This window comes from Eulemur rufifrons, chromosome 16 (genome assembly GCF_041146395.1).
Source record: "Eulemur rufifrons isolate Redbay chromosome 16, OSU_ERuf_1, whole genome shotgun sequence".
Classification (NCBI taxonomy): Eukaryota; Metazoa; Chordata; class Mammalia; order Primates; family Lemuridae; genus Eulemur; species Eulemur rufifrons.
The window spans coordinates 50,843,627-51,108,224 of NC_090998.1; the positions used below are offsets into that span (position 1 = coordinate 50,843,627).

A 264,598-nucleotide genomic window follows, 5' to 3' on the forward strand; every position below is an offset into this window, starting at 1 on the left:
TAGCCCCAGCCTCCCAGGCACCCTCTTCACCTCTAACCACCCTCCTGTCAATCCATCCCTCAGAACATTGAGAAATTAACCATCTCTGATCACATCACTTCTCCGCACAAAAACCTCCCCTGACCCCTGTTGCCAGTTTAACTGAGTGCAGACCTCCTGGCCCAGCCTTGGGGAGCACTCACCACCTTTGTTCCCAGCTCTTTTCAATGCAAGCTCCAGTTTTTCCTCTGGATAAACCTTGAGCTTGAGCAAATCAGATGATTTGCTGTTCCTTAAACACCCTGCATGCCTTGAAATCTCTTAACACATATTCATGCCATTCCGTCAGACTGGAATACTTTTCTCCCATTTTCTTCTCAAATTCCTTTCAGTTCTTCAGAGACCAAAACAAATATCCCGGTCTCCATTGTGTGTGCGTGTGTGTGTGTGTGTGCGTGTGTGTGTAATTACAGGCATATCAGCAGTGGTCCCCAACCTTTTTGGCACCAGGGCCCAGTTTTATGGAAAACAATTTTTCCACAGATGGGAGGAGCAGGGGTGGGGGTGGGGGGAGGTGGCGGAGCTCAGGCAGTGATTGTGAGGATGAGGTGCAGCTGTAAATACAGATGAAGCCTCACTGGCCTGCCACTCACCTGCTGTGCTAACAAGCCACAGACCCATCCACAGCCTGGGGGTTGGGGACCACAGGCATACGGGAAGCACTAGCCGTATTTATAAATAGTTGTTCACTGAGTGCCTTTATAAATGTGTATATCATATATGCATGTATATGTTGCACTCACAAAAAAGCTGGGAAAGTTAACAAAGAACTTTCACCCATATTATCTCATTTAATTCTTATACCAAACCTATGAGATGGGCAACACCAACAGTTGACAAATGAAGAGGATAAATCTGGGGAAGTTGCATGGATTGCCCAAGGTTACCCAGCTAAAAAGTGATCGAAGCAGAATTCACACCCAGGTCTTGTAATAACAACTCCAGGGCACCTTCAACCATGTCACAGTGACTTCCATTCTAATGGGACAGTGACATGGATGAAGTAGATGAATGTCTATAGCAGACGGGAAAAGAGGCCAGGCCACAGAGGGTCATGGGAGGCTTCTGAGAAGAGCAGTGGCGTGATCAAAGTGCTGCTGCAGGAAGATTGATCTGGTGGTGCTGGGGACAGGAGCAGGAGAGCCCTGCTGGAAACCATCTCCACTCCTCTGAATTCCTGGGGCTCTTTGTTTACGCTCCCCGTGCAGCATCTATCTGGTGCTGCAAACTAGCTATTTGTTTATTTACTCCCTTCCTTACTAACACTGTTTCTGCTTTAAAGCAAAGAGGATATAAGCTGGCTTTAAACTGTCTTATATTTTACAATTATATTAATACAACTAGAGTTTGTCTCCTCCACTTGATTTTAAGCCTAGAGTATAAAGTGTATGTATTTTACATCTTCATACTAATCAGATGTTTGACATGGAGCCATGCTCACCATAATGTTCAAAATCCAATGAATAAATGAATGAATGAAAGAGCCTCCGAGAGATTTCTGCTGAAGATGGGATAGGGGAGGGGACATAGTTAAATAAATTATAGTATTTGATAGTTCAAGATAATGTGTAATTAGTAGGTCACAGAATACATACATATGTATGAAAAATAGTGTGCATATGTGTATGTGTGTGGGGTGCACAGTTTTGTAAATCCACCTGTCACATAGAACTGCTAACAGTTGCTCTGGGAAAAGTACTTGGTTTGAGAGAAGAGTCATATAGACTTTTAGGCTGCAGATTGTGTCCGGAGTTTATATAAGTCTGTATAGTTTTGTACAACTGTAAAACACGTTTTACAGTGAGTTTGCATGACTTTTGTGCGTCCAGAGAATTTGGTAGTGTAAACCATGTTATAACTAATAGGTAATACTACAGTTTCATGTTGTCTTGTTGCCCTAGCCAGGGTTTAAAAGTACGCTTCAGTCTCCTTCATGTGCTACATGTCTTCATTCAGCTTCATTCTGGAGATTCTTTCCAGCTGTAACCAAGATCCATCTTTTAATCTAACCTCCTTCTCTATGTTGCCTGACCCCTAGGTGGCTACAAAAGACGGGCTCCTGGCCTCCTTTTTTCAATCTTTCCTTTTCTAGGACTTTTAATGGCCCATGCTACTCTCTCCTGGTTTGACTCTCCTGCTTGGGACTGCCTACGTGGATCAGCTCAGCTACCATCGATGCCTCTTCTGGCAAGGTTTCACGCTTATTGACATGTTCAGTGCAGCTCCTTGACTTTGGTTCCCCGTGTTAAACCACCTTTTTCTTTCAGTAGAAAAAAAACATAGTACCATGTCTGATTCATTCCTCTCTCCACCTCCCTATCATTGCCACCAACCACTGTCAACAACTACTGTTTTTCACAAGGAAATTATTTTACTTATAGATTTAATGGTGCTCTTTAGCAATGAGAAAATATAGGCCCAGATTGTTACAAATTAATATTAACTATAAATACCCAAGAAGTAATTAGAGTTAGGATTTCCTTCATTGATCATCAGTCTTTCTTTTCCTTGCATTTGAGTGCTTTCTGTTGAAAAGTACACTTTTCCTCTTAAATCACTCCTATTTATCCACCCATCACGAAATACCTTCCTTAAATTGCATTAAATCTTACGTATGTTCAATTCTCCTAACACTCTAATGATGATCAAAATAGTCTGGTCTTAGCAGAGAGCAGTGTGTACGTTTGTCCTGTGTGACCAAGTGAACCACATCATAAACACTGAGGCTATTGAATAAAGCTTCAGGGATCTGAGGAGACTGGTTGTAGCTTGCAGTTTGTAGCCAGATACCCTCTGCCATTATTGTCACCATCTTTTCCACTTTCCTCAACTTCTAGAGCAGAATGGAAGCTCAGAGCCATGGTAGCTCTCACAGTCAAGTCTGAGATCAAGACCTCTTCCCAAAGAACCAGCTGGAATGTGGTGCATTGGGAATGCCCACTATGTGCTCACCACACCTCGCACGCCTGCCCCTGTGTCGCCTCCTCCCTGACATGCTGCCAATCACACACAGGACGTGTGGAACTAAATAACAGGTAAAGCTTTTTACAACAGATCATCCAGAACAATTCAGAGCAGATTCGTGAAGCTCAAAGTAGATGATGCTTGTGCTGCTCTGATTTCACCACGAATCCATGTTCCAGGCAAGTCCATTCATTCTCTCTCACCTCTATGCCCTGGAAATTGAATCAAGTCATGGTTTTAATATTTTGTGGTCACAGATCCCTTGAGGACCTGAGGAAAACCATGGGGACTCCTTTTCCTGGAAAATATGCTTCTGTTTATACGCAGGAAAACGGACCATTTCAAAGCATTCACCTACCCAAAGCACCTCCCCCAGAGGTCCTTTCTTAGATCTTAGGTTAGGAGCCCTTAACTAAAGGGAAGAAATTCCAGAAAATCTTCTGGATCAAAGTCCAAGGTAAAGAGATTCTAAATGGAGCTCATAGTTATTCTCATAGGACAGAGAATGAGGAGGGAACTGGTGGCATTTAGGGACACAGCCAAAGAGATGATAAAATAGAGAATCATAAGCACGTGAGTGAGGCCCGGCTCTGCCCTACAGTAACCTTGGACAAGTTACTTAACCTCCCCTAAACCTCAGTGTCCTCGGTTATAAAATGGAGAGAGTTACAGTTTTTGGGGGATGGTGTAGGGAGCGAGGTGATGGTGAAGTGCTTCTTACAACACCTGCACAAATGTTACCTGTGGATGTTGCAGGCATTGAAAGGATTGGGATGGGTTGTTTACACTGTAGTGTAAATTCAAATTAAAATGGTAGCTCACTGAATGCTACTTACATTTTGAACCCTCTTTCTCTGTAGGAAGTTGCCTTCTATCAGTTCTTGGCAAAGAGATGGAGCTGATGGGGACAAGGTCAAGAAAAAAGATGAAGAGACACCTCAGCATCCTTAAACTCGCATCTCTGAAACAGCGAAGTCAGGCCCGGGCCAAGGGAGACGGACCACAGCAAAGGTCACGGAGTAAGGAGGCACAGCCGGTCCTGGGCCTCAGCCCTCTGTATTTGAACTAGCAGGATTTGAACTCCATGAGTAGAATGCATATATGGCCAGCATCGGGCATGGTGCGCTGTCATCTGGAAGAAAGGTTCTGTGGCTCAGCTCACAAACCTAAACTGAGCAACGGTTTCCCCTTTAAGAGTTAAAAAATACTGCCTCGAATTGCAAGCCTACTGACGGTACATCTACACCAAGGGAACATTGCTATGTTGTAAACACAGTCGATATAGTGCAGGCCATTAATAAGGAAGTGGGACAAAGGTCGGGCTGATCTGTGAGGTGGCCGAAATCTTGCAGTCTGTGGGTACTGGTGGTGACAGTGCTTTACCTTTAGGCCACGTAATACATTGTCCTGCTGCTGCTTGTGACAGGGGTGTCATTATTGCAACAAACAGCATAGTTTAAAGAGTCAAGCACGAGTTTCCCACTCAGGCTGCTCTGTCTTATTGTACTGTGACTTCATGGTCTTAGAGAAGCCTATTGTCCACCCTGGTAATTCTTCAGGGAAAATGTGTAGAGTCTTTAAAATGATGGCATCGGATCGTTCGAGGAGATTTAAGCTTTTATTTATCAATTTCTATACTAGTAATCCCAAATGCCTGAAATATATTTGATATTTTATTTCATATTCTATTAAAACAGATGGTAACACTTCTTCTAATTTAATGATTCAGGTGCATATACTCTTAAAACATTGAAAGGCAGACATCTGTATATGTGCTTATTGTTTGTTAGTGTATATATCTGTTACAAACATATCAAACTGATGAAAACTCTGTTTCTGGATTTCATTTTACTTCTAGGAATGAAATCTGAAACAGTTCTGAGATTATTTAAGTAGATTATTTAAAGCATAACATTGATTGTGCAACTTGTTTTGTTTTTTAAATATTTAAAGGCCCATGAATTGTTTGACCCTAGAAACAGAGATGCTGGTTTCTAACTCGGTCTGATCATTAACAACTGCTCCTTTCTTACAAGCAGAGGGGACAGATAGGGAGGAAGAGTATTTGACTCCTTCCAAATCTGGTGCTTCTCTCTCCAATTTCTCTCTTTTTGGTATGGTAACCAGTTAACTTTTTAATGGGATTTATTAACTGTCAGTTATTTGGGAATCTTCTCTTTATGGGGAATCCCAAGGACTTGCCCAACCGTCTGTGATAAGGGACCATGTTTATCTTAAGGAAATGTTAAAGTAGCCTCAATTCCTTGGAGCTTATTTCACGTTTTGTTTTGTTTCTTTGATTAGTTGAAGACTCTCACAAGTCAAGAAGGCTTTTTAAAGAATGAAAGGTCTCATTGCACGGCCAGCCCCACTGTGTTTGTGAATGAATGAAAAGTTAATTGAGGAAAAGCATAGAGTATATTTCAGTCATTCTTAATTTAAGTGGATCTGATAAGCTAAGAAGTAAAACATTATTAAATTCCCGGTTATGTTTTTCAGGGTACGTCAATATCTTGAATTTCTTTTTCATGGTAATTCCCAAGGCCAGAGGTTTTGTTTGTTTGTTTATTTTTAGTGAATATCTTATTACATAAACTTCTCTCCTAGAAAAGCTTTCATAGGTCTGGAGTTCCAAAAATGTAATTAATTCAGTAAAAGATCTAATCAAACTTTGAACATTCACACTTAGCTCAGTAAGATAGTCACATTTTATATAATTCCTTCTCAGATGAATGGTTTTATTTTTACTAGACATATGATTATGTAAAATCGTAAAGTTCCAGAGGAGTGAAATTGCAAAACTGGAGAACTACTTGGTGTAATGTGCGATGAACCTCTTCCTTTCATTATTTTTAGTTTGGTTTTGGTTTTCCAAGAATTTGCACCCTTAATTTTGGAACTCATTATTTCAAACGTCAATACTCCCAAAAATGAAAACTGAAACGATGCAATTTTTTATGGTTTTCACTTTATCATTCCCTTTAACCTAGAAAAGGGCAAGAATTTGCCCCCAACTAAGCCAAATTTATGAAAAAGCTTGATAAAAATGGCAAATGTTTTGTGTACGCAGTGATGCCTACAGTGGTGTGACCTTTCATCCCTTCAAGTTTTATTACATGCAATGCTCGTGCCACTCTCCTAGAAATGCTAACCTTATTTGTCTAAGATTCCTTTCATTTATTTATTTTTTTAGTCAATAGGGTGGAAGCAATCTGCAAGGATTTTAGTGTTGTGATAGCGTACAGGGGCTCGTGCTTTCGTTGGAGTTCAGAAATGAATTACAATAAAGGCAGTTCAGTTTTCTCATCTGTAGAAATGGAGAGGACATTCATGGTTCATGAAAGAAAAAAGTCATAATGTGCTTATCTTGTAAGACATAGTGAACTGCGGCAGGGAATTGAAAATATATGCATAGGAAAAGGTTAAGATAGTTGTAATAAAACAGCTTAAGCAGCAAATTTCACCAAGATGAAATGTAAGAGACCATTGAACATTCTCCCTTTTGGTGTTTTTTCCTTAAGTAAAATTCCTAAACACTGTTCTCACAGGCTTTGTATTTTATTCTTGTCTCTGCTGCTGATACTGAATGATCAAAAATAAGTGTTTGGATTGATGTTGCCTATTCACAATCTCTTGGCTGCTCTCCCAATGTAGCAAAGATAAAGTGTGTGATGATAAACACACACACACACACACACACACCCCCTCAGATCCTTACTTTTCAAAAATAACACTGAGATTCAAATGTTGTTTCTCTGCTTTTTTATCCAAAACTGTGGATTACACCTATTCCCCAAAGACCTTTTAAAGTCTATAAGTGTTTGTCGACCATCTCCTTCCTTTCCTACCATCCATGCTTGTCTCTTAGTCTTTCAATCTGGTCCCCACATGTTAATTTTGGCCCTCTTCTAGTCAGGCTTCTGTCATGGCATCCAGATAGCAAGAATAATATGGAAAAGTGGAAAGTAAAGAGATGAAAATGTCAACAGATAGGAAGGAATGGAAAGGAAAGATTAAGGCAATTCCGTACTACAAAGGCATAGAAAAAGTGGAAGAATCTGGGCAGGTTAATTATATTAGGCCTGTAAAACATTTGAGCTTTTCAGAAGAAAGCTGGGAAATGAGAAAACTTGTCAACAAAGACAGAGTTCGCCATTAGACGAGAGAGGCTCTGCCTGTGATTTGGGGCTATGTCCAAGGGCCAGCAATGGATTGAAAGGCTCAGGTGTCCCGGGACACACTTAACTTTATAATATATCTTGGTTGTCTAAACACTTGGTGAAAGGGGTTTCCTGAGGGAAGATAATTCTCTCTTCCTTGGACTAGCAGTCTGAATTTGAGACCACTCTGGATCCCCCCCAAGGCATCCTAAGACCTCTTTTTTAGCTATGAGCCCAAATCTCAGGGGCCCAAGGAAGCTCAGTATATTTCCTCAATTGTGAGGTTTTTGCTGAGGTCTTGCTGATGCTTCCAGGGTGATTCCAGAAAGTGTGGTCTAAATATTTCATAGGTTGATCATATCCTCCTGTTTGTTCAGGGCAGATAAAATTTGCACCCGTTATCTTAGCGTAATTATTAACAGCACACCTATCACTCTCAAAAGAGTTGGGTGACAAATTCCAAGGTTATCCTAAAGTTTAGGCTCTGAGACCTCTAGGAGACCCAATAATCTATCAGCCCTTTTGAGTTTGGAGGAGTATGGACCAAAGTAGCTCACAAATGGACAAAGAACATTAACTGTCTGAAATCTCCCCAAAGGCTGGGGGTCAAGACAAAAATCATAAGCTAGAATCATCATCTTGTGTTCTAAATATTCAAACACAACTGGCATACCTGGCTATAGAAGGAAGGCAATAAAATTAACTCTTGGGTCAGGAGTTCTCAAATTTGCTTTATTTGTGGAGCTTTTAAAAACTATAATCCCTGGATCCCACCCTTAGAATTTATGACTCACTGAGTTGAGGGTGGGTACCTGGGACCCTCCAGTGTGAATTCCAATGGTTCATCTCTAACAGTGAATTAGTTCCTTAAGGCATGCAAAATAAAGGTAGGTTTCCACTACTATATTCATTCAACTTCTCAAAAGAAAAAAAAAATTTCAATTACAGTTGATTCTTGAATAATGCAGAAGTTAGGAACATGGATCCCCTACCCCCATCCTGTGCAGTCCAAAATTCGAGTATAACTTTTAATTCCCCCAAAACTTAACTACGAATAGTCTACCATTGACTGGAAGCTTCACCAATAACATAAACATATTTTTTATGTTATATGTATTATATACCATATTCTTGCAATAAAGTAAGCTTGAGAAAAGAGAGTGTTGTTATAATAAGAAATTCTTAAGGAAGGGAAAATACACTTGCTATTCATTAAGTGGAAGTGGCTCACCATAATGGTCTTCATCCTCATCGTCTTCACATTGGGTAGGCTGAGGAGGAGAAATAAGAGGAGGGCTAAGTCTTGCTGTCTCAGGGGTGGCCGAGACAGAAGAGGTAGAGAAGGTGGAAGGGGAGGCAGGAGAGGCAAGCAAACCTTGTATAACACAAGCAGTTCAAATCCGTGTTTTTCAAGAGTCAACTGTACAACTAAAAAAACTAACAAGAAAATGTGTGTGTGCTACTGGCCTGTTACCCACTTAGGAAAAAGGCAACCAAATACAGCAATAAAAAATATAGAAAGTCATGATCCATAATATAAATTTGTAGGGAGTTTATTTTAATAACAATTACCTTTTTTAAAACAAGACTTTATTTTCATTATCATATTTGATCATCAGGACAACTTATAAAGTAGGAATTGTTATGACCATTGATGAAAATGAGGCTCGGAGAGTTTATGTAGTCCGTCCAAGCTACTAGATGGCTGTTCTTATTATACAAAACCTCAGATAAATTGTAGGAATACAGAAACACACACAAATACATACAAAAAAACAAAGAAAGAATCTATCACCAAAAACAATATCTTAATGGAATACAGTTGCACATTTTTTATTTCCATGTAGACCTTCACAATAAACAACCAGAAGGACCTCAAGTCCAGTTTTCTTTGCAGCTTGTCTAGAATATTCTAAACATTAAGGTATATTAAGCAGGTAGTTGAGGTGTAGTTTTGTAAGAATGCATTGCTTAGTGACTTGTTATGACCCAATAACCTTATAATCAGGAAAGTCTTTAGATTCTAATGTCTATCTCTCCCAGTGCAGTTGAAGTCTCATTTCTTTTTACTAAATCTTTCAGCATCCCGACCTCAGGGCTTTAAGGATAACCCTTAAATAATTGAATGTAATTATTAGTAACCCCGAATCTTTCCTTCCCCAGGTAATAAACTTAACTCCTTTAATATTTTCAATTGCTGTATCTGTAAAATTTCTAGTGTTGGTGATGCTCTCTTCTGAAACAATTCAAATTCTCATATTGTCTTTCAAACATACAGGCAAACTTGACTCTTGGGCTAATGTTAACAACCTCATGCCACAGTTATCTTCAAGGCTGTGAAATACTACACATGCAAAGCTGCCTTCCCCTCCCAAAAACACCACTGTTTTGGTGATCCTTCTGATTTTCTTACTTCTCTTACTAGAAGACAGATTTTTAATTAAATTAGCACCCAGAAAGAGAATGACAGGGTGGTATGCATGGTATTGCTTGAATACTTCCTTTGTGCTGAAGCACATTTTAACAAGTCTTACCATTGTATTTTATTTTATTCTTTATAGAAAAGATATATGTGATTTATTGATGTACTTGTTGTTCCTCATAAACTAAAATTTCTTTCATTTCTTCCTTCCTCTTTTCCAATTCTCCACCTCTCCCCACAAGTCCATCTCACCCTTTAGGTAAGATTGCAGCCTCTGTGAGAAGCAATAAAGCCAGCTAAATTTAAAATTTGACATTCATCTATTTCTGCTGTGATCTATAAGACCTAAGTTATTTAAGATTTTTTCATTAGTTAAAAATTTTCCTTGTCAATTTAGTTTTACTTGAAATATAAAGGATTGGGTTTCTGTTTTTCTTTTTATCAACAAAATACCTATTAATCATTTTTGACTTTATATGCACATGGCTCTATCAAAGTTAGAAAGCATAATTATATACAACTAAATGAAATGCACACTGCTTTTTTGGTAAAATAAAAAATAAATCACATTTCCCTTTTCTTTGGTAGATGAAACATTTTTCTAAGTTTTGACTAATGATTATATCTTTTGCATTTTTTGTAAAATAATTAATAATTTAAATTGCTTTTAATTAGCTGGAGCATGTGCAGTTTAAATTCCCTGATAGTCTAGGGATAGACAGAACAATCTTTAACATATCTTTAAACATTAATAGGATCAATTTTCAAACCTGGGTGTTATTCAAGTCCAGTTTATGTTAGCATATTTTTCTCTGTGGGTAACAACTGCTACAGAAAAATCTTGTCCGAGTAAGTATCCAATGGAATTATCAACAATCACCTTAATACAGCTAATGAAAATGTACAGTTAAATGAGGGAGACAATTAGTTCACACCATTTTGGTTTATTTATTTAGCAGTGAGCATTGTTTAACATGTCAGTCCGGAGAAACAGAAACAGCCACAAAGAGGCTTAACATTACTAATAAAACAATCAGTATCAAAATATTTTATGTAACAATTTGTCGGGGTTCGTATAATAATCTGTCAATTCTGTGATTTGCTTATTATGTGAATTAACTCCGTAATCGCTCTGAGATTGAGTTCAGTGACACCGTTTAACTGCTCCCGACTTTGGGTCTTTTACTCGGTATTTTTTGGGAAGGAGCTGTCAGGCTAATCTGAGGACATTTGGGGAAAGCCAATAAACTGTCACAAACTTACGCAAGTTAGATCTCTCGTGCTGGGGTGGGGATTTTAACACTTCTCTCCTCCTACCCTTCACTTCCCTCCTGCTCCTCTCTCTTCAAAACACTTTTTTTTTTTTTACAATAATAATTTTCAATGTTATTGCCAGCTCTAAATTTCCGTCCAATCGGTGAAAGTCAAATCTCCCGGCACGGCGATGTGGCGGGGCGGCATTCGTTCAGGGCAACGACCCGGCACGTCTAGCAGGAGGGAGAAATTCAAAAGCCCTTCGCTCCGCCCCGGCGGCGAGCACTTGCTCGCGCGCTCCCCACGCCGCCCCCGGGATGGAGCCGTTTGTTTCTCCGGTGCGCAACTTTCGCGCCCCAGGCGGCGGGGACCCCTGGCCGGTGCGTGGGCCAAGGGAACCGAGAGTCCTGCAACGGCTACTTCCCGCGTGCCGGGGCGCCGGGGACGAAGGGCGGCTTCCGCGGCGATTCCGGCACCCCGGCGGCGGCGAGCACGTGGTGGACCGGACGCGAGACCCCCGCGCAGCCACTCGCGCCCCCCTAGCGGCGCGCCGGTGCAGGGAAACGTGCATGGCGTTCCCTGTGCCTCCACCTGGAAACCGGCAAACTGCTAACTGCGACTCCGTGGGAGGGGGAGAACAAAACACAAAAGCTGTTTGAAGCACAAAAGCCGGGCAGGACACCCAACGAATATTCATACACTGCAGCCTCCACCCACTCGCAAACAAAATATTATGTATATGTGCTTGCTTCCAAGTTAGCGTGTCCCACTTTACATCATAAATTCCTTTTTCTCTCCGGCGGTGAGGACTCGGCCACTAGATTTGTTACTCCAGAATGGAAGTTGGCTAACTTCTCTTCCTAGCAGATTTCTACTTAGCATTTTTTTTCATCATCCCTGATTTTTCAGATTAGGAAAATCACAAATGGCATAGTCTTACGAATTGGTATTTAAACCGAATCTTCTAGAAATGTATTTCAAAATCTTTCCATTCCCATCATTCAAGACAAACAGGCATAGTAATTTGGAAAGCGAAATTAATGATCAAAATAATTCTGGAGAGGAATAGAAAGGACCAACTGAGACTAACAGTCATTTACATATCAGAAACTTGGACTGATCGTAATTGGAGAACAAAGCAATGCGGGGAATGTCACATGCTTTTTGGATCTTGGTATCCTGTCTGGGCAAACATCCAGTGTTTGACACTACAGAGAAAGGGACAAACCTGTGCAGCAAATTCCCAAGAGTAAATAACACTTCTAAAGGAATCTTTGAAAAAACATCATTTATTTAGTTAGAGAATGAGTTATTTTTCATTCAGTGAATTTTTGAACAACCTCTTTTGGTGGAAAGGATAAGAAAGAGTTGGGGAATGAATAGAATATGAATAATACCAGGCTCCTGCCCTCACAGACCATCCAGTCTAGTTGATAGGAGAGAGGAAGAAATTTTACAAATGAATGACAGCAAGGGGTAGAAAGTGGTAAATGCCTCAAGATAGGAACCAAATAAATAGGGAATTCGGTGGAGGGGTGATTACTCCCAGCTGAAGGATCATCCTTTAAACTGAATCTGGCCAAACTTCAGCTCTGTCTTGGGCTCCACGTAAGTGAAGGAGTTCACAGAAGGTTGTTTCTCCATAAGATGTGTCTTTGATAAGAATTTAGCGTACTGCCCCTTCTAGAGCCTTCAGTGTATTTCCTTCTATCAGCATTGTCACTTTCTTCGTTAAGTTCTTTAAGCACTCATTTTTGGGGGGTCAATTCCTGCGAATTGAGGCTGAGCTGAGATGACACACTCAAAGGTAGTTAAAAGTTATGAGTTAAGGATGTTTTATTTATTATTTCTCTCCAAAAAGAATATGGGTGGTCAAGGACTACAAACACCCCATTTAAAATAAGTTGGTAAAATCAAAATAGAAAACCAGGGGGAAAAAAAAAAAAAAAGGAAACTTGAAATAAGCCAACCCCAAGAGTTAATACGATTACTGAGATTGAGCTTCCGATTTGGGTCCGAGCTTCTTAGTAGCCAAGGTAAAGACAGAAAAAACGTTAAGTGACATCAATCTTGCTATTGAAAAAAGCAAAGATGCCTGTTTTCAAATGAAATTTCAGAAGGAATTTACTGTATGGAGCACCATAAAGGGCACTGAGAGATGTAACAGGCACTGTCTTAACAGTACTTTTATAGAAAAGCAAAAGGGGGTATCACAGCCCTGTTTCTTGTAATAACTTCCCATAAAAACCAAGACTTGAGCGAAGGTGAGTCTTTGCAGACAAAGCTAATACAATTCAGTATTTGAGGGTTCACCTTGAACACTAAATAACATATCCACTAGGCAGTCTCCCCCATTTATTACGTCTCTCAGCTAGGATCTTGATAAGAGCCAAATCATTTAAAAAGTAGTATTATTCTCTCTGGCAAGAGCTCAGTATGTTGGTATTACTTTTGGATCAGAGAGGACAGCTTCACAGGGTTTGGAAAACAACTGAGCAAATGCTAAATTTGCCATCCTTCTACAAAAGTTGCAGAAGCAAGTCAGTGTTTTCACACCGATGAAGACCACCCCAGTTTTCCTCAAAGGTAAGCTGCAGGGGCACCTTGAGGGTGAGCCAAAATTTTCTTTAGGAAGTCGCTTTGAATGTGCTCCAGCACTTGAACAAATGTTTAATTGAGTCCCTAGAGCTCTGCACTATTTTGGCATGGAAAATTTTCAAAGCTGGTGTTTCCTAATCACCCACAGTGGCTGGCGGAAAACATCAGTAGGACCCCCACAGCACCCCGGACTGAATGACGTGGTTCTCTGAGGGGTCTCCAGGATGCGCTCATTGCAAAATGGAATCCAATGAGTTGAGAATAGCTCTGACAAACCAGGACTTTTAATTTTATTATCATTGGTTAGGCCATTATTTTTGGCAGTTGTTAGACACTGCAACTACTTTTTTTTGAGGCCACTTCTGGTTCATGATAATAAAACAATGTCATCAGACCAGAGGAGGATATTTATCTTCCTATTTGCTATGGCAGTAGCGCTTTTAAAAGAGAAGGGAGATCATCCTGTTCTCTACTCCTCAAAGGATTGTTATCTGATCTGTTAGGAGACTGTTCCTGCTGGTCTTGATTCTAATAAGGGGTGCTGGAATGGAGAATTTTTTTTAATTGTGGCAAAATATACATAACATAAAATTTACCATTTTAACCATTTTTAAGTGTACAGTTTTGTGGTATTAAGTGCATTCACATTGTTGTGTGACCATCACCACCATCCATATCCAGAACTTTTTCATGTTTCCTAGTTTAAATTCTGTGCCCATTAAACACTAATTCCCCATTCCTCCCTCCCCAACCCTGGGCAGCCACCATTCTACTTTGTCTCTATGAATTTGACTGTTGTAGGTACAATATTTGTCCTTTTGTGACTGGCTTATTTCACTCAGCATAATATATTCAAGGAGAATTTTTTTTAAAAAACATTATTAACTAATAACCTATGTTGGAACCATGTAATGTGACTTATAACCAGTTTTTATCCACAAAATGAAGATTCAGTAAAACCTGCAAATCATCGTACATTGTTCTCTGCAGGTATCTTCCACAAATTGATAGAGGATTGATCATTGACCATTAAGAGAGAGTAGCTACATCTATAACGTACTTGCTCCTTGTATAAAATGTCAGGCCAAGAACCTCAGACATGTAGAAAACTGGAAAAAGCTTTAGGTTAATTACGCAAAAAAAGTTGGGTTTATAATTTGTGAGATGCAGAGAGTTGCTGATAGATCATGAGTATAAACAGACAAGATCCTAGCAGAGGAGTTGAAATAACTTGGTAAAGACTGGCACATATCAGCCAGAACAGGCCATAAAGTCACCCTGGTAGTGTGTCAGTTATCTATTGCTGTGAATAAATATTCCCCAAGTCCAACAATTTAAAATAGCCATTTTACTTTGCTCACAATTTTGTGGGTCAGGAATTTGGGAATGGCTCGGCTGGGCAGTGCTGTCACAGGATTTCTCATGTGGTTGCACCAAGATGTTGGCTGAGGCTGCCATCATCCGAAGATAGCGTTACCTGGACGCATAACAGGCTGGGTGGATGATGCTGGTTATGGAGTGGGGGCTCAGCTGGGGCTGTCAGTAGAGTGACTACACGTGGCCTTTACAGCAAAACCACTGGCTTCCCTTAGAGCAAGCATCCCAAGAGAGCCTTGGGGAAGCTCCATGGTCTGTCATGATCTAGCTTCAGAAGTCATATGGCATCACTTCTGCGACACTCCATTGGTTGAAACAAGGTTGCCCAGATTTTCATGAGGCAGACATACTCTCTACCTCTCAATGGAAAGAGTATCAAAGGATTTGAAGCAATTTTTAAAAAAAACCATTACAAGTAGCAAAATGCTTTAACCTGGCATTATATTCAGTGTTAACCATCTGTGCATTTAGGACCTAGCCCAAGAGGGGTCAAAGATCTACAGAATTTTACATCATTGTTCTGTGACTCTAATGCCCCTTTCTTCTTCCTGTCTTTAAAAAAGACATGGTTGCTGCTCCACAAACCATGAAGCAATCTTGAGACTGGAAATCATATAATATGAATGGTAGGACAAAAAAGGTTAAAGGAGTCATTGACGTTTGTGGAGCCACCAGCCCTGCTACAGACTTCCTCTGTGAGAGAGAAAAAAGTTCTCTCTTGTTTAAGCCAATGTTATTTCAGATCTATTAGCATCCGAAAGCAATTCCTAAATGCTACACCTCCAAAATTCTCTAACTACCCAATTAAGTTACAGGTATAGAGAGATGGGAGCAGCTAAGCTGAAGATTAGGATGATAAGTAATTTTCAGTGTGGTATTCATCCATCTCAAATATAGCATTAAGCACAAATGAACTCCTAAGTATCTAATATATCATTCCATAGGCACTGATTGAGTACTCATTTATGTGGATGAAAGGACAGGTAAATAAATAATTACATATTAAGTGAAAATGCAAAATAGAAATAAGTGTAAAGTACCATGGTTGAACAGCTAATGGAATGATTCATTCGGGTTGGATGGATCAGTGAAGTTTCACAAAGGTTTCACTGGGTTTCACAGATCACCCAGTTTCACATTTGGGTTGGGTCTTGAAAGATAAATGGGAGTTTAGAAGGTGAATAAAAAGTAGAAGAACATTCCTGATAGTGGAATAGCACATGCCAAAGCACAGAGGTGTGAGACAGCCCAGTGTGTTCCAAGCCCTAAGAGTCTGGTGTTTCTAGGATAAAGGAGAGAAGCATAGTTTTGAAGAGTTTGGGTCACCCGGATTTGAATCCCAGTTCTGCTATTTGGTAGCTGGGTGGCCTTGATCAATAATTGGACCTTATGATGTAAATTAAGGGTGTCCCTAAAAAGAAAACAAGCATATTTGGGTTTTGGAAAATCACTATGACTGTAGCTCAGAGGATGAATGAAGGAGGGTTCAGTGAGGTCAGAGAGACAAGTTAGGAGACTCTTCATTCAACAAACATGGATTGGGCACCCATTATATACACACACTGGGGCACTGAGAATTCAGCAGTCAACAAACAGACAAAATCTCCACCTTTGTGGAGTTTTTATTTTACTGGGGAAAACAGACATTAGGCAAATACGGACATAAATAATGTAAGCACTAAGAAAAAATTAAGAGTAGAAAGTGAAGGGTTTGAGGCTGCTATTTTACGTAGGCTGATCAAGAAAAGTATCTCTGAAAAGAAGAAGTTTGAGCAAAGAACTGAAAAAGTAAAGGAGCTGATATTTGGGGGAGAGCATTCCAGGAAGAAAGAAAAAGTGTACCATGCTGAGGGAGGAACAGCTTGGCATGTTTGGGGAACAACAAGATGTTTGCCCAGGACAGAGTTGTAGGAGACCAGTGTGGTAATCCCTGCGGGAAACTGGGAGGTTCTGACCTACTGGAGAGGAAGTGAGGAGGAGAGGAAGATATGGAGCGTGCCATTTTTAAAGGCAGTCCTGACAGCTGGATACACAGAGTGAAGAAAGGAAAGGAATTTTACATGATTGTTAGATTTCTGGATTGGGCAAATACATAAGTGGTGTCAATGACAGAAAGAGGGAATACAGGAAAGGTGGCACACAATGAAGTCAGCTGGGGACCTATTGAGTCTGGTGTACTGATAGATATGCCTTGTAGACTTTTAGATATATAGATATGGAGCTCCAGAGGGAGATGTGGCCCAGAGATATAGGCTGCTAGGACTTCATTGAGATAGTCATCTTTGGAGTGTGGTCATTCACTCATTCATTCATTCAACTATTTACTGAGAGCCAAATACTATGCTAGACCCTGGTTATTTAAAACACAGTTCCTACCCACATGAAGCTTAAAGTCAGGTAGAAAGGACAGACAAAAAGCAAGTAAACAACAAAATAGCATCTAATTACAAATTGAAACATGGTACCAAGGAAACACACAATGCTAAGAGAATATAGAATGTCTTGGGGGAAGGCCCCTCTGAGGTTACATTTTAAGCTGAAACCTAAAGGATAAAATGAAGCCATCCATGCAGAGTGTGGGGAAGAAAAAGCCAAAGAAGGAGCACAGCCACGTGGGAGGTACCCAAGATGAATGTGGAGAAGGGAGCAGAGGCTGGATCATACATGCCTGGTAGGCTATGGCACATGAAAGTTTGAAAATTATTAAAAATTGCAGTGACAGAATCTAAGTCATGGCTAAAAAGATCATCTTGGGGGGATAGGTTGTGGGGGAGTTTGGGGGATATATGGAGAGATGTTGAGGAGAGGCAAAGGAGAGATTAGAAGGAGGCAATAAAAGATAAGAAAATCAGTAAATAAGACGATTGCAGCAATCCTGGTGAAAGATACGGCTTGGAGTAGGGTAGGACGGAGAAGACAGAATTGGAAGATTCCTGGATATATTAATACTTTAGAGGTAGCATGAATAGGATTTGGTGATGGATTGGGTGTGGAGAGTAAAGAAGACAGAATAAAAAACTGAATCCTAGGTTTATGCCTTGATCCTTTGGGTGTTTGGTGGGATTAATTTTGATGAAAAGACTGGGGGAGAAATATTTTGGAGATGTGAAATCAGGAGTTCAGTTTTGGACCTGTCAAGTTTGAAATGCCTGGGGAGCCTTCACACAGACTCAAGTGTGGGACTGAGCTCAGGGGAGATATCTGCCCTGAGGATAGAAATTTTGGAACCATCAAAGTATAGCTGGAATTAAAATCCAGAGGAATGTATGAGATCACTTTGGGGCAGATGAAAGAGAGAAGAGAAGCCCTGGGAAAAAGAGGATGGCAACCAAGATTTTTCTTTTACTAACAGTTTAACAATATGGATTTTGAGACAGCTGGTTAGGGTAAAGGATATATTATGACATAATGGTAGAATTTCCCTGTGTACCCTTTCAACATACTTCTGCTTTGCACTGGTATATTTTTACCCAGGGTCACATACATGCTCCATACAGGATATAGGAATATTTATTATTAATCCAATTGTTTGTTGAATGAAAGAATCAGCTCCCCTTTCCCCCAGGTGTCTGTCTCTAAATTTGCCAAACAGAAAAAGGAAATCTCAAAAAGAAAAGAAAAAAGTGGAAGGTTTCTGACTGATTTGAAAAATGAGCATGCGGTTTAATTTCAAGTATTCAAGAATTATCATTTCATAAGCATTGTTTACAGGTTTTCTTCTTAATTTTAATGCCAGTTTGCTACAGTACAATGCACTTGTAATGACAACTTTGTTCAGATATACTTGCTGCTGCAAATCAACCATATTTCATCCAATAAAGATATTCTGAAACAAACTCTGGGATGAGCAACTGCCTTCAGGAGCAGAGAAACTTTTAAGCTGCCAGTAAAATAAAATAGTGGTAAGTACATACCACTCCTAATGAAGAGGAGCAGGGCAATTTCTGTTGTGTAGTCGGTGTCCCCTTTTCTCAGAACTTAGAAGTAGATGGGTGAGAAGAAAGAGGAAATCTGATCCATCTTTAAGTTCAGATTTGGAATTGAAAGAAAAAAAAGACCTAAAAGGAGGTTTCCCCACCCCAAAAACGCAGCAAACCTTGTAGGCAGCGGGGCCTTATTGGGCACTCTCTCTATAATACACCAAACCAAACCCCTTTACTTGCAGCTCACTAAAGGCCCTGATTTGAGTTCTGACTCAACAAATAAAGAGCAGAGGTCTCTAGGAACGTCCGTTGGGCTTGAAAAACAATGATGACATTTTTGGAAGTACCCTCTATCATCTATTTTATCTTCCTCCCTCCACTCGTTTCATCTTTTTGTTTTTGCTGTTCAAAATCTTTCTGTGCAGTATTTCCTCCATTTCAAAGCTGTTCTTCACCACCAAATTTTAGGAATTCCAAACTACCTTGCAGCCTAAGGTTCTACCTTGAACATGGAGAGCATTCAAATATGAGATTGGGGGTTGACCTGGGTGACCTTTAAGACTCCTTCACATCCTCCAATTGAGCACATTTTGACGGCCAGTGCTCACCACATCCTGCCACTCCACCCCACACCCCAGCATCCCAAATCCTTTGCCTTCTCTCCCTTTTAGGTCAACAAATAACTTTAATAGGTTCTTTTAAACAGATGTGGCCTGTAGATTTATGCGACGACCCCTTCGGAAATAATTTGGGGTGAGGAGAAAAGGCGGCCCTCCTCTCCAGGAGAGCCTTTATTGTGTACTCTCCAGTTAATGAGCCTCTCTCTGGGTCTCAAACTGGGCGAGTTATTGTCCGTGTCCGCCAAGTCTGGAGGAGAAGAGGGTCAGAGGTAAACCTCCTGGGTCCCCGGGACCATCAGCCTTGGCTTGCTCCAGGCCCAAGGGTAGGGCGGGAAGACCCCGGCTGAGTCCCACCCGGGTTCGCCCGCCGGGCTGCGGCGCGCCTAACACTTCCTGCGCGGCGCGCGGCCCGGCCGGGGCTGCGGGATTCCCATTGGCTCCCGGGCCGACGCCGCGCAGTCTGGGGGGGCGGGGCCGGCGGCGCCTGCGTAAATCAGCGCCCGTGCGCGGAGGGGGTGGCTGGCGCTGTTCGCGCGCTCCCTTCTTGGGGGTCCGCGGGCTGGCTGGGTTTTTTTTCTTTTAAGAATGAGCGGATGCCAGTGACAAGTTAATAGCTCTCGCTGCGCTCCCAGGTTAAAGCGAATCTCCTTCCCGCCGGGAGTCTGCTTTCACTGGCCAGCGGGAGGCTGCGGGGCGGGCGCTGCGCAGTACCAGGCGCACGGGGCTCCCGGCTCCTCGGCTGCCTCCCCGCTGCTTCGGGAGACCTTCCCCCACCCCGCGCCCCCGCCAGGCGTCCTCCTGCTCTGGACCTCTCCCCGCCGCCAGCTCCCCCCACGCGGTACACACCCTGCGTCGCCTTTCACGCACTTGCACCCTGAACGGGCAGCACACGCTCGCCGCAATGTCTCCTCTCTCACGCTCATTCACTCACACCGTCTCCTTCCTGTCACGTCTGTCCCCTCTCACATTCGCTCCAGCTGGCTCACCCCTCGCGCCGGCGTCTCCCGACACGCACACAGCCCCCCTCGATCGCACATGTGCGCGCTCACGCCTTCTGCCCTCGCCACCAGCCCGCGCTGCACGTCCGCCCCTCGCGCCGGCCCCATCGTGGGAACCAGGCGGGGCCCCTTCGTCTCTGCCCCTGCTCGGTCATCCATCTCCCTCCCCGTCGGCCCGCCGAGACTTCAAAGGCGCCCGCCGGCGGGTCCCGCCTGGCCCCGGCCAGCCCCGGAGGCCCCGGGGGCGCTTCCCGGCGGGGCAGGCCGGGCCGGGCCGCTTCGCGGTCCTGCCGGGTCCCGAGTGCGGCGACGAGCACCGCTGGTCCAGTCCGGCGAGCCCCCGCCAAGGCCCGGCCACGCGCGGGCCACCCGGGCCGAGCCCCCACCGTCCCCGCGAGCACGCGCCGGCGGGAGGGGGCCTAGTCCTCGTCGCAAGAGCAATCTTCCGGATGAGGACTGACTCCTTTCCGAGGAGAATAACACGTTAGTCCTGGTGCCTGACCCTCTCTCCTAAAGAAAATGAGTCTCCCCTGGAGCTTAAGCCATTTTCCCTTCTCCTTCTTTCCTCCCTCCCGTTCGGACACCCCTAATTGACAGGCTCTAATCCTCGGATCGGAACTACTTCTGCCGGGAAGATTTGGCCGGCTTTTCCTTTTCTCTCAGCGTCCCTGCAAAGCCAATTCGTTCTGAGCTGCATTGATGGCGGGCTGGGGGAGGAGGGCTATTTCCAACGTCTGGCACCACCTGGGTGGTCGCCATAACCAAGTGATTCCTTTACAGCTATTTATTCTCCTCCACTTTATAAAGGCTATTTTGCATAGAATAGTAAAAGAAGGTTTAAGTAGTCTACTTTGGCTTGATCTTGGGGAGGGAAAGGGATACTCACTGACTTACATTTATCTATATTCAACTAGACTATGAAATTTTTGAGCTTAGGGGTGTGTGACTCAGTTTGGAGGCTCCAGATCCTAGCGCAGGGCCTGGCTGCGGAAATAAATCGTAGCTGTGAATTCAGTTACGCTGAATTCAACCGAACCAGCTTTTTGCATGAAGCTTTCCAAACACTTTATCACACTTAAGAATGTTACGTAAAGCTTTCCAAGAAAGGAAGGAAAAAAGAAAGGGAAAAAGAAAAGGAAGATGTGGGAGGGAATTCTAGAATAATTTCAGATCCTTTGAAAGAAACAAGTTAGATTTAAATCTTCCAAGCTAGACCAGACCCATCCTACATACCTAAAACCATCACTAAATGCCTCAAGTTCACAGAGTTTTCCAGGCTAACAGTGCCTTAGTACATAACAGTCTCTAAATTTGAATCGTCTTTATTACTTTTCTGACGTGTAAGTCTTGAGCTATGAACAAACGGTGCACAGATTGTTCAAATGTAAAAATGGCAACTTAGATTTTCTTTCAGTTAGAGAGATTTTATCCCATTTAAAGGAAGGGCAGAGGTTAACATAACCAGAATAGCTTTTTAGAAAAATTGGTGGCAGTATGGAAGATTAATTGAAGTGGAGAGTAACCCATGGCAGGGCATTAATGAACATAATATATCCTCCTATAGATTGTTTACAGTGTAGAAGAATTTTTTCATCTAACAATAAATGCTTGAAATATATCCATTTTGAGGTGTGTAAATCTTTATTTTATTGCTGTGTAGTATTCCATTGAATGAATGTACCAGAATTTATTTATTCATCCTTGCATATGGACATTTAATATCCCTTTTTTTCGCTATTAGAAATAATGTTGTAGTGACATCCTTGTAGTGGTGGTCTTCTTGTTTACAGATGAGAACATGTATCTTACTTTCGTCCCTAGAAATGAAATTGCTGGGCATATCTTCAACTTTACTAAATATCACTAAATTGTTCTTCAAAGTGGTTGTAACAATTTACTCTCCTATTAGCAGTGTATTGGACACCCACTTTTCCTTCATTATCAAGAACACTTGCTATTATCAGACTTTTCCATTTGTTCCCCCAGTTTCATAGATATGAAATGATATGTCATTTTAATTTACTTTTTCCTAATTTTCTTTTTTCCTTGAATTTTACTCATTCAAGTCTTTTAAACTTCTCTGAACCAGCATTGTCCAAGAGAACTTTTAGTGATGTTCTCCCTTTTATGGGTTTCTTTCTACTTAGACCTCTAAACTCTATCAATTTTCCTACAAAAGAAATCCGATCATGTCAACCCAACAACCTTAAAATATGTCAAAATCTAAAAAAGTTTAGATTACCTACAGTGTATTGTCTATAGGCTGCACCAAATTACAAAGCTTGGACCACAAGGGTTTTACATCCAGCCCTACTCTGTATCTCCAACTTTATCTCCAGTCTCTCAGCCCCACATATTCTATGCCAAACTCTCACTCTACATGCACCATATACTCAAAATGCACCATATATGGGCTCATCTCTGAACCTTTGTACATGCAGCCCTTTCAGGTTGTTATGCCTTTTCTTTCTTCACCTACTAGTTGTTCTTTATTTCCATGTCTCCCCTACCAGACTGGTTTCGCATTCATTTTTGTATCCTTAGTACTCTTCCTAGTGGAAACCAAATAGCTGACGTGCAATAAATACTGTTGAATGCATGAATAAATGAGTGAGTGAAGTGTACTAGAAAAAAAAATTGCCTGAAGGGCAGAAATCTAAAATATAGTAAATAACTTTAAAACAATATCTTTTTATTGACCATAGGCTATCTGTATTTCAAAATAAGTAATTCTTGCATTAAATTATATTCTCTTCCACTGATCTTTTAATTTCTGTTACGGGTTAGTTTTGTTCCTATTAGTTTGACAAAGAAAAGGCTTCCCAAAACCTATCTGTTAGAAATGCTTCAGCTACAAGAAACAGATGAACAAAACCAAGACAACAAACACATAAAACCTGATGGCCCGTGGCGTACATGAACATTTTCTCCAATGTGTAAGAAGTCTGAGGAGACAGCTGCTAGCACAGATTCTCTCTGACCTTTTCCTCTCTGTCAGAGCTGCGGCTGCTCATGACACATTCATATTCGATGAAGAGGAGAAGGAAGGAGCAGACTCAGCATGACTGTCCTTATAAGGAGAGCAAAAATGTCCCCACAACATCCCACCACAGCAAAACTCCATAATTTCATTGGCCAGAATTGGCTGAATGACCACTCCTAGCTGCCAAGGAGGTGACGGTTACCTTGGCAGTTACAAGCTGCTGCCTGGGACTGGACACATTGCCAACAGAAGGCCTGTAGGGTTCTATTAGTGAGGAAGAAAGGCAGATAGTGAATACTTGGCTAAGCATCTTCCATAAACCATGATCCCAGCATTTAAATATTAGAACCAAATAACTGGTCTAATCTCATGTTGTAGCCACCTGCATTCTACCTCCCAGAAGCCATAGAGGGCCTGAAGGCTTAGATGGTCCCAAGATGTACTATAAGACTTCAGGGGTTTTGCCTTGCGGGCCCTGTTTCCCTTTAATGGGAAGAAAAACGGGGTGAGGGGACTGAGGGGTGCTGAAAATGGGAACAATGGAAAAGGGAAATTATAAAATTGAACTCAAAAATAGAAAGAAAAAAAAAATTAGCCAGGCATTGTGGCACATGTAGTCCAGCTACTCCGGAAGCCTAGGGAGGAGGATCGCTTGAACCCAAGAGTTTGAGGTTGTAGTGAACAATGATGATGCCATTGCACTCTACCTGGAGTGACAGACTCTGTCTCAGAAAACAGAGTTGCCTGTGAACTAGGGCTACCACTTCAGATTGCTTGGATTGGGTCCTTCTTACTGTGACGTACTGCTCACAGAACTGGAAATTCAGCATTTACCTTTATAAGATATCAGACAGTCTACCCAAGTCAAGGAGACAGGCAGCAGTGCTGCAGCAGGGCAGGAGGAACATGGGAATTAAGCTGAAGGGGAGCCATCAGGGTTAACCACCTATCTATCTTTATTTCAAGTGCTGTGTCTAGATCCCTGAAAGCAAAATATTTGGGTCAGATCCTGGAGTAAGGCAATAGTTGGCAGGAGTTTAGAGGCCTAACTCAAAGTGGAGAGAAACCCATGAAAGCGAGATTAGAAATATACTATATCCCTTTTGTATGTTGTTAACAGTGTTGGCAAGTTAAGACAGTTTTAGAATAATGAAAAGAGATGAAATACAAACATTATTTCTTGATAATTTCCAAGAAGACATGGAACACTTATTATTTTATATATGCCCCACATGCCTAGCATGAACTTCCTATCTTTTAAGTTACCCCAAATTCCACCTCCTTTTTAAATATCTCTCTGGAATTTACTACTACAATTCATCTGTTCATTTATCTTTCTAACAAGTCACTTAAGTTCCATTTTTGAGCAAGTTCCTAGCACCATAAAGAAACCACCTCTCGAGACTGAATGTGGGGGAGTGGAGGACATTGTCTGCTGGATGGATGGTGTTCTGGACTGCAGGTTTGTGACCCCCCAAAATTCATATGTTGAAACCTTAACCCCCCAGTCGATTGATAGTAAGAGGTGGAGTCTTTGAGAAGTAGTTAGGTTTGGATGAGGTCATGAAGGTAGAGCCCCCCCCCATTATGGCATTAGTGAACTTGCAAGAAGAGAAAGAGACCAGCACTTGCTCCCTCTGCCATGTGAGGACACAGCAAGAACATGGTCATCTGCAAACCGCAAAGAGGGGCCTCACTAAGAACCCAGCCATAAGGCATTCTGATTTTGAACTTCCAACCTCCAGAACTGTGAAAAATAAGTACTTGTTGTTTAAGCTACCAGTCTATGGTATTTTTGTTATATCAGCCCAAGCTAAGACAAATAATGATTTTTAAAAATGGGTTATGAATGAATTGATCATTTTTTTCTCTGTATTTTCACATGTACTTTAAAATAAGGATATAGACACCTTTAAAGGAAGACAACCCATTCCAGTCTTCCTACACTTGACCATCCAAATTGTCCAGCATGTAATAAAAAATTATAAGCAGTCAAAGAAGCAGGAAAATGTGACCTCTAGTCAAAGAAAAAAAGTAGTCAATAGAAATAGATACTGAGATGGCTCAGATGTTAGAATTAAATAGCAAAGACTTTATAGTAGCTGTTATAAAGATATTCTGAGACTGAAGGAAATGATAGACATAAGTGAATAGATAGGAATTATCAGCAAAGAATTGGTTGATAATAAGTAAAGAAAAAAATGGAAATTCTAGAACTGAAAACGGTAATATCTGAAATGAAAAAATCCATTGGATGGGCTTAGCAGCACATTGGAGACTGTAGAAAAAAGAACTAGTGAACCTGAGTACAAATCAATAGAAATTATTTAATCTGTAGAGCAAAGTGAAAAAACAATTTTAAAAAATCCAAACAAACAGACTTTCAGTGAACACTAGCAAAATGTCAAACAGCCTAACATATGTGTTGGAGTCTCAGAAAGAGAAGAGAAAAAGAATGGAAAAGAAAATTTATGTAAGAAAATAATATCCAAAATTTTTCCAAATTAGGTTTTAAAAAAGCCACAAAACAAAAATAAAATTGACCTAAAAATCCAAAAAGAGCTGCAAACTACAAACAAAATAAATACCAGGAAAACCACATTTCACCACATCATAGTCAAACTGCTGAAAAACAAAGACAAAGAGAAAAATCTTATGAACAGTCAGAAGAAAAAAGAAAGCAAATTATACCCAGGAGAACGATAGTAGGTGGGAAGAGAGATGAAATTGTGCTTGAAGAGCACAGTCAGATCTACATAGAGGTGGCACTCAGCACAGGGGACCAGCAACAGCAAAGGTGGCAGAACTGTGTGACATCATCAGGAACCTGACCTGCATAGGAGTGGGCAGGGAGGAGTTAGTGAGAAGGGCAAGAATAATGATGTCTTAATTTCTTGCATGTCTTTACTGATTGTCCATACGGGGTGAAAGTAATAGAGGATCAGGATTAAAATGTTCAGGCTCTGAAGTCAGATTGCCTGGTTCAAATCCTCTCTTTGCCACTTACTAGCCAGCTGCTGGGGTAAGTTACTTAACTTCTTAGGTTTCTCAGTTTCTCTACTTGTAAATAGATAATAAAACTATATTACAGGGATACAGTGAGAATTGAATGTAAAAAATGTATGTAAAGCTCTTAGAACAGTGTCGAGAATATAGTACATGTTCAGTACTATTTGCTATTATAATTAAATTGGGTTTTCAATAAATATTTGTTGATTTATTGTTAGAGGAATTGGTGGTATCAACCGAAGCAAAAGAGGTTGTTCCAAACAAGGGCTTAAATACGTTTAAGTCACCTGGGTAATAGGAAAGTCAACTCACAAAAAAGGAAGCTATGTCTGAAGTAATCTTGTCACCTAAGTCACCAATTGCTTTTGGGTGGTGTGAATGAGACACGCAAAGCAATGGCATTTCGTTGGAGGAGAAGCTTGAAGACATTGATTTCAGGAGAGAAAATCTTTAAAGAGGGGAGGCCTTGAACTTGACTCGAATGGAGTCATATGATTTTGTAACATCATTTGAAAAACAAGTATATAGGCCCAGATTTATTGCTTTGCAGAAGCACTGCTAAGAAAGAAAATAACTCTCATGGTTTTTGCAAATGAAGGCTTTAAAACAAAAATCAACAGTACCTCTGGATCTACCAATTCCTATAAAAATTGTTCTTTTTCCCACAGAGCCATAGCCAGTACAGAGAGAGAAAAGTGGCCATTTTAATTTCATACTCTTGTGGGAGACAAGAAATATTCCCCTTGGATGAATATTTTCTAATCCTAGGCTTCACGTAAGAAAGAGTTCCAAGGACTTTTTATTTCTTACAATTGCAGCATTCACTCATCTCCAAGTTCCATGTTGTTGGCAGTGGTGTCTCCAAAGCAAGTGTCCTTCTGGCTATTAATGGATGATATTAGCAAAGAGCTCTATCATGACACCCATCATCCAAACAAGAACTTGAGGCCGGGCGCGGTGGCTCACGCCTATAATCCTAGCACTCTGGGAGGCCGAGGCGGGTGGATGGCTCGAAGTCAGGAGTTCGAGACCAGCCTGAGCAAGACCGAGACCCCCGTCTCTACTAAAAAAATAGAAAGACATTATATGGACAACTAAAAATCAATATAGAAAAAAATTAGCCGGGCATAGTGGCGCATGCCTGTAGTCCCAGCTACTTGGGAGGCTGAGGCAGTAGGATCGCTTAAGCCGAGGAGTCTGAGGTTGCTGTGAGCTAAGCTGACGCCACGGCACTCACTCTAGCCTGGGCAACAAAGTGAGACTCTGTCTCAACAAAAAAAAAAAAAAAAAAAAAATAACTTGAACCAGGGGAGAGTGCTTACCTCTCAAGAGATTGCCTATTCTACACAAATTAGCTTGTGCTTTTGAGTTGCTATATACGTCCAGCCGATGGAAATCTATCTAGCTGCAAGAGATCCTACCTCTTTTCCAGATATTTATCATTCTAGATAGGAATCCATGGTTAGAAGATATAAGAATTTGTGGTGCTTTCTGGAAGCACCACAATGGACTTAAGATGAAAGGTAAATTAAAATGTCTAGGTAAGGAAGAAAGGGGAGGTTCTGGGACTTCATGTAGTCTGGAGTGAATATGAAATCTATGGGTCTAAAAGTTTAATTACGTCCCTCTCATCGTGTTAGCTGAATGGCCATTTAAATCATTCCAAGGTTTTGAGAACTGATCCTATTTCTAAGGCCCATGTAAATGAGTGGTAGATTTTATATTTCTCTGTGGTAATGATTGGAGACAAAGGGAATAAATGAATGGTATACTGGTCAAAACCAAAATCATCAACCTCCACAAACCTTTGAAGATAGACAAGGCACATTGTACAAATACATACACCTCACTGGAGTCCAGGCTAGGAAAAATCTTTTACCAATGTCTCTCAAGCCTTGTCCACTAGAGCTATGTGAGCTATGTGAACTTTTTATCAGGTACAGGAGAGAGAAGGTGGCTAACAAGCTTGTTCGTGTGTGCTTGCTTGCTTGCTTGCTTGCTTTCTTGCTTTCTTTCTTTCTTTCTTTCCTTCTTTCCTTCTTTCCTTTTTTCTTTCTTTTTTCCTTCCTTCCTTCTTTTCCTTTCTTTTCTTCCTTCCTTTCCTTCCTTCCCACCCTCCCTCCCTTTCTTCCTTCCTTCCTTGTCTTTCCCTTTCTTTCTGGATAGAGTCTTGCTCTGTCACCCCAGCTAGAGTGCAGTGGCATCAGCAACCTCAAACTCTTGGGCTCAAGTGATCCTCCTGCCTCAGCCTCCCAAGTAGCTGGGACTATGGATGCACGCCACCATGCCTGGCTACTTTTTTCTACTATTTCTATTTTCTTAGCACCATACCTATTCCTAGACTCTCTTCTTTTCCCTTTTTTCTCTTAGCACTTAGGAGACCTGGCCATCTTACAGTCTCTATCCATGCTTTGTATAGCAGCCTCTCTCAGTGTGCTGTCCCAGGAATTCTGTCACCTCTCTTTCAGCAATCAGCACAGCAGAACCCAACATGCGTGAGAGAGATGTATAGTGACATTGTTACTGAGAAACAAAAACACCTTCAGCAGTCCACCCAACATCTGAGATGACAGCACCGTGCCCCTCCTTTTGAAAGCTCGTAGGCATGGAACTTTTATTTTGCTGGAAAGTATTATCTAAACTGCCCACACTTTTAGGCAGTGTCACAGTCCCCGTGATTTTGATTTGAAGTGTGTGATTTGTTTATGAACTCTTCATGCTTTTTGTAATTGCTTGAATCCACTTCAGAGACAAGCTGTGGCAATGTCCCCTCTTTTCCCCTAATACCTATTCAACTCTTTCTTTATTGAAGACCCTAATCTTCGCATTCTACACGGGCAAACTTCTCCTTTCAGTGCTTGTGTAAAACACAGAGTATTCGTCTTTATGTAAAATGATGTCAGGCATCTCAGGCTTTAATAGATTTCTGCAATCCTTTGGTGGTGGGTGTGTGTGTGTGCTGTGAAATCAGGTTTTAAATCCTTAAGGTAAGAATTTTAATGAGAACCAACTGTCAAAGGAGCTCATTTTCTGAATTTCTATCACAACTTTATTTTGAAAAATGAGTTTTTGCTAGAACCCACCGGTTTTGACCGGGGTTGGGGAAAGGGGCGAGCGGCTGTTTTGAGTGTCTGAGCAGAACTGAAAAATAAGTGAACACTCTTAAAGAGAAAGGACATGTTCTTTCTCGTGAAGAAACAGGAGAACTTTCAGCCATCCTGCTCTGCCAGTGTTTTCCCAGTTCTGCAGCACTCTTGTAAATTTGTAAATTTGCCACAGCTCACTTGTAAATTTGCCAGGGTGGCAGGGACACATGACTCTTAGCTGGGAGGCATGCCAGCTATCAGAAACCCCCAACTCCCAGGAGGGAGAAGGGGGCGGGTACCCAGAGACCACCCTGGGTTATGTTTATTTTGGGGGATACTTGCTGGTACTGATAGCAAATCTCCCTACACAGATGCAGCTCACGCTGGAATGTCTTGTTGAGAATTCCATCAACTCCCCAGCATCAGACCTAGCACCTTAACAAATAAATCCTCACATTACAACAAAGGTACCCACAGCTTTCCCTCTCTGGCCCTGTGTGTCACCTGATCTTTCAGGTTCTTCTGTGCTTGATTCCATCTCACCAGAAATCCTTTGTTTATTCTCAGCAGACAGAAACCCATAATTCTTACTCATTTTTATCGATTCTCCCTCTGTTCACAAATCCTCCTTCATTCTTCTTCATTCCTGGTTACCTCATTGTCCCTTGGCCTCCAAAGAATCATCTCACACCCGCAAGCCAGACAGATTAATGTCCCTGTTTCCCAAGGTGTGTGTTTGGTCTGACTCCAGCTGACCTCTGGGATTTTGAGCCATGACACTATCCTGGGAGGAAACTCCTTCCCTTTTATACTACATTTATGCATACATTTAGTATCTTTAGTCTGAGCCTGAAAAAAAAAAAAAACAAAAAGAAAAACCTATCTATCTTCCCTAACATTTCTGAGGGGGAACTTAACACTCTCTTATCATATACAAACCTCTCTTGAACCTTTGAACCCTGAAAGAGAGCACAGGCCCTCTTAGAAATTTGGAATAATTGGTATTGTATTTTTAGGGAGTTTTAAATCAATATATCTCAGCCTGGGTGATTCAACAAATAGATTTGCTGAACTCAGGTATAGGTGAGATAAGCTGCCTTCTCTCTGCCATTGCCATGCCCGCTAAACTCACCACCTGAGATCTGTAACAGGAACTCAGAAAAGCAAATCATTTGGCAGTGGTGGCTGAAAGATGACCTTGGGGAGAGAGGGAAGTCAGGAAGTGTTTTGTTCTCTTGAGGTTAGGAGGGAAGAGAGCAGAAAAACAGTTCTAGAATAGCCTACTAGCATAACTTTTGTTTTAGAGATGCTATTCCAGCTGTCATTGTTTTATTGGGCTTCTTTCTCCACAGTTTTTGAAGCAGCAGCAAGAGTTACGTCCTTCTTGTTTACAAGACAAGTTAATGTTGGTCACTGTAGTTTCTAAAATGCAGGATAGCTTCCAGAGAAAGAATTATACGAATGCATTACGTGTTAGTTTTGTTGACATCTATGATGCTACAGAATCACATTCATGTCATGACATTCACCACATTTATGATTTTTATTCAGAGAAACACCAGAAATGAACGGTAGCAATACAGCCACAGAGGGAGAATTCAATGTCAAAATACCTAGGGCAGTGTCCCCTTATGTCCACTTGTTCTTTTCTCCCTCTCTCCCTCCCTCCTTTCCTTTCTCTTACCAAAGTGAACAAGAGGAAGCCATTCATCTAAAAGCCTCCAAATGCAGAATAAAAAAATATTTAGTCCTTGGCAGACCCTTGAAAAGTTTTGGAGCTATCAGCCATGTATATTCATACACACACATTGCAATGAGCCTAATTATCACTCAAAACTATGCTGGGATTTAGAATAATGTTTAGAGGGTTTAATTAGATTTAAGGACCAGAGAGGAGGGGAGAGACTAGCCAGAATCTTCCTCTCTCGAGTCCCCTGTGCTAATTTTCACATTTCCTGATTGTGGCATGTTTGCCATGCTCAGAGTGAGTACAAAGCCTCAGCATATGCCCAACTATCTGCACAAGCAGGAGAAAAGAGGTCTTTTACAAGACTAGTGTTGACAGCGATGTTGTCATTGAATGTAGCAACAGCAAACTATTCATCAAATTTACGTCTGCACATGGCTTTCTTTACCTTAAATTCAGGCACGTGTTTTACCTTCCTTGCATCTATTTTAATAAAGTAGCCAAGTCACCTCAAAAAACCCATAAACTTTTGAAACCATACATTCAAGAGTAATGTCAGAGTAAAGGAGATGAAGCACAAGCTATTTTTTTCTGATAAACCTGAAAATGCAAACAATCAAAGTGAGCAAGTTCTATGTCTTCTTGTTTCCAAATGAATCTTCCATATCATCATAGATTGTACTTTGCAAGATGGCTGCAGCAAGACCTCCCATCATATACACTCTTCTTACAACTTGATATTGACGCTCCTCTGATACAGCGATGTGATTTGTGTCCCCTCCTCTGAAATCTGAGAGGGCCTGTGACTATGGTGAAAGTCATATTATGTGACTACTAAGGCTAGCCATCAAAAGAGATCTAGTTTCTACCTGGTTCTCTTGAGACACTTGCTCTTGGAACCCTGCTGTGAAGAAGCCAAGTAGCCACACTGAGAGGCCACATGTAGGTGTTCTAGCTGACAACCCAGCTGTTGCCCCTATCTGCCAATGTCACTCACCAGTCATGGGCATGAGTGACCTTCAGATGATTCCAGTTCCCAGGAGTCAACCCCAGCATTTGAGCTGAACCATCACTGCTGAGCTCTGTCCATTGCAGACGTGTGAGGAGGGAAAAAAGTCATTTGTTTTAAGCCACTAAGTTTTGGGTATTTTCTTATGCAACAATAGATCACTCTAACCCTGAATTCTTGCCTTACACTGGGCGTTTGCTGTTGGTCCTATAAATATCATATATATGAGCACCCACATATAATGAAACCATCTAATTCAGGATCTTGAGTTCCTAAGATTTAGGCACAGATAAAAGTTCCCTGCAAAATGAGTACTGTGAACTAAGAAAACAGAAGTTTAAGAGCAAATGGAGCTATCGTTAATAATGCAGCAACAGTTACCATTACTGAGCACCTACAATGCACCCTCTACTGTACTAGAGCTGAGATGAATTGAGAAATGCTTCTTGACAGAGCAAGTTGTATTCAAAAGATCAGAAAAGTGGAAATCTGAAGACAGAAGGATAGAAAAGCTAGCAGTATGCGACATTAGCTAAGCCATGGACTTAGGATCAGTCCGATCTTCGTATCACAGAATTTCAGAATCTCAAGATTATAAGAGGCCAATTAGACTTGGTATAAGTAAGCACTCTTATCATATCCCTGAGTCTCATCTGCAACGAAAAGTTATCATTTAGTTTCTATTTAAATATCTTTGATGCTGGGGAGAGCCCTTTTAATTTCCCAAAGAAGTTAGCTGTTAGAGGCATCTTCCTTAGTTAAGCTAACAATCATTCCCCCTTCAATTTTTACTTTTCAATTCTGTTGTGAAGTTGTATCTTTTGCAGGAGATTTGGTTCTAAAGCCAGCATGAGGCAGCAATTGTACTTGGGCACACATAGTCTTGAAAATTCCTCAGGAAAACAACCCAATAGTTACTAGCCTAGGATTTGTCAGCCAGCATTTCTTCTAGTGTTGAAACTGATCACTATTTCTTTGGTTGAAAAGCAGAGATAGTAGTTGGCTTGCATATTGGATATAGATGGATAAAAAATGTATTTTTCATGGCTAGAATCACACTCAGATTGGGGAGTTACTTATGTTCTAAGAGGCAAAATGGACCTGAGATGGGAGAATTCATGCTTCTTGTCTCCTGCTCAGTCTGGGGCACACATGCACTCATTAAGTGGAATGGCTGGAGGAGCCACCCACACTACTTCACTGTATTTTTCTCTGAAAATATGATTAATCTTGCAGAGCTCGTGTAATGTAATTTGTGTCCATTAAACACATGTATGATGTGACACCACTATAGATCCATCCTCTAAAGCTACATGGAGCAAGTCTCACTCATATCTTCAGGAAAGCCTTTTGAAGACAATGATTAGAATTTTTGAGCCAGCTCCACACAAAACATCATCATTCCTTCAAATGTTTCTCACAGGACATAGTTCTGAGCTCCTTACTCACTTGCATTTCTCCTCAGAGCAGATTCAAACACATGTCCTTAAGTATAAATTCCCAAGCAGATCAGACCGTCCTTCTGAGTTCTGACTTCTGCGACTCCAGCCGAAAATTGCATTGGGGTTTTTGGCAACCAAATCCTGTTGTTGTATTAGAGTTACCAAAATCCTAAGTATGTTTTTAAAGTTATAAAATATTTAAACAAGCAAAAAATAAAATAGCAGACATCTACAGACTTATCACCAAGATTAACATATGTTAACAGCTTGATAGATTACTAAAGATTACTAAATCTTTCTTTGCATGTGCTTCTATTTGCCCAGATCTGCACTGGTCTAACTACCCTGTCAAGAGTCATGGATTCAACAATTATTTGTTAAATCCTTGCTGTGTTCTCTTGGGGGTCTTAATTTGACTATTTAAATGTGTTATGTATTATCTCAGACTCACATTGTTCACAAATCTGATTAATGACCATTTACACACATTTGTTACTAAAATGAATGGGATAGGTTGATGATGAAGCTCTGGGATCCACCACTAATGACAATCTTCTAGACTGGCTGAAGCATTATTTCATCTCTATGGTCCCGTGCCTTTGTTTATGCTGTTCTTCTCATCTGAATGGCTTCTTGTTTCCTTCCTCCATCTGACTTGTATTTGCTTACATTAATTAACCCCTTGAGATGCAGTGTCAACTGTTCCAGGAACCCTTCCCTGATCATTACCTGCTAAGTTAGGTGCCCTACCTGTGTGCATTTCTCTATCATAGCACCTGTGCTATATTGTAATCATTGGCTACTTGTCTATCTTCCCATCTCAATATTTAAGTCCTTTAAGGACAAAAATGTCATTATATTTATTTTTATATTCTTAACTGTTATCAATGTGCAAGAACTTAAAAAGTAGCAACTCATATTAAGTGCTCAAAAATGCTTATTAAATAAACATGTAAGAATAAAACAATTTAGCCAAATCTTCCTTCCATTACAGGAATACTTTCCACAATACCTCTGATAGATCATCACTTCTAATCAGAGAATTTGCTACCCCACAGGGCAACCCGTTCCTTACTTCAACGACTCTGGATTTCTCCTACTAAGCCCCAAGTCAGTTTCCTGTACAAACACTATAAGTTCTCGTTTTAAATAAATCAAGTCTCTTTTCTGAATGTCAACCATTCTTTATGGTATTCACTTGAGTACCTAAATATTTATTAGTGAGTATATTTTACAAATACTTAGCAGAGCTGGAGAAATTATTTCAGTGTTCAGAATTGAGGTGCTTTCTAGGGCATCCCATTAAGGATTTCTACCCTGAATTCTTTCCAGAGTCTAACTGGGTCTATGAAGACCACAGAGAACAGGTGTTCCATGTTCTCTACAGCTCACATTCCTACATAAACATGCTGCTACTTTCTCCAGCATCCCAAGCTCCTGGGTGGTCTTAGGGCTGCCTTCAAAGGGAAACAAGTTGGACTTTTCTCTCATTGCTAATCATTTGAAGACCTGGTTAGCGTACAGCTAGACCATATTCTAGAATCTGTATTTACTGAGTCCACGAGTTCTCACCTGAGGGGAAAACTAAGTGACTAACTCTGGCCCCAAACCTGATTGAACAGCCAAAGAGTTGCAGGAAAAGAAAAACTGAGGGAAACAGGTAACTTCTGTGCTAAATTCAATGCCTTTCTCTAAACTCTTAATCATAACTATTACTTAGCAAGGTAGAAGCAATCAACATTTTCCCCTGGAAACATAGAAGCTAACCATTTCTCTAAAATTTAGGTTTGTTGTTGTTGTAGTTGTTGTTCCAGGTTATAGATTTTTCCAAGTGGCAATCAGTTGGCAAAGTTTTATAACAGAACATTCATTATTTTTTCTGTGCAGAATGTCAGTACTACTTGTGAGCCAGGCACTGTGTTAAGTACCTTGTAGGCCTTACCTAATGTAACCTTCATAGCAATCAATCCTGAAAAATATATATTAGTATCTCCATTTTATAGATGAGGCACTGGAGGCTCAAGGAGATTAAGAAACAAGTCCGATGTCTCGGAATTCCTAAATTGCAGAAACAATTCAAATCCAGAAGATGGACTTTAGAGCAGGCCATGCTGCTCCTCATGTTCAAAATCAGCTTCACTGCTGCTCTTCCATTTGGAGCTGAGCACTGTCTTCACTTCCTGCTCCTGCGTTCTCAGATCACCTCTATTATCTGTGTGTGATTGGGCACCATCCACTTAGGACAAAGTTAGAACATCCTTTCCTCACCAACCAGAGTATATCTAATTTTGTTTTAAAATAACATCACCCTTAAAGATATTCAGAATCCGTATAGATGATTGCTTGTCTGTCTGCTAGCTTCCCTCTTTTACTTCAAAGGGGAGGAGGAGGGGAAGGTGATCTTGACTTAATAGGACCCAACAGAAGTATTTAGTAGGAAGAGTAAGAAGCCCAATTCATTTAAAAAATCTGAGTCCTTTGGACTGAAAAGCCAGGGGATGTTTTGTCAGTATTGATCGATCATGAGTATTTTATTTGCATTATTTAGACTTTTTTTTTGCCCATCTTGATGCTCCGTGCTTCTTGGTACATTCTTTAGACCAGGGATGAGCTGAATCTAGCCCACTGCCTGTTTTTGTAAGTAGAGTTTTAAGGGAACACAGCCAGGCTCATTTGTTTACATGTTGTATGTGCCTCTTTTTGCACTACAAAGGCAGAGAGAAATAGTTGCGATAAAGACTGGATGGCCCCAGGACCTAAAATATTTACTTTCTGACCCTTCACAGAAACAGTTTGCCACCTGACCCCTGCTTTAGGCAGACCAAATACGTATGGATGTTGCAGCCCAGCAATGAATCTCTGTGTCTAGACTTGAATGTGGAGGAATTTGGACTTGGATGGCTAGAGTAGAACATCTTTAAAGTCTCTTCCAACTCTGCATTTCAAGGATTTAAAAATCCAGCATTATATATATATATATATTTTTCTCATAAATAAAGCTTATGAAGTAGGACCAGGACAGCAGATGTGGACTTGTAACAAATCTTGGGGTGCAACGGATATGTTAAAAACAGGTGTTTCTGTTTTGTTAATTCCTACTATGCTGATGCTCAAATAGAGCAAACTATGCATCCAGTGCATTAGTTAAATCTTGAGTAGTCTCTAAAGACGGTCGAGGCTGAATAAATGGAAGTGGGCCATATCTGATTATATTGACATCAACAAGTATTTGAGAGAAATCTAACTATATAATTGTACCATTTTTACTTGTCGGTATTTGTAAAATATTATTTGGATCTTCTATGAAAACTCCCTCCAGTCATGGAAGCTTGTCATTATGTGAATGTTTTATTAATTTTTTTATTGACCGTCAACCTTATGCACACTGCTACATGAAACAATAGAGGAAATGTGGTCACCACCCCGGAGGACTGCGCTGCTCGGTTCTTGGACTCTCTCCCCAGGCCTCAGGACCTGCGGTAATGTTTTGTTTAGTTTTTAAAGTATTTCCGAGTAATTAACATGCATGTCTGAAAAATTATGCATAGTGTCAGCGGCCCAAAACCCTAGGACCTAACACTGGCTGGATTGCTTTTTGCATCCCTGGGAACTGCGGCTGCATTTTAATTAGAAAACTCATCTTTTGAAATTACAGGTTTTTTTAAGCCTCCTGTATTCTCTGTAGATCTTCATTTGGCTCACTGGTTAGTCACCTGGTCTTTTAAGTAGGGCCAAACTTTCTCTGAATACTAGAAGGATTTCAAAAGTCGATGTTTAAAGACATCTGATCCCTGACGTATTGCTTAAAATCATCATCTACGTATATACACATAAATATATTTTAAAATATTAACTTGGTATATTTTCCAGCATCTATGTTAGGAAATATACTGAATTCAAACTGTTTTTCCTACTGAATTTAAAATCAAAGCAGACATATGTGAGTTAAACAACAGAAACTGTAGAAATACTTGTAGGGTTTAAAATGATTTGCATGGGGAGAAAAATATCTTACCATTTGAAGATGGGAAATCAGTCTTTCCTTGGGAGGGAAAAGAGGAAAAAAGATTAGTTTCATGCGGAGACATTGGGAATGGATTGTGGGAGCTTTGTTCACATTACACTGTGAGGCTCCATTGTGAACTCACTGGTAGGATGTTTTATAATTACTCTCAAGTCAGGTAATATATGAATGTTTTGTTTTTTCAGTCAGCAAAGAGAAGAACTTTTATCATCTGTTCCTTAGTATTTCTCCTTTATCTTCACCTATGAGTGTATAACAAAATATTTGAACTTAGTTATTTAATAAGTATTAATTAATGAATGACTTAACTGTTTTAATTAGCTTATCAGCATGTCTACTGAGAACGCCTCCCCTCAAAATGAACGTAAACTTATAAGTAAGAAGATTCTGGGGAGAAAATTTATAAATTCTGGAATCGTTGAAAGAGAACTTTTGCTCTAGATGAGTCCATGAAAGTTTATTTCACGGAATGATTTGCCAATAGATTAATTGGTTTGATGACTCATTTGCCAACTTAATGACTCATAATTTTGTTCTGACAAGTGATAAAGTAACAGGAATTTGTATTTCTTTTTCTTTTCTTTTTTTTTTTTTTTTTTGAGACAGAGTCTTACTCTGTTGCCCAGGCTAGAGTGCCAGGGTGTCAGCCTAGCTCATAGCAACCTCAAACTCCTGGGCTCAAGCAATCCTCCTGCCTCAGGCTCCAGAGTAGCTGGGATTACAGCCAGGCATATGCCACCATGCCTGGCTAATTTTTTCTATATATATATTTAGTTGTCCATATAATTTCTTTCTATTTTTAGTAGAGACAGGATCTTGCTCTTGCTCAGGCTGGTCTTGAACTCCTGAGCTCAAAGTATCCACCTCCCAGAGTGCTAGGATTATAAGCGTGAGCCACCGCCCCAGGCCAGGAATTTGTATTTCAATGAGGCTGATCAATAGATAGCTTATCTTAGAGACAGAAAAGTTTTCAGGTTTTAAAAAATGTAGGTGTCAGGCATTCATCAGTCTCGATTTTAAAAATGGTATGGTGAGTTTTTATCTTCCAACATATTTTCATCCTAGTCTCTTGCTTTTCCTCCTTCCCATAATTCATAGATTTTCTCTCTTGACAGGGAGAGAAAGGAGTTGTATTATAATCAATTCACTGGAAATATTTTTAATCCAATTTATTTTTAAATATTTATTTTTAAAAAATAGATGCATAATATTTTACACATATATGGGATACAATGTGTGTATTTGTTACATGCATAGGATCAAGTCAGGGTATGTGGGGTATCCATCACCTTGAATATTTATCATTTCTATGTGTTGGGAACATTTCAACTCCTCTCTTCTAGCTACTTTGAAATATACAAAACATCGTTGCTAACTACAGTCACCTTACTTAGCTATGAAACATTAGAACTTATTCCTTCTACCTAACTTCACGTTTGTACTCATTAATCAACCTCTTGTCACCCTCAACCCACACACCCTTCCCAGTCTCTGGTATCTATATTGTTCTATACGGGGAATATTTTTGTACCTTGGATGAGGAGGGTCTTGTGTGCCTGTGACAGGGAGTGCATGCACTAATATAACGGAAGTGTGAAGATAGCCAGTTGTTTGAAGCTCAGAATTTTTGCAAGCAGTTATGCTAAGAACCGCAAAGCAACAAGTTCTTGGCAAATCAATAATATTGAAAAATTGGTCTTTTGGCAAATTGGATTTTTAATGAATTGGTAGTCAATGACATATGATTTGACTGATTTTCTACACATTGGTCTACCTCTTCTGAAGTTATCTTTTCTCTCTTAAGAGAGAGCCACATATCTGGATTGCCAGAAACAGTCTCATCTTAAAGCAAGTGGATGGAGTTTCTGCCATATTTCCTAGCCTTATAGTTTTACAATGATCAATTGCTGCACTCCATACAAAGAAAAAACGTTTTTAAGTGTCTTTTTGGGGAATGTGAAACATCTAGTCACTGAACATTTCAATATGATAACATTAAAAACAAGATTTTATCTTAACCAATAAAATGGCTTAATCATAACTCCTCCAAGAAGTACAGGCTAGGAGGTAAAAGAAAGGAGAACTTGACTATACATAAAAGCAAGAAAGAGACAAGGAGAGTATATGTAGAAAAATAAGTAAAAATACTTCAGGCTGTAAGAAATAGAAGAAAGAAGCCTGAGGAAATAACATGGCATAGGGCCATTAGAGTTTGGTGGGTGCTTATGTATGTGGGAGTATATCCCAGTATGAGCTGAAGAAGGTTAAGTGCACGTGCATATTAAAGATAGAACGTCCCCCTTCTCAAAATATTCAGCAATAAATAGTAGGTAATAGATATGAGAAATTTCCAAGCATGCTTTGGTAATATCACCCTACCCATATCTCTTAGTAATTGAAATGATGATCCAAGGGCTGGAAGGTAGGGCATTGGGTCTGACATTCCAATGGCATTGGACACACTCCTCTCCACTAATATTTCCAGTAGTGACAGCCAGAGACCAATGGCAAGTGGGTACTAGAATTGTCTATGAGAATAATAAAAGGTACTGCGTGTCACTGCCAAAATATTGATCTATGTTCTTTTCTGTCATCAGGACACCAGCATCCATGGAAGAAAAAAGTCTTTGTAGAAAAAAACTCAAGTATTACTCTATCAAGTTTCCCTTTACAACTTGTTCAAGGTGCCCAGGGTTTTAAATTAAGCTTTATATTCTTTAAATTAAAAACTGTCAGTTGGGCCAGGCATAGTGGCTCACACCTGTAGTCCCAGCACTTGGGAGGCCAAGGTGGGAGGACTGCATAAAGCCAGGAGTTCAAGACCAGCCTGGGCAAAATAATGAGACGCCATCTCTACAACAAATACAAAGTTTAGCCAGGCATAGTGGCAGGCACCTGTAGTCCCATCTACTCAGGAAGCTGAGGCAGAAAGATCGCTTGAGCCTGGGAGTTTGAAATTGCAGTGAGCTGTGATCACGCCACTGCACTCTAGCCTAGGCGACAGAGGGAGACCCTGTCTCAAGAAACAAACAAACTAACAAACAAAAAATCTGTTAGCTTTCTTATTCCAGGTATCAGTGCAGAGCCTACACTTTCCACCAACCTGTCTTCCCAACACAAAGGAACTAAACTCAAGATCCTTAGAAATTTTTCTTGGTATAAGTCTTTGTCTTTCTATATATGTATTTTTTTTCTTTGCCTTCTCTTGTTTTCACGTGATTGAATTCCATGCCTTTCTTCTTTGAAAAAAGAGCTGCTTCAAGGATAGGAGATCAGGAAAAGGTTTTTTTTACCTCCATGATTTTGGTAGCAATATGGACATCTGGCAGCAAGGAGTATAGAAAACTTCTTTGCTTTTTTTTTTTTTCTTTTTTTAAGGGAATCATTATTTCAGGTACAGGCTATCAGCTAACATATTCTTTCAGGCATTGGGCCCTTTCTTTCAAGAACTCCATTGGTGATCAAACCAAATATTTAAAAGGACATTCTTGTAAACAAAAGCATGGTCTGCATTCACAAACCATTTTCAATAAGATCTCTTTCCAGTCAAGACTCTGACCATCTGCTAGCCATCTTATATTTTTTAATATTATTCTGTCAAATATATGCTCTGTCAATGCAGGTAAAAGAATACTTGAAAAATCCAAACATACACAAATCAGTGCGTCCAGATGACATGAATGCTGAAGTCTGGAGGGAATTAGCTAATGCAGCCTTGCAAACAAGTACCCAAAACAGAGCAGCTTCACAATAATATTTTATCAAACTTCCCTCCTTTCAGGAAGTACACAGGTAGTAAAATAAATATAATCAACATTCTTTTAGACTCTCCTGGCATAAACTGTTACCTTGGACAAGTTACCATTTACAAGGCCACACATATGAGCTTACTCTAAAAGAAAAAAAAAAGGTAGCATATCACCAAGAAAGAGCAAAAAAACAAACAAACAAAAAAGATTTACAGGATAAGTATTTTTCTAAAGATTATAGAGGAAGTCTGTAATTTATTGTCTACAAAGAATGGCTTCAAGATTTAAAAAAGGATAAACCATTCTTGTGATACTTTACTTAGTAGAATGGGCTCCAGCTCTATCCAGGATAATACAAGAGGTGCTAGATCACCATTGTTTTTTTGTGGCTGAGTAGAACACCATGGTATACATATACCACATTTTATTAATCCGCTCATGTATTGATGGGCACTTGGGTTTTTCCATATCTTTGCAATTGTGAATCGTGCTGCTATAAACATTCGAGTGCAGATGTCTTTTATACAGAATGTCTTTTGTTCTTTTGGGTAGATGCCCAGTAATGGGATTGATGGATCAAATGGTAGTTCTACTTGTAGCTCCTTGAGGTATCTCCATATTACTTTCCACAGAGGTTGCACTAGTTTGCAGTCCCACCAGCAGTGTGTGAGTGTTCCTATCTCTCGACATCCACGCCAACATTTATTGTTTTGGGACTTTTTGATAAAGGCCATTCTCACTGGAGTTAAGTGATATCTCATTGTGGTTTTGATTTGCATTTCCCTGATGATTACTCACCATCAAATTGGTATTAACTGATCAACACTTCCGTGCACATATAGTAGTAACATTCATCAGGTGTCAGGCAGCTGGGGGGCTTGGGTGTATACACACCTAATGGGTGTGGTGCGTACCATCTGGGGGATGGATGCACTTGAAACTCTGACTCGGGTGGGGCAAAGGCAATATACATAACCTAAACATTTGTACCCCTGTGCTATGCTGAAATAAAAAACTTAAACATTAAAAAAATAAAAAAAGATAAACCACAGAGGAAATGTAGCTGAGGGGTTCAAGGGAGATATTTTAGGACTGTGAGCCAGAATGATCCTCAGTCTGGTCCAGTTTGTCATCTGTCTGTGCAACCACAGCCACGGACCTCACATGGACAAAAGCTGGACGGGGCTATGACTTCTCTGACCAACAGAGCATGGCAGCCGTAATGCTATACTAGTTCCAGGCCTACCTCTTAGAGGACCAACAACTCCACCTTTCCACCCTGGCCTCTTGCAAGCCAGCCACCATGTAACAAGTTGAACTAAGACCGCCATGTTGTGCGGAAGCCCACGTGGAAAGACTGCATGTCAGGGGAGAGAGAGAAAGAGAGAGAGAAGAGAGGGAGAAAGCTCTTCCAGCCATGCCAGCATCCCAGCATGGGTTCCAGATAAATAAACAAAGTCTTAGACATTCCAGCTCCAGAAGATGCCATAGGGAGAAGAACCAAGGAACCCAGCTGACACTCAGAATGGAGACCCCAAATATATGGCCCCGACTGAGCTGTCATGCCCAGCCATTCCCACCGTCCCATTTGAGGCCCTAGATACTGTGGAGCAGAAACATGCCATCTCTGCTGTGCCCTGCCTGAACTCCCGACCCACAGAACCATGGACTTAACAAAATGCTTGTTTTTTCACACCAAGTGGGGGGGTTTGTTATGCAGCAAGAGGTAGAGCTAACAGCTCTTCTTTTACTTCAGGAAATTTATTTTCTTTTCCTTCTTGTGTTTCTCTGCTTTCTTTGTTCCTATTTTCCTTTTTCTTCCTCTGTTCATTGCTATTTTTCTCCGTCCATCATACTAAGATAATTCATCATATTTTAAAAATTTATCTTGTTTGCAAATGAGGTGGGATTTTGGTCCTCTCCCCTACAGCCACACGTTCATTATTTTCAAATAAGGTGAGTCATACTTATAATTTTCTCTCAAGAAACTAAATTAATGAATTATTATGTAATGTGGGCACCAATGATTTTTTGTCAATATTCCAGACCTTTAAAAGTGATTTGTAAATGTGGAAAAACTGGAAAGAAATTGAATGTCCAATAAAGTGATTAATACAATGCAACTAATAAAAAAATGCTCTTCTGACTATATTGGGAACTTCTAGTGCCTCACCTTGGAATATTCTCAGCTTGCTAACCTGATCCAGTTATAAAGGCCCTGGTGCTGTTCCTCAGACATACCATGCATGCTCCCTTCTCCGGACCTTTTCACGTGCTGTTTCCTCTGCCTGGAAAATTTCAAGAAATGCAGACGATTTGCACCCTTTCTTATTTGGGGCTCTGCTCACCAACTTAGCCTTCCCTGACCACTGTACATAGGACATAAGACCCCTCCCCTTCCTCATACTCCCTGTGTCCCTTATTCAGCTTCATTTTTCTCATAATGCTTCTTAGCATGTGCTGTATCCTGTATTAACTCATTTATTTATTCATTGTCTTCTCCCATTAGAATATCAGCTCCATGAGGGCTAAGGCTTCATGTGTTTTGTTCAGGCTCTATCCCTAGGACTGCTTGGCATATTATAAATAGGAGTCAAGGAACCCCACTGTGTGGCTGAAATGTTTCATCTCTTGTCAAAGCAACTGACAACACATCATTAAGAGAAAAGAACACGTTACAAAATAGTATGGAGAGTTTATACATACGCTTTGAAAAAAGTGTAATAATCTCAACTGGATGCATAACTAGAAAAGAGGAAGGTTCCCGTTTTGCCAGCCAGGTGTAAAATTGGAGGAAACCTTGGTGCTCTAACTTGGGTGACAGAATAGCCACAGGGGTTCCTAAGAGAGTGGACTGGGCTGTGACTGATGGGTACCGCAGAAATGGAAGAGGAGGCAGAACATAGGCTGAGCTAGAATCAGAGGAAGCACTAACTTTGCTGCCCAGTAGCCATTTCCTTCTCTTCCGTAGCAACAAAATCCTGATTTCACTGAGCGCAGCCAAGGGCCCTGCCAAAAATACTCACTTTCCAGAATTCCTTGCAGCTAGGAGGCTATATGAGAAATGCTGACCAATAAGAATTCAACCGAAGGTTTCTAAAAAAAGCTTTTACTTTTCTGATAGAGGCACTGCCCTTTCCTGCTTTCCTTCTCCCTGCCTCAGAAAGATATGAAGCCTGGAGCTGCAGCAGCCATTTTGTGACAACAAGGCACCAGATATAAGGCAAAATAGAAAGACAGAAAGAGCCTGGGCCCTGAAGGCATCTTGAAGCTGCTGCACCATCTCCATACTATTTCCTCTAGACTTCTCATGGCAGCCAAAGGTGATCCTAATGGATACTCTGGGATTTCTTCTTCTTCTCAGTGTGCTCTGAGACCTTGCCCTACTCTTCCTCCACTACTATTACTACTTCTTCTTTTTCTTCTTCTTTCAACTTATCATTTTTATAACAGGATATGTTATTACATGATTAAGAAAATAATATGTGTGTATGTGTGTATACACATGTCCTTGAGGATGGATGTGAAGAAAACATTTAGTTTAAAGCTGGGGCAGAAATTTTTTTTCTTCCCTGATCTACTCACGTTAAGAAAAGAGAGCCAGACACTGAATTATTGAACTGTGAATTACTGGACCAGCCACCCTCCCTTTCGACACTGCATTTTGTACACAGAGACAGCTCCAAACACGTAGTCAGTAGTTGGTGCTGTGATCTCAAATCTCTTTGTAATAACCTACCTGGTGAACTGGCCGGTCGTGTGTGTCCAAATTCTTCCTGCCTGTGGCACCTAAACTAATATATCCCCCAACCCTGCTTCCTCCTATCCACGTTGTTGAAATTTGAGGGGGCCCAATTAATAACACACCTGCTTTCTCCCACCTAAATTCTGGACCAAGTGAGAAATAAGACAAAAGTGTAAGGTCGAGAGGCATATAAAATACATTTTTATTGATAAAGCTGATGTTGGCCAATGTTTCTTCTATCAGCAAGATGCCTTCCATAGGCATCTACAGAGACTATAGAGACTGACCGAGTCGGTCCTAGTCAGCATTTGGCAACCATAACTCCTCCCCCAAGAGGGTACCTGCCCCTGTAAAACTTGAAATGTGAAAACGTAAAGCAATATGCTGTCTTCTCATAATTAGGCAGCTCTCCAAAATAAAATGAAGAGGACAGGCTGGTCAATGCATGCCCAGTTTCTCTTTCCACCATGAATCAGATCAAGTCACTCTTTCTGCTGGTTAATCCCCTGCTTAGCTCACTCCTTACATCCCACACTCCCTCCAGGCCAAGCCTGCCTACACTTACCCTGCAGTGTCACCAGACAGCACCCCTACATGTCCAGCCCCTGCTCCCTGCAGGAAGTTACCCAAAGTGGTGTCTTGTTAGGGTGCCAGATTCTCCAACTCTCCTTTCTTCTCTTCCACGGACACAGGTTTAATACCTTTCAGCTGTGCCCATTTCTCTATCCACCTTTTGCATCACTTGAGTCTCAGTCTGAAGATCTCCCTCTAGAGAAATACATACATGAAAAGATACAGCGAATCCCCTCCAGCCAGCTCTGACTTCCAGAAGTATGGAGAAGAAAGCAGTCTTCTCATACAGTTTTGGAAATAGAAAACGTACTTTCAGCTTCAGGGAAAGAGCATGGGCATTGGCATGAAACATACCAGAGTTCCCAACCTGGTTCTGCCATCTCATTGCTCTGAGACTTTGCACACTTGGTTTAACCTAAGATTTGGTTTCTTTATCTACAAGAATGGACTGTTATTCATGTCATGGCTACTATACAGAACACGTTTTATAAGTATTCCTGGGACAATGCCCAACACATAGGAGATAATCAAGAAATATTAGTTTCCATTTTTCATATCTAACCTAATGTAAGGAAAGTTTCTCTCAGAGAGTTTTATGTTGTCATTTTCTAGTCTTCAGGTCAGTCCAGATTTTGGATCAATCTATACTCTTCTATCTGTAGACTCATACATCTAAGCACAAACAGCTACTCCGTGTTCCTTTTCAGATCCTCTGCTGAAGCCCAGCATAATCCAAAGGCAAAAACTTTTTTATAGTCTAACAGCCAGCATGGCTGCTACAGAATACAATGAACATCCACAGGGACTGTGATTCCTTGTCCAAGCCCCACCTGCTGGCCCTGATATTACCTGGTGGAAACTGGTGCAGAGGACCATGCACCACGAGAAAGGGCCTAAGCCACAGTGCCTCTTTGGAAAGCTGATCTCTAGATAGCAATACCAGTGCTTCTTGACTTACACGGCGGCTGCATCCTGATAAACCAAATCAAGTTGAAAATATCATAAACTGAAAATGGATTTAACACAGCTGAGCTATCAAACATCATAACTGAGCCTCGCTTACTTTAAACGTGTTCAGAACACTTACATTCACCTTTAGTTGGGCAAAATCATCTAACACAAAGCCTATTTTATGATAAAGTGTTGAATATTTCTCATGTAATTGATTGAATACTGTACTGAAAGTGAAAAACAGAATGATTGTATGGGTACCCTTGTAAAGTAGAAAAAGCTTAAGTTGAACCATCTACAACTGTTTGTATTCTATTACATTCATCACAAACTAGTAAGATTACCTGTCTGTAAGTACCTCTATACCTTATTCTTTGAAGGCCCAGCACCTAGCTTAAGGACAGGTGACCAGGGAAGCGAGATCTATGTAATGTTTAACAAGGAATGAATCAACGTTTACCAATAAATGAACCTAAAACCAAATAACTAATTCAAAGGGCTCCTTATGTAAAATCATCATGGAAAACGCTATTGTTACAGTGATTGTTTTCTATAGGTCAATTTTATTTAAAATAATAATTTCCTTCAACATAACATAGGAAGAACCCCCTTTTTGCAGGAGTCCTGTGTGTCATAGATTTTTCTTATTGCCAGACTCCCAAGATACCTAATCACTTGTATCAGCAAGGATGCCCCATCACAAGGATGTCTCCAGTGCATTTGTGTCCCTACAGTAGTGTTTTCCCATTGGTTTGCATCATAATTTCAGAGATATTTTAGCTTTAGTCTAACAAAGTGGCTTTAGTGTTAATATGTTTGCCCTTCTCCCAAGAAGTTAGCATTAAGAATCTTTTTGTCATGTAAAGTCTCACCCCCTAATTTATATGTTGTCAAATTGGGGTTTTAATATACCCTCTTTGGCTCTCTTAAAGCAGGGCACGCCTGAATTAGCTTTTGAGATAAAAGGAATACAAAGAAAATTGATTGTGAGCAAAACATCTGATATAGTTTTACTTGCAAAGTTCACATTTTCGGAATGGGATCAAGATGGCATGGTTTGAAATGTGGCTGAAATGTCTACGTATCTGAAAGCCATAGGAGTGAGGGTCTCACAGTGTATTTCCTGGTGTGTTTCTCCTTAGGTATTTCCACATACACACACACTGGGGAGAGCAAATGGAGAATTTCTCTTTCTCTTTCCTGGAATCATTACCGTCTTATATTTTCTTCTGTTACACGACAATGGCCGCTCTTTCCAGAATTCACTTCTTTAAGTAGATTTTGCTTTGACTTTACCAAACAAAAAAAAAAGGACCAAGTTTAAATAGCAATGAAATTCTGCTTCCTGCTAGGAGAGAAATTGTCCTCAAAGATCCATTCTCTGGACCTGCCGAGGCCTCTCACTCCACCTTCCAGTTATTCTTTGCCCTTTCGCCTGCATTGCTCAGCACTGTGGCGAGGGGGATGCTGTCCCTGCCACCACTGAGCTCATAGTCCAAGGCATGTTTTGATTAAATTAGCCAGTCATATTTAGGTAACAGAGCCACTTATAGTGTCCGGGTCAGAGACTTGCCTCAATGAAAAGTGATAGTCATAAACAGTCAATTCATCCTCTATTTTGCCTGTATCTGTCTTCCTAGAATGTTCTTTCATGGTGCTGGATATTTCCCTTGGAACCACACAGAATAAAGTTCATCACTCTTTTGCAAGATGTTTCAGGTTGTAGAGAACAGCCGCCTTCTCCCTCTGAGTGATGTCTCCTTTAAGGCTAAGTAGACTCTGCTACGGCAACACTCTAGCACAACTGTGAATTCCCTCAAACCTCTGTACTAGCGAGGTTCTGCAGCAAGTGACCGAAAAGCCTAACCAATAGTGGTTTAAACAGGATGGGAGTATATTTCGGGTAAATGATTTATATCTAGCTTGCTGCCCTCCCTTGCATGGCTTCCATCTCAAGATCCCAGTGGTAGCCCCCAAGTTCTAAGCAGCAGGATAGAGGAGGGGGAGAGGAAAAAGGGAAAAAGGGTGCATGGATGCTGCCCCTTAGGAGGCATGTTCAGAAGCAGCCACTCTGCTTATATCTCATTGATCCAAACTTAGTTACATGCCTACACCTATATGGAAGAGAGATTGGGAAATGCAGCATATTCTGGGGAGCCATAGGCCCTGCTGGAACTTAGAGGTTCTGTTCATTCAGAAGAAAGGGTCGTGGGTATCGAAGGTGATCAGCTATAATTACCACACCACTTCCCTGTGCTCTTTTGTTCCTCATGAGGTGCAGTAGCCAAAGCTGAGCAAAATTATCACTGCCTTTTCTGTTTTATTAGAGCTATCACATTGTCAAAATAGGCATTTTACTTCATCACACACAGATGCGGGAAAGTACTTTTACTTTTCTGAATAGAATGAAATCTAACCGTGAGCCTTCTTGCAGCGTGCTGATGAAAAATTCAGCATCCTTGATTTAGTATCGCCTCCTTAGGGTCACATGGAAGTAGGACTGAGGTGGAGAAGGTGTTATGTGGGTCCTGAAAATTTAAGAATGTGCCTCTTCTCTTCAGGCCATCATAATCCCCGACGAGATGTTCATTGTCCAAGTCCATTATGGTCCATGCGGAGACAGGAGACTCTGCTCTCTTTATTCCAGGCTTGGGCTTTAGCGTCTCTGCCAAAGCTGGAATGAAAGCCTTGACGCTCAGTTCCCTGCTTTCCTCAGTGCACCGTGAAGCCACGCCATTTCTTTCTGAGACCCTGCTGTCTCCTCAGGGGGCTGCTAAGTCCGCTCCCTCCCCTTCTCAGGCTTGTCTAATCTCCCCCTTCCCAGAGCCAGACTTTTCTGCCATTACCCTCCAAGAAATCTTTTGACTTCCCCAAATCTGGATCAGCCCAACATTATTTCCCCTCAGAGGGCTTAAAGAAAACAACTCTTGCCTTTTTTAGGGAGACTGTGGTAGAAGGAAATTCTGACACCAGTTTTTGTTGTTGTGGTTGTTCTGTGTTTGTTGTATCATTTTGCTTACTCTTACCAAGAAGGTATAATTCATTAATTAATGCAGTCTCAGATCACTTGGTCCATTTTCACAATCACATTGTACTGCTGACCATAATCAGGAATTGAGTACCTCTGCTAGTAATGGATACTTGACTAGAGGGATAACTAATTAAGGGTTTATTCTCTCATATAAAGGAAGTCCTGTGGTAGTACACTCTAGAGCTGGTACAGAGGCTCCATAATGTCATCAGGCACTCAGTGCTTCCTTGTCTTTCTACTCTGACACCCTTACTATGTCCATCATCAATGGCACAATGTGGCTGCTAAAGCTCCAGCCATTACATCTATGTTCCAGGCAGGAAAAAGGGGAAAGGTAAGAGCAAAAGAGACAAACCTCCTAGATGAATAAATACCCTTTAAATAGCTATCTTAAAATTCATTTGCAAAGAATTCCATTCACATCTCATTGGTCAAATTTTTCTTCATGAGAGGTTGGAAAATATAGTCCTAGCTAGGCACGGTGCTGCTTCAAATAAAATCCAGATTTTATTATTAAGGAAGAAGAAAACATGAAGATGGATGGGTAACACAGTCTCTGTCTACTGTATATTATTGTCCTCTGTTTCATAATTACAGAGTTAGATATTTGAACCCAAGCAAAGAACTCTCAACTTTATCTTATTAGATCTGAGTTCTCATTTCAGCCTACGAAAATATTTTTAAATCTGACAGAGATATTATTTTTTGGAGCTAAATCATCTATACATGTGATTTAAGAGAGCCAGCTGCTGAAAAGCTCTTTCTGACTTCATACAGGTTGGTGAAGTGATAAAGAGATGGGCAATAATCTTATTTCCAAATATTTTCCTCTGATGTCTTCAGCTTCAAAGATTCCCATCTCTTATTCCATAACTCTGAGATCTGTTTGAACAATTTTTGCTTTTTTGTTTTGCAGAGACATCCATTGCTAGAGAGATGTAGTTTTTATTTTTAAAAACTGACCAAAGAAATTTCTAGTTCATCTTCCCCTTCTTTCATTTTATTAAGTATAAATGGCTATGTTGTTAAAGTGTTGCATGCATCCATTTCAATACTTCTATGTCCGTTTTCTCCTTTTTCAGAAAAATCTTTCAACTAAAGTAAGAAATCATTCTACAATGTATACATATACCAAAACTTCACACTGTACTCCATAAATATATAGTTATTATTTGCTAATTAAAAATTTTAAAAAATGTGTATGTATATAAAAATAAAACTTTGATAGAATTTTGACCAAAAAAAATAGATCTAAGCATTTTAATGTATGAAGCATAATATCTTTACATTGACAAATGGACATAAAATATAAAATTGTGTCTAGTTTTCTTTCACAAATATTTTAATACTATTTAATTAAATTTTTCAAAAAGAAAAAAAAAAAGAAAACCACTTTGTTTAATACCTTCTTTTTCTTGCCAAATCCTTGCTATCAGCCTGATTGTCCCTTGATTCATTTCACACATTGGAATGACTTTTTACAAAACAAATAAAACCAAAACAAAGGAAACTTTTAAAAAAGCATAAGAATTATTTCTGCAGCATCAACTTTGTCTTGTCAATTATCAAGTCCCCACTCCTTTTTCAGAGCTTTGGAGTAATCTTTCTAAATGTATATATCTTTTTTTCAGTTAGAGATTTTAGTTGGGCATATAATCCTTTGGATGGGAAGATTCATTCAGTGCGTTTGTTCTTTTTTTTAACTGAGAAGTAAGTAATTGTGCCATTGACCATGTTTCTAATTTCAAAGTTTTTTTTTAAATGTAGAAATAATGACATAGCAATAACAACAAAGGATTATTCTGGACTTTAAAACTAGTGGGAGAAATAGATGGCCATCACTGATTCCAGCCCCCTCTCCCTTGAGTCCTTATTCACAAAATATTCTTTCAGCTCCTTTTCTCTCACCATAGAAATTGATGGCCCTTTGCAACATTTTAAAATCTGCGCACTCTCCGTTGAGGGTAAAGGGGCCCAGCCTTCTCCCTGAGAGGAAGGGAAATTCTTTGCATTCCTTCCTGATGAATCAGACACACACACACACACACACACACACACACACACTTCTTGGTTTATCAGCGGTTCTTTGGAGGCATGTCCTGTTACAAGCTGAGATTTCTAGTCATGAGAACTGCCACTTATTCACTGTGTGCATCTGGGTACACAGGAACCTTTTGTGAGCCTCAGTCTCCTCACCCGTTAAATGGGGATAATAATACCTATTGAGCAGGGGTTTTAGGGTTAATGGGATTACATGAGAAACATCTAATGCACGAGATTCTCATCAAGGATGAAATAAGTAAGATGAGCTCATCATCTTTCTCTACTTTCTGCACTTCATTGCTAATGCACAAGGTTGAATATCACGGTTTGCAACATGACGTTTTGTAACTATTATAACATAGGAAACATTGAGCTATCCTGGGGGTACCTGGGTGCAATGGTGCATGCGTGCAGTGGCCAGTGCCGGAAAAAACATTTATTGAATGAGTTTCACGTACCAAATACTGTCCGGATATGAGCACTTTTATTTCTCACAGCCTCTCTGAAGGAGCAGTATTGCCCTAATTTTGGGGAACATGAGTTAAGTCACAAAGCTAGTAAGGGCAGAGTTGAGAGTTCACTCTCTCTTTGTGTGCCCTGTGGTGGTGGAATTCTAAGACGGCTTTCAAGATTCCTGCTCCTCCAGGGTCTGTCTTCTGTGTAATCCTTCCCTTGAGTGCCAGTGGGACTGGTGAATATGATGGGATAGTCACTCCTGTGATTACATTACAGCAGATGTCAAGGAGAGTCTCCTGCTGGCTCTGAAGAAATTAACTGCCTTGAGAGGCCCAGGTGGCTAGGGCCTCAGGGCCATCTCTGGGAGCTGAGAGTGACCCCTGCCAACAGCCAGCAAGAAACTGGGGCCTCAGTCCTACAACCACAAGTTACTGAATCCCGCAAACAATCTGAATGAGTTTGGAAGAGGGCCCCGAGCTCCAGATGAGAACCACAGCATGGCCGATATCTTGATTTCAACCTTGTGAGATGCTGAGCAGAGAACCCGGAATTGCCACGTGGGCATTCATGTAGGACTTCTGACCTGTAGAAACTGTGAAATAATAAATGAGTGTTGCCGCAAGCTGCTACGTTTGTGGGGATTTATTACACTGCAATAGAAAACTAATACATGCCCTTTCTACCAGCCTCTGCCAGATTTGTCAGGTTTTAGTCTGAAAAATATGTTCCTGGCGTGCTCATGGCCAAAGAATGACCAGACACGTGAAAGTAAGGCAAGCACAAAAATGCAGTTTATTGAGGGAAAAAAGTTAAGATCATAGTGCAAGAGCAACACATAGTGTTAGAGCCGGTTCCCCTTGGCCCCAGGAACAGAGAGGCAGAGTCATTGAGGCTGCAAAAAGGCAAAGGAGTTTATTGGCTAGTTCGAGCTAGGGTCCAAGTCCCAGAGCACCAACGCAGTGGCCTCTCCACGAACTAGGACCCCACCCTGGGGTAAAGGTTAAGCTTTTATGCTTTTCTGTATGCTAGTTTTCACACGACACGTTGGTCTGCACACGACACGTTAGTCTGCACACGACACACTAGTCTGCACACGACACACTAGTCTGCACACGACATACTGGTCTGCACTCCATCCCCCTTTAGTTTATTTGTTCTTTTAGAAGTGGCTGATCGTGTTGGCTCCTGATTGGTTGACTCTAAGCTTCGGGCTTTTCACGCCGTTGTAGTTAACATCATTTAGGGGAAGAGGAGGTTCTCCGACGGGGGGCGGGGGCTGTTGTTGCATACCTTCTAGTTTTTGGTTACAAGCGATACTGGGAACACACGCCCTGCACAAGCCGTTCATGCGCTGATCATGTCTTGCCCTTCTTATCTACTTGGTTGGTTGGAGGACCCCTGGACTCTCCCGCCCTTTATCAGGAAGTAACTTGCAGTTACCTCCCCGGGGCCTTGTTTTCCTTAACTTTAGTGAAGCCTGCCATGGCTCCACTTACGCTAAGCACCAAGCCAGCAAGCCATATATACAGAAGCAGAACTAGGCTGTTAGCTTCTCACATCCAGGAAGCCTAGCCTATCATGGAGTTACCCTTGCTCTTATACCTGTTTTTCATTCTGATTAACTATATTTATCAAACAACTAAAAGCAAGCACAGTCACAGAAGCGAATAGCATCAGTTAGAATCAAAGAGAGCACACGTTTTCCTACTATCAATTCCTGTTCTTCAATAGGTTTACAGAGTGCGATACATACGCCACAGATGACGATCGGACCCACTGTCACAGCAAAGGGAGAGCAAACAGAAGGGCGGGGATAAAAAGGGACTTGGTTATGCTCTGCATCTTGCTTTTTATTGCCGGGATTGGGACCTCACTCATGGCTCAGATGTCACCGTAGAATCATTTGATTAGACAGTGGGAGTTGCGTGACCTGAGTCTTACTAAGCATGCAGATCTCCCATGAGCCTCTCTGAAAGCGCATGGTGGGAGTTGGTGAATTGCAGCAGCACCCACTTTCCTCCCTAGGAGCCCCGGAATCCCTCGCTATCTACCTAACAGATTCACACTCAAGTGAGAGCAAATTCAGATTCTATTACTCTGCTCTATCGGGTATTGGCCCAGAGAGCTGGGGCAATTCATTTTTAAAGAAGAGCCAATAATACTTGTCTCCTGAAGAGTGCTGGGAAACTGACCCGAAACAGTGGACCTGAATGTGGAATACGAAGTGCTATGCAAAGGTGATAGTCAAAATGTTAAACAACTAGTTCCGTGCAGGGAGCAAGCCATCAGAAAGAATACAGTCACACCGGTTACCTGGGAATAATTCTTGGAAGGCAGATGGAAAAGATATTTCTAGGCTCAAACACTGTTGTGTGAAAAAGGCTGGGGCAGGGCAGGCAGGGGTGGCCAAGCTCATAAGGAGGTACCTTCCCTCAACAATGCTCTTTCCCTGTATGTCTCATAGTTTTGCCTTCACATCTATTTTGTTTAAAATCTCTCATATTCTCAACAACCATCACATCAACATATTCCTTCTAAAAGTTGTGAAAAAGACTCCTCTTTTAGAGAACGTGCATTCCTTATGCTCTCCCCACTTCTGAGAAACAATGGCACCGTCAGCTCTTCCCCGAGTCCACTGGAGAAAAAGAGAATGGAAAGATGATTTAACGCTCAAATGTACACTTTCGAATGAGAAAGGAGAGCTTGTTTCTTTTACTGTGTCATTCACATTGATTCAATTTGACTGTGTAGATGCAAATTTTGACCTCCAAGTTCTACCTTTTTCCTTGCAGGTATTTTTGTATCGTTTCCTAGAATCAAGCTTCCCAAAGTGTCTGAGTTGCTCTAGTGGCCTAATTGTGCAGTGGCATATTTAAAAGTCATTATTTTCATCATCTATTAAATGTAGCCCAGAACAATTTGAAAAATTGGGTGAGGCCTGTTTGCAAAAGCATTTATGATGTGGGCTGCCAAGGAATGTGCAGCTGCGGGAGCTTCTTTCTCTAATCTCAGACTGTTACTTGAAAATGGATTAAGGGTGGATACCTGTGAAGAGGAACCAATTTGATCTCCCAAGAATTGCAAGTCCTGGAGAGTGAGGCGAGACACACTTTGTTTGAACATGCTGAATCTATTGATCCCAGAGAGTATTAGTACTTACAAAACAGCCCTTTTATATTGAAACGAACTGCCTTGCCTTGGACCACACCTGCTGTCTTGCTAGTCCTTAACATCTTTGAAGAGTGGATCCTGAGCAGTGGTAAATTGGTAAATGTTGAACCATAGACGTGGGAGTGGGAGGAGCCCGATTTGTTGCATTTGCCAATTTCCTTAGTGTCAATTCTTCCACCGAAGCCAATTTCAAGCTACCAAAGTTAGGTCACTGATTACAGAGTTGGGATGAAATGTGCCGCATGCCATCATATAATATTATTTATCATATGGATACAATAGATATAAATAAACTCAAGAGCAGAGGTAACAGTAAAATGAAGTGAAATAATTAGAAGTGATGTCTTTGAGTACTTGTTACCTTTCTTTTTAATATAATTTATTTAATTGTCATTTGATATCATTTAAACTTGAATGAATAATGGCCATGGTTAACAACTGGCTCCAGCACACTGAGCCCGAGTCAAGAGGATTGACGATGTGGCTGGATAATAAAATGGGTCATTCTGCTGTAGCTTTGGTAGAGGCACCAAAGTCTAAGAATAAGGCATTGGGCTCCAAGTTATTAGAATATGGACTGCTAGACCATCTGTGTGGAACCTGCAAAGGGGGTGACCACGTTGGTCAGTATCGTCTTCTTCCAGTTGAGCTGCATGAGGAGGGGAGATAATTTCTGTGGAAAAAAAAACTGTTGGACTGTACTTCAAAACAAGTAAGAGGGACTTCAAGGGGACCTCTCAGAGAACTTACATGTACTCCCTGGGGTTTGGAACATAAGCACTGGGTCTGACACCCAGTAAGTGTAAAGCCTGTGGCTGTATTTAGTCACAGAGTAAGGCAGGCTGCAGTGGGAGCAAATCTCACTTCCAATGATAGTGGGGAAAGGTGTTTCCCAGAGCTGAGGTTGGACCATTGTAAAAGGGAGTCAGCATGGGGCTGTCTTAGAAGGGGTCCTGCACAAGAGACTAAGTGAGTACCTGGAGGGACAATGTGACCCTAATAAGGGAGTGGGCCAAAAGCTCTCCTAAGGGGCAATGCTAGTCAAACAACTGCCTATATCTAGGCAGTGGCAGTCGGAGATCCCTGGCCAAGGATCACTAAGGAGCCAGCAATAGCCTTGCCTTAGAGAAAGATTCAACTTTGAGCATCTGCCTTCCCAGAGGCCACTAATGCCACATGGCAGCTCTTTCTTTCATGTTCTCCATCCCTTGACCCACTCTCCAAGGGTCAGAAACAACAGCTAGAGGGAAGAGGAAGGAAAAAGGTGATCAGGGAAGACGGATGAGAACGGCAATGCCCATGCGCCCTGAAGTTTACATGGAGAGCTTTAAGTTGCACATGAACTTGCGATTTGGATTATTACAGTGGACTGGACTGTCATCATGTGATCATTAGACTGGATCATTTTAAATGCCAAACTGAAGAGACTATTTGTTTATTATCCAAGAGCAATGGAAAAAGCTAGACAAACCGCCCAATGTTTCATCTGGGGGAGGGGAGGGAAGGAATCCAGCAATCAAATTTGAAGAGTAGTAAAAGAACAAAAGTATAAGTTTGATTTCTTCTTATAACCTATTGATGCAAAATCAGTCAATTACCCAATTACAGCTGTATTTTTGGAAGATTTTCTGAATGCATTAAGTCCTTCAAAACCCTAACCAATTGCTACCTAAAAGAATGATGGAGATATCATTGGTATGGGGCCTTTTGAGAAAAAACTACAGTAGGAACCGAGAGTAACTTTTGGAATTAAATATTGATGTACTCCACAAAGAATCTTGTGATGGGGTGCTAGACTTGTCCTCCTCAGTTCTAATTGGTAAATCTTAGCCCCCAAAAGACAATAAGATAAGATAAACTAACTTTTAAAAATTTCTCATGGCTATCTTAAACACTAACATAGTAAGGAGTTAAAAAGTGAAAATAAAAACACGTAATTATTTTTAATTATAGAACACCAAACAACTAACTAGTTTCTTCTAAATTATTGAGGTTACCTTGTGTTTGTACTGTATAAAGTACACAGCCATAGAATTCTTGTTAAGAAGAATTTCAGTTTTTACCTACTCAATTTCATGAATGTAAATGTAATTGCAGAGTGGAGGAGTTATTTTGGGGGAAATGGACTGGGAGCAAGTGGAAAACTCCCAGGTTCCACAAAACAGCCTTATGTGTGTTCCAACTCACTACTGGAAATTATATTTGCAACAATGACTAAACCCAGAAAAGCCAGTGAGGTTATTGGGCAAGGAGGCCAGACACTCTCTTCCCAAGAGGGGTAAGTTCCCAGGCTGCAGCCCTTACTCAGACCATATTGTTTCAAGAAGGAATCAGGTTGTTTTTAACAATCATGCAGCAACAGAAGCAAAAAGAGGAAAGAGGAAAAGTGACACAATAGCTCTGTAAAATCCCTTTCAGTTTGCAAATATTGTGCTCTGTGGTGGACCTGCAAACTGAAATGCCCACAGGGACTGGGAGAATTGAAGAAAAGGAAAAAAACAAAAAGAGACAGTGGGCAGTTATGAGAAGAGACTACAGCGCAGACACTGCAGTACGTAGCTTTTGGCACCTGCATGCGCGTCAGGGAGCAGTGGGGAGCAGGGAGGAGCGTGGCAAGCTGGGGATATGCCGCGGTAGACGCTTGCTGCCCGTGCTGCGTGAGAAAGTGAATCCAGCAGCGAAATCCATCCGAGTTTTGTAACCGCCTGAGTTTTTAAATGTCGTTAACTAGTTTTAAAGGCTAAAAACACCGTGTTGACCAAATAAAACATGGCTGCTCTATGATCCATGGTCCGTGACCAAAGTATTTTTTATTCAATATTAATAATAATAAAAATTCAGTATTGTTGAGATTCTTTTACAGTGCTTAGTAGTGCCTGCAACTAAGGTCTTTACATGCATTAACTCTTTTAATTCAAACTAACATATAGCACCACATTAACACCAAAAGAATCCAATATTAATTTTATGGCTTTCTGTTTTTGTGTGTCAGAAGCAAAAATGGTTGACATGTGAATAATTCCAGATAACTGTCCTGGATTCCTCTCAATAGCCTTAACCATGTAAGGATGCACTTGGAATGGAGCCCCCGTCAAACAGGGCCCTGTCTACCCTAAGGTGAACGTGGAGAAGCCACGGACATTTGTGGAAATACTTGGGACATCAGACCTATCTGTTAGCTGCCAGAGCCCTGCGCCTTTCATCGCCACGGCCAAGCCTGAGCCAGCTGTGGGAAGCGCGTGGCCACATGAGAAGGATGCGAGCTGTAATTTCTGAGACTCCCTTTAATTCACTCTTGCCATCTTGTTGTCTGAAGTGGAATCTCTAAGGAACCAAATCTGCCCTTTTAGAAAGGGCCTAGGAAGGATCCTCCACCACCGAAGTAACAAAAATCTTCCTCCTATGGGGATTGGAACGTCCCATTAGGAAATTGCTCTCTTCAATTTGACCCGTTTTAAGCTTTCTTTTTAAACAACATCAATGACAAAAAGTAAATCCTCTTTGAAAAGGATAACATATCACATGCCAAATGCCATAATATGGCCTCATTTTTAAGGACTTTCTGAGCCAGTGTTGGGAACATTGATGTAAAGTTACTGAAGGCAAGTTAGGTTGAGAAAAGGAAAGAGGTGAGGAGCAGAAAAGGAAGGTCGGAGGTCGAGGGTGTCTATTTTACTATTTTTTCTGAGGTCAGCCTTAGATTTCATATTTTAGTAACTGAAGTCATTATGTATCAAAAAAATTAATAGGACCATTATACCATCTACATACACAAATACACACAAAATGAAAATAGTTTTTCTAAAAATGAAAAGCTTTGTTTTCTAGTAAACAATACTAAAACTTGTAATTGAATGTAGTTTTTTTTTTTTTTTTAGTACCTATAGAACAAGACAGATAAGCAAAATTCCATTTAAGAAAGTTTTGTGGATTTTCCAAATTGTTCAGTCCTGACTGAATTGGGTTATAACAGCTCTCATGAAACCACTTTTTCAGTTTGGAGGCCTTGGAGATGAAATATCCTTGATGTCCAGTTCCTGAAGTGAAACATGTAGGAAGTGTATTGATCTCAGTAGGAAATATACTGAGAGTTCAAACATTCTTTCTCTCTCCAATTTCTGTCCTTCCCCTGGGATGCAATATCGTTTGTGATTTACTATTTTGGCTGGGGGAAGTGGCACTTTTGGGCACTTCCACTTGGCCTTTTCCTGGCCTCCTTGATAGCTCTGAACTCACAGGCCCAGAGAGCAATGCAGGTGTCAGCCAGCTACCCTATATATCTATTTTAGTTGTGCATTTGGGGGCCAGAGAAAGGTGGGTCTGCTGGGAGCCAGACCTGGGCCAGGACTCCATTTATTCCCTGGTCCCCATGTGACCACATGCTAACAGGGAGCCAAGGCAATGCTTTGGGTCTCTAGACCTAGATGTCCCCTTTCCCTAGTAAATGGCCATAGACTTCCTTAGGGAAGGACAGGGGAGTCATTACTGTGTTCATTTGCCGTGGTAGTGCAAGGTCCTTCTTTCTGGGGGCTTTGCTTCTTCTCTAGTCACTGGGTACCAGGTTTAAAAACTGCCCCAGGCTCAGAAACATTTTACTGGGGCGACTGCCCTCAGCCTCCACATCACCCATCCTTCATTTCTCTTGATTTTATGGATTGAGCAGTACCCGTGTTGGCTGCCCCTCTATTTTGCCCTTAGGGACATTGTATTTCTTAACAATGTCCATAACATTCTTCACCGAGACCCTTCTTGCCTTTATGACTTTGCCTCTCATTGTGATAATTGTGTCTACCTGGGGGTCTTATCACCCACATTGCTATCAGGGATGGCCCCTCCTACCATCAGCCCCAGCTATGGGGGACAGCCACCACTGAACTCGTTAAAGATGTTGGTGCCCTTCTTATCAGCATAACCCTCGCTGCTTGGCAAATGATGCTTTGCTTTCTCCCAGGGCTCCTGTAGATAAGGGCCTCTGGTGCTTCTCCGGCCTTGCACAGTATACCCACTCCAACATGCCTATTTCTCTGAGCTCTTAAACCCCTTCTCACACCATCTATCGTGGTCACTTCATGTGCTCCATTGCTTTTCCTAGGAGTCATCTCAGTAGTATGTTTGTACCATCTCCCAGGGTCTTTGCCAGTGTGTTAAATCTCATATCCTAGATATACTCTCCCTTATCCAACCTTCCATTTCACCACCTTTGAGCAAGCACTCACAGAATACAGGCCTGTGCACCCTCATCTGGCTTCTGCCAGTTCACCAGCTCTTTGGGGTCTGGTCCCTCTCCTCTCTCACCAGGCTCATTATGTCCTTGGCTGGGTTACTCTGTGGCCAGATCCTGACTATGGGCCCAGTAGCAAGCAATGCAACATGCTAGTCCTTAATTGGGAAGGGTCTTCCCCGTGTTCAGGCTCAGTGGGTTCAGACAAATCTGGGAATTCATGATTCTCACGCACACTAATCCAGAAGTCCCATCCGTGTGCAAGGGTCACTCACCACACTTCCCAACCGCCCCCTAGTCAGGGCCTTGACCTTGGCAGAGCAGATCTGCCCTGCTCAGGAGCTTCTTTTGAGCTCTGCTACTGTTAGGACGAAGTCCTGCATCTGATCCTCAGCTTCAGCTCTCTCTGCCCTCGCTCCAGGACATGAGAGCCTCTTTCTGCTACCAAGGAGAACTTTTTGGCTTTCACAATTAGCTTTTAGTAAATTTTAGCTTTTTGTCTATTAGTGACTCTCAGTTTTTCATCATAATTTTTTTTTTCCCAGAGTGTCAATGAAGCTTAGGAAAAGCCAACCAATTCCACCAGCCTTTAGTTAATTTTCCCCACTCATTTCTCACATGCCCACTATACCATAGTAGTAGTGCTTTTCCCTCCACTGGTCACCAATGGCACAGGTATTAACAATAGTACTGCTGCCTTGTCCCAGAGGTTACCTGGGCACCACCTACCCCAGTAATGGGATTTGAATTGCCAGCCAAGAGCTCCAAATTCTATCCCAGCGTTTGCCTTCTCAACCATTCCTGGTACCAATTGTCACTGGCTAAGTTCCCTGGGAGGTAGACTTTGAGATGGAGATTAGAATTCAAGAGGTTTGTTATGAAGCCTCTCAGGATGTCTATCTACAGAAGAGAAGAGACAAGGCAGGATTGGCAAAGGGAGAAGTCAAGCTGTGTTGTGATCTCCATCAACACTGCAATGTACTCTACAAGGATCTCTGAAGCTGGGATGACCTCTGAAGCCGTGTTGTCCTGACTTGGGATGAGAGGCCGGCCTTTCTACTCCAACACTGATCAGTCATTGGATGCAAGTGTCCTGGGAAAGGGGCATGACCTTGGGTGAGGCAGCTGTCTCCAGCCAACGCAATCCCCATAGGGGGCTGACAGCTGAGGGCTCTCTGCTGGCGCCACTCCCAGCAGCTGGGAGAGCATGTCCTTCATCCCTGAAAGGGGTTCTGGGTGGTGCATCGCAGTGTCCACCACACCCCATATTCAAGGCTCTCTTAGCCAGATGTTCCCAGCTCAATGACTCATTCTTTGCAAAGGTGAATATTAATATCAAACATTTGCAGACAATGGCTAAATAACACGTGGTTCTGGATATTGCTTCCCAAGTAATCAATATTGACTTTACAGCCTCATCTTCCAGAACCCTCTGTCATTCACGGTGTTCTCTATTCATGCCAGCATTCTCTAAATCTACAAATCTGGGACAAGACTTGGTGCCTTTGGGAACACAGGTCCTACGGCTGAAATTGCCTTTCCCCTCTCCATCTGGATAATTCCTGGTTACCCTTTAAGACCTGGCTCAAATGTCACCTCCACTGTGACACTTTCACCTCGTTCCCAAATCATAGATATCTGCAATCTTCCTTTTGTTCCTACAAGCATTTGGTGGTACAGCACTTAGCAGGGTCTGCTCATAATACTAAAAGCTAAGCTTGGCAGTCAGACTCCCTTTTGATTTGAATCTTGTCTCTGATATTTGGTAGGTGTGTGAGCTTGAGTAAGTTATTTAGCCTCTCCCAACCTCAGTTTTCTCATCTGTAAAAGAGGGATCTACCTCGTAGGGTTATTGTGGGGATTAAATGAGTAAATATGCAAAAATCACTTGAAACTGTTCAAGCCATGTAATTTATGCTATACATCTTTGCTATTGCCTCATTGTAACTTTTTTACTTGTCCCTCATTTGTTGGCTCATCAGGAGTAAGGACGATTTCTTATTTGGCCAGCTATTAGCACAGTGACTGGCACACAGAAGACATCGATAAACACTCATTGACTAAAGTTGACTATTGACCTAAGACTCAGAAATCTGTATCTAGCACCAAGATCATGATGACTCGCCATCACTAAAAGCTAACAATATTGTACATTGTGACCTTGAAGAAATATACATATTTTTCTTTGTGATGGCAGTGTTAAACCAGTGTTTGCCAAAGTGTCTTCAATGGAACACCAGTCCTGCAAAATAATCTACAAAATGAGTTCCGTGGCCAAATAAGCTGGGAAATGGTACATATACTATTGTATTCACATTGGTGTATTGAGGACTCTGTAACATTCTATAGAGATTATTTTTTTTTTAATTTCAAAACATTAAGGAAGTAGAAATGTTTTTGTTACATGGATACATTATATAATACTGAATTCACAGCTTTTAGTGTGCCCATCACCAGAATAGTGTTCATTGCACCCGATAGGTAAGTTTTTATCCCTCATCCTCGCCCACTCTCCCCACTTCTTGGTTTCCAGTATCCTTTACATCCCTTTGTGCCCATGTGTACTCATTGTTTAGCTCCCACTTATTACTAAGAACATGTGGTGTTTGTTTTTCCATTCCTGAAATACTTCACTTAGTGAATATCTTAGGATAATTGTCTCCACTTCCATCCAAGTTGTTGCAAAAGACATTATTTCATTCTTTTTTATGGCAGACTAGTACTCCATGGTGTATATACACCACATTTTCTTTGTCCACTCATGAATTGAGGGGCACTTAGGTTGATTCTATATCTTTGCAATTGCGAATTGTGCTGCAATAAACATTCAAGTGCAGGTGTCTTTTTGATGAAATGACTTCTTTTCCTTTGGGTAGACACCTAGTAATGAGATTGCTGGATTGAATGCAGATCTACTTTTATTTCTTTGAGGAATCTACATACTGTTTTCCATTGAGTTGTACTAATTTGCAGTCCCACCAACAGTGTATAAGCATTCCTTTTTCTTTGCATCCATGCCAGAATCTGTTGTTTTTTGACTTTTTAATAATGGCCATTCTGCTAGGGGCAAGGCAGTATCTCATTATGGTTTTAATTTTCATTTCCCTAATGATTAGTGATTTTTAACATTTTTTCATATGTTTCTTGGCCATTTGTCTATGTTCTTTTGAAAAAAATTCTGTTCATATCTTTTGCCCACTTTTTGGTGTGGTTGTTTGTTTTGTTTTGTTTTGTTTTTGTTGCTGATTTGGTTGAGTTCTTCGTATATTCTAGATATTAGTCCTCTGTCGAATGTATAGTTTGTGAATATTTTCTCCCATTCTGTAGGTTGTCTATTTACTCTGTTGAATATTTCCTTTACTGTGCAGAAGCTTTTTAATTTAATTAAGTCCCATTTATTTATTTTTATTGTTGCTATATTTCGTTTTGGGGTCTTCATCATAAATTCTTTGCCTAGGTTGATGTCTAGAAGAGTTTTTACTATGTTTTCTTCTAGAATTTTTATAGTTTCATGCCTTGCATTTAAGTCTTTTATCCATCTTGAGTTAAGTTTTGTATATGGTGGGAGACAGGTGTCAGAAAAAGCATGGCAGCCTCTTCCTTGTTCTCTCTCTTGATCACTCACTCTGGGAGAAGCCAGGTGCTATGTCTCAAGGAGAGGCCCACGTGGCAAAGAACTAATGCCTCCCTCCAACAGCCACATAAGTGAGCCATCTTGGAAGTGGATAATCCAGTCTTCAGATGACTGCAGCCCTGGACAACATATTGACTGCAACCTTATGAGAGACCTCCAGACAGAACCATCCAGTTAAGCTGCTACAGTTTGGGGAAATTTGTTATGTAGCAATAAATAATCAATGCATAATGAAACATGCTTAACCTTATACACTCCAATGTTTCACTCAGGACACTCATCCCACATAATACCTATTAATGCTATAGCCCACACTCTTGTTAGAAGGTTAAAAATCACTGTACAATAACCACATTTTATTAAGTTTCTCTGAAGCTCTGTTGTAAATCCTTTAGAAATAACCATTTTAAAAAATTATTCTATAATTGATACATTAAAAAACAAAAGCAGCCATACTATAATCTTTATGATTTCTAAAGATCAGATTTAATACCTTTGTTATACTAAAATGCCACCCTCTCCTTTAAGAATAATTCCGCTTTTGTTAGCCAGAAATTTATGTGTGGCTTTTAAAATACAAAGCAGGTTTTATTATTATTTAAGTGCTCTTTAGTGTGCCTTATTTAAATTAATTTCTATCTAATTCAAATCAAGCATGAAATATTTTATCTAAAATAAAAGAATCTGAGAATTTTCTAGAAGTGTTCCTTTCCTCTGAAAAGAAAAATCTGTCCAACTTGATGCTATTACTACATCAGCTCTGTACAAGCTCACTTAAAAATAAATTAATATATCTAAATAAATAATAAAATCAATGGTACACGCTTTGTTGTAGTATATTCAGATCTAAGCCTCATAAATATTCAAAGCACACTGCCGTTAATGTTAATCAGTATTGTCCTGGTGTGGTTTTTATCAGAATGTTGGATGATCCATAACAAGCTTGCTTTCAAGTTCAATGTAGTTAGTATTGCATTTACTTAATTATAGCTTTTTAGACATTTCAATTTCCTCTGCTTAGTTTGCATGCAGAGAAGCCCTTTGAAGCTCAAATACTTAGCCACCTCCTTACTCTAAGGAAGTTTTGAGAGAGCACAAATTTTTCATCTGTAAGGGAAAGCAGACTTTTTTTCCCTTAACCACTGCATGGGTTAAGGGAAGAGCTGGATAAAGAAGCTGAATGGGAGGAACCGGGCATCTTTCTCTGTGCCTGAGCCCCAGTTCCTTAATACGTCTTCATCGCTTTCTTTGAAGTGAATATCAGACCACCAGACACATCAATTTTCAAATGTAAGAACCAAACACATTCCAAAGCCAAATGTAAAGAAATTTTAGTTTCACGGCTGTTTCGCATTAACCTAATCTGTGATCTTCCCAAATAGTTTGAATAATTGAGAAGACCTAAGTGAGTGTTAAAGCCTAGGATTTCTTTTTAGTTGGTTAACTTTATTAAGTTATTCTTCTTCAGTTTCACAGCCAAAATAATGAAAATCAGTATTCATAAAATATGTATTTCTCTTATTTACAGCTCTGGGCTTTAGAATCGTATGGATTCTAAAATAACACTAATAGATAGAGATAAGCACTGTGTTAGACCCCTTACATGTATCATTTCTCTTTACCCTTAAAACAGTCCTTTGAGATGAGAAGTATTTCTAGCTTTGTTTCGTAGAAAGGAAACTGAGGTCAGAGAAGTAATTTGCAACAGAAATTATAATCATGTATTATAATTGAAAATAGATTTGTCTTGATGTCAAAATCACAAATAACTATAGGCATCATTATTTTAACCCTATTACCATAATTTTTGTCCTTTTAAACTAAAAAGTTCTGTTTATAGGCTATTCTTTAATTGGTAGATTATTATATGTAAAAACAAATTTCAGTATGAAAACAGAAGGTGCAGTTTGCTTAAAAGATTATATCTACTTTCCTGTTATACCTTGAAGTATATCAATTCTACAATCAACTATGATAATTAGAGAAACAACAAATGCCCCAGAGGGAGCATTTTCTAGTGATTATATCATAGATACATAATAACATCTTTATAAGCTAAGCAGGAAAACATTCTCAGAAGCATATTGTTCAGGTCAGTGATTTTAAAAGAATTCCATAGGATGAATAGCCCCTCTGTCAGAATAAAAGTTGTGGCGCAAATTCCATTATAATTCTCTTTTCTCAGTCACTTGGAACTTTCTCAAAAAGTCTCTTTCCAAGTGAGACTGTCCCTGGTGGCTGCCTCCCAAATGTGTGTGTGTGTGTTTTTTTTTCTCTTAAGTAAAAGGAAAATTTGTTCCTCCATCCAAGAAGGAAATAGTTATTCAATCACTTTTTTCTAAGGCTTTTAAGTATAAATACCTCAAAACACAAACTTTAAAGTACTTAAAATTTTATGTAAAATTAGGTAGCACTCATTATTGTTCTTTTTGTTATATCATATGAGAAATTAGAAAAACAATTCATCTAGGATTTTCCAAAGTTCAATAAAGTGTTTAACATATTAAAAACTGGAGTAAAAGCAGGACTGGTTTGATAGAGCTACAGTTGGATTGAACTTGACCCAACACTTGATTAAAGTTTAATTCATAGTGGTTTATCTACATAGCCAGCCATGGTGTCGAGACAAAACATCACAGGCCCCTATGTTCAAATGCCACTAAGATCAGTAGCAAAGCTGGCAAAGTGGTACCTTTAGGGTTTGCCTCTGTGCCTTCAGTGATTTGTCTCTGGTGAAGGACCTCTTCCTTAAGGTGAGCTCGGCAGCTGCTTAGGATCTACAGATGCCAAAGTCTCCTTCAGCCTTAAGGTTGACCAACTAAATATCTCCACTCCACCTTCCTAACTGAGAATGTAGAACCCTAGACCTTTTGCATGTGGATTAATTCCCATGTCGTTCACACAAATACAGTTTCAGAAAACTTTATAATGTAGGCACACAATAGATTCAGCTATTCCAAAGATTGTCTCACCTGCAAAATCTGGCGAACTGTACATTGTCAGATTTTATTCAGAATAAAGAAAAATCATTTTGTACCCTGTATGAGAAATGTTAACCAGCAAGCAAATTCATAAGGCAACCAAAACCCAGCAATGCTCCGATCATGCAAGCTATGTGTTTATGCCTGCTACCAGAACTCTGAAATTAACCTGTGCTAGACATTGTTGAGATACTTTACAAGCAATAAAGATCAAATGAGATAGTAGATTGTGTATTGTTTTGGATACATTGGTTTAACTGCAAGTTAAAAAAAAAAAGAAGATTAAACCAAGCTGGAAATACATGTTTTATGTTTAAGAAGTCTGCAGACAGTTGATCTGCACTGGAATGGCTTTCCCAAATGGCAGAGATTTACCTCCTTCTAGATGGTTGCCTTGCTGTGTGAAGCCTCCATTTCAAGATCACTTCATTTTCAAAGATAGTTGCTAAAGCCTCGGACATCATGTACCCATTTCAGTCTTCATAAAGAAGCTACTAAGAAAGGCATGCATTGGCTCTTTATTCCCATTTCCATTCCATTTGCTAGATTATTCAGATGGCCTCAGCTGGCTGCAAGGAAAGCTAAGTAATATAGTCCTATTCTGCAAAACCATATGTCCAGCTAAAACTCAGGGGTTCTCTTCTTTTGAGGAAGGAGGGAAGAATGGATATTTGATGTGAAACTAACAGCTTCAGCCACACATGTGATTAATGAAGAAAATGAAATTGTAGAGTTATAGCAATTACAAAAACTGAGGAGTAGGAAAAAGCCTAGTAAAGATTTAGATATTTGAATGGAATTAAACAATAACATAAAAATCAATTATTGTGAAGTATTTGCTTTTAGGCATTACTTACACGAGGTCTCAAAGTCTTGAAGGTCAAACATCTGAAAAGTTAAGATCTAGCTTAAAGGCTGTATCTGCACATTCCAAGCCAAAGTTGATATTTGGCAATTAATGAGTAAATTCAGATTGTTTAGTTAGCAATCTAAGGGTTAAAAAGAATTCTATGTTGGGGAGGGATCATGAATGGAGGGGCAAAAGCTCACCTAACGGGTACAATGTACACTATTGGGGTGATGGGAACATTTATAGCCCTGACTCAAGCCATGTAACAAAAACATTTGTACGCCCTCAGTATTTTGAAATAATAATAAAAAATTTTATGTTGAATCAAGAATTGCCCTGGTTGCCACTCTATGGTATGTTTATACTTAGATATTTATGATCTCCTAGAAAGATCTTATTCCTAAGAAAATATGTGTAATGTCATCCTTGCTATTTAGTACTTGGCTCTAGTGTACATTGCTCAAATATTTTAACAACCTAAAGTTCTCATTTCTTCCCTACATTTTTCTGTTTAAACAAGAGAGAAAATTATTTAGTTAATTTAAATATAAAAATAGAGTATGCAATATTTAAGAATGCAAGTAATACTAAAGAAATACATAATGGGTGATTTGAATCATCTTTAGAGAGACAATACAGGCTGCGTTTAGATAACAATACAAGGCAGATTCCACCATTTATTTAAGATTTAATATTAAGAAATATAACTTCTCTGAGTTTCAGGTTTGTTTGATTGCTTTTTTGTTTCAAAGTGCAAGATACCTGCTTCAAAGGATTGTCATGAGAATTTATTTATTTATTTATTTATTTATTTTTTTTTTTTGAGACAGAGTCTTGCTCTGTTGCCTGGGCTAGAGTGCCATGGTGTCAGCCTAGCTAACTGCAACCGCAAACTCCTGAGCTCAAACGATCTTCCTGCCTCAACCTCTCTAGTAGCTGGGACTATAGACATGTACCACCATGCCTGGCTAATTTTTTCTATTTTTAGTAGAAACGGGGTCTTGCTTTTGCTGACGCTGATCTAAAACTCCCGGCCTCAAGGGATCCTCCAGCCTAGGCCTCCCAGAGTGCCAGGATTACAGGCAAGAGCCACCACCCCTGGCAGATTGTCATGAGAATTAATGAATTTATTATATGTGTATATGCTTAGCGTATATCAAGAAATTAATAAAATTTACAATAATTACATTAGATACATTAAATACCAATGTTGTCTGTTTCACTCCAGCTACTCATCATTTTATGCCCATCTCTCAGCTTTTTTCTATGAAAAGTTTGAAATTGATTGACTAATTTAGAGTTTTCAATTGGGCTTACTTTAAAAATTTTTTTAATATTCATGAAATGTTATGTATACCTATATATAAAAACATTTTAATATGCTTTCATGACAAATTAAATAGGTGGAGGTTAGAGATATTTGATTATGCTGAGTGATATCTATAATTCACAGAACCTCTAAAATATAAAAACCCAAGATCAACTTTCCTTTTTCTTGTAAAGTTCATTTAATTTTTTAGAATTAGATGTTTATAGTTCTCTTTTTGCTGCCGAGGATGTTCGCTTCAAAGATATTTTAGTAGTTAGTGCATGGAAAATATATCCCTGTCTATATCTATACTTACAACTATACCATACATTTAAATGGTTTTGCCACTTGTTTGGAAATTGTGTCTTTTAAGAACTTATCAGAGGTCCAAGATCTACCAAAAGAGCCTCATTCAAGACATAATGAACACATGTACAAAGATTGTTTTTTAGCTTCCATTTCCTAAACCTAAGTTGTACTGCATTTGCTGTAATGGAGCAATATATTATCTTGAAATAAACTGTAAGCACTTTTTTTTTCAGTTGAGCTAACATAAAATTTTAAAGAATGAATATATCACAGTGAAAAACTGGAAAATGTGAAATATTGCATCATTCGTTTGCATTTCATATAAACATCAATATTGCTGTTTCCAAAGAAAATATGGTAGAATATTAATTCTGATTAAAAAAATAAGTATTGTTAATGAGCCAAGCACATTAGATATTTGTCTTACACTTTTGTTACAGTTTTATAACTGTAACTCTATTAAAAGAAGAAAATTGTGTTACCTTTGGGCTCTATTCTGCAATTTTTTACATAGGAAAAACCTCCCCTGCTTTCCTGGGAGCGTGCTTCAATTAAACATGATGAGCATATTTCAATTAAAGTTTATATTTCATATGTATTTTCACAGGTGTTAGCGCCTAGATCCATAAATGCAACCAAGAATCACATGGCTGCATAAGAGGGTACTATTCTGTGTTTCTGATAGTGCACGTGTGTAACTCCAAACGTCCACATAGCCAGCGGTTACAACTGACAAGTTTTTCTTATTGAAATCATACCAACATAATGCCAAACTGCTATATGTTCTTGTGAAATTGCTGTCAAAATCTGAGCACCGTCTCATCTTAAAAATCACCTTTGCATCAGAATGACCATTACAGTATCAGTTTGAACCATTTTCTGGCTACTGGTTACAGGATGAAATGTCCTTTGGGATGAGTGAAAAGATACAGTCAGCTCTTGATGCTTCACACCGTTGGAGGGACCTAGAGGCACGGGCCATCTGAAGTGGTAGATGGTGTGAGAAGAATTTTGGTGGCGTGCATTGTTCTAGTCATATTTGAATATGGCCACTGAGAACTAAATTCCAAGTCAAGGTCCTATTCATATCACTTGCCCCAGGCACTTCAGGTTCTTCTGCAATGTTTCCATCTTTCAGACTGATGACAAGATGTGCTCACTGAATTATCTTCTTTAAGCCTTTGCTTTTTAAAGAACTTCTCTGCATACAAAGTAAATAGTTGAACTATATAGATAAACAGATAAATAGCTGAGGGTTCTCACTTTAGGAAACATCAAATGCAGTCCATTGAGCGAAGATATAGAAATGTCAACAAAACAGGGGAGTGTGTAAAGAAAGAGTTGTCAGCAATCATAAAATTGTGCTGGCTGGTCTGCTCACAGAAAACACTAATCTATTAGAGTAACTCACTCATTTTTTTTTCCCACCCTGAGGCAGGGAAATAGCATGATTATAATATTAGAAGCATGAAAAAGTTATGATCCATCAGAGACTTTCTGATGGTTAAATGAAACCTACCATTTGATTTTAGTTTAGAATTAAAACAATGAGGTTGACAGATTTCTTTTTTTTTTTTTTTTTCAAACTGACCATTTGACTTTAGTGTATTAAAACTGCTAAATTGATTTAATCAAAACTACCCTTGACTTTCCTCTGGATTATGTCTCCTGAGGGATCAAGCCCCAGCTAATAGAGCATGGTTCTTAACCCGAAGATAATCTTTAATGAAGCCATTCACATGGTTTCTCTCCTTGCAGTCATTTTTAATTTTTTAGGAAAACATTTTAGAAGACAGCAGCATTGTTTTCCTCTGTCGGGTTTCTGAAATAACTATAAACATGACATCAGCATTTACAGGGAACATCCTTTGCAAAACTCGACAGAAATCATTCTAGACAAAAAGATTATGAGCAAAAGGAGTGTGTGTTCTCTTTCATTTACTGACAAGTCTCTGATTAATCCTGGAGCTCAAGGTTCCTTTCCCACTGGCTTAAATGTTGATTTAGTTTTGGACTAGCTTTATGCATTTTAATCTTGGAATTTTTTTTGTTTTGTTTTGTTTTAAGGTAGCAGCGTGTAGTGGGTTGAATTGTGTCTCCCAAAAAGACATGTCCAAGTCCTAACCCCTGGTTCTGTGACTGTGACCTTATCTGGAAATAGGGTCATTGCAAATGTAATTAAGTTAAGGATCTCAAGATGAGATCATCCTGGATGCAGGGTGAGCCTTAAATACAATGACTGGTCTTTATAAGAAAAGAGAGGGAGATTTGAGACACAGACAGGCAAAGGGGAAAGCCGTGCGAAGATGGAAGCAGAGATTGGAGTAAGGAATCTACAAGCCAAGGATGCCAGCTGTCAACAGAAGATGAAGGAGATGCACAGAAAAGCCTGTCCCTTAGAGTCTCCAGAAGAAACCAACGCTGCCAATGTCTTGATTTCAGACTTCTGTCCGTCAGAACTATGAGAGAATAGATTTCTGTTGCGTTAAACCATCCAGTTAGTGGTACTTTGTTATGTCAGCCCGAGGAAACGGATACACAGTGTAAGTATCCTGTGTGGCTCCTAGGACAGTTCTCTTGTCCTATATGCTGTCAGAATATGTTACAATTACAGCTACAGAAGGCAGAACAACTGAGGCTCCACCACCAGCTGCTTTTGTCACCGAGATGGGTACTCGTACAACGACTTGCTGGCCTCAGTGGATGGGAGCATGTGGCAGGGATAAAAGCCTACGGTTTGCTTGCAAGTATCACTGTCATAAATATACAGTAGATAAATAGTCTGATTTCTCCTATGCCCTTCATAGTACCAGATTTCCAAAGTATCAGAATGACAATACCAACTACCTACAGTTACAAACCTAACTTAAAACAAACCCATGTTTCCTGTAACAGTGTAAATCAAACGACAAAGCCTACCATTTCCTGAAGACAGCACATTTTTTTCCTGAGCGTAATACAATTTCTTTTTAAGTTTCTTTTAACTTGCATAACATGAAATGACTTACTGCTCCTCCAAAAGAAGAAAGGAAGGTAGGAGGGAGAGAAAGGGAGCAGGAAGGATGGGAACAAAGGAAAGAAGGATGAGGTGAGGAGGAAAGAGAGGGAAGCAGAGAGAGACGGAGGGAGGAAGGAAGAGCCCTATTGAATCAGGAATGTGGAACGTACCCCAGTAGTAGTGAAATCAGACTGCTCTCTAGGCAATGCCCATAAAATATTTGAATGTATTATTCAGTCAAACCTTGTCTCTCATCTTTGCTGACTACAGGGAGGTAGATGCATAAGCACAGTTGCCCAGTGAAAGATGGGAGGGCCCAGAGGAGAGCAGAGGGCCCTGGGATGAGGGACAGGCAGCCTCTTAAGAGCTGCAGCGAGTCCTCACATACTTTAACTCAGGCCCAGGCCTGGGTGGCGAGGCAGGTGGCCCCTCCATCTGCACATTAGCCGGAGATTTAGTGCCATCACAACACACTTCAGCGTGCTGTTGAAATTCCTGCTGTCTGAATTTCTCATCGTATAGAACAAGTGACCCAGTGCCAGCTACAGCACTGAAAGCTTTTGGCTAATCAGAAATTTTATTTGTAGTGGAATTTGTGCTAACATATTTTTCTTTTAGTTTTGCGTCAGGTCTTCAGTAAAACAGAAGTTCCTCTGCCTTTTTCCTCTTCTCCCTCTAGGCACTCCCCCCCCTTCCCTCTCAATTTCATGATGGGGGAGGGGGAACCACAGGACAGGATATCTGGCTTTATGCCACTACGTCCTGCAATTGAACAGTCAGCAGATGAGGAGAATGATGGTATTTAAGAACAAACAAAGATATATATATGTATATATAAATCCTTTGGGCAGCAGATATGTATAATTTACTCTAGTTTTCTGTTTCAACTTTTAAAAGAATGAAAGATCTTAGACAATAGCAAGTCAGAAATAGGCCAGTTACAGCACTAAATCTCCCTTGATTAGGGTCATAACAAAAACACTATTTATAAACATATGGTGCAACTTGATGGAATTAAAAGAATGGTGGATCCGATTTGCCATCTCCATCCACAATGTCCCAGGAGTGGTGAAAACCTGCTCCTTGGGGAGTCCTCTTCAGCATGTCAGCAAATCTTTCAGACTCCCTGGATTCCATGGAATGACTATATTTTCTGCTATTGACTTGGACTTCAGGCCTCATCTCCTTATTCTCCTCTATTACATTTTGTTTATGTAAAAGTGTCATTTAGTGGCACACCAACGTTGGTGAAAACTGTATATGTCTAAGGAAAATAGTCACATCAACTGTAATGCCTCCAGTTTGTATCCATTTACATTCCATTCTGTAGGATTCTGACAGATTAAAATCCCTAAAACCCACATTTAATCCTTTGCGTCCCTACAAACAACCTTGGGCTTCTGCCTGCCATGAGATGCTTCGACCAGCCTTCCTGACCCTCTGTGCTCTGGCCCTACCCTAGCTCTCTGCCCTGATCTTTCGCTGCCCCCTTGCAGACTACCTTTCAGATGGAATAATTTAAATTATACATATGCATCGTGCTTTCCCTTTTCTCTCTTCCATTAAGCATTCGCTCACTTGACTATACTTCTCTCTCCCTGCCCCGTATTTCCTAACTTTACGTTGTTTGTGGAGTTGCTTGTATGTTGGGTCTTGTTCCTGCTCAGCTGTAAGCTCTCTAGGTGAGGGGACTTATTCACTTTTAACCACCCCACCACTGTCAGTGCACAGCCCTTTGTGTAAGGTAGACACTCTACAGTTACTTGTTCACTGCATATATGAAAGAATAAATGATGGGTGGATTACAAGTTGGAAGATGAACACTAATTTAAACAATGACTTAGGGAGACATAAATAGGGAAAAATTAATTTAAATCATGTGTAATTAGTGCTTCCTGAAAAAATACTGTGCTTTAAATCGTTTTATATCTTTATCCTGTGTTAGGATCTAAACTGGAATGTTCTCACTTAAAATGTCTGTGCACATTACATGTTGCAAGACAAGTCAGATTAGTAAGAGGCTGTATTATATTTATAAAAGGATATGTTGTATCAATATTAATGTAATCTTTATGCTGTTTCCTGGTAATGAGAGTTTGGAGAAATGCACATTTTAAGGCTACGACTGCACCACAAAGGAAATTCTGTCTTGAAGTTCTGATGCCAAACCACTAAAACTTCATTTGCTTATACTGTGAAGTCATCCAAATACCCGAATGGCATTTTTTCCTTGTACAACACGATTGGTCATCTGAACACAAGGGGAAAATTTACATGTTATAAACACTTGATGAAAAATTTACCTGATATTGAAAATACTGAAGAAGTATAAAATAGTATAGAACCCTTGGTAAAAGATTTAATCAAAAGGAAAAACAATCTGCCTTCTACTAGATGCATATTCAGTGAGTACTGGAGCAGCTAGCTGTATGCTTTCACAGAAAGCGTGGAAAGACACAATTTCAACTTCTGATTTTTGCTTGTTAACAACTAAGGCTTTGGAGTATCAAAATTCTATTAATAAGTACCAAGAAGGAAGAAAGAGAAATTAAATTGAATACAAGACTCGAAAAAATTTAGCTAAAGAAAGATATGAAAGCATTACCATTGCCTTCCAGAGTTTCTCTCCCTGATCCTAAACTCTGCACCCCACACCACTTCAAGCTTCCGGAAGGGAGAGAAGGTGAGAAAAATGAAAATAAAAGGAAGTAGAGGGTACTCAGGAGTGGTTAGAATCACAAAAAAGTGAGGAAGGAAACAAAGGGTGCTGTGGGCACCAGAGACAAGACAAAGTGAGGATTTCTGTAGTACATGGAGGTTCACGTAGCACATCATGGACAATGTCCCACAACTACTACTTCTGCTACCATGACCTGGTGGCTGCCACGTGCCAAGCGTGATTCTAAGTGTTTTCCATATATTTAATCGTATAACCTCGTGACAAACCTACTGAGTGAAAGTCACAAAAAGCCCAACCAAACGACTCTTGAACAAAACACAAAAGGCAATGTGTTGGGTGCCAGAACTGAACCACCCTTCAGGCTAGGCTTTATTCAGGGATCAAAAAGTGTGTCCCTCTTTTTTTTTTTTTTGAGACAGAGTCTCACTCTGTCACCCAGGCTAGAGTGCCCTGGCGTCAGCTCAGCTCACAGCAACCTCAAACTCCTGGGCTAAAGCAATCCTCCTGCCTCAGCCTCCCAAGTAGCTGGGACTACAGGCATGTGCCACCGTGCCCGGCTAATTTTTCTATATATATTTTTAGCTGTCCATATAATTTCTTTCTATTTTTAGTAGAGACGGGGTCTCGCTCTTGCTCAGGCTGGTCTCGAACTCCTGAGCTCAAACGATCCACCCGCCTCGGCCTCCCAGAGTGCTAGGATTACAGGCGTGAGCCACCGCACCCGGCCAAAAAAGTGTGTCCCTCTTTCCATTTCTTTCCTCTACTGATGCTCTGTTGACTCTAGGTCCTAGCAGCCTCCCCGGTCCTGGTCTCAAAGTGGTTGCCTTACAGCTATGACCTACGTACGCATTTCCTGATCAATGGAAATGAAAATGTTATTGTGTTTGGGAAACACATGCAAATTTTTCACCATTGTCCAGTAGAAAAGACTTGCCTATCTCCTCAACCTCCTCTCAGGCCCCTTCTCTCACTGGCACTCAACACTTCAGTCACTCTGGGCTTCTTCAAGGTGTTGAATCCATCAGGCTTTTTGGTGGGGGAGAGAGGAAATAAAGCTTAAACAAAAGTCCTAGAATTTGTTGTCCTGATTGGCCAGATTTGCTCTTGTAATTGACCCATGAACCAATCTCAGTTCTGAGGAATGGGAGATGTGCTGATTGTTTTAAGCCAATTATAGATCACCCCTGAAGGTGGGCAATTCCATTTAAACTAGATTGATGAGCAATTCAAGGAACTATTAGAAAGGGGGTAAGAAGGGGATCTTATAATGGTAGACTGGTGAAAATGGATGTAAAAGTAAATAAGTGGCTATTAAAAAAGTAAAGAATAAGAACTTAAAAAAATTTTTAATGCTGTTTTTGTTAAAAGTATATCTAGGCTGGGCATGGTGGCTCATATTTGTAATCCCAGCACTTTGGAAGGCCAAGGCAGGAGGATCACTTGAGGCCAGGAGTTCGAGAACAGTGTGGGCAACATAGTGAGGTCCCATCTCTAAAAAAAAAAAAAAAAGCAAAACCTAGCTAGGCATGGTAGCATGTGCTTGTAGTCCCAGATACTCAGGAGGCTGTGGTGGTAGGATCTCTTGAGCCCAGGAATTAGAATTACAGTGAGCTAACTGCACCACTGCATTCCAGCCTGGGCAACAGAGTGAGATCGTGTGTCTAAAAAAAAAATTACATCTATATTTTCATCTATGCACGTACACATGTGCATGTGTCTATACTGAATTGCAACCAAGAGAGACTAACTTACACTAATTTAGACAGAAAGGAGGATTTTCAAAAAATGGATTTTGACTGGTGCAGAATCTCTTGGAAACTGGGTATCTTAGGTCATATTGCCAAGAACCAGACCCTGGAAGAGTTGTGTCCTAGCGATTTATTAAATGATTCCAGGAGAAACCAGCAAGGGAGTGGAGAAGCAGGGCAGGGAAGGGGAGAAAGCCCAGTCAAGGGTGCCATCCTGGGCAAACACAATTTCAGCCTGATCCCACAGGGCAACTTTGCAGCAGAACTTATGCCTCAGTGTTGCCCTAACCCAAGGCATTGGAGCTGGGCTCTCTTACTCTGCATCTTGGAGTAACTGGTTAAAAGCTGCTCCCGGAAGGCAAATTCCTAGGACTTCCAGCTCTCTATGCATTCTGGCAAAAGCCAGCACCAAGTGCCAGAGAATGGCCCTTGAGAAGAAGATGTAGGCATCTGGTTTTTGCAATAGAGAGTACCTCAAAAGATGTCGGCTTTGCGGGGGCACAGAAACGCTAAAGAGAGATCCAATAAGATCTGGGCAAAGCGCGAACACAGTGCGCCATTTTGGGAAAATCAGCTTCAAGCTACGCAGCCAGCGTAGATAGCGCCAATGCTCCAAACCACACCTTGCAGCTGCCCCAGCAGCAGGGAACTCTCTGGCGCCCTGCCAGCGGCGCTGCCCACTGCTGCTGCCTACTGCGGAGTCCAGCCATTGCCCCTTCCTCGCCCCGTGGGCTCCGCCTGCCACCTGCTCTTGGAGTCTCTAACATCTAAAGTCTAGGGGGCTAATGACGGAGGCCAGGATGTGCATTTACACCTCTGCTGCAAGAGATGCCAGAAATGGGAATATATGGCATGTTAGCTTTATATTGAGAGGCAACATCTGCCCCATTAAATATTAAGTGGGAATTCCCAAAACACAGGGAGAGGATGCCGATCCTGTGAGGCCAGAAAAGAGCAAGAGGTATTCACTACATACAGACTCACAAACACGTAAAACATTTAGAATTACCAAACTCACAAATGCATAAAACGTTTAGAATTACCAAGAAATTGCTAACAGAAATCACCTCTGGAGTGTGGAACTAGAGCTAGAGTTTGGGGAGTAGGTGGGAGTCTTGTTTCTCTTTTTATTAATATATCTTCTTATAGTATTTGTGGATTTTCTGAGGGATACATATTTCTTTTTTTAAATTTAAAGAACTGGTTCACTTTTAAAAAAAGACCTGTCCCTTTGTTTAGACCTGCTTTTAAGAGACTAGAATATTCAAATTAAATTATGTACCCTCTCCTTTCAGGAAGGGAGGCCACTCAGATTTGGTGGCTACCATTTATTTTTTCATTCATTTATCAAACATTGTATGCAAGGCCCAGGGGATATAAAGATAAAAGACAGAGCCTCTGTTCTCAGGGAAGGAATTAATGGTTACGATGAAAAGTGGGAATGAGATGTCTTTGAATGGTTTGAGGTTTTTTTTTTTTTTTTTTTAAATATTGGTGAGGCTTTATCTTCAGGTAATAAGTGCCTTCTACTATACAGATTTAACTAGATTTAATTATATTTTCCCCTATTAAATGTAATTAAGAACTACAGCTTGTATATCTTCATCATGAGTTCCAAGCTTAATGATGTTGCTGTCTTTGAAATGAGTTACTGTTAAAGGATTTCATGCTCTTGAGCTTCATTCAAGAATTCAATTTAACTTTGCTAAGTTTCATTTAAAGATTTAATTAGAATTAGGTAATATCACCTTATGTTCTGTGTTGGATTGCAAAAGACTTACTGCTATCCAGATGTATTCCTTTAGCTGATAGTAACATAAGCATTCTAAAAGTTCGTATTTCTAAGCCTGAGTTTGAACATAAAACCATAAGTAATGAAAATGTATAAAATCTAGCAATTGAATGATTCTGTCTTCCTGACATCTAGTTTTGATTTATGAAATGTTTACAATATTTTCGAGCCAAGTGGTAGCTTGAAGGGGGGATGCTTTATCCCACTCCGCCACAATCACTCTCAGCCCCCCAAAGCCACCTAAAGAGCTTGCTGTGTGAATGCAGTAGCAGGATAAATCCAGCCTCTCTTGCAATCAGCTTACCTTGTCTAAAGCCCTTCCCTCTAGAAACTCTGAGCTACCACTGTTTTAAAAAGTCATCCTGGTTGTCAAAGGCCTGATTGGTTGACATAAAATATGCATTACCTTTATAGGTAGTTAAAACTCTTTGAATTGGAATTCATTTTTATATACATCATATTTTAAATCCATCCTTACATTCTGAAATGTAACATGTCAACTCGGTTAAAGCAATAGTTTCCAGTCTGTGTTTCATGGAACTCTGGGGCTCCACAACGGTGTCTTAGGGCAGGGAAAGGCAAAGGTGGAGAGAGAGAGGCTGAAGGGTTGGAGCTTCAGAGCTCTGCTTCCGTGCCCCAGCTCAATGCTCTCTTAATTTTCTATATATTGGGTTTCTGTGTAAAAGCTTGGAGGTGATTTCTGCTGATAAAAATAATAAATGACTTGACATTTAAGATGTGAAATATCTTCAACTCAGAAAAGTAACTTTTAGGAACTACCCTGCAGAAAGACCTGTACACGTGTTCACAGATGTATGTACCAAGAGCTCCTTTGTCACTGCTTTGTGACAGCAGTAAGCTGGGAATAATTTAATATTCTTCAATAGAGGAATAGTTAAGCAAGCTTTACTGTGAAATATTAGGTATCTGATAAAAATGCATGGAAATATCTTCAGGACATGTTAAGTTTTCTAAAAGTAAGTTTTGGTGTAATGTGCATAGTATGGTCCTACTTATGTAAAACAAACTCTGTAGGTGCCTATATACACACATAAACACTTGGAATAAAAAACTAGAAGGACACAAATCAATTGTTTCCAGTGATTACCTGTGGGGAGGATAATACATAAGATTTGGGAGGCTGGTAAAGAGGGACTTTCACACTTTCATGTTTTACTGCAAATATTTCTGAGTTTTTTGAATGTTCTACAATGAGAATTTATTCAAGTGTGGCTTGTGTACATTAACAAGAAAATATTCTTTACAAGAGTTTGAAAACCACTGACTTAGATCCCGGTGCTAAGGAGGCCATGAATACCTGCCTTTTTCCTACATGTAGGCAAGTTAGTATCACATACAGGAAATCTCTCTGTTTGTCTGAAAAAGATTGCACCCAATAACTCCAGCTAGCTTTTGCAACCACAGATGCCATTTGTCACAGTCAAGATTAGGTGACAGAGTGTAACTGGTTCATTGCCCCCAGCTCACAACATGTGTCTTGTTGGAAGGTTTGTGGCTTCATCCTTTGTTCTTTGTTTTAAATGGCTTTATTGAGATATAATTCACATACCATACGATTCACACATTTACAGTATACAATTCACTGGTTTTTAGTATATCCACAGAGTTGTGAAACCGTCACCAAAATCAATTTAGAACATTTTCATTACTCTAGAAAGAAATCCCTCACCCATTAGCAGTCACTCCTTATCCCCCTCCCCCCACTGTCCACAAACTGCAAATTTACCTTCTGTCTCAACTGATTTATCTATTCTGGACATTTCATAGACATGGAATCTATAATATGTGGCCTTGGGTCTGGCTTATTTTTGTTAGCATAATGCTTTCAAGGGTCATCCATGCTGTAGCATGTGTCAGCATTGCATCCCTTTTTTATTGCTGAGTAATATTCCATTCCATGAATTTATCATTTAGTCTATCCATTCCTCAGCTGATGGGCATTTGTGCTGTTTCCATTTTTTTTGGCTATTATGTACAGTACTACTATAAACATTCATGCAAAAATTTTTGTATGACTATATGTTTTCATTTCTCTTGGTAATTTCTAGACACAGAATTGCTGGGCCATATGGTGATTCTACTTTTAACATTTTAAGGAACTGCCAGACTGTTTCCCAAAGTGGCTGAACCATTTTACATTCCCACCAGCAATGTGTGAGTGTTCCAATTTCTCCATATCCTCACCAACAATTATTTCATCTGTCTTTTTGATCACAGTCACCCAGTGGGAGTGAAGTTGTTTTTATATGTTCTTGTGTTCTTGAGGATGACCACCTGCATTGATTAGGCTTCTGCTCCAATAGCATTTGTATAATAAACAATCTCAAAATTCAGTGGCTTGAACCATAAGCATGTATTTCTCCCTTGTGGGTTTGCAAATTGACTGTGGCTCTACTGGGCTTGGCTTGGCGTTAGTTCTGGTCAATTTCATGTGTCTTCATCCTAGAACCAAGCATGCTGTTCTCACAGGGGAGCTTAGAATCCCAAGCAGCAAGCAGAAATACTTTGTGGGCTGGTACTGGCACTTGTCATTTCTGCTCTCAAACCATTGTCCAAAAAATTCATGCTGCCAAACTCAACTTCAATGAAGCCACTAAGTAAACTTGGCTCCCAGTGGCACAAGGCAAGAGAATTTTATTAAGTAAAGAAGTGAAGAGTGAGGAACAATGATCCAATCTACCTTACCACTCACGTCTCTATCTCTAGTTCTATTTTCTTTCCTGTTTTCTAGAACTGCTTAGCCATTAGGTGTTATATGTGGCTGTCACTCAAAATTCCGTGTGTTTCAAATCCCAGAAATCCTCTATCTCCTCTTTCCAACTTCTCCATTTGGGGAAACAACATCCAAATGTGGATTTCTTAAAAGCCCAAATGATTAAGAATTAGAGTGCCCTTCTCCCATCAAGACTTCTCCTCTTTTGTATCAAATGCTACTAGCTACTACCCAATATTTCTTTTCTTCTTCTTTCTGTAAAAAAAGAAACTGATTTTATTCAGAGTAGCAATATGCATTTTCCCAGCCTCCCTTACCTGCAGCTGGGGTTGACCCCGTGGTGAAAATCTGCTGTGGATTTCTGGAAAAGTTTACTTTCCTTGTCATTTTCTCCTGATTGTTGTCCTGCCTAGGACATGGATGTGAAACTAGAGGTGGCATGGCCATATTTTAACCATGAGGTGATCATATAGATGAAAGCCACATGCTCAGAATTGGGTCCCAGAATGGCAGGAGGAACATGAACACTGATAACATTGTGGAGCCCTGCCCCACTGCCTGCCCACTTCTGGAGTTTTTGTTACATCATTCTCTGGTTGATAAGGAATCAGTGCCTTTACGTGAACTGTCAAGTAATCTACAAACACCCTAGTGTGGTAATTAAGATGTTTCAAAATCCTTACATTTCTAATCTTTCATCTCATGATTATTCTTTGGTCCCTCACCAACCACGCACCTAAGATCTATTTGTCATCCTTCTCTGGCCTGCTCTGTGCCCTGCCTGGAGACTGATGCTGGTGGCCTAAGTCATCCAGGATCCCTTGCTTGTTGGCTACTTGTTGAGTTTGGCCAATGGGATGCTCTGGCACAAGGAAGAAGAATGGGAAGAGAAAGAGGTCAAGGTATTTCTTCCCACCTCCCAGTTTTGGTGCAGCCTTTCTGGCAGTGGTCACTTGCTTCCTGACCTCAGCTACCACCAGACAGCCCTTCCTCCAGGGCTCCAACTCTCATGGGGTCTTCAACATTACTTCCTTCCTGTATCCCTTCAAACCTAGGGTGATAATGGCTCCTCAATGTTGCTAGTATCTGGGAGCCTCAACATCTCTCTTTGTTCCTCTTACACTGCCCAATCTCTTTACATAGCTCTTGCACTAAGAGCCTTCACAAGAACCATCTGCAGTGAATTGTTTCCAGCTGGCATCTGACTAATACAGCAAAACCTCTCCTGGTACATGCAGTTCAGGTTTGCATTTCAGCAACTTTTCTCATAATCCTCCCTTTGCTTGAAATCCCTTTCCTCTCGTCTCTGTGTCTAGCTGTCCTTCAAGGCCTTCTCAACAACCACTGCTCCCAAGTAGCCCTCCTTAATCCCCACACCATAGGAAATCTCTTCTTTCCTTGAACTCACTCAGCACATACTTGATAGTAATTATCTTTTTCTGCTTTAAATTATAGTGACTTATGTACATGTAACTCTGGCCAGTTTGTAAACTCTTTGAAGTCTAAACCCACATCCAGGTCTGATTTGTTTTTGTTTTTCTCTCTCTCCCTTTTGTTCCTACTCAGACTTTGCTTCTTTCTCCCAAAAGCACCTGAAACAAAGCTTGGCACCAAATGGGTGCTCTAACATTTATTCACATTTCTAATTATTACTACTTACTGCTTATTACTGTTTCTTATTACTATAACAGACACCAGTTACAATGTACACTTTACAAAAATTATGAAAATTATGGAACAGACTAAAACTTTCCTTTGGTGATAATGCATTTGTTACACTTAAAATATGCAACATTCACCTATGATACATGTATGATAGGGCATTTTATTTTTATTTAAATATTTTCAGGCAATAAATCTGGCTTTCTCCCAACACTTTTCTTTGGTATCAAAGAAAAAGATCATGTACAAGCCAATATTCATCTGTAACTGAGGTTATCTACCATTATGAATTGGAATCAGAAGTATAGAGTTATCTTTTAATCCAGTGCTTTTGAGCTCTGCTCTGAGAAGTTCTAGAGATTCTTTCTAAGTGTGGAGATAGGGTGAGAAGCCTTCAGTAGGCTTTCACTTGAAGAAACAAATCTAGTCTTCAAAAGGAGTGAAAACAATTTATCTAATCTCAACTTCCAACCCTAAACATTCCCACACTTTTCCTCTGTTCGGTGGTTAAGTCTCTGCCTAAACATCTCCCCTAACTGAGAATTCATTTACCACTCTATAAGATCATACAGTATATTTTCAGAACATTCTGACTTACATTTGGCTGGAATCTGACTACCTATCATTCTTCTGCTTGAAGCAACAAAGTATAAACCTAATTTCCCTTCCTTGAAATGGCAGTCGTTCAAGATGGTGATCCCACGGCTACAGTTCTCTCTTCAGGCCAAAAATACCCATTTCCTTTGAATGGTCTTCATATGACGTGTTTGGAAAACCCATTCTGGTCACATGTTATTTGTCAGCAGCCTCTTCAAACGTGATATGTAGAACTGAAGATAATTTTTTTATATGCTTTAACCAAGGCAAAATACAGTGTTATGATTACTTTCTCTATTCTGCGTCTTTAAAAGCCAGTCATGGGGACTTTCAATCTCCAGTCCAGCATATAAAGAGTTTAGAAGTCATCACTTTGTCCTGACAACAAGTAATAAGATCTTCTAGGAGGTGGGGTCACAGGGCAAATGGTTATCCTCAAATTGGAACAGACAGCAGGATGCAAAGAATCCCAACTTACCAAAGCAGAAACCTCCAAGGAAACTGGTGCCAAAGTAGGAAAACATGAACTGTTATATAGATAATTGATGAATGGCTGGAGGCTCAGTGTGGGCAAGAAGAAAGACAGAAAGGAACAGAAGCAACATTTGAAGTGATAATGACTGGTAATTTCCCCCAAATTATTGTCAGATACCAAACCACAGATCCAGGAAGCTCAGAGAACACCAAGGATAAATGCAAGAAAACAAAAACAAAAAACTACATCTAGGCAGAGAATATTCAAACATCATAAAATCAAAGATAAAAAGTCTTGAAGGAAGACAGAGGGAAAAACACCGTACTTATAGAGGAGCAAAGATAACAATTACCTCTGACTTTTTAGAAACCACGTAAGCAAGAATAAAGTGGAATGAAATATTTAAAACACTGAAAGAAAAAAACCCATCAACCTAGAATTCTGTACCCTGTAAATGTATCCTTCAAAAGTGAAGGAAAAATAAACACTTTCTCAGACAAACTAAAATCAAGGGAGTTTGTTGCCAGTAGACCTGTCTTGCAAAAAATGTTAAAGATGTTCTTCAGAGGAAAAGAAAATGATATAGCTTAGGAACTCAGATCTGTTTTCCATAATGGCTATCCTAATTACATTCCCACCAACACTGTATGAGAGTTCCCCTTTCTGCATATCCTTGCCAGCACCTGTTATTTTATTTCTTTTTGATAATACCCATTTTAACTGAGGTAAGATGATATCTCATTGTGGTTTTGATTTGCATTTCCCTGATGATTAGTGATGTTGAGCATTTTTTCACGTACTTCTTGGCCATTTGTATGTCTTATTTTCAGAAATGTCTATTCAGATCATTTGCCTGTTTTTAAATTGGATTATTTGTAGTTTTTTGCTGTTGAGTTGTTTGAGTTTCTTATATATCCTGATTATTAATCCCTTGTTAGATGGATAGTTTGCAAACATTTTCTCCCTTTCTATAGGCTGTCTCTTCACTCTCTCATTTCCTTTGTTTTTCAGAAGGTTTTTAGTTTAATATAATCCCATTTACTATAAATCTACAGTAACTGGATGACCTTGGGTATGACAATGACTTTTTAGTTATAACACCAAAGACATGAGCCATGAAAGACATTTTGATTACCTGGACCTTATTAAAATAAAAAATTTTTGCTCTGTGAAAGACAATGTCAACAGAATGAGAAAAAAGCCGCAGAGTAGAAGAAAATATTTGCAAAAATCACATTTGATAAAGGACCGTTATCCAAAAGTTGTACAAAAAACTCTTCAAACTCAACAAAAAGAAAATGAACAATCTGATTAAAAAATGGGCAAAAGACCTGACCAGACATCTCACCAAAGATTATAGATAGCAAGTAAGCATACGAAAAGATGTTCAACATCATATGTCATTAGGGAATTGCAGTTTAAAACCACCGTGAGACACCATTACACACCTATTAGAATGGTCAAAATCTAAAACTCACAACACCAAAAGCTGGTGAGGATGTGGAGTAACAGGAACTCTGATTCTTTGCTATGGAAATGCAAAATGGTAATGGCATAGCCACTGTGGAAGACAGTTTGGCAGTTTTTTACAAAGCTAAACATACTCTTACCAATCCAGCAGTTGAGCTCCTTGGTATTTACCCAAATGAACTGAAAACTTAAGTTCACATAAAATACTGCACAGGGATGATTATAGCAGCTTTATTCATAATTGTCCAAACCTGGAAGCAACCGAGATGTCCTTCAGTTTGGGAGCACATAAATAAACTGTGGTACATCCAGACAATAAAATATTATCTGATGCTAAAAAGAAATGAGCTATCAAGCCATGAAAAGATATAGAGGAAACTTGAATGCATATTACTAAGTGAAAGAAGCAAATCTGAAAAGGATACATACTGTGTGATTCCACTTATATGAAATTCTAGAAAAGGCAAAACTATGGAGACAATAGAGATCAGTGGTTGCCAGGGACTAGTAGGGAGGAAAGGATGACTAGGCAGAGCACAGAGGATTTTTAGGGCAGTGAAACTATTCTGCATGTTAGTACAATGGTGGACAAGTGCCATTATATATTTCTCAAAATCCACAGAATGTACATCACTGAGAGTGAACCCTACTATAAACTATAGATTTGGAGCAATAATGATGTGCCAATGTAGGTTCATTGTAACAAATGTAACATTCTGGTTTCAATGTTGATAGCTGGGGAGGTTGTGTGTGTGTGGAGATGTAGAGAATATGTCACATTATAAAAAGCCAGTCACATCATAACTTATGCCAAACGTGCACTAATTGAATCTTCTGTCAGCTAAGAATTACATTTGGCTATTCATGACAGAGAATCGAAATTTAAGCAGAACTTAGAAGTGGCTTAACAAGAAATAAGTTGAGTTCTTTCTTATAAATTAATTCTAGAGGTAGACTGGTCAGGGCTAGCATGGTAGCCCCACACAGTCATGAAGACTCATCATCTTTCTACCTTTCCACTCCTCCAACCTTAGAGTATGGTTTCCATTTTCAAGGTAATCTCATGATCCAAGATGGCTGCTGGAGCTTCAGTTATCATGTCTGAAATCCTGTCAGGAAAAAAAAAAAAAAAAAAAAAGGAAGATGTGGGAAGGGCAAAAGAAGCCTCCCAGCTGACAGATCCCTTTAAAGGGCTTTCCCAAAAGTACTTCCCAAAGATTTTTGCTTATATTTCATTGATAACCCCAATCTGGAAACGAGGTTGGGGAATGTAATTTTACTGCTGGGCATATTGCCATACTCAACACTATAGGTGTTCTTTTACTAAATTTGAAAGGCAGAATGGATAATTGGTGGGATCTTAGCAATACTTGCTTCTTAGTCTTATATGTAACTGTAGGAATTGTTTTCAAGTCACTTTTTCTATTCTTTACTGGTGTGGCTAATTTTTTCCCTTTTGAAACTAATTACATACTCCATATTCATCTTTTTAAATTGTATTATGGTTTGTTGAGATCTTTCTGAATCTTAATTTGGGTATCACTAGAGTTAGCTATCCCTTCTACCTTTAAGACATCTGAAATTTAAAAATTATGCCAGGATGCTGATAGAAGAGACCACCTTTGAAGTTGATGTCAGCACAAAGGAATGCGTAACATCCAAACCATATTTCTTCAGCTTTTCACAAGGATGTCATAAAAATTTTTATCAAATACTTACTAATTCCAGGTGTTCGATTTCTTATATATAAATTAGAATACATACAATGAAACCATTAGAAGTAGTGTTATAGAAGAACATTCATTTATATGTAATTATGTGATATAATATGAAATTCATATGTTATTTAGATTAAAAAATTAGGTTATGAAACCGAATGTGCAGTATGAACCTATATTTGTTCACTTAAAGTCTAGAAGGATTAAAATATTTTGAGGCTATCTCTGGGTGGTAGGACAACTGGAGATTTTTTTCTTTACTCTCACCTGCATTTTCAACAATGCATTTTCTATTATATTTGTGATGAGAGAAAAAGAAACATAGAAATAACCTATCAGAAAAAGACACAGATTCTTCTAGAAGTAGTGTGGAGGATAGATTTTTCAAATGTAAGACTGAAGGCTGGAAGACCAGGGAGAAAGATAGTGGAGTAATCCAAGTGAGAAATGGTGAGTGCTCTAAGGCAGCGACAGTGCAGGTAGACAGCGGGACAGATCAAGAACTGTTTAGAAGGCAGAACTGGAAGGACTAGGGGAACACTGGATGTGGAAAGAGAAGGAGGATTCCTAGCTAAGTGTGATTCCCATTAAGGGTGATTTATAAAAAGAGAAACTAGTTTTGGGGAGGAAATTACGGGTCAGTTTTTATGGCTCCGTAATAATCCACCCAAAAACTTAGTGGTGGAAGAGCATAAACAACCCGTATTTCACTCATAAATTTGCAATTGGGCCAGAGCTCAGCAGGGGTCTCTCCTCTCTGCTCTACTTCACATCGGCTTGGGGTGGCTTAAGGCAGGGGGTATGGGGACCTGGAATTATCTGAATGTTCATGCACTCACCTATCAGGTATTTGATAGGAAAACAAGCATCTAGGAGCTGGCACAACAGGGGCTCCTTGGCATTTCTGTCTCTGTGTGGCCTCTGCCCATGGATTCTCCAGCATAGTGGCTTCAAGATAGTTAAGCTTCTTACATATTGATTTAGGGATTCCAGGGTGCTGGGAGTCAGGAGTGGAGCGGGGACAGGGAGAGATTGAGATGAAGGCAGGAGGTGTATCATCCTTGTAGCCTTGTCTCATCTAGTCTCCAAAACTATGCAGCATCACTTCTACTGCCTTTTATTTATTACTAAAAAGTTCATAAAATTGACCATGTTTAAGAAGAGGGGAGCTAGGTACGGTGGCTCCCGCCTGTAGTCCCAGCTACTGAGGAAGCTGAGGCAGGAGGATCGCTTGAGCCCAGGAGTTCCAGACTGCAGTGAGCTCTGATAAAGCAACTGCTCTCCAGCTTGGGAGATGGCACAAAACCCAATCACCAAAAAAAAAAAAAAAAAAGAAGAGGGAATTAGATTGTACCCTTTGTGGGAAGAGTATTGTTGAAGAATTTACAAACATGTTTTAAAACTACCACAGATGATCAATTCTGTTTTAGAGAGATTGAGTTTGAGTCTCTGGGTTCCTTAACCTAGTCCTGAAGAAAACAGAGTCTGAGGTAAGGATGAATCCTTATTTTTATTTAAATCCTTATTTTTTATTCACACCCAGGGCAGTGAAAGTAAGGAGTAATGGAGGTGAGACAGGGAAGCATGGAAAGCAATTCAAGATGATGCATTTTCCTATGAGCTGGTCACTGCTTCCCAAAGAGCCCAAAGAGACAGGACAGGTGGCTTGGTAGTAGTGGTGCAACCACATGGACCATTTCCAGACATACTGCACGAGTAATTGTGCTTTGGAGCAATTCATGGGATGGAGAAAGGAGAGAGAGTTTATTTGACTAGCACCCTCTTGTATTAGTTGTCCATCGCTGCATAACAAATTACCAAAATTTCAATGGATTAAAATATCCATTTGCTAGCTCACAGTTTTGTAAGTCAGAAGCCAGGTGTGTTGTGGCTGGGTTTCTTGTTTGAGGTATCATAAGGCTGGAATCAAGGTGTTAATCTGGCTGAGCTATTGTCTGGAGGCTCTCAGGAAGATTCCACTTTCAAGCTCATTCTTGTTGTTGGCAGAATTCAGTTCCTTGTGGTTGGAGAACGGAGGTCCCTGTTTCCTTGCCAGCTATTGGTCTGGGGCTGCCCTCAGCTCCTAGAGACCACCCACATTTCTTGCCATGTGTCTCCTCCATCTTCAAACCAGCCATGGTGAGTCAAATCCTTCTTGTGCTTTAAATCTCTAACTTCCTCTCCTAAAATGAGCCAGAAGAAACTCTGCTCTAAATGCATGATTAGGTCAGAATCCTCTGGATAATTTCCCTATCTTAAGGTCAACTATGCCATATAACACAGCCTAGTCACAGTAAAATCCAGCATAATACAGTCCCAGGGATTATGTACTCAAGTACATAATCTTGGAAATCTTGGGGGCCATTTTAGAATTCTACCTACTATACCTCCCATCCCTAAATCTTATTTCAAAGCCCTTGTTCCCCTGCTATCCAAAGCTGCTTGATAATATTAACACATAGAAACGTGGATTGTTTGGGGCTGATAGTATGTCAATAGATGAGAGGTGGAAAGGAAACTCTTCCATTTCTGTTCTGCTTCTATGACTTTTATCAAAAAGACTGTTCTGTGAATCCTATCACATATTAAGTGCTCAATAAACAGTTGTTGAACAAACAATGGACTGGACAGAGAATACTGGAAGGCTTAATGTGATAGGTAAATAGATTTTTAAAAAACACCTAATTGTTTTAAGAGATTCTTTCTAGTTCCAGTTGAATTGTATTTCTGAGTCCTGGGAGAATAATGGGCGAGATTATGCAAACCAACTCAATATAGATCTGTTGAATAAATGAGTGAACAAATTCATTTTGTTTGGTGATCTGACTTCCAAAATATTGAATTATAATAAATTTCTGTTTAATTATACATGAAATACATTCATGATTAATTCAATGTGTTATAATGAGAAAATCATTATATTATTATTTAATTTGTGAATATATTAAAATGTAACTGTAATGTGATAAAGTGCAATGTGGGAACCTCAATCTCTTTATCACAAATGCATCTTTCTTTACTCAAAAGAACTTTGAAGACATTTTAATATATATACTGCTTTTCTCATCCCGTGTGGTACATTTTGTAAAATAGTAACTTTGTTACGGTACCTTTGCCATAACAATAAGTTAGTAAGTACCAAAAGTCTATTATGAACTAAAAACTACTTACACAAAACTGGTGCAAAAAAAATTTACATATAAACATGTATACCACTAAAATAGAAAAGATACTACCTAATATGTGATAACTCAGTGCTAGGAGACCTTGAACTTTATGACTAATTTCCAAGATGTTAAAGGTGAAAATAAAACCTATCTTAATACAGTTTTTACACGCATGTACTATATAACTAAAACAGAAATTTTACATGTGATATTCTCTATTCTATTTATTTTTAAAATGATGTTCTGGGTCCAGTATATTAATTTTACCACCCACTAATAAGCTGACCTGATCTAAACACTAATCTACATCATGTGTCACAGATAATTAGAAACCTTGTTAACATATACAACCAAGGTGCTAATTGCTCAATTCCATAGTAGGTGCAGAAGAAGAAAAGGAACATTTTAATGTGGACAGAAGCCACCTGTAAAGTTTTAAAATTAGAAAGAAAAATTTAATCTTGAAAAATTGGGTAGAATATGGTGAGATAAAGAAGAGGAAGTAAACAGCTGAGAAACTTAAGCTGGAGGGGGGGAACCCTCAAATGTAAACACAAAAAAATTCTATTTCTTTTAAAATAAAATCTAGCCATTTAACTTAATAAAAAAATATATAAGAACACCATTTTGTATAGTAAAAGTCTCAATAATTTCAAAGATGAAAACAAAGTTTAATGTCTCCCCTACAGAAAATATACAGAAACCTGAAAAAATTAAATATAGCTTTCAAAGAATGAAAATAATATGAAACCGGTTTAGACAAAACTTGCTGCAATATTTGTTTTGTATCCTTCTTGTTATAAATTCAAAAGGAATCAAACAAATAGTCTGATAGCAGCCTGAAAACAAGTGGCTGGACATCCCCTCCCCCCTTCAGCTTTTCTATGCTTCTCTTAGATTCAGGGATTAATGCAAAAATAAAATTTTGGAATCCCTTTCTTGTCAACCTCTGTGCACATTAAAAAAAAAAAAAAATCCGAGGATATAATGAGGTGCCCAGTACAAAACTGGCTGGCTGAAATCCTCAATGACTTCCACTTACATTCATCCTCAGAATTTCTCTCGACTCCTGGCAAAAAGCAAACACACACACACACACACACACACACACGCCCGTTTGGTATGTCTATGTAAAAATGTGCACACCACAGTGCAAACATGTGATCGCATTAAAAAAAATGTGCAAACTTGGCAGTTAGGAAATGTTAGTAGGTGAAATGCAATCGTTAGTAGGTGAAATTTCAGTCCCTTTCATGAAGATACCATCTTTCAGCCAAGCCCTGACAGAAAACCTTTGGTTCCTGTTAGACCCCTCCCTCCCCAGTCAGCTGCGGGGCTCCATCCGGAGGGATGGGGGCTCTCCTTTCCATCATAGCTAAGTGTTCCCAGAACCAGGAGAAACCCTGGGTTCCCGCAGAGCACTCAACGTGCAGCAAAGTGTCCCAGCTCTGCAAAGGGCAGCTGGAAATGGATTTAAAATGGCAACGCTGACCAATCAGAGCCGCCGCGCCAAAGCAGACATTTACATGCGCCTCCTCCACATGCACCGCGGAACCTGGCGGTGCCTAACTCCCGGCTTAGGGCTGCAAAGTAGGCGTTTTTATTCCACGGTGGTCTGTATCTTGGAAAAAAAAAAAAATTCTTCCCCAGGTGAAAGTTTTTACTTTGGAATTAGTCCAAAATAATTTTGGGTGTGATGTGTGAAAACCTGAACCTAATTTTTTCAGAGTTTTGTGTTATTCAAGGATGAAAAGAGGTACATTTTAAAATGTACTCCACCTCTTAAAAACGGACTGTGGCCATTATGGTGTTCACATAACTCAGAAACAGCCCAGGCTATAAAATTAGGACTTGGCAGAAAGAGTGTTCTTAGGGAGAAGGTTAAATCGAGGTAAATTGCAGGGAAAGTTGGGCAGTTGGTGCAATTGTGGGCTTAGGAATCCACGAGGTCACCTTTACATTGCCAGCGTCGCAACCACGAGAGACTTCGCTCGCCTCAGTCTTCCCCGGAGGAAAAAAGCTCACCGAAGAAGCTGGCGCGCTCCGCGTGTGTGTGTGCACATTGTTTGCACGTGTCTGCGAATGTGCATGCCTATCTGCGTGCCTGTGTGTGTAAATGTGCGTGGGTCTGCGAGTGCATCTGAGCGCGCGAGTGTGCACGTGTATCCGCGTGTAAGTGTCTGTGTGTGCGTGCGCGCTCGCCCGCGTGCTCCATGGGGAGGGCATTCCGAGACCTAGGAGGGCTGTCAGGGGCCGTCTCCTACTCCTCTGCAGTCCCTTTCCACTCTCAGGGAGCTAGAACACTGCCGCGGGTGCAGCTAGACTCTTCCCGCAAAGTGTTGGCTCCGCACCGCGGAAGCGCAGGTAAAGGCCGATCCCCGAAACGTGGCTCTGGAATAGTCACGTTTCCGCACCTTTCCAGGACAAGTGCCCAGGGGTGACCTCGGGCGGCGGGTGGGGCGAGGCCCGAGGCGAGCCGGCCCGGGATCCCCGGCCTGTCCCTTTAACCCCGCCGCCGGGCGGGAGCACGTGAGCTGGGCTCCGGCTGGCACCCGGGCGCCGCCGCCGCCGAGGCAGTTGTATTTCGAACGCTGCCTCTGGCCCGCGGCCAGGCGCCTTGGCTCGGCGGTCCGCCTGGCCTCCCTCCTCCTCATACTTTTCTTCCTGCGCAGCCCCCTCCCCTTTATCCGCCCACGATTAGAGGTGGGCACTCCCCACCCCCCCGGCCGCCACCCCCTCTCCAAGCGCGCACACACACACTCATCCCGCTTGAATCCTGGGGCAGGAACTCAGAAAACTTCCAGCCAGGGCAGCGCGCGCTTGGTTCAGGACGCAGGAGAGAGCAGCCCGTCCCCTCCGACTCTCCGGTGCCGCTGCCGCTGCCGCCTGCTCCCGCCACCCGAGGAGGCACAGTGCCACCCACTGCTCTGTCCCTCCCCTGTGCTCGTTGCCCGACCCTATCCCGGCGGAATCTCCTCATCCTCTCATTACTTTCCGACTGCCCAAGGCACTTTCTCTCTCCCTCTCTCTCTCCCTCTGTCTCTCTCTCTCTCTCTCTTGCTCTGTGAGCGCAGAGAGGGGGGGAAGAGGAGGAGGAATTCTTTCCCCGCCTAACATTTCAAGGGACACAATTCACTCCAAGTCTCTTCCCTTTCCAAGCCGCTTCCCAAGTGCTCTCGGTGCCCGCAACTCCTGATCCCAAACCGAGAGAAGAGCCTCTCCAACCTCAAGCCTTCTTTCGCTTGTCCTTCGCTTCCCTCCTCCTCTCGCTACCTCCACCTCCACAGCCACCTCTACCTCCGGCACCCACTCACCGCTGCCGCCGCCACCGGCAGCGCCTCCTTCACTCCTCCTCCTCCCCTCTTTCTTTTTGGCAGCCGCTGGACGTCCGGTGTTGATGGTGGCAGCGGCGGCAGCCTAAGCAACAGCAGCCCTCGCAGCACGCCAGCGCCCGCTCACCCAGCCTGCTTCTCCAGCCCTATCACCTAATCTCCCGAAAGGTGCTGAGCAGATTCGGGCAGTTGAGGCGAAGCGGCTGCAGCGGCGTTAGCGGCGGCGGGAGGCAGGATGAGCGCACGCGGTGAAGGCGCCGGGCAGCCGTCCACTTCAGCCCAGGGACAACCTGCCGCCCCGGCGCCTCAGAAGAGAGGACGCGGCCGACCCAGGAAGCAGCAGCAAGTCAGTACGCGGGCGCGGTGGGGGCACCAGCCCACCCCCGTTCCCGCTGCCAGGGCCCGGCGATGCGCCGGGCGACCCGATCGCGGGAGCTCAGTCGCCGACCGCTGCACGCTGCCCGCCGGCGGTGGGGGCGGGGGAAGGGCGGGCGGCGGAGTCCCCCACGACTGCGCCGCCGAGCCCCAGGTCGCCCGCGTCCCTCCGGGCGGGGAGGTGGGGAGCCGCGGCGGGCGGCTGCAGGAAGGCGGGAGGTGGGGTCGGGCGAAGCTCGTCCTCGGACTTTCGCTATTGTGCACGGCCCTGAGTGGCGCGGTGTCGCCGAGTGAGTGCAAGTGGCCGGGGTCCCACAAACCAGGGCTCGCCAGAACTTTCCGAGCCGTTTTTTGCAATTGCCGGAGGGGAAGGAGGTGCCGGGGACCGGGGCGCTCCGGCAGATCAGGGCTGAAGGTTAGAGTCCTAAGGATCGGAGAGTCTATCTCCCGTCTCCCCGTGCTCGCGGGCCGGGGGCGGGTGCGCCGCAGTCACCCCGTTGGCGCCCTCCCCAAACTCCCGGTGGCCCGAGACTCGCGCCCTCGCGACAAAGAACGCGTGGGGACCCGGCTGCCTCGTCCTCTTAAGGCTCTTTAAATGCCGTGCGGCAGCCGCTAGAGGTGGCCGGGGAAGGAGGAATGGGGGAGCCTGGGCCCCTGCGGGAGGAGGTTAACTAGTTCGGCCAAGGGCGCGTTGAAAGGAGTGTCCGAGAGGGTGCACGGTAGCTAGGGTCGCTTCCTCGTCAGGCGTCCCGTCCCCCTTTTGCCCCCGAATCCTGCGCCTCAGAGCTGCAGACATTCTAGGCGAGTGGCTGGGGGTTGGAAGGGCACGATTGAGGGGAGCCCGGGACCCCGCGGAGTGGAGGGTTTTGTCTGCGGATACAACCAATTAAGCGTGCAGCCGGCGCTTGCAGAGCTGCGCGCAGCGCCCAGGGCTGGGGGTTTTGTTCGCTGCAATTTCCAAGCCTCGGCGGGCAGTGTTGGAGCGGGATCTGTCTATTGAGAACATTTAAACTCCACTTCGTTGGGCTTTAAAACTTCTCTTTCGCTCCTTAGCCTTAAATCGCTTCCTTCATGGCAAATAGGCCGATTAGAAAATAATCCTAGAGTCCCAAAGCTGCCCGAGAGTAAGGTGGGGAAATTGACCAATGTTTGCTTGCCAGTGCATTTTAGAAAAACTGAGAGAGTTGTACCTTTTTGAAATCATCAAAGGAAACAAGCCAATCTAGAGGCCCCTGAGTTTTCCCGCTCTGCCCAAGCGACACTTTACACCGCGTTTGGATCCTGTTTTACACCTCCCAGGAAGTCTCTGCCCTCCCCCACTTGTTTCCCACCTGCCACCCAGCTCTCTCTAACTCTACTAATTGTAGCCCCCTCAAAAAAAAAAAAAAAAAAAAATTCCAGAAGAAAATGCACTGGGGTCTGGAGGTGATTGGACGTTTTTACCTTTGAGTTAAGACAGAGTTCACAAAGAAAGAAAAATGTGTCTCCAATGTGTTTGCACTGGATGTGCCCAACTGGCGCTAGTGGTCCCACAGAAAGCTTGCAGGGAACCTTCCCCAGATTCTGTAAATAGGATGCGAATTTTCATTGAGGACTTTCATGTGTTTTAAGTTAATTAGTCTCACTTAATCACTGAATCTGAATGAAATGTGAATAGATGATTCACTGGATAAATATTTAGGATCTGGAATATTAATCATCACATTCTCTTAACCACTTGAGTATTTACTGCTTGGCATGGGAGCCATTTAAAGTTTTGCTAAACCTAGTGATTGTTTCAATTTCTCCTTCCCAGACTCTCCATTCCTCCTCATTGCCCCCCCAAGCCTTTTAGTTTTCTCTAATCCACCTCCATAAGAGTTTTCTCAAAAGAAAGTTTTGAAGAAAAGTTGTTTATTTTTATCAAAAGCTATTTAAATTTAGACTGGAGACCATGTCTGCATCTCCAAAAGGAAGTGGAGAATTGAAGCAATTATGTAGATAATTCAAGCAAAACCTCCCACCACAGATTTACCATAATTATTTGGAAAGTTTAGGGGGAATGGAGTTATTTTGAACTGAAGAACTTGGATAATTGCTCCAATATTTCACTCACAATGTGTTGGTTTAAGGCGTAATAGACCTAGAATGCAGGTATACAGAGATGATTAAAAACTGCCTTTTCAATATGGAAGATGGTTGAAATATCTATGACGTTAGCTTCCTATTTCTGTTGTTTGAAATGCTAGTATAATGGGTAGCAGTATTCGTATAAAATGGTTATTATTTCTGTGAGTTGTCAAATGCATCACCATGTAAACTTTACACCTTTAAATAAAATATATGACTTTCTAGAGCATGCAATATTTTGGCCTTTGTTACTATTATAGGTTTGAAATAGAATCTAGTTTTCATATACAAAATAGAGTTTCCTCTTTGAACCCTTGCATTAAAAGTATAATTATTTCCCTTTTTCTGTAAACTCTGTATCATCATCATCCATTTATGCTTGAACTGAATGTGTTTCAACGGCTCTGTTGAGCAGCACATGCAGAAAATACAGCTAAAGAATCAGGGTCAATTTCTTTCTGACGGTCTTGCCACAACAGCATTTTTTCCCCCCACAAATAGGAGCCAACCGGTGAGCCCTCTCCTAAGAGACCCAGGGGAAGACCTAAAGGCAGCAAAAACAAGAGTCCCTCCAAAGCAGCTCAAAAGGTGAGATTTCTCAAGTCAAGTTCTCCTAACTTTATCAATGACTATGGGAACCTCCCTGTTACTTTCCCATTCTGAATCCACACCTAACGATTTGTCCCAACTGGGTAACCCAGGACTCATTTCCTACGGTTAACATTAGTTAGATGGGAGTTAACTTTTCTTCTAAGTAGATGCTTAGCATAAAAATTTCATGAAGATACTTACAGTGTTGTTTTTAAACAAACAACCACCAAATAATGTGAACCTTAAAATCAGGGAGTGGGGAGGAAGAAAGGGGGAGTGGAGAATGACAGAATAATATTTGCACCAGTTGTAAAATAGTTAAAAACAAATCAAAAGTATAGATTTGCCTGGTGGTGAAATTTTTGCGATTTCCTCTGAAAAATAATAGAGTTTAATTTACTTTGTGCTTATTTACGTGACTACTGCAAACCAAGTCCTATTAAAGTACTTTGCCAAATAGATGATAATTAAAAGTAAATCCAATTATGGGATACTGGAAACAATTTCATGAATTTTATAGCTTTAATTGTGATGATAAAGTATACTGTTTGTTCTACAATAAACTGGTAATGTAGTATATCATAATCTCAAAAAGCCTTTCCGTCAAGTGATATACAAATGCTCTGAATTAGACAATGAGAAGTTTTAACAAATGTTTGACTCATTTAATATATATTTTTGGGCAGGACAAAACCCAGTCAAGTGTAACATTCACCATTTTTCTAAATAAATTTTAAATTGCAGTTTAAAATAATTTCTTGTTGGTTGTATTTGAGCTAGAGAAGAGGAAATATCCTAGGGTCAGTGCATGTACAGAGAAGTGAAGGTGAATATAAAAGTCATTTTTTTGGCTTTATAAATAAATTGGGAAAAAAGTTTCTGCATTTTATTTGTGAATTTGTATAGTAGTTGAGAACAAAGGTTTAAAAATCAAGTAAATTTTGATATACTTTTTCAGTAGATTTGAGTGCACCATGTATAATATTTGTTAGAAAGGACTATATGCTCATCTTTAATGGAGTTAATGTTTTGTGTGGTTTTTCTCCATGACTGTGGGCACTAACTATATTATTTGTGATAGTTTTCAGTGTTGTAAACTGCCATAGCAACTAGTTGTTTAGGAATTTACTATAAAGTTATTTAGAAAGTAACTATGACTTCTTGTCTGTTTTAACAGTTTTGAACAGAGTTGAAGGAGCAGATTTTTAATATAATTAAACTTAACTGCTGCTTAGTGTTTAGGTTTAATTGTGATTTATATTTAATTAATAAACTTTAAAGTAGCTCTAAGTGAACTTGTTATTTAAAAGTGACAATAATATAATCTGGTATTCCCAATATGAATACTTTGTTTGTTCCATTTTACCTGGTTTATAAGTTAATGAAAAATAACTAATTTTACCAGGGAGTTTTTCTATGTTGCACAAGTATGGAATTTACCTTATTTAATTTTATTCTAAGGAGATGGCAAAGGAATGTGTTAGTAGTTAGCTAACAAACATTTAAGGTTTGATGTAATTGCTCTAAAAAAATGCATCATTATAATATCTCATGGGAAGAAATATTTAAATCTCACTGTAAATAATTTGGAATTTAATACAAAAAAAGGAAAACAAATTGCCTTCCAGATTTCATTGTATTACATTTTTTGAATGAGTAAATAGAAATGCTCCTATCACTTTGTCTTCATTTGAAAAAGTATACCACTGGCTACCAAAATCTTTATTGACAAAAGGAAAGTTGAGACTTGTGCCTAATTTACCACCTAAAGCAAAATAAAAGAAGTTGCTCTATTCCCAAGTAAGTTTGGATTTATTTTTAGTGACGTTAGGGCTAGGCATTTACAAATGACCCTCCTAGGTAACTCATCTTCCTGATAATTCTTCATGTGTATGCGTACATTATTACAATTTCCAAAACAGAAGTAGGTTTTCTTTTTTTCCAAAGAAGTCCTTCTCTTAAATCTTTCATTCTTCCAGACACAATTATTTCACACAATTCTGTTATAAAAGTCCCTCTCGTAATAAAAATGAATAAATACATTTGCCCATAACATGATTGTTATTTTTCTTCAATTTTGTAAATTACGCTTCATTTGGAGAAGATAATACTTTGCATAATAATGAATGACATTGATGAATCATTCATGGCATGTGTAAACTTAAGGTATTTTCACTTTCAAATCAGTATCTGTTGAGTATGCTACTCTCTATATAAACATGATGTTCAAACATTTGTTTTATTAAGTGTATATTGTATTCCAAAAAAAGTATGTTTGTTAGGATTTTGAAATGCAAATCTTTTTAGAAAAAATTATGTTTTTCATAACATGTAAGATAAACATACTCTGCTAGACTGACCAGAGTAGATATGAGAAGTCTTCTATGATTAATAAATTGGGTGTTTTCTTGCAAACTGGGACTCACCACAATGAAAAATACATTACAAAAATTGGTAAGTATATGAGAAGAAAGAAGTCAAAAATTAGAGAAGATGCAATGTACATTGGATTCCTGATGATGTTGTGTTTAAAATTTCTTGCTGCTTGAAATTTCTTTACTTAACAAAGTTTGTGTTTGGACTCAGTAACTGGCCTTGGGGCATTTGAAAACAAAACTACTTGTTAGAAAATTAACAGTGTGAAACTTGACAATGCATGCAGAATGTTGCAAGACCAAGTGGACGACTACTAAATTAGCCATCACTTTAATTTCAGACCACATTCAATAGAAAATTGATTTATGTAATATGTAAAACAAACACATTTATAAAAACACAATATGTTCTACTTGGAACTTTTGGAAGAGAAGATAAGTATTCTTCGATCTGCTTATATTCCATGAAAACTAATTCCCATGGATGCCCATTATATGACAATTGTAGTCATTCCTGAGGAATCCAATCTGAGTGCTCAGAATTTGTCCCTGAACCAATTTCATATCGTTGCCTTAATAAAAGGAAAGAAATCAGATGTTAATGTTTTACTGAATAATTAATTTATCGATGTCTGTGTGTTTGTGTATGTGTTTTTACCCCTTTATTTATTTTTTAGTTTGCTGTACATCTATGACCAGTTTTCTCTTAATTTAATTTTATTTTTTTTTCAGTTGTGTTTTCCTGTTATGGTTGTGCTGGATAGAAATGCTTTTTATTTCCATGTCTTCCATGTTTGGAGAAGGAAGTTATAACCCCTTTAGTTTAGAGTTTTGTTGTTCCTTTTCCATCAAGAGAGAGAGGGGTTGTCACTAAATTCTTCAGTGTTTAAGTCTCAAGTCAAATACATCTTTAAGTTTCAAGCCAATTCTCACTCAAGTATTTTTAGGAAATTTTTTTTTCTGAAGTTGAATTAAATTTTATTAGAAGGAAAATGAATATAACAAAATCTCAGGTGTAAGATGACCCTACTTCATAATGTCATAGATTTGCTTAATCTTCCTTTTGACTTTAGATGTAGTGGTCAGACCTAGACAGCAAAGTGCAGAATGAAAATATCGTCTAGGTAAAGCAACTATAGTTCAAATAATCTGTTCAGAATAAATATTTAATGTCTGTCTTCAGTTTGCTATAAAAGAAGTCCTGATATTAATTGAATGCTATAAAGACTAGTTCATGTTCCTTCTAATCATTTGCATTCCTAGAAATATGGTTTACTTTTCATAAATCATTGCTAACACCAATCATGGATATTTTAGGAAGAGAGAATGTGGGTTTTATTTACAATTTCAGATAAATCATTTGGCAAAAATGCTGAGTGAGGACAGAATTTTCTTCAGAATACGGTAGGCCTAACTGTAGAAAATAACCAACATCAATATAGGTAAGTCAGGGAAAGGTGTTAGAAGTTGTCATATAATTCCAGCCTATGGGTTCTACAGTACTAGTATGATTTAGTTTGATTCCTCTGTGTTTTATTAGGCAGGTAAATTCCATTTTGGGATTCAGGACCCTATCTGAGTATACAAATGAATTTAGGCAGATGGAGTTAAGTAAAGCCCATCTGCTGTCTACATTATATTTTAAGCTGTCTTACCTAAACAACTGACTAATTTTTTAATTTTACTTTACCAGGGAGGGCAAAGCCTTACCTAATGTATCAGCAGATTCTATCTGGCAATGCCTTTTTTTGTCATCACAGATTATATTCAAATATGGGAAATTTAAATACGTTTGAATTACTTTATGAAGTAACTGTATTTCAAGGGACCCATAGTTCTTTCTGATTCTTTGGAAGCTATCATCCTTCTGAACTCTTCTGAACTTGAAAGCTCCTCATTACTTTGGCTGACCTACATTCCTGGCTCATTTTTATCTCAAAGTCTCAACAGATCATTTTGCTAAGGAGATAGAATATACCAGATTGGTATTCTGTTGCATTTCAGTTCTTTCTTGAGAATAGATGGATGTTGAAGGATCATTCAAACCTGTCTTGTCTTGTTAGTTGACTTTCTGCAGTTTGCAGAACAGAAGACACAGATGGAAACTGAATTGCACTGTCCTAGATTCTAAAGTTTTTAGTTATGAATCTGTTTTGCCCGCCAGAAGAAAAAGGTGAATGGAGAACTGACTATATTTTGGGCTATTGCTTTATTTTATATTGCTTTAATACACTGACTAATTTTGAATGGTGTATTCTATTTGATTTAGTGAGAAGTGGTATGGGCATTCTCTTTTGTCTAGGATGATAGATTTGTTCAGAAGATTACGTAATCCCTGTGAAATCTTGTATCACTACTATTAATTTTTCTGATTACGAAAGAGACAAAGGGAAGATTTGGAGGAGGAAAATCTGAAATTTTGAAAATGACAACCTTTTCTGTTATTTTGACTTTGGTTTTAATTTAGTGTTTGTATACGTGAAGATAAGCATGTGGGCAATAATGACATAGAAGTTGAAAATAAGGGATTCCTTGGGTAAAACAAGAAAGAACTACAATGGATGATGGGATTTACTTATATTTCCTATTGAAAAACTTACTGTGATAGCAAATTATAACATCTTTTCAAGACTAAAAGTTTTGTACTCAACATTGAGAAACCCACAGAAGTGGATTATCAAAAATGTAAAATGAGAATTTCCTCAATGCTTAGTCTGATTGAATAGTCCGGTCGATTTTGATGCCAGTGCACATTGATTTATGCTGTTTATACTTTTTAAAGAGCACCTAAAACAAATAAAATTTGATTTTCTAGACTTTGGATAGGGCTCCATAGATTGTTAGGTTCAGCAGGTCTAAGTCTTAAAAAAAATCAAAATACATGAAAACAAAACAGCCACCATCACACCCAAATATTTTTCTAGCTCATTTTTTATACAGATGCATGATTAATTTGGAGTAGGGGAGTTCTGGCTTTATCTATCATTCATCACAGTACATATAAAATATAGTAAGAACATTTATAATAGCAAAAAATTAATAGCCACCTAAATTTGTCCCTGAAGTCAGAATTGAATTATTCTTGTGGTTTTCAAACTCTGCTCTTATCCATGTGTTTATAGGAAACTTGGAAATATTTTACTTTTAACTAATTTGATTTTCACCCTAGAAGGTTATCTTTTGTATTTTAAAATTTCCCATGGCAATTTTATTTTATATGAGAATAGCTCCCTGAAGAACAGACCCTTTACTGCGTTGAAATCAGATTGGGTCTCAGTTCTGCTACCTATGAACTTGGGCAGGTTGCTTAATCTCCCATATGTGAAACAGGGGAAGTAATAGCTGCCCTACTTAAGTAAGATAATGCTTGGAAAAATCACTGTGGAAACTTACAGAATTGGTAGGTGTTTTTTTTTTAAGAGTAGCGTTTTAAAATAAGGGGGGAGAGAAGAAATTACATTTGACTACCTACTAAATGCCATAGCTTTTATCAGGCACTTTACATATATATTAGCTCCTTTAATCCTCTGACATAGGCATTGTGGTCTTCATTCCACAAATGAGAAAACTGTGATTGAAAGATGTAAACTATGACATGTCTGATGTTTAGCTCTAGTAAATGATCACACCTGGGTTTGAATTCCACTTTAATGTCAAAGCTTTCCACTACTACGTGCTGTCAAATATTTTATAAAATATTTGATATAAGGTAGATTGCTGTTATCTCCAGTGATCTGAAAATACAGGTTGGAAGTTAGGTTTTGAGAAACTTTTAAAGTGGCCCTCCAAAGGTTATAAAGGGATTGGAAATGTGTGCCTTCTGTGACTGATAGCCACAGACTTCTGGTCCCCAAATAAAGCATAGGGCTATGCCTTTGGGGATTGTCACATCCAGAAGTTACCTTATTTCAATGGGAAGGCCAGATGAAATGATTTCTAAAGTTTTACTGAGCTCCAGCATTGTGATGGTAAGAAGGAAATAAGACACACATGTAATATAAATACATTCCTTCCTTGTCTCCCTTCCTCCCTCCCTCCCTCCCTTCCTTCCTTCCTCTCTCCCTCCCTTCCTCTTTTTCTGCTTCCCTCCAGAAGTATGATGTGAATACCTCCTGTACATCAGGCACTAAGCACTGTCATCAAGCTCAAGAAATATAATTGCTAGATGAATTCTTTCTTAGTTTTTTTAATGTGGAGTATATTAAAGCGCCTAGAATACCAGAACTTCTTAGAGGAAGAGATGATTCCATTTCCCATTTAACATTCCTCCCAACCCTCTTGAACTTGCTTCTAAACATATTAAAAATTAAGTTTACAGTTATGAATCTAAACTTTAAAAAAAGAAATTAAAAAATATGAATAGAGACAATCAAGGAAGAAATAGTACTTTTAACAATATGATATGATTGTTGTGACTACTAGTGTAATAGTGCTGGTAATATTCTGAAATATCAGTTCTTACAAATGCAGAATTCCTACTGTTGCTCCCTTTTCTCCAGCTATATAAGCAATCAATACTTAGTTACGTCTCCATTATACATAGGTTTATAGTATAGAACCAAATTCTATTCTGGCAAAGGAAAACCAAATATTCACTTCTACTGTATTGCATTTGTTGACATATTAAAACAAAACAAGCCCCCTAAAAGTTTTGTTTGTCTTTGAAAATAATATTCTGAAGAGCATTAAACACAGGAAAACAATGTTCAAGCCAGTGTTTTCCAATACGTAAAGATCCTGCATCTGTGCTGGTTTACAAACTAAAATCCTAACTTGTTTTGCAGGCTTTGTGAAGTTTGATTAGAATGATTAAATAATGTGGGTTTTAAAGAACAATGAAAACCTCCCAGATCGACGCCACACAGCACAGCTAATGTGTTTCTTCTAGATGTAGTCTCAGAAGAGGGTTTCGGTTTACATGTAACACTGGCCTGAACGACCAAGGAGCAAGTTTGCTTTTAACAAGTCCGAGTGATAATCGTGATATTTTGCCCTTTGGTTAATGGTGCGAATTTTATTTCTCAATAGGCTTTTTGTAAATGAGATGCTCATTTAAAAGTCATCTTATTTGCACAGCTTTCTCTCTCTTTGAGAGATTCACTTTCTCTGACTTTGAAATGGAGTGAAACCCTTTTAGGAAAAATACCACTCTCTTGAGTAGATTTTAGATACACCGGGATCACGTCATGGGCCCTGAAACATAACAACCGCACAGAAAAAGCCTGGTATAGCACCATTATCCTTTCAGATCAATAATTTCCTCCCCTCAACCCCCCACCACCCCCATTCCCATTAAAAAGGGTTTCTATCTTCCATGTTTGTGTAATTCACTGTGGGGTAAACTGCAATCTTACAATTGCTCCCAAAGATTAAATCAAATGCTGCTTCTGTACAAGAGAATTTTGTACTCGTATACCTCACTATGCACCATCCAAAGGGTTTCTTGAAAGTTTCGTTCTAAAGGTGGGGTGGATGTAATGGAATATTTGCATTTTCTGAACCTTGTGTGAGATATGGAACTAACTTGAAGAAAATCTTCCCTTTAAAGGTTCCATCGTGTTAGGAGTGAAAGAGTGTCTATGGCAGGCACTTCCAGGTACCTCCATGACTCCTCCAGGAGGCGTTATCTCCATTATACGGATGAAACCATATTAAGGTTTTCAGGGACTTGCCTAAAGTTATAAAGCTAAAATGGCAGGGCAGGAATTTGAATCCAAGTTTTCCAAAGTAGAGTCTGTGATCCTCTCAGGACACCTCCTTCTCTCCCTGAAGCAACACTCCAAAAGACGGTGTGATTTACTGGGCCCTCACTTAATTCATGCTCCTATGACTGAAGCAAGACAATGTCACTAACCCCTGACAATAAATGATTCCTTTGTGGAGCTATTCAAAAGTAATAAACAACAATTCAGAGTGCCCAAATCTGACGGTTTGAGAGCTCCTAAAGGCTACCAGGTTTCCTTTTGTTCTGGAAAATTAGCTGAATTGGTGACAGTTTTGTTTCCTAAAATATTTTCTGTGGTAGCAAATGCTTGTGTACTAAGAGGTGTTAACAGTGTTAAGAAGGTAGGAGCACTGTCATTAGAGTCAAGCAGAGCTGAGTTCAAATCCCAGGTCTACACAAAACTTAACCTGTTTTGTGTGTGACTTTGAGCAAGTTTTTTATATATAACCTATCTCAGACTTAGTTGCTCATCTGCAAAATAAGAGAAATATTATAACAGTACCCACTTTATAAGGTTGCTCTGAGGGTTAAAGTAACACATGAATCACTTAGCCCAGTGCCTGGGGTATAATGCTCAAAAAATGTGACCTATCATTACAATCATAGAGAGTTTGGGTTAATTCTTGGGACCTGTTACATAGTAATGCCAGATCAGGGAGATATTATTTGGTGAGAAATCTTGTGACTTATTTTATGTATTATCTACCTGTCTGTCTATCAAGTATCATCTATTTTTTACTAAGCAGATTGAAGAGAAAAAGAGGAAGGTTTCATTTGGCAGTGTAGATAGTTGTAACATGTCATTTTAGTAACCCTGTACCAAGTACCCACTGGCTGCTAACCCAGATAACAAAAGTAAGAGGCAAAACAAGTTATCCTGGCTCAAGTTACCTACAGTTTTGTGTAGCTATAGCCTTGGGAAGACTCTCATACACAGAACGGTATACTAAGTTTTCTTTATCCTGAAAAGTATAAACACATGTTTTCATACAAGGTATATATGAGGGTGTGTGTGTGTGTTTGTGTGTGTTTTTGTTGTGTTTAGGGTTTGGTGTATGGGTGACAAAAATGGGGAAAGCTAATTACTTTATAGATACTATTAAAATTTGATTCAAAAGGGAAAAGCAACTGTGATACCAGAAAAATATTCTGTGAAGTAAAGCAGTGAAACAAACTCTCAAGAATTAGAAATATATTCATGTCAGGTCTGTGTTGAGTGTGAAATTATTGTTAATAACGTACATTTTAAATTATTAACTTTAGACGTTTATAGTTTCCATATCTGGTATAAGCATTGATGATTTCTGCCAGCTTTCTTTCCTTCTCTGCTTTAGGTGAACTGATTGACAGGTGATTGTTTTTGGCAAGAAACAGGAAATTCACCAAGGAAAAGTGTGCAAATGTTTTTTTTTTATTTTGAATTAGAATGCTTATGTATTCGTTTTTACATTTAGATTTGCTTTTGGCTGCCAATATAGGTTAGAAGTGCTTTGTAAACTGAAAAGCAATATATCAACATTAATTTTTGTAGCTTGAGTTGTGAAATGGAAAGAAACCTTGATCATTTAAAAAGCATTAATTTTCTAAAATACTAATTCATATAATTATGAAATGGGGATATTTTTTTATTATGGACAGAAATAAAAGCAAAATAGCTTTTTAAAAAGCATCTTCATGCATTTCGGAAGAGATCACTCCAGGGGAGTCTTTTAGGGAGAGGGGTTGCATAGACAGCTCTTTACATCATGTAGTGGGGAAAAAAAAAAACAGGGAAGAAGAATCGATTCAAAAATACAGGAGAAGATGAACCTTAGAGGAGAAAGAGATTGTTAAAATAATTTAGATACCTCATCTGCAAACCAGAACATTCTTACTTGAAATGTGTCCCTCGGTGCAGTACTTACAAATGATGTCAGGTAGGAAACTATAATGACTTTGTTTTTCATGTTGCAGAAAGCAGAAGCCACTGGAGAAAAACGGCCAAGAGGCAGACCTAGGAAATGGGTGAGTAATAAGATATAATTTAGTTCTGTTCTTTTTTGTAAAGAAAAATTTTTGTTTGTTTTTTTTTAATGAGAAAGTTGTATTTCATTAATTACATGAATTTCTGTCTTCTGGTTTGATAAATTGTTTGAAAGGGTTAAGGCAAGTGACAAAGTATCACCACTTTTTACCATTAGGCTCCAGGTGTTTACTCAGAACACTTTCCTTTCCTGAAGGTGACTCCTTTTTCTGTCTCTTATCAATATCAAGAGTCTCCACTCTTCCTTCAAATGGGGTAACAATGAGACAACTTGTTCAGTAGGTTGAATAACCAAAGTTAAAGGGTATTATGAAACCTTTGGAAATTGATTACAAATGGTGATAAAATTCAGGTGAAATGTGTATGTGACACATTTCATCTTCTAGGTGGCTTGTGTTTTCTTTTTTACATTGGCTTTGTTAGGAAGCAAGGGTTTAATTTCCAGTTTTTCTTGCTTCCCTTAGAAATCATTAAGTGTTGCATCCACAAGAGTGCACTTGGTCCCATGGGCACACAGATCTTGTATCTTCTGAGGCCAAAAATTCAGTGTTCACTGCAAAACTTCACTAATTTTACTGCTTGAACCTTGTTCCCTTGGTCGCGACATTACCCACACTCTTCTGGTCTGTCTTTCCCACTGACAAAGGAGAAAAATTTTAAACATAAATAAAACCATTTCCCAAGAAAGGCAAAGGCATCCTCTATACCTCCTATTGTCTATGATGGGTTCTTTGGTTTTCCTTTTCCCTCTTCCCTAGTTTATTCTTCATGCTTGATTTTTTTTAAAGTTTCTTTCCTGCTATGCTGGATTATATTTTCCTGTGAGTTTGCCATTCCTTTCTGCTCTAGAATTCTGTATCACTTTGTATTTATACTTTGGTATTGCGTTACATTTAATTTATTCATCTTGTATTTTTCCTCTGCTCAACATGTATTGGGATTAGATTTCTTAGCATGAGGAAATGGGGTGACCTTTAGATTAAAAACATCTCAGTATTACAGTATAACCTTGAAGTAAGGGTATTTTACTCAACCGTCTGTTCAATAAATGAATTCTCTACAATTGTACCCACCAGGTGATGATCCTCTAGCCTGTGCTTGACTACCTTTAATGTTAGGGAACTCACTACCTATTAAGACTCCATTCTCCTTCCCGGAAAACTCTGAGCATTAGAAAATTCTTCCGTCTGACTCCCTGTAAGTTTTACCCACTGTCTGTAGGCCTCCCTCCTGGGAATATACAGAGTAATTCTTTTCACTTTTGCTCATGATGGCCCTTCAAATATTTGAGGACAATTAACACATACTCTTTATTCTTTTTTCTGGTTTGAATGTCTTCAATCTTTTCATTTTCTTTCCCACAAAGGAACATTCTTGTTATTCTTTTCTGAGTATGTTTGTTTTTTAATCTTTTGAAATATGTCACCCAGAACTAAGTATCAGATTCCAGGTGTGGGTTCCATAACTAGGGGGTTTATCACCTCCCTTGTTGTACATATGGTTCCAGTTATTTATTCCTGCTTAATCAACCACTTCAAAAACTCAGTAGTATAAAAAAACAGCTATTTTATTATGCTTGTGGATTCTTTGGGTCAATAATATGGACAGGACAGAGCAGAAAGGCCTGTATCTACCCCGGGATGTCTGGAGCCTCAGCTGGGAGGACTCTGATACTTGGGGTCTAGACTCTGGAAGCTTTGCTTTGACAGGATTGGCTGGAGGTGCAGGAGGATCTGGGAGTGTCCACTGGACCACCCCCACCTGGCCTCTCCGGCTTAGCACCCTCAGGGCAGTCAGCCTGCTTATGTGCACTCAGGGCTCCCAGGGAGCGTGTGCTGATAACTGAGGAAGCTGGAAGGCCTTTCTTGACTTTGTCTCCAGAAGTCAAAAAGTGCTACTTCCGTTATACTCTAGTGACCACACTGTTGACTAAATTGGCATTGGCATACATATCAAACGTAGGTCTGCTGTTTTCTAAGCATGAGAACTCAAAAATGACATCCCATCCCATTGAATGAATCAATAAGAAAGACATATATAGTCTAATTGGCAGCATAATGGAAAATAGATGAGCTCTTTGAAGTTGTGGGATTAATGTGACTAAAATGAAATAAAATAAATCGTAAGCAAATACAGTGACAGCTAACCAGCAAAATAACCTTCGTCAAGTGGGTTCTCTTAACTGTCTCTCTGCCTTTCACCTCTTCTACCTTTGGGCTACCCTAGAACATTCACCAGCTCACTTCCATCAGTTATAGTCACTTCAGTGCACCTCTCAGAACCTTTCTGTGGTTTCACAGCTGTCCAGTGAATTAATTACAACCTGCCCTAGTCCTTGGAAGTTGCCCATTTTACACCCACCTATCTTTACCGCTTTTCCCCCCGCCACTCTTCCTCACACAGCTGATGTTTTAGCCAAGCTGGAGTAAAATACAGCACAATGAAAGGATCTGTTATGTTTTTTCCTTAATGAGTTCTTGGTAATTTGGGAAGACCTGGATTCCGGGCATCTCATCTTCGTGCTGGGTAAGAAACTCATGTGGGGCATCCTCCAAAGGAACCCTTGCCTTTCTGGGAAGAGCTGGACCATTCTCCTTGACTTTCATGGTTTCTAATTTTTACTGGCTGTGAGAATGGAAAATATTGTGTGGTGAATTGTTACAAGTCCCTGATTTGGTCCCCAAAGAAGAGTTGTTCTACTTAGAAGAGGAAATAAAAGGAAATTGTATATTTTTTCTAGACAGCGTGTTTCCTCTTTGCTTGTATATCTTCTGTTGGGTAGAGTGTGTAGCCAGACACAGCAAGGCATTCTGCTCAATGGCATTCTTTGCTGGAAAGCTTGTACTGAAGAAATAAATCATTGCATTTTCCATAGGAAATGGGCTTGTACTTTATAGTAAGTTCAGTTCTTTCCAACAGTGTCATTCACTGATTTCCTTGACTTAGAGATATATTTTTGAACTGACTGGATTTCCTAGGTATATGGCTTAGAAACCAAATTGCTACCCTTTTATTCTTGTGGATTTTTTTGTTTTGTTTTAAAGTTCTTTTGCTTTTAAAAATATGTTCTGTAAATCTTATAGATTCGAGTAACAGGCCTGGGAAAAAATATCTACAATGTCACCCTTTTATCTGATGTAATTGGGATCAATACTTGGTAGGTTAATCAAAAATTGATTAACCAAAAGCATGTAGGTGTAGGAGAGAAATTTGGAGCAGTCTTACTTTGGGTGGGATGGAGCATTAGCTAAGCCAGTGATCCAGTGTGCATGTTTACTAGATTTGGTTAAAAAAAAACTTCTACTGTTTGTTTCCATTTGTCTTTTTTTCTCATTTGAGTTAGATTTCAGATCTATTATTTTGATGAAATAGTCAATATTTTCACTCTGTGTGTGTGTAGAAGAGGTGAGAAGTAAAGAAAGGAGAAATGAAGCCTCATTTTTCTTTTGTTTTTTGGAGCCTCATTTTTCTTTTGTTTTTTGGAGCCTCATTTTTCTTCTGTTTTTTTAAGAAGCTAAGAACTCAGGAACTGGATTCAGATGGCTTGGGTTCAAATTCTGGGCTACCATTTGATTAACTGTGGAATCTTGAGCAAATTACATGACCTTTTAAAGGTCCAGTTTCCTTAAATCTGTAAAAGTGTATTGCTCAAAGAGTTGTTGTGAGGTTTAAATGAGATAATGCATGCAAAAAGTTTAATAAAGGGCATGGCACATAGTAAGTGCTCAATAAACGTTAGAAATTATGGTTAATTTTACTGGACACTTTCATGCTGTTATTAGCTATATGTAGCCTCAACCCTAATTGCTTAGAGCTACCAGTAGTTACACATGTAGTGAAGTGACAGAGTTATATCTCTAACTAACCAAGTACCCCTGGTGGTATCATTATGTCTTTGATATAGGCTATTATCAAGTAGAGTATTATCAAGTTTAAGAACTGCTTATTAATAATATTAAAGTACATTTCAATTCTATTTGCAATTAAGAGGGAAATTTTACATTGCAGCTTATAAGCCTTTCTTCTAATATAGAGGTTTGGTCTCATGTGGTGTTCATCAATTTGAAAAGCAGCATTTCTGCTGTGTGCCTCAATGTGCACATGGAGAGATGTGCTGGTTCTCTGAATTCCATTAGCCAGTCCTGCTAATTGGAATTAGGCATTTAATATTTGCATTTCTCAATTTTTGCCTCAGAAAGGAGCTCATCATATAGTTTAGTGATGGAAAATTTTTGGAAAGAGTTTTAGAGTGGAGCTAAGACTTAAGGATACAATGAAATAATTAAAGTTGCTAACCTCACGTATGAAATGCACCATCCAGATGTTGCTTAGTGAAACAGCTAATGAATGCTTCTGGAGGAAAAGAAGCAAGAAGCAAATAGTATAGAATAAAACAGTGGGAACAAGCAATGCTTTTAAATGTTTTGTTTATATTTTTATGAGAAAGGAAATTAACAACAGAAAGAAAATGTTCCCCACTATGAATTAATGGTTTTTAAAGGGAAAAAAAAAATCATTCTGGAGATACTGAAATTGACCTAGAAAGTGACCCAAGGAGCAGATGCTGAAACTTCACTTCAATTGGTCACTAGAAAGTTAGTAACAATCCCCAGCTGGTTTCTCAGGCTGCTGATTTTCTTTATTTGGTAATGGGGTGTGTGCAGTACGTCGATTTAAAAATATGCATTTCCATTCCATCTCTTTTGGGGGGGCAGTTGTCTTTCTTTTATTGAAGAGCTTGTGATACACAGGAAAGTGATGTAATTTCATTTGTTAGTCAAACATGTGACGATTCTAGATAGGCAACAAGGACTTTTTGTTTTTCCTGGTCTGTAGAAATCTAGAAGCTTAAGTGATGATTTGAGGATCGTGGAGGGGGAACTAAATCAGAATAAAATCTGCTACAACCAGACTGACTGAAGCTCTTTGGTTTTCTTCTAAAGATCCCAAGTATTAATGTACTGAAGAACCTGGAAACTGAATTTTGAAGTTAAAGTGTTAGGTTTTCATTTCCATTACTTTTTCCCTCCAGATGTTTGCTACTTTTTAAAAAAAGCTTAGCCATTTTTAATTTAACACTTGCCTTGTTTAAACTGAAATATAAGTTCATTGCTTAGAATGGAATATCCAATAATGCATATTGCAGATAAGTACAACTTTGTACTGGAGTCAGAGGGGAAGAAATGACTTCAATATAACATCCAAAACTGTCTGCTAATGGAGTGTATGAAGGTGTAACCATTTTCACATAGAAACTTGATATAATAACATGTTTTGAAAAACAGGAGATGCTCTCTTTAAAGCACATGGAGTTTTGATATATGCTCAGTAATTAAATAATAAATTTTCTGATACATATAACATATTCAAAATTGGTAAGTAATGGTCTTCTGAAACTATCTCCTCCTTTGCCATAGTTGATGATTAAAATGGAGTACTTTCCAAATCCTTTTCCCTGTAGGGAAAGTGGCTTAAGTTCATTTTGTTTTAATAGCTTACTGTAAAATTCACTAAAATGATCATTAAAATTACAAGATTAAATATGAAAATGTTAATAAGTCATACCCAAAAGGCAAGAATTGGATTTGATCATTAACGTTTTGATTCAAGATTAACCTCTTTGTGGTTTGTTTTAATATCTAAGTGTTATTCCTAATTATACTGTTAAATGAGGTCATTAAAAAGGAGATTGATAATCCGCCCAGCTCGGTCATCCAGTTCTGTTTGGCATGGCCGGCTCTGCCAGACCCTAGCCATTCAGGACTGTGAGGACGTTGACCACAAGGTCTGAAGCTCAAGTGGCCCTGTTGCAGTGCCACAGTAGCCTTGTGATCTTATTCAATGATAATCAAGGAAGAACATGTTTTTATTCTAGATAGGCAGTGGCTCGTACAAATGTCCTGTTTCTCCACGAGATATCATCAGATCAATAAAGTCCTGACCAAGACCATTATCTCAAATTTCACTCTAATAAAATGCCAGATATTCTGGAATTCAGTAACCATTCTGTATGACAATAAATGTACGTAAGACTTTTCTTACACAGTGTACTATCCCTACTCCCATACACATATTTACCTATACTCACCCGACTTTAAGTATTGATTTTAAGTAGTAAATGTTTCTAAAAGATTGGAAACTCTCATGTTGTATATAAATAAAATTAATATGCCACGTTTTTTATTAGGTAAACAGGTAAAACTACTACTCCATATTCCAAGAGAACATTTTTGTTCTGTTTTTAAGGGTGGAGTCTGTTTTTAAGATTTTTTTTTTTATTTTTGCATATTACAGGGGTACAAATGTTTAGGTTACATATGTTGCCCTTGCCCGCTGCCCTAGTTAGAGCTTCAAGCGTGTCCATCCCCCAGACGGTGCGCATCGCACTCATTATGTATGTATACACCCATCTCCTCCACCCCCTTCCCATCTGCCCAACGCCCGATAAATGTTATTCCTATATGTGCACTTAGGTGTTGATCAATGAAACCAATTTGATGGTGAGTACATGTGGTGCTTATTTTCCATTCTTGGGATACTTCACTTAGTAGAATGGGTTCCAGCTCTGTCAGATTCTTGTTTAAATCAAGAAATTCTTGACTCTAAACTCTTTAATACTTGACACAAATATTTAAACATATTTGAAAAAATTTCAGTGCGATGGGGTTAAACCAAGCCTACCACCTCTACTCCAGATTGAAATAAGGACCTCTGCGTTTTGAGGAACTGAATACCTTTGGGCAGGTCGCTTAATTTACCCATGCTTTTTCTCATGTTTAAGTACTTGACAGGAACATTCTGTCCATAACTAATGGCTGTCAAGCATTTACGGTTGTAAAACACAAAAGCCTTTATTGCTGCAGCCAGCTCTATCACCCAGGGACTGATTATTGAGTTTGTCATGATCCAGCCTCTTGTCCCCTTCTTTGCTCTGTTTTCTCTGCTCCCCCCTGCTGCCTGCCCTTTGGCCATTTCACTGCTCATTAGCGCCTCCACCAGATGGGGGGCAGGGGCAAGAACAGGAGGTCAGCTCTGGTGAAGGCTCCGTGGGAAGGAGGCTGGGAGTAATGGCCAACAGAAGGTTTTCAGATTATCTCTGAAGTATCCAGGCTAACCCCAGACCCTGTCCTCAGGAATAATTGAATGCAGCCGTGATACCTAAGTTTGTTTTTCATTCATTGTTTATTCATTCTTATAATAAATATGTTTTTATAAATGAGGTAAGAAGTCTTTTTCAGGATGCTATAGTGAACAAAAGTCTCGTTTTTATATATTTCCTTAGTATTGATGGGTGGCTGCCAATCAAGCTTGTTCCCTCAAGTCTTTTGCCTGTGTTCAAATTCAGAAGAATCACACTACATCTATTCTTACATTAGACTCAGGTTGTAGAATGATAGTTCTTTAAATTCAGGTAAAGGGAAATTGCCTTAGGATGCTGAAAGGGTCCTATTTGGGTGTTAAAAAGACAGCCATATGACTAAGTACTGAAGTTTCAATACATTAACCCGGAAAATGCACTTTGAGTGCCTCCTGGAATGTGGTATCATGCAGAAGGCTCAGCATATAAGATGGACAGTGCTGTTACAGGGACTGCTTAAGTGCTTTTTTTGTTCACTTGTTTGTTTGCTTGTCTCTTGCTTGGCTGGACCATTGAAACCCTAGGGCTCCAGTACTGAGACCCTTTGATTTTGTGGTTTTTCCATTTGTCTAAATGTTTTGCCAAAGTCTTCTGACAGTGTTATAGATCAAGGCCTGTGCTAGGTCCTGGGGACATAGAGGCCGACAAGATAGGTGGGGGCTGCCTTTGGGGAGCTTATAGTCTGGGGAACCTGAAAAGGAAAACCTGCTGCCTGCCAGGTAGATGAGTATTCTGTGCTTCAGATGTAAGGCTAAATTCAGTTTCAGTTTTCAAGTATTAAATATTTTGCGCTCTTTAGAATCTAACAGGCCTTCCACAGAAGTAATTACATTGCTTTCCAAATCCTAACACGCTATTTGAATTTACCTATATTAACACCATTATTTAGATTTACATATATACGTATATATGATGTATGCATTAGTTATACTGTGTGAGCCTAGGATTACATTCTCTCATTATTGTCACAGAAAATATTCAGGCTAATATCAAATGTATACAGATTTGATTTATCAAAATAGTGAATCGCTTTTTATCTAGTTAAGACAGGCTTAAAAAGATAGGTATTAGTTAAATTGTCAGTTATAGGCTCCAAAAGTGGGGGGTAGGGGGAGTAGGCAGGATAATTCTTTTGAGCTACCATGTCAACATATGGTGATATTTTTTCTCTTTGTTCATGCTGAATATAATTTATGTTTATCAAATTTTTAAATCACTAGGTCTTAAAGCAACTTAATTATATACTTTAATATTTCTGAATAGTGCTATCCTTTGTATGTGAAAATGAGCTCTTTGAGGGTAGAACACATACCATATTTATCTTCTTACCCTCAGCACCTAGGACATAGGAGGGAATTTAGCAAAGTAATTAAGAGCTCAGACTGCCTGGGTTTAGGTATCAGCATAATCAAGGCAAGTTGCTCACTGTCACCAGCCCCAAGTTTCCGTGTGTGTATAGCAAAGAGGAATCATAGTTCTTGTCTCATAGGATTGTTTTGTAAGAATTAAATGAGAGGCCATCAGCAAACTTTATTTAGCATGTAGCAAGCACTCAGTACATCACAGTTGTTGATGTTAGTACAGTTCAGGCCCATAGCGGTGCTTAATAAATGTTTGGTAAATAGTATGACAGTTTTTTAGTGTGTATAAAGCATGGTCTTTGAATTTTTGTTTTCCAGGAGTGAATGTGGATTTAAATTGCATCATTTGACTTAAAAAAAAAAACAATCTGATGATTTGTATTTTCAAAGAGGCTACACTAGGTTTATAACCTGTTTGCATCAAGGCAGTGTTTGCAATAATTTTGAAGTCCAGCTTATGCCTTTCCACGTAGGAAGTAAGCTGCTAGCCACTATCACCCAGGCCCAATAGAGCTTTGAATGCTTTGCCCTTTATTAATGTTTGCATTCCCTCACTCCTGGAAATAGCATTCTGCTTTCCAAAATAGATTCTAGTGCCTTACCTTAAAAGAATTTTTGTCACAACTTTGGATCATCAGAAAAACAGAAGAGAGCTTTGTTGGCAAAACCTCAAGAACAATTTTCTAAGGTGAGTTTCTCATTTTTTTCTACAAAAACTCATTTTAATGACCCATGTGTGTCCCATTTTCTTACTCTTCATTTTTAGCACTAACATGAAAATAAAGAAAAGACGAAAATCAGTTAATAACTCTTTGTTTCTTTGACTTCTTTCAAGGGCATTTGGAAGCACTTAAAGTGACACATTAAGGCAGTAGGTACAACTAGGGATTTATTGGGGGAAAAATCTAAATCCCTAGGCTTGAGTCAGGAATAAGTATGTCACAGTCGGAATACCATAGGTAGCAATGTTGCATAACTTAGAAGTTTAAGCACCAACATTGCTAATAAAGGAAGTACAGGTTTACCTAGTTCCCAGTCAACGCAGATATCTCCATTCTTCAAGGAGAGTCCCATTACAGGAAGTTCCAAATCCCAGGGAGGTGAGAGAATAACTCTATGTGGATAGGGGAACATGGAATCCTAACATTATAGTTGATAATGTTCTAGAAATTACCATTTGTTTTGCTGTTTTTTGTCATTCCCTGTTCAGAATGATTCTGATGTCAGAGAAGATACCTACCACCTAGTTTGTATCAGAAGCTGATCTTGGGGTAATAAACAGGGTCTCTGTCCCTACATTTTTTTTCCTGCCATTATTCTTTCAGGTAATCCAACTTCAGTGTTCTTTAAATTCCGTACTGGAAACTTGATAAGGCATTTGCAAGCCTGGACCCACTCTTGAGAGATCTGGGGGCGGGCAGGGAGGAGGAGTTAGAATTTATGAACACAGCCATCTCTGTGGTCCCACATTCTCTTGAGAGGCTGATATTCTTGACACTGGATACATACCTTAGGAGTTTTAAGAAAGGGATGGAAAGGCAAGGAATGATAATGTTGTCCATCCTTTAACATTTTCATTCTTCTGTGCTCTTGCTAAATCTAAAATTTCTCTTTTAAGCAGACGTAGAGTTTGATTTAAATCCTTCATTCTCCTTTCTTTTCTTCGGACCATATATTTCCCTATATATTGAATGAAATCTCATTCCCAACCTTGATTCTCCCTTTCATAATCCCTTTCATAGCAATATTGTAGAGTTTAATGACATTTGTTTGGATTTCCTATTTACAAAATGCTCATTTGCAGACTGTCAAACCAAGACAATGATGCGGTCTATGTTTTTTATTATTTAGTATTGCTCTTCCTCCAGTGGTTTGCCTGCTTTTTTTGTGTGGGTATTATAATTTGCCATTGAAACAGACAGGCGTACGGTTTTGTGCTTTCCATCCTATTTAGACAATTGATGAGCTACATAAAACCATTTACAATTCATAATTTTATAAACAATAAATTGTTAACTTTGTCTAATATATAATGTGCCTTGTTTATTAAATCATTAATATTAGTGGAGATCAAATGGGATCCTTTTCAATAGTTAAGACCTATGGGAAAAAAACTGTTACTACCATTATCTTACTTGCATTGTTGAAACTTCTTAGAGGTCCATAGTATTCACAGGAAACTAATTAACACTGTACTCACTTATACTTCATTGTTTCCTGCTACTATGATAAACCAAGTGGGTTTATGTACCTTTTTGGATTAATAGGATGATCAGAACACATAGATTGAATAATGTGAATGCCTGGCCATACATAGTTACAGTATGAAGAATCCTCCTGAGATTGAAAATTATTTTTACTAAAAAAGACTTTTCTGCCTGGGATTATTATAACGTGATATGTATTCAGAATTACTATTTGCTATTGTTTTAAGCAAATATATTAACGATAAACATTTGGACTCCCATTTAACCTTGTATATCTATAAGGTAAATGCAAAATTTTCAATTTGTGTGCACATTTAGGTGTTTTATTTTTGAGTCTGAGATATTTTTAAGTCTGAGAAAATGTTTAGATTAATTTACTTGTGGTCTTGAAATTATCTTTAGTTGAAAAATATCCTGAAGTATACAAATAAAGCCATCTAGAAAGGTGATTTCGAGAGCACGCTTGATAATGGTGTACAAGTTTCATCATCTTTCTCGTGATATACATTCAACCTAAATTTCTCCTTTTACGGTTCTCAGTCCATTTCCTCTTGTCTAGTTCTTAATGGTGACAGAGAACATCTGTTATGTTCCTCTTCAAACTAAACCTCCCTACTTGTGGTAGTGTGAAGTGTACATGCTTTGGCTCCTAACAGATCTGCGCTTGAGCCTGAGCCTTATTACTCACTAGCCTTAGGCCATTGTTACCTCTCTGAGCCTAAATTTCTTCTGTAAAATGAGCCTGGTAATACCTCCCTTGCAATTTTAGCTAAAGTGTCCAGTTCCTAGTGAATGCTCAGAATATGGTCTCTTGTATCATTATTATTAAAACCTGTGAGAATGTATTAAGTCAGCTTTCTCTTTTCCACAATAACATTCTCAAATCTTTCTATGTCCTTCCTGTTTTTCTAACCCATTCACCAAGTTTCTAAATGAAACGTCAGATGGTTTGGTCGATAGAACACTAGGTTTGTGATGGAAGGCCTATCTGACTTGTTTTCTGAATCAGTGGATTTCTAACTTTGTGACTGTGGACAGGTCACTAAACATCCTTGAGCCTGTTTGCTCACATGTAAAATGGGGATAATCATTACTATGTCTTCTGTGTCTTCTCTCTGGGTTGTGGTTAAGATAACATAAGAAAGTAATGTATAAGTCCCAAAGCAGCATACAGTCACAAGGTGGTAGCAGCTAAGTATCAGCAATTAAAATTTCATTCTTTACAATAGGGCAAATGAATTGGTCTTGTTATTTACATGACTTTTGAAACTGAGCTGACTGTCTTCAGCCTTACCCTGTCCTACACAGCAGTTTATGAGGCATTTACTCTTTTTCCATTTCCATCTGCTCTTACGGTTAGAAAGCTAAAATGGACAACTTTCAGATGTGGCCACATATTAAAATAGTCCCAACATTAAAGGTATGGAGTTCATGTGAAGAGGTGGTGAGTAAATAAGCAGGACTGGGTGAGGTTAAGAGAGAGCTAGATGATCTAAGTGGCAAGAAAGAGGTGAAGTGCATCTACCAGGAGAGGTAGATGAGCAGAAGAGGTCTCTCCAGTGGTAGACATTAAAGGGGAGTATTATAGAACTTAGCTCCTGAGACAGTCACTGCCGAGTTCTAACAGAAGAATGTCATGGTCAAATCATATCTGAATGAGATGGGAACTTTGATCGGGACATAGTGTGGAAGTGCCCTTGAAGATTGCAGTGATCCCAGGCAGGAGGGGACAATGGGGGTATCTGCAGAGATACAATCTAAGGGGAAGGTTGGGATGACGGACTCATGTGTGGGGAACTGGGAATGGGATATTGGAGAAGACCAGTGGGAAAGCTGATTGCCCCAGCTATGAGAGCCAAGCCATGAGGACTATGAGCACTGAAATTGGGGAGAAAAGAAAATAGAGTGGACACAGTAATGCTTGAATGAATATCTACATGTGCTGCTGGTTTTAGAAGCAAGTGCCTTGCCCCATATTTTGTACTGTATTAATCTTTTGGCTGTGTTGCCTCAATTCAGTTTTGTTTCATGTTTAATTATGGGGCTGAAAGTCCATAAGTTTGGGTAGTCTGGAGTGGAATTTGGTTAAATATCCCTGCAGATTACTTTACATGCTTCGGTACTCTAATAAAATCAGCCACAGTGATCCAGCTATCCATATGGGATTTGTAGTTGCTGTTTTCCTGCGGCCCTTTCCTCCATGGCTGCCTGTGACCTTAGCCATTGAATCACTTAATCGTTTTTGGCCTCCGAAGTCAGTGATTCTGAGCGGGCAGGGTGGTAATGTGATGTCATGTCTGGGGCATGAGCCTGTATCCTCGCCGCACAGGGGTCCCACCCTTCCTGGTCTAGGCAGCTCAAAGCACAGTGCTTGGCGCATAGTGAGCGCTCAATAAATTTAGTTGCTTTTCCTGTCTCTCTCTGGATCTCAAGTAGAAATGTCCAAATTGAAGACTGCCACCACAGCATTAGGTTTCCCAAGGAAAACGCGTAGTGGAAGCTGAGGCAGATGTGTGGGAATGCGGTCCCAGGCCCTTTAGTTAATCCAGAAGAGATGATCACGCTGGGTTTACAGCTAGGCTTCCCAAGCTCATGAATCATAATGAGATCTCTTACAGGATTCATGAGTTTTAACTTAATGCAAAATTTTTAAACTATGTGTAATACTGTGACATTTCAAAGCATTCGTCATGGAAAATAGCTGATGAGGGCACACTTTTTGAGATAGTCTGTGTTCCACCTACATTGTTTGTATCTTATGGAACTCCCCTCTTCCTTCCACAGAAAGGTCAGAAGGAAGGCCTTGTATGTTTTCTGCAAACTCCCAGATAAGAAAAACATCAAACTAGAAAGCAACCTTTTGATAGCCTTATAGACTTACAATTTTTTAAAATAAAAAGTTTCTTTCCTGCCCTTTCTCTGTTAGAGAGATAAATTAGACTCCATTTCTTTCTTCCTTTCTCCTTTACCCCAAATTCCAGCAAATACATCCTTATCTTTCTCTTTAATTGAGATAATTATAGATTCACATTCAGTTGTAAGAAATGACACAGAGAAATGCCTTGTACAATTTGCCCAGTTTCCTCCAATGGGGGCATTTTGTAAAACAATAAAACAATATCTCAACTAGGATCTTGACATTTATGCGGTCCACCCATCACAATCAGATTTTCCCAGTTTTACCTGTACTCATTTATGTGTGTATATGTGTGTGTATGAAGTTATACACAATTGTATCGCATATGTAGGTTCACATGTTCACCAGAAGCATTACCTTGTAAGACTGTCAGATGCTTGAGAGTTTTGGACACATCCCATGATGACAGACAGTAAGACGTGTCTCCTCTAAACACACAAGCACTTTGCATGACTGTAGGAAGTTGTGGAGTGGAATTCTGGCCCGTGGTTCCTGTCTGGGGCTGTGCAGTTACTCTTTCACATTCCCTCATTATAAAGGGCTGGCTGGCCCAGGCAAAATCATAGGTGGGCTTGGCACACGGCTCACTACTTGCCTGCAGTAACTTATGCTTTTGTACTGCATCAAGAGTTCTGCCAACTTCAGAGGCCAAGGAGGAAGCAAGAGCCGGCCTAGCAGTGTAACACACCTGCTTTTTCCCGAGGCCACATACAACAGGCCTGTTTGAGTACCTGCTTGCCGTTTGGGATATAGTCAAACGTGTCTCGATAGCCCTAAAATAGTGGATAAATAAATACCTTTTTCCCCCTAGAAATTCTTTGTTTCACATAGATTTTAAATGACCACAAGGACAGATATTCATTGGGGAAACTGTCCCATTTGTACCTTTGCTATGTGGCCCAGTCTCTAGAATGAATTGCAGTGGAACCCTGTCATCTTGACACCTTTAGGAATGTCTACCTTTGAGAATTCCACCATCGCATTAGGTTCCCCAATTAAGATTTTAAAATTGTAACCGTCTCTCTCTCTCTCATACACACGCATACACACACACACACACACACACACAGAGCAAAGCTGTGCTAAGATGCAAACAGTGGGCAGGTGGCCAAGCTGCCTCGCCAGCTAAGTGTCTCAATCCTGTACCCAGTCTGAGAAACACTGGATTTGCAAATAGCTCAGACTGTGAATATAAAATTTGAGAATGGCCGAGGTCTGTTGTGTTCCAGTAGTCACTCCTAGAGTCTGAATGTTTAATTAGATAGCCAGAACGCAGAGGATGCTGATGCTGATGATGTTTGATCATAATAACCAATGAGCAAAACACCACAGATGTGATCATTATGGGATCCTTGTACAGAATACATTTAGTGTGTTTGGATCCAATGCCCTATTGAATCCTAAATCCCAACTTTGCTGTGGCATACAAAGAGCTATTTCTCCTCTCTTTGGACTAATACTTTTCCTATTGGCACGTTAGAAATCCATGAGTTACAAGTGACATCCTTTATTTTTGGTGGTAACTATCATCTTATTTAAACAACAGTTTACTTTTCAAGCAGTTGGAGACATTTTTGAGAATCTTAGAAATGTAAAAAAAAAAAAAAAAAAAAAAGACAAAACTGTATTTGAAAGAAAAAAATTATAAAAGAATACCAGGACAGGCTGCTATTACTTCCATAGCAAACCCCTTTGGGCCTTACATAACTAAAACAAATGCGGTCAAACTGCTGGTGTGGGCATGGCTAGTGGCAAAGGGAAGACTGCGGTTCTGCTTCCCGTGTCCTGCCTGCGGTCACTGAGGTCCAAGCAATGCCAGAACAGTGAGTTTTGAAAGTATTAAAATGTTTGTTTGGTGCTTAATCTTCCCAGCCACAACCCTAGACTGGGGCCAGAGGTTACATGGTCGAATCCTCTCATATTCTTCAGGTGACAAAAGGAAAGATGAGAGCAATTCAGTGTCCGGCTGAGGGCCATGCAAGTTCGCTAACTCGGACAAGAACCGGGTTTCCTGCCTTGCAGTACAGTGCCTTTCCCTGTAACGAGGCGCTGCTTCTCCCCTTGTCTGTCCGTCCTTCCTTCCTTGGTTTTCCATTTGGAATGTCGACCACAGTCCTTCTGATGAACCTGTTCCTTCAGGTCCTTTATTAGTTTTCTTTAGTGCTGCTGTAACAAAATACCTTACCACAATAGGATTTTTTTTTTTTTACAATTCTGGAAACTGAAAATATGAAATCAGGGTGTTAGCAGGGCCCTGTTCTCTCTGAATGTCTAGGGGAGAATCTGTTCCATGCCTTTTTTTTTTTAGCTTCTGGTGGTGGTGTTTTTGTTGGTAATCCTTAACATTCCTTGGCTTTTAGATGCAATCTGTGCCTCTGTTGTCCCATGGTGTTCTTCCTGTGTGTCTTTTCTCTCTCTCTCTCTCTCTCTTTTTTTTAATGAGACAGGGTCTCACTCTGTCACCTCAGCATCATCATAGCTTACTGCAACTTCAGACACCTGGGCTCAAGCAGTCCTCCTGCCTCAGCCTCCCAAGTAGCTGGGACTACAGACTTGTGCCACCACGCTTATGCATGGCTAATTTTTCTATTTTTAGTAGAGACAGGGTCTTGCTCTTGCTCAGGCTGGTCTCAAACTCCTGGGCTCAAGCAATCCCCCTCCTGCCTCAGCCACCACCAGCCATATTTGATTAGGGCCTACCCTAATGACTTCATTTTAACTTGATTCCATCTGCTAAGGCCTTCTTTCCAAATACGGTCACATTCATAGGTACAAGGTGGGTGAGGACCTTTTGGAGGGGCACAATTCAAGCTCTAACAGGTCTCTTTAGCTTCAAACCCTTTTTTAGAGCCAGGCAGGTATTTGTAATACATAATGGAGAACCTGCAGTGAATTTCATTAAGTGTAAAGCATCATAGCCAACATTTGTAGTTTGTTACAATAACACATTGAAAAGATTTATAGACTGTTTTTGGTGTGATTTTTGGATTAATTCCCTCTTTTGAAACCATTTGTTGGGCCCAGTTTATTTAAAGGAGGTAATGAATAGAACTGAAAACACCTAATTTTCATTTTCAATTTTGCCTAGAAGCTAGTAAAAGCTTTTTTAGAGAACTGAAAACTATGTCACCGAGCACCAGCACTGTACTTATTTATCATTTGGACCTTTATTAAATGCTTGTTTGCATGTGCTAAGCCTCTCTAGGTAAGACAAAAGGAAGAAATTTGGGGGTTTTTTTGGGGGGGAGGGATTGCTGTAATAAAGTCTAAAATAAAGTGCTATGTAATATTCAATGGTGTGCATATATTTTTAAACAAAAATTAAAAAGAAAGAAATCCTACTCTCAGCACTCTCAACTATATCATTCTTCCAAACTTCACTGGTGGAATATAATAATTTGTGCTCATAAACAATCTTCCTGACCTTATTTGCTGTAATATTAGTTGATCAATTTGGGAGGAAATGTCCAAATAACCTTACTACTTGTGCTTTTTTTAAAAAAATGTTTTTTAAACCAAGTAAAAGGAATGGATTTCTGTGTCTTTTATTAACTTTTATATGTGTGATTCCAAATCTCCCTTTAAATTAATGTCTTTTAGCTTCAAACATACCTCTTCCCATAAGGCTAGTCCCCATTTCCTATAGTCTTACAGACTTAGGAGAACAATATTTTCCCTTCTGTCGTTTTGATAATTACGTCCTCTATGCTCAGTGGTGGCCTATTAACTCACATGAATACCATGGGCTTGCAAAATAGCCTCAAATTTCCATATATTGGAACTGTGAGAATTTTCTATAATGGTGCTTTAGCAATAATGATGGAGGTGCAGGCATTTCCTGAGGATTAATGACCAGCTGGGAGGAACCAGTGGCCCTTGGCTCTGCCTCCCAGCCAGCCATTAATTCCAAGGAAATGTCTTTTGCTGAGGTCGTTATTGCTATTATAAGCTTAAAATGGAAAAACATAATAGGCGCATGAGTTATTTTTATGGGTTGATGCAGTTTCCAATGGTATGTACTAATTCGAGAAAATGAATGTGTATACATACAATAGTAAGTCAGATTTTTTTGAATCATCCCTCAGTATTCCATATGTTTTATGACTGATTTTGCTGTTCTCTCTACCTTTCTCCCTTACAAAAAAAGAAAGAAAATTTGATTCAGTAATTCCTACATTGGTTCAGAGTTTAAAAGTGTTGTAACACTGACATATTTAGAAATGTGAGTTTCTGTTATCAACTTCAAATAATAGGTTTCAAGTATGGTCTGAAGGGGAAAAGAGTTTATTTTTCATTTCTGTGATAATAATTTTTCTTTAGACTAAAACTTTGCAAGAAATGAAAGAAATAAACACCCTTGTAACAATTTTGCTGTGCTCTTTGATTTTTCTCTGTTGTTTAACAGGCAGCCTTATATTTATACCTTTACATATTAAATCCATGAGAGAGTAACGCACAGCTACTTATTTAACATTCCAGGGTTTAAAAAAATGTATATTAAATATTACAATAATGGGGAACCTTTTTAACACAAAACCATAAAAAAAACTCCTAAAAATGAAGACAAAGAATCGAAATGTTGCCCATTGTGCTCCTTTCTGATTATTTTCAAAAGTTAGCCCTTCTTACATAGTATTTCTACTTCTAATCTTAATCAGCTGGCCTGTTGCATTAATTTTATCTAGGTTATTTACAAGGCCTTTCTTTTAGAAACATTCTTAAAAGTTATAAAAGGGAAAATCTTGACAATCTTGGAATATTGCCACCCTTGACCTTTCAGAGAAATGTGGACAGCATTACCCAGGCATGATACCCGGGGACCATTTTTACTGTCATCAATTAGTGACTCCATATTTATCAAGCATTGGCTATGGGCCAGATTCAGTGGGGATTTAAAGATTTACAGGACACAGATTTGCACTAAAAGAAATAGGAATCAAGCTAAGAAGTCTTGTCCTGCTAGGCCCTCAGGTTCCTGTCCCATTTCTTTCCTTCCTCTACCAAATTCACTTGTACCTTCTAAGTACTGTAACTATCAGTAGAACCCCTTTCAATCCCCAAAGTGTCCTAATTTGGGTGAGTAAATTGTATGGTCATTCTACCTATAATCTGCTTGTTTTTCATGTGTACACCTTGTCCTTCCCCTACTTTTGGTACATTTGTGTTCTTAGGCACTTCCAGATTGTTCTTTCACTGTCATTATTATGTCATTCCTCTTCTCAGAAACTGCCTACTGGCTCCTCATTAGTGACTGAATAATTTTTAAATATTTCAGGTCACTTAAATAGAATTACTTGGCTCTTGGTTTACCATTTTCCTCATATATGTGTAGCCAAAGACCCTATTTCCAAATAAGTAACTGATAAAGCAAACTTCCTATGCCATAAACAGGACATTTTCTCACTTTCTTCACTTTTACCTAGAATTTCCTTCTCCCACTTTCAGCTGCCTAAAAATCTTTAAAGTCCAGTTTAGACACCAGTTGTTTATGAGCTAGCTCCCAACTCCCCTAGTCTGAAGTGGGCTGTCTCACCCCTGGAGCATGAACACACATTACAGATGCTCTTCAACTGCGATTATGTCCCGATAAACCCATCTTTAAGTTGAAAATATTGTAAGTTAAAAATGCATTTAATACACCTACGTTACCAACCATCGTGGATTAGCCTAACCTGTCTTAAATGTGCTCAGAACACTTTCATTAGCCTACAGTTGGGCAAAATCCTCTAAAACAAAGCTTATTTTATAATAAAGTGTTGACTATCTCATATAATTTATTGAATATTGAAAACCAAAATGATGTGTGGGTATTGGAAGTACAGTTTCTATGGAATGTGTATCACTTTTGTAAAACTATAAAGTCAAAAAATCCCAAGTTGAACCATTGTAATTGAAGCATCATAAGTGGAGAACTGTCTACATTAATGCCTTGCTTATATTATAGCGTTATTCATTTTCTCTTGTACTGATAATTTTTGAACATTTCTCATCTTTGGATACCAGTTTTGTAAGCTCCTTGAGAACAGTTTTTCATTTTCTTAAAAAACTAGGGCTGTGGTATACAGTAGTTGCTTAATACACATTTGTTGAATGAAGAAACAAATACATGGCTAGGCTATTCAGGTCATTCCCACAAAATGATTTCTTAAAACTACATAATTGGAAGTTTTTGCATTTTATAAAAAGTATTTCCACAGTATTACATCATTAATTACTGTACCCTGAGGAATTACTGCTGCTGCTAATCTCTTGGATACAATACTTAGTGACATAAATATAAGTGACATTAGTACTGCTACTGTTCAACGAGATTACAAAATAGAAAGTAGACTTAGAAGCAGATGTTGGAAAATATCTTCAAAGATAGCAAAAATGTAGAAAATCTTGCTAGGGTTGGTTCAGGGACGTAGTCTAGGATGAAGCTGCCACACATGGTGTTTGACAACACCATGGCATCCTCTTCTGCAGAAATGGAAAGAGATGTGACTATTTTGGGGGATTTTCCTCCAAATTAAAAAAAAAAACTGTGTCTGTGATTAATCTTAAAAAGATAATTTAAAGAAACAATACTTGCTGATTGGGAAAATAAAACTGAATTCTATGTGTCAACTTGTATGTGAATGTATTTCTTATTTTTAATCATTGTTTTATGTACATGTGTCACTATGGAACATTAAGTTCAGAAAACAAATCAGTTTTCTTTTTAAAACTATTGCATTGGTTGCTTCATTTTTTTTAGGTTATATCAATTTATCCTAAATTGGTAAAAACCTTGATACTATATATATTTAATTTAAGCACCTTATATTTCCATGGTAAACAAAATGATAAAATTTTAAGAGCAAATTGAGTAAAGAAATATTGTAACTATTTTCTGAATAGACCATACTGTAAAATTTCATATGCCAACATATTTTTTGAAAAAAATTAATTTGTGCACAAGCAGGATCCTAATTTCACAGTGAAGCTTCATATTTTTAGGGAAGTTAAAAGAATAAGCCTTGGCTATGTTTACCTTTTCTCAGACTCTTACAGCAAACTTACGAAAACACACAAACACACATCCACACACATCCCCTCCACAAACCTCAAACAACAGAAAATGGGTTTTTCTCTGCCCATTTTGTCCCCTGTGTCCCACAATCAGTACCACCACCACTACTACCAATAGGCTTACATGTTTTAGGTAGTTTTACATTTTTATATTACACAGGAATTGAGGAAAAACTAAAGGTTTCTGAAAGTGTATTTAAAACACTACTTTAGAACAATTAATCTGCTTGGGTGTATAAAGTAGAAGCCAGTTGTTGGAAAGCTCTTATACTCCAACAATTAAAAAGCATTAAGTGTCAAAGATTACACCTGAACTAGAAGCATGGGTCACTTGGTGGATGGCCATGTCCCAAACTAAGAGAAAACACTCAGGCAGAAGAGTGGAGTTAGAACTCGAGGTAGAGATGAAACACGTGCTTAGTTACGCATGTGTGATGTTTAGGAGAGGGAGCTGCACTGAAAATAAAGATATGGGAGCTACTGGTGGTAGTAGCTGAAGCCATGGCTGTGGGTAAAGATCCTAAGAGAATATGACAAATGAAAGGTATGTAGAAAGTGGAGAAGAAAGCAAATATGGATACCATTGCACACAAAGGAGGTAAAATAGGTTGTCGGCTGCCAACGATGACATGTGTGTTAGTGGTCATCACTGCATCCTTCTCCAGCTGTCCCACTGTTGATAAGAACTTATATGTGGTTCCCTTGCCACTCCCCACCCATGGCTCAACTCACGATAGTTGACATGGTTGTTTCTTCTCTATTAGCTCACTAGACTGAGCTCACCATTGAGATAACCAAGAACAGCAGTGAACCCTAAACCCTGGCGATGCTATCAGCACTTAAAGAGAGCAGGGGAATGAAAGTAAGGGAAACCTTTGTGGGCCAGATCATTAACTCATATCTGGTGACATCCCTTTTTCCATCTGGAAAAGTTAAAGTTTTGTTGTGCAATTAGCTTTACAGAATGGAGCATGTCTGTCGGTTTACTAAAACTGTTAAGCCAAAATAGGGCACAAGTGCAAGTCCTGCTTCCAGAAGTTGGCTGCACCTTCCTTTCTGCAGTATAAGGTGAACATCTGTAAAGAAGAGTAAAATGTCCCTGGTGTGTTTAAACAGACTGCCTTGGCTTCAAACTAAAACTGTTAAGCCAAAATAGGGCACAAGTGCAAGTCCTGCTTCCAGAAATTGGCTTCACCTTCCTTTCTGCAGTATGAGATGAACACCTGTAAAGAAGAGTGAGATGTCCCTGGTGTGTTTAAATGGACTGCCTTGGCTTCAAGGATCATTAGATTTCAAAGACACACACGCAAAAAAAAAAAAAAATCATAACAATATCCTTTGCATGGATCAGATGATGAGAAACTGAATTGTAATTTGGGATTCATTCACAAGAAAAGGCCGAAAGGTTTTCACATGAACGGGACTGTGAGGATCAGGAACGCCAGGCTCTGTGCCCAGCTCAGTCTCTCTGACCTACTAGAGAATGTTGTCTTCAGACTATAGAAGTTGTGACCTTCATACCGAGCAGCCTTTTGAAGGGTACGGTATTTCTAGGTAAGCTGGCTTGGCACAGGAATTGCACTTGTGCCCAATTGTGGCTGAGCAGTTTTAGGAGTCCAACAAAGTGCTCTGTTCTGTAAAGCTAATTGCAAAACAAAATCTTAGCTTCTCCAGATGGAAAACGGGATATGAAAATATACCAAAGGAAGGAAACAAAATTTTCCCCCAGTGTGGTTCTGCAGTCTTAGGAAGGTTCCATGAATATTATGTATGCACAGTAAACATTTATGACCATATTTAGGTCCAAGCAGCATGAGGGATTTTGTGCTAGTAGTTGTTGGTGAGTACCACAATAGGAATCCTTTATATCTGAGGTAGCCATAGCAACTAAGTAGGGCCCATGTCCATTGTGCTTATTAACTTCCAACCTGCTAACCATGCTTCGACTCTGTGGGCTCCAAGATTGCTAATTCATATAACACCCCAGAGAGGGGGGTAAGTGCTTTTCAGAAAAAGCAAATTTAAGCAAGGGATTTTTAAGAGATTTGAAGAATACCCCATAGCAGCCAAGATGATAATTTTTGGCCCTACTGTTAGTTTGATTGAGTATTGTTATAAAGAGAAAATTACATAACCTGAAACAGAATTATGATTATTAAGAAAATAATAGCCTCCATGAAATCTTCTATTTATGTTACTAACTCCATTATTGGCTATATTTTAAGTAGCACACATTCACCTTGCATTTGGCAGGGAACACCAGCTAGCTTTGCTATTACTGTTCACAAATTTTTTAATACAGGGAAATATTTAACATACTAGAAAAAATAGTTTAAATTTATGGCATTAGCATTTATATTGTAATGTTAATATAATCCTCTTTTTCCCTAGGATACACCATAAATGATTTCATATTGTTTACATTTAACACACACAGTGGGTTTTCCTTTGGATTGTATGTATAGTTGTCATTGAACAACAGCATAAAATTGTCAGTGGCCTATATTTTTTAGCTTATTTAACTGTGATTAAAAATATTTTGATCTATATAATTCACTTCAGCTATTTTGCATAGTAGTATACTGTTGATCCTTGAACACTATGGGCTTGAACTGCACGGGTCCACTTATATGCAGTTAGCTTTTCACTAAAAGTTAGTTACAGCAAGTATGCCTGCCTCTCCTGCCTCCCCTTCCACCTCCTCCACCTCTTTTACCTCTGCCATCCCGAGACAGCAAGACCAACCCCTCCTCTTCCTCCACCTCAGCCCGCTCTACGTGATGATGATGAGGATGAAGACCTTCATAGTGATCTACTCCCACTTAATGAATAGTAAATATATTTTTTCTTCCTTATGATTTTCTTAATAAGACTTTCTTTTTTCTAGCTTACTTTATTGTAAGAATACAGTCTATAATACATATAACATACAAAATATGCATTAATCGGTTGTTTTTGTTATTAGTAGGGCTTTTAGTCAATAGCAGGTTATTATAGTTATGTTTTTGGAGAGTCAAAATTATACTTTGATTTTCGACTGCATGGGTGCTTGGTGCCCCTAACTCCGAATTGTTCAAGAGTCAACTGTATTTTTGTTTGATTTCATGAGGGTGAACTTTTTATATCATACATTTATAGGTAGAAATGGAAGTATATTATAATAAATATATGTGCACTGAAAATATTATACCTGTTGTTTTAAAATAATATCATATTAATTGAAACCTAAGATAGTCTTCAGTTTTCAAATTTGAACTGGAATGCAATGTAGAATGCACCGAAATATTTTTCTGTTTCTCTAGGAAACAAGATGAGAAGGCACTTGTTCTAAACATCTGTATCCCCATCTATTTTTCACCAACATTCAAACTATAGTTACTGGAAAAAATGATGAAGAATCAAAATTTGTGAACTCTAGGGATCAGACCAAATGTATCATTATAATTCCTTTGTGTCCGAGAAGGGTGGGCCTCCATATTGGAGAGAAAAACAATTCACAAACATAAGAGAAAAAATGGAAATTGAGAATGACTCCTAAGGAGACATCTGTTCACTCCCTCAGCCGACGCTTATCCCATCCCTGCTAAGGCTGGGCACTGTGCTAGATATTGGAGAGACCCTGGGGTTCAAGGTCCCTGCACTCGTGGCTCCTACATTCTAGAGAGAGATTATAAATGATGGCCAAGGTGTTATAAAATATTGACAATGATTTCAGGCAGTGACAGGAGCTGAGAAGAAAAGTGAACCAAGTTAATGTGATGGAGAGTATTGGAGTGGACGAGGCTGCTTTAGATCGGAGAGTGTGGGTGGACTTGATGGAGAAGGTCCTGGGTGAACTTCCAGCCCCAAATGACAAGAAGGAGCCACCCTTGTACCTGGTGGACCTGTTGGGTGACATTAACAGCATATGGGAGGAGAGATTTAGGGGCTAGCTGAGCATTCACCTTCATTTGCTTCGTCCCTGGGTTATGAGAAATGTGACTAGGCAGAACACCCAAGGATATGTTGCAGGTGTCACAAGAGGCAGGTAAAAGTCGAAATGATTGATTATAGCTGTTCTTTTTGTGACACCTGTGTGACTATTTGTAACCTTTAAAGTGAAATAAATCTTACTTCTCCCATCTTAGCCTGCCTGTCATTCTTCATTACAAATTTTAAGAAAGCAGTCAATGCAATCATTAATGCAAAGAGTCATTCTTTTTAGCAGTGCTAACTTAAAAAAAAAAAATCACTGGCACTTAGCTGAGATGCAGCCAGCATGTACCAACATTGCCTGGCATTGTGCCCTCTTGACCCGTCTGAGTTAAATTGTTCTTTCTGCTGTTCTTTCTGTTTTCCCTGTAAGGATGGGAAAGAGAGAGAGAGAGAGAGAGAGAGAGAGAGAGAAGGGATGGGGGAAAACGGGGGAGAAGTCAGTTCTGATTTTCTGGTTTCTAAACATAGTAGAGGAGAAAGCAGAGAGTTTGTGAGGAAAGAAGTGGAAAGATGTGCGTGAGATTCCTTAGTTGCGAGTTAAATTACCAGCTTGCATAATGACAAAAGGTACTGACCCTATGAGTTGAGGGCCTGCCATTTTTGTTAACTGGTGTTCCTGAATGTAGCTAATGGCACAAGCTATGTAGAAACAGGCACTTATCCTGTTTTTGTAATGAGCAGAAATCTAGCCCACTGAAGCATTGAGTTCTTTTCTAACTTTTTGCTCTGTGAGAACATCTTTGCTTTGAATACAAAGGCAGCATGAAAATCTGGAGGCCTTCTCAGGAAGGGGAACTTCTAGGAACTTAATCTGTTAGAGGGAGAGCCAGAGCCCAGCACACTTGGAGTGTTATCTGAGCAGGAGGAGTCAGAATTGGCTGGCCAGTTTTCCCTTAGTGAGTGTTTATTATGTTTAAGCTACAGAGCTAATTACTGCGAAAAGACATAAAGGAATAAGAAGACCGAAACCCTATCCTCATGATACTGACAAATCAGTTGGACCGAGCACACATGAATCAACTAAAGAACACTTCTGCCAAGTTCAAGTTGTGTAAAATGGAGGATATGAGTCTTGTGGGGACACAGAGTTGAGGCGTGAGCTATTAGTCAGTGCTGCAAGGCTGCCTGCAGGAGAAAAATTTTGGGTGGAGTTTGGAAAGAAGTGAGGAAAAGATTTGAATTAGTGTACGTAAAGCTTGTCACCTGAGCAAGACTAGAAGCACCCCGAGAGCAAGGGGACGTGTCTTCTCTTTCTTACACGTTCCCCGAGGTTCCTTGTTCCTTGGATTCTCTGTAGCAGTATTTACCAAGGGCTTCAATGAGTAGACAGATGTGGGTACCATGTTGCTAAATGGATTAAAGGTTGGTCTTCCACCCTGCCACTGGCCACAGCACAAAATGGAAACAGACGTCACAAGCACCCTGTAGATCTGTCCCTTTTGCTTTCTGAGATTCACCTCCATTTTAAGCTCTTTCTCCCTCCAGCATTGCTCACAAAGTAATCTCTCTGCATCTGAGAAGGAACAAATATCCAGTAACCTTCTGCAGCTGGCCTCACGAAAAGGGGAGAATCTGTTAAATGCCACTGGAAATGTAAGGATCTCTTGTGACAGTAGAGTCTCAAGAGGAAACTAGTGGTTAAATTGCTAAGTTCTTTGAGTCTGAAGCTTTTTTCACTTGCGCTGCAGATAAGTGCCTGATCTTGCGGTATCATGTTTCTGACTTCTTTGTTCTGGCTTCATTTTTTTTTTTTTTTTCAAAATGCCATTTTCATTTGTTCTTAGAGTTCAGAACATGTCAAAGAGCTTCTCTGAGCAGTGGGTGGTTTTACAGAGCACACAGAGAATGAAAACTAAATACCATCCCGGAAGCAGTGCATTGCAGTCAGGGAGGAGTCGGTTACTTTCCAGTTTTGGCTCTGTCTGAATGTGTGACAGGAAGGGAAGAACTGAGGCAATGAGTCACCTCATTTGGGCCTCATGGAGAAAAATGGAAGAATATGGAGAAGAATTGGAGCATATGGAGTAAAACTGGAGAAATGGAGATTTTATTTGAATGTGGAGAAAACTGCAGCAAGAGTTTCTTTCGATAGGTAGTCTATGGGCAATTGCTGTTTTCTCCGTGATTCTTATCCAATTCAGTACATTCTTAAGGGATGGTTTATGAAATCAGGAGATGGCAGAAAAAAAACAGGTAATATCAGCATTGTCTATTCCCACTTAACTCTTTCACCTAAATCTTCACAAGAATTGATGGGAATGCTAGCATCAATTTTAATGTGTGGTGAACTAAGTGATTAGTGGTTTTTATTGGTTATTCTTAATACAATAATAGAATAGCGACATTTTGAAGTTGAAAAGTGAGTTAAGAATTTGTTCCAAAACCCCAAAATAGGCAATGTCGTGTTGTAAATTTTAATGCTGTCAAGCTGCCAACACATTACATACAAGGGAGTCTAACAGATTACCATTGATTTCCTGTACCCTGTGCCATAAGAGATTGGCATTGGTAAGTTGCTACACTTCTTTGATCAATGAGGCAGAAATTCCTTTGTAAAATACTCAACTGATGGAAAGTCTAGCTATATTGAATCTAGTAACTGTTTTCTAAGGATCCAACTCATTCAACTCAATACCAAGTAGACTTGGATTCATTTTTGGGTAGAGTTCCCTGGGCCATGTTAGTTTGGATGTACATCATTTGCAGTAGGGTACTACTATCACCATCATCATGTATATTCATAAATCAAAGCAAGATTAGAAAAGGAATATGGTAGCTCACAGAGCAACTCAGAAAGATGACAGTAATGACTAGGAAATGAAACACAATGGTTGTTTTTCAGGGACCCTACCCAGCAGATGGGAATTATTGTAGCTCTTAGAGTTTCACTGGTAGGTCAGTGTATCATGAAGTCTAATCTGACACCATAGTCCACACTCCCCTCTTGTTTTCTGCCGAGGTTACCAAGGAGAAGTGGAAGAAAGTGCCATCCACAGGGACATTCCTCAGAGATCATAGTGAATACCGTCCATTGCTCTGGCTCGTTCCCCAAAATGGGCCAAAGATTGCTGCTCTGTTTATGTACTTAAGATAGAATGGTCAAGAAATACAATTCACATTTCATTCTGGTATATATACTGTTTTGAGCATTATTTCACAATGTAGGTAATATAAATGGGGCATTTAAACATAGTCCTGATTAATATTATTAATCAATACTTATTAAATGCCCACCAAACCAGGCATTGTTCTAGAGACCTCAGACTACACCTTTAAAAGCACATTTTATTGCCAGTTTTAGAAATGGAGAAACCAAGTCTTAGAAAATTTAAGTAACACACGCAGTTACACAAACTAGAAAGTAATAAAACTGAATCTTGAACCAAGGTCTGTCAGACTCTAAAGTCCATGATTTTCTGTACCATGTACCACTTAGAATGTTTATGGAAACCTTACAGTTTTTTAGCCCTTTTCACATTTAGCTCTAGGATTAAAAGTATTGGTTATGCTTTCAAAAAACGTAGTGCTCAATATTATAATGCAGTTATATTTAATAAACATTTATCAAGCACTTACCACATGTGTATGCAGGCCACTGTTACAGGTTTGTGTGTGAGTAAATGAAGTATGGCTGTTAGCTCTGAGAACTTACAGTCTAGGGGTAGATATGCATGAACATACAACTTCTGTTTATTTTGAACTCCAGCTATGTGTCAGGTGTTGTGCTAAGTGCATTATAAACATTGTCTTACTTTATTTTTATTATTTAATCCTTATAAGAGCCTTGCAAAGGTAACAGTTTTATAAATACTTTTGCTAATGTGTAAATCATCAATAACAATCTTTGAGCCTTTGATCCAACTAGGTAAAATAAGCTATTAGTGAATCACATATATTAAAGTTTAATTTTTTATAAAGGAGGTGAATGGCACTTTATAAAGGAAGTTGAATGACACTTCCGCTGAGCTTTAAAGAATGCATGGGATTTTAATAGGATAGCTGGAAGAGGAATTTCTTGGAGAGGGACTTCCATGCCATTTGGAAAGTAGGAACAAATCCATGGAAGCAGTGGAGAGTAGGGCGTGTTCAAGTAAGAGCAGCTAGTTTGGGCTGGATAATGTAAATTAGGGCCATAGCACGGGTGAGGGGGTGAATGTGGACAATGAACCTAAGCACTAACTGATAACAGGTCACGAGGGCCATGCAGAATAGCTGCACACGGAAATTGGACATTATGGGGAATGGGAGGCTAGTAAAGATTTCTAAGCAAGAGAATGATAGATCAAATCTGATTTGATATAGAAAAAATTTGGGCTCATTGGAAGCCTCCATCGTTAGCCATGGTCTAATGACCAACATCGTCAATATTATGCTACACTAATTTTCTTCCTTAGAAATCAGTTTAAAAATATATTTATAATGCATGTTTATACATTTTAAATGGTTGAAAAAAATCAAAAGAGTAGTAATATTTTGCAACATGAAAATTATGTAAGATTCAAATTTCAGCGTCAACAAATGAAGTTTTACTGGGCACAAGCGCACCTATTTGTTCAGGTACTTTCTATGGCTCCTTTCCTACTATAGTGGCAGACTGAGTACCTGCCACAGAGACCGTCTGGCCCAAAAAGCCTGAAATATTTACTATCTGACCTTTAACGGAAGAAATTTTCTGACTCCTGCTTTAAGCATGTCTTTCTGGCCCTCTTAATCCATTTACATAGGCTTCTTCCTTTAGTGTGTGAATGGAAAATAAATTTAAGTTTATTAGTAGAAGCAAGAAACCTTTAGCTTGGCCTCCAGATATTATTTTTTTTCCTTCTCTCGAGAATTTTGAATGTTCTATATCTATATTCTCAAGGCTAAAGAATAATGAGGCAGAATATGTTTTACTCATTACTATATTCCTTTCCTACGGGGATTAGGAAGGTATGGTTTTCCCTTTAGGTTAGAGAACTATGTTCCTTTTCTAGGCAAATTCCATTTTTAGTTTATACTCAGGCTGTCAGCCCCACAGAACAATGTCAAATGAGTTTCGTAGGCTGTCTTAAAAATCTCTTCTAGTTTGATTTCTGCCCGTACCTCATCCAGTTAGATTCCCTCAGAAAGGCTCAGGAACGGTGGAATAACCTTAGGTTATCAACACTATCTGTAACTTTCCTACTGGGTGTGCTAATGTCACAGTAGCTTACCAATTGCCTCATGTGCTTTGCAGCTTTGTGCCTCACTGTAGCATAGCCTTCTTGGGTTTAGGGGTCTTTGGGCATAGTGAAAGGAGGTGGGACAACCTGTCCTTTGTCCACAGAAGCCAATCTGAAGTGTCAAGGAGGCCACAGGATGCAAAGTGACAAACACTCTCACCTCTTTCTATCTTTCATCCACTCCTGAGCTGAATGTGATGTGGCTTCCACCCACTCCATCCTTCACAGAATATGCCCACAAAAAGGATGCTAAGTAAGGTCCTCAGTCACCTCTTACCTGCCAAATCCACGGGACACTTCTTAGTCTGCATCCTGATGTCTCTTCTGAAATAGCAGACATGTTGGCCATGCTTCCCTATTTCAAACTTTCCCTCCTTGAATCCCTGAAGGAAAACCTGTCTTCATGTTTCTTCTCTTGTCTGAAAGCTTCTTGTATCTGGCAGCCTCTTCTCTCTCTACCTGCCCTCTTCATGTTGCTTGTCTGCAGGGTCATGTCTGAGGTCTTCTCTGTTTTTCATTCCCTGTGCTCATTCTGAGTTAGTTCCATGACATTTGTGTTTCAATTACTACCTACATTTCAATGACTGTATTCTTAGCTTCTTTGAGAGTGCCATCGTTCATGTGGTCATCGTGGACTCCCTCCTAACTCCATTTTCAATATTCACAAAGTCTTGCTATTTACTGCTCTTAAATATACCTTGAGCCATTTGTTTTGAATTCTTTTTTCCTCCGTTCCCACTGCTGCTTTCTTTGCACAGGTCCTCATCATCTCTCACTTGAACTATTTGCACTAGCCTTCTACTAGTTTCCCTGCTGTCTGTAGTCTTCTCTGTACAATCCACCCCCAATTATCACTGCAAGTGTTATCTTCAAAACAGAAACTGTATCACTGTCCTGCCAAAAACTTTCAATGGTTACCATTCACCCAAGGGATAAACTTACATTGATTATAGAAAGCATTGAGTCTAATTTCTAATTTAGCCTTCTATTAATACCATCCACCAATTGTAGTCTTCACTTCATTGGTACAGAAAGATCAGTTTTTCTGAAACTTACATTGGTTCTTCCATACCTCTGCTCTGATTAGCACATTCTTTACCTTTATCTCCATCTGGACAAATCTCAGTGCATCTCCCAGTTCAAATATGGTATTTTCCCTCCCGAAATTCCTTATTTCTTCCTCTTTGCCATCATGGGAGTTTACACCCAGCTGGGGTAGAGCACATTTGACAATATACTATAATTGTTTGTTTACATGTTTTCCATGCATGAGACTCTGTCCCATTTATCTTTGTATTTGCAGTGCAGAGCACAGTGTCTGTCTTATAAAAAGCATCCAAGGAATGAGTATGTCTGAACTGTGTGTCTGTGCCTACACCAGGAGCCCTCCAGATTCTATTGTTGGGCATGTTAGAAATAAATGATGTTGTGAAAACCTAGTAGGGCAACAATCAGCAGAAAAGGTTTATTTACTTCTGTCCATATTTTTTTTGTATTGAATCAAGACTAAGTATAGATGGCTATATATAGTCACTTATGAAGTCAGGTGTGCCTGTGGGGTAGAGAATAGTATTTATTTTAATAGAAAAGAGTAGAAGAAAAGAGGAGAGACTTCCAATGTCACTCTTAATGAATCACATATATTAAAATTTAATTTCTCATATAAATACTAAACTTGGTAAAAAGATATATAAAGTATGTATATATGTGTTTTATAATGTATGCATATGTATATGAATACATATATATTTAAATGTGACTATTATCATATTACTTTGTGTTATATTTCACTATATTTATCCTCAGAAAATTATCATTATAAGTCCAATAATAAAGACAGGAGACTGGGGTTGTGTTTTCAAGTCTTGCTTGGGGTATTTGCCCATGCTTATACAGCAGTAACAATAATGACAGATGGTTAACGTGATCAGGACACCCACGGTGTTTAATACGTGGTCTCTGCCCTTATGGAATTCAAAACTCATATAAAAAGATGGGTAACATTATAGGGCAGTTTGAGGTATACCAATTAATGGCACACAATAAGTGAGATTTTATTTTGTATCTCTCTATAGCCTACCAAAGCACTTTGCACACATTGGATGTTTAATAAATATTTGGTGATTGAATGGACAATAAAACAAAAGCAAATTTGTAGTAATTGTCAATTGTTCTTCACTGTATGCAGTAAACTAGAGTTGGGTCTTGGGCTATGGTATTGACACCAGCTTCTTGTGAATAAGAGTAAGAATTTATCCTTTATGTTTTTCATAGATCTCATTTATTATCTATGAGGACAAAACTTATTTTCTAAATTAGAAATAAAAATTAATAAATTTATAAATAATGAAGATATATACAAATATATACAAACATATATAATTTAAATCTATATAAAACTACTTAGTTGAAGACTTTGTCAGTCTTGCTGAGACACATTGAGTGAAAATGCATATGAAAGCCTTTAATGACATGAAGTGAATACTCAGGAAATTGTAATCATCTTTTCACTGGGAACGAACTACTCACTTACAACAAAGCCTAGGTTTCCGGCAGTAAGACAACCATCTGAAGATGTGGTTCCTTCTAGAAGTTGTTTTAGAGTCTGTTTCAGAAGGAGGTGTAGAGTGACTCCAAGTGCCTTACCAGCTTCTTCCAAGTAGAGTACAGGTGACCTATAGGTGCTTGTTCTTTGAGCTGATTTATAATTAGTACCTGGCTGCCCAGATTTACCCACAGAACTGCCTAAAGTCTTGGCAAAATATCTTTTTTTTTTTAAATAAAAGAATGGATGATCAGGATTCTAACGTATCTGTTTTTCTATATGTGTATATGAAGGTTAACATTTTCACAAGTATGGATAAAATCATTGGAAGAGTTTAAATGGTCAGCCCTGTGTGCTCTTCCTTTTCTTTTTCAGTTTGGAGTTCCATCTCAGGAAAATAGAATCACATTTTGAAACAGATGTAGTTCTTTCTACAAGTTTTTCTAGTGCAAGAAAATTGGAATCTCAGAGATCTGCATGTGCTTATTTTATCTTCTCATCTCACTTTATAAAACTAGAAAGATTTTTCCCCTTAATAATGCTCTTAGAATTATCATGTAACTTGACACTATGGCCAAAGTGAGTTTTGTTTCGTTTTGTTTAAAACATATATGTAAAAATAAAAAAAAAATGCTTATATTTAAATAGAGTTACAACAATAAGTAATTCTTCCCAAGGAGTCCCAAATTGAATGTTTACTCCTCCATTCTCATCCTAGAAGATATACTGACAGTGATTCAGTTCACACTTGCTTTGTTTGTCTTATTGGCAATAATACCAGATGTATTTCATTTAATTTGAATAGCTATGTGCCTAAATGAGTAAATGATATTATTCTAAGTTGATCTATTTACAAGCACTAGAACTTGCAATTTATAACAACTGTTAGTTTATTATTTCAAAGAGCATACTGTACCGCAAAGAATCCTTTATTCAAATTTTCATGTATTCACTTTTACTTGTTTTGGTTTTGTGTGTTTTTTTGTTTTTTTTTAAATACTAGGCCTACATCAACCATCAGTCAACTTTCTATGAGTTTGAACTACCTATTTGATGGATGTTCTTTTCTTTGTTTTCTTATTTGCTTTTTTCTTTGAATTGTTTTTCCTATCATTAAAGAATGAGCAAGGTTAGTTAGTAGAGAATGAGTTCATCTCTGCTACTCCAGCTATTTTAAAAATCTTTGATTTTAAAAAAGGGCTGGGGGGAAGAAATGGAACTATGTTCAGTGAGGCTAGCGCTGGTTTGCATTATTGTGAGCCCAAGTGAGTTTTTTTCTCTTTTGGTGTTGTCTTTAGTTTTCAACAAAACTATTTCTTTGGAAGTTCTTTTTCTCCTAAACTTGTTATATAGGAATGTCGGAGCTGCAACAAGTCTGTCTATCATATGAATACATGTTTATAAATGATTTACTTAGCTGTTCTGGTCTGTTAATTAAATATGTATTTAAAGCATTTTTTTCAAAAAAAATAGAAGGCCTGTATCATGTTTTCCACATGATACAGATTCTGAGTTGCTGCAAAACTAGTTAATCATTTATATTTAAATATTTTCAGGAGTTTTCACGTTAGGAATTTACACTGTATACTCACTCCCAAATCATGTTGTAAACAGTGTAATCAGTTAGATAGGTTAAAACAGTGACGGAAAATACCTTATTTGATAATTGCGTATTTGCCAATGAATTACTTTGCATACAGCAGTATTAAATACTCCCATTCCCTTCCTAATTTTAGTATGTGCACTACTATACATTCAATATTTCTTTCAAGAACACCAAATCCTACCAGCCCAGAAAGGGATTCTAGGTGGGTCATTCTCACTTTCTCTTCGTGTCATTTATAAAGCAGGCAGAACAATTTCTGGCCTCCAATTTTTGAAAACCATAAAATCATTTCACCACTTAAGCCCAAACTCTCTAAATCAAATTTTAACCTTAGAACAAATGTTTTTTTTTGCCATTTCAAACCTTTGAAATTAAGATTTCAAGTAGAACTTTTCAGACAGCCTTGAAGGAAGCCACGTCAACACGTGTCCCTAAAACACATTAAATTATATAGCACTCTACCATGTATGCCCAGTATTTGCCACAGAAGGAAAAGAACTTAGCACGTGAGCAGGCCCCTTGGTCAGTGGAGGGGTGACAGGTGAGCCTCAGTGAGGGCACTGGAGGAGGGTGGGTGTGTGTGGGGGGGTGCGAATGTTTAGGGGTGGAAGGAGCTCATACTCTGGGCTCTGGGTTGCTGGGCTCATTCTTTACAGCCCTGGTTTGTGAAGTGATTTATGGGCCATACATCACCTTCCTGGTTGGCTTTGTTGACACCTTGTCACATTCTTGCTTGGGCTTGAGGAATTCATTGTTCTTGTTTGAACTGATAAGAAAAAAAAAAAGAAGAAGAAGAAGAAGAAAGAAAGAAAAAGGGGGGAAAAGAAGGTTTTCTCACTGAGACCTTGGGAAAAGCCAAGGGGGTGGAATGTTAACAGGGAGCGGCGGCTGCGCTTTCCCAAGCCATGCCGGCTGCTGCAGTCGCAGGGCAGCGCTGCCATCAGGTGTACTGGCTGAAGTTTCGTGTGCCCTAGGGAAGCAGCCTCCTGGTTGGGAGCTGTGTTCTGTTTGCTGGGATGGTATTGTGGAGAGAGGCCTTGGGAGGGGTGAACAAGTAGGGCAGGGGTAGCTTTCCTCCAGAAGTGAGAGACAGAATGGCTGAAAGGAGATTCCAAAGGAAGGTAAAATGACCCTGGTCACTGGGAGAATATAAAACACGCGGTGACTTTTGATGTGAGCCAGTCTCTTCAAAGTTCATCCTGCTGTACAGCATGCATTTCGGGCACGGTGCCATGCTGACCTCTCCCCTTTAATGTGTAGTGCCCCATGCTTCACTTAGTATTTTGGCAGCCTGCACACAGAGGCTGGCATTGGAGTCCAGCGCTTTGAAGACAGCAAAAAAGTTTTGGAATGGGAACTCATCAAGCCACTGGCAAAAGTTTGTGTGATGTATGCATAGGGTATTATCTCTCACTTCACTAGAGCAAATGAATGACCTACCTGTTTTTTTAGATCTCTTCTCCGATATGGTTGCTTCAAAAATACTACTACTACTAATAATAATGGATTAAACTCTTTTTCACCCAAGAGAAGTAATGGGTGAGATCATATGTTCCAGGTCATGGGATTGTAAATGCTCACACTTCCTTTTGTGAAAATACATTTCCTTTAAGAGCAGCCAAGCACAAACATATTCCATTCACTAATATTCTCTGTCATCATGCTATTGTTGATTGGAAGGAGAAGAACCTACTTGTACCCCAGCCAAGGGTGAAGTGTCCAGGGAGTGTTCACACTTTTGTGTTATACTGTTAACAAGTTCATTTGTAATGTAATAAATCGCTTTACCTGGAGGCGCCATTCACACATCCCCACTATGAACCTCATTTTGAACTGGAGCCATAGAAAACTGTTTTCAAGCTTCTTAAAATGGTTCTCTGCACCCATATGCATTGTAGAATGCATATGTATAAACGTCTTGTACAATCTTTGATTTTCCGAGGCATCCCTGTAAACAAAGGGTGCCTAACTACCAAGATACATAGCCAGAGATTGGGATTCAAGAGCTGACATTGCAGTAGTACTCAATGCAAATGAAAGTGACCTAATAAATGTACAACAGTAAAGCTAATAAGTATATAACAGTACAGTAATTGCAGGATTAAAATAAAAAAACTAGTTTTGGAAAACACACACTTTTTCTTTTTTGTCATCTACCTTGCTATAAAGTGATATTTTGACTAAGATTTAAATATCTAAATATACGCAATGCTGTGAATATTGGCAGCAGAGTTTTAACACGCATCCATTTTTATTTTTAATCCTACGAGCCCAGTTTCTTTGTAACTCTGATGAGCCTGCCAGTTCTGCCTTTGCCTTTTTCCTAGCTTGGAATCTACACTGGTTTCCAGAATTAGATTTATTGACAGTGTTTCACTGCTCTCTGCTGGAGAAGCCCAAAGCCAGGCCGGGCATCTAGGGCTCTAATCACTTGCAAGGAATGCAGGTGAGATGGCTCAGCTGATAAACTCCTGGCCTCTGAAATTAAACTCAACACAAGACTTATTCATGCTGGTCGTAGATCATGGTTTACAAGTCAAGTTGTATAGGCTAGAAATGGGTTTCTCAGAAAGGAGGATGGCTGAGATAAAAGTGTCACACTGCCAAAACTCTAATTTCTTACTTCAAATGTCCTCTGTAAAGATAGCGTATATAATGACGCACAGAGACAGTGCCATTTCTCCAGTCCGTTTTCATCTTTTCATTTTTGATACATACAAATATAAACTTTATTCTGTATGTACATCTGAGACAAAAATCCCCTACCCCCCAGAAGAAACAAAAGAAAGCTCTTTTGCCCAAACTATGTCAAGTTTGAAACAAACTATATGTAAAGGTTTTTTTCCCCTAAACTTCGTCTTTACTATGCACATGGCTGGAGAACAGGGATCGGGAGTATTTACCAAGTAAGCAGAAAGTGTGTTAGGACATTTTTCCCCAAAACTTTCCTAGGCAAGATAAATACTAATTTATACCTTCATTTGCATGAATACAAAATTATACTGCTATATTTCTCAAATTTGAAACAAAAGCACAAGTACAAAAACAAAAACAGTGAACGCTTTAGGTATTATTTTAAATATATATATTGAGTATGCATATACACATTTATGAGTATGTACATGTGTTTACACATATGTTTTATGTATATATATTTTGGTGGGAACAGGGAGCAAAGATATGAGCATAACACATCTCCAAAGTGTTTTATGTTCTTTTCAATCTGGCATCTTTTAACTTAAAAACAACTTGATGAATAGAAATCATAAAAAGCCATCCTTATAAGAGCATTAAAGTGCTATTCTATTCTACGGCATTCCAAGTGAATTATTGCTGTGCTGTCAAAGAAAACAAAAACATTTGGGAAGGACTGTTTATTTTACAGTGGTTGACCAAAAGTATGCAAGTGGTTATAAAAAAAATGTAGACAGCTAATGATGGGAGGTGCCACTTGCACATTCTGAAATCCATTCACAAACCTTTGACACTAACTCTTGATCACTGGAGATAATATTAGAGGCAGAAGCATTTTCCATGGGGAAAATCCTAGCACTTTCAAAGAATTTCAGTTCAAAGCAAATAAATACAACCTCTACCCCTCCCCCATCCTGTATCACTGGCATCTCCTCAGTCACAGAGACTAAATGGCATGATATTTTTTCCAAGAAGAGCAAGGAAAATTTTGCAAACTATTCCTCTCTCAGAGGTTACGGCAATGAGGTATTTTTGTGCTATGAAGCATGTGTTGCTCTTTGTATTTAAGAATTAAAATAAAAACTGCCATTGACAATGTTAACAGACTCTTTCCTGAAACAAATATTTTCATTTTAGAGCTAGATGGGAAATTAGAGGCCCTAACACAGTCCCTTTGTATTAAAGATAATAAAGTGTATACTTAGAGAAGATAAATGACTTGCTTAAGGTCACGCAGCTAGATAGTAAAAGGACAAGAGTTAGAAATAGAAGGTCGGTGTTTGTGTTGTGGTATGTTTTGCCTGAGCATCAGACAATGCGCAGTCAAACCTCACTGATAACTTCTGGTAAATGTTTATTTAACATTTAAGGATTTCTCATTGATGAAGAGATCCTTGTTCCAGGAATCTAGGCTTGGAGGTTAGCTTTCTTTTACTTTTTAAAAAAGTTCCACTGATAAGTCAGGATCCATTTAACCTTCTGGTGGCTCATTAGATAATACTTTTGAGAAATGGGAGTAATCGTAACTGGATCTGTTTATCCTTATCATGGGGTGAAAGATACGAAAAGCTCCTTGATACATCTAGCAGGATTCTATCACATAAAACCACTCAGTAAATACTGATTGAAAGAATGCATTTAGGGAAATGCTTCATTTCCTTTCTGTCAGTGCCATTGCAGCTTGTTTTCTGGGTGGTATGTAAATTGCAGGGAGTCAGCACACTGGATGGAGCATGGCGGCAGAGTGAATTGATAGTTTACCTCCATTTCCATGTCTTAGATGCAGCGGACATCTGGCTGTCCCAAAGCTTTGCCCCCACAGTGGAGATAGCGAAAGAGAAGGAGAGGGAGAAGAACTCCTTGCGTCTGTGTCCCTACCTCAGCAGCTCCTCTTCCTTGTCTCTGAGGGTGTCCAGGGTCTGAGAGGTTTGTGCAATGTTGGCCCAAGAGATAATTGTCCTTTTGACAGCTCGGCTGTTTGTGTCTCCAGAATGAAACAGCATCAGATTTTTTTTTTTCAGATGTAGCATCTGCCTTCCCTCCTACATCCTTGGGTTAATCACGTGTTTGCTGGTCAGGATATGTAAATAAGAGTTGGCTAAAAAACCCTTAAAGGATTATGAGGCAATCTTGCTTAATAGCAGCGGAACAAAACAAAACAAAAAACCACTCCAACAAATCCTCCTGTGTGCTACCAAGTAGTGGAAAGATCCAGTTATGACTGGAACCGTCCTGGCCTGAGTCAGAGGGAGGGAAGGAGGGAGGGAGTAAGAGAGAAGAGAGAGAGAGAGAGAGAGAGAGAGAAGGAACATGACCACCAGAGAGGAAAAACTGCCCAAGGCGAGCTTCACTCCCTGGCTAGCTCTTGTTCCCTCCCAGCGGTTGCTAATGAGGAACAGCGTGCTGGTGAAGGAAGCCTGCTAATCCCAGAACTGGCCTTGCACGCATGTGCTGGGATGACTGACACATTCCCTTTCTTGAGCTTCACCCTTTTCCCTTCTGCCCAGAGGTGCTCCCGGGGAGCCCCTTGTAGGTGCCTGAGCAGCTTCTGTGCTGCAGAAGGCGTGGAGGGATTCCGATGGTGCAGTTCCTGCGTGGGATTTGCAGCCGAATGTCTCCATCTCCTGTCCCTGGGCGGTCAGTGGCTGGCTTGGCACTGCGGAGCGTTACCTTCCAGTTGTCTATCACCAAAGCTGTCTACCCTGCCTGGAGGCGAACGAGCGTGGAAACCCCTGGTGGCTGTGCTGCCAAAAGCAACCTTAGTCAATGACAGAGCTGGGCAGGCGGCGAGGTCCTGCGGGCTGGCCTTTCTGCTGCTCACAGGAGAATCATGCGCTGCTATTTCGGAGGCTGCTGCCAGTTGGCCCCTGCCCACCTTTTCTGCTCATACTGCAGCGGCCAGGAGCTGAGGGGAAGAGGAAGCCTCGGCTGTGCTCCGGGCTGCGCTGCCAGGGGTGCGTCTGTAGTAAGTCCAGCAGTGAAAACAAAACAGGCAGAGCCCAGGGAGGCCCAGCCAGAGCAGCTGAGCGTGGAAACAAAGCAGCCCGCCGGCCAGGGGAAGCAGCAGCAGGCCGTGGAGTGTCAGGCTGGAAGGGAACTTCTAAAGTAGCTGCCTCCTCTCAAAGCCGAGACACTGAGGCCGGGAGAGGATGTGACATATCTGGGCAGTGACCCAGCCAAGAGTAGAGTCAACATCTCCTAGGGGCCCATCCACACTGCTGTTTGGTTTTAATACCTCTGCTGTTAACGATTCACCCTGGACAAGTGACTGGCTCCCCAGCCTCTGTCCCATCTGTAAAATGGGGGTGAGAATAATACCTCTCTAGGTGGTTGTGAGAATTACATGAGGAAGTGCAAGCACAGTGCTTGGCACACTGCCCGGCAACTTAGTAAGCCTTCGGTAAATGCTGGCTGGTTATTTGAACCAGAACTTGAGATGTAAGTGAAGCAGGAAAGATAGGGAGTTGTTCATAAGTACCTGATCTGTTAGGGAAATGTTTTTTAAAATAGGGCTGCTTTTCACAAGAAGGGGTGAGCACACTTGAATTAAGATCAAATTGATTATATGATTTCATTCGGTTTTGATGTTGAAATGTTTAATCACATGGCAGACTCTCCTCCCCCTTTCAGGAAGAGCCCAACTGGAATTAGGAGGAAGCAGGTAATGTGAGCCGAGCCATCATCTCTGTTCAGACTTCCTGAATCTATGTTTATCCCCTTTGTGAATGTGCATCTGAACCTTCCTGACAGTTTAAAATGTTTCACTTCAAAGTTATATTCTGATGGAAAACACTTCCTAAAAGGCTGAAGGATTGTTCTAGGGGTGAAAGAAGAGAAGAGGTGATGAAAAATACCATGTTTGGGGAAAACAGTAATGATAAATGATTTTGCCTCCTTAGGTCCAGGTATATAGAGGGATGAGAAACTTGTTTTGTAACAGTTTACAACATTTATTCCAGAAGTACTTTGCATCCTGTTCTGACACTAACTAGTTGTGAATCACTTGATAAAGATAGGAACAACAACAGTGACCATTTATTAAGCCCTTACTGGGTATCAGGTACTGTGCAAAGTCCTTTATATACATTACCTTAGTTTCCACAGCAGCCTTCTAAACTGTTTCCCCCATTTTGTGAAGAGGAAAGTGAGGCTTAGAGAAGTTAAGTAACTTGTCCAAGGTCTCTCAGCTAATGAGTGCTCTGTGCCCTCAGTCACTGTGCTGTGTCCTGCTTACCCCTTAATGTTCACCTGAATCCTACCTTGAACTCAGGTTAATCTCTATGCACTGCTCTTTTTTCACCTGTAAATTAAAGGCTGGACTGCGTTATTGCCAAGGTTACTTCTTTCAAAATTCTAAATGTTTCCAGAAAAAGGCATAGTTTACAATAAACAATCTTGTTTTCCAAATAAATTCTGTCCTCTTGAAATCAATGAGCCAGTTGTCCTTTTCATATGTATGCATATTGTTTAAGACAGAGAATTCAGGAAGGAATTGAAAACTGGGAAAAATAATTGTATGTGATGTTTTGATATACAGGTTGAGTATCTCTAATCTGAAAGTCTGAACTTTTTGAGCACCAACATGACGCTCAAAGGAAATGCTCAGTGGAGTATACAAGATTTCTGAATTAGGAATACTGAAAAGATAAGTATAAGGCAAATATTCTAAAGTCTGAAAACATCTGACATCCAAAACCTTTCTTTCTGGACCCCAAGCATTTCAGATAAGGGACACTCAACCTATATTTGCATACCCATTGGCCATCAGGAAAAATTAACATTTTTACTAAATTGTTCCTGGTCAGTTGACAGTAACTGATCAATATTAATGCACAAGTGTATCTCCTTTCGCTGTCAAGGACAAAATTTAAACTTTATTTGTGCTGGTCCTTATTTCTAGGGAAGGTTGCACATTTAGGCGTATAATTTGGTATCCTGAAGGTATTAGTCCAAATAATCCAGTGTTATTACTTTGCTAAGTGAAGTTTCTCTCTCAAGATTTTTCATGTCCTAATGGAATTATGTTATTTAGAAAAATCTCAGTATTTGTTAGTTTCTTTGACATTTTGTGAATTAGACTCATCTAGATTAATATGTGCTAGTAATCACTGCCTATAAGACCCTGGACAAGTTTCTCTAACTCTCCAGTCCTTAGTTACCTCAGCTACAGAATGTGAATGATAATGGCATTATCACATTATTATAAAGGGTCATTGAGACTGTCAGATGAGTTAAATATGTAAAGTGTTTCAAATTGAGCCTGGTACGTAGTAAATGCTATGAAGTGTTAATTACTTATTAATCACTTGTGATTTCCAAACTGGAATTTTCTTACAGTTGTATCCAGTAAGTTTTAAAGCATAATAAACCTTTCAACTGATTTTATTTTTAGTTGATAATTCAGTGGTATAATTCTCTCCCTTCATTTCTCTCTATTGTATGTAAATTATATTTGCATAGAAAGTCTTCTCTTTTAAGAAGTTTTTATTCTTTTACTTTATCCTCTCTTGAGCACTGTAGTAAGTGGTTTCTTACTATTTATTTATTCCTTAGAACTTTACCTAGAGAAGCTTTTTTTATTGTAAGCTGTGATAATGGATCAAATTACATTCATTGAGTTTATTGTCTCTGAATTACAGGTTATTTTAGGTAGAATCTGTCTACAGTTTTTTTCTTGGTGCTCAAGTCTCAAAGAAACATGTTTTTAGCCCTGATCATGATAAATACTGGGTTTTTAAATGACATCACGAGATACATATTTCTCGGATACAAAAGATTGTTATGTTCTTTTGGCCAGAAGAGACTCTTCTTCCTGGGAAATGTAGCCACAAAATGCTGGGTTTGAGTTTTATTAATATCCTTGTAGATTGAAAACAAAATGTTTTCCCTCTAAGTTTTTGTTCTTTTCCATTTGGCAAACCCGGTGATTTGCCACATGAGCCAATGTTGTGCACTAGCAGCCCTGGTGATATCATCTGGAATGTGTGCAATCCCTGGGAACAAATAACATGTTGGAAAATAGTTTGCTTTGAGGCAGTGGGATCACTTATGCACCTTACAGCACATGCTGAATATCTCAAGCCATTTTCCTTTTCTAAAAATAATGTCAAGGCAGGGTGCCTCTCCCATATTTTTTGGTCCAAATAATAATCATAATAATAATCAGAAAAGATTTTTATAACTAATGACTGTAATTTGAGAGTCAGATTTTCAAAATTATTTTAAAATTTGATCTGATGATAGAGCAAATATCTATGCCACAAGAATGTTGTGGTTTTTTTTTTTTTTTTTTGAGGCAAATTACTAGGTTATACTGAATCAAGAAAAAGATCAGACTTTTAAAACTTGGCTTACATATATATCTTCATTGCTGTATTTTCACCATTCTTAAAAACTGTTCGTTGACTAAATGGTGCACAGTTTTAACAGGTTAGGATGATGACTGGAATGGATTGTTCTCAAACTGCTTTCGAGCTGACATTTCACTTAAGGGTAAAGACTCTCTCACACCCTTAGTCCCTGTTTCTTCCTCCTGTTTGGGAACTTCTTTTGATCCATCATTCTTGCGGAGAATTACTGAAAAGGACCTTGGCTAAAAGACAGCACAGAGAGTTTGGGGAAGGAGGTATGAATCCAACCAGGGCATACCATTGAGTTCAAGAGAAATTTCCAGACAAAGCTTCTCAACCCACCAGCCAAGACCCAACTCATAGTGGTCACTTTCACTCTTTGTCTTATCTTGAACACACTCTTGCTTTTTGAAGACAACACTCCATTGAATTCCTCATTTCCTGTTTTATTCATTGGCTTCCCCCGCACCCCTTAATAAGAAAGCAAAACTCTTGAAGTATAGGTTATGAAATTCTTGGGATTTTTAAGACTTTGAGCTCATTTAGAAAGAAATGCATGTTCCCCATGGCCCAGAAATATAGAATGCCAATTACCTCACTCTATTTGGCAATTTAAGTGATGCATTTTCTATAAAGAGTTCATTACACAAATGGACCCCTGTACAATGTGTGATATTTTAGTGAGGAATGTCAAAGACAGGAGAGTTCGGTGACTTGCTAAGGCCAGTTCAATGAGGCAACGAACACCTTATCTTGGCTATTACTTTTAAAATTGGCATTCCAGTGAGTCACCTAGTGGAAGAGATTTAAGAAAAATATTGTTTACTTGTGCAATTCTAAAAATCTTAAAGAACAATAGTCAGATCTCAACTTCTGTAATCAAAGTTATTAAATAGTAAAAATTTTTTGGCATTTGATCACTGGGACCTCTGTAGTAAGATATTTTACTGGCCAGTATTAGCCTGCCATAGGTAAGCTTTTATTCTTTAAGCAACAACGTTTGAGTTTATTATTCGGATTGCCCCTTCCTTGCCTTTGACTCCAAGGCAATAATGTGTCTTTTGGATCTCCCCATTAGGTTTTCTCTTGACCTCCCTCACATCCTCACATGCACACACACGCCCTTGCCCACAGACTATAAGAAATGGCAGTTGGTTTTTCTGAGGTTATTAATGCCCTTTTCCATGGTGATTTGGGGACATTTGATATAATTTGTGAGTTGGGAAGGCACAAATATTTTCTTAAAAAGGAAACTTTGAATAAAACTTTCTTTACATCTTTGACTCATTGATTTATTCACCAAATTTGAACAGTGCTACAGTGTGCTAACTCTTATAACAACCAAGACACAGGGACCCAGGGACCACCCTCCGCTGTCATAGATATACCCGTGTTCAGCTCGTCTGACTTCAGAGCCTGTGCTCTTCCCACTGATTGTGAGCTGCATTTTGTGTCCATCCTAGCAAGAAGGACTATACGCTTGATATCTTGTTTTATTATACTTTTGAATTTTGCTGTCACCCTACGCCTGTCTACACCAAAGTATCAAACATTTCTTTTTTTTTTTTTTTTTTTTGTTGAGACAGAGTCTCACTTTGTTGCCCAGGCTAGAGTGAGTGCCGTGGCGTCAGCTTAGCTCACAGCAACCTCAAACTCCTGGGCTTAAGCGATCCTACCGCCTCAGCCTCCCGAGTAGCTGGGACTACAGGCATGCGCCACTATGCCCGGCTAATTTTTTTTCTATATAGATTTTTAGGTGTCCATATAATGTCTTTCTATTTTTAGTAGAGACGGGGTCTCGCTCAGGCTGGTCTCGAACTCCTGACCTTGAGCAATCCACCCGCCTCGGCCTCCCAGAGTGCTAGGATTACAGGCGTGAGCCACCGCGCCCGGCCTCAAACATTTCTTAAAAGAAATATTTATTGTGTCCATTTTAATCTCCTAAACTTTATTACCCTTATCACAGGAACCCAGTGTCCAGCTAGATATTTCAGACTTCTTTCATTTGGATTTTGGTAAGACTTATTGTTGTAATTAACATGGGATCATTATCTATTTTTTTCCCCCTGAAGTCCCAGAAAAGAGAAAAGGGCTCTTTCTTACAAATCTAACAAACCTCAGTGCACCATGAGCTGCCAGTGTCATCTGGCATTTGCTCCTTCTCTTTGCCAACAAAGCACTGAATCAAGGACGCTCAGATGTGTTGGGCATGTCCACAGAGGACCCTTTATAATAAATGCATAGTAAATACATATCTAATAAATAAATACACCTGCAGATAACAGGTGAGTGTCCTGGAGAGTTTCCATTACAAGAATGGTAACTGAAAACATAGTACACGAGGCCAATAAGGTAGGACAGAATATTCCAGCTTTGCAGAGAGGGAATGAATTGGGCTCTGACTGTAAAGAGGTAGGTGGGTAGTTGCTGACAAATCTTAGTTTGAAAGTGGTTTAAGTCATGGGAAAGTACATGTCAGGGCTGTTCTGAGGATTATCTCATTTCTTTCTCACAGTAACTCAGTGATGTAAACGCTACATCATCTCATTTTACTGATGAAGAAACCAAGGCACAGAGAGGTAAATTAATCTGTGGGGAGCTCAACAGCTAATAAATGACAGGGCCAGGCAGGGCAGGCTTCTGAGTTGTCACATTTTATGACCTATTTCTTTCTGTACCCTAGCCCCACTTACATGGCAGAGCGCTCTGGAAAATTCTTCTGCCTTATTCACTAAAGAAAATTCAGGCTGCCTTCCCACTAATTCTTCCCCACTTTTATTTCTTCCATAATTAGTACAGATATGGGTCCATACAACAGCAGCATCACCAACTCACAGGGTAGTAAAGTTCTACTACTCTGTGAATCTTACAAATTCCTCTGGGCTAATTTTATCAGCAAAAACACTAAGCAAAGGTGATGGACACCCCAAGTACACTGACCTGATCTTTGCAAATAATATATATGTATTAAATTATCACATGTACCCTGAAACTATGTATATCTATTATGCATCAATAAAAAATTTAAAAATAAGTTAAAATAAATTAACATTCCTAAAACAAAAGAAAATGAAACACTAAGCGAGGTGAGAGCTGCCCAAGTCCCGACAATTATTATACCACGAAGTTAGGAGTTTCCAAGTATAGACCACTGTTTAAGGATAGTGCTTAAAACATTGTATTATCCCAATAGGACAGAAACCATGTTGTATGTATCCTTGTATGTTCAGCCCTTAGCACAATGCCTGAGACATAATCGCTGCACAATTGATGCCTGTTGAATGAATAAATTAATAGGTCTTGGTTTAGAGTCTTTTCAGAATCCTGCTTTGATCAATACAAAGGAGCAAGACCATCATCCAGTATTATTCTAAATACTGTATTTCTATAACGCTGTGTAAGATGCAAAGCTTTTGTTTTTTTCTTTTTGTCAGCCCTATTCTTTTTAGCCTGACTCAGGCTAGCCACATATGCCATGAAAATCAGTGTCATTCCCCACTGTGCCCCGCAGCCCCAGCTATCTGGTAGACCAGAACTCCATGAAAGGCTGAGATGGAGAGGACCACTTGACTGCTGCTTCAGTGTACTCTTATGTGTGAACTGAGCCTTCGTTCCTTCCTTTACCTCCTCTCCCATCCATTGGAACAAGTTGTCTTTTTAATGTCAAGTTTAGAAACTCAGCCGCACTGACACTGTTTTGATTCCAAACCCTCCTTGTACCTAACAGGCCATTTAGGAAGACTGGGACAAACAAGCACTGTAACTCCAGGGAGCTTCCTGGTTTCATGATCCATTTCTGCCTCTTAGGGGCCAGACAGTGCAAAGCTTACAGGAGACTCCGCCAGAAAACTGGCAAGTCGATTAATCTGTAGTTAACCACAGCAATAAATGAACACAAAGGAAATGCAGATGTAAGTAGGGGATAAACTTTGAGTGGTTCCATCAGTAGTGATTCATGATGTTGAACTACAATAATATTTTCCTCTACACACTCTCCCAGTTCCCGTAGTGACCCTGGAGCAGCATTTGGGGAAGACTGTTAGGCTCGGGGGTGGGTTCTGTGGTCATGGTTGTGGCAGATTGGTCCTCCGGCTGTTCATCTGGCTGACAAATATTTTCATAAACATGCATTGTTGAAAGTGGCATTATGCACAATGGGTAGTTAAGAGAGTGGCATAAGTATTAGAAAGCACAAGATAGGACAAGAGCAGTTTTCTGGCTTCTCCAGGTTTGAGCTGCAGAATCAGAGGTGGCAGAGCAGAGAGGGAAGAGACAGGGACACTAGCTTGGATTCCAGCCTAAGCTCTGCTGCCCTTTGCTATGTGACTGCAGCAAGTCACTTATCTAATAACCACGGGTCTCGCTTTCTTCACCCATGTTAGTGATCATTTCTCAGGAGTGTTAAATGAGAGCAAGAATTTAAGGAGCTCAGCACCACGGAGGCTACTCTCAGAAAGGTCAGTCCCTTTTTTGTGTGTCTCGTCCTTTCTCTGCAGCCTCTTTGCCGCAACTCTCAGCTGACTTTTGTCCCCTTTCCTGCCTACTTAGTCAATTCAGCGATTACAGTTTTTACGATAATGTGCCTCCTTGTCTCCTTGCTGGTAAATCTGGGGCGGAGTGCTCTGTCTCTCCACGACGCTCACACTGATGGTCTTGGCTGGCGGACAGGCTGCTTGGCAGAAACCTAAGAGGGAACATACCGTGGTAGCAGCATGAAAGAATTTGGCAAGGAGGTGTTCGTCACATGATTGTGATTCATACTGTACTCTCAAAATGTGGCAGGAGGGCTAGGAAAGGCTTTTAATGCCAGCACACAGAGCAGAGACACTCATTTTCAAACATCACATTCTTTTTATAGTACAAGCATGCCTCACAGGGAAAATATTGAACTTGGCCTGCCAGCACCACGAGAGTCGTCCCAACTGTGATTTTACTGCCTGAGTCACTCCCTGAATCAGATACTAGCTGCGTGGAGGAAGTCTTCTATTAGGGATGCTTTGACATTGTGTTTTTAATTAATTAACACCAACTCTGGGCTGGTTTTACATTTACTTCTAGCTGCCTCCTTTTTTTCTTTTCTTGCCTGAAACTTTTTAGACCATTTTCTTAAGGTCTCAGTTGGATCGTGTTTAAGTATCTTGGTGAAAGAGTCATCTGTGTTGGGTGAACAAAGCAAAGGCACTCTTCAAAGTAGAGTTCATCCTCTCTGAATGGATCCGATCCATGGGAACAGTGTCGTTTGGGAAAAGGGTCCCTGAAAGTCTGGCATAACACTTTTTGATGCCTTCAGCCATCCTCAATCTGTTCATCCTGTTGTTAAAACTTAAAACTAGAGCCGGCCAGCTGTTGGGAAAAGTCCTCAGTTTTATTTCAACCAAATGGTGCTGCCTCCTGGGGCTGCAAAGGGGCTGACTTCAAGCACAATTATAAATGTGTAGCTCTTTCAAGCGGTGGAAACCTACAAAATGGCCTTGAGTCACAGGGCCCCTTCGGCTCAAAGGCTCTCTGCTTCCCGTGTGTCATAAGTCTGTATCTGCATCAGAAAGTGTAAAGACTGCAGTGTGTGGAAGTCCCTCTTCCTCTGCGAGTGTGTCTATGACAGATTTATACCGATGGCTACACTGCACCCTGGTCACAGACTTCTATTATAGTCATGCCCCACTGACTCAGCCCCGTTTCCTGTGGAAGGTGAGACAAGGTCCTGCATGGAGGAGGGTGAAATTACAGCTCGACTTTCTAATTGCTGTTAGTACAGGAGGACCTTTAAGGGCTGTAGCAAGACCCACTTTGTTCATAGCAGCATCTACCGTCTCTTCACGACTGTGTGGTCACAGCTAAAATCCGAGGCATTTTGTTTCATGACAAGATCTGCCGTGACAGGGCACTCCAGAGTTCGACACTGTATGAGTAGAGGCCAACCGGATACATGTGAAAAGAACAAATAATCTCTTTTGTTATAGTTTTTGTCTCTTCAAAGTGATTTTTTTTTTTTCGTCCTGAGGGTACAAGTTTAAAATGTGAAAAATTTGCAAAAAGGGTTGAATCCACGTGTCTATTAATATTTGCAAATGGATGCAGAACAGAACTTAGTTTTGCAACCACCTCCTGGTTTGAGATTGTTTTCATCCTTAGCGCGAACATTGTAGGGTTTCAGAAGCAATGGCTTGTTAGAACCTCTTCTATTTGACCTTCACCTTCAGGGTTTAGAGCTGTCCTGTAAATCATGGTGGAATCTCTACTGCTGAAGGGATACATCAAAGCTATAGGTACAAGAGTTAAGCAACTAAGTGACAAAAGTTTAATTGGTCTAATTTGTGGGGATGAGGGTTGAAGGGGAAAGATGTCAAAATAGTATGAATCTTCCAAAAGGAGAAAAGGCACACGACTGATGTTTGACTTTCTCACTCTATTTAGAGTATAGTCTTCACAGGGTAGCTGTTCCTTATCACTGTGTTTGTTTTTTCTCAAAGCACCCAAAAATGTCACTAGCTGATGTGCAATGTTCGTGAGGGTATTTTTTAATTCACTTTTTTTTTGTAGATTGTAGTACTATGAAGAAATGATACAGAGGAGTAGAAACTTACATAGCTAACAATTGGTATTATATTTTTGAATTCACAATTCTTACTAATTTTTCCCCGCTTCCATTGGTCAACCTAATGTGAGAATGTTTATGTGCCTTTGGTGTTTGTACTATGTCTACTGCATTTTTTTCTAACATGTTACAAGGATTCTGTTTTAAATTGAAAATCAGATTGCCGTTTGAAAAACTTAGTTTTAAAACTCTACCATCTGCTGGGTTTGTGAAAGAGGATCTGAAAATTGTGTGTGTGTATGTGTGTGGTTTATTTTATAGGCACTGCATATTTCTTTGATGATCTATTTTCCAAGCTCATTCTTATCTTTTAGAAGATGTTTCCAGGATTTATGCATTTGGCAAGATTTCAGAGAACTCTATAGTGGTGGAGAGGTACACTCCATTTATAGGGAATCCTGAATCAGGGTCATTCAGAGCATTTATTTTGTTCTGTGCTTAAATTTATTTCTGCTGTAGATATTTCTTTCAAATGGATCGTTTTTACATTGGCAAAACTAAGCACTTTATTCATAAGAACTCTAATAATAAAGCTTTTTCAGTCCAGACATAGGAGGAAATTTGCAAAATGCATCAGGCAAGTATGCCAATTGTTTTTCAAGCCATGGTGCATGTTGAGAAAGTATTGTATTCATTAGTGTTTGCAAAACTATACATTTAATGATGCAAAAGTAAAGCTGACCTCTCCCTTTTGGTGCACAGATGCATAAACTTTATGGGAGTACACCCCAAGGTAGGGAGACTTATTGGAGTAACTCTTAGAAAGGGCAAGGCTGGCCATAAACAGTGATGCAATAACCCCACAATTATGTATGCTCAATTATTTGGAAGGGAAGTCTGGGAGAAGTGTTTTATATGGTTACATGGGCAAATAAGATGTGAGTAAGGAGAAGCACAGTCCAAAGGTTTGCATTTGTTGTGTATCCCCCAAATTGCATCCTAATACAGCTTTATAATGTAAATCCACTGGTACCAGTAAAATGGCATTTAAAACAAATTGTAAAATGAACAACATTTGCAAAGCAATAAAGACACCACCTTTGCAACCACTTTACTACAGTTTTGAAAAATGTTAGTATATAGCTCTCCAAAGATGCAAATAAATAATATTTTATTAGATTTCAGCGTAGGAGAAAGGGGAGGAAAACCTTCAACTAGAATTACATGATTATTACTTTGCTCCTCCCTCAACCCAGCAAACATTAAAATGGAACATAAAATAAGTCTATAACAAGATTTATGAGGAAAGGTATTACACTTAGGGGCACATTGTGCAGAAAAGTCATTAAAATTGTTTGGCCCTTTGGAAGAGGGGGGAAAAAAACCTTTTGAGAAAAATGAGAAAGTCAGATGTACCAAATGCCTTGCTGACGATTACCTAAGGCTTTAGGTTTTAAAAAGCTGTGTACCTTAAGATCTGATTCATTCTCTATTATTTCAGCGTCTTCCCACCAAACAAAGCCAAAAGATTTTGTTTTTTCTCAGAAAACATACTAAAGGAGGTATAGTAGGCCTAGCATTGCTTTTGCATGCTCTGGTAGACCGAGGTTATTTATTACATGGTAAAAAATATATAGGCATGTTATATTTGCCATATGTTAGTTAGGGCGTTTCAGCAAACAAATATTGCCCTTGTGTATGGAGTAGATGAAAGCAAAGCTTACTGATGTCTATGGTCCTTATGCCTTAACGTCCCCTCTTTATCCTATGTAGTCTGTCTGGCAGATTTTCTTTCTGATTGGTCGTGTGCACATTTGGACAATGGTGAGAATTCAGCATATTCTTTATGCTTTGTTCTGGTATGAGGATGGTTTATACACTCAATTGGCTATTATATGCTTCCCTGTTTCCTTGCCTGATGCTTTTATGTTTTGCTAAATCTCAGTTTATTCTGCCAATAAAGTCGAGGTAAGTGCGTGTATGTGTGCATGTGTGTGTTGTGTGTTTTCTTATCGGTAAAGTTTTAACTTTGGCTTACTGTTTAACCAGGAAACTCAGCAGGACAAAGGAGATCTAACGAAAACTATATTCCTGCTGAGAATCTCCAAGGTTATATACAATACCATAAAATGGTGGTTTGGGTAGAAAGTTCTGTAGTTCATCCTTATCAGAGAAATAGATTTGGGGTTTTTTTCAAAAAGGAATGTTTCAAGGAGGTCTTTGAAAACCATTTTCTTCAAATGTTCGTTGCATCTGAGATCCCATTTTTGTTCCTTTATTTGCTCCAGAATACCGCCAGACTGCCAACAAAGAAGGGCCTGTGCTCCCAGGAATTTTCTGCATTCCTCTCTGGAGTAGGCATTTTTCTCAGCTACAAAGGCCTTTTGGCGAATTCCCTCTAATCATTGGATTTGCCCTGGGCTCTGATAGGTGCCATTCATGGACTTGGGCTGCTGTTTGATGGAGCTGAGGCATTAATGGGATCTTTTCATGATAAACAAAACTGGGTAACATTACCAGAGGGATCACAAAGCTACTGTTGTCGGGAGGTGTGGTGCTTTTTCTCTCTTTCTCTCTCTCTCTCTCTCTCTCTCTCTGTTTTTTCCTTCCTTTTAGTCTACTCCTCTCATTTCTTTTAATGAATGCACATTTGTGTGTGTGCGCAGCACGGCCATTTCTAGAAGCAGATCTTCTGACCTCTGCTGCTTCTCATCAGTCAATGGCCAATGGCAGGCCTTTGTGGGACAGAAGATGATTCCATAAACTGATCTACTGTAGCTCCGCAGGCTGCAGGGAGCTCTGTGTTTTCCTGATAGATTAAACATTGGGAGAACACTGCATGAAGAATCTGACTGAGAGATCCTTCTTACACGCTGGTATTTAATTACCGAAAATAATCTAGTAGTTGAGATCAATGAGTGATTCTGTGGGAACAAACATTTAACACAAGATTCGACTTCATGTGGCTGCTCTGCCTGGTACATCTCTAGCTGTGTGATCAGTGCCAGACTTAATGGGGCACCTTCAGTCACTGTTGTTCTTGTTGTATCCTATTCACTTCTAAGAAGAATGCAAAACTGGTTAGTCGAAACCTGATTCCTGCAATAGCAAAGAAGTGAAAAATACTGTTTGGGAATATTTTAGGTGACTTAACACTATGTTTTGATGAAAAGAAAATAACATCACAAACCAGAGAGCGTGCAGTCCTGTCATCTACATTTTCTTTAAGTGTCTGAGAAAATTTTTTAAATTTTCTTATTTAAAATGGAAATCTGTGTCATGTATTCTCTTCAGAATAAGTAGAATTTTAGGCATCCCAACAGAGGATTTCTACTTATTTTTGATGCATTTTCCTATGTTCTGTTTTAACACTGGGGCCCAGGCAAAAGGACAAAAACCGGACTGGCCAGGGAGAGCGCAAAGGGAGTAAAGGGGCAGAGCAGCATTTTAAAGGGCAAAAGGGACATTAGGTCAGGGGAGGGCGGGTGAGGAGCAGTGCTTATCATTTTTTCTGCAGAAATAAGAACGATAAACAATTCCGCCAGAAAAGATAACACAAAAGCTTCATGATTCCGCAAGCCATTGATGCTAATTCTTCGTTTTAATCCTGACGCAACCTCCTGGTTGAGTGTGGGTATTTCAATGTGAGTTTCAGCCTCCATAGGTAACAAACGTGATACCAGGCAGCTTTCTAGCCAAGGTGTGATGATGCTGTTTAGTAGCTCCCAAATCCCTACCTCAGTGAGTTTTTAGATATCCAGGTTCTATAATCAGGTGGAGGAAAAAGTTTGACAGCTTCAAACAACAGAGTAGAAAATCATTATCTTCAGTAAAGCAGTGCTTAATTCCTTTTTTTCCAAGTTTTGTTTTTTCTAATGCTATTTGTTATAATCCATCCAGTATAGACTGTTGTTAATCACCAACCCAGCATTCAGATCTGTGTCCAGTGACTTTTGCAACTCGAAAAGCGGAGTTTCTCAGCCTCAAAGGAAACCTGCAGTGGCTAGTGTTTCCTGCAGGGCCCCGTTACACCAGCCCTGAAAAGCTGCTAACACGGCATCATTTTTTCCCATTGAGAAAACATCATGAGTTTTTAAATATCTATGTTATTTAATAGTCAGGTGTTTCATACATATGGACATTGGCTATATTAGACAGCTTTTAAGGGCTTAAATTTCATTTATATCTACTATCATTCTGGTGGTAGCAACTATATAGCTGGAGCACCTACTATGCCCAGCACGGCACATGATTTGCCGTATCCTCATCTTCCTAGCAATTCTGCAAAATCATGTTATGATTATTCCCGTTTTAGAGATGAGGCAACTGGGGCTCAGGAAGGTTATAGTGTTAAAGGACAATGGAGTTGGATTTCACCTACGTCTGGAAAATTGCATTGGCTGTGTTCTTCCTATTCTGCTTTCTTGTTGGTTTGTAACTCATGCTTCCAAACAGATGAAAACTTGAAAGTGTAGTCAAATATCCAAATGTTTCCAAATATCCTTATATTTCATAGCTTGTAGTTTAAGACACGTTTGGGAGCAAGTCCTTTCCAATGTTTATTTATTCTCTATAGTACCTACATTTAGCTTCCCCCCCCCCCCCCCCCCCCCGTAATGACTTCCGATCCTAACTTCCCTGATTCAGGATTCACTCCATGACTTCACTGGCCTCTTCCTTATTATCACAGAACACACACACTTTGGAAAATCTGCCTTACGATATGATAATTGCAGGATGTTTTCTGTAAATGCAGAAGGCTGCAGTAGAGGGAGATGAGGGTTTGAATCAAGTTTATCTCTGGATGAGAATAATTCTGGCCTAGGAAATTAGATGGAAACATTTGGGCTAACTTCTGAATGCTGATTAAGGAAAAGCCTAATTCATGATAGACTGTTTTCTGCATTCTAGACATTTTGCCATGGTCTGTACCTTTAGGATTTTATATTCTGAGGAAGAAAGTGATTATTTCTAAATTGTCTTATTTTTATTATGAGATTTGAAGATCTTTTATCTCTGGATAGTTTTCATTTTAATTTACAAATATCCCCCTGCATTTTAGGAAAGCAGATATTTCTAGTTCTGTCACGAACTGCCCAATCGCCTTTTACCTGCCAACACTTTTGCCACCTCAGTGGTTTCCTGACACTTGGGGTTTTTCTGCTACTCACGAAGTCAGACATTAAGGCAGCTATGCAGGGAATTGACGCAAATAAAATCAAAAAGAAGAGAAACCTTTTGTCTCAATCATCTGACTATTTTGTGTTTTCAAAACTCTTATAGGGTAGGGTAATACTTGTAGGATAATTAACTTCATTGTCTTAGATTATTTTGCATATGTAGTTTAGATCGTTTTGCTAATTGCTATTAATGAATTAGGTCATGTTTACTCTCTCATCAGTGAAAACGATTTGTTTGAATTGAGGTCTCCTTGGATTATTTCAGCCACTACTACTGCTCTGTTAGAAAGGAAGGATGCTAATTATCAGTCTCTACATTCTCTAGCAGGACCTTATGCACCCTAAAGTTGTATATAAAGAGTTTGTTATGGACGTACCAGATCTTACGTGACTAAATGGCGCACTATACTATTCTAAGGGCTCATTTTTGTTTTCACTCCCAGGGTAGGGTCAGGCTCTTCCCCCAACGACGCCTTTCCAGGGTGTTTTCAAGCAAGATAGAATCTGTTTCTTATTCCCAGCATAGCTGAGTGCCAGAGATCAGAGCTTACCAGACCAGAATCTTAAGCTCGATTCAGAAACCAGACCAGTGTCATTAACTTTTCCTCTTGGTGGCCACAGCAAGCTCATAGTAGCCGCAGGCCAAGGACCAACTGTCAGAGGACACCGACCAGCACCATGGCCTGCAATAAGTACACAGAGTCAGGTATGGAGACCACAGGGACAATTTTGTTTTTTCCTTTTCTCAAAAAGACAACTAAGAACAAAATTAGCCCAATTTTTGTGGTACAAGTGCTAGTTATTTCTGAACAGTCACTAAATTCACTGTTTACAGAAAAAGCTAGGTTTACTCAAACTAACCAGAGTTTTTAAGGGGTTTTGTGGTATGCTGGAGCTAGCTTGGAGCCAGTTATTAAATTTTCAGGAATTTTCTGAGCTGGTTGTTAAACACAACCATTATTAAAAATTAATGTATATGAATTTATAATTAAATAATGTTAAAAGCAAATGTGCAAAACTCATCAATTCCAATTTTTTTTTTTAGATTTTACTATTATTTAGGCTCTTGGGGTTATAATGTTTATTGTATCCGTATGGAGAAAATACTTTATCATGGTGTGCCACTGCCCATTTCTTCCCAACTCTGTGTTCAGTGATGACACATTGGTAGCTTGAAATTGACCATAGTGGGCGCATTTACACCACAGACATTGGCAAATGCTACAAATAAGACTTGACATATTGTTTTGGTGATTGTCTAGACTTAAAAAGTTATTGAGAACATTTTAATAAGGCACGTTAAACTTAAAGGAGTGTTGTGTCTGTAGCCTTAACATTTGAATAGCATGTAAAATTTAAGGAAATATTCTCTGGGTATTCAAAAGCTATCATCCAGTACAGCAAAGAAGTCACTCATATTATTGATGAATGAGTAAAGTACTGACTTCACTGTTTCATGTCAGTCTTACTAATTAATGCAAATGAAAATATCAAGCAACATTCATGTTGTAACTGCATTCATTTATTAAGGACATGAGCTGTTTCTTTGCTGAATTGAATAGTAATCAAGCATTTATTTGTAGCCTTATTTTGTGATACTATTGTTGGTTTTAGAATTATAAAAATTGATACTGAATTTTGAAAAAAATAGCAAATGAAAATGAAGTTACAGGTGTGTGGAACTTACAAATAGAGTATTATGTATTATTATTTGTAAATTGCTTGCTATACATTGTTTATATCATAAAATCTATAATAAACTTGTATAAATGTATATATACACACTTTTGTTTCTCCCAGAGAGACCAGTGTTAAACATTTACTAGTATAATGGAAGACAATGGAAGCCTTATGACCTGAATCCATAAATCCTTCACAATTTTCTGTTGAGTCCTATTTTTAGGTCCTTGTTATTCCAAGGACACAAGCAGAACTTTTCAAACAGAATGAAGCACACACATACTCACACACAAAAGCCTAAGAAAGGAAAGCAATCTCCACCAATGGACTTTGTTTTTGAAAATCTAAATGAAGTATTTACATCTGAAATATACTGAAGTTTATGAAAACTAAGTCTTTTATGTGAGGCCCACAAAATTGAGTTCCATATATAGTAAAAATTGATGGTGTTATTAACTTACTTTTGAAAAACTCACCTCGGTTTATTTTCTACAAACCAGCTATGTACCAAACTTGTCCTTGGCTCTGCACTGACATAATAAGACTTGGTCCCTGTTCTCCAGGTCAAGCTCAAATATGTGTCCATAATATGGACCATCCCACTTTAAGGACTTTTTTTCATTCCAAATAAATAGCTAAAGAGCCATTTTCGGTTTCTTAAGAAAATTGGCATGCATTTAGGAAGATCGTTGATAATCTTAATTTGCCTTCCGTAGAATGTAATAAACCAACAATATCAAACACCTGTTACACGCTACATTCTGTACCAGGTCTTTTTAAGAACTCTGTGAGCTTGGTTCTAACATCTCTGTTTCACTCAAAATTGAGACATTTTATACAAAATTAATTATGCCAGTAATAAATGATGGAGGTGAGATTTGAGGTCAGATCTTTAGGACTCAAAAATTCTTTCTTTCCTGAAACGATTTTTACCCGGAGAGCCCCTGAAAAAAAAGAAAAGAAAACCAAACAAACAAAATTTATACTCCTTTATATGTAATTACTGAACACACATGGAGCCTGGGGAAATGCTTTCCAGCAAGTGTGAGAACAAAACCAAATGACAGCTGGGTGACCAGATCCGTTTTCTGCAGGAGATAGCACAGTCTGAGAAAACAGCTGCCCAGAAAGGAGGAAATGGAACAGACAACAGTATGTTTTGGTATCGTTTTACATTCAGAAGAAAGTAGAGAACCATATTCTGATCTCATTGGTCATCGCTGGTACAAACAAATTTTTGACCTGCTGATGCTACAGGGTTTAATTATGCAACTCATGGCATAGCCTAAGATAATACCAACTTCCTCACTCTCCTGTTGTCCCATACAAAATGGCAATGTGCTACTTATTAACATTAATTCAAAATTTTACATCTAAAATTTGTAAGAGTGAGATAGTTAAATAAACCACGCCGTATGATTAGAAAGAAAATAAAGCAAGCTGAAGTATGATAGAAAAGAAGACGAGAGAATACATTATTTTTAAATATTGGTCCAAATATTGCCCAATTATTTTTTAAAGAAACAAGCACCAGGATATGAGATGTCACCGGGAATACCATTTCCCTTCAGTTGCTTTGTATTTCATTGTATATTGATCTAGGAGATATTTTCCCTCCACAAAATACACAGCTTGCAACTAGTGGCTCTGATGATTCAAAAGGCTGAAACTCGCATCACTTCACTAAAGCAGTGCCTGAAAAATCATGCCATAGAGTTATATGTGTATATATGGTCAATGTACACTAGAAAATAATGGGAAATATAGGATTTTTTAATTAATTGATTTATTTTCAGCCATCAGTTCGAAGCAACATAAATCACAGACTATTAGGAAACTTTGGAGAAATGCAGAAGCTCACAGTAAAATAATATGAGTGGGGGGGAAATATGTTGTGGGGAAAGCCAAAAAGGCCAGTCACAACAGCAGAACGAACATCCTGAGACATGGCAGAGTGGTAGGGGCAGAGCAAGGGTCCCTGGTGAACACGAGCCACTGTAAGAAGGATCCAATATAAAAGGTTCGAGGTCTCACAGTGAGTATGTTTTTAGGTCAAATGTTAGCAAAATGTTTCTGACAGCCCTGTCAAACACTGTATCGTGGGCCTAGAGGCTGTTTGTGTTCCAAGGGTAGTCCTCCCTCATTCTGAGAATGAACATGAGTTAAATCACAGGATATCTGAACCCATAGTTATATCGCATCTTTTGGCTTCCTGATTGGTGAGAAACAGGCTTCAGTGGATAATTAGCAGATAACAGATAACATTCATTTTTGTTGCTGTAATGAAATAAGACTCAACACTGACAAATTTACATTCATGATAACTGCCTAGAGCAGCTTGATTTCCTAGTGGAGATAAAGAGCCAATGTTTTATTTGGGGGAGGTGGAATTAACATTTGCCAGTATGTAATAGTAAATAACAAAACCAAACATATCACACAGTGATAATCATGAGCGGTAATGATAATATCTTCAATTTGTAGAATGCCACTTTATCAGACAGAATTTTAAATCATTAGCTTCATTTTCTAGAGGACCCTGGGCTAGGGAGGTTTAGGAGATTTGTCCAACGTCATAGGGCTCATGGCTTGAGAGGCTGGGACTAGAATCCGGACTTACGGTTTCCATTCAGTGCTGTCTGTTGGCTCAAGCGGTCTGTTGAGTGACCAAAGCATTACAGTCACTAGATCTACTTCTAGAATCATCTAGCAATTGCAAGCTGCAGAACAATTCATTTTAAAATGACTTCTAGTATCAAGCACTATACAATGATCACATCACCTCTTTCAACATAAGATTGTGGCACATCCTATTTTTCCATAGTAGAAAGCATCCAGAATCAAGATAGTGCATGCCACCTACTCGAATTCCTTAGCAATTTGTTCTTTAACTGATTTCTTTTGGTTGCACCTTTACAACTAAAGTGTTGCTGTTTTATAAATGAATAAAACAAGATGCAACAGAATGGCTCTGATATTCCCAACTGGTTGGTCTGATGATTCTGAATGATGCTATCTATTAATTAATTCAAACAATTATTTTGATATTTTGAGGATTAAACTACCCTGCTGATTTGTTGGTATTAACTACTTATTTTAAAATTCTTAACATCTCATGTATGTATAACTCTATAGCCAAGTCAGATTTTGATTAGGTGAATTGTGGAGTGAAACACTATTAAAAAAATTTTGAAATTGCAGTCAAATAGAGAATCACTTATATCAGATGTTGAAATGCATGTCCTAATTTTCATTTCTTAGAGGCATGGCTTTCTGATTATTTTGAGAGTAGGTTATGATAAATTGACTTTATCACTTAAATATATATGTATGACAGGGGCATAAGGATAAATACTAAAATGAGCGTTTATTTTATATAATTAGCAATAGTGATATATTCAGTTAAACCAAATGAAATTGCCGTTTTTGTAAGTAAAAAATGGTTGAATATTGCCTATTTCTTATGCTTTTGTCTACTTTATTTTGTTCACGTCTTCTTCAATGGGATTCTACTGTATTTTGAAACACATTACTCTTCGAGGAAAAAAATGGAAAAAAAGTCTTACCACTATTCAAATACTTTGGTTGTTCATTATTACAGTTTTTTAGATTGAGGAATAAAAAGAAAAATCAACAAAAAGGTAAATAAAGTACCTCGTGTCAAAACCTGCATGTGAACACTACCTACATTGCACTGATATGTTAACTCTTGATGACATTTGTTCTCAGAACAGCCACACAGCGCCAATAATGTACATGTAGATGCTTGCCCCTGTAGGTGCACAGTACTTTTTGCATGCTTCTACTTATGTGAGAAATATTTTCCTTTAAAAAAACATAGTTTCCTTAAAAACACTATATTTGTTTTTCCTGATATTAAAACAATACAGTCTCTGTAGAAATTTTGGATAATTCATAAAAACACAGGGAATAAAATAAAATTGCTGTCTTAATCCTACTCCCCAAAGGAAGTCAGAATTAACATTGTAGTATAATTTTTTAGATACATGAAGTAAATAATTTTTTTAAATTATATATAGTATGGAGCTCATCTCACTTAGAAAACGTGGATTATACCTACATATGATTTTGTATTCAGCTTTTTACACTTCACATTATATTGTGAACATTTCCCAAGTCATTAAATATTCTTCTTAGTAGCCAGAAGAGATCAGCAATAGTTCACTTAAAACAGTGAACAAGCTGCATTAAAAACCAGCCAGAGCCTTGCCAAAGAGCTGATGCTATGAATACCAATCATAGCTTAGTTGCTGTTCCATATGTTAATTTAATTTGACAGAGTAAGAGTCTTTGAAGTCCTAATTCTCTCTTGCATCCAATAAACCAGTTTTTATAGCGCCTGAACTTTCAGACATCAGCCTGCAGCTAAACTCATGTCAGGAAGTTGCTGTGAGGTCACATGCCACAATGGCTGGAGGGGAGTTCCTTTGGAAATCCTGTGGGAGAGGTGAGGGGCTGTCAGGGGTCACTTGGGGGGTCAGTGCCTCTGCTGATAGCATCTTGCGGGCATACAGATTTGTTGCCATTTTATGTGAGCTCTTGAAGGTCGATTCCTACAGAAGTGGATCCGCAGTAGGCCAGCAACCTTCATTAATATGTGTTTATATACATCTTTGTGTTTATTAGTGGGTTCTGTGGCTCTAGAAGGGAAAAGTGAAGCAGCAGTCTCTTGCTAGTATGTGGTTTTGCTTCCCACACTTCAGCGAGAAGGCCACTCTCTAGTCTCCCCCACCATCGACATTTAGAATCCGGGTTTCGAGTTGGTTCAACTCACAAAATGCTCTGTGGGCATATTTTTGTCCCATGCTCATTAGAGTTGGTGGTACCCACGAGAGGAGTGGAAAGGAAAAGGGCAAGGGCATTAGAGAAGATCAAAAAGAAAGAGATTAAAAATAACATACTATGCTGAATATTAAGTTCTATAGAGTAAGGATTTTAAGTTTTCTTTTATTATTCTTTGTTTAGATTTTAAGTTCTTTGAGGGCAGAAAACCATGTTTATAAGGTAATTACGAGCTTAGATGACGTTTTTGTCTAATAGTCATTCCAGGGGCTCAGCATCAAACATAGAATCATAATTAAAGACCAATACCTTGTCAAATTGGGTTTCTTACACAATGACTGATCACCTACAAGGTGCCAGGACCCATGCAAAGTTAGCACTTGACTCCAGCGGAGAATGGGCCATCCTTGTCGCTGCAAACGAACGGGAACCCAGCATGTGAACTGTGAACGTCAATGAAATGGGGCAAAGTGCCCTGGTAGGGTCACGTGCTGAGAGTTCTGGCCTCACAGCATTAGTCCAAAGTCGGGATCACTCAACAATTAACGAATATGGGGGAAAAATGACGGAGAAATGAAAAGAGGAGTCTGTGCCCTTCTTTGGAAGGACCTGGGGGGCCTATTCTTCGGGGAGTTCTTCTTTAATGACAGCGATTTGAGAATAGGTGGCTGAAAGATGGAGAGGCCACTTAAGAGGCACATGAGCCGACATTTAGGGCAATTGGTCATTAGCGGGAAATTATTGGACAAGAGCTTAATTTTTCCAGTAAGGATGTTTCTAGGTAACAATCCTGTTGTGGCTGAGTGGTTCTGGGAAGCAGTAGACGTGGGATTAAGCAGCTGCGCTGGATAGTAATGATGTAATTGGGTTTCCAACATAATTTCCAGTCCTACTGCTTCTGGGTGGTTTCAACGACTATGCGACCTAAGTTCCGTTTTGGCAGTGCGTTTCGGCTTCTGCCATTGCTTTTCAGTCTCTCCGAAGGTAGCGTGACTGCCTCTTTACACTGAATTACTCAGTTCTTATTCCTTTAAATAAAATTGACACCATATCGATAGAGTCTGCCAGTTAAGCATTTAGAGGACACTAAATGCTTTACTTGGTGGAGAAAAAAGGCCAAATTAGACAATCAAATGGGCCAAGATTTGCCTAAGATTTGGTATAATTTTATAGAAGATTATACCTTATTTTTATGGTGAGTTGTGGTGTGGTATAGAAGGCAGTCTTTGTGTTACCCTCACCTGACTTGGAAACAGTCATTATGCACAAATGGCAGCCTGTATACTTCCTGGGCTTGCCCTTCCTCCTGGAGAAAGGGCACAGGGAACCACTGAGTCATGCTTCTCAACTTGGGGTCTCATGCATGTATCATGGTGCTGTTCTTCACTCTGTCCGTCCTCCTGTCCCATGCAATTTCTTACTCACATCTTCCAACATCGTCTCCAGACTTTTCCTCATCTCTTTAAAGTCTTCTTCACTTGTCTTTTACATATCTCCCTTCTCTACGTCCCTTCGTTTTTCTCCTTTGTCTTTTTCTTTATTACCCTCTTTACATTCTCAAAATGAGTTAAATCTGGCCCCAATTGTTGCTGGGAAGTGGAGTTAGGTGGTCTCTGAACGTCCGTGGCTTTTTTATAGCACAGTGTTACATTTGTTTACGCATCTGTTTCTGCCTTGCAGGGGACTTTCATCTTTGGCGACTTCCTTGACGTCTAATGGGGACTTAATAAATGCTCATGTTTTTAACCATCATAATTTCAGTAAGAAAGTTTTATTCTGCTTTCCAGATAGTTTACAGACTTTTGGAACCCAGTTCCTATATAGGTTGAGGACATCTTGCAACGTAACGTGGTCAAACTACAGCAAAAGGCTTTTTGTTACAAAACTGTAATCGTGATTTAATTTGGCCCCACCTGAATTCCGTTATAATTACCTTTATAACATATATCCTGCCATCATCTTAAAGAGGCTTAGTTCTGAACACATCTGCTGGCAGAGGATTTGTTTTGCTTTCTTTTCTAGGAAACTGTAGCTTAGCAAATTATTGTACTGTCTGACTTTAATTTTTCTTACTTTTTAACTGTTGATCTATTTTTTTTAAAAAAGTAAATAGATTAGCTGTAATTTATTTATTATGCTCAATAATCACGTGTTAGCAACTTAATAATTTTAATTGCAGCAAGTACATCTAAATCTTCCACTGTTTGTATGTAAACCCCATACATAGGAGCCACAATACTTTCAAAAGTGCACATCAAAGTAATTGTTATGTCTGGCGCCACCACAAATTTCTGCTGGGACCTGCCCCATTTAATATAAATTATATTACCTGTGGAATTTAAGAGGATGTAAGGTGTAGCATGCCCTGCAGGCAGGAAATTTAAACTATGGATTGCTTCTTTTTAAATCTCTGATTTATCCCTGTAACGTGGAATATTTAGCATCCTTAATTTCTGCTTAATCTTTTTACAGGCATATTTAGAATTTTGCAGTCATACGGAAGACAAGTTCAAAAATTCTATTATTCTCTCAGACTAACTTAAGAATAAAAACTATCTAAAGCTAGTGGTATTAAGGCTGTTACTTAACCATGGTGAAGTGAGGAAGAGATGTCATTGTCTGAATGAGTCTATTTAGAAACAAACAAACAAAAATGATAATGAAGAAAAATAGGAGAATTTGACCTAATTTAACCAAATCATCAAGCTTCAGACCTGATGTCATACCTCTGTTTTGCTTATGTAAACATAAACGTAGGCAGGAATATGGAGACATAACCTCACGTTCATAAATCCACTGAACACAATTTTATACCCCGCATATAGGACCAAGACGTTAGATTTTAAGTGCGTGGCAGGAACACATGCCAACCGAGCTATTCAGATGGAGAGCTCTGGCACTCCGCACGCATTCACACCCTCGGTGACTCAGTTTCCCTGGTGGACATCCCTGATGCCCTGTGGTCAGCCCCTTTGGCCCGTGTGGTCCTCTGACATGAGATTGCTGCATACATAGCATCCTGGGTGTGGAGTGTATAGAATAAACTCTTTCACTAGGACAAAAAAAAAAGGTAAAGTTAACAGCACAAAAGAGGATATATTGAAAAGAAGTAGAAAGGAAGGCAGGGGGAGAGCGAGTGCGAGAGAGCCTGTGCCAGTACTAAAGAGCCCACCAGTGCGAGAGAAGGAAATTAGAGGAGCCAAGACCAAAGCAAGGGAAAAAAACGCTCTTGCCCACCTGCCCTCTTTGTCCCCCAGGTGATTCTTACGCTCAGTGGTGCTCTGCCACAGCTAAAAACATGCTCCTCTCCCTGCTCCTGGTGGGAGAAAGGAGCCTCTCTGCTCGGTCTCTTAATTCAGTTGTCGTCTGACCATTGTCCTAAGACAGTTCCCTGTCACCAGGAACAGATACTTTCTCCAGGATTTTTTCTTTTTGTCCAATAATCCAAATATTCTCTCGAAGACTAATACTGTAATCACGAGCAATAGTTACCACTGACTGAGGCACTGTATTAAATCTTTTATAGCTTACTTAAAAATCTTTACATCTTAATCCTCACACCTGAAAGACAGGTACTACTGTCCCTTTACAGATTATTGAGTAAGATATTGTAGATCTTTAGCCGTGAATGTAAACACACGTAGCTGATAATTCTACACAAGACCTTGCCTCTTTGCTGCTGCATGGGTTTCTGTCTGTTCGCCATCTGTGGTTCCTGATCTTTCACGGGTATCTCCCGGTGGGGAATTTGGGTACTGGATCCACAGCCACTTTTTACAGTTTCTTCCTCCCCCCCCCCCCCCACTTTTCTTTTTAAAACAGCTCCTTATTAGTTCTTGGAGCACTATCCAACTTAAACTGAAATGCACACCTCCATGGTTTTCTTTTGGTTTCTTACATGTTTCCTTTTGCCTTAAAATAAATAAATAAATAAATAAGGCTAAGTACCCTTTGTTCCAAGGGTTGACTGAATCTGCAGGCTCAATTTCAACTCTGAAGTTTTTGAACTGCTTCAACTAAGAAGCAGCAACCGGTAGTCACTGAACGTCAGTAGTCAGGAGCGCAGGTGTTTAGCTTTCTTTGACGCGTCCCCACTCACCTTTGTTCCTTTCGGCTTTGGAGTCCCCACAGACTGCAGCAATGGGCAGGATCGTCGTGAGGAGCAACATTCAGAAATAAGGATTCAGATCATGCAGGACATTTTCTAGTCCTAAACACTGATTTATAACTAATAGAAACTTAATACTTTAATTCAAAATGACACTCTGTATAGCCAACTCACTTGATGACTAGCCTTTAAGGTACAAGCTAGTTTAGAAGGTGCCTCTGGGCTCAAGTGTTGGGTGCAGGGAGGAGCTGGGTGGTGTTGTTAGAAAAACAGATATTCAAAGGTTGGGATGACAGAGGAACCATCTCTATCATTTGACTTTAAAGTTAGTTTTTAGATAAAAGGATATCTTAATAATGGGGCCGGTTGTTGAGAGGATCAAGCTTCTAAAAACCTTAAGGTACATTTAGCTTTCCCCGGAAGCAGGTGACAGGATAGTTAGCGTCCATATCCTCTGCTCAACAGAGCAGCTTCTCTGCTGGCACATTGCCTGGCATAGTTCCCAGGAAAGCTGTGCAATGACAGCAAGATTAGAACGCAGGAAGCAGAGCTGGGTCATATGCTACAGGTTGTCCATTTCCCCTGGTCCCTTAGCATAGCAGATTCCACCAACACTGTTATCCCTAAAGCCAGCTCTCCTAACGAGAGCCATTTGGATCCCCTTGATACCAGATTGAATTACATTTGGGACCCCTCTTGGTCTTCCTTGTCATATTTGAAATGATGGGATCCCTTATGCTTTAAACCCCTCCAGTCCCCCACAGAGATCCAGGGCACCTGTGTAGAAAAAATAACATGCCATGATAAAGGTTCAGTATTGTTGGATCTCTAAGATTTGAGATTCACCACATTTAGCCGTATGTTTATTAACAATTTCATGCTTAAAATTATTTTATAAGCACGGCCAAACAGGAATGAGGCTATTATAGTGGCATCTCTCTACTAAAGTCTGCTCTATATTGATCTGGGCATATCTACACTTATAGATAATACATTATATGAAGCTCTAGATCCCTGATTTAGACACTATACTTCTTTAAAATTTATTATCTATAGCTATATTTTCTTCCCAGTAGTCTTTTTGTTCATGTTCTCTTTACAACTTCCGAATGTGCAATAGTTGCTGTCCTTACCACAGTTCACAGAATGATTCTTCAGGTAAATGATAAGTATTAAAATATTTTTATTTATGCTTATTATTTTAGTAAGCTATTCAATTAAAAATGTTTTTAATGGTAAAGGGAACTTGATTTTTAAAAAATATTCTGGCATTTATTTCTCTATAGAAATAAATTTCTCCACTACTTTAAAATTTTTCAGTGCTGCAAAAATAGACCAACACTTGTGACCTCATCTGTTTTAAATTTGAATAAATGAGTAAGTAAACAAATGAAAGAATGAATGTTCTCAGGGGGCAGTCTTCATAGTGGGCTTCAGCAAAATAAAGAACCAAAACTTCTAGACATTGCTTCCTGCTCTGTCTAGAATGATTGTGAAACTAGTCTCACCCCTATTTCTATAGATTGGCATAGGAGTCCTAGATGCTTAGATCCTTTGTGGTGTTCTGCTACTCTGAATTGGCGGTTTTATTTAACAATTCTTCTGCCACCGATGCAAGCAGTCTCTAGAGTTTACACGAGATTCACATCGACATTAAAGGAACACCATGAGGTGGTATTGTTGACAGGTAACCAGCCCTCAGCGTGTGTTTGCAAATACAGGTTAAGATTCTGGAAGAGATCCTGGATTTGGAATCTGCTCAAGGAATTAATGTCAAGTCTTAGTTCTGTCAGTTATTAGCTGGATAAGTCTCTTTGCCTCTTTAGCCACAGTGTTCACAAGTCTAAAATGTAGATTGTCATGGGATGATAATGCCTAATATGTAGGGGCATATGAGAATTCAATGAAGCATTATAGTTTTAAAAATAAGAACACTATTAAATATATATAAAATTTAAAGGTAAGCTGTTGGGGGAGTACAAAAGCTCCTAAAATAGTCATTTAGGACTTAGGTATTCCTGATCTGAGGCAGGACCACACTTAAATGCTTCCGTTCAGATAAAAATCTATATTGCTTGAAAATACCTTCAGAAAAAGAGATGCTACAGGATGTGGCTCTACAGGCATAGTTACAGCAGACATTATTAAAACAAACATGTCTGTATTGTTTATAATCATGATTCTTGTTTCCTCTGTATTTCCCCATCCGACACTTCTCTTCCTCCATTCCTTCTGCCATTTGGTGCTACGTTGTAGCACACAGTCCTGTGGCAGTTTTTCTTCCTCTTCCTTTTCTCTGGTCAACTCAGTGGTCTTTCTCCATTTTAAACAAACTTCGCTTTTCCTCTCCCCTCCGGGGTCAGCCGTCTTGACTCCTGCACAGGAAGAAGATTCCACAGTGCTCCTCAGCCCCTGACTCCGACGCATGCAACCCTTCTGGTGAGGAAACTTTCCTTCATGTTGCATTTGAAGCCCATTTCCTATTCTTATTTCTTCAGAACAAGTTTCAAAACAGCTGGTTACCATCTTTTAGGTTAGTCCTTCCTAGACAGTACTTCAAAAACATTATATCACTTTTCCGTCTTTTTTGTCAAGCATGAGTTATTGAACTTCCTTTTACTTTTTCTCATAAGGCATATTATTCAGCCTTTTAATAAGGAGCAGAGTGTAATTGAAAGAATATGGGCTTTGTAGTTAGACCTGGGTTTGAATCCGGGCCAAGTTACTCACCAACTGTTGGACCCCGGTCAGAGCTCCTGACTGCTCTGAACTTCAGTTTCCTCATCTGTCAGGTGGCGTCAGTGGGCCCTGTCTCCCAGGGTCGTTGTCAGAACTGATGGTGAGTGTTCCACTCCTGATGTGCGGTCGATGGTCTAATAAATGCTGTTCCCCTTTCCTCCTTCCTCTTGGTGACTCCTCTGCGTCAGATCACTGCTTCCTAGCAGTTATGGAGCCTAACCCTGAACAGTGTTGGGAATTTGAAATAATTCCCTTTGTCTATCCCCCCAAAACACATCTTTTTAAAATTTTTCCATTATAGTGTTCCATCATTAGATCTCGTCTGAGGTATTACTCATGCCATTCCCACGTGCCCCCTGCCCTGACACCATATCCACAGGACAAGCTACTGCCAAAGCCCAGCTGTGAGAAAGGAACGTCCAGGGAAAACAGTGTCAAAAGGAGTCACTGAATTGGCATTGGAGGAGTCCACGCTAGCTCTTGACCTCATTTTTACTGCGAGGTATTTCCCAGGTTACCTCTACGAGGCTTATTTGTGGCTCTTTCCAATATAGAAACCCACCAGGTGTCCTTCAGATCATTTCAAAACACTTAGTCACTCATTTTGAGGTTTCCAGCTCAAGTGGGCACCCTTGTACAAATTCAAAAAAGCCACCCACTCTAGACAAGCACAGAGCCATGCCTTGGGGGACAGCCTAGCCAGCAGAGGGTGGACTGAACTCCCGTCAGCGTTGTACAGGGATTCACCTTTGTGCAGAAATCATAGTGTTGGCTCTGGTGTGGTTCAGTTTTCTAAAACAGATACAGAAAGTATTCTGTGCCCTGTCTTGTCAGCGTTCTTTAATACCGGCCTTCCCTTCTCATTCCATCAGCCTTCTCCTTTTCCTGTATCTGTCATCCTCTATGGCAGCAGTCCCCAACCTTTTGGCACCAGGGACTGTTTTCATGGAAGACAATTTTTCCAGGGACAGGGATGGGGGTGGAGGGATGGTCTGGGGATGATTCAAGTGTATTACATTTGTTGTGCATTTTATTTCTATTATTATTACATTGTAATATATAAGGAATAATTAATTATACAACTCACCATAGGTTGGGGACCCCTGCTCTATGGCGTTTGTCAATAACATTTCATTCTCTGCTTCAGGTTGGCTCCAGTGACTTCTACCAATTCCAGATGTTTCTGAGCATGCACCTTTGAATGCCTGCCTTGACTTAGATTTTTTTTGTGTAGTTAACTCTTTATGTTTAAACTTTGGGCATTTGGGGATTAAGCCAAATAGATTTTTGCTAAAAATTCCAGCATTCTATTTACAGACCCTTATTAATAGCAAGTTAGCAAAATCTATATAGTTAATTCATGTCAGCATGGCTTCCCCTTCTTCCCTACGAGGCCTCTGGAGACGACTTAAATGAGCATCTAAATGACCCAAACAGAGGTTCTGGGAGGGAGAGGGAGAGGGGAGACTTAGATCATCCCACCCACACAACTTTCACAGGAAGTGAGGGCTCAGTGTTCTAAGAGGAGTGCAGTGCTATCCTCCCTAATAGGGAAGAGGGTCCTTTTATACTAAACTCACACCTATGGACAAGCCCCTCGTAGAACAGTAAGGGGGAGCAGTGGGCAGTGACATTTTCCAGGGCTCAGCCAAATCAGTTCTGGTGATCAGTGAAGCTACAAGTCTCAGCCAGCTTGTCCCATGGCCAGTAACTAATAGATATTCTTACATTCATCTCAAGGAGGTAGTAGGATACTTTAATGCAAAAAAAAAAAAAAAAATGTTCGTAAAGGGATGAAAATTAAGAAATGGGAAACTTGAAGATAAGCCAGAGGCAAACCTCCCTGACAGCATGATGTGCCGGACCGCAGAGGAGTCTTCTGATGGACATGCTTGGAGTGCCATTATCTAAGTTGCCTTGTCTGCATTTCTCTTCGTTCATTTCCAATGTGCCTGTTAGGCCAGTAGCTCCCTGGGAACGTGACAATAAAACAACTATCAAGTTAAGTAAATAGAAACGCCTAATAAATATTCATATAACGCCAGCTTGAAGCATTTGTTTATGCTCTATAAATCACTAGAAAACATGTGACAGGAACCATTCCTGATCTGTCTTAGGATGTACAGGATACCGAAGAAAGTTTTCCTGTTTATTACTTCTTTGAGAGTATGGAAATATTTATTTTTGACTTCGAGATAAGTTAATATCTAGCATAGTTCTTTGGCTGCGGAAATAGTGGGGAGGGCTGGATCTGAGAAAATAATAGAGAAGAGTTAGTAGGGCTTAGTAGAGGACTTGAGGGAGGGGTGCAGGGAGAAGCGGAGGCTGGTGAAGATTCCAGAACTGGGGCACCAGCGCTCTTGCTGCTCACGGGGAGGTAGTCTGCAGAGGTGGCTTTGAGGGGAGCGAGCATAAAATCTGGTTTTGCCGTGTTTGTTTTAGATGGTGGTGAAATGTCTGGTCCATATATTTTGTAGACATCAAGAAATGTGGGACTGAAGAGAGGAAGGAAGGTCAGGGCTGGAGATAGGAATCTGGGTCTCATCTGAGCATAGGTGCTAATTGAATCCATGTGGGTGCACCGAGGGACTAAGGAGAGAAGGAAAAGAGCTAAGTGGCAATGCCTGGAGGGAGGAGGGAGAAGTCAGAAGAAGGAAGAAAAAGCAGACGGAAGTATCTGAGAAGTCCCAGGGCTAAGGTCCCTGTCACCAAGGCCATGTGAGTGTTGAGAAGCCCATTGCAGCGTGGAAGGCAGCTCAGATCCCTGGAACCAGGGAGCCGCTAAGAAGTTCAGTAAGGAGCCATGGTGCTTGACAGCACCCACAAAAGCAAAGGAGAAAAGCAAGGGCTGCAGAGAGGTGAAAACTGGGGCAGAATCTTGAGTTTGATCCTCTCGTTCCCTCCATGTTGTCTAGCGCCATGCTTTGTAAGAAAGCACTGATTTAATGAAAGAGGGAGGGAGGGAGAGAATGAGTGAATCAAGCAGATAAACAGATACAGGTAATAATGGTTTTTTTCATAAATGAGAGGGTAACAGCATAGTGCTCGACAGTGCCTGTCAACGTCACTGACAGGCGTAAGACGTAAAACAGGCAGAAGGGAGAAAAGGAGTTGAGAAAAAGGAGAAGACAGAGGCGGGGAAGAGAGGAGAAGATGGCAGGAGGGAGGGAAAGAAGGCCAGAGGTTTCCTGGAGGGTACAGTCATGGAGGGAAACAACCTAAATTTATGGGTTTGGCTTTTAATTTGTTCACACTTCTAGATGTTTCTTAGACATTGTCTCTTTGATGGAACTTTAAGCTTCTTGGCAAGGACAAGAACTGATTTTGTATATCTCTTTAATACCTAATACAATTCTACAAGCATTTCCTCTATACTTAATAACAGGTTGAAAGAAAGAAAGCAAGTTTTCGGTAATTTCTAAAAGTGAATAACTATCCAGAAATTTATTTAGGGAGAACAACCGGTTTCGATAAATCAAACTAAAACATTCCTTCTCCACTCAAAGGAGGCCTTTAAAGTTGGCTTTTCTAAATAACTTACTCAAGCCCCCATCTCTCAAAGAGTCTCTGGGTGCGCTGCTTCTGAAATGTCCTTCCAAGTGGGCTCTACCAAATGTCCTTCCTAATCTTTGCAAGATGAAGAAATGGGCCTAAATGATTGGAAATACTCTCCTCTCTCTTCCCTCTTTCCTTCTTTTTCCCTTTTCATAAGAATACCTGCCAGCATTTGCAGATGAATTAAAGGCAGTGTCCTTCTGGAGAGAAGTTACATACATGTTCATTTAATTTTGTGCAGTGAGGACTTAGAAAGAAAGATGTAGTTTGGTTAGTCAGGTGAAATGTACACGTGAGAAATGGAAGCAGAGCCAGTGAGAAAATCTGGTGGTGGCAGTTAATTAATTCTGAACCTGGGAAATAGTTCTATACTTAGTCTATAAGATCTCTTTTATCCTGGACACTCAGAAAACTTCAAATTTTTTATTTTCAACCAATTTGAATGCAGTAGTGACATGAAGAAGAAAAACAGCCTTGAAAACATAAAAAATGTAATTTCACTTTCTCATGCTTTTAAAAACACCTGAACACATTTTTCTCGAACTTAAGAAAAGAAACAAAATTCACCTTTTGGTGAAGATCAAGATGAAAGTGTTGACAAGTTTCAGGAGGCTGGACTGGAGACTGAAAATTGTCTTTGGAGTGACATCTGTACATAATTTGATAATGTCCTACCACACATGCTCCTAAAGGGCGATGGAGAGAGAGTTGAAAAGGGTAACAGTGTTTCTTGTTTTATTAAATATATAAGGATTATTTGCATCCATTTCCTGGCAGTAATTCCTATTTTTAGGAGTGAGGTCAATGATAGTATAGAGCATGAGATACCAGTGGGTTGACTATAACTTTCAAAGCACCTCGAGATGTGGGGGGAAAAAAAGTTTCTGCAGGAGGGAAGGGGTACTGCTCTGGTAAATCTCTCAGCAGGATGAAAAAGAAAAGGGAGGTCTAGACAGTCTTGTTTCATCTGATAGAATTTTCCCACAAAAGATGAGCAAATATCAGATAAGAACATTTATCAGACCTCAAAGAATTTTACAACCATATCCATTTGGGAACATTACACAGCATAGACTTGCTAAGTCCCAAAATAGAAGACAGAAAGCACTATAAAAAATATAGACTGGCGCCCTGAGAAGAACAATAGATTGTCTTTATTACTCACCCTAATATAAACATTAGGCATTTTTGTTTGCTTGTTAAATGATACATAAGATAATCTCTCTAACGAAAATATAGCCATAGCCCATGAGATCCTGACTCAAAAGAAAGCAAAAATAAATTAGGCAAAATATCTAATAAAAAGACGGTAATGGTCCAAATGGAAAACCAAATATTAATATATGCTGGTCCACTTTTCTATTTCTGCTCTTCCCTGATTTTCATAGCAACAGAATTGCAGAAGGCAGTTACTTATATTCAGTTAATCCCAAACTTCAGAAACAAGAGTGGATAAACTGGCAATCTAGGAGATGCTTTAGTAATAGGGGCAGGTGTCACCAGGGCAGATTTTTTTCCTAGACAAAATAGAATTTAAGATAAATGTTTATTCTTAAACATTTATGTAAATCTGCCATTTTCCCAACTCTGGAAGACAGATAAAGAGAACCACGTGGAAGGATGTGGCATGTTCTATTACTCACCATTAAATTGGTGGGATTAAAATGCCTGTGAATCCATCAACACCACTAAAAGACATGCTGTAGAATCAAATAGGTGGTAGAGTCTATATATAAATGACAAAATATAACCAAAAATTTTCACCAGATGGTGTTCAGATCTCCTGTTTGTGTTTATTTATTTTATATTCTTTGTTTAATATTGTCCTGTTTTTCCTCAATCCACAAAGGATTCAAGGCTGCTTACAAACAACACAATGGACCTCAGGCAACCAATTTTCGGTGACCAAAGACAGGACCCTGAGATCCGTAACATGTAGTAATTTGTCATTTTCCTCAAGCACAGAGTTGAATTCTGGCTCCTGGAATTCAGATGTTTAGGAGAAAATCATTTAGTTTGTGGATGAAGTGAGCCGACACATTGCCAGTAGTCACAGCCCAATGTGACTTGTTTGTTTCCTAATTTGAGTTTGCATAACTGTCTTAAAGAGACTAAACCATTTTTTTGTTTGTTTCTTTGTGAAGATACGCACCAAGCAAGAGTTGAGTCCTTGGTAGAAGTTGGAAAGGGAGTTAACTTGTGGTATGAGGATGTGCACAGGAAATGCTTGCCTCTAGATAGTAATACAGTTTCAGAAGAAATTTCCAAACCTGAGTGAAATATTTCCTGGATTCCCAAATTTAGAGACGGTGGATTTGGGGATTTGCCAAGTCCTCAAAAACATCAAGGGCCTACAAAATATAATAGAAAACTCTAGAGGAAAAAAGGACAAGGAAAATGTAAAAGATTTGTTTAGAATATATATTTTAGATCCGGGTCTCCCACTACCAACCTTGGGAACCCTAGTTGCATGACCCTTCCCTTAGTTTCTCCAACTGGAAACTAGGGGAAACTGCTCATCCCCACTAATTGGTGTGCCCAGAAGAAGGGCAGCTTGCTCCTCTTGCTAATTAGATAGGTAAACTCCAGCCCAAACAAGTAAAAGAGAAGCAAAAAACCCTTATGACCATTCTTAAAGAAGGTTCGGGAATAAAAGGGCAAGGTTCTCTGTCCTTTCCCACCCCCAAAGCAGAGCAGCTCTGTTTTTATCTTTTGTATAAAATGATGTTCTGAAGACTGTGGGGGAGGGGAAGAATAGGGAAGCGGAATGGTTACTTGACGAAGGAGCACTCATCACCCACTATGGGCTTCCCTGTGTTCCCCGGGGCATGAGCTGGTGCTGTGATGGGTGCCACTTGCCAGCTATAGCACTGGATCAGTCAAACAAAACCTTTCATGCTAAAATTCAAACAACTCCCTGGCTTGCTTAGTAAATAACTTCAGCTCCTGTAGGTTCCTGTACCTGGTGGGAACACGGAATAGTGTGATAGGACACCTATATAAGTGCCATTTCCTGGTTGCAGATGGGAGCTCTAGAGGTCTGATCAGAGATGCCAAATTTTGTCACCCCTAAGAAAGTCATTCTCTGACCCCACCCCCAGCCTGCCTTGGGGAGGACACTATTTAGTACTGTTAATTCCTCTTACTGTAATTAAGGTCTGTTTTGTCTTGGGTTATTTAGGGTAGTGGAAGCTTTACCCCCTTCCTATTCTCCTTCATGTTATTGAAGCTGGTTTTTAAATGAACCCACTTAAATTAAAATTAAAATTATTTCAATTTTTCTTCATCTGACCTACTTCCAATCCCATTGTTCTTTTTGCTGTATCTGAAGATAATCTGCAACTTCATCAATACGTTAATTTCTGGGCTGTAAATTGGACATAGGACAGGCATTTGAATTTTGTGAATATCCTGGGGTTGGTTGCAAATCGCCGGTTGCCCTCTGTGCTGCTTCAGCCTGCCACAACACCCTCCCTGCACACACATCTGAAGTCACTCTAGATTTCAGGAATTATGATGTCTTTGAACTTCTTGAGGTTGTCCGCTTCCTTCCAGGTCTTTCAGAACATCTCTCCCTATTTTCTTCTATGCCTCTTCTACCATCTTGTCATCCTTCTAGAGTGGCCCCGGCAATAAACATATCAGAGAAGAGAGAAACCATATGTTTTGAGGTAAAATTTAACAGAATAAAGAAAGAATGCCATTAATCTCCAGCCCTTGAAAATGCCCAGAAGCTTCCATTCAGACCCTTCTTACAAGTTTCCATCCACTGTCTTTTATTAAGCCCTGGTAGTCCTCAAATGTTAAATTCCAAGATGAATTTTTAAAATATTTCTTACAAACTTTAGTTTGACTCTTTGTTAATTATGAGTAGCTCAAAACTATGTATTCTATAATTTCTGTTATAAATGTGCTATATTTTAGGTGATAGGCTTTTGTCACACCCCCTGCAAATCTAACTACTGTTTAAACCTTTCATTCATTCAAGGTAAAATATGTCTCAAATTTGAAAAAAATTAACACCCAAATCAACTTTTGGACTGCTTCTGTGCTAGTAAGGATTCGGTCAGCCCTGAACAGGAGGAAATGTTCTTCTAGTTTGCGCAATATAGCTAAGAAAAACATTCAGGCACAGCAAGGAAACGACATTTCTGAGACCTTGGAAAGTAACCTGACTTGCAATTTAGGTGTATAATTGAGGTTGAGAACCAGAAATTTGGACATCAAGAGTTCTGATTCTGCTTCTGGTGCCATCTTCATCTTTGGGAAGTGTTGTTTGCGGCTCATCCTATTTTGTGAACACCGTCTCTTATTCGTCTTTGTGTCTAACACAGCACTTCAAACAGTAGGTACTTATTAGTTGCTTCCTGAACTGAATTCAACCCAAGGCTAACTCATGGTTCTTCACTATCAGATTTGGGATAAAAATGAAATTAAATGAAAAGTATTACAAAGTACTCAGGTTAAATCATGGCAAGCAATCATTAAATTTTCGATGATCTTGCAGAACTTTGAATGAGGACACAGATCTCAGGGGCATTTCCAGTTGTGTGCGCTGAGACGTGCATGTGTGTGTGTGTCCCCACATACGTTCTTGCACAGCAGAAGGAAGGAAGTTGTGAAAGGGGAGAAAAGAGAGCTATTGACTGAAGAGCCATAAAACTGTTTTAAGAATGACTGCTTTTGTTGTATTGGGGAATGCTTCCTTTGAGAAGGGCTATAGTATGCATCCTCTTTCCATTAAGTCTATTTTTGGAAGAAGTTACAGAGGATAATATATTACCAACTCCCAGGGATCTCTTATCAACATAGCCTCTGTTCTCATACACACCTGCTTAGAGCAAAATAAATTATTCTGTTCTGAGGAATACCAACCCCAGACAATCAAAATCTCCACTAAATCACTATGTTTATTAGAGAAGTGCTGATTTTTGAAAAGCATTAACCCCTAAAAGCAATAAGTGAGAGGGAACAACAGTGGTGTCTGTGGTTTGAGCAATCAGTCTGAACAGGGGCAAAGTCTAGGAATTGTTTTCAAAACAGCGTGGGGCTTCTTACCCAGGGAGAAGATTTACCTGCATTTGGCAATTACTCCAGTTACTGTGGAACAAGAAGTTTACTTTTCAATAGTTTTACAAATTATGTGTTTAACTTTGTCTCTATAGATTTAATTCGTGGGAGGTGAGGAGGGGGGGTGGAGAGGAGGCTTTCAAGGCCAGTTCACAAGTTCAACATTTAAAGTGATAGTAGCAATTTTTCCCCTAACCACAACAGTTTGGTGAAGTTTTGAACTGAATGTAGTTTGCATCCTGCATGTACGTTGATTTAGACATTAAAATAAAACAACTTAAATGCTTAGCAATAAAATGTTGTTTAATCATTAAACAACCACCATTTTCTTTTGCCCTTTAAACCTGCATTCAGTCAGCCTGGATGCTGGTGTAAGGTCTCATTAACTGCAAGGATCACAAAGGAAAGGTTAGCTAGATCAGCAGCAGCAGCAGCAGGAAGCTCAGAGACGTCCCCATTGTCACATGAAACATTTGTGGAGACATTCATCTGTCTCCCAACACGCTCGCTCTGAGGGAGGTATGTGGAGAGAAAACTGCAACCTCCAATTCCAGAAGCAGACCCCAGGATCATTCAAAGAAAGAAAAAATAAGTGTTCTTGCATTTACTCTTCTGCGTGGCCGTATTGATCATTGTTACCGTGCAATAACCTGGCAGGGGCGGGGGCTTCTTTATGCTTAAGAGCAACGTGAAGAGGGTACATACATCACTGAAGACTCCTAGGTGAATGGCGTGGGTGCTACATTTTTGTAAGGCCAAGAGGAGTTGCAGTGTTTTATGGGCTTCTTTGAACACATGGGGGTTTTATCACTCATTTTAAAAGCACAACTTAACACCATTTTCAAACCATCCTGAACTCCGCCCCTGGATTGTTTGTTACAAAATGGCCCCTTTCTCCTCTGAATAGGATGGTCACAAGTGCCTATTAAGTGCTATACTTGTAGAAACTGAATATATTCCCTTCAAGAAGAGTGTTTTCTGAAATTTGATTTTATGAGCTACCATCTGTGGCCACCCCGGGCTCCAGGAACGGATCACAACTTTTTGAAACGATGAATTGCTGCTTTATCACAGGCTGGGTTATAGACAAAATTGGTAATTGGTTCAGTTTTGAAGAAGGCAGGGACAAATGGTTCTTTATATTTTCTAGAATTGCAGAGTATGGCAAAAATGATCTCCATTTGAGATGGAGAAACGGAAACCTAGAAAGTTCAAGAGACTTGCCCAGGATCTCATAGCTAGTTAGAAGCAGAAAATGGGTTAGAAGCCAGAATCTGGACTTAGTTCATTGTGTTTTCTGCTGTCCAAACATCTTTACTCGAGTAATACAAATTTCTCTTGACTTGCCCTCATGAATGATAAAGGCTTGTTGGCATTCATTCTTCATATATATTATATATATATAATATATATATTCTTTATAAAGATATGTATGTGTGGCTTAATGATGGGGATACATTCAGATAAATGCTTTCTTAGGCAATTTCATCATTGTGTGAACATCATAGAGTGTATTTACACAAACCTAGACAATAGAGCCTACTACACAGCTAGGCTATATGGTATATAGCCTATTGCTCTAGGCTACAAACCTGTATAGCATGTTACTGTACTGAGTACCGTAGGCAGTGTAACACCATGGTAAGGATTTGTGTATCTGAACATATCTAAACATAGAGAAGGTATGCTAAAAATATGGTATAAAAGATTAAAAAATGGTACACTTGTGTAGGGCACTCACTGCGAGTGGAGCTTGCAGGCATGGAAGTTGCTGTGGGTGAGTGAGTGGTGAGTGAATGTGAAGGCCCCAGGATATCACTGTACACTACTGTAGATTTTATAAACACTGCGCACTTCACTAAATTTATAAGAAAATATTGTTTTTTCTTCAATAATAAATAAACCTTAGCTTACTGTAATTTTTTTACTTTATAAACTTTTAATTTTTTTAAACTTTTTGACTCTTCTGTAATAAGACTTAGCTTAAAGCAAACATGGTATATAGCCGTACAAAAATATTTTCTTCATATCTTTATAAGCTTTTTTCTATTTTTAAAACTTTTTATTATTCTTTTTTACTTTTTAAGCTTTTTTGTTAAAAACTAAGACACAAACACACACATTAGTCTAGGCCTGCATAGGGTCAGGATCATGAAGATACACTAGGTGGCAGGAATTTTTCAACTCCATTATAAACTTTTGGGACCACTGTCATATATGCAGTTTATTGTTGACTGAAACATTATTATGTGGTGTATGACTGTGTTTATATCTATATAAAGATTACACAGATATAAAGAATGCATAAGTATATGTATCTCTAAGATAGCTCTCAAGTCACCAGCATTCTGACCTTTTTCAAGCTAAATTGTCCAATTCCTTTTCATTTACTTTGGGATTTCCATTTTTCTAAACTTTTTACCATTTCAGACTTGGTCTGTGCACAGCAAACTTTTAGAATCTGAACCAAAATATTCAGGGAATTGGCCAAGTTTTTTAAATAGATATTTGGATACTGTGTAGACAAGTTCTACGTTTCTCTGCTTTCAACGCTGCTTCCTAGGTAAATACTGGGATTGTTCTTTGGCCAGAGTTTGTCAAACCATTTGTCTTAATAGGAAAAATTCCTCATGTTTTCTATCCTCTGTCTTTCAGAGTTGCATCCTTAATACGTTTTATTTTTAAAGCAGTGTTTTCTTTTGCCTGCTCCTAGTGCAATCGTGACTACAAAATTTAAATAATTTAAATTTGAATAATTTAAATAATTTTCCTCTTTGAAGATGAAAGGAAGGTATTGCTAATTTTCAAGAGTCACTTGATTTAAAAATCTGAAGAAAAACTTTATCAACTTGATCTTTCTAAAAAGACGCATATTTAATTTACAGATGCATAGCTAATTTACACAGGTAGATATTAATAAAATGAACCTCACGCCAATTCTTCAAGTACATCAAATACTTTACTGTCAAGTACTACAATGAATGCCCATTTCTGCTCAATTTTAAATTAAATTCAATTGAAAATATTTCTTTACTTTAAAGAGGATATTCAGTCAAGGTGATAAGGAAAAACAATTGGTTAAACTGGTTGTTTGCCCTCACCCAGATAAAAATCCTGATCAATGAATTGAGTGAATTTTTCTAATGAGTCAAGACATAGGTGGCTTTAACTGTCAGCACATTCAGTATGAGATCTGTGGCAGGGAAGGGCAGGTTGTTCTTACATAGTAGTAAGAACTGTAGGGGGAGGGAAACCATGAAAGATGAAAACGAATGAGAGGAAAGAGGAGAGAGATGATACACTCAAGAAAGACTGACTATTTCAGAATAAAATATATCGTAAACCCCGATACAGTTGACTGCTTATAAGAGGAGACGCTTTCAGCGACTCCTTTGTTTCTCAATGTATATACTATATCTGAACAAAATGCTTCTTTCCTGTGCGTTGGACAGTAGGAAGTAATCTATCTTCAACCCTGTTTGGTTTGTAAATAAAACTGTAGAAAGGGTCTGTTGAACTTTGGACAGGCAGTCTGCATGTGCTCTCCCTCACTCTTTGAGGCAGGTTAAAGGCTACGGCCATGACCATCACCTTAATCCTTCGGAGACTATTTATAAAAGATTGAAAAATGTGCCGAAGGCCTGTACCTGCCCCTCTGTGGAACAAGCCCAACTCAAATGGGCTGGCAAGCAAACCCGGCTTTAACGGGAACAGAGGAGAGAGTTGGGGGTGAGCCTGGTATCTTTCAACACATGCTTTTTGGCTTCTTCCACTGAATTTTTAATTTCTATGAAATTCGATGGGGAAATGGACACTGGCCTTTGTTTCTTTTCATCTGCTGATTTGCAGCTATTGGGATTCTGTGCCTTGGGATAATGAAGCAGGCTGTCATTTCCTCCTCCCAAATAATACATTACAAAGTGGAAATGCAAATTTCCTGTGCAAGCTCTAAGTACCAGGTGGTATTTCCTTAATATATTGTTTTTGACCTTTGGGGAAATTGGTATTATGAGCTGACTTTGGAAAATTAAAATAGCATCAAGGTCCTACATTTTAAATAAAACAATCGATATCTTAATTTTAAAAAATTAGACAGCAGTACTACACCAGGAAAAGACATACATTGTTTATGTATTATTTTAAGTTTTGTAATTCAGGGAGGACAAGAAAAGGGATATGGCACAGCTGAATTTTCTTATTCATTAAGAGAGTAAAAAATAAATGAAAGAAAAATATATTTTTAAGTTTCACTTTAAACCTTTGCTATTAACTAAATGCTTTGATATGATTAGTCATACAAAGAGTTAAGCATGGGGCTGTTCAGACGGCAAGTCTGAGTTGAGCTGAAGGTAGACATCTGTATTTTTCATTCATTTGCTCAGCAGCACTAAATTTCAAGGTTTTTTTTTTGTTCAGCATCAAAGAAAAGGTTGTTTTATGGTTACTGGATTTTTTTTTAAACCCACTTATTTCATGAAAGGGACTTAAGTCACTGAGTCTTTATATTCTTTTTAGTTATTTTTGTGCCCACAGCCCTTCTGCATGCCATCTTGTTGAATGAGGAAAATGTAATTTTATTCTTTTTCTCTTCCTTTGAAGAAAAAAATTTAAGAGGTTTAAATACCATTCACATTTTGGAATTTCCTTCTTTACTCCCTCCCAAAACCATCATCTCACAACGACGTAAAGCAATCAAATGTTGAAAGACTTAAGAGATTTTCACTCCTATAAATATCCTTTATATGCTTATAACTGTTCTACTTATCAAGGGCAACAAGAATGGAACCCAGGAGCTAACTAAGTTTATAGATATGTGTGTGTGTGTGTATGGATATATGTCCAGATGTGTCCAAATGTACACAGTATTTTTAGCATACAAATTGCTGATTTGGCGTCTATAACCTTTTTTTCCTCTAAAAATTCTGAGTTTGTGGACCTGTTAGTTGATAGGGGCCAAAACAACAGTCAGTGGAGGACTAAAATAAACCCAGGAAATGGAGATTTATTTAATAGTTTAAACTATTTAAACTTGGATAGTTTAGTTATCTTTATTCTTTAATTGTTTTGTAGTATAAATTTGGCTACCAGGTCCAGGTGTTTGAGCACAAGAAATCTGCATTTCCTCCTAAGAAGTATAAAGTAAGGTAGTTACATTTCCCTTAAGATTCACAGTCATTGTCACTGCTCCATTTCTTCCCAGGAGGAAGGGGAAGTGAAAGCTGAAGTCAAAACCTGGTACTGTAAATGCTCATCTAATCTTGGACTTTCAGAGAATATCCATTTTCCAGATAGTTGAGTTAATGTCTCCAAATTTAAGTTTAAATTTTGTTAGTATGGTTGTATTTGAAAATCTGGCTAATATACGTGATACATGTGTCTTGAACTACATTTTATGAATGCATTGAATGAAATTTTATGTTTCTTGCTAATGTTGGATTATTATCATAAGCATCAGTAGACTTTATCAAGTGGCAAAAATCATATTTTTTCATCCTTTCTTCCTTCCTTATTTCTTGAGTGCTGAGTATACACCAGGAACTGATGTGCCCACTCTGGCCCTTGGTATACAGAAGGCACTCAACAAATGTATGTTGAAGAAATGAATGAATAAACAATTACTCATTGGATAGTTAAAAGGGCAGGTTCAATTCAGCAAACTTTGTTATGAGTGTAGGACCAGCTGCAGTGCTGTGACTATCATAGAGCTATATGGTTGTAAATAGTGTGGAATGTGGAGGTGAATGTGTTCACCAAGCAGTGAGCCCCTGTCCCTCCTTGAAAAGTACTCCAGATACAAGAATGCTTTTTTTGGTCATTGACCACTTTCTCATGAGATTGGAGGAAACCTGTGCAGCCGCAGGACTCTCTGGGCATTGTGACAAGGCTACTGTCTGCAAAATTCATGTTCAAGTCAAAACCCAGAGCAACCACCTTTCAAAAGGGTTTCCTCACTTTCTAAAAATCAATTATTGTAACAGCTACAACCAATGAACTTTTCCTTGCCACTGCCGTTGAAAACATCGGTGATTTGGGCATCCTAAGCACACGCCGCAGACACCGACGTGTTGGCTTTCTCGCCACACTGCTGTCCCATGTACACTGTTTATTCTTGGGCTGTGAGAGGAGCATTTCTTGTCACTTTGAGAAATTGGGCTAGGATATTTGAGGAGTGAATTGCATCCCTACAAATTTTTTATTATCATTATACTCCGATCCAGTGTAGTGTGAAGGGAAAGTATGGCCTTTGGAGGTAGGTAGACATGCTAGGTTTGAATGTTTGTTTCATCCGTTACTAGCTGCGAGGGTAACTTGGGGAAGTGTCAGTGCCTCCTAAACATAGTGATATGCAAGAAAGGCTTTTGCAGAGCTCCGTGAAAATTTGTTTTTATTATTGTACTGAAGATTACATACACCTGACCAGACACAAAATTAGGCTAGTTTTTTTTAAGCATCCTTAATATTTGCCCTTTAATTATAAGTGATATTATAAAGTACCCCTTTAATTTATCCTGTCCAAACAATCTCTATAAAGTCTGCAAAACAGATTGACTTTCTCATGAAATCCATTTTATAATAACATTCCATGTCCTGAATGATCCATACAGTGAATCAGAGGTAATTAATGCTAAAGGATAAAAAGATTATAAAGATATTCACAAAACTACACCCTGCTTCCTTAGTAACTATGCATAGGTAAGCCTATTGTTCTGAAATTACTGTTGGCTGAAAGAATAAATATAAAAGATGCTGGGAGCTACCCATCAAAAGTGTCTTTATCTTTTGAAACATTGGCGTGCACTCTATAAGCAACAAGCAAAAGTAAGGATGTTTTTCCTAATCACTAGATTTTCATTTACCATTTGTTAGAAGAGTTAACCTGTCCTTTATTTGCTTAAACCCGTGGGGACATGATTCACTGACACCAGAATAGAGTACAAAAAGCAATGCCAGCATAGACCCGTTGTATCAGTAATATAAAACTGTTTTAGGATAGAGTATGTCCAGATACAAGTTCTCAGAAAAAATCCACAAAACTCTTTTATAAACTCCTGTATGAACCACATCTTACCTCCTTTTCTGCCTCAGTTTGCTATAGCATTGTCTCCCTTTTGGAAGATATGTAAGTCCCCATTAACTGTTCGAATTCCTCAGAAAATGTCTACATTTTTTGTGTGTATTCACTGGACGGTAGCCCTCAGAGAGCAGGGAATTCTCACATCTTCTTAAAAAGAGGCACCTAAAGAGAATATGATCTAAGTGCTTGAATTCAGCTTTAAATGGATACATTGTGAGATATTATTCCACATAGTTTGAGTGATCGAGAATTTATACAGATTTTAAACAGTGGCACTTTCTAACCATTGATAAAATACAAGGTGGATAGAACCAGTTTTTTGGTTTCAATAGATCCAATGACATTTTCCTGTGCTTTTTCTAGTTGTATAGCAATGACCATATTCTTTAACAACGTTAACATCTATTTATGCTTTGATCTTTTTGCTTTTCATTAGAACAATACTGGAATTCATGCTGTAGAATGGTTCTTTTTATACCTCAGCCCACTGTGCATTTACATTTTTATTTTGATGATTTTTTCTTTATCTACTGTGTTGTGGCTATAATTGAAGAATGCAAAATTTGTCTTCATGAGAGCCTTGGCCTCTGTGTTTTCTGCCAAATTGTGGTTCATCATGCCTCTATTTTCTCTATAAAAGCCTTTGGAACACCTACAAATGTCATCTTTTAATGATGAGTAGAACTAAGGATCTTTTATTCTGGTGCTTACCTTTGTTCACATGAATGAAAGTTCTTAAGTTGAAAGTGATCTGCATATAGGTTGAAGAACTGGAATGTAAACACTCAACCTAGGGGCTGGCATTCTTCATGCTGTTGGCTGTTGATGTCCTCATCTTCTCCCTGAGGTCCTTGAATGAGAAGTGAGTATCCATAAAAGTGTTAGGAGACTTGGACTTGGCCACATCTATGGCAACCAAACAGGTGTTACCCTGCAGGACTTGAAGTCATCTTAGAGAAAGAAGGCATGGGTTCCTCTTAGCAGTGGTCAGAGCAGAAAATAAAGAACAGCAAGTTGTAGGTTCCAACAGTGATGGTTTCTGAGCTGAATAGCAACCACTGTGTCTTCTTTCCTTGATTCTTCTACCCTAGTCACCACAGGCTTTATGGCCTCCCAGTAGAAGGGAACTTACAGAGTGTGTATGGCTTTGCATGCTGAACATACCGTGGTTGTTGAGTCTGTTGGGAAAACATCTAGAAAATCAGATTGTTCAAATATTCAAGCTCTTCCATATTAGCTCTGCCTTCTATTTGATATTAAATTATAGGTTGAAAAATTAGCTTAAATTTAAGGTTATATGTATACAGGCAATGTTATCAATTATTAGAACCATTATAAGTGTTGTCAAACAGTAAACTTATAGTTGAATATGATCTATTTGATGGCTGCTTAGCAGTTGTTCAGGAATAATCTGTTAGTCATCTAAGCACAAAGTAGCTACTTGAAAATTTGTTGAGTAAATGAAATCTCTTTGACAAATATCTGCATAATTGCATGCGTTATGCATGCTCCTTATAGTCTAAGAGCATCTGAATTTGGGTTTGGTTTGTTTTCTGTGTTTGTTTAACACACATGCAGACATCATAGTGTGGAAATTTACTGTTGTTATCTTAAAGAAAAGTGTATCCCTTGACTCTTTTAACAGCCTAAGCATGCTAACGGTAGTTTGCAAGCAACACATAACTTTGAACACAAAAGAATAAGTTTGCCTTTAATGAAATTCTAATTTTGTAACTTGCTGAAAGTAACTTTTAGAGCGTGGTAATTTTTTTTTTTTAAATAAGCTTTTTTTTCTTTTAAAGCCTGCGATGTAATTGGTAGTCATTAATTAAATTTAATAAAATATAAGTTCCTTTCAAAAGAAATCCCTGACAATAGTGCATTTTAAAGCCTGGCTCTCTTTCCCGGCAGCCCAGGGTGTTTTGAAGATAGGAGAACAAGGGAAGTACTTTAAGCTGTAAAGTCTTACAGGGTAGCAGTTAAGTGCTTAAGGCACTGCATTCTTGATGCAGCATCATGTTACAGTAATATTATGAAAAAAAGCTACAGGGAATTCTCATACATGCCTAATACATATAGCTTTAATGTTCACATGGCTGGATCCATTCACAAATGGAATCTGTGGGTCAGATGTAGTTTGCAAGCCACTATTATTAAGCTGTTTTCCTTTTACTATTAAGTAATGGTTCCTTGTTAATATTATGAATGCGTGTGTTCTTTGCTCTCTCTGTAAATCTTTTGTTCCATTCATTTTTTTTTTTTTGGCCCTACAAGAATGTAGGGGGAGGATATCCCTATCCACAAATCAAGTGCTTTAAATAGCCAGGCTAGAGCTGAATGAAGGAAATCAGTCTAGATAACATCTTTGTGAAATGTATGCCTATGAACTCTGCATCACACAATACAAAGGAAATTGCCATTGTCCTGTGCAAGTTAGGTGAACAAAGCACCTAAAAAATTCTGTGCTAGTTGCCATGCATCCCGTGCAGCTGAAACTGGAATCTTGAAGGCCACAGAAATGGCAAAACTTAAATGACAAATTGGTAAATCAGAGAGTATGGATTTTAAATTTATAATGCAGAGTCCTGTAATCATTCACCAGAGTGATACCACATTCTTTGACAGTGAACACTGTAAATCATAAACAATGAGGATTGCACCACAACTGCTGCTGCTACTGTTCCTGCTATTGCCACTACCACCACCCTCCCTGGTGCTATTAAATAATGCTTACTGAGTTCCTACAGCCAGCAACTGTGCTATGTACTTTAGTGGCATTCATCATATTTAATCACCCCAACCACCCAGTGAGGTATCCACATTGCACAAATTAGGAAATTGAGGTTTAAATTGCTACCAGGTCACACAGCTTGTCCATAGCTAGTCGCATACCTGATCTCAGAGGTCTTTCTGGCCCCAAAGCCCTGTTCCTCACCATTATCTTTAACTTCCTTTTCTGTATGTGAAGGGATTGGAACTCTTGGGGTACCAAAATGTTAACTCCTAAACTTTATAAAGCCCAGTGAGTTCCTTGGGGGATAATTTTTCCCAAGTCAAAAAAGCTGCCCCTGTAAGACTCCTAAGTAACCTCTAGATCCTGAAAACAACAACTGCAATCAAAGATAGCACCTTACAAACATCCTTCCTTTATTTAAAAAATTAAAAATTAAAAAAAAAAATAGCTACCGCCACCAATAGTCCCTTCCAAGATCAGAGATACCTGCACATCTGGCAATAAGCCTAGACATACCAAACCGTGTATTATCTAGAGCCAAGGACTTGAATGCCCCTGCATCTGCAGAGAGACAAGCATCTCGTTTCAATAGACAACTTGTTCCTAGAGTGGGATACTCCCTGCTGAAGTGACAGGGAGCCGGAAGAGCGGCATGAAACAAAGGGAATAGTTATGACTGGGCAGCAGATCACCCCAAGCACACCCTCAGGTTCTGCTCTTCTTCAGTTTAACCAAGCAGAACTCCGGTTGACTCCCACTAAAAGTCAGTAGACAGTCGGCTTCCAGAATGTGGGCAGAAGCTCATGTTAGTTATTTACTATCCATCTCTGGAATTCCTTTTGGACATGACCAATGAGTTACAGCTGGTTTTTAGGCAGCATGGCACACTCATTAACTAGCTGTCAGGAACAGCTACACCCTTTGGTCCACAAATCTGGATTTACCAGAGGAAAATTCCAAACAGACCAGGAAAGCAAAAACCACTGACACCAGCACCATAATAACTGTAAAACTGAAACATGAACATTCTACAAAGAGGGCTGTTCTTCTACCTCCTCAGAAACAGCTCGACGGAAGCAAACGCTTTATGTGCTAGCCCTGGACAAACAATGCAAAGAAAAATCTTGTGCAGCCGATTTCAGAGTCAAGAGGACCTTTCTTACCAGCCCTCAAAGACAAACCAGCACAGAGAGTAGGAAAATGTGCAAAGCCAGACTGGTTACTACTCTATATCCATCCTCCAACTTCCTTTTTCACAGAAAGTGACCCTTCCCACGGCCCACAGGTAAATCTGGTTTGTCCAAGCTGGTCATAGGGGTCCCATTGAAATCTTCTGGGGCCATAGGAAGAGACTGTCTCTCCTGTTGCTGCACATGGACATTTCTGGAAGTGCCACCACAAATGGCCATATTCATTTTGTGACTCTGAGAGAAACAGATGGAGAATAAATCCCAGATGATAGAGCAGAAAGATGGAAAGAATCTGAAGCTCCAGCAGTTCTTGACACACTGAATTTGCCAAATTTGGAGGTGGACTATCTCCAGCCTTTATGTTATGTTAGATAAATAATACCCTTATCACGTCTGCTGGAGTTGGGGTTCCCTGTTATACCCAAAAGTATACAAGAGGACTGTTCTTTGGGCTACTTGAGGCTCATCAGAATTCACTGTTTACATTCTTATAAGTTGGTTTCATTTCCATTACTGCTCCTTGCATACGCTGATCTACAGGAAATAGAAGGGGATAAAATCATATTTAGTATGTCTTGTCACGTTTTAAAAATACACTCATTATCTTCTCCCCATTTTGGGATCTCTGAAAAAGTAGCTCTCTCATGTCAACTACTGCCTTGTTGGAGGGAAGAATTGTAGTTGTTTCTTGCTTATTTTTTTAAAAGCAGGTCACATGGCCTCTCCTGAATCTAGGAGTGGAGTCCAGAAATCTGCATTTCTAACAAATACCCTTTTATGAGTTATGAAAGGTATGACATACCACTTGAGGAAAAAGAGCTAGAAGAGCAGGAGGACTTCTTTCAGGCAATGAGAGGGCTTAGAAATTAGTTGAAAACTTTCTTGAATATTTACTCCATGCAGAAGACAGGAATTGTGTTAGGGACTGAGTGAGGTGGGCGGGAGTGAGGTGGGTGTTTGGGAAGAATCTCCCTGAAATTTTCCACTGGGGGCATGGTCTGCTCAGGGTTTGTGAACACAGCCTCTCTGAGGTTGGAGCATGAAGTGGTGTGTCGGTAGCTTTGACTAGTAATTGTGCCTTAATGTAAATATATATATATTATACACACACACACACACCAACACACTATATATATATGCAGGCTTTAAATGGAGTGTTTTAAATGACTCCTTCTGTATGGCAACATATATTTATATATATCATGAGTGAAAAATAAGTGTCATGGGTGGTAACATTCCAAAAAATGAACACATGCACAAAGGCACCAGCCAGTAAATGCAGAGACCCTACTGCACAAGGGACTAAAGGCAAGAGACATGCAGATTTCTTGAACAGAAAGCCGCAGGGAGAAGGGGAGAGGTCTGGTGATTTAGATGGGCCTGTATGGGAAGGACCTGTGTGGCATTTGTGTGGGAAGCAAACATCTTCATTCGTCCTCGCATTTTGATCACAGACAATAACATATGATACATGAGATTATAAACTGCATAGATCCGGGAAACGTGTCCCTATATTTCCTATGTCATAGATACCACAAAATTTATAGCTAATGTTTGTAATACAATCAAATACTAGAGCAAGTGATAAGCAAGAGGGGAAAAAAACCAAAAATAATTCCTTAGCATTTATCACAGATATTTTAGCCTTCACACACTTACCTGAATTATTTTCTATAGAGTTCTCTAAATGGATAAGAGAAATAAAAGCATTAAGGAAAGTATAGATAGATAGGTAGATAGGGATATAAATAATAGTAGGATAGGATTTCTACTTTTACAGAAATCTAGTGAGAAACAAGATGTTATTTATATTTCTAAGATATCTTGAACTGTTAGATGAGAAAACTTTCTACAGAGCAAAACTGTTATTATAAATATAGTTTTCTAATGCTGGTTTGGCATTTAAATGTATTAGAAACATTCTTCTGAACTAAGATCTTTTAAATTGTTACATTAAATGCAGTTTTTCTCCTTATTTGGTCATCCTTCTTCTTAGTGAAGTCATTGTCCTAGAAAACTAGATTTTTTTACTGTTTTTTAAAACAGATGCTAATTTTATAGATAAAAGAGGATGGGTGTATATGGCACTGATATGTTTTCGTAGGAAGATAGGAAGCACAGAATACGCTAATTGCCCATAGTTCTTCTCTTGGGGAGTGTGGCGTAGTGGAAGGGGCAAACGCTGTGGGGCTGTACAACCTGGCAGGCGTCGCGGCTTTGTCATTTACTGGCCTTGTAATCACTTGCAAGTCCCTTACTGTCCTTAGGAGTCAGCTTGTTCATGCGTGACTCTGAATGGCAATGCTTCTTCAGATAGTTGTCAGAGTTAAATCAGACAGTGCACTTTAAATCACTTTATAAGCTATGGATCTCTGCATTATTGTATGATTGACAGAAATGCAAAATGAAGAGTCATGTCACCTCACTCTGAATTGGAATTAAAGAATGTTTGGTTTGGTGGATGTGATCATGAAGCAGAGTTCAGAGAGACCATTCTAAACAAATTCTAAAAAAATTCTAAACAAAGATTTATAGTTTTTAAGTGAACCAGAATACCAATCTCAGAACCACCAACTTAGAGAAGTTGATCTGAGTCAGGTAGTTGAAGCGGTTGCCTGCAGCTCCACTTGGGTTTGAGATGGAGTATGTTTGGGGGACAAACTGAATGAAGTATTTGGTTTTCTAAACAAGGCATGGAGACATTTTAATTTACGGATTCTGAGGAAAGGGCATTAATTCAGAGAAAACCTTGAGGGAAAGTCCAGGAAGCAGGTATCCTCTGGAAAGACCAGGGTGCTAGGGCCACTCGAGAAGTGTGAGGATGTAGAAGAAAGAGAACTCACTCCTACAACTGTTTAAAATGTTGAAGGATATAAGCTAATGTTCAGGAATAGTTAACATTTCTCAGATTGAATACTAAGATTCTTCCAAGGAAAACAACTCAACTGCTAAAGTCATTCCTAAACTAGTGCCAAGGAAATAGTGCTAAATTAGGATTCTGGGAGAGATATGACTCATTTATGTATCATAGAGCTCTCAACCCATAAACTACCCCTTTGTAGTCCTTGAGAACATAAGAGATTACAAATAAATGTACTGACTCTTTACTTAGGGAAAGGAAATGCTTAAAATCATGATTCAGCTTTTTAAATTCACTTTCCATGTGCAACTGTTATAGCTGTTGGGAAATACTTAATAGTCAAATCATTTTGTAAAACTATTTTCAAATGTTTTAGTCTAAGACCCAGACAAATATTCTTAGAACCAAAGAAATTTTCTAAAGTATTGATTTAATCTTGAGTCAAAATTAAAGTAATAAGAACTATTTTAAAATCACATTATTTCTATAAGCATATGGGCAGGTGTACAAGAGAAGATATACATGTTATGTGTAAAATTGTGTACATATAGTTCAAGTCCAGATCCAATTTAATATAACCACTATCTGGATAATAGACCAAGTGTCAAGAAGATATATATCTTAAATGGACTTTCAAGTATATTACCAACAAATTTGGAGTTTTAACAAACAATAAATTTGGATGTTAATTACTGGTCATCCCTAATAGTTTCTAATTTCATTGCCATTATTTCATAGTATCTCCTTTCCATCTAATATTGAACATTCATCTTTCTATCTGGCTAAAGTTGACATTAGCTAAAGTTTGAACTTAGGCTTACCGCATCTATGCATACGAGTTTGATTTGTTAAAACCCAGCAGTGTTTTAAATATTCATTTTCCTATGGTGCTCTTAAGTATATGTGCATATGCAAAGTGACCTAGCTTTGTGAATGGTTATATACAGAGAAAAAGAAATACATATACAATAAATAATTGGAGCCTTTAAAAAATATAGAGAGTTTCTTTTTTTAAAAACTTACAGGATAAGGAAATGGGACTGAAACAGATTAATTCTTTTTCTATGTTAATCTTGCAGTTTTCACTCTGCTTCTTTGCCTAAGGGTGAATCTTTCCCCCAAAACCTTAAGAGAATCATAAAAATTGAGATGAAAAGTCAACTCATAGGCCATATATTCCTTTACCCAACCTATATGTGACTGTTTATTTCAGACTGCTTTATGTTCCCCAAAGCACAGCCATCTTCTGTAAAATAAAAATGCCTATTAAACTGCTGTAATTCAGGAGCACACCAAAGTATCACCTTAAAACTAACCGTGGTTTGACAACACTATCCTTATAACTTCATCTTTTGGGTTTTTAACCTTAATTATAATCTTTAACTTTCCAAAGCAAAAAATTTTCTTTCCTACCTGTATTTCTTTGTGATAGGGAAGAAGTGCTACTTCTACATCATCTTCAAATATCTTCTTGTATTGTTTTTCAATGAACTTATCTCTACTTCCTCATTTTCCTTATTATAAGGAAAGTAGTTATCTCTTTCTTCTTTCTTGTAATTGTTGTTCTCTGTATTTGATAAGTATACCTCTCCACACTTAAGAATACATTGTAGGAAAAAAATTAATCTAAAGTTGCCCATTGTATTCTAATATCTATTTTTTCATTTGTCTACCCCATTAGACTCTGGGCACCTTGAAATATTTCTTATTTGTTTTGTACACCCAGTCACTGTCTGACATAAAGTTTATCAAATATCAATTAATATTTGATGAGCTAATGAGTAACTTCATCAGGTCAGATTTCAGAAGGTTAGATTTTGAAACTAATCAGGATGTTGTGATTTTTAAAGTTTCCCACTGACCTTTCCCCTCCATTCCAAAGGTGTCTGAAAGGCACCAGGGAGAAGGCAAAAACTCCAAAGTATTGGCCCCCAATCTGCTCTTCTGAGAGCTGTTATGGCTTATTGTCATACACACGCAGGCTGATACTAATCAACACTAACTAGAGTGGATTATGACTATTCTCATCCTTGAGCAGACAAAATGAGGCCAGCAGCAATGAGGGCACTTTGCTATAATAATCCAGTAAATACTTTTGAAATGATGCTTACTTTTGCCTTTTGCATTAAAGTCTAAGAGTGAAGCCAAGTAGAATAGAAAATAAAGAACACCTCCGCTTTCCTCCAATACCAAGCAGAAATTTCAGAGACTTTGCCAAAACTCCCCCATAGATTTATCACTTCTTCCGAGACTTTGTAAAGAGAACTACAAAATCTCCTTTGCACTATCAGGTCCAGATGTTATCGTCAAATTGTAACCATCCGTGGCTACATGTGTACACACGTTGCACAGTCATCTCTAAGTGCACACTGGAGGCACAAAGAATGGAGTTATGACCCAACCCAGGCCTTTTCTAAGAGAAGAGAATATTATCACTAGCTGCTCATGGTAGATGGTTTCTCTTCTTTACCAAGGCCTCCCACCACTAGGGGGCAGGGTCATTCTCAATTGAGGACGCCACTAAAACAGAAATACTTCCAACTCAGGAAGCATGGTATCTAGGGATGTGATTTGCATAGCTAGCTATAGCTGAGTATCATCCTCACATTGTTGCACCAACATTTCATCTGAAACAAATTCTTTAAACTTCAGATGTACCATATTCCCACCTAATTACCAAAATACATTCCTTAGGTAAATCAATTTTTTTGACTACTTGTCATTATAGAGTACCTTGAACTCAACTCCCATATGTTGGTGTTAATAACTGAGAGTTGACCATTAATTTTAAGTTTAATTAGAAGTTAGAGTTTTCATTCTAGAGCTTCCTGGATAGCCACAGAGAATTGTTATGTAGGAATTACTCCAGCCGTCCAGTTTCAATGAAGAGCTCAGAAGGACCTAGAGTGGGTACTGAGACATTCACCTCCCAGTCACAAGGACAGCCCCGGTGCTCTGGAACAAGAGCTGCAGCATAAGCCAGAAAACTAGGCTATCACACCTGGCATAGCAAGTCCCTTCTTTCATCACCGAGTCTGGAAGCCTTTGGCAAAACGAATGAAGGGTTAGGACCCAGGCTGGAGAGTAAGCAGGAAAATTAAATGTAGGGTCTGTGTGCACAGAGGTACAAAAATCTGTTGGCTAACACAGTTTAGTGACAAATCACAAAAAATATATAGCTGAATTAAAGAGACCTTACCTTGATCCTGTTAGATTAAACCATAGGGAATTGCTTATATTAGACTGGTTTTGATCTGCAAAAATGCAATACTCAGCTATAGCTAGCTATGCAAATCACACCCCTAGATACCATACCAGTTCGTATGGTTCAACCTAATAGTATAAGTCACTCTGGGTGAATGCTATGGGGATGCTCTGCCTCCACCTTTGCTGGTGATACAGGTCTGCAGGAGGGTTTGCATGTAGAGATCAGAATTTTATTTCCTTGACTCCCCCTAAGCTCTGGTGTTGAATTGAGGGGCCTTAGGGGCATCCTAGGAGGGCAGGCATGAGTTGGGATGCAGGCCACATGCATGAGTCTCAGAATCTTCTGTCACCACTGCAAGCAGAAGAACCATTGTGTCTGCTTCCTAATGTAGAGTTCCACCTAAGATTTGAAGGAGAGGAGAAGGTTCCTATGCTAATTAAAAAAAAAAAAAAGTAGTTCAAAGCCTCTAGAGCATGCAGTTCATTTTTTTAAAGTGACCCAAACACAAATCTTGACATTCTAGAATACTGAAGTTTCAAAACTATAAATCCAGAGGGCCATGAACAAATGTGTTGATCATATCATTTCATGAAAGGCAGGAAAGAATTTTCATTCTTGATGATCGTAATCCTCCTCCAGCAGGGTTAATGTCATGTTCCGGCCAGTGCTGTGAAATTTCAGAGGATGAAAAGCATATTTCTTAGCACACGAATGAAAGTGAATTTTAGTGAATTATTACATAACGGAGAGAAAGGTCATCTTTTGAAACTTTAAACAACTTGGGACAAAGGGTGAAGAAGGATATTGTTCAAATCACAGGTCAAAAAAGGGACTCCCGTCAATGCACACCACACAACCGGAAGCTGCTGCTGGCCTTGGTGGCTCATGGCCATGCGGAGTGTTTACATAAAGACTTGACAATTATTTGTCTGGAATCTGAGCTGTGTCTACTTACTCAGTATTTTTTGACATTTTTACTATAAATAACCGATCAGTTTGGTCTAGAAAGCAGTCGGAGTAATTGGGGCAAGAGGTCTATTTATTTATTGAAATTTTGTCCACGTGGTAGGGGCACATTCATCAGGCGGTTCAGGCAGATATAGCTAGTGGCACTTGAGTGGGTACAAACATAATCAGAAGCCCTACGATTTCAATGAGCTGACTTAAGTATAAAGGACTCTTTTGGAAGTTTAGAAACAGTTTTTTCCGTAATCATTTTTAATCTGACACTATATTTAACTTAAAATTTTAAATAACTGAGCTTATCCTGTGAGATGTTATTTTGTGAGGTGTGAAAGGTCTCTAAAATGTAACTCTTATTGAGAATTTCTCCCAGAAATTAGGGTTTTAAAATTCTTTTTTAGTAAATAGCAGATCTGTCTTATCCTATAACTCTATGAGAATGAAAAACAATCTACTTGATAAGAGATTATGCTAGGGAACAGAAGTACCTATTAATTGAACAGTGGGGCATATAATTTTAAAACAAAGTGGGCAAAACCACCTACTACCAGCTGGCAAGAAACAGAGGATCTAATTAGATTAAAAATCTGCTGCTTACATTAAACCCAAAGACCCATGTGCACAAAGACCCAACTAGGAGCTACTTTCTTTCTAAGGTCAACTTAAGATATTTGCATAATGATCATCTTTACCATACATTGTACCTAATTTTTTAAAAAATTAAGTTGGTAAGCCCTTCTTTTTCCTAATGGTCAGATTAGTACTAAAATGAACTACTAATGTCGAGGTCCTTAGTGTTCAAGGATTTTCTTTCAATATCTACTAGAAGGGGTGGCTTAGCTGTCTAAGTATCAGCTTTAAAATATCTAGACTTCCTGAAACCATAGGTTGTATTCTCAGGAGGGCTGGGGAACTCCTTAATTATTCTAAAATATTAATAGATAGGTGGTTTGTGCAGACCATTTCCCACACAAGTGTCTTACAAAATCTTAAAAACTGAAATATTCTGTGGACTTTAAGAATTCGGCAACTTTTTTTCTTCCATTTGGAGAAATGGCCAGTTTGCTGTATGATCCCAGATCATATGTCCTTTCCTTTTATTAGCCTCTGCACTTTCTTAGCGTGTTGTACCCTAAGCTATTTACAAGAACTTTAACAATTATATTTATTGGTTTCAGCATTGTACTTTCAATTGTGGCTGAGCTAGTCCATTATAAGTACTAACCTGCCGAGAACCACACATTGAAGGCCATGTGGTTAGAGAGAGCCTTTCTTAATCTTTACACGATACATTTGATTGATGGGGTATCTCGGTTCTCTTTACAGTTTTATTTTAACATTACATTAATTCAAAGCATTTCTTCAAAGTCCTTTGATGCTGTTGTTGATGATATTGATGTTTTGTTCTAGGAGGAAGCTTTCTTTCACCCACTGCCTTTTAGAAATTTAAATGCAATGGTGGAATTTTCATGTCAAGCTTTTTGAAAGTTGCAATAGTCCTGTAACAATATCAACTCAAAATCTCCATGCATTGAGAGGACTGCACAGCAAGTTGACAGAGCGCATACACTGTATAAACTCACTATATGAAAAACTTACGAGAAGCAGAACCATCAGAATTGTCTACGTAACAATTCCAAAGGCTTTGCTATCTGTTTAACAGAGAGTAGTTATGCCATCCACACCTATGAAAGGGACTTGCTCAGACCCTCCACAATGGATAACGAGGGAAGAATCTCCAAGCGAGGCAGGGCAGCTGGACCTTGCAGGCCTAACTCTTGTCCCATGGGGTTCACTTTTCTTCAGCTACCTCAGAGAATCATGGCTGGGTCCTGCTGAGGAAGCCACGGGCCTCTCTGGCTGTGGCGAGTCCTGAGAGATCCCAAAGAGGAAGGTGAATGCGGAGGTGAAAATCAAGGCCAGGAAGTACAGCTTCTCCTGGATTGGATCTCGATTTGACTTTTTTTTTTTATTTTAAGGAATAGAATAGGTTTCTTCAGAGCATTATAGAGGGGATTAAGAGAATTAGTAAACTTGGGTGGTTTTAGTTTTAAAAATGATCTCAGGAGATTATTTCAATGCCTTATGCCTTAGTGTCCCTATGAGAAAATGAAAACAATAAAGCCTGGGCCCTCCCCATCACAAAGAGGGAGATGTTAAAAATATAAAATATTTTAGCTGCTGTATAGGAAATGCATGTGCAAAATACTACTCGTGCATGAAAATACACTGTTAACGACACTGAAGATTAATATGGATGGCTGATATTATTCAGATCTTCTTATAAAAATTTGTGGTGGCCAATCATGTTTTTAATGCCATGAACCTTGAGGAGCAACTGGTTTCTTGGTATCAGCACTTAGCTCTAAGCTAAGAGATGCCTCCAGGAGCATAAGAGACTTGCAGTTTGTTTGGTGTCCAAAAAGCTTTCCAGACAGCAGTTTGTTTCCTTTCCCTTTTTATGAATGGCGGTAGTATTATGCTTCAGTCTGCGTTTTCTACCAAAGCCATTCATAAAAATAAAAACAAAACAAAATAACAACAAAAAACTTTCTCGGCACAGTCTGGAGCCATTGGGTGCCAGGGGCTGGGAAAACATCCTAGCAGCCCTAACCCCAACCAGCACTGAAAGTATTCAAGGGTCTGTTTGTTTGGTGATCTGAAAAGTATGAAGTGCTGTGTCTAAGGGTAGCTGGTAGAAGTTCCGTGACACGAACTAGGCTGGGAGCCAGGGCTGGCAGAGTTTCAGACATTGTCTTTCCCCTCATTGAAGTGTCAGGACCTAATTCATGGAAAATTGGGTGAGCTGGCAGCCCTTTCAGAGGATTTCATTGAGCCACAGTGTGCAGGAGTCACATGAATGCGGGATCTTCGGCCAAAAAAGGAGGGGGATTTCTGAGCAGTAGGAACCAGTCAGCCTGCAAGAATGTGTGTGGATTTGAAACGGTTTGGGAGTAAACATGTGTACAGGTGTAATCGGCAGGAAAAAAGAGGAGGAAGAAATGTGGTCTCTGCTTACAAATGACCCTTTTGAAATGAATCCTCTGTTAGCACATGCTTTTTGAGTCCTAAGGAGAAAGAAGTCCTAATCATCCTTGGTTCAATTCCACCTGGAGAAAACATCATGTCAAAATGTGGGCTTTGATGATGATGTCATCTCTACTGTGATTTAAAGTCAGAGGGAAGAATGTTTTTTTTGTGTGTGTGTGGAGCAAAAGTATCTTGCCATTTATTTCATTTTTATCTTTTGCATCTAAAAAAAGCTCCAGTAGAGATTTTTATGTAACATTTTTAACATACTAGCAATAAAACAGTGCACTCCCACAGAAATTCTGAGAGGAAGGAAAATGAATAGGAGCTCATGATCTAGTGAATTTACCCTAACTTCTGTTGTTTGGGAGAACTGTAGCAATTTTATTTTCTTTCATTTGTACTATGAAAGCGTGTCACTATCCATGTCAAAGTGGCTCAGTTGTATTCACCATTCTCAGGGATGTGTAGATAGAGTAAGTCAGGCTTCTGTTCAGACATGAGAGTCAGTACTAGAAGTAATCCACCAAAAAGCTTGGGCTTCATATCCACCCTTTACAGTACCACAGAATAGCAAATATTTTCTGGTATTCCATTGGAAAATTAATTTAGACAGACAGAAAAAAGTTTCCTCAGATGTTTCACTCAAAATAGGAGAGTTTTGCTCTACACATACAAGGAAATATATATCAGTATAGATATAACACAATATATTCTTCATATGATACCATCAAAAAAGTGAGCAAACTTACAGAATGGAAGAAAATGTTTGCAAATCATGTATCTGATAAGGGACTTGTATCCAAAACATTAGAAGAACTCTTAAAACTCATTTATGAAGAGACAAGCACATTTTTTAAATGGGCAAAGGATTTAAGTGAACATTTCTCCACAAAAGGTATACAAATGGCCAATAAGCACACGAAAAGATGTTCAACATCGTTAGTAGTGAGGGAAACTCAAATCAGAACAGCGAAGACATTCAACTTCACACCCAGTTGGGTGTCTGTAATCAAAAAGACAGGCAGTGACAAATGTTGGCTCGTATGTGGAGAAAGTGGGGCCGGGCGCGGTGGCTCACGCCTGTAATCCTAGCACTCTGGGAGGCCGAGGCGGGTGGATCGCTCAAGGTCAGGAGTTCGAGACCAGCCTGAGCAAGAGCGAGACCCCGTCTCTACTAAAAATAGAAAGAAATTATATGGACAACTAAAATATATATAGAAAAAATTAGCCGGGCATGGTGGCACGTGCCTGTAGTCCCAGCTACTCGGGAGGCTGAGGCAGTAGGATCGCTTGAGCCCAGGAGTTTGAGGTTGCTGTGAGCTACGCTGACGCCATGGCACTCACTCTAGCCCGGGCAACAAAGTGAGACTCTGTCTCAAAAAAAAAAAAAAAAAAAAAAAAAGAGAAAGTGGAATTCTCAGACATTGCTGGTGGGGCTGCTTTGGAAAACCGTCTGACAGCTCCACAAAAAATGAAACAAAGAATTGCCATTTGACACAGCCATTCCACTCCTAGGTGTACACCCATAAGAAATGAAAACATATCCACACTAAAATTTGTATATGAATGTTCATGGCAGCATTATTCATAATAGCCAAAAGGTGGAAACAACCCAGATGTCCATCAACTAATGAATGGATAGGTAAAATGTGGTATTATCTATACAATGAAATATTATTGGGCCATACAAAGGAATGAACTACTGATGCTACCACAACGATGACCCTAGAAAATACTAGGCCAGTAAAAGAAGCTAGACACAAAGGACTCTCGCACGCATGTGCTCTCTCTCTCTCCTCTTTCTCTTTACATATATATATGTAGTACGATTCTGTTTACATGCAATGTCCAGAATAGGCAAATATATAGAAACAGAAGTAGATTAGTGGTCGCTGTGGCATGGGAGGGCAGCTAGGGAGGTGGAGGGGAATGAGGAGTGACCGCTGATGGGTACAGGGTTTCTGTTAGAAGAAATGAAAATGTCCTAAGTTTGATGATGGTGATGGCTATACAGCCCTCTGCATATACTATAAGCCTTTGAATTATGTACTTCAAATGAGTGAATTAGACATCTTCACTCCTCAGTTTTGTGATACGGAGACTAAAAACAAAGTGAATCAAACAGTTAAGGTTATTTTGATATAGTTCATATGTATGCCAGACTTTAATTGGGAATTGTTGTAATGGAGATGACCTGTGTTGTATTTCCTTAAAATAGAGAGATCATGAATAAACACCTTTTAACCTTAGATAAACTATTTGAACTTTAAATGTTCCTCTTTTCTTTGCAGATAAGTGTCTGTGTTTGAAACATGTATACCTAATTTTTTCCATAATGTATGTTTCCATTTAAAGTATAACATTTCCTTTTTTTTTTTTTCTTCCTTAGCCACAACAAGTCGTTCAGAAGAAGCCTGCTCAGGTAAAGAATGGCCATTATGATTTTTTTCTCCCAATTAATATAAAAAGTAAAGTGAAATATATAGTGAAAAAACGTCCCCCAATAAAACCCTTAATTAGTATTTTTCTAATTTTGATTATGTCAGCATTGCAGTGTTCTTGAAAGTTTTTTGTATCCAACAAAGTCAGAAATATATAGTCTGAGGTTCTGTCATTAAAAACCCCAAAACTCAAGGTCTTAAGTGTACAAAGAATATATAAATACATATATAAAACAAATATTTAATCTTATCATACGTTTTAATGATTCTTAAACATCAGATTTTATCCTTTTCACCTGACTGTCTATATTTCATTGACTTGACATGGGATTTATGAGTTGCAAAATATTTTATGATCCATGACTGGAAACATATCCGTTCATTGAATTATTTCATAACATTTGATGATCCCAAAATACCCCAAAGGAGGCTGGGAAAGTAGGAAGTTAAATTGTAGTAACGTGCAGATTGATGAACTCTCAGGTCTTTTTAAATGACTGAAATACAGTCTCTGAAGTTTTTGGACACATCAAAATTAGAAACCAGCTTTACTTCTCTAGTTCCATATGCCTGCAGTTCCTTATCCAAACTACATCTATACATAGAAACACAAAAATCATATTTATCGAGGAAGTATAACTTGAAGAAAGCAAAACTGAAGAATAAATTAATCATGATTGTGAAGAATGCGAGCCATTATTGAAGTATAAGAATGTCCTGCTGTTCTCTTCCCTTCCGGGTTTATATAGACACTTTGGAGATCTAGGTGGTATCGTGCAGAACCTGCTAAAGTCAGTCATTAAACCGTGTCCTGAGTTACCAAGGTCCTTGTAGAATCTCTTTCAGATAATGTCAAATATCCATGGAATCTTTTTCCCTAGAGGTCTTTAAAAATTACCTTGCATCCTGTTCTCTTAGGTCAGTGTTGCTTTGCCTGGGAAAGACCATTGGGCCACCTTATACGTCTCCTGTTCTTTAAAAATTCTTAGAAAAGAATTGAAGCTTCTAAACACATGTAAGGATGCAAGGAAACTGTATTCAAATAATTGCTTGTGAACTTTAAGTGGAATAAAAACAGAATTACCACCAAAAAAAAAATCATTCTCATTGCTGCTCCCATATTTAAAAGTCAAGAGCGGGAGGGGAGCACTAAAAATACTTAGTGTTTGAGTGTTTGTAAGCAATGCTGAACAAAATAAAATATAAACAAAAACTTAACTTTTTAAGTAGGAGAATGTTTAGCCTCTCATCTTTCATCAGTGCAAAAAATCAAGAGAAAGTAAATTGATAATTCTGTGCATTTGAGTCAAAGGATACTGCAGGGTTCACTTTGGCGTCGTAGGCTGTGAACTACAGATTAATAACTTTACGTGGTCTGTTAGCACTGATTCGTTCCCTCTTCTTGCTGTTGTAGGGTAGATGAGTCAAACAAAAAAAGCAGTCACCGCATCTGAGAAATGTGCAATCTAATTCAAGCGGTTCTTAACCTTGGCTGCATATTAGAATTACCTAGAGATTACACATATATATATATATATATATATACACACACACACACACACACACACACATATATATATATATGCCTGCACCCTGTTCCATGGTGTGTAGGAGCCTGCTCTTGTAAGCAAACCGAGCATCTCTTCTGAATTTTACATTCAGTGATGTGAAGTAGGTAGCTTGAAATCCACTGTGGTGGGAGTGTGACATGGAATTTGACAAATACGACAAATGAGGACTTTGTTTCCTGGACAGCAAGTTGTTCTGCATTTACCTACGTACCAATGGCCCCAGTCTTCAGGGATCCTGTTGATTTGGTCTGGAGACCTAAGCATCAGTATTTTTTATGAACTCCCTGAATCATTCTAATGTGCAACCAGGGATGAAGATACTCAGTGAAAACACATGTGATGTTTGAACATTTGTTGAGCAAATGACCACAGGATGTCAGTGTATATGGAGCTCATAGGGGATACAGATGAATGAGTGGAATATCTCAGGTTATTAAGGGGATGGTACCCTGAAGAGTGGAATTGTTATTGTTTTGTCTGATTTTGTTGTTGTTTAGTTAGTTTCAGAAAGGAAAATGGAGACATAAATTAAGGGAAAGAAAGGAAGACGTTATAGTTAAGATGAATGGTATATGCAAAGGTAGAGAAGCAGGAACAAATACATCATAGGTGGAGATTATTAATGTGGCTGAAAATTGGACATTAATACACCAAGAAATAATGTAAGTGGAATCACAATTCATTTCCCAAGAAAATCAGCAATCTCTAAGGAGCCACAGTGATTGAGTTGCTCTTCACTGATACTCTGGCTGTCATACAGACCCTGCTCTAGATTTCCCCTTTAAAGGAGGGGTGTTCAGATTCAGAATTAGAAAAAAGAACATGAGCTCACTGGGCTGCCTAATTTATATTGTCTAAGGACACAGTGATGAATTCTGTAAACACGGGGACTACATGAATGTTCATGGAAGTTAATGTAAATTCTGCACTGCGTTCAAAAGAATCTCTTTTTTTCCCATCTGTTTCTTTCAAAATACCCTCCCAGGTGGCTTTTCCATGTGGCAATCTGGATTAACTCAGGCTGATATCCTTTCTTTATCAACAGCATTTTGAAGGATTACATTCATATTCTGTTTTGAGGTGGTAAAGAGTTTAGCACAAGTAAATATTATACATCTAAATAAAAGGGCTCAGTGGTGTGTAAAGAGACCTAGGTTTTCCTTCCTGGCCCCACCACTGGGGGCTAATTAATTTACCTTTGCCCAATTTATCCACCTAGGAAATGGGGTAATACTAATGCCTCTCTTCTTACTCCCAAGAATACTACGAGAGATTCATAATCATGAATTCCAGGGGACATTATGTTCTGACTTATTTTTGGCTGCCACGTTTTTCATTTCTAGAGGTTTATATTTTCAAAAATTCTAGAATTCTAATCAACTCAGAAGTACTTTTTGACCTCCAGTGTTTTCACTGAATGTTTTTAAAGTCAGGATTTTATTTAACTAGGGGAAATTTTATAGCAATTGCTATATCCTATTGTTAGGGCTAAAGCAGTCAGAATCACCTTCCTTGCATGTATGTTACCTGTTTGGGGAATTACAAAGACTCTGTGGTAGAGTATCCTCATGCCATCAAACTCTGACACCCCCTCGGAGCTTCAAAAATGTACCTTCTTGAAACGGGGCTACAAAATAGCAAAGTTTGTTCTGAGGAGACAAATTCAGAATTATGATAAATATCAACATCTACATATGTGCTTGTGCTTGTGTATGTAAGTACATGTGTCTAGAGAGAAATAAAAACTTAAGGGTAACCCTACTGTGGGGGGTTGGAAAATCCACCAGGTGCCATTGTTGCAAACCTCAAGTGTGTCCCATAATCCTAATGGGAAAGTTAGTAGCCTCTTAAAAATCTGAAGGGGAAAATCTGCAATATTCACATTAACTTTTTTTTTAATTCCCAAACCAGTGAAAACAAAGCTTACTAGAGAACTCTACTATATTTTCATTTAAAGCGACAAAATAAGCAATATATAGAGATTAGCTAATTAGAAACAAATAGAAATTAGCTCATTTTTTAGCAATTTGAGCAATTGAATTCCAGCCATATGGACTACATTCTTAACTTTAGTAGGAAATGGCGGTAGGGTTTTCTTTTATTTTTAATAAAAGAAACACCATAAAAGTATCAGATTATTATTATTGATAGAGGGTGCTTTTGTTTCTTTTTTGTTTTGATAAAAATACATCTCTTTCCATCTCAGACGTCTAAAAATGTTTTGCTAGTTTATCAGATAATCTTATTGTTTCTTGACGTTCCCTTTTTAAGGATTTAACCTGAGATTAGAAGTGACTCCTTACACATAAAATTCAGACATTATTTTTCAACTTTCTTCCCTACCCAAAAGGAAAACAGGTTTTTAGAATCTCAACAGTTTCCCGTCCTTTCAATCTACTTTGCTCATTGTTGTACAGCCCTAGCAAGCTATGCCTCTAGCAATTAGGACGGGTATAAACCTGCTCCATTTCAATTTCCCAGTGAGAGAATTGGAAAGTTTTCAGTTTCTCAAAGACCGGAAACAAAGCTTTCTGTTTCAAAACAGAGTTTTTACCTGCAAGTAACATCTTCTGTGGGTGGTGTGCATCAGGGCAAAGAAATCTCAGTAAGCCTTGAATATCAGGGGATTTTCCCCCCTTAAAAAAAAATGGTGAATGTTTTTACAGAGACTTCAAGGGCAGTTTTAAGAATGTTTATATTTCAGACAACCTAAACATTGTTTGGAGCAAAATGAGAGATTTCATTTTGGGACAAGCAAGTTGATGAATTGCAGTCAGCATTTTGTTCTCAAAGAAGGCATTTTTACTGAGGGCTTTTAGTCTAGACATACAAAGAAGGAAGGAAGAGAGGGGACAGCATTCTCACTCTAACACTCATCTTTTACATGGTACCTTGGCCACTGCAGTAAATAGTTCATAATAAATCAGGCTTACAAATAGTCACTCGTCTACTCGCTCAGGGAGCATAGTGATTTATACCGCCTAAGTCATAAAGAGTACTGATTTATTTATTTTCTTACTTATGCTCTTTCAAGCTGGTAAAACATTTTGTGGGCCAGTAAATGTTTAGTACCAACTGGCAAAACATGAAGAATCATATCAAAGGCTGCCCTGAGTGGCACTGTTTTGTTGTATAGGAAATACTTTTTGATTTAACCTCTGACCTATGACATTATTACAAAGGTCAAAGGAAAAGGAGAGAGCGAAGTAGACACCGCCGTTTAACCCTTAATAAAGTAGTTCAAGGATATAGCACAGGGAAATTGGAGGGCAAAGGAAGCATATCAAAATGATTATTAACTGTAAACAGATGAAGTAATTAGCTTAGCTAACAGTTGAAATACAGGAATATTGGCAACAAGAAGTCAGCTGTTTCTTGGCAGGAAATATCTTGTAGAGATGACATAGCTTCTAACAGAAGTGAAAGAGCATCACTCAATTTGGGGCAATTTATAAAACTCCAAAAGGCAAAATTTAGTGTTTATGAACTTTGACAGGCTTGCTGTAGGAGTTTTTTAAAAGTGTGATTGTTTTTAACTGTGTGGGGAAGTCTACGGATTAGGCTAAAAATAAGATGGCAGTGGCTACCTGCTTTTCCCATTCCTGTTGCAGAATGCCTTTCCTCTACATTCGGATGTGCACTGGCTAAAAGCCAATTATTTATTCCACATTTAAACTTTCTTCTTACTATTCCAAACTTCTTGACCCAAATTATTATGGAACAAATAGCAACTGGCTTTAAAACCTGGTCTTCCTAAGAAAATCCTTAATGATTGATTAGAAATAAGTTGCTTTGTCCTTTATATTCAGAAAATGTTTGGTGGACACTCAAATAAATGTCTACTGAATAATTATTTGTTGACTTACAGTTATTGATATTTTTATAATCTTATTCAAAAGTCATAACTCTAGATAATGAAAAACATTTGGTGCAATAATGATTAAAATCCAGAAATATTCTGTTCCCTGGCAACAAATGGAACAGCTATGCAAAATTTTATACATACAGAAAACAAAAGAAAAAGCTTTTTCCTAGTCTGTCCTATTAATAAGCACATCTGGAACATAACCATTCAGCAGCCTTTAACCTACCCACATATAAAAACTACTTTGCATAAAAATAAGAGCATTCCTCAACAGTTTCGGAAATGCAGAAATAAATTCCCTTCTTATGAACACTTTCTTCATGCAACGACCCCTTTGCTGCATCTTTAGCTATTAAATGCAAGGCTCCTTTGATAAGAATCTTACCTGGCATAGAAAATGGATTAAGCTTGGAATCCTCAGAAATCATGACTCCTGAAACTTGCAATTAGTTTGTACATAAAATGATTTTCCTATCTGAAAAATGTGAGTAGCACCTCAAGATTTTTATTTAAATAGCCCTCCGTCCCAGGAAAGAGAAATTTGTAGTATTCCAGGGACCAGTGTTGGATCCATTACAATATTTTCAATGGTGAAACTCAGTTGAGAATACGAACAAGACAGGCAGGAGTACATTTTAGGTATCTAAGAGTTCCTATTTTATTTTCTTTTGGGGACATTGTTTAATAATTTTTATTTCTCAAAATTCTATCATTGAATCACAGGTAAAGAAATAATCACAGAATGAGTCACTGAAATTAATAATCACAGTTCCACACTGTAATCCTACAGGCGTTTTACTCTTTTTCAAAGTTTTCCCACGTGGTTGTCACATTTTTTTTCACACACAACCCTGCGGTGCAGCTAGATGTGTATTGTCATTACTGTCTGACATGGAAGGAGAAGGCACAGGTTACACAACCTGTTAGTGTCACGGCTGGCACCTGTGGTCAGTGACATCTAAGATCAACCTCCTTTACCTTAAACATGCCCTGGAGAGACCTCAAAATCAATTTTGTTAGGTTGATGCTAACTCACACGAAGTAGTCCTGACACTCCTAGGTTTTTATACACATAATGCAAAAATAAAAACAAGATCAGTACAAGTGCTGTACATATCTCAACTTCTCAAGTCTCTTTTTGAAACACATATTTCCCTCCTATCATTTCCACCAGAATCCCTTGCACTTGCCAGATTCCATGTGCTATATATGTTCCATTTAACATGTTTTTAAGAAATCTGTAAAAATTTCCTAGTTGGAGGAAATAATCGCTTTCCATTAAGTTAAACAGCCCCAATCCATTTTAAATTAAAATATCTGACAGAGAAATAGAAAAACTCAGCCCTTGTGGTCTTGTGGGTCACTTAGCTGCAGATGGAACTTGAAAAATTGGTTCCTGATCATTGCGGCTGGGAAGGAGAGCCCTTTATTTCTGTTCCGACAAGACCGACTCGAGGTATTTGTGAACATGAACAACTCTTAAATTTGTCGTTCTGAGTTCTTAAGGAGTTGAACATACTAAGATGACAAAAAGAATGTCATTCAGCCATAAGTACCCTCTCTAGATTACCAGGTTTATTGGCAAGATAGTCTACATCACAAATGCATTTCTGGCCTGCAGCATCCTATAGTAAAAGAGTTGCAGAATTCTTTGTAGTTAAGAAAAAAATATAAAGACTTATTAAAGCTGACATGGACTTTTGTGATTTTTGCACTCCTTACAACACACAAAGAGGGGCATTGTGGTGACACAACCCCTGGGTTTGCAGGGAGAGCATTTCCATTTCCCAGTTCCATTTGGAATCCACCGGCCTCTCTTCCACAGCAGACCTGCTGTTTAGTCTGCATCTGAAAATTAAACCCAGAGCTTCAGCTCTTAGCATTAAATCCTGAACTTTCTTGCAGAGCACACCCTCACCCGTGCTTGTGTGGTAAGAGCTCTGATGAAACTGAAGACATTTTAAAATTCCATCAAGCATTAGAACTTAAGGTTGGATATTGGGCTGTCATTGGCCTCCTTTTTAATCAATTAGCTGAAATGTACCCAAAAGTATGTACCACACGCACCATGTTGAACCAAATTAAAAGAACAGTGATATGTGCAAACTATATTTCTGAGTTTTAGTGGGGTTTTTTTCAAGCTTAGCCAAAGCAATGAAAGAGTTACATTTATTAAATTCCTTTTTTCATGAACAAAAGAAAAACTAAAGCAAAGTGAGTGCAATTTTCCAATAGTTATAATAAAAATATAGTTCTCCAATTCTGCCCACCCCTTTCCCCTCTCATCAGTTTCCTGCCAGAAAAAGTCACATGTTTCACCCTGGTGTGGTGTGGCTTCACTTGTCTTTGCAAAGTGGCCGCATGAATGGCCGGGAGCTGTTCGGTGTTTAGAGGCCTTAGTGGCCGGTGCTCATAAAAATGTCACTGTGCACTTCCACTTTGAAAAGTCCTTTCATCTTCACATTCCTGAAGCCCCATTCCAACAGGTAAGCCTTCTTGACCAGAGAGCTGCTGTTTAGCCCTCCCATCCCACCACCTTGTCCCAAATGAGAGAGATGTGTGTAACTCTTAGTGACAGTAAGTCTCCTTATTACTTCAAGGCTGTTCCCAGGGAGCTACACAAGCTCAAAGTTCCTTTGACCATTATGTGATAACCATAAAGTAATTTTTAAAAATGTGGAGGTGCAAGCTATTGTCTGGAACACATGGCCATGTCTTCTAGGTTATCAAAGAGGATTGAAGCACAGGGGTCCCCACCAACACTACAGTACTCTGTACTCTGTTAGAGAAATAAGATTCTTCGGGGACTTAGGAGCCAGCTCCTTATTCTCCATGTCACCTGTTTCTGTCCCCTCTTTGTACCACAAAAGTGCCCTGTGTGAAGTCCAGCCAAACGGTGACGCTTAGCAGCTGAGAGTGGGTTTTCCAACGTCATTCTTAACAGGGAGGATTGTGCTTCTCTTCGTGGCCCACACACTTGTGTTACAGCAGCCACACATGCAGCAGAACCCAAGTCACTGGGAAGGTGAGAACTGAGGTTTGCAGAGGTAGGAAGTGCCACCCACCCTGCCAGCGTCATCCGCTTTGCAGCCATACCTTCCTTTGGAGGGTGGCCAGTGGGGGCTATGCCAAGAAGGGAGAGTCCCCTACTAACTAGACATTTAACAAAACCATCATTCCGAGAGTGTGAGAGCCACATTACCTCCAAAAGCTTAATGGAGTGAGACTCCTACCCCCGACATGCTAGTCATGTTCCCAATACTAATTAATAGTTACTAGTAGAAGAATTTCAAGGTTGGCGGAAAGACACGTTAATAAAACAACTCACCCCTTTGCGTTAAGGACTGTTAAGTAAAGAAAACGGCATGAGAGACCATTTTCAGCAGAGTTGTGTCTAAGGGGTCGGAATATCAGGCATTTCGGGAGCTCAGATCAAGCACAGTGTCTGGGAATGTTTTGAAAAGCTGATTGCATTCCATCTAGTACAAGGTCTTTGTAAGTTCATGGCCTGAAAATTCTACTTCCTTCCGGATTTAGAAGTACCTTGGTTTCCAGAGAGCGTAGAAAAATCAAGCAGTTAGAAATGGAATAATCACTGCTCGATCCAGCTTGACTGCATTCGATTAATTCGTGAACTGTGAAAAGAACTAAAATATACTTTCTGGCTTTTATGCTGTGGTCTGTTTCAGAGTAGCCAGCTAAGTCCACACCTCATGTCATAGTGAGAAGTGAGTCATTTGGGGACGGACGAAGAGTAGCTGCCCAACAGCTTAGTGACTTTCTGGAATTTAAATATTAAGTGAAAAGACAAGGTCATAGGGCAGCTGATCCCTGGCTTGTCCCTCTTTCGTCTGTCCATGGCTTTGATCATGCCACATCCTCCTTTGTGGCCAGGACGCCACAGAGAATCTCAGGGTCATGGCCTGTTGCCTAGTCAAGAGGTATAAACCTGCTGCTGAAATATGTGACGCCCGCAGGGTGGGGGTTGGGAGGAAAGGGGAGGTAGCTTCCTACGTTCCACATTTCCCACAAAACCCAAAGCAGACTAAACAAAACTGGTGTGAAATCTCATGACTTGATGCTGCCGTGGTTCTATTTTTTAAGCTGCAATCCATTCATTTGTATGTGTGTTTATTCCCAGGATTTACAGCTCTCTCAAGTCTTTGGGGGAAAGAGAATGTTTGAAACCTTTTGCAAAGGGTTTGCAAGTAAGCAGTGGCCTGTGATTAAGGCCCACGATAGAGTCTGTGTAAGTGTGTGCATGTTTGTGTGTGTGTGCGCGCGCGTGCATTCATGTGAGTGTGTGAGCGCCCGTTCATATGGGCTTTTTTCCTCCCAGTTTGCTGCTTTTACGCAAAAGCGTCACACATGGTAGCATTTAGGAGCCCCTTCACAGCTGAAGTGTTTCAAACACTAATGAATGGAAGTTTGGTCATATAACGCAGACAAGCTTTAAGGCATGCTTTACTGAATGGTTTACTGTAGTGACCTGGGAAAGGAAGAGAGGTATAAATTGTGTCGGTTAGCCACCCAGACAAAATGAAGCCATGTGGAAAATCAAATCTATTAAAGTATGAAGACTGTTATAAGCTGTTTTAAGCTGGTCATTCTTAAAGGGGCTCCGTTTGCTGCAGGAGTAAATGTTTACCTCTTCTCCCAGATCTTTTTCACATGCCGTCTTAGGAGACAATGTGCAGCATTTGATAAAAATCATCCTCTCGCTAACGACGCTTTTATCAGAAATGTTTATTGTCTCCGCTTTACCACCCATGTCCTGAAAGGTACTGCACATTTGTTAAATAAGCAAAAGGAAAGAGCTTTGCGGCTCAAGCCGGCTCGCAGAAACCCCAACAAATTCCAGAGCCATAAGGAATCAGAAAAAGGGAAAGAGAAGGAGGAATTAGATTTACATGAAGAGGGGGCCCTGCAAAAACATGTATGTTAGATTTTCTCTGCTTGGCCAGCCCGCTGTCAAATGTTTGGTCGATGAGGATTTAGTATTGAGGTTGAGCAGTTACGCCAAACTTTGGTTATTGTCTCAAAATGTGCTTTACCAAATACGAGAATGAAGAAATAGACTTGGAAAGGTTTGTCATCCGCTCTTGCAGCTCTCTATGGGCTCCCGCTCTCGCACTGCCTCTGCTCAGTGGCACAAGGGTCACGTGCAGGTTCTGCCACCCACCTGACTCCGCCCAAATCCTGGCCCCGCTCACCCTGTAACTTTGGGCACATGACTTGGTTTTCTCATCTGTAAAATAGGAATACTACCAGACAGTACCTGAAAGCATCTGGTAAGCACTATAAAAATATCAACTGTTATTGCCCGTTTCTGGAAGATGGGTTTATTCATGCCTTAAGAAAGGATCCCCTTAACTTCATTTTTCTTACTTGTATGCCGGTTTTTAAAACTGATGACTGGCATGCTGTCGGAAAAAATTCATCCATTTCTTTTTTTTTTCCTAATTGGTGAGTAAGCTTGCATTGCCCTGACATTCTCTGGACGGCAAACAATTGAATTTGCTGACCAGCCGCCATGATGTCAAGCCTTAAGTCAACAGTAGCTAATGACCGCTCTGGGAAAAAACAACACCTTGATTCTTCAATTACAGTTTAAGAAGCCCTGGGAATGAGGGCTTGCCAATCACCGTCATCCTCTTTTGAAGCAAGCATAATGTGCTGTGGAAAGCGGTCACCTCTGAACTGTTTGCAAGAGCAGCCCACACAGCGTAATGGTTGTGCCCTTTGTGTGTTCCAGGAGGAAACTGAAGAGACATCCTCACAAGAGTCCGCGGAAGAAGATTAGGGGGCGCCGACATTCGATTTCTACCTCAGCAGCAGTTGGATCTTTTGAAGGGAGAAGACACTGCAGTGACCACTTATTCTCTGTTGCCATGGTCTTTCCACGTTCATCTGGGCGGGGCGGGGCGGGGTGGGGGAGGGGAGGGGGTGGGGCGGGGAGAAATCACATAACCTTAAAAAGGACTATATTAATCACCTTCTTTGTAATCCCTTCACAGTCCCAGGTTTAGTGAAAAACTGCTGTAAACACAGGGGACACAGTTTAACAATGCAACTTTTAATTACTGTTTTCTTTTTTCTTAACCTACTAATAGTTTGTTGATCTGATAAGCAAGAGTGGGTGGGTGAGAAAAACTCTGACTTGGGTTTAGTCAATCACTGCACTGCATGCGAACAAGAGACGTGTCACACTCGTGACGTCGGGCATTCATATAGGAAAAGCGCGGTGTGTAACACTGCGTCTGCCTCCAGTACCACCCCACCCCGCTCTCCGTAGTGAATCCCTCTGTTTAGAACACCAAAGATAAGGACTAGATACTACTTTCTCTTTTCCGTGTAATCTTGTAGAACACTTACTTGATGATTTTTAACTTTTTATTTCTAAATGAGACGAAATGCTGATGTATCCTTTCATTCAGCTAACACACCAGAAAAGGTTATGTTCATTTTTCAAAAAGGGAAGTAAGCAAACAAACATTGCCAACTCCTATATTTATGGATATCACACATATCAGTAGGAGTAATAAATTTACTCATAGCACTCTTTTTTTTTTTTTAGAATAACACTTCATTTTCAGGAACTCTACTTCCTACAGAGCCAAATGCCATTTAGCAATAAATAACACTTGTCAGCCTCAGAGCATTTAAGGAACCTAGACAAGTAAAATTATCCTCTTTGTAATTTAATGAAAAGATACAACAGAATAATGCATGATGAACTCACCTGAATTATGAGGTGGGAGGAGCGAAATCTAAATTTCTTTTGCTATAGTTATATGAGAATTTAAAAAGCAAAATAAGCAGTCTCTCTCTCTCTCTCTCTCTTTTTCTCTTTTCATTGTGTATCAGTTTCCGTGAAAGACCTAAATACCACTTACCTCAAATTAAGCTTATGTGTTACTTCAAGTAATACGTTTTGACATAAGATGGTTGACTGAGGTGCTTTGGTTCACCATCTCTTCATTCAAACTGCACTTTTAGCCAGAGATGCAATATATCCCCACTACTCAATACTACCTCTGAATGTTACAATGAATTTACAGTCTAGTACTTATTACATGCTGCTATACACAAGCAATGCAAGAAAAAAACGTACTGGGTAGGTGATTCTAATCATCTGCAGTTCTTTTTATACACTTAATTACAGTTAAAGAAACAGTCTCCTTACTGTGTTTCAGCATGGGTATGTATTTTTCTATGTTTTTTTTTTTAATTAAAATTTTACAAATACTTGTTTCAGCTTCTCTGCTAGATTTCTACATTAACTTGAATATTTTTTAACCAAGTCGCTCCTAGGTTCTTAAGGATAATTTTCCTCAATCACACTACACATCACACAAAATTTGACTGTAATGTTTAAATATTACCCTCCAAGTCTGTACCTCAAATGAATTGTTTAAGGAAATGGACTAATTGACTTGCAAAGACCTACCTCCAGACTTCAAAAGGAATGATCTTGTTACTTGCAGCCTTCATTTTTCTCAGTGTTTGAAATAGTTCAAACTGCAACTATTCCTAATCCAAACTATTTTTGTAAAAGTCATTTGATAGAAAGGAATACATTTTTACATACTTTTGCAAAATAAGTAGATAAATAATAAATACGTAAAATAAAAGCCAACCTTCAAAGAAACTTGAAGCTTTGTAGGTGAGATGCAACAAGCTCAGCTTTTGCATAATGCAATCAAAATATGTGTTTTTAAGATTAGTTGAATATAAGAAAATGCTTGACAAATATTTTCATGTATTTTACACAAATGTGATTTTTGTACTATGTCTCAACCAGATTTATTTTAAGCGCTTCTTATGTAGAGTTTTTATGCCTTTCTCTCCTAGTGAGTGTGCTGACTTTTTAACATGCTATTATCAACTGGGCCAGGAGGTAGTTTCTCATGACGGCTTGTGTCAGTATGGCTTTTAGGACTGAAGTCACATGAAACTCAAAACCATCTCTCTTCCAGCCGCTTCAGGGAGGTAGTTGCAAAGGCCACTTACCTCTCTGAGACTGGCAGATCGCTCACTGTTGTGAAATCACCAAAGGAGCTATGGAGAGAATTAAAACTCAACATTACTGTTAACTGTGCATTAAATAAGCAAATAAACAGTGGCTCATAAAAATAAAAGTCACATTCCATATCTTTGGATGGGCCTTTTAGAAACCTCATTTGGCCAGCTCATAAAATCAAAGCAGTTGCTCATGTTGGCCAAACTTGGAGCACTGAGTGATTTCCATCTCTGATGAAGTTACACTTTTATTTCCTGTACGTTGTACAATCAAAACACACTACTACCTCTTAAGTCCCAGTATACCTCATTTTTCATACTGAAAAAAAAGAAGCTTGTGGCCAATGGAACAGTAAGAACATCATAAAATTTTTATATATATAGTTTATTTTTGTGGGAGATAAATTTTATAGGACTGTTCTTTGCTGTTGTTGGTCACAGCTAAGTAAGACTGGACATTTAACTTTTCTACCATTTCTGCAAGTTAGGTATGTTTGCAGGAGAAAAGTATCAAGACGTTTAACTGCAGTTGACTTTCTCCCTGTTCCTTTGAGTGTCTTCTAACTTTATTCTTTGTTCTTTATGTAGAATTGCTGTCTAAGATTGTACTTTGAATCGCTTGCTTGTTGAAAATATTTCTCTAGTGGATTATCACTGTCTGTTCTGCACAATAAACATAACAGCCTCTGTGATCCCCACGTGTTTTGATTCCTGCTCTTTGTCACAATTCCATTAAATGAGTAATAAAGTTTGGTCAAGACAGGTCGAGGAGGGAGACACTCACAAGTCATTTTGTTGCACCCCCTGCATCTCGAATGGCCTTACCTTGCCCATACACTGACATAGAGTGTGTTTTTAGGTATCATACTTCTTAAATCAACTGTCCTGAATTCACCTTTCAGATTCTGACATTTAATTCCACAGAGAAAACCTTGGAAGAAATGCAAAGGAAGAATAGGCTGTAGTTTAAAACTACAGAATCTTTATGTAGGGCTGGCATCTACGTTTGTAAGGGAAGTAACTGATACACCAATTATCCCTAAGTAACATTTGGAGAGAGATCTAGAAGTTTGGCCAAAAGAATAAGAAATGAAAACCACGAAGTTTCTCCTAAATAGGAGTCTTTTAATTAATTCTATAAAAACCGTTAGCAGAGTCAGAATTATTCCAACCAAGTTCAAAGTCATTTTTGCACTTCAATTGCTGATTATGAATAAATCCAGGATTTTAATAAGCTAAAACTTGGGCCGGGTGCGGTGGCTCACGCCTGTAATCCTAGCACTCTGGGAGGCCAAGGCGGGAGGATCGCTTGAGCTCAGGAGTTCAAGATCAGCCTGAGCAAGAGCGAGACCCCATCTCTACTAAAAATAGAAAAATTAGCTGGATGTGGTGGTGCATGCCTATAGTCCCAGCTACTCAGGAGGCTGAGGCAGGAGAATCACTTGAGCCCAGGAATTTGAGGTTGCAGCAAGCTACAATTAATGCTGCTGCACTCTAACCAGGGTGACAGAGTGAGACTGTCTCAAAAAAAAAAAAAAAAAAAAAAAAGCTAAAACTTTTGGTTTGTGCTATCACCATTGTTAGTAAAACTCTTTTTTCCTTTAGGTTTTTAGGAGAAATTTGTTTATAGGAAGAATTTGCCCATTTTAAGACATCTTTCAGGAAATTTGTTGTCAAACTTACTACTTCATTCTTTTATTCATTTATTCTCACTCCCAATATATTGTGAGTCCCTACTTTGTCCCAGGCTCCAGACCGAGAGGCCCTTCAAAAGATTACCTCATTGGAGAACATTGTGCAGGTACAGAAATAGTAACAGTACAGGCAGCATGTGAATAGCACTAAGTAAATTGTTTAGGTAACAAGTTGCAAGAATTCAGGAGGGAAAGCCGCCTTCTTCTGTGTGGATCATTTACCTACATCATCAGTTCAGCCTAATAATAGACCAAATGCATTTAATATAACCAATCTCTTCATTTTTATTAGAAAAGCACTTAAGAAGCAATTCCTTCTTGAAAATTAAAATAAACAAACCAAGAGAGAATCTTCAGCTTGAAAGAGAAAGAATAAGAAATTATCTGTCTAGAATAGGATAAGTAGATGACTAGTATAAAATTTTTACCATATTTTGGAGATGATGCCCACTAAATGATCTTTGAACCAGGTTTGGGTTTTTTTTTTTTTTTTTTTTTTTTAATGTTAAAGTATTGCTTTCATACAACATACGAAGAAATCTTGTAAGTTTATAGCTAGATTCGAAGAAGTCCCCCCAAAATCAGCCAATGCATTCAAATAGCATTGGGGCCTCTAGTATGTTCTGGATATTGTTTAGAGCAATAAAGGTAAATGAAACCTCAGCCCTGCCCACAAAGAGCCAAAACCTCTGATGAGGGAGCTGGACCCAAGGGAAATCTATGTAAGTTTAATATGACCAGGTTACCCTGAATAGTGGGTGCATCCTGATCTCCCTGCCAATCCCAGGGACAAATCACAGGCCCTCACAATAGGGCTTTAAGGTCACCATCAGAGAGCGATCCTGGGGCTGCCAGGACAGGAGTTTCAGCCAATGTAGCATTTCATGCAGGGGTGTGGGGATGAGGTGTATTTTTCAACAGGGCTAAGGGTACTCTTTGGTGAATTCAAGAATGGTAAGTCGTTTAGGAGTATGGGCATAAATGAAAACAGAACTAAAGAATGAATAGCACTCCAGCCAGGAGGCATATGATGCAAACTCACACTATAACAAAACTTCAGAGAAGTGAAACAAGAAGAAGCCCAAGACCCAGGGTGGTGGTGCACACCTATAGCCCTAGCTAGTGAGGAAGTTAAGGCAGGAGGGTCACTTAAGCTCAGGAGTTCAAGTCCAGCCTGGACAACATAGCAAGACTCTGTTTCTTGGGGGGGGGGGGGAGGGGAAGAAGAAGCCCAAGAGCAGAGAAGAGGGCAAAATGGATGAATGGATGTGCTGCTTTTCAAGTTAGCTCCGTTTATGTGGGATGGCTTTTTATTGAACAAGACTAATTCTTAGAGTTAGGTAAGGTCATCCTTGAGCAGTTACTCTTCAGATCTAGGAAGTCTGGCCTAAAAGGGGAAGAGAAGCTGAAAAGAATCAAAATAATTTTTGAGATATGTAATACAGATGGACAGTGAGCAGGGAGTCTCAAGGCAACAGCAGAGGTCTATGCCCCAGGCTGAGTTGAGCCTTCTGCAAAACTTGGTGATCTGCCCTCTTGCTGAAGCAGGTGGGAAATGGCTGCAGATGTGACCCTCTGCCTGGCTCTCTGCTCCTCGATCCTCTTTGTCTGCATTCAGGATCTCACCGTGCTAAGCCAGCCATGCCTCTGTTCTGCTCTCATGCCAAGATCCAGTTCTGGCCCCTGGGAAAATGGCTCATGTCAGTGAGCAATACCCCACTTTGTGCCTGGTTTACAATAGCTGGGTTATTGGTTTTTGCCTTTGAACCTTACTGGACCCCTTGATGACCTGCCCCCACCTCATGCATCCAAGGCTGGGCCTTTGCCTTATTCGTCCCAGCCTTCCCAGGGCCCTAAATCCTTCCCCTGTACCTCCACCAACCTTGGGGCTGACCGCTTATGACCTGTCAGTCCATCTTTCCTTCTCATCTCATCTGGTTACCTATTTTCTCACTCTTCAATTTCACCTGCCCTATGGCTTCCCTGATCCTAGATTAAGCAAACATTCCTGGGGACATGAAATAGCAACATTTGAGAATGCTGCACTGCTAGAACCCAGATTGTGGGGTCAGAAGAAACTTGCCTTAGGAGGAAAATGGTAGACACAGACGTAGCCCCTTAGTCTGCTGCCCCTGAGCACCTAGAGAGGTAGGAGCAGAGAGGAGCCCTTTAACACACTGCCGTGACTGCTCCCTGAGTCCTGGAGGTCTCAACAGCTCCAGCGTCCTCCCAAACCATGTTCCTGATGTGTGCTGTTCTGCTGGGCTTGGTCAGGTCTTAGAGGAAACTAAGAAAGAGGAGTTGCCATTCAAGCACTCCAAGAGATGCAATGAAACAAAGAAAAAGTTAATATGAGAATTCAGGTAGTTCCATCACATTTCAATAGTGGTGATGACTGATGTTTAGGGACAAGACATCCCATTGCACCATAGGATGCAAATTGCTGAGAGTGTGGACTCTGGGGCTGGAGTGCCTGGATTTGAGTCCTAGCTCTGCCAGTAACCAGCTGGGGACCTTGGACAAGTTACATCACCATTCTGGTATCAATTTTTTTCACATTTAAACAGAAATAACAGTATCTACATAAAATGATTATTGTAAAGATAAGTCAATACATGTGAACTGATTAAAAGCACTGGTATATCTAAGGCACTCTATGGTGCTAGCTGTTATTTGCTATCATGCCTCTGGCTGCAGGGTAAGCTTAAAGCTTTTTCCCCTCTAGTGTCTATCATTATTTGATCTTTGGCACACAGAGATATCCACAGATCACAGTCAGAAATGCCCTAGGGTTTCAAGCACCATTTTGGTTGTACATTCCATACATGGAAATCATTAATATATGTACATATGCCTTTTTCCCTTGTGGTTTGTACTGTGTTTGATCTCAGTGGGTTTGGCTACTAAAGGGAGACACCCCTGGAAAATCAGCAAAATGCAAATTGTGTCCATTACAGTGACACCTTAGTAGTCCCTGATGTCCTGCAGCTTCACTTTCTGCTGTCAGGTTCAGGCCATCCTCAGCCTTGGTTGCTCCAGCCTCCTGACTTTGGCCTTGGCTGGAAGTATCTCAGCGTTGGAGTATGGGGCTTCCTGGTGGTTTCCTCCTGGCTGATGATAGCACACAGCTCCACTACTCCTTCAGATTTCAGCCTCCAGCTGTGGCCCACCCACCTAGTGGAGCTGAGTTGCAGGCACTTCTGGTAGCCAATCTTTGCACCTCATTAGTATTCTTTAGGCCACCTAATTGTCCTCTTCTACCTAGTACTTTTCTGCTGAACTTGGGCTGATCTGTATCTCTGTAATGCCAAAGGTTATCAAAGGGAAACCTAAGGATTCTAAGTGCCTTGGGCAAGGAATAATTGAAGATTTAGCGAAATGCTAAGAAAGAAAAGGCGTGTAGAACAAACAAGGAGACAGATTTCTCCTGTTTTCGATTTTCGCTAATGACTGATCAGAACTGGATGCCCGTCTTTCACCTCTGTTACGTCTTTGGCCAGGCTGCAGCTCCGGCACTAGAAATGAATGGTTATGCTAGCAGGAATTCCTTCGACGGCACATGCCATAAACCCCGTTCAGAATGGCTTAAGCCAAAAAGAGAACGTAGTGTCCCAGCTGATAAACGGAGAAGTCTGGGACACTGGACTTGATCCCGGGATGTGGCCGGGAGTCTAACTGTATATATCCCGCAGTTCAGCTTTTCTCCAACTTGGCTTCGTTCTCAGGTAGGTTCTCCTCTACCGGTAACAAGGTAGCAGCTAGAAGCCCCAGGTACACCTCCTCTTGGTCTAGCTAACTCTACAGAAAGATATTTATTTTTTTCAATATTTTCAACAAAATCTTGGGGTTGACTAGTACTGGGCTAACCTGGATCTCAGGCTGATCATTGTACCAATCATTCTGTTGGGGGCAGCCGGGCTGTGGAAAGGAGGAAGCACTGATTGGCAAGATCAGCTGTGGGTCACATGTCTGTCCCCAGAACCAGTCCAGGAAGGGGGACCTCTGCGAGTGAGCGGGAGGGAAGGGAGGCGGGCCAGCCCCACGTGAAACATAAAATGGGTGATGCCCCAAAGGAAAATCCAAGTACACTTCCAGGATAAAGGAAAATAGACACAGGAGGGGGGAAAGACAACAGCTGCCTGTGACAGTGGCACAGCCAGCAGGTCTCACTGGATAGCCAAAAACCGAGGTGAGATCAACGTGAGCAGGGCTTCGTAACTCCTGGCCTTTGCTATTAACATCAACAGAAGACAAATACCCTGAGAGTTGCTGGCCTGGCAGTGGACGTCACAGGGGGACAAAGAAACATGTTTGAAGCCATTGAGACTTTGCTGTTTCTCACCACAGCGCACGTTAGCCTATCTTGACTGGAAAAAATAATAATTCTTTTCACATCCTCATTTTTTGCTTAAAAACTACTTTCACAAATTTCTTTTCTTTTCATCTTCAGCCCCATGCTGGATGATAGAGCAGGTATTATTATTATTATGTTACAGATGGTTTAACTGAGGCTCAGAGAGAACAAGTGACCGACTTGGGGTGACAGTAAATGGCAGAGCATAACATAATCCCAGGTTCCACACTGTCTCCTCTGGGCTAATGTGCATCCATAGAATATTCCATGCAAACACTGCTCCATATAAACCTTCCCTTGTGTGCACATCTCTAACTTATTTAGTCCTAGCTGCCCAGGCTTAAATTAGATTTTCCTAAGTTGGTTTTCCAAGGGACCCCCAAAATAACAGCACATTAGTCTGCGAGTCTGCAGTACCCATCAACTGGAATTCTTCCATTGCGTTGCAGAGCACCTAAGCACAGCTATTCATCCCATTTAGCAATCCAGGAATAAACATCAGGAGAGTATGAGCTCTAATAGATTGAAGGGATTCTCTAGACTGCAGCAAGCAAGCTGGCTATAGGACTCAGAACATTCTACAGGACCCCCAAAGTTTAAGGCCCCATTCTTTTATCTTTAGTCTGTAGGTTCAACAAAGTTCTCTGTCGCCTTGTCTCTTAAATCAGGCACCAGGTAGGTTGATATATGAATATAATTTATTACCATAGGATACTTTTAGCCATAAAACAATTATGTTTAGCCTAATCCCCAGCCAATTTAATACTATCATGAACAATAAAACCTGCAATTCAACTAGCTAATGAAAATGTGAAACTTATCCAAGTCCACAAGATACATTGTACTGCCTGTCCAACTGTTGCAGAACTCATCTTTACAAACCTAAGATCTTCAAATACCTCTTGAACGTGTCCACTTTCTCTTTGTCTCCATTGCCACCACTACAATTCGAGCCACCATCATGTTTTGTATGCTCTAGGTAGTCTCCTCTCATTTCAGTTCTTTCTCTTCCTACCGCAAACGTCAACTTTCTAACCACACAAATCGAATGCTAAGTAAAATTCAAAATCTTTTCTATGGCCCAAATGACCCTGCCGAGTCTGACTCCTACTTCCTTTCCCAGCCTGAGCTCTCTCTGTCTGTTTGACTTCGTGCTCACTGGCCTCAGGATGGCTTGGAATGCACCATTCTCTTTCCTGTAACCTTGAGCACTTTCTCAGAGGCTCTAGTACTCGCTGCCTGGGATGCTTTTCCTCTTCCACACTAGCAAACCTCTTCCTTATTCTTCAGATCTCAGTTTGAATGTTTCCCCCTCTAGGGTAACTTCTTTGCCTTCTTACTCTCCATACCCTGACGTACAGTCAGATCCTCTAGTGTTTACTTTCCAGAGACACTCTAGCCTGCTCCCTGGTAGCAATTACTGCAGTTGTCACTCACCAGTTGTGGATCTTGAGGGCGGATCTATCTTGCCACCTTTGTATTCCTAGCATCGGCACAGCGGCTGACCACAATAGCCCCTCCAAAACTGCCTGAATGAATGAACGAATGAATAGACCACGCCCAGACCTTGACTCAGAATTCCTGGTCCCTCCCCCATGCAGGGCTCTGTGCACCAAACCTCTCTGTCACCTCCGCATCACTCCCTCAATACATCCAATAAAATATCTCTTCTGCTCCATTCCTGTAAGTTCAACTTTCTGCCAGCACGTTCATCTTGAAAAAATATCTAAAAAACAAATGAATTGACAACAGACACTCCATAGACAAATGCCTAATGAGGGGTCTCGGATATAGTAGGCACTCGAGGCAGACAGTGGTGGCTTTGAACTACGCAGCATCTATTTGATTTTACCTCTGGTAACAGAACTCTTTCTTTTACCTTTAGGAAATTTCTTTCCCTCACTCTCAGCCTGTGAGGTTCAGCTGGAGCTGACATCCACTCCCTGGTGGCAGGAGAGGATATGTGACTTAGGTCAGGCCAGTTGACATATTTCAAACCTCTGACTCCAGCATAAGCACACAACCCAAGGCAAGCCCATGAGATTGAATGTCAGCACTTTTCTGGGACTACTAGAAAAGTGAGCCCTTTCTCACTCTGGTAGGCGTGAAGCTGGTATGCCACGTGCCTGCTGCTTCTGAGGGGAGGGTGTTGAGGAGGCGACCATGTGGCCATAGCATGCGACAAGCTTGCCTAAGAACGAATCCAGCACAGAAAGCAGAGACAAAATTTGGAGATAGACCAAGTGTTGAAGACTTTGTTTCAACCACTAGAGTGGTTGATCCTACTGTGCTTGGAGGTTTTCAATTACGTGAGCAAATAAAGTTTCTTCTATTCTTGAAGTTCGTCAGAGTTGGGTTTTTCTCCCTTTCACCCAGAAGTATCCTCACTATGCTATAAATTAAAGAATGAATAAATACGTGAGCACAGTGAAAGAGAGCAAAACTGACCTTCGGAAGACCCTTATTGTAGTCACGCTCCTACGACCCTCAGACTGTGAGACCTTGGACAAAGCTCTGAGTTTCGGCTTCCTTATCTATAGACCAAGGATGGTGGTTGGATCAGATCTTTAATATCCTTTCTAGGTTTAAAATTCTAGTATTCTGTGATACTAAGATGTCCACAAAGCTTAAACACAAAGGAACTAGTTCATAGTAGTCAGAATTTAGATTAAAAGGCAGTAAAGGAAATAGTAGTGGATGGAGGGAACTTTGCTGGCTCTGCTGTAAGTCACTGTGCACGGCTTCCTAGTGTGCTTCCAGGTTGGAGAAATAAGGAACCTCCTGAACTGATAATAGAACCTGCTAGAGTTTGAAACCCACAAATAAAAAAACAGCAACCCCACAAGCAACAGTGGAGTTTTTTCACTGTGTGTATACACACACAGAGACACACACAAGCGTGTATATGCATATACATGTATTGTATATGTGTTATATTCATATATATGCACATCTATGTGTATATATATATTACTTTCAGTTAATCATATGCAGGAGATATGTCCTTTCTTAAATTTAAGATAATATAAAAATACGGTCACTCATAATTAAGCATATATGATAATAATGATAAAAATTATAAATTCTAGCCACAGGCTAGTAAAGAAAGTAGAGGTAGTAAAGGAAGTAAATGAAACATCATGCATTATGGCACGTAGATAAATGTAAGATGACGTGGCCATTATTCTGGTTATAGTGGTTGATAACACATATAGATTTGTGACCAAGATGGTTTCAACTTTTAACTAAATGTGTCTCTAGAAAACCGTTTGAATCAAAGGTTCATGCTGCGTAAAAGAAGTACTCTTCTTACAAAAGGAGCAACTGCCATATGGAAATAGACATTGAGCCAAAGTCTAATCTTACATAAGTCAATGGAAATCCTCCCACAATTATTATTAATAGCACCCTGATTTATCCATTTTCCCCCCAGAGTTATATAAGCTGAAAATATCTGGCTTCACACATAAAACACATAAACTATGAAACTAGGATAATTCTCTATTTCTTCTTACTACTCATTTGTATGGCCATGAGGCTGTTTCAAGGAATTATTTTCTCTTTGATTTGTTATTCCTTAGCCTGACACCTAACTTGAACTAAAATATGAAATCTTGCCCAATTTTCCAATAATCACAGACAACCATACCCCCTTAGACAATCATCTTTCAACTGGACTCAGATTAAAATTTTAAAACCACCTTTAAAGTTCTCTTTCAAGTTGTTCATATCATTTGTGAGGGCATTCAGGTCATGTTAACTCTGGTCCAATGAAGAGCAATGGAAAAGGCATGAAGTCACCATGATGCTTCGATGGCGTCTTACGCCCCACCTGAGGGCATGGTGGGGGAAGGGCTGTATTGAAAACATTTCACTTCACATAATTCAGAACTTGACCTCATATGTGATAAGGTAAGTAAAGTTTTCTATGTGGTCTGTGTTAACTATTATTCAAAGGCCCTGAAGAAATAGGAAAATATAGCAACTTTCCCTCACCTATTTGACAAGCCATAAATAAGAGAGGCTAGGTTACAGCATGTGGCACAAAACCATTTTGAGAGCATTTTACTTTCTTCTTTCATGGGGCTATAAAATTATATGGTGCATTCTCAATTTACTTAGGAAATTGCTGGAGAAAAAGAGCTTAGGAAATATTCATTTCCTACGGAACACAGGAAATATGCATAGCCTTCTCTATCTATTTTTCCCTTAACTTTTGGGTTTAGGCCAGTAGTTTTTAACTCATTAGCCTTTGACTTAGCAATTGGTAAGCACAGCTGTGCGGTTGTTTAGGTTGTTACTTTTTACATGTAATCAGTATATGCAAACTAAAGTGGAACTATACACAGTGACCATGGCTTTCATTCATTCATTCATTCACCAAATGTTTAGTGAGCACCTACTATGTAAGGAGCTGCAGCATCCCCATTTAGGTGGTGTCATTGTCCCCCAGAGAGGACACTTCTAAATTGAAGCCAGAGAGATGAGAAGGAGTTCAGCCACGCAAAAAAGAAAAAGGAGGTGGAGGGTGTTCCCAATAGATCCGTAGTATAGACTAAACACCAGCAGCATCCAAACAAAAGAATTGTGCTAAAAGAATTATTTAAAACAACTGCCAATGTTTAAATCACACCACCGTAATGATTGAAGAGTGATTTGCCGCGGTAACTGGCTCTGTGTGTTCCTGAACAGCTGGCGGGCGACGATGTTACAGCAGAAAATCTCAGCACAGACGAGGTGAAGTGGATGAGAGCTGAGGCTCAAAAGTGACTCTGTCAGAAGCCATTTCATGTTGTGACAACCTCATGGATTTCCTGAAACCAAGTTCACTTACATTCCAGATGAACAGACTGAAAGAGAAATATAGAAGGAAGGGTGGAGGGAAACCAAGCAGATGACACTGACAGATGTTTCCAAAAGAGCTTATACACAATTTTTCCTTCACTGTCTACAGTTTCTGTTGCAATAAATCCTGTTGACAAGCGCTTTTGCAGTTCTACAAGAATGTCCCAGTGAATAAAAACTTTATTTAAAAAATTATTGTATAGTGCTTTTTTCTTGCATTTTAAGGACATGAGTAGGCATATCAAATTCCTATCTGTTATGAGGATTGATAAGCAGAATTGATTCAATAAGTTTGTATTACTAAATATTTATATTTGGAGATTGAGTTTTTTCCATTTTTAGGTTAAATCCAGATGTTTTCAATCCATGGGAGATGACAACAGATATGTAATATATGCTTCAATAATTCATATAAAGCCTAGCACAATTCCTGGCATGTAATATGTGCTCAATAAATGTTAGCTATTATTATGTTGATATGACATATTCACAGTAAATAGATACAAAATGTTTCCTAAGGAATGTACACTCTTTTTTAAATCAATGACACAAGCACAGGATGCAAAAAGTAAGTAGTCCACAAAAACTTGTAACGAAAGACCACCATGACTTGTTGTACCCCACCCCCTTTCTCAGATACAACTAACACTAACTGCTTTTAACTCTTTTAGCTGTTCCTTCAGGTGGTTGCCTTCATAGTTCTAAACTTTAGACATATATCTTGGTATTGATTAACTAATTTGAGACATTATCAACTGACATCTTCCCATGCCGATGAGGATTTAGATCCCTTGTATCATTCACTTATTCATTCACTCAACAGATAATTAGCCATGAGCTGGGCACTGAGGGTATCACAGTGAACAAAACTGACAAAAGTCCTTGCCTGCAAGGAGCTTGTATTATAATAAAACAAGCAAAATGCATGATTACATATCGGACGGTTATGTGGTTCAGCAGAGAAAACTTAAGTAGAGAGGAGGACATGGAGCTCTGGGTAGAGGGGCTTCCGGTTTAAATAGTTTGATCAGGGAATGCCTCGCTGAGAACTTGATATTTGAACATACTCTAACCTTGGGGGTTTTCTTATGTTGTTTCTCTGATAATTTCTTCACCTTCATTGCCTATATTCTATCTTTTTGGATACCCTGTTAATCAGATGTTGAGCCTCATGGTTTAATCAGGTTTGGATTTTCTTTTATACATTTTTCTGTCTTTATTTTCTTTGTTCTGTTCTCCAGGAGATTTTATTGATTTTATCTTTCTAATTCTTCGTACTATAGGTACATAGAGGTCTTTTTTCTGAGACTCCTCAGGTCTCCTAGAAAGTCACCTTTGAACTCTAGGATTGGGACAGAGACCAGGCTGTTGACATTTTATGCCCAAAGAAATGGAGGGAAGTCAGTTGACCCACATAATCTCCCTGTTTTCGACCTAAGCTCATATCCCATCCACTACTGTACCTGGAATTCCAAAATCCTAAGTCTTCCTAGGATTCCTCTGGGCCAATTTGATTTCTTTTGTCTTTATCTCCCTCTGTGTGCAAAGAAGCATCTTCCTCTGCTCTGCTAGAAATGTATGGAAATTTCTTATCTGCAATTGACTTCTATCCTGTTCTTTTTGTCCTCATAAATCTATATCTTTTATGTGCCTTTACTATGATTCTGATAGAATCTAGGGAAAAAGAGGAAACTAATGTATTGACTAATCTGCTATCTATCATTGGATATATGTGTACAATTTTTTAAATCATTTATTGATTGTGATCATTTCTATCATATATACACATATATGTACATTTTACCATAGATTTATGCAAAATATATATTATACATGTGTATATATGTGTTTATATGTGTTTGCCTATGTGTGTGTATGTATGTGTGTATAATCTTTTTTTCATCATCCCACTCTTTTAGAGATAAGATATGTAAACTCCAGAAACATTAATCTCAAAGACATAAAGTCCTATATATTATGTTTCAGGCTGAAACGGCATAGGACAAGTTAAGACCTACAAGATGAACAGAGTATAGATTTGTTTTAGGGAGAGGGAAATCATTACAGAAGATGCCGGAGGAACATTTTTTTAAATGGAGCACATAGGCAAAGTTAAGCAGGTTGAAATTTACTCTGTGGCCTGTAGAAAGCCACGGCATGAGTTGAACAGAGAGGAATGCAATCAGATTTATGTTTTAGAAAAATCACTGGCTACAACAAAAATAATTTAGTAGGGGGCAAAACAGACATGAAGATCAGTGAGCAAATGATTGCAATGATCCAAGCAAGAGGTAAAGGTGCCTGAATGGAGGCAGGGGTAAGTGGAGACACAGAACAGTGGGCCAATTTGGGAGATATTTGGGAAAGAGAGTCGATGAGTCTTGGTGTCCATTAAGAATGGGGGTAGGAACGGGGAGAGAAGCTCAGGATGATTCCTGGTTTTAGGCAGGTGGGTGCTGGTGCCATCCACTAAGATGGGAAGCACAGAAGGAGAAGCAGTTTAAGAAGTCAAGAAGAGGAGAGAGAAGAGACCAGAAGCCAACTACACACCCCAAGGCAGGCCACAGTCAACTACAGCCCTCAGCATGGAGGGAGAAAAAAATCTCCCCTGAATGTAGATTGAAGCCATGAATGAGATATCTCCTGCAGGACACTGACTAGAGATGGTGATTTGGGGATGCAACGGTGAACGGGACTATTACTCTAGAGTCCGCAGAAAAGACACCACATTTTCCAGACTTTGCATCTAGGGACAGAGGAAGTATACTCCCCTCGAATAAATTTAAAGTTGCATTTTTGTTGCAGGCCATGCATCATGGGTTCAATATACAGCTATATATAACTCTGTACTCCCCAAACTGGAAAATACACATTCTATTCAAGCACACATAAAACACTTATCAGAACTAACCACACACCAGGTCACAAAGGACAGCTCAAAATTTTTCAAAAATTTGATACCTTTTATAGAGATTATATTTTAAAAGCATATTATCCTGAAATTAGACACCAACAATAACTGTAGAAAAAGAGAAACATTTGATTCACATTTGATTAAATCCACCTCCAAACAGTGCCTAGGTTAAAGAAGAAATGACAATAAAAATTACAAAATATTTAGACTTAATCATAAAGTATACATATCAGAATGTATAAGGTATAGCTAAAGTGGTTCTTAGACATAAATTTATGGCCTCAAATGTTTCTTTCAAATGGCATTGAAAATGAAAAAGTATTTACTTCAAGAAAGTACATTAAGTCACTCAAGAAAAGTTAGATATCAAAGTAAACCTGCATCTTTTTTTATACCAAACATTATTGGGTAAATATACGAACTCTTATTTGCCCTGAGTAAAATTTGTATCAACCAAGTAGGAAAAATGCTAATTTCATTCACTCTGCCCTTTTTGTCTTTTTTATGTCTGTACTGAACCAAACTTCAGTGGGTTAGTAGATATTATTAGGCTTTGTTGTATATATTATGTATATACAATATCTATATGAATATGCAACGTGATTGTCTGTATGTGTGTATTGTAGTCCAACTCGGACAAGTTGCCTCTAGATAGAAAACAGCCCTGAAGAAGCAAGAATGCAGGTGAATGAGACCATGGACCCGGGGGTCCGACAGCACTGACTTCTGTCTCCACTTTACCTTGTATTAGCTGGGTGACTTTGGGCACATCTCTGTAACTGCTGAGAACTTCAATTTCCTTCTCGGTAACTCAGAGTTTCTGTAACACTGGTACCAGCCACAAATGACTGTTGTGATGATTACAAGTTACTGGCCACGTAGTGCCCACCTCGCTGCCGAGCAGAGGCAATGATCACTAAAGAGTAAGATATTAGAATTAGGTAAGGAATAATACTTTATGGTAGAAGTGAGCTTTTAATTTTAACAAGCATTTCAATGTACATTTTTCACTGGGTTTTTGATATTCATAACCCTGCATGAGGTAGGTTTAATTAGGCCTTCTTCTGATTTTACCGTAGGGCAGCTAAGTCCCAGAGGGCTTAAGTGCTTTGTCTAAAATCACAAAGCTGGTTAGTGACTATCTGGCATTGAAACCCTGATTTCCAGACTCTGTGGTTCATTGTTCTTCCTATGGTGTGTTTCAACAGGGCTGCTACTTAGAGATCTCTTTTAAAGGACCTTCATTCTATTAGCTTAAGTAGGACACAGGTCCACTTATCTGTCTCTTAAAATAGTAGAATAACACTCTATGAAAATGTAGACCTAGGGTGAGAACTTTCTTACAACAAAAAGACCTGTAGAATTTATACATTTTCTTTTTAAAATATATGTAATTTGCATAAAGATTTACCCTTTCTAGCATACAGTTTTGTGAATTTTGACAGATACCTACATTCATATGAGCATCACCACAATCAAAATATAGAACAGCTCCGTCACTGCCCAAAATGCCTCTGTAGCACTTTTTAGTTAACTTCCCCCCATCCCCAGTCATAGGCAAACACTGATCTATTTCTGTCCCCATAATTTGTTCTTTTCCAGAAAGTCACAAAATGGCATACAGTACACAGCATTTTCAGTTTGCGTTTGGCTTAGCATAGAGCACTAAAAATTCATCCACGTTGTCAAATTTGTCCATGATCTGTTCTTTTTTTATTCCTGAGTAGTATTCCATCAGATGACTACATAAGTACTTATTTACATATTCCCCAGTTAAGAGATATTTGGGTTGTTTCCAGTTTGGGGTAATTACAAATAAAGCCACTGTAAACATTTGCATATAATTTTTCATGTGAACATAAGTTTTCCTTTCTCTTGGGTAAATACCTAGAAGTAGGATTGCTCTATGCTAAACCTTTTGAAGAAATGTTAGACTATTTTCCAGAATGGCTATACCATTTGCACTCCCACCGGCAACATATGAGAGTTCTAGTTGCTTTAATTCCTGTAAGCACTTGGTATTATCATGTTTTGTTTTGTTTTGTTTTGGTTTTTTGTAGCCATTCTAATAGATGATAAGTGATGCTGTATTTCACCAAGGGATATTCATGATGATAATAACCTAAGGATTTCTATTCAAACAGTCTTCTAATTGACAAGGAAAGTGTAAACAAGTCCCTAATCAACAAATTTGCTAGTTGTTTTTCTTCCTTATCCAATTGGATATATAGCTTAAATATATGTAAGTGTGCACAAACACACAGAGACATTAATAAATCTCACCAGTTTGGTAAGGGCCACTCTTCAGAAAAGACTTTCTTCTAAGGCTTGAGGAGTATGTACTTATTTGCACTTTTCCAAAAAGGAATAAGCATACTTGTAAAGTATGGTAGGCAGAATAATGACCCCAAAAGATGTCCATGTCCTAATCTACAGAACCCGTGAATATGTCATGGTACTCGACAAGAGGGGATTAGTGCTGCAGATAGAACTAAGTTTGCTACTTAGTAGACCTTGAGATGGAGAGATTGTCATGGATTATCCAGGTGGGGGCAATGTGATTATAAAGGGTCTTGTGAAAATGGAAGAGGGAACCAGGAGAGTGAATGTCAGAGCAACGCAGCAGGAGAAAGACTCAACCCATCATTGCCGTCTTTGCAGATGGAAGCAGGTAACCAGCCAGGGCCTGTGGGCAGCCTCTGGAAGCCAGAGAATGCAGGGAAACAGATTCTCCCCTAAAGCCTTCAGAAGGAATGCAGCCCTGTTGATCCTTGATTTTAGCCTAGTGAGACCTATTTTGGACTTCTGATTTCCAGAAACTCCAGAGAATAAATTTGTGTTGTTTTCAGCCACTGAGTTTATGGTAATTTGTTACAGCAGCAAGAAGAAACTAATACTGCACATACTTAGTTTACCTTAGAGGGAGAAAGACTATATCGGCACTAACTGGAATAATTTCCGAAACATCTTTTGTCCCATAACCCACAAAAGCCTGAATATTAATATGTTTTTGATCCCTGCCCTTGTTACAGTTTCTCAGGGTGCAGTCTGAGGGTATCTTATCCCCCCTCTGTTCTCCATATCCCTGGAACTTCATCCATACCCATGGCTTCAGATACTACTTGTACATGTGGATGATTCACAAGTTTGTATCTGCCACCTCACCCTTCTTTCAGAGCTCCATTCTGGAGTATGTCCATTCAGATATCTCACAGGGATGTTTAATGTATCCAAAGCTGAACTCTTTCATTTATTTTTATTTTATTTTATTTTATTTTGTTTTGAGATGGGGTTTTGCTCTGTCACCAGGGCTGGAGTGCAGTGGCGCCATCACAGCTCACAGCAACCTCAAATTCCTGGGCTCAAGTGATCCTCCTGCCTCAGCCTCCTGAGTAGCTGGGACTACAGGCATGCACCACCATATCTGGCTAATTTTTCTATTTTTTGTAGAGACGGGGGTCTCGCTCTTGGTCAGGCTGGTCTTGAACTTCTGGCCTCCAGCAGTTCTCCTGCCTCAGCCCCCCAGAGTATTAGGATTACAGGCATGAACTACCACACCCAGCCCTTGAACTCTTGATTTTTCTATTTCTCACCCACCATCCTCACATTCCTAGCCTGACCTTCCACAGACTTCCCCAATTTCTGATGAAAGAAACTAGTCAAAAAACATTTGACACCTTTCCTCCACATCTGATTAGCAAGTCTTGTCAAGTCTATCTTCAAAGCCATCTCTGATCTCTCCCGTTCTCCCCACTGGTCGTCATCACCTTAGTCCAAGCCATCATCATCTCTTCCCTGAGCTGCAGCAACAGCCTCCTAACTAATATCCCCGTTTTTCCTAGGGCTCCTTTCCAGTTCATTCTCCACACTGCAGCCAGAGCGATCTTTTAAAACAGATGAGAACAATGTCATTCCTCTGCTTAAAAATCCTTTATTTAACAGCTTCCCATTGCTCCTATAAGAAAACCCAAACTCTTGCTCATGGCTTAAAAGGCCTTGCAGAATCCTCCCTATCTCCCCAAATCTATCTCATGCCACAATCCCCACACTACTGTGCAGCCACCTTCTTTAATGCGTTGAACATTCCAACCTCCTTCCAACCCCAGGGCCTTCGTACAAACTGTTCCTTCTGCCTGGAACACGTTTCTCCCAACTTTCCACAGGACTCTTCATCCCTCGGATTTCACTTCATAGACAGATCTCCCCTGGCTCAAGTAGTTCTTATGGAATCCTGTTATTTTCTTCCATAGCTTTTATCAAAATCTGTACAAAATTCTATTTGTACATACTCGTTTAATTTTTATAATCCTTACAAGTCTGTAAGCTCCCAGCACATAGTAAGTGCTCAATAATGTTTGATGAAAGAAGATAAATTTCAATAAAGTAAATAGAATTTCTTAAGATCTATTCTTTCCCCTTCTGGAGATTCTTTCTTTCTCTAGCCCCCACTAGACTATCTTTGCCACTCACTCCTACCTTCCCTAGGCAGTGCCATATTCTCTGAAACCTTTCCTTAGTATCAAAATACATCTGTCCTATGTCACACTGCCACAGGGACTCTGCCCTCTTCTGGTCAATATGAAAACTCATTCTTTTTTGTTTTGTTTTTCCTATTCTAGTTTAATGGATGCTTAGGTCTAATTTATTTTCCTTCTCGAACCATATTTTTATTTTAATTGGCAATTTCTGGAAAAACAAGAGCTTACCCCAAAATAAAGACTCCAAACTCATTTCTGTTTAGTAATATGTATATATAAATAAGTCTATTACCAAACTCGTGAGTGAGGAATCCATGTGTATAATCAGAACAGTCTTCATTCATTAGTTCAACACCTATTTATTGACTACTTACCTGGTTGAAAAATTTAGGATTTTTCAATGAGTCCAAGATCCAGTAGAGGGGAAAGATACTGTAATTAAAAGAATGAACCTATCCCCTCTGTAGATAACTTCCTATCTCACCTCCCCTAGTCCGGGATACTGGGGAGGAGGATGACCCCTGGGCTAAAAATTTAATCAGCTCTAAAAATTTAATACGCCATGGCACACTATTAAGACCTTTTCATATTTCCATCATGCCCACGAGAATACCCTTTAGGATAAAGGTTAAGGGTAGGATCGAGGGAAAGAGCTAATACTACTCTGCCTAATGATAGGAGGATGTTTCGAAAAACATTTCTATCTTACAGATCTAGATGACATTATCTTTGAGAATTGCTGCTGTTAATAGATGTGTGTTCCAGTAGGTAATTGTTGGACAAGGGAAAACACTTGCTGAGCAGGGTGTCTACACCCTAGTAGGGAGCCCTAAAAAGGAATCTGGATTTAGAATACCCGTGTCCACTTTGGGCTACTCTGAGGTGCTTGGAATGCCAGTGGCCACCGCAGATCATCCTGCTGAAGCCACCTCTTCCCACCACCTTCCCTACTCCATCTCACTTTTGGGTATTACTACAGGTTGAATAACTTGGACTTGGAGAAATGTAATGCTAAGAAAGAGGAGTGGACCCAGGAATAAAACCAAGTCCTGCGTGTAAAGGTAGGATTTCCCAAAGATGGGTGGAATTTCTCTCGTGGGAGTTTAGAAGGACGAAGCATGTTTTAAATTTTATTTTGTTTGTTTTTTGGAAACAGGGGTCTTGCTGTGTTGCCCAGGCTGGAGTGCAGTGGCTATTCACAGGTGCCATCGTAGCACACTACAGCCTCGAACTCCTGGCCTCAAGTGATCCTCCTACTTCAGCCTCCTGAGTAGCTAGGACTACAGGAGTGCACCACCACATCTGGCTCCTAATTATTATGTTATATTATTAACATAATATTAATAAATTATATTATTACTATAGGTTTCCATGTAGTAGTTCTGTTTAGATGTACCAAGCAGACAGGCATAGTGGCTCAGGCCTATAATCCTAGCACTCTAGGAGGCTGAGATGGAAGGATCACTTGAGGCCAGGAATTTGAGACTAGTCTGAGCAAGAGCAAGCCTCTGTCTCTACAAAAAATGGAAAAATTAGCCAGGCATAGTGGCGTGAGCCTGTAGTCCCAGCTACTTGGGAGGCTGAGGCAAGACGATTGTTTGAGCACAGGAGTTTGAGGTTGCAGTGAGCTGTGATGATGCCACTGCAATCTAGCCTGGGTGACAAAGGGAGATCCTGTCTCAAAAAAATAAAAAAAATACAAAAAAAAAAAAAAGAAAGAAAAGATGCACCAAGCCTTCAGTAAATTCAGGGATCTCCCTTTCCTTCTCTTAGCTCTATTTTCCTCTGCATTGTCTTTATTTTCAACCAGTCTCTCCTATAGATTGGTGGAGTGGCCACTAGTAGCTCTAATTTAGTAACGCCAACAAAATGAGAGCTTATATTTCTGAAATGTTTGAGGAACAGTACTGGGTGGACACTTACTTGCTTCACTTTTCCAACCTCAGACCAATCACTGTGGCCAAGGATGGCCAAGACTGGGTGAAATGTCCCCCTCTGGAGCCAGGGGTAAGCTGGGTCCTTAAACCACATAGGCCAAATCTGAAGGGGAGATGACAGATACGTAGCTTTAACAAACAGATAGGTAATATTACATCAGGTATTGATAAATGCCCCAAATAAAAATAAAGCAAGGTAAAGAAATGGAGGAGGACAGGTTTGCTTTTTACAGACAGTCAACAGGGAATGAGAAAGCAAGATGCGGATCCCCTGGGGTGGAGGATTCCAGGTATGGGGAATGACAGTGCAAAGACTCTGAGAGTGACGTGTGCTTGGAGTATTTGACAGACGACAGTAGAAAGCCCATGTGGCCAGAACACAGGGAGCCAGGAGTCAACAGTCAGAGACAAAGAGAGTTAGACAAGGGACAAATCCGGGGTAGCCTTGCAGACCACTGCAAAGACCATAGATTTTATTCTAAATGTGACATGAAGGTATTGAAGGGATTTGAGCACAGGATTGCCATGACGTTACTTATATTTTAAGAGGATGACTGCCAACTGCTATAGACTTTAGGAGGGAGCAGAGTGTGGGGTGGGGAAGAAAGGAAACAGATGAGTTAGGACGTACAGTGCAGCAAGAGATGAAAGATAACAGTGGCTTGGGCTACAGTGCTAGTGATGGAAGTTGAATATATGATCAGATCCAAGAATTAGGGTCAGGCATGGTGGCTCACGCCTGTAATCCTAGCATTCTGGGAGGCTGAGGTGAGAGGATCGCTTGAGATCAGGAGTTTGGAACCAGCCTGAGCAAGAGCGAGTCCCCGTCTCTACTAAAAATAGAAAAATTAGCCGGGTGTGGTAGCCCGGGTGACAGAGCAAGACCCTGTCTCAAAAAAAAAAAAAAAAAAGAAGAAGATTTGAGAATTAGTTTTGAAGTTAGTTTTGAAGTTAATGTCAATAGGATTAGGAGATGAGTTGTGGAGGAAAGAAAGGAGTACAGGATGATTTCAAGGTTTTATGTTAGAGGCAGATTCCACTTAGGTAACAATACATAAAGAATAGTGGCAGCATATTGCAACACACACACACTCATACTCACACACGTATATTTTATTAAAGAGCTCATGAACCCGGTTACTTGGGATCTGGCACCAATGCCTGCTCGTGTTTTGTAACCCTAAACATCTGCTGTCAAGATTAGCATCCTTCAAGCCCCCAGGGAAATACTTCTCCATAGCTCTTGCCCCACATCCTTGAACTCACAAGCTTCTGACTGTCATGAAGGTGTCTAGGTTATGTCACTGCCAGTGCTGGAGAGGATCCCTGCTTTGAGTGAGAGGAGGATTTGAGCAGTGGAAGCACTTAGGTAAGAGAGAAAGGCAAAAGAACTTGTTGCACCTTTCCTCTCGCATAGATGGCATAATTTCCCAGTAGGAGCGAGCATCAAGTTTCTTGTTTCTCTTGATGTTCCAGTTTGTGACCTCAGAGATGCTCACCAATGACCTCATTATTCAGAATAATGGTATAAGTATTCAACTGAATAATTCAATGAATTTATAATTCACAAAGCATATGGCTTCTAAAGAAAACAATGTGCAACATTTTTAAAAATCACTTTACTTTTAAATTTATATGTGTAGGCCTAGAGCTGACTAATGCATGAAATGTATTAATAACACTGATTCTTTTCTTTTTTTTAATTTTTTATTGATACATAATAATTGTACATATTCATGGAGTACATGTTATATTTTGATACAAGTTTATAACATCTAGTGATCAAATCAGGGTAATTGGGACATGATTCACCTGAAACATTTATCATTGCTTTATGTTGGGAACATTTGAAAACTTCTAGCTCTTCTGAAATATAATAAATTATTGTTAACTATAGTTGTCCTATTGCACTATTGAACACTAGAACTTTTTCCTTCTATTTAACAGTATTACTCATTAACCAACACCTCTTCCTTACCCCTTCCCACCACCCTTACCAATCTCTAGTAGTCACTATTCTATTCACTACCTCCATGAGATCAATTTTTTTTTCAGGTCCCATATATGAGTGTGAAAATGCAATATTTGTCTTTCCGTGCCTGGTTTATTTCACTTAAAATAATGTCCTCCAGTTCCATCCATGTTTCTGCAGATGACAAAATTTCCTTCTTTTTCATGGTTAAATAATATTCCATTGTGTACATATACCACATCTTCTTTATCCATTCATCCCTTGATAAATACTTAAGCTGACTCCACATTTTAGCCATTGTGAATAATGCTGCAATAAACACAGAAGTGCAAATGTCTTCTGGTTACATTTTATGTCTTTGCCTCACCCAAGTGAGGATTAGAGGCATGCCCTTCCCCTCTACAATGCTCACCGTGTCCCTTAGTTGTGAGTTTACCCCCCCAGCCCCCTAATCCCTGGAGAATATTACTACTGTGTGAGCACCATAGTGTTGATCAGTTAATGCCAATTTGACGGTGAGTACTTGTGGAGGCTATTCCTCCGATCTAGTGATACCTCACTGCAGATAATGGGCTCAAGCTCAGTCCAGGAAAATATAAGAGGTGCTAGATCACTGTCGTTTCTTATAATTGAGTAATATTCCATTGTATACATATATCAAATTTCTTAACATTGGTAATTCGGTGAACATTGAACATTAGATTTGCCGTTAATTATACTTTTATAAAAATGTTTACTAAGATGTAATTAACTTTTCAAAAACTTAAGTTTAAATACATGAAAATTGGGAGATGAAGGCTCGGAGCCATGTGCAGCCAAGCTTTGCATGTTAGCTCCGTAAAGTGACGAACTGCATTTCCCCATTTCTGGGGAGTCAACCTACCACGGGCACCCCAGCACCCCAATGCATTGGTGTGAACGGTTTTGGAGACAGGAAGGTTTTATTTAAATAATTGTGATTTAAAATGTTGATATACATTAATTATTATATGTATTTTGCCTTTCAATTTTCAAACACAAAAGTAGTTTTAATTTTATAATCTTGACATTTATTCTGATACATTTTTATGAGATATACTCAATTTCATATCCATTGAATACAACTACATATGATTGGTTAATTATTTAGATCATTACTGGCAATATAACACAGATTAGATGAAAATCTCATTATAACATAAATGATTTTGGGAAAGTCAAGAAAAATACATTTTATAGAATTACTATATAAAAATTTACAAAATAATATGTAATAATGTGAAATTACATATATATATGTATATCTTTATTTTATTATTCCCAGCCTGTAAATTAAGTAATGTTTAATAATGGTTGTTAAATTCAATTCAGTCATCCTCGGTATTTTGCCAACTTTCAGTTTTACAAACATAATGCATTTACTCATAGTTTTTATTCTGTTATCATGATGGTATATTTGATAAGGAAGTAAGATAGAACACATTTTATTCAATCATTGGTTAGCTTGATTTATTGCTGCTTAAATATTTTGTATGTGGACCGTTGGTGCTCCCGCCTGGGCCCTGTAAATGTTCAGGGCGGCCTTGTTCACAGGGAAGAGTGTGATTAGCCTGGAGGGTCAGGGAGGGCTTCACTGAGGAGAAGGTGCCAGATGGGGTCATCGCAAATGGTTAGGAGCTCATGCATGGATGAGCTGTCGGTCATGCATGGGAGGAAGGGCATTCAGAGAGCAGAAATAGCAAAATTAGGTGGTCAAGTTCTTTGAAATGCAGGAAGTTTGACACGGTTGGACATAAAGTTGTGTGGGAATAGGGAACGGTTGGACATGGAGCTAGAGCTATGACTCTGGAACTAAGGAATATCTCTCTTGTTGGCACCCATCACTGACTGCTTTTACTCATTGGGAAAACTCTTTCTGAGCACTTGCTGTGTGCCAGGCACTAGCCTAGATGCTAGAGGTACAACTACAGACCAGGCACAGTTCTTGCTCTGCAGGAGTTTATGTGGAGGGAGTCTAGTGACAGGCACTGTGCATGTCTTAGGAGGTACTTTGAGTGAAGGATCCTGGTACAGATATCTTTGTAATGCTACCCAGCCCAGGATCTTAAACCAAGTAAGTAAACACTCTATGAATATTTGTGGAGTTGAAGTGAAAAAATTACTGTTAGAATATTTGAATTTATTCTTAAGTCTACTTGTTAGAAATGCTATAAGAGAGTTGAAGCCTTGTGAACAATAAAATATTAATAAAAATAAATAATGAATCACTATTATTACCAATAATAATAGCTGCCTTCTATCGATAACTTAGTATATGGTGATCAATATTTTAAATGCGTTACATCTGCAGTCCCCAACTCCCAGGCCGCAGCCCAGTACTGCTCAGTGGCCTGTTAGGAACTGGGCCACGCATCACCGCCTGAGCTGTGCCTTTTTCTTCCCTCCCACACCCAGTCCGTGGAAAAAAATGTTTTCTAGGAACTGGGCCACACAGCAGGAGCTGAACAGCAGGCAAGCGAGCAAAGCTTCATCTGTATTTACAGCCGCTCCCCACCACTCACATCACCACCTGAGCTCTTCCTCCCCCACTGCCCCCACCCTGTCTGTGGAAAAATTGTGTTCCATGAAACCGGTCCCTGGGACCAAAAAGGTTGGGGACTGCTGCTCTACATGAACTATCTCTTAATTCTCATAACTATCTCTTAATTCCCATATCCCTATGATATATATGGGTTACCCGGGAGCAGTGAGATGAATTAGCCTGCCCTGAAAGCTAATTAAGTGACAGACCAGAAGTTCAAACCCAGATCTGCTTGAATCTAGAAAGACTTGGAAGGTGTCCCCACCCTCCCAGCCTGACACACACAAGGAACAGGCAGTGCTTTTAAAATAGTTCAAAGATCCTTGAGTTTCTCCTGGGTGGAAAGTAATAATAATAAAAAAAATAATAATAAAATAAAATAAAATAGTTCAAAGAACTGTGATCACCCTCAAAATGCACTACCTTGTGTTTTGTTGTTTTGTTTCTCCTGGTGATTTTACAAGATTTTCACAATGGCCACATCTATATGATAAAGACATGAAGCATGGACATTTTCCACTGAGTCCATCTGTAAGACATGCTCACCTCAGTGGACTGGTGCTGGGGTTTCTATGGTAGATCAAGGGACTCTTCAGCCAATAAGGAAACACAGTTACTCAGTTGACAGAGCTAAGGGACAAGGATTTCTTTTTGCAGGATCCTAAGTTCCATCAGTGAGAGTCTATTTGCCTCATCAAGGAATCAGCTGAGAGATACTTTTTTTTTTTTTTTCAAATTGGAAGCATTGGCTTCTATTAGCAATGCTTAGAAGAATGCAAATAGTAAGAGAAGGGAAAGAATTACTTCTCAGAATACAAAAACTTGAGGAGATTTCCTTACAGATGAATCTCAGTGGCTGGGAGCCAGAAGATGATGGGCGGGTTTGCTGATGAAAGATGAGGGAGCTGGGCTGTCATGTATGGCTGTGCAGCTTGTTCACTGCATAAGTGTACCAGACTGAGGTGGTGGGTGAGACCAAAATCTAGCAATCATTTTGCTTGCCAAGTCATGTACACTGGTGTAGGGTTGTATCTGCCCATAAGAAGACTTTGTCCAAATCTGTATATATTCACCATATAATGGCAGCCCTGCCCTGGGGTCCTTCCACTTTAAAGGTGCTCTTAGTGACACAAGGCATCCCTCCCCACTCTTTCAAATCTCCCCCACAATGTGGAGCATTCAAGAGGCTGTACAGTAGTAGATTCTATCCCTGCACTATCCAGTTCAGTAGTAACCAGCCACAGGTGACTCTTGAACACTTGGAATATGGCTAACGCAAATTGAGATGTGTTGTAAATGTAAAAAACATAGATTTTGAAGACTTAGTATGAAAAAAGAACATAAAATATTCATTAATAATTCATATATTGATTACATGTTAAAATGGAATAGTTTAATATATTGGGTTAGAGAGAATATATTATTAAAATTAATTTCACCTGATTCTTTTTACTTTTTAAATGCAGCTGCTAGAAATTTTAAAATTACCTAATTGGCTTGCATTCTACAGTTGCCCCTAGAACAGCATGGCTTTGAACTGTGTGGGTCCACTTATATGCAGATGTTTTTAAATAAAAGTCACACCTGCCTTTCCTGCTTCCCTTTCCACCTCCTCCACTTCTTCCGCCCCTGCCAACCCAGAGATAGCAAGACCTGCCCCTCTTCTTCCTCCTTGTCCTCAACCTACTCAACGAGAAGATGATGAGGATGAAGACCGTTACCATGATCCTCTTCCACTTAATGATTGTTATGGTTTTCTTAATAACACTTTCTTTTTTCTCTCTTCCTTTATTGTATGAATACATATATAGTACATGTAACATAAACAATATGTGTTAATTGAATTTTTATTATTGGTAAGGCTTCCTGTCAACAGTAGGCTATTAGTAGTTAAGTTTGGGGGGAGTCAAAAGTTATATTTTCAACTATGTGGGGGGTCAGTTCTCCCAACCCCCAAGTTGTTTAAAGGTCCACTGTATTTCTCTGGGATAGTCCTGCTCCAGAGTCAGGCAGAGCTGGATTAAACACCGTCCCATCCACTTCCGAGCTCTGCTTCTTCAGGTAAGTTCCTTAATCATTTGTTTTCTGTAAAAATGTGTTTATAGCCTCACAATTGTTCTGAAGATTAAATGAAGTAATGCATGCATCCTAACACTGCACTGACACATAAATATCTGTTATTATTCTAGTTTTCTGGTCACAGGGCCCCAGAGAGAGGGGCAGGAGGAGCAGGTGGATATTCCCTGCCTTCCAATGTACATGTAGAGGTTGGGTGCCAGAATGAATCCATAGCCTCTAGCCAGGGAAAGAGACCTTGCAAAGGACCATTTTCACTTCTCGGAAATCCTGCCTTGTTTCCAAGAAGGCTGCTCACTCTAAGGAAGTATTATTGCGGGTATTGTCAGGTGCCACCTACCTACGTCACACCTCATTGCGGGGGACCCAGATGACAGGCCCTCAGGGCAAAGGATCTGATCTGTTCTCTTCACTAGATCTCCTTTTGGGCACACTTCTAGGTTATGCGTTTCCATTCGCACTATTCTTTGTACCGTGAACATACCGCTCTTTTCCCTGTTTAGGAGACTGAGAACAAAAACAAACAAACAAACCCAACAAGCTATTCTGCAACCACAATACTCACCGCTATGCTTGTAACCAGCTTTTTCTTGGGCAAGTGAGGGTAGAAGGGAAGGTTCATAGTTTTCATTTTTGAAAAGGCCTCAAAGATCTTTACAAATCCTTGGTCCAAACATGTTTCTTTGTGGGTACTTATGCAATGTTTTTGCTCATAAATTAGAAAGCAAGGACAGATGGGTTAATATAGATGCTCAACTTCTGAACAGGATTGAATGTTTGTTCATCTACTCATTCCACATTTTAGAAGGGTCGACACCCGATTTCCAGGAGCCAAGAAGTATGTCATTTTTCTTTCAACCCCAACCTCAGGTGCTTCACAGTGTTCGTTTGTCTCTCGTACGCCACAACTGCAGAGTTCCCTACTAAAATGAAGTTTTTGACTAATTGATAAATTCAAAACTTACTGTTAAAGAGAACAGCAATAAAAAAAAAAAGAGGTGTCACTCCCTGTTGATTAGATCTGCACTCAGAGAGCCATACAATTTTCTGAGTTTTAAAATTTCCCAGCTCAAATCAAAAACAAGAGTGTTAAGGCTTTGCAGGGGAGGCAGTTAGAATAAAAGGCAAGGGATGAATATCACTTATTTAAGAAATCTGGACTTCCCTGACTCTCGTGATCTTTGTGAGTTCTACACCATCCCTAGTCAAAAGATCTCTACTCTGTTCCTCTTTCTTCTCTCTCTGTCCCTTCACCATTCTGTTCTGTTTCCAGTATTCTCTTAGCTGGAAAATGTTTTCTTTTTGAGTTCTGAAAACAAGGAGGCACGGTCTTAGCCATGTATTGTTTTTCATTGAGAAAATGTTTAGTAGGTCCAAGACACTGTCCTGAAATAAAAGGAGATACAAAGATAAATGAGCATCAAGGAGTTTCAGTCTAGAGGAAGAGCTTAGATGTGTATTCAGTCATTCAACAAATATTTATTAAGTGCTTACTATACATGTGGAGCACATTCCACGTAATGGGAAAACCTCAGAGAACAAAGCAAAGACATTGATATCATGCAGCTCATATTCTGGAGAAAGGAGATATACAATAAAGAAGTAACTACATAATGTGTCTGATGTTATAGGACCAACTTAGTGCTGTTAACCAAATATTGCTTGCTCTCTGCCTGCTGGGCACGTGGCGACATCACTCTTCCCTTCCCTTTGTGGAGTTAGGTGTGGTCATGTGAACTGTTATGATCGATGACATAGGAGCAGAAATTACATATGACACTTGCAAGCAGAAGCTTTGAGAGTCAGTGCACAGTGGTGCAGTAACTGCGGAAGCCGGTGCTGAGTGATGTCTTATCGCTCAGAGACCCTGAGCGATTACCATGAGTGGAGCCCCCTGCTGGCCTGCAGTAGACATGCAGCGTGACCAAGACATGTTTGCTTTTTCACCCACTAACATTTGTCAGACTTTCTCTGCTAAGAGGAGGTGGTTAAAAACTCTGTAAACAAACAAACAAACAAACAAACAAAAAACCAAGCAGGATTAAGGGTATAAAGAATAACGTGGGGAAAAGTGGTCCCTGTATCAGATAGGGTGGTTAGAGAAGTCCTCTCTGTCAAATTGATATTTGGGCAGAGACTTGAAAGAAATCAGAGTGCCAGCCATGAGGATATCTGGGTGAAAAGCATCACAGGCAGATGGAACAGGCAAGCACAAAGGCTTGAGACAGGAGCGCGCTTAGAGTGTTTGATGAGACCGGTGTGGCCAAAGCACAGTGAGCAAGGAAAAGAGTGGTAGGAAGTGCATTCAGCAAGGTTGGTGGGGGCTGCAGGTGAGGAAAGCTTTGTGGTCCACATGTATTATATGTAAAGATCAAGTGCAATGGAAAGTCAGAGGTATGTTGGATGATGGCAGATCCACAGCATTAGAGCTGGTCATCTTCAACTCTTATCTCTACCTCACTACTAATGTCTGACTCATCGAATCTTAATTATGCCTTGGATCTCTTCCCCAGTACCCTGTCCTCAACCCCACTGCCACTACTTTGGTTCCAGCCTTATTAGCCTTTACCTGAACCACTGTAATAGTTTTCTATGGCCAAGTTCTTTCATTCTTGTAGCCCTCAAAGGAATCTTCTATGTTGCAACCACTTCCTCCAGGAATGGATCTTTGAAAACTCAAAACTGATCAAATTACACAGCCCTGGTTAAAACACTTCAGTGGCTCCACATTCCTTAATGAAAAACAAAACAAACCCAACTCCTAGCATGGAACGTGAGGCCTTCCTGTCTTAGTCTGTTTTGGGTTGCTGTAAAAGAATACCTGAATCTGGGTAATTTATTTTAAAAAGAGATTTATTTGGCTCATAATTTCGCAGGCTGTACAAGAAGCATGGCGCCAACGTCTCACCTTCTGGTGAGGGCTTCAGGGAGCTTCCACTCCTGGAGGAAGGCAGAGGGGATCTGGCATTACATGGTGAGAGAGGGAGCAAGAGAGAAGAGAGGGGGTACCAGGCCTTTTTAGAACTCACTCATTACCGTGAGGACAGCACCAAGCCATCCATGAGTGATCCTCCCCCATGACCCAAACACCTTCCACCAGGCCCCACCTCCAACACTGGGGACCAAATTTCAACATGAGATTTGGAGGGAACAGGTATCTAAACTATATCACCTCCCCATATGCCAACCTATAGGCCCTCGTCTCCCATCTTGACCTTACCATCACCCTCTTCTCCTCCTCTCCAGAATTATCTCTGTCCCGCAGCTCCCTACACACTACATGATTTCATACCTCCATGTCTTTGTACATTTCATTCTCTTGGCCTTTTCCACCTCCCTATCTGCCAGCATGGCCAAAACCCTGCTTAATCATGGCCTCCTTTGCAAAACTTTCCATGGCGCTGTCCCCACAACAGACCCAATGAGGCTCTCTCTCCTTACCTTAGCATTTTAGAGACTACATCCATGGTTGCACATATGACCTAGTGTATGTTTATCTGTTTATGTAGCGTTCTACTCTTTCAGTGTGTACATTCTTTCAGGATGAGACTGTGCGATTCACTTCTTTGATCTGGGCTGGACCCTGTACAGTTCTCCCTCCACCGTGGGGTTATTGTGATGTCTCCTTCACAGGCACTTTCTGAAAGATTTTTCCAGACCTTGCCTCCCAAACCTGTTCTGGGCTCGGTTGCCCACTCTTTGCTTCCAACTCTTGTTTACACTCTCTGTGAGATACTTTGGACTTAATGTTTTAGACCCATCCGTATTTCCAGCCTCAGACTTTGCATTGACACCCAAAGTGTACAGTGTTAGGTCTGCCTGGATCAATCCCAGTACTTAGATGACTTCCAGCCAAGGTCCTATTCCCCCAGTTCAGCCAGCAAGTGGGCATTGCTCACCTCTGCGCACAACAGCTGCTCTACTGAACTGATTGCAGAACTAAACTGACCTCACGTTGCTTGACCTTCCCTCTTGTTCATTGTCCACTAACTTTGAAAAATGGAGGTGCTTTCCCCAATTTTCCCCCAACTTCCCCCAATACGATGTAAAGTTTCAAAAGGTTTGAAAGGTGAGTGGCAGCAACTTCCTGTAGCAGTTTGGGCGGCGGCCCCACCAGGGCCCATCAGATTTATCTTACCCACCTGCCCTTCCCTCTACCCTCCCTGTCTCTTTTCTCCCTTGAGTTACTGGAAATGCCTTCCGAATCATCACTTAACAATAGAATTAGTAGAATTTGTCCAAGCTTGTCTGAAACAGGGATACAGAAACCACAAGAATGAAGTTGTGTGCTTTTTTTTTTTTTTAATACTTGGCAATTATTCTCAAATATGCATTCGGATATGGGTGAGGGGTCAGAGTCAGAATGAGCTCTTGTCAGACTCTGTTATGTTAGCATGAATCTCCTCCTGGGGCCATTTTGCCTCAAAGAGTATGTTTTGAATATTTTCTGTCCTGGAAAAACCCACAGGAGCTGAGTAAGGCTGGTGGCATGCAGGGGCCTGGGTGTGGGCTGGAACAGCTCTTGCCTGCCAGCTCCCGAGTTTCTGGGAAAGCAGCATAATTGTGGTAGGAAGAATTTCCAGGCAACACTGATTTTAGAAAATAAAGGTGAAAGTGAAGGGAAAATCAAGCTCACAAATGAAAATGAAAGAAAAAGTGGTCTTATTTTTTTCTTTAGCCTGATTAAGCCTATCACTTCTTGGTTGACTGACAGATCTAACCTAAGGATTTTGAGCTTGTGCTGTCCATGGTGGCTTCATATCTAGAAAGCATAAAGAGTGCTCAGGTCTCTGTTTAGAAGAAAGAACATGCAAGCACATCAGAGATGTCATGGTTAACCCCAGATCTCACAATGGGAACCAAAGAACTGGCCGTTGCCACACAGGCCTCTTATACTAGAAGTCTTCCTGGTGTTCTAAAAATGTCTATGTGAAGCCTTCATATAGTAGGTGACTGAGTGCTTGGCATCTCCTCCGCTTTCTTATTTTGGTATATTTTCATGGCTTATGATATTGCTTGAAAGTGCTTTATTTCAAAGTGCTTTATTGCTTGAAACTCCCTTGAATTGTAGTTATGAGTGAGATTTATTCAGAGACCATTGAGAATGAGTAGTTTTCAATTAGAAAGGTGTAAAACCATGTTTTCCCACAGAGCCCCATTGCTCCTGATCTTTGAAATAAGGTCTTAACGCCAAAGTTAGGCGTTAAGTGGATCTCTCCAGTGAACACCAGGGAGACTGAAGAAGCCAGGGACAGAGTTCCTCTGAGAATCAGTCAGAAGTCTCTGCCTGTGTTTTGCAGACCTTACTGCACATTGAAATCACCTGGGAGTGTTTTTTTAATTCTCAGATAAGGAAGAAAAGCTCAAGAGGTCTTTCAATGGAAAGCTGAGCCATTACCCGAGTGGTTGTAATACAGTGCCTGCCTCAACTTTGAGGTAAGAGGGAGATATTAAAGGTGTCAGATAGGATTCTCACCCCTCTCCAAAGAAGTCTTCACGCTGCCTATGAAGTCTTCTCTTGCTTGAAGTGCTTCCCCACTGCCTCAAAGATAAAACCCAATGTGTAGCATTTCTGAAGACCAGGGCCCTTTCTCCCATCCCAGCCTCCTTACCTACCACACACTCACAACACTTCCACAGTCCCTGTTTTTTCTAGGTATCTAACCTCATCCACACAGCCATGTCCCTTAGCAGTAGCTGACTCTATCCCTACGTCCAGGAGGGGGGTCTAAGCCAGATGTCAGCTAACTATGGCCCTTTGTCCAAATCCAACCTGCCATTTGTCTTTGAAAATAAAGTTTTCTCGCAACACAGCCATGCCCTTTCCTTTGCGTATGGTCTATGGCAGCTTTTGTACCGCAACAGCAGAGCTGAGTGATTGCCACACTGATGCAGCCCACAAAACATAAAGTATTTGCTGTTTGGCTTTATGCAAAAAGAGTTTGTGAATCCTGGCCTAAGCTTCCTTGCCCAGTGATTGATTTAGGAATGAGAACATGAGCTATTTCTGATCAAACAAGTATAATGAGATGTCTGCTACGATTTCCTAAGAAGACAGAATAGGAAGAGACAATCCCCGTTCATCCTGTGACCGTTGCCGTATCTGGATATGAGACCCAACCCACTGTAGACGGAACAGAGGAGGTGTGGAAAGAACGTGTGTCCATGATGATATTGTTGAGTCCCTCAATCATCCAACTCTGCAACTACCCCACTCTGGACTTCATAATATCTGCCATACTAAGCACCTCTATTGTTTAAATTAATTTGTGATGGAGTGCTCTATTATTTACACATTAAATATCCTGAGTCAAATATAAATCATTAAAATTGACCCAAGAAGAAATATTAAGCTTAAAAATACTGGCAAACATTTAAAAAATCAAATCATTGTCAATAATCTACAAAACAAAGATCAGGTTCAAAGAGTATAAGGTGTTTTACCAAACCTTCAAAGAACAGATAACTCCTATTTTATACAACAGTTCTAGAGACCTAAAAAGGGAGAAGCTCCCCAGTTCCTTTTATGAAGCAAGAAAAACTTTGATATTAAAACTTCACAAGGGCAATATAGTATGATAAAAATTGTATGATAGGCATAGCTATGAACATAGGTATACAAACATTTTAATATTTGTTACTTTTTTACCAAAGAAACTAAGGAAGAGAAAGAGAGAAGGGAGGAAGAGAGAAAGAGAAAGGAAGGAAGAGAGAAAGGTAAAAAGAAACAGGGAGAAGAAGGGAGGGAAGGGAAAAGCAAGCAAGAAAGAAATATGTAGTAACTTTGGAGTAGAAAGAAATTTTTTAAATCTTATATAGGTACCTACCAACCTACCAACGACCCGAAGCAGATGTCATACTAAATGTGAAAATTAGAATCATTAAAGTCAGGAACATGACAAGGAAACTCATTGTTACTTCTTCTATTCAAGACAGAAATCCAGAAACAGAAAAAAGAGAGAGAGAAAGAGCTACAAGAACTGGGAAAGTGAAACACTACAGTCAATATTAGCCAAAGATACTGTAGTCTACAGAGAAAATTGAAGATAAACCACAACTAGATTAATAAAATTAATGATAGCTCATCAAAGTTTCTGGGTAGAAAAACAATATATAAAACAGTAGCTTTGCTATACCTAATAGGCAACCATTTAGCAAATGTAATTAAAGAAAAGCTCCCATTAGCAATGGCAGAAAAAAATAAGGAGCATAATAAATTTAACAAGATATGCATAATATTATAACAGAAAATATAAATATATATTAAAAGACAAATAATGAAGAGAGACATATAGAATATTAAAAGATGGAAAGAGTCAGTGTTATAAAAATGATAGTTTTTCCCAAATTAAACCTATAAATTCATTGCCATTCTAATTCAAATTTTAACAGGGTTTTTTGGCTGAACTTGACAAGCTAGTCCTAAAATTCACACAGAAGAATGAAGGGACCAAGAGTAATCAAGAAAATTCTGAAAAATATAAATAAGACATCTTGCCCTCTCAAATATCAGGTTATATGTTGATCGGTTGATGAAAATGTGACCAGTGGCTTACAGGCTTTCCTGGCTCTGCTTTCAAGGTGATACTGGCTTTGTAGAATGAGTTGGGGAGGATTCCCTCCTCTCTGTGTTATGAAATAATTTCTGTGGTATGTGTACTAGCTCTTCTTTGTTGGTCTGGTAGCATGTGGCTGTGAATCCACTGGTCCAGGGTTTTTTGTTGTTGTTGTTGTTGGAATATTTTTTATTACTGTTTTGAACTCACTGCTTGGTATTGGTTATTTATTCGAGGGAGGAGGAAAAAGATGCTCCACCTACCCTTCTCACTAGACTCTAGGCCTCTTGGGGTTGATCTCTGCTGATACCTTCCTCCTGTTCTGCTCCACAACTTCTCCCCATGGAGTCTCCTGAAGGTTCTAGCACCCTTCCTTCAGATCCAGACCTCATCTCTGTTTGTCTGTTTGTTCATTTTTTTCCCTTTCGTCTAAAACTTCTCTTTCTTACTGAGACGCTCTGGCAGCTGGTGTCTCTGGTCAGCCATCTTCCAATTAAAGACTTCATAATCGCCATTAAACCTGTCCTAATAATTCCACGAAAAAGAAAGGCAAATGTAATCATGAGGTGCAGAAGTTAAATAACATTTCCAGCCTCATGCTAAACTGACCAGTTAGATCAGTCCAACTGTAAGTCAAGGGCCTCGAGTCTTGTTTGCTGCACTCCTGTGATGGGACAAACTGGGTCTGGCTACTGCTCAAGGTGAAAAATACGCAACCCCAAACTGCCAAGCTAAGGAAGAAATCAGGAGTTGGAGTAAGATTACCAGGCCAGAGCTAGACGTACAAAAATGAAGATCTGAGACAAAGCAGACACAGCCAACAGGAAGCAAGGAAGGCTAAGAGCTTTGGAAGTCTGAATCAGGCTTTCAAGCCATGGTAGGACAAACCAGAGGTCAAAGGGGAGGTCCAGAGGAAATTCAACCCTTCAGGCTTTCTGCTGAAGTAGGATGGGGTCAGGGAGGCCAATTGCCAGCTTAGAGGAAAGAGCCTGAGGCTGAATATCTGCTTCTACCTGTGGTGTCTTATACCCTTTCTGATCCGAATTCATAGATTAACTTTTGCTCGCCCAATTTACTCACTCTGCTTCTCTTCAAGGTCCAGAACTGATCAGTAAAGTCAGCCAAACAGTTAATTTTGTGAAATAAAAAACCAAGACAGTCGATTGAATCGACAATGTCAGTAATTTGTCAGATGTTTTTGTGTCCTTTGAACAGAGCCTATTCATGATCACTCTTGCTTAATGTTTTAAAATATGATTTTATATTTAAAAGAAAACATGAAGTAGCAGAAAGAACAAATTTTGGAGTCAAACTGGCTTTAGTAAAAACTCAATGCTGTTTCTGGACATATGACCTTAGACAATTAAAACTCTCTGAGTCTCAGCGTCCCCGTATATAACATGGGCTCAACAATGTCTATTCCCTGTGAGAAATAAACTAAATGATGTTTTTAAAAAATACATAGAAGGCACTCATAAATAATAATAATAATCATTTTATTGTATTTCCTGCTTAAACTGAAACTTGGACATTCTATAAATAATCCATCTAGTTCATTCAAGAAATATTTATCGAGCACCTACTAGGGGCCACAAATACTCTTGTTGGTACATAAGATTCAACAAAAAAGAAAAAAATAGTCTCTGTTGTCCTAGAACTGTCATTCTTTTGAGAGTCTTGTAAATTATATGCCATTCACATGGCGAGAGATGCTTCTTCCACTGAGCCCATAGTAGAATTCCTCACCCTATTTCAGCTCTGCTGGTAACAACTGAGGCCACTGAATTAGACTCACGAGGAGAATAGTCTCTAGATTTTCCAAACACCTTCTGCCTCAACATAATAGTATCCTGCTAAAGAAAAAGGGCCAGGTCTGCAGAATGGATAGTATCTATTAGAATAGGAACTTGAATTTTGCAGACCTCCTCGTATAGGTACACCAGTGACATTGTTGGTATTTCAGAGTAATCAGATGCTGCAGGGATCAAAGACCCAAATGTCAATGGGGAGGGCCTGGGTAAATGAGTCAAGAAACCCAGTTTTATGTTTAAAGAGTGGATAAAATTGTAAATAAAAAAAAAAAAATTAAACCATCTCTATAAAATGTGTAGCCACTGATCCTTTCACTTGATACTGCCAGAGAAAATCCTAGTATGGTCAGATCTGATTTTTTAATAGAAACTGAAATCTGAATTTTTACATAAAATTAAATGATTTTCCAAATAAAATCTCTCAATAGTACTGATTCAGCTCAGGAGACATAAGTTTACAAGACCAATAGTGCTTTAGAAGGCTATATTTTTAAAAGCAATAATGCAAACAGTCTTTAATCCTTTTTCACTTTCTGCGGTGAAAGACATTCTTAGAATTGCACAATGCCAAATGGCAAAGATTTATAATCTTATTTGTTTGTTGTTTTTATCTGAAACCACAGTTATTATCCAACATCTAAGAATGTAGAGCTCAACCAGTGGATCCCATAATTTTTGAAGAAGCTACAATAAGGCTGGAATAATGATGGATTACAGGGAATAGGTTGCCATCACCCTAATGTCTCGTGGCCTCCTCTTACCCTAGCATTAAGACTGGCAGACTTATTTGTAGTTGCAGATTTTGTATCCTCTCTTGACGTGGCTGCCATGAGAACTCACATCTGTGAAGTGTTTGCCAGCATGTCAAGAGTAACAACAGGACTCTTGAAGCTATTTCAAATGTCATACCAATCCTTGAGCATAACATCTTTAAAAAGATTGTTGCTTTAGAGATCTTAATATTAAAAAAGAAAAAAACGAAATGCAATACTTTCAGCCACTTAAAAGAGGAGTTCTTTTTCACTAAGCAAAGTTGAACTTTTTAAACTTCTTTACCAAACAAGCCTCTTTTTGGTGGTGAGCAAATAAATTAGCATGTGGGTCCTAAGTGCTCTTAAAATCGTTTTGCTATAGATCTGTCCACTGTTTATAATTCTTGAATAAAGCTAAAAGTAAAGAAAGCCTTCCTCTGAAGGTTTATGAGCATTTTTCCATGAAGCAGAAGTCAAACAGAAGATCAAAGTGATCTAACAAAATGCTCCAAACTTGGGATAGAGTGGGCTGCAGGGAAATGAAGAGACATCAACTCTTCCACATAGTTTGGGAGATATGTCTTGTTATTTAAAAGTAAAACAAAACTAAATCATGATAGTCTGGGTGTATCAAACTGACATTTCAGAAGGATGTTGTTAAAAGCATCCGTCTTTGATATTTTACCCAGAGTATCCAAGACATTTTAAAAGAAGTTAAGTCAACTGTTTTACCAAGTGGCAGATCAGGTGAATTTCCTACCCCTCTGTGCTTAACAGCTGTTCTACTAGAGGCTACTCTGAGTCTTTCTGCAAAGGGTGGAGTTTTGCAAGCTCACAAAGGACTAATGTACAGTCTTGAACTGTCTTGAGAAGTATAGTGCATTCTGTATATTTTGAATACTAATTAATTGATGCTTAGCTTTTCATATACTACGAATTTAAATCCCCCCTAACCACTTACTTTAAAATAGAGAAATAAAATAAAAAGAAATAAAATGAATATATTTGCTGAAAAGGCATGAATCTACCCAACCATGATTAAATCCTCAATAAATCTGCTTCTAATCACCCATTGGTACTCAAATATATAGTAACTACTCTATTAAATTTAATTCTCTCAGTTTAATGACAATGATTCTAAATTTAATGACAGTTATTTGAAATATATACCCACAGATTATTAACAACATTTTAACAAGATTTTTAAGCCTTGGAATGTGAGTATGAATCCATCAGATGTCAATAAATCAATTACTATTTAATGCAGAATGCCTGAATTGTTAAGTCAAAACATACCCCAAGTGAGAATGTTTTAAAAACATTTCAGTGAAAAATAATTTGCCAGGGGGAGAATATCCATCTGTGAACTGCTAGTACTATTTCAGAATAAAATTAGGGATATGTAACTTTAAAAATATATTTGTTTTGTATGAAAATATGCATTTGGAGGAGCACATTAAATTTTCCTGATTAGGAGTTGATTTTGTCCAGAATACCATTTTAACATTATATAAGTCAAGTGGTTTTACTTTTTCTGTTGCCAATTAAATATGTGCTAAAACTATTACACACTATTTTATTCCGGGGATTCACAACCATGTTCCTACAAAACATTCCTTTATATTGATATAAGAAAAATCTTTTTCAAGTTAAGGTGCTCACTAAGTCCCCATCCCTTAAACAAAACAAAATCCTTAATCCAAATAATTCTCTTTCTGGCTACTGGCACAGTTTGCTTCCTGTCAGATGGACTCCGACTACCATATCTTTCCGGTGAGCGTGAATGGTCCATGTCATTCTTGCGTGAACTTTCCCTTCCAGGTATCCTCTCCCACATCACTGGGGCATTTACTGAGAACAGAAGTGTAGATTGGCAAGTTCGTGTGACGTAAGAATCCCAACCTATAAAGCACATCAGTAGACACTTTGTAGCATGTGCCGTTTATTAGGGTTTCCATTAAAGGTATTACATTTCCATACTTTACAACCATAAAAGAGTAAATAATTTCAAAGGATTGCTTGATAGGAGACTTCTGTTTTAAATGGAACTTGGAAATATCTGGGAAATCACTGGAATAAATGTACTTAATAGACCCAATGCTGTGAAGTTCTTTTTAACTGTTTTCTTAAGTACATAAAAAGATATACCATTTCCTCCAACGTTTTTTGAAATAGATTTTTGTTTGGGGTTTTCCTCTGTAACATTTGACTTATAAATATTTCTTACAATGCTTTCATTGTTCCCTTTCGTTCTTTCTTTCTGTGCTGAAGTTGCTCTTAACACCAATAGATTCTGCTCCCTCTACTGCTTTCATCTGCAAGATAAGTTAGAGCTTAAAACCAGAAAGCAGCAGTACGTGCCACCGAAGAAAACTGCTGCACTACTTGATAAGTTGGAAAATGTATACTAAATGTCCCTACTGAGATATTTCCTTTTTTAAAGGAAACAAATTCCATTCATGGGACTAAGCAAACATCATCAATCTGGGCTGTATGGGAAAACCAATCCAGCATTCTTTGCATGGAAAAAATTAGAGCAGGTCAGTTTCAAAATAAAATCATTTTTAAAAATATTGCTATTAACAAATATTTGAAGAAAATTTAAGTAGTCCATTCACATGTTATAATCCAATTGTAATTGTCCATATTAGCTGTCTTGATGATCCTCATTCTCCAGGGAATTACATGGATTTCTCTTTCATTTTGTCTGTATAGGCATGGCATTAGATAGCATGCTTTCATTTTTCAGAGTTGCATTTCTGATCACCAGCTAAAGTTCATCAGTGACACTGGGTGTCAGAGATGAGCTGATGATCAGAAAATACCTAAATTAAAAATTTGCAAAGATGTGGAAACAACCCAAATGCCCATCAATTCATGGATTAGTAAATTGTGGTATATGTATACCATGGAGTATTACTCAGCTATAAGAAATAACGGTGATATAGAATCCCTTTTGTTCTCCTGGAGAGAGTTGGAACCCATTCCATTAAGTGAAGTATCCCAAGAATGGAAAAACAAGCACCACATGTACTCACCAACAAATTGGTTTCCCTGATCATCACCTAAGTGCACATTTGGGAATAACACCAATTGAGTATCGGACTGAGGTCGGGGGTGGGGAGAGGGGATGGGTATATACCTACATGATGAGTGCATTGCGCACCGTCTGGGGAATGGTCACGCTTGAATGTTCTGACTCGGGGGGTGGGGGGGGCGATGGGGGTGGGGGCAGGGGATGGGAGTATAACTACATGATGAGTGCAATGTGCACTGTCTGGGGAATGGACATGCTTGAAGTTCTGACTCGGGGGGATGGGCGGGACATGGGCAACATATATATAACCTGAACTTTTGTACCCCCATAATAAGCTGAAATTAAAAAAAAATTTCACCTCTTTCCACTAAAAAAAAAAAAATTGTTTGATTATCTAACTGTACAAATTAGAGGTCTCAGAATGGTGGAGATTAATTTTTTTAAACCAGAAAGTTGAAACCCTCCATAACAACTCCTAGAACCAAGAAGAGTGAGCATAGCATGTTATCAGGTGGGTCGACTTGGTGAACAGGACACTAGTAACTGACAGTAGCAACTACCAGACTTGCGTGCCAGACTCTGTGCTGCATTCTTGGCCCATATCCTATCATTTAATTCTTACACCCCCTCCTCATGTTTGTTTTACAGATGAGGAAATTGAGGCTCAAAGAGGTTGAACAACTTACCCAAGATTGCAGAGTTAATAGTGTAGCTGGGATTTTAATCCATGTCTGGCTGAGTCCAAAGTTTATGCCCCTAACTGCCATGTCCAATATCCCTTCAGCTTCTGAGTTAGTTAGGGCTGGAGGAAAGAGCCCAAACCTAGAGAGAAGGTTGACTTTTAGGAGGTGAGGATGCAGTCAAGTCAAGAAGGGAGTCTCCCAACATCCATTCACAGAGCCAAGGCTGCATCCTGGTGGAGTAGGTCCGGCTGCCAGGGAGGGAGGGTGGGAGGTGCAGGGGCAGCCTCTTGGGTCTGGGGAAAATACTAAATTTTTGAATGCTGTCAAGGGGGAGATGAGTAAAAGTTATGTCCCTCTCTGGTACCGAGCCAGGCTTAAGAGGATGGCCTCTTAGTGGATCTGTCCTGCTGAGGCAGGCAAGTAAAGAGGAATGAAGACAAAGAATGACAACCGAGGCACGTCTTAAGGCGATCAAAGCCTTGCTCTTCCCGTCAGCATCATGTAGCCTCACTGCGTGGGGACACTTTTGGGGGGCAGCTGGGAAAGGGAGCAGGGGAGGAATCTGGGGCAATTAATCACCTTGCCTGCCAAGGAGATGCAGTTCAGAAACCAAAGGGAAAAACAGAGCTTGCTTCCACAAAGCACTCAATCTCCTGAAAGAAACAGCATAAATAGAGTCATATCTGCCATTGAAGGTTTCTAAATGTTTAAACTAGGCAGTAACACCACACAGATGGAGAAACTAATGCTTGCGGAAGTTAATGATTTGTACCGTAGTCACTCAGTGAGTCGGAGATAGAGCAGATGTAAACTCCCAATCTCTGGACTCCCAGATCTGCATATAAACCATCAAAAATACAAACCTTCTAGCCCTGAAATCTGCCCAGCGCTTTGTCTGTGTGGTCCCTGTCAACCTTCAACATTGCACTACACAGAGGGCTTTCTTTCCCCTTACACAGTTTCTAAGTCTTGGTTAGCTACATGACCAGGTCTCTGTGTTTTTCTTTTGTTCTTTCATTCATTTGGCAAATATTTTTTGAGTGCTTACTATGAGTCAGGTACAGTTCTAGATGTTGGGGACACAGTGGTGAATAAGACAGAGACCTAGTTCTCCCGGAGTGCAAATTCTAGGAGGGGCAGGCAGACAATGAACAACAAACGAACAAGAAAATGCCAGAGAGTGAAAGTGTTACACAGAAAACAGCACAGTGGAGGTGGCGGGGCAGTGACAGCAGGAAATACCTTAATTCAAGTGGTCAAGGATGGCCTCTTAGAGGAGGAGCTTTTAAGTTGAGACCTGAATGGCAAGAAAAAGCCAGCCACGTGAAGGTTGGAGGAAAGGCATGATTTTTCAACCAAACACCCTCAGATGGACTTTCTAATTATGCACTCTTAAGCTTGTTTTTTCTTTCACTCAAGATAACTTAGATTGCAAGTGAATGAAAATGTCATCCTACTCGGATTAAAGCAAAAGACTTTATTCTGAATTTCAAGGTTTCATTAGTAGCTTTGATATTCTGACTATTATTAGTATTAAATTCCCTGCTTAATTCACAACATATTAAGACCCAGCAGTCTTACCAAAGAAGTTCATGTACGAAGAATTGAGAGGTTCACAGAAGAGCTCAGTGGCAGGACAAATGTCTCACTCTGATTATGCTCAAATCAAATAGCAGATCCCATGCACTCTGTGGTCCAGCACTGCTACCATCTCTCCCCATTTTATTCTAAACGATCTTCAAGTATCCCAGAAACCGCAGTGATCCTCTCGAGAAGAAACTGATCACATCTCCCCACTGCTCACCTCACTCTGAATTACAACTTTCTGCAATTATGGATTGCTGTGGGCTGAGTTATATGCCCCCCAAATTCCTACGGTGAAGCCCTACCCCGTACTTTGACTATGTTAGGAGATTAGGGTCTTTAAGGAGACAAATAAGAGTAAATGAGAGGCCGGGCACGGTGGCTCACGCCTGTAATCCTAGCACTCTGGAAGGCCGAGGTGGGCGGATCGTTTGAGCTCAGGAGTTCGAGACCAGCCTGAGCAAGAGCGAGACCCCATCTCTACTAAAAATAGAAAGAAATTATATGGACAGCTAAAAATATATATAGAGAAAATTAGCCGGGCATGGTGGTGCATGCCTGTAGTCCCAGCTACTTGGGAGGCTGAGACAGGAGGATTGCTTGAGCCCAGGAGTTTGAGGTTGCTGTGAGCTAGGCTGACGCCACGGCACTCACTCTAGCCTGGGCAACAGAGTGAGACTCTGTCTCAAAAAAAAAAAAAAAAAAAGAGTAAATGAGGTCACGAGGGTGGGGCCCTTATCCAATAGGACTGGCGTCCTTACAAGAGGAAGGGACACCAGACATCTCTCTATCTCCACATACACGTAGAGAAAAGGCCTTGGGAGGGCACAGCAAGAGGGTGGCTGTCTACAAGCCAGAAAGAGAGGCCTCACCAGAAACCAGCCCTGACAGCACCTTATCTTGGACTTCCAGCCTCCAGAACTGTGAGAAAATAAATGTGTGTGGTTTAAGCCCCCCAGGCTGTGGTACTCTGCCAGGGCAGCCTGAGCAGACGAATATGTGGTTATAGACCATCTGCCCACCTTACTTCTCTCTCTGACTCATCTCTTGCTTTGTTCCAGACATGCTGGTGGCCTTGTTGTTCCCTATGCCTGAGACACCCTCCCCAGATATCCACACGGCTCTCCCTTTCTCCTCCGTCAGGGCTTTGTTCAAATGTCCCTGCACAGTGAGACCTTTTCCAACCACCTTTATTCAAAAATGTCAACGTCCCCTTCTTCCACAGCTCACTCCATTTCCATTCTTTATTTCTCTTCACAGCACTTACCACCTGCCAGCATAATGGGGTAACTTATTTATTTTGCTGTGTTGTCTGAATCCTCCCACTGGCATGTAAGCTCCACGAAGGCAGGACTGTTGGCTGTTTTGTGTCCTGCCAGATGGGGACACAGTGCAGGAGTGTGAGGGGGTGTGGGGGACAGAGAGAGAGAGCGTGTGTAGATCATCAGTCAGATTACGATTTTGCCCACTGAAGGCA

The 264,598-nt window shown here is 39.6% G+C and overlaps 1 protein-coding gene across 2 annotated transcripts; it reads left to right on the forward strand.

Annotated features, from left to right (window-relative positions):
* The first annotated feature begins 93,427 nt into the window (after window positions 1–93,427).
* HMGA2 (high mobility group AT-hook 2) lies at window positions 93,428–221,631 on the forward strand. 2 transcript variants are annotated; one of them, XM_069490965.1, is made up of 5 exons: window positions 93,451–94,337; window positions 96,977–97,063; window positions 107,120–107,170; window positions 207,359–207,391; window positions 218,602–221,631. In XM_069490965.1, exons 1-5 carry the CDS (start codon window positions 94,227–94,229, stop codon window positions 218,647–218,649), a joined length of 330 nt encoding a protein of 109 aa, XP_069347066.1. In that variant the 5' UTR covers window positions 93,451–94,226; the 3' UTR covers window positions 218,650–221,631. The 2 variants fall into 2 exon arrangements, with proteins under 2 accessions (XP_069347065.1, XP_069347066.1); XM_069490964.1 differs by lacking the exons at window positions 207,359–207,391; window positions 218,602–221,631 and adding an exon at window positions 111,178–112,095 and having other exon boundaries at window positions 93,428–94,337; window positions 107,120–107,174.
* The last annotated feature ends 42,967 nt before the right edge of the window (window positions 221,632–264,598 follow it).

Bases quoted from the DNA above. Each gene is read 5' to 3' on its own strand.
- HMGA2 (XM_069490964.1), top strand. From the start codon at position 94,227: ATGAGCGCACGCGGTGAAGGCGCCGGGCAGCCGTCCACTTCAGCCCAG. The intron at 94,338-96,976 runs GTCAGTACGCGG...CCCCACAAATAG, and splicing joins GACCCAGGAAGCAGCAGCAA to GAGCCAACCGGTGAGCCCTC. The intron at 107,175-111,177 runs GTAATAAGATAT...TTTGCAATTAAG, and splicing joins CAGACCTAGGAAATGGGTGA to AGGGAAATTTTACATTGCAG.